The sequence below is a fragment of the Myotis yumanensis genome, unplaced genomic scaffold, assembly GCF_028538775.1.
Source record: "Myotis yumanensis isolate MYYU_CA2020_CCGP unplaced genomic scaffold, mMyoYum1.0.hap1 SCAF_4, whole genome shotgun sequence".
Classification (NCBI taxonomy): domain Eukaryota; kingdom Metazoa; phylum Chordata; class Mammalia; order Chiroptera; family Vespertilionidae; genus Myotis; species Myotis yumanensis.
This window is the reverse complement of record NW_027223755.1, coordinates 1,351,805-1,598,953: the sequence shown is the minus strand read 5'-3', so window position 1 is coordinate 1,598,953 and position 247,149 is coordinate 1,351,805. Positions and strand designations below refer to the sequence as shown.

General features: G+C 56.1%; 1 protein-coding gene across 2 annotated transcripts; it reads right to left on the bottom strand.

Moving 5' to 3' along the window:
- Window positions 1–4,028: 4,028 nt before the first annotated feature.
- On the bottom strand, window positions 4,029–210,678 carry ARL15 (ARF like GTPase 15). 2 transcript variants are annotated; one of them, XM_070411750.1, is made up of 7 exons: window positions 210,564–210,678; window positions 197,014–197,031; window positions 194,821–194,877; window positions 152,874–153,018; window positions 140,136–140,195; window positions 122,179–122,387; window positions 4,029–5,801 (listed from the first exon to the last, which is right to left on the bottom strand). In XM_070411750.1, exons 3-7 carry the CDS (start codon window positions 194,872–194,874, stop codon window positions 5,649–5,651), a joined length of 621 nt encoding a protein of 206 aa, XP_070267851.1. In that variant the 5' UTR covers window positions 194,875–194,877; window positions 197,014–197,031; window positions 210,564–210,678; the 3' UTR covers window positions 4,029–5,648. The 2 variants fall into 2 exon arrangements, with proteins under 2 accessions (XP_070267851.1, XP_070267852.1); XM_070411751.1 differs by lacking the exons at window positions 194,821–194,877; window positions 197,014–197,031.
- Window positions 210,679–247,149: the final 36,471 nt, after the last annotated feature.

Here is a 247,149-nt window from a genome sequence, read left to right as displayed (position 1 = left end):
GGACGTGCAGACATCTGGGGTCATTGGCCAGAGTGGGTGCAGGGCGAGTTCTCAGGGGTGTCTGAGAGGAGAGCAGTGGGGGGCTATGAGGTGCGTGTGGCGTTTGGTTAAAGCGCTGACTGTCCCAGGAGACCCTGGGCAGTGGCTTTTCCTTCTCCTCTCCTCCCCCTCCCCCTCCCCCCTCTCCGGGCTTTAGCCCCCAGTAACTGGAATCCAACCAACTCCAAGGTGTTCTGAGGTGGGCGAGGGGGCTGGGAAAGGGCTGCCCAGCCTCGGGGAGACCAGCCTTAGGGACAAAGGGCTCTGTGCGCTGGAGCTCTACCCATCGGCTCCCGCACACCAAGCCGCCTCGTACCCGTACCCGCCGGCCACCTCCCTGCTCCCCAAGGCAGACGTGCAGCTGGGCCGCTGGCTGGCGGGGAGCAGACCCACCTTCCGCTCTGGCTCCGGCGTTCTCTCCCATCCTGTGACCTGCCCCTGCTCCCGGCCCAGGCCCAGGCCCCGGCCCACGGGAGGGCACAGGAGTGCGGAGCCGGCGCCCGCACCCGGCAGGCAGCCAGCAGTCAGCACCCCGCTCCGTGGCAGGCACAGGGCTCACACTGCAGAGCGTCGGCCAGCACAGCTGGGGGCCTCCTGCAGGCGCACAGGTGGAGCACACAGGTCCTTGATGCTAACTCACCACCGCTGCGGCCCGCTGCAGCCCTGACTCTTAAAGGCAGGTGGTTAGTGTCGCTGAGGGAGCCTTTTAAACACAGGTTTCTGCCTGGCTGGTGTGGCTCAGTGGTTGAGCATCGACCTAGGAACCAGGAGGTCATGGTTGGATTCCTGGTCAGGGCACATGCCTGGGTTGTGGGCTCCATCCCCAGTGTGGGGCATGGAGGAGGCAGCCGATCCATGATTCTCTTTCATCACTGATGTTTCTCTCTCTTCCTCTCTGACGTCAATAAAAATATATTAAAAAAATAAAACTGAAATACAGATTCTGGGCCTCCCACTCAGACACTGACTTAGCCGATCTCGGACCATGGCCCAGGGATCTGAATGTGGCGGCTGAGCTTGCAGGGACGGGGAGCCCCAGGAGGCCCGGCCTCTGGGGGACACATTTGAGGCTGGAGCCCAGGCTGTCCCCACGAATTGCTGGCCAATGGAAGCCATGGGGCTGGAGGCTGGAGCTCACCCCCCAGGCAGGTGGACTGTGAGGGAGGTGACCTCAGGCTTGTTTGAACCGCCAGCTCTCCTCCTTCCCGCAGCCTGTGAGGCAGCAGGGCCAGGGCCAGGGGACCCGAGGGTCTGGGCAGGGCCAGGGCCAGGGGACCCGAGGGTCTGGGCAGGGCCAGGGCCAGGGGACCCGAGGGTCTGGGCAGGGCCAGGGCCAGGGGACCCGAGGGTCTGGGCAGGGCCAGGGCCAGGGGACCTGAGGGTCTGGGCCGTGTTCATCGTCGCAGTGGCCTGTCCCCAGGCACTGAGCCAGGCTTCCTGCTCGGGGACAGGCTGCCTCTCGGCTCAGCGGTTGAAGGGGCTCTAGCCAGAGCCAGGCTGGTGCCTGTGCAGGGGATGCCGAGTGTCAGGACAGGAGGGAGAGACCTTTGAACAGGAGAGAAGGAAAAAGGGCCCCTCGTTCTTCCGTAGTTTGCAGGTCACTTCCTCCAGTGCAGCCTGAAGGCAGCTCCGTTGTCCAGGTGTCGGCATGTGGACTAGAACAGCGCACGTGTGTGCGTGCATGTGTGTGCGCATGTATGTGCGTGTGTGTGTGTGGTGGGGGTCAGGCCTCAGGCTGGGACTCACCCCCCAGCCTGCACTGTGCCCTGCAGCGGTGACTGCACACCTGGCCCCAGGGGCCCTCCGGTGGGGACCTGAGCAGAGGGACCCAGAGCACAAGCTCAGCCTGGGAACAGAGGGGTGACCTTTCTCAGCCTCACGGAGCAGGTGGAGCGAGAGGAGAACCTGGAGAAAACCCGAGACACGGGGTGCGCTTTCTGCACCCTCCGTCGCCGGGAGGGCGGTGGCAGTGTGCTGGAGACTGCTGGGGGCCCTGCGGACTCCGTGCCTCAGAAAGTCGCTGTGTGGAGTCGGTCAGACGGACGAATCCCCAGGACAGAAGTCAGAATTCCCAGTTCCCAGGGAACAGTGGGAAGCTTCCCATTTTCCATTTAGGTTTCATTCAAAGAGCAGGGGAAAGGGAGGGGGCGGGGCCCACCGAGGCTCTGGGTCTCAGAGGGACCCCTTTCCTGTTCCCAAGTCATGGGGAAGGCTAAAGGGGGAGGGCTAAAGGGGTGGGGTGGGGGGAGGAGCAGGGTGCCAAACCATGGCCTCATCAGTCACATCAGCATCTGAGTTGAAAGCCTTCACCCCTGAGATGCAAATTATGTAACCCCCGGGCTCACGGGGACAGAGCTGTGAGCCAGGAGCCAGGCATTCCCCAGAGGTAGGACGCCTCTCCCGATCTGATCTCCAAGACTGAGCCGGGGAGGGGGGGTGGGGAAGGCGGGGAATCCTGTTCTCCTAAAGCTTCTGCATAACAGACCCCCCTTCCAAGCCAGGAAAACGAGGGACCCCAGGGCCACCCCGCTCCCTCCCATCCCCACCCCCCTCCCGTCTGTGGCACCGTGAGGTCCGGGGTAATGAAACGCACTCCACGGGGACAGAGGCCGAGTTGGGTATTCTGCCCGGACGTTAAAACCCCATCGGCTCTGAAACCTTCCGTCCTGCCCCCCGTGCGTGGAGCCAGGGACGGGAGATGCTGAGGGCGCGACACGGCTCCCGCCCCCGGAACAAACCCAACAGCGGCTGCCCGCCCGGGAGGGACGTGGCCAGTGAGCAGGACGGCTGCACGGGGCCAGGCCGAGCCGGGCGTGCGTTTCTCAGCTTCTATTATGCACTGTTCCTCCTTTTTCTTTCTCTTGCTTCTCCCGTCCTATCTTTTCATTGCTCTCACTCTGTCTTTCACAGCTAGCTCATCCTTCAAGGTGGACCTGCCAATGCGCAGAATTTTCTGAGTCGCTTACAATGTTACCCATTTCCTAAGGGCAGGAAAGGCCTCCCAGCTGCTCTGAGGGGTAACGCCTCACCCACGTCTCCCCTCACGTGGGGGGGGGGGGGAGGTAGGTGGGGGGAGGCTCCAGACACGTGAACTGTGCCCAGGACAAACCACAAACCCATCTTCCTCGCCTGGCGCAGTCCTCGGGCGGCTTCCTAGGAGGCCGGTCCATCGCTGGTACTGACCACGAGCAGAACCTGTCCTGCAGGTTCACACAGGCCCCCAGTGTCAACAGAACCAACTCCCAGCCGAAAGGATGAGTCTGGCACCGGTTCTGCTCAGTGTTTATTTTCATGTGTGCGTGCGTGTGTGTGTGTGTGTGGGGGGGGGGGGGTCACTATAAACCAAGATGACCGAGTCCTGCGGCCTGGTAACCGCAGGCCACAGAGAGGCAGGGCATGGCGTTAGCCAGCAGCCACACTCCCGGCGACAGGGATACACAGTCAGGCTGTGGAAATGAGGTGCCGTTACAAAAGGCACCTGCTTCCGCTGAGAAGGTACAAAACCGGTAACTCCCGTCAACATGACCAGCAGGCAGAGACGGAGTACAGAACAGACTGCGCTACGGAACCACCCACCAGGCCACCTGTGGCTGTGACTGACAGTGGGCACAGGACGCGAGCCCGCCGCCCGCCCCACGCGGGCCCCTCCCCCATTCGGATTTCGGAAACGTGGCACATTCCAGGGTCACGAGGACAGGAAGCTGCTAGACGACGAGGGGCCCTCCTGACAGTTGTAAAGCATCAGGCGTCAGACAGAAACCTGTCAAAGGCAGCTGCTGCGGGCACTGATGGATCGTGCTTCCCGCCGGCGGGCGGGCGGGCGGGCAGACAGTGGCGGCTGCGGAGGCGTGCCGTGAACACACACACGCGCGCACACACACACGCACACACACACACGCACACACGGGAAGCCATCGAGCAGATGGCTGCGGGCAGTCAGCCGCGCCTCCACAGACGACACCCTGCATGGAATGAACTTGCGAGGAGGCGCCGGATCATCATTTATTTGTCACGGAGGATGAGCACACAGGACAGAATCAGGGGGACGGTGCTGTGCTGCTCGCGGCTACAGTGTCAAAACACCCAAGTTGCCGCAGACAAACATGAACATGAATCTTCTGGATCCATTCAATTAAAAAAAAATAAAAAGCTTCAAGATGATGTTTGATGTCTCAAAGGTAATGATTTCATTAAAACCCGCCCACAAGGTGAAACCACAAAAGCTGCGGTTCAACGCCACACCTTCCAGGGCGTGACGGCGCCGTGGCGCCGTGGCAGTGTGGCTGTGACAGCGCGGGCTGCGGTGTTTGGGGCTCAGCCACGGCCCTAAAAACCCCGGACATGCTTCCAGTGCTCAGGGGAGGGGCAGTTTCTGTCACTGGGCCGCTTAGAATCGCAAGTGGTCAAAAATCTACAAAATGTGCCCAAGCGTATTTCAACTACAAACCTTAATAGCTCCGATTACTCCTGGTTTAGAAAAGGCCAAAGGTGCCAAGCTTCAGGAAAACTGTGCATTCATCTCTATGCAACTTCACCATGTCCGGGAAACGAAACAAAACGTTCGTTGCAAAGACTGACTGGGCGCTAGAGCTGTGTACTTGCCGCAGCCCCCGCGTACGGTTAGGGGCACATGGAGACCCCGGAAAATTGAGGTTTACATGGGAAATACCGACACGCCTTTTCACGGAACGGGGACACTGCAGGCCCCACTACACTACGTGAGCGCGTGACGGCTGGATGGACACGTGATTCTCGTCAGTCAAATCCACGCCGCTCACACCATTGTCGGCACAGACAAGCCTGTTGGGTGGCTGTTAAAAATGTTACCTGATATTTTAAAAAATTATTTTTTTCTATTTTAATCAAACACAAGATTTTTAGAAAAAGACCCCGATAGTAAGTTGCAGCTCGGCTTTGTGCAGGACAACCTTTCCGTTAAAAAACTGCTGAGGGCTCGCTGACGCAGGAATCGGACGCGAGCCCTGGGCCTCGGTGTCCTAGAATGCGTCTCGGAACGGGGAGCGGGGACTTCAGACGCAGGGACGGAAACTATGCGTCTTGTCCCTAAATCCTCAGTCGCTTTCCCGCGGCGGACGGTCCATTCTGATGCGGGTTACTTGAAGCTTCTGGTGCTCATTTTCCTCCCATAATCTATCAGGCCAGTATACAAAAAACTAAAAAATAACATAACATAACATAACATACCCCCGAGAGATGGTGAAATGAGACACATACTCTGGGGAGCCCAGTCACAGAACACTGCGCCCCAAACAGGGGGGCGGAGGCAGGGCTCCGAGTCTCCCGGATCCTTCCGGGGACCGTGCCCGCGAGCCCTGTGCTCGGTCACCGCGGCGCAGGCGGGGCGCGTGGGGCAGGAGAGACGCAGCGGAGACGGTTAGTGGTAAACAGAGAACCGAGTCTCTCAGTAGTGTGTACTTGACGTTCATGCCGACGGTCGTCGACGGACGTGCGGAATATTCTCTGGGGTGGAGAGATGAGTCTGAGATAACAGGAAAACAGACGCCGAACTACGAGGACGGCTTACCCCAAACACCGTGAAATGAGAACTAGCACGAGGCACGAGGCCCGGGAACCGCTCCTGGCCAGGCTCACATCCTGGCGGCCTCCTGGTCCTTCTCCTCCAGCAGCTGGATGAGCCGGGAGAAGCTGTCCTTCAGCGCCGCCACGTCGCCCAGCGAGCAGGGCTGCAGGATCCAGCGCTGTCCGCGCGCCAGCGGCTCCAGCTCAAAGTACTTTTTGACCTTGAGGGGGACAGAGAAGACCAGCATGTTGTTAATGACACCAGGACCTTTCTCATACCGACATGCGAAGATTGATCAAGTAGGGGGTTTCAAGGAGAACTTGTCCGAACTGTGATGCCTAGAACTTTCTAGAATCCCATCACAGCTGTCGTTAGAATGCGGGGATGTGTTGGGTGACCCAGGAATGTTTCTTTTTTTCCCTTTTTCTTCATTAAAATACATTTTTATTGATTTCAGAAAGGAAAGGAGAGAGAGAGAGAGGGAGACAGAAACATCAATGATGAGAGAGAATCATGGATTGGCTGCCACCGCATGCCTCTCATTGGGGATCGAGTCCGCAACCCAGGCCTGTGCCCTGACCTGGAGTCGAACCATGACCTCCTGGTTCATTGGTGGACGCTCAACCACTGAGCCACACTGGCCGGGCTGTTTCTTTGGGGCAAATGGCCCGCTTGCCACGCCATCCATACTCTCACTGGGGGTCTAGCGAAGCTGAAGAGAGAACCACAGGCTCGACGGCACGGGGCAAAGTACCCTGCAGAGGCCAGAAAGGACCCCGGCCATGCAGAATGCCCGCAGGGCCGACCTCTCACCTGTCGGCCCGTCACCTCCAGCACCGTCTGCACCCGATCCTCTGCTCAAGACAGTTATTTGGATCAAACACACACAGAACAAAAATACAATTTACTCTCCTCTCACTCCTTCCACATCTGGTATGTGTTTCTGAGACGGGAAAAGTGGCCTCAGGACAGAGGGTGGGAGCCGAGGGCGTGCAGGTGTAGACAAACGTGGACAAATACACCTGCATGCGTGAGGGCTCCCGGCGCCCCCTCCTGGCCCCGGGTGCCACAGAGAACCATCCAGACCTAGACCTGGATGTGGGGGGACGTCGCTCGTAAACGCCGGTTGGATCACTGACCCGTCACGGGTGTTGCTTAGGGTGCCGGCTGGGATACCGAGGAGCAGCGTCCAGGATCACCAACTCCTGGCTTCAAATACATTTCAAATCGTCATGACCGCTAGCGCCGATGGCCTTCCCTCCAAGGGCATGGTGCAGTGCTAAGGCCATGACCCCGACACCCCCACGCTAACCCTCTGTATGCCAGCCAGGGAGGTTTCCATAACACGGCACACCGTCGGGACCACCTCAGCGAGGCACGTTCAACTCTTTCTTGGCCAACACATTTCCTTCCATCCCAGGCGTCATGGGAAACGCCAAGGGCTCCCCTCAGCCCGGAACTTTCTAGAATCCCGCCCACAGCTGTGGGTCTTGACCCAGAACCACAGAGAGTGTCCCACTCGTAACGCCATTCCCAAACGGCTTCCTTTTGCCTCGATCACCGTGAGCACCAGGCCAGTGTCGGCAGCAGAGACGCCGTCCGTGGCGCGGAGATGTGCAGGTTTGCCCGTGAGGAGGAGGTAGAAGCACATGGAGTGTCCTGCCAACCTGGGAACGTACATGAGCGTGCACAGTGCGAGCGCGCCCCCGGGTCCTGCACAGGTGCCTGCGGGTCCTGACTCCTGTCGCCATCACTAAGAAGCGAGGCCTTGGGAGTGGAGGGCTCCTGAGTGGGTCCGAGTTAACGAAAATCTCATTCTCGGCAGAAAGGGGGCCCACGGCCCCAGGAAGACGCCGCCGGGGCTTGTTAGAATCCCATGAGGACGCTCCCTCAGGGAGCGTGTCAGCTCCGTCCTTTTCGTTTCTCTTCTTTGGGGCCCGGGAACCTCCCAGCCAAGAGGATGGGAAACCGCTGTGTGACCCCAGCGCCAGGGCCCGCCGCCCGGAGGACCTGCCCGTCCTGGCCGGGGGTAGCGGGGCGGGGGGGGGGGGGGGGAAGAGGAGCGGGCAGGAGGGGCAGGAGGGACAGGTGCTCAAGGCCACACTCCAGGGAGCTTACAGGCAGAGGTGCTGGCTTCGCCCAGGAGCAGGCTTCAAACGGCACCCACCCCTCCATACAGAGGCGGGAGCCGGGCTGGTGACGCACCCGGTCCCTGACCCGCACGCCTCCATCAGGAGGGGCCGAGGGGACACCCACGATCTGGCCTGGGAAGGAAGTCGCACCTTCGCCACAGGCCTAACCTCACCCCTAACGGACAGCATGTGAGTATTAGCGGTGGGAAGAGGTCTGGTGGCAAGAACTCCCCTGCGATTCATGCAGAAAAGGATAAACACGACCGCGCATGTTCCCGACAAGACCTCCAAAGGGTTCGTTCGAAAACGCACAGACGCAACCTGGTAGCTGTTAACAGCTCATCTGCAAACAACGTGAGATTTACATGATCACAAAATAGGTGACATTTCGCAATTCCGGACACACACACACGCACGTGCACGTGTACACATGCACACACAGATGCGCACATGCACACACATGCACACACACAGACGCACACACCCACCCACGCACGTGCACACATGCACACCCACGCACATGCACACACGTGCACACATGCACACACAGACGCGCGCGCACACCCACCCACGCACGTGCACACATGCACACACAGACGCATGCACACGGTGAGGTTTTAGCTCCCCATGAGGCTGCTCTCGAGGCCACTGAGAACCAGCCTTGCGTGGGGCACACGCAGACCTAAGCCGGCAGCTGTGTCTCAGGAGCCGCTCCTGCTGACCCGGAAACGAAGCTCCCATCCAAGGTGGTCCCCAGGGAAGGGCCTGGGCCAAGCTGACAACCACGCTGGGAGCCCGGCGCCTACTGCCATCTGACCTGCCTTGGGCACTGCTGGTGCCAGGGGTTCCTCACCGCTGTTCACTTAAAACAAGAAGGGCGTGGGGGGCTTTAGGGGCAGGGGAGGGGAGGAGAGGGGGCTTTAGGGACAGGGGAGGGGGAGGAGAGGGGGGAGGAGAGGGGGGCTTTAGGGACAGGGGAGGGGGAGGAGAGGGGGGAGGAGAGGGGGGCTTTAGGGACAGGGGAGGGGGAGGAGAGGGGGGAGGAGAGGGGGGCTTTAGGAACAGGGGAGTGAGGAGGCAGTGAGTGTTGTGTCTGGGAGACCGGCCACACTGGTTGAACCCCATGGTGGGAAGAGGGTCTGGGTGACACAGCTGCCAGGGCTGGGGAAGAGGGTGCTGGGCCCCTGGGAGCCCACGGGTCCGTCGAGGGTGCCGCTGACTGTGCAAGGGGCGGGGTTTGCTCACCTACACCCGCTCAGGAGCCTGGGTGCAAATCCGGTATCAGGGTGTCCCCTGGGGGAGACATTCGCAGGGAAATGCTCATTGTCCACCCTCTCTCCCACCGCTGGCCCAGGGAAGTCCAACCGACAGCCCTGTACTTGGCCTCGAGGGAGTGTTTCGCCACGGACATCTGCACGTGAACAGCTGGGACCTTGTCCTTCCAGGGAGCGGCTGTCTACCTCCCACCGTGCCCCACGGGGCGCGCACGCCTTGAATGCGGGTTGGCAAGGGGCCTCCAGCATGGCAGTCTGACCGGCCCACGCTCAGGGACAGCTCGGCTGGGTGACCTTCCCCTGTCAGAGTGCACAGGCCCAGCGGCAGCTCCAGGCCGGGCCGGAGGCTGAGTGCCCGGGCATTAAGATTCCTCAGCGCATTCCTGGCGGCCACTTCAAAGCGCCAGCGGCCACTCCTTGTCCACGGCCCTGGGATGTGGAAACCCTTGGAAGGTGCTGAGTGTGTCACTGACAAATACAAGACGAGCACGTCCCAGGGATGTGACCACCCGGAGTGGAGCAGGTCCCCCTCCCCAGAGCCCGCCGGCCCTCAACACAAGCCTCCTTTCCTCCTCTCCCCTTCTTGTCTGTGATCATTTCTGTTCCACTCTTTCCAAACAGCAGCATTTGGGGGCCCTGAGCTCTCTGAGGGGTTATACTGGATTCTGTGTCTCCCCGCTGGGGATGACACTCAGTGATGATTTTACTTTATTTCAAGAAATCAGATGCTGTAACGAGGAAGAAACCAACCTCGGCAGCACTTTCCTGGCGATCGGAGGTGGATGCTGAGGACATTCTCCCTGCATGTGTGGGATGGAGGCAGGGCCGGGCCAGACAGGAGAGAGCATTAACGCACGGACGCCCCACACATCAGAGACGACCCGTCGGCTCGTGTGAGACAGGCGCGGCCGGCATATAAAACGGTCTGCCGCCCAGCGAGCGCGCGTTAAGTGGCCGCTTAACTAGATGCACTCACCGTGAAATTGACTCTAGGAGCATTTTTTCAACTTAATACTCATTGATATGCACTGCCCCGCTGGGCGGGCGGGGAGGGTCCCGGCGTCAGAGTGCCCACTGGGGGGGTCGGGACTCTATCTTACGAGGTTACAGGCATCGGGGGCATCACCCACCCACAGCTGTGTCTGCCTGAGGGGCGGCAACGGGTCGCAGCTCGGTCCCCCGCCGCCTGCGCAGCCTGGCCGGCCTGGGCTCTGTGGCCGGGCCTGAGTGTGAGGGCTGCTTCGGTCAGGGACTGCATGTGGGCACCGCGGACAGGACCCCTGCCTCAGCGCCATGCACTCACCCCGAGGCGCTAGCGTCAGCTCACAGGGGACGCCTTCATCACGGCCCACAGTCAGAATTTTCCCAAGAAGCTCCTGTCGATGGTAACACTGGGCTTCGGTCACGCCTTCTCGTTCGCTTTTTCCGTTACACGCGTCTCCGCACCACGCACGCTCTCACACGGGCGGCCGCCCGATGCCTTCCACGCGCCCCGCTCTCCTGGGCAGCACACTCGGGCTCCACACACAGTCTCATCTCACCTTCAGATGATGACCGCTCCTCCCCCCGCATCCCACGGTGTTCCCATGAGTAAGATGGCAAACTGCTTTGCTAGTTCTCACCTGAGGATATTTTTGCATTGATTTTTTCTTTTTTAAGAGAGAGAGTGGAAGGGCGGGGGAGAGACAGAGAGAAGCACCGATGTGAGAGAGACGCATCGATTGGTTGCCTCCCGCGCACCCCAACCAGGGCCGGGGACGGAGCCCGAAACCAAGGAAATCGAACCCGTGACCCTTCAGTCTGCAGGCCACGCTCTATCCACTGAGCAAACCAGCCAGGGCAGTAAGATGGCAATTTCATGCCAGCATTTGAAAATAAAATCATCTAACGCCGGTGCCAGCCCAACGACGGCTTGTGCTAACCATTCACAACCAGGAGGTGAACGCCAGTAAGAGGGTAATATAAACAGCGGCGTGGAATCGGCATTCACCCGTGTTCATTTCAGTAACGAGCTGCCTGGTCTCCATCACACGTGGCGGGAGGGAAATGACCCTGAGCCCTCGGCAGGAGCCCATCCCGAGGGCTCGTCTTCTCGCAGGAAGGAGAGGAGGTGGCAGGAGGTGGTGAGGGACACAGGCACCAGACCAGCTCCGCCTGCTGGACTCCAGCTTCTGCTCAGATAAACTCGCGTAACCGACTCCTTCTGTCATCCTCCCCGGAGGGTATTTTCCCACTGATTTTAGAGAGCGTGGAAGAGAGAGAAAGACAGAGAAACATCGATGTGAGAGAAACACACCGATTGGTTGCCTCCTGCACGCGCCCCGACCAGGGCCCGGGCTGGGGAGGAGCCTGCCACCGAGGTACGTGCCTTTGACCGGAACCGAACCCAGGACCCTTCAGTCTGCAGGCCAACGCTGTATCCACTGAACCAAACAGGCTAGGGCTACCCCTCTCTCTTGCAGCAGTGCACCCCCGCCCCCTCTTAAATTAGGCTACTAAGCCAAGGACTTCCTTGAAAGCACCGGAAGACATAATTTATTAGCTGGGATTGAAGAGAGTTCCCTAAATGAGCAAATTACTCAACAGGCGAGGCCTGGAATGGCCTCCCGCCTACCTGAGTGGTTTCTATCCTTTTATGAAACATTGACTCAGACTCCTGGCGTTCAGGCGCAGGACACCTGTCTTGCTGCGCCCGGGGTCCACAGACCCTCGTGCACAGACAAGCTGAGCGCCGGGAGCAGGGAGCCCCCTGCCCCCCAACAGTCCCCTCCCCACCCTCTGCCAGCTGGGCTTCATTTTAAGAATTTCACACTGAATATAAAGTGCTGTTTTGACCATGTGGCTCCAGAAATGTGAGTTTAGTGTCTATTCAGCTCGTACCCAAGTGACTGACTGACAGGGGAGGGGCTAACCAACCGGACACGGGAGCCTCTGTCCGCAGGTTCCTACGTGTCCCCGTCCCCGAGGAACGGACGGCACCCACACGCGTCCTGAGCAGAAAGCAGCCCCCAGCAGGGCCGCCTCAACCAGCCTGAGTTCCTCGGATGATGGATGAGAACGGCATCTCCCGAGAGGAGCGTGTACGCGTGACACCCCCTCCTGAGGCCTCCTGAGCAGGAGGCGCCCTCAGACTCGGGTAGGCCTGGCACCCAGCTGCCCCCTGCACCAGGCAGGCTCGGGTCCAGGTCAGACAGAGGAGACGCTGAGCTCAAAACAGACACGCCCCCACCCCCCCCCCCCCCGCCCCCCAGCATCTTCACATCCCCCACTGGACACACAGATGCGCTTGAGCAGACTTTGGAGACCATGAAACATGCGTAAAACACGATGCAGCTGCTCCTGCGGGCAGGCTGCCCCCCCCCTCCCCCCGCCCCGGGCGAAGGCTACTCGGTGCAGCGACCTCTGAGGACGGGAGACCAGCTACAGGTCACACGAGTGGAAATGTTCAGTGGGCACGGAGATGAACGACATGGACCATGACTCCGGGGCCTCTTGTTGGTGTTGGATGGTGACCCTCAGGAAAGGGAGGTCACAGAGGTCAGAGCAGGCACCTGTCTGACGCACACGGGGGGGGGGGGGGGCACAGCGGGGGGTGGGGGGGGCAGGCGAGGCCTCTGGGAGCTGCCGTGCTGGCTCCCTTCCCGTCTCCGAAGCACGCGTGAGGCATGTGTCTCTCACTTTTATTGGCTCAACAATGTTTAGCAGATTGTCACACGCACGTCATGGGAGCCCGTCACGATTTTATTCGTTGCTTTTCAAGCCGTTCTTAGTGTGACTTTAATGATTCCAAACAGCACTTTAAACTGTTCAGATGAATCGGAAGTAAGATTCATTCCAAATGGCCGATGGGAAAGAGATTCTTCGAGTCAGGACTTTAGAGCCAGAGGCCCAGTGCAGCCTCTCGTCTACACATAAGGGACCGAGCCCGGGTGGGCGCAATGACCACCCCAGTCAGCATGGGGGGGAGGGGGGAGGGGGGAGGCCCTGGCGTGAACCAGCCTCCGAACACCCAGCCTCACTTTCTTCCTGCCAACGGCCAGCCCCACACTGCCTGTCCCCCCCACCCCCAAGCCGCTCCCCAGCTGCTCCCTAACCCTACCTGCCCGTCCCCACCTCAGCCCCGCCCCCCAAAGGCTGCTCCTTAACCCTACCCGCCCATCCCCACCTCAGCCCCTCCCCAGCTGCTCCCTAACCCTACCTGCCCATCCCCAGCACAGGAGCAGCTCAGATAGTGGTGGCGCCTGGGGGGGGGCAGGGGGGGCGGCTGCGGGTCCCTCCCACAACCACTGTCTGCACTTCCTGGCCCTCCTCTCTCCTGTGCAGTGTCTTTCTGCCAGTTCTACCCAATGCAATGCTGTGGGCGAGCCCCGATGCCTGAGTCCGTGTGCTGAGCTCACGGAGAAGGTGAGCGATCCATTCAACCCAAGAAGCTGCTCCCTAACAGGATGGGACGGATGGGAAGGAATGACCGTCAGGTCCCCAGGGACGCCTCCTCCCACGGCCTTTGATAAAACCCGCTTCCTCTCCAACAACGTGTTCAAGATGGCTAAATTCTTCATCTTCACTGACCCACGTGCCCTAAAAGACGTCAGCGTGTTTCTGGAATATTCTGTTTCCCATGGTGCTTGCTGACGGGAGATCATGCCGTCATGTAGCCGGCGCCCTGGAGGGAAGGGACGCGCTGGACTGGACAAGCCCCCGAGAGCACGGACCACGTGCGCTGTGCACCTGAGCCCACGCCCTGCTCCTGACGCCGAGGATGGACATGGAGCCCCGAGCCTGGGGCTGCAGCTGGAGGCTCAGCATTGAAAGCAGGGGACCCAGAGGCCGCAGGCCGAGGCCCGAGAGGCGGGACGGAGCCCCAGGCAGGACCCCCTGTGCCAGGCCCGGGGCAGAGGCAGCTCAAGTTCAAATGCCGGCTCTGCCGACTACGTGACCCTGGCGTGTCTCCTACCCGCCCTCCCATGAAAGATGGTGGTGGTAGGAGCACGCAGCCCGAGGCTGCCCTGGCAGGACGCCAGCCCACGGTCAGCACAGCCGTGGCCCCTTCCCTTCCCCGCCACTCACCCCAGGGATAACACAGAGAGCGAAGCACTTTCCCACACGGTCCCCACAGCGGCCTCGCAGCACCGACACTCGACGGAGCCGGAAAACAGGACCGACCGGGCCGGGCGACCAGGCCTCCGGCTCCAGCCACACGCGCCCCAGCGGGCGGGACCCGGTCATGGCAGCTTCCAGGGGGGCTCGGGGCTAGGGGCGGGCGCGCCCTGCACACCTGGCCGGGCAGACGCACTCCGCACGGCTCGCTGGCGCGGCTGCCTCACAGACACGCATGGCTGCTGGAGACCAGCCCGCCCTTCGCTGCCCCCAGAGCTCAGTTTTGTCCCTCGGTGTTTGTATTCCCACCCAGAAAGGCAGCGTGGCCCACGCCCGCTCGTTGCTAGGTTACAGAAAACCACAGCTGAGAGCGTTTCGAACGACGTACAGCTGATAAGGAGGGGAATTCACGTTTGTTGAGAGAGAACCGGGCAAAGATGCAGAAAACATGCACCGGGAGGTGAGAGGAGCGAGGAGCGAGGAGCCAACCCTCACAGGCTCCGTACCAGCTGCCCCGGGGGGTGGGGGGGTGGTGAGCCACCGGAACCGGGCACCGCCCGCCAGCCGGCCCTGCCCACAGCTCCCTCCTGCGAACAGTTTGCCAACGGCTCTTACCTCTGGCACAAAGACCAGTTACAAAACGGACCTGCTATTCCCAGCCCAGGCCTTCTAAATAACAAATAAGCAAAAAAGAAAAAAAACTGGTAACCGGATCCCTGTCTCGGTTGAGCAATGAATTTACGCCAAGCTGTGCTCCGCACTATAAACACCCTGGGAGCCGTGAGCCTGGGCGGCAGCCAACCGGGCACTGGGGGAGGGGCAGGGGGTGCAGCCAGGTCTGCGGTCGCTGTCACTCACTGTCACCTGGATGCAGGTAGCGCTGGACGCAGGTCCCTGTGACGGGAATGGCGCCCGTGAGCTGCGTCCAGTGCCTGGCAATAACGGAGCAGGCCTCAGGGAGCCGCGATTGGCAAATAGAGGCTAAAAGTGACTGTCAAAGATGAGGAGCTCAGGAAATTGCACGTCGTGTGCACAGGAGCTGGGCGAAGAACAGGAGCGCCCCTCCGTGTCGATCCACTTCCAGGAATCGGGGCCCGGCTGGCCACCCCTCAGCTCCCAGGGTCCCCACACCCAGGGGGTACGGATGGACTGAAAGGAATTTACAGAAGCAGCAAAACGTAAGGCCACGGCCATCCCAGGGCCGGTGCCGCGGTTTACGGCAGAGAAACATGCAAACCTTTTCTCCGGCACCGGGTGGAGCGTCGCGGCCATGTTCTGGGAGCAAGTTCAGACCCTTTTCCAAAAGCAGCTTCGACCCACCTCTGCGTCACCTTCCCAAGACTCTTCTAAAGGCGGGGCTGCGGGCCTGGGAGGAAGTACCCCGCGAAGAGGTGCTCATAGAACCTGGAATCTAGGAGGGAAAGGACGGAGGCTGGAGGAGGGGAGAGTGTGCGCGCTTCCTCCGGACCCCGCAGGAGGGAAAGAAGAGGAAATGACCAGACCTGATGGACGACACCTTCCAAGGTTGTCCAAACGGACGCCACGCTAAGGACCTCTGCTACTCAGAGTCCAGAGCCGATGCCCCTCGAAGTGGCCGGGCTCAGCTCTAGAAGGTGATGGAGGCCGAGAGACCATCTGCTCACAATGGCACCTGCAGGCACCCCCGATCTGGCGAGAGGAGCAACGCCCGAAGGTGACACCCAGGCTCAGGGCGCCTGCAGACTGTGAGTGGTGCTGTGGGCACAGCCCCTCGGCTCGCTCAGCCGTTCTGTGGTTCCCGCAGTTTTCCTGGAGAGGACGTCCTGAGATCGATCTCGCTGGGACGCTAATGGACACGGGCCGAGCACAGCTACGGAATGAACGAGCTCTCGGACAGGTGTCTGTGGAAAGGTTGCCTCCGGCCAGGAGGTGCATTGCGCTGACCGATGAAAATGCTCCCTCTAGAGCAGTGGTTCTCAACCTTCTGGCCTTTTAAATACAGTTCCTCGTGTTGTGACCCAACCATAAAATTATTTTCGTTGCTACTTCGTAACTGTCATGTTGCTACTGTTATGAATCGTCATGTAAATATCTGATATGCAGGATGGTCTTAGGTGACCCCTGTGAAAGGGTCGTTCAACCGCCAAAGGGGTCGCGACCCACAGGTTGAGAACCGCTGCCCTAGAGTGTCATCTCACCCTTCACCCGACCTTCAGTTACCGCTACAACAGGGACAGTGAGAGGCGCTGCATGGCCGCGCCACTGCGCCCGGGGGACCCGCCTGTGGGGCGGAGGGGGGCACTGGCCTGGGGGGACCCACCTGCAGGACCCACAAAGACCAACACTCGATTCCCGGAGCTCAAGGCTCCCCATGTCACTCACAAGCAATCTCAAGTACGCAACTGCACACCAACTTGAAAGTGTAATTTTTTATTGTTTAACCGAAATTCCAGGGAGGACAGCAAATAAATGGAGGGAGAAATGGAAGCCCGGCCACAGAGAGCTCTTAAATAAACGCAGCAGCTGCTGGCAGCAGGCGATTTAGCTAAACGGACATGAAACTTTTACTACGTGACACATCCATCTTGCCCCACAGCTCGCAAGAGGCGGTTCCCGAGCGAGGCCTCGGAGGGGAGGGCGGCCTCCCGCCCGGCAGTCAGAGCCCCGCCGGTAAAAGCCGCCCTCCCTCCCCGGCCTGGCCTCCTGCCCAATCGCAGCCCTACTTTCCTATCTGTCCGCTCGGAGAGCCTCTAAATCGCCAATAAAAACGGAGTGTCCGCCGCTCCCAAGGCGCCGCCCAGTGAGGCCCAAGCACAGGGCGCGTCTTTCCCAGGACAGCTGGCCCCTCGGACTTCACGTCGATGGCAGTGGCGGCTGTGATCTGACCCAAAAACACTGACCAGTTATGCAGAGGAGGGCGCTATGGGCGAGCCCAAGGCCTCTCGCAGACGTGGCATTTTCCAGAAACATCCTTGATAAAGACGGGGAATGGCCGCGTCCCCGGGGCAGCGCGTCTCAGGCTCAGGCTCCCACCCCACTGGGCGGAGCAACGTCCGAGGGAAGAGTGAAGCCATTTAGTGAACGAGGTGGAAGGAGCTGTGAAGTCACAGTGGCCCATGGGGTGGCTGGGTTCCTGGGAGACACGCCCATCCAGCCCTGGCTCGGCCGCCGCCCCTGGTCCCGACCGACCTTGGTTTCCCTTCCAGCCTCTCACCCAGAAGCGCCATCTGCTGACGGGCGGGCTGTGCGTGCGAGGGACGGAGGTGGGCAAGGGGCCGCCTCACACAGGTTCAGGTTATGGACGAGGACAACACACACACACACAATCCTATCCAGGTGCCGGTGGACAGAGAGGTCAGAGGCAAGCCAGCCCTCCCCGGGCGCCGGCCCGCGGCTGCACGTGAGGTTCCCACAGGAGACCCACTGTGCCCCGCACACAGTGGGCTCGCAGCGAGTCCTGGAGAGAAGTCCCTTCACAGGGGATGGACTGTTCTCTGGGCTCCTGGGTGAGTTTGGGGGCCAACTGATCATGGGGGGATGGATTCGGCCTGACAGCACATTCCTCCAAAGCAAACGGAAACAGCATGAGCCCTAGACACCCTCACACATGTACCTGCAGTCCCGGAGGAGAGAGAAAGAGCAGACAACAGGAAATCGTGTAAGAGAGAGTAGCCTTAGAAGGAGAAGCGTGCAGAGACCTAAGACAATCATGCTTCTCTTCGTAAACATCCTCACGTCCGGCCCCAGTCCTCAGACGTGATGCAGGTAACATCTAACATTGGGGGAAAGCGACCCGCGCAGGGCTCCCGTGGTTTCACGCATTTATCCCAAATTTCACGATGTCGGTGTGACTCTGCGCACGTCAAGCTGAGGATGGTGCTCAGAGGAAGGTCTGGGCTGGAAAGTGGGGACGCTGTTTGAGAGCCGCGTGGATGGCGGGGGCACCCCGGTCTCGCCTGGAAAACCAGTGCTGGGATCACTCCAGGGTCCAGGCTGCTGGTCAACCTGAGTTCCAACCCTCCAGGTGCTGCCTGTGTGACCTGAACAACCTCTCCATCCTCGCCTGAGGTGTGACACACCTATCTCTCGGGGTGTGGAGTTCACAGACATGTCCACAGAGCCCGTGGGAGCTGCTATCGCTGCTGCTCCTGTTGTTACAAGGAACATGGGATTCGGGAGTTCCTGAGAGCCAGGCTGCCTGGTGTTCCCACTGTCAGCACATCTGCGTTGCATAGGACCAGTGACGGGCAGGTGAGCAGCGATGGGGAAGGTGGGCAGCGATGGGGAAGGTGGGCAGTGATGGGGAAGGTGGGCAGCGATGGGGAAGGTGGGCAGTGATGGACAGGTGGACAGTGATGGACAGGTGGGCAGCGATGGGGAAGGTAGGCAGCGATGGGGAAGGTGGGCAGTGATGGGGAAGGTGGGCAGCGATGGGGAAGGTAGGCAGCGATGGGGAAGGTGGGCAGCGATGGGGAAGGTGGGCAGTGATGGACAGGTGGGCAGTGATGGACGGGTGGGCAGGGATGGGGAAGGTGGGCAGTGATGGAGAAGGTGGGCAGTGATGGACAGGTGGGCAGTGATGGACGGGTGGGCAGTGATGGGGAAGGTGGGCAGTGATAGACAGGTGGACAGTGATGGGGGAGGTGGGCAGCGATGGGGAAGGTGGGCAGTGATGGGGAAGGTGGGCAGTGATAGACAGGTGGACAGTGATGGGGGAGGTGGGCAGTGATGGGGAAGGTGGGCAGTGATGGACAGGTGGGCAGTGATGGACGGGTGGGCAGTGATGGACGGGTGGGCAGTGATGGGGAAGGTGGGCAGTGATAGACAGGTGGACAGTGATGGGGGAGGTGGGCAGCGATGGGGAAGGTGGGCAGTGATGGGGAAGGTGGGCAGTGATAGACAGGTGGACAGTGATGGGGGAGGTGGACAGTGATGGGGAAGGTGGGCAGTGATGGGGAAGGTGGGCAGTGATGGACAGGTGGGCAGTGATGGACGGGTGGGCAGGGATGGGGAAGGTGGGCAGTGATGGACGGGTGAACAGGGATGGGGAAGGTGGGCAGTGATGGGGAAGGTGGGCAGTGATGGGGAAGGTGGGCAGTGATGGACGGGTGGGCAGTGATGGGGAAGGTGGGCAGTGATGGACAGGTGGGCAGTGATGGACGGGTGGGCAGTGATGGGGAAGGTGGGCAGTGATGGACAGGTGGGCAGTGATGGGGAAGGTGGGCAGTGATGGACAGGTGGGCAGTGATGGGGAAGGTGGGCAGTGATGGGGAAGGTGGGCAGTGATGGGGAAGGTGGGCAGTGATGGGGAAGGTGGGCAGTGATGGACAGGTGGGCAGTGATGGACAGGTGGGCAGTGATGGGGAAGGTGGGCAGTGATGGACAGGTGGGCAGTGATGGGGAAGGTGGGCAGTGATGGACAGGTGGGCAGTGATGGACAGGTGGGCAGTGATGGGGAAGGTGGGCAGTGATGGACAGGTGGGCAGTGATGGACAGGTGGGCAGTGATGGGGAAGGTGGGCAGTGATGGACAGGTGGGCAGCGAGGGCCCCAGGGTGGGGTGAGGAACCACTGGGACCAGACTCTGCTTCCTGCCCGGCTGCGCCCAGCACCCTCGCTACCTCTCACTGATTTCACTTTAAAGAGACTGAACTAATCCCCGAGATCGCTAATCAAACTCAAACCAAATAAGGAAAGAACTGTCCCTGTTTTGCAGAGAACCGTGAAACAGGAAGGAATGCAGAAAACACGCTTCTGGAAACAAATCAACAGAAAGAACTCAATCCTCTTTGGGTACAAATATCCCAGAGGGAACCCCGAACCTGAAAGAACTGAGAAACACCCGCTGCATGGTGCCCGGCCAAGAGCCCCTCACCCCGCCCCCACGTCCCCGAGGCTCAACGCCATGGCCTGCACCTCTGGCACAGCGACCGATCGGAAGTAGGCCTTCAGCCCCCACCCACAGATGTCCTCGCTGACAAACTAAGTATCCAGGAGATAAAAAGTTATAGAGGAGTCAATTCAACAGACACACGCGCGCACACACACACACACACACACACACGCTCACACAAATACACACACACGCTTACACAAACACACACATGCTCACACACATGTTCACACACTCACATGCACATGCATACACATGAAAACACAGGTGCACACATAAACACATGCTCATACACACATGCCCACACATGTGCGATCACACACACAAATGCTCACACACGTGCACACACACGTGCACACTCACACGCGCACACACACACACACTTGCACGGCCTGACATGGGCTACAAAAGGGCTCATTTGGCTTTCATCCCATCTACACTGGGTTTTCTCTCCTAGGATAACCTTTCTGTTAGCAGCGGAAACAGCTTCGAATACTTCAGAGCAAAGAGCTGCATGGAAGTGCTAACTAGGCATCAAAACAGCAGTGACAGCCTGGCCGACCTAAGAACCAGGAGGTCACGGTTCGATTCCCAGTCAGGGCACAGGCCCGGGGTGCGGGCTCGGTCCCCAGTGGGGGGCGTGCAGGAGGCAGCCGGTCCATGGTTCTCTCATCTCTGATGTTTCTCTCTCTAAAACAGCAATGACAGTGGCCGTGATGAGGGAGGTGCAAGCAGTGGGCGGGCCCTAGAAGGCACATCCCAGCCAGCACGTCCCAGCCGTGGAGCAGAAAGTGTCACCACCGAGTCAACCCCAGGGCCGTGCGTCAGCGGCGCTCCCGCCCGTGCTGTGAGAGCAGGAAAACGTCGCTCACACGATCAGACCCACGGCACGACGCTGACGGCTCTCTCTTGGCTGCGACGGCAGTTCAACACCCCCCTCAGGTAGTGCGGAGGCCACAAGTACACGGAGTCTCTCACGCGCAGCTCTTTCTATTTTTTCTTTTGTTGTTGTTTTAGTTATAAAATGTGGCCAATCCATCTCTCTCCTTCGTTAACATTGTTTCAAAAAGTCGAAATCTTAACCTGGCTCATCCCACCTGTGACACTCTTCCCGAGGGGCCTCCCCACACCCGCCTGCACATGCTCTATTTATGGTCCAGGAACGAGGAGGTCGGGTCCCAGGCCCGCTCGCATCCCGGCGAGCGAGCGCCACTGCGGGGCCTGCTGCCGCCTCTCGCTCGCCCGGGCCCCGCCAGCTCTGCGTCAGGCTGTGGGGGCATTTTCATACATTCTTCTTCGCGGGGTCTGTGTGCCCATCACCCTGTCGTCTGCCCATGGAGGTGTCCGAGGTTTCCTCTGTCGGGCCCTGCCCACCAAGCCCCTGGGCTCAGCCAGACGATTCCTTGATTGTACATGTTTCTAGAAGACACTTCCCTCAACCACCCAAATTCAGCCTCTTTCAAACACCAAACCGGGCTGATCTCGGAAGAGCTGTGAACGCCCCGCTGTCGTGGGAATGAAAAGGCAGCTGCTCCCCAGGCCGCCTCCCACCCCCCCGCCCCAACCACAGAGAAGCCTTGTCCTGAAAGCTTCCTCGGGAAAGCGCCCCCTCGCCCGCCTCCCTGCGGTCTGCTCGGTGGTCAGCGCCGCGGCCTCCTCGCTTCTAGAAGCCGGCTGGCAGGTCCCTGCAGCTTTTCTGTAGGAGAGGAAACGTTCTGTTTGAAAGTCGGAAGAATAAATCGCTCAAGTGCGTTTCCTTCCCACAAATACCTGCCGCTCAGCCATGTGGACAAGACAGGCAGAGTTTGGGACACGAAGCTCGCCCGGGGACAAGGCACCGGCCCCTAAGCTTCCGGTCGCCTCCCAGACGGCAGGCAAGGCAGCCCATCGCCCTGACTCCCAGGGGCGCCCTCCCGCGTGCTGCCTGCTCGGAGGACGCCAGCACGGTCACCGGTGGCAGCCCGCGGGGGGGTGGGGGGACAAGGGGGGACCTTAACCACGCGATGGTTGACTGGGAGCCAGCATTGGGCAGCGGAGGACCATGAGCCACAGCTTCACTTTTGCAAACAGGAAGTCGGATACTGTATTGCTCACTCCCCATGCTCCGTACATTCGAAGTCTTGTGGATTCATAGCCACAGGAGACTACAATTGAGCACTCTAGGGTTCTCACATGAATGCGCAGAATCTGTAATGTGGATGTGCCACCCAGAGATTTATCCACAAAGAGGAAAAACGCTGTTATTTTTGCTTTAAAACTAAACAAAGGCCGTAATTTAAAGACCCAGGCCGGCCAGCCCTGCCGGCTGGGCCATCCCACAGGGAGGGACAGAGCACGCCCCACTGTCTTAATCTGTTCAGAGAAGAAGGTCGCCCGGTCTTCTCTCTGCCTGTGACCAATTCAGCAAAACTAAACTTTGAAGGAGATCGAGAGCGGAACTCAAAGGGCAGAGACGGCCGAGGAGAAGCGGGCGGCCCTGGGGGGGCGGGGGGGCTCCTTGCACACACTTTAAAGAATATACTTTTATTGATCTCAGAGAGGAAGGGAGAGGGAGAGAAAGATCAATGACGAGAGAGAGTCATGAATCGGCTGCCCCCTGCACGCCCCCCTCCTGGGGATCGAGCCCGCGACCCGGGCCTGTGCCCTGACCTCCTGGGTCACAGGTCCACACTCACCTGCTGAGCCAGGCCGGCCCAGCTATTTCTCAACTTCTATGGATGCAGGAGCTAGACGCGGGGCTTCCATTTAACGGAGTGCGATTGTGGGTTTTAAAAAAGGAAACGTGCCTGACTTCTGGAACTTTCACGTTTAACACGGAAAATAGAGCATCTCTAACATGACATCCAGCCACAGCAAACATCACCGAGAACCCCTTGTGCAGCTGGCCTGCCTCAAGGTGCCACGATGGTTTTATTTTCTGCAAAAACAAACCGGGTCAGGCTTTAGGAGGAAAAGTGTTTATTGTGGTGCTCATTAAAGCCGGCTGATTAATTACATGGTTCGTCCACAGGGGTCCTTTGAAATGCCTGGGAGATGAATATTTTATGACTTATTTTCATAGTAATGAGAGTTGGCAGATTTTTACCTTATAAAACCTGCATGGCTTATTTCACCATCTTATTTATTAGTGACACCGAAGCACTCACTATTCCTTTCCCCTACTCCTTTTCCGTCATTTTGGCATGATTTTGAAAGAGAGGATACGTAGGATGCAAGATCTGCCCTCACACCCATAAAGCCATGGCCCGATCCGCAGTAAAATGTGCCCACGGTACTTAGAAACGCAGAGTTACAGACACACGGAGACTGGCTGTTCTTCGAGGACAGGACGAAACAGACACAGGTCCTGCGACCCCCGAGGCGGCCTCCTGCTTCAACGCCCAGAGTGGGGTTGTAATTAAAAATAAACGAGGCCAGGAGGACTGGGTCCAAACTGTCTTGTGCGTCAGCAACGGTTTCCAAGTGGCTCACCGAGGGTGGGGCAGGATGAGCGCGGCCAGCGCAGGGCGCACAAGACAAAGCTGCCCCAGCCGATTCCCCAAACGGGAATCGCAGACGAAAGCGGCGGGTGCTCTCGCGGGGACGGTGGACAGAGCAGTGGGCAGCGGCACGTCCCCACGAGGAGGGGTTGCACGTCGGGGTCCTGCTCTGAGCTGTGGACGGTTTCTCCCTTTCTTCCCCCCGCCCTCCCCTCAGCTCCCACCCCAGGGGGGTGTGCTCCATGGGGTGCTGCAGGGTGCGCGCCTCTGAGCCTCCAGCCTCCGCTGGTGCCTGATGGGAGAGACAGTAGGTGCGCCGCAGGGAGCCTGAGCTCAGAGACAGCAGGCCCAGATCTCCGGACTTGGACCAGGAAACATCTCGCCATCTTAGAGGCAAACACTAGTGATGGCGTGGCTGGGACCAGGATATCTTAGAGCAGCAGTTCTCAACCTGTGGGTCGCGACCCCTTTGGTGGTCGAACGACCCTCTCACAGGGGTTGCCTAAGACCATCCTGCATATCAGATATTTACATTACGATTCATAACAGTAGCAAAACTACAGTTATGAAGTAGCAACGAAAATAATGTTATGGTTGGGTCACAACATGAGGAACTGTATTTAAAGGGCCAGAAGGTTGAGAACCACTGTAGAGGTAGGCAGCGACGACAGGCAGAGAGATCTGTGCAGGTGCGTGAGGTGCAGAAGGTCGGGAGCAGGTGGGTGAGTGTGGAGGGGGGACATCCCTGAGCAGGTGGGTGTGGAGGGGGGCCATCCCTGAGCAGGTGAGTGTGGAGGGGGGACATCCCTGAGCAGGTGGGTGTGGAGGGGGGACATCCCTGAGCAGGTGGGTGTGGAGGGGGGACATCCCTGAGCAGGTGGGTGGGTGTGGAGGGGGGACATCCCTGAGCAGGTGAGTGTGGAGGGGGGACATCCCTGAGCAGGTGGGTGTGGAGGGGGGACATCCCTGAGCAGGTGAGTGTGGAGGGGGGACATCCCTGAGCAGGTGGGTGTGGAGGGGGGACATCCCTGAGCAGGTGGGTGTGGAGGGGGGACATCCCTGAGCAGGTGAGTGTGGAGGGGGGACATCCCTGAGCAGGTGAGTGTGGAGGGGGGACATCCCTGAGCAGGTGGGTGAGTGTGGAGGGGGGACATCCCTGAGCAGGTGGGTGTGGAGGGGGGACATCCCTGAGCAGGTGGGTGTGGAGGGGGGACATCCCTGAGCAGGTGAGTGTGGAGGGGGGACATCCCTGAGCAGGTGAGTGTGGAGGGGGACATCCCTGAGCAGGTGGGTGTGGAGGGGGGACATCCCTGAGCAGGTGGGTGAGTGTGTGTGTGGGGGCATCCCGGGAGCCCAGAGGCAGCTGGGTAATGAGGCCACTCACCCGAGGAGGAGCTGGCCTTTCACACAGAAGGACTTGGGTTTTAAAAATGAGCAGGAACACCCAGCTGCAGAGAGTTAAGAGCTCTGCAAGGTAGGACCCTACTTCGCAGCAGCAGCCGCCTCTGGGAGGCGAGGAGTGGGACACATGAAACACAGCAGAGCCCGGCCGGAGGCTGTTGGAAAACCGAGTCACTTTCTCCCATTAGACACAATGCGGAGTGAATTAATCCTTTCCAGCCCCCAAATGATTCCACTTCAACCTTCCTGATACACCACACGTCTATTGTACTGTTTAACCTATAAACAAAAACTTCTTAAAAAAAGGACATGAAATGTCAGTGAAAATTTAACAAAAAGGAAAGGAAATGTACAGTAAAACATGGAAATTGAACAGTAATTATCAGCAGCAACAAAAGCAAAACAACATGAAACTCTTCCCAGCACAGCAGGTGCCTGGGACTAACCGGAACATAACAGTGAGAAGAGGAAGGTCAGAAGCAGCCGAGCCCTGGTGCCCAGCGGTGGCCGGGGCGGGTCAGCCCTCTGTGGGTTCTCGGGTGTGACTGCTGCTCTCCGAGGAAGTGGGGAGGGAGTGGCTGGGCTCCGGGGTGCAGCTCAGGGGGCTGCCGGCCCATGGCCCAGGCTCAGCCCCCACACAAGGCCAGCTCTCTCTTCTCCTCCCATCCTCGCAGCCCTGCCCCCTGTGTGCCCACGGGGCCTGGGCCCCACGCAAGCCGGCTCTGTGCCCGGGGCCGCCCGCTCTCACCCGCGGTCTCACAGCCCACCCGTGGCACCCAGCCCCGCACTCTGTCGTCTGCAGTGGGCACAGCCGTGCTTGCCGTCACCGAGCTGCCCACGGGCCTCAGCCGTGCACCGGCCTCGGTCCGGTCAGTTTCTCTCCCAGATGACAAGCCCCCAGGGCAGGGTTTGCCTCTCCGCAGCGTGATCTCCAGGGAGTCAACGCTGTGTGTTCAGGTCAAGGTTGAGGGTTTAACCTCCAAACAGATGATTTCACTTGCTTGGCTTTGCTGGCTCAAGCTCTCCCCACGCAGGCCCTCGCAACACGCTGAGAAGTGCGAAGCAGGGACGGGACATAGAAGGAAATTCACGAGAGTAGGAACCCCAGCTCTCCTGCAAACGCCACGTGAGAAAGAGCAGCAGCGACATTCCAGGGCACCTGACGAATGAGCTGGGAAAACAAAGAGGTTTATACAATCTAAGATCCCGACGGCAGAAACACATAAATGTATACTTAAGCCTGAAATATATGGCCGCTCCTATTAAACGTAAAGTCAAATAGATTTACGTTGAAGTAAAATGTAGGCTCCGCGTCCCACTAACCATAAACACAGGCGCTCCGCGTGGGCAGGGCCCGCGGGCAGCCCTCGCTTTGTGGACGGAGCCGCTGCGGCGGAGACAGGCCCGCCTGGGTGACCCCGACCTGCACCCCGAGCTGCGTGCGGTCGGGAGGCCCACCCCTTCCACGCTCGGGGTCCTCCTGTGTGAACCAGAGACCACGTCAGCGTGAGGCCTGGAGGAGGCAGCACTGAGATGTGTGATGTGAGGGTGAAACGGGACCCTGAACGAGGAGGGGCTGGCACCGGGCTCCAGGCGAAATGGGCAGGAAGGTCAGGGATAGCGTCTTTGCCCGGCAGCGCAGTGGCATCCGCTTAAAAGCCCTAATTTGAAAAGTATAGGGTGTCCCAAAACTCATGCAAGATTTGAATTTTGTGTGAGCATTAACAACAACAACAAAAATAAAAGCCTAATTTTACTTGGCTTATTGAATCAGATTCTAATATCTGTTGCCCTTTGATTTCGATCCCTTCAATTTGATAAGCATCACCAAGTACCAATGATGGCCCAGGAGCAGGGACAATGAAGACCAATGAAGACCACGGCTTTGCATCTGTGCCAGCAAAGCCGTGGAGGCCATTTACCCGATGTGCTATTCCGTACATAACCCTATAATGTATACTTTATGAGTCAATAAAAAATTTACAATTTTTAATTATAAACCTGTGTTTTCTATCAAAATTACTTCTTGCGTGAATTTTGGGACACCCTATAAAACCTGTTAACAGAATCCCACAGGACTGGGGGACCCTGGCCCGGCTTCTCTACGGGGCCTGGCATGCAGGGTTCCAGGAAAAGGCAAGGCTCCGCCAGGGACGGGGATGCTGTGGACAGGATCCTGAATACTCACTAACAGCCGCTCGTTTTGGAAAAACAGGTCTGAAGTCACGTGTAGACGACGGAGGAGACGGAGACTCCGTCTGTGAAAGCTGCCCGCCCCGTCCCAGGTCCTGATAGAGGAGCCACCGGAGCTGCCCGTGTGCGCTCTTCACGCCTGGGAGGGAGCTCGAGGAAGGACGGGGCCGATCACACTCAGGCGGGGCTCACCCTGACAGCCGCTCCCCTGCAGGCTGCACGGAGAGGGGTGCACGAACCCAGCCACGCAGAGGGGACCCCATTAGCGTGAGGTGAATGCGATACTCGTAAGGGCCGGGCTGGGACGGAGGCAGAGGAAGCCAATGGCTGATTGTGCTAAATCTGGGCTTTGTTAAACCCGCTACATCAGAGTCTGCCCCGTCTTAAGCAGGAAACACCCGTGCAGCCCAAGAGAAGGAAAAATACGCTCCGGCCTGGCCCGCGTGGCTCAGGGATTGAGCGGCAGCCCTGGAACCGAGAGGTCACCGGCTAGGTTCCCCGTCAGGGCACAGGCCCTGGTTAGGGACTTGGTCCCTGGTGGGGAGCGTGCAGGAGACAGCCGATCCATGATACTCTCTCATTGCTGATGTTTCTATCTGTCTCCCTCTCCCTTCCCCTCTTTCTAAAAATCAATAAAAACACATTTAAAAATTAAACTAAACTAAATAAAGCTCTGAGTAGAGTCGGTCCTCGAATAACTCATTTCACTGTGTCCTTTCACTGCAAGGTGGGTGAGACGCTGCAGGAGCCCTTGTTTCTATCAACTGGCTGACGGCAAAGCGGGCTCTGGTGTGTGTCACTTCTCCAGCTGCACGAACCTGTCATCGCCATTAACTAAAAAGTGAGGACTGACTGAGTGGGAGTGTGCCTGTGTGTGCGGGTGAGTATGTGTGAGAGTGTGTGTGGGAGTGACTGTGGGTGTCTGTGTGTGTGAGTGTGTGAGTGGAAACTGTGAGTGTGAATGTGTGAGTGACTGTGGGTGAGTGTATGTGTGTGAGAGTGAGTGTGAGTTGAGTGTGTGTGTGTGTGTGAGTTGAGGGTGTGTGAGTGAGTGAGTGTGAGTGTGTGAGCTGAGGGTGGGAGAGTGGGAACGAGGGAGAGGGATCCCGTGATGTCCCCTCCGTCTGTGGATAGAACACGCCGCCCAATCACAGGCCTCCCCTTTTCTCCTTCCCTGAGTGGGAATCAAACCCGGGACCCTGGAGTCCACAGGCCGACGCTCTATCCACTGAGCAAACTGGCCAGGGCGATGGGAAAACTTAACACGTGAACCACCTCGCCTGTGACAGGGCTGCTATAATGTGACGATGGTGTGACTGTGAGAAGCCGACCATGTGACCAATCCTGCAGCCCTCAGTCCATGCAAGGACAGAGCCCGAGACAGTGGGGAAGAGCCGCTGCTCACCCGTCAGCACGTGGTCTCCTGGGGTCGGCGCTGGGGGTGGGGTGCGGTGGGGTGGGGGTGGGGGGCCCGGGGTTCGGAGCGAGCCTCTATTTTGGACACTAGTTCAGTCTCTGCACAGCTTTGGGCGCCTGACTGCCATCCATACCGATGACTCCTCCACATCAAGGATGGAGCAGGGTTTTAAATGGGGCTCTATCAGAACCCACTGTGGGCGGCCAATGGGAACAGCCACCACCCTTCCTGTGCGCCGAGAGCCCCACCCACGCTGCTCGGGTTCATCCTCTTTCTTAGCAAAGCCCCTGCACGTGGGTAGGTCCTAGGGACCCCGTGTGTTCCCACCGTGATCCTTGGGAGTCTCCCCGGGCTTTCTCGAACGGAACGTCCTAGGCGTTGAGCATGCCCTAAGGCCTGGTCGGCAAACTGCGGCTCGCAAGCCACATGCGGCTCTTTGGCCCCTTGAGTGCGGCTCTTCCTAAGCCTTAGGAGCACCCTAATTAAGTTAATAACAATGTACCTACCTATATAGTTTAAGTTTTAAAAATGTGGCTCTCAAAAGAAATGTCAATCGGTGTACTGTTGATATTTGTCTCTGTTGACTAATGAGTTTGCCAACCACTGCCCTAAGGTGTTCCTGCACCAGCCCAGCTGGGGAGTGAGAGGAACTGGCAGGTAAAATCGCGAGGACCAGGGGGACCCCGAGACTCTGTTACTGACGCTGCTGGGCCCCGGCACCCGCTCAGGGTCGCAGGCTGGCCGAGCAAGGTCCAAGGCCAGCCCACTGCCCGACCCTGCACAGCCGCTGGAACTAGGAATGGCTCTTACACTTTTATTTTTAAAATCTTTATTGCTGAAAGTATTTATACATCCTCCCTTTCCCCCCATGAACCGCGTCCAGCCCACTTCCGTCTCCCCGCCCCCAGGCCCTCACCACCCCATTGTCTGTGTCCCTGGGTGATGCTGCACATAGGCATACAAGTTCAATGCCTGATCTCTTCCCGGCCCCCCACCCCCACCCCGCCTTCCCTCTGAGGTTCAACAGTCTATTCATGCTTCTGTGTCTCTGGGTCTATTTTTGATGATTTGGTTCATAAGATCCCACCTATGGGTGAGGTCATGTGATCCTGGTCTTGCTCTGACAGGCTGGTTTTGCTCAGCATGACACTGTCCAGGCCCCTCCCTGCTGCTGCAAAGGGTGAGCGTTCTTTCTTTTTCACACTTTTAAATGGTTGAGATAAAATTCGAAATCATCGCTTTTTGTGAGGTGTGGCCATCAGATGACATTCACGCCTCCCTGTGCACACACAGTGGACTGGCTGGCACGCAGCCGCACTGCTGGTAACGTGTGTGGCACCTGGGTGCCCAGAGTGCAGCCCGCAAAGTCGAACATATTAACTACCTGACTCTACAGAAAAGTTGGTGGGCCCCCCACTCCCTCGGAGCTTCCAATGCCACAGGTGACGCGGGCTAATTTGTTTACTTTTTCTAATCCATCCTGGATCAAGCTCTGCTTCTGCCGAAACAGACGATGCGTCCGGGGCTGCAGGGATGTCAGGCGTCACCCGTTTCCCGGTGCCTGCTCTCGATTTCCGTCCCCATCGTGCCGCAGACGGCACACACGCGTCGTGGCCCAGCCCGTCCACAGGCCGCCTTTTAATATATTTTTTTTTATTGATTTTTACAGAGAGGAAGGGAGAGGGATAGAGAGTTAGAAACATCGATGAGCGAGAAACATCGATCAGCTGCCTCCTGCACACGTCCTACTGGGGATGTGCCCGCAACCCAGGTACATGCCCTTGACCAGAATCGAACCCGGGACCCTCCAGTCGGCAGGCCGACGTTCTATCCACTGAGCCAAACCAGTTCGGGCCACAGGCCGCCTTTTAAAAAGCAGGGATCCGGAACCCAGAACCCCTCCCATGACCGTCCCACAGACGCCCCGCAGCTCTGGGTGCCACGCTCACTGAAGACATCGGCGGTCACCAGTGCCCACACGTCCTGGGTCCCCCTTTCCCGCGCAGCGGTGTCGAGTGTGACGCTTTGAGATGATAACAGCTGTTCTTCCCCAACCACTGGCCCAGGATATAAAAATTTTACTCTTCTCCTAGGCTTTGGATTAAAAAAAAAAGTTCACTTACATGTCATGCTTTGGGGAATGGTAACTCCAATTTCATAAATAAAAGGATGAGTCCAAATGCTGTTCAGACGATCTGTGCTGTGATTTTAGAAGCTGTGAGTGAAGCTGCCTGTCCCCACACAGGCCGAGCAGATTTCTCCTGCTGTTGCGTTTTAATAGCGAATTCCCTGGCAGGTCAAAGGCCACGCCAGCCATTTCTCAGCGGAGGGACAGAGCGTGCTGGGGGCTGTGTGAGAGGACACTCTGGCTTCGCTCTGCGTCTTAAAACACGGGGTGAAGCAACTGTCCCCACACACAACCTCTTTATTGGTCTACGGTGCGTCCTGATTTCCTTTCAAACCCCCATTCTTATCTCCCAAGCAAAACGCTTATTTCATCCTACTGTGATCTCGGTTTAAGAAATGAAATGATGTCTAAACATTTTTAAACATTAGAGAGACGAAACTCCATTACGGGGCGATGCATGTTCGTTATGAGGTGTCAGGTGATCAAGCTCGCAGATAAGAAGCCGCGCTGCGCTCCCTGTGGGAGGAGGGAGGCCGAGGAGCACCCAGGTGCGCAGGGCAGGCGGGAGCATCCAGGGGCTGCGGAACGTTCTCTCCCCTTCTCACCGGGCAGCGTGCTGCTGCCGCGAAGGATGCAATGTCGGCGCAGAGGGAAAAGGAAAGCGCTGCCCACTGGTCACCTGCAATGTCCACCGGGCCCCACGGCGCCATGGCCACGAAGCAGCCAGGGGAGGGCACTGGCTCAGACAGCGACAGTGTTTACACGTGTTTACACGGATGCCAGACAAGCCGCTCCCAAGAGATGCGGCCGAGGCATGATCACCCCAAGTCGCCTCCAGCCTCCTGCTTGCTAGGACCACATGGCTCCTGGCTGGGAAAGTCAGGTTGACTTTTAGAGGTTTCGGCGGTGCAGTGGAGACTGTGTCACGGCAGGACTGCCATTCTAGTCCCTGACCTCCACTCACGCGTGTCCACACTGCACCTGCTCTGGGGAGTCCCGGCGCCAGCCCCCGACACGCAGACCTCCCGGAACCCGCCTTAAACCTGGTTGAAATCTCTGCACGTCTTTCCCCATAAAAGTGCTCGTCTCCTGCCTCTGCTCGGCAGAGCCGCACCGTCTGGTTAATGTGATGCTCCTCATCGGATAGTTCCTGGGCCCCGGTCACAGGACACACGGGTCAGCCCCCAGGTCTCCCTGGACGACCACCTCGAAGAACTGACCTCAGCTAAGTGTTAAAAGACAAAGTGAGCCCGGCCAGCATGGCTCAGCGGTTGAGCGTCGACCTATGAACCAGGAGGTCACAGTTCAATTCCTGGTCAGGGCAGCACGTGCCGGGGCTGTGGGCTTGATCCCCAGTAGGGGGCGTGCAGGAGGCAGCTGATCCATGATTCTCTCTCATCATTGATGTTTCTTTCTCTCTCTCTCTCTCTCTCTCTCTCTCTCTCTCCCTTTCTCTCTGAAATCAATAAAAACATTTTTTAAAAATGGGAAAAAAATACCAAGTGAGAGGCAGTGACGTGTGGGAAGACTGGACACCCCTCCACCCAGTCCTGGTGTCCCAATGATTTCCTGCACTCAACAATCGGCGTACGCTTGGAAAGGACGGAATTCTCTAATCATTTCAGTGACGACCTGATGCAACGTGGCTTACTTCTCCTCTTTCAAGCTCTTTAGAAACAGGTAAACACTTTGCAAAGCATCCCTTGTGGGCTGACGGTGTTCATTTGATAATACGGTTACAACTGCAATTACAAATTCTAAAACCGGGAAATGCTGCATAGTTTGAGAAGCAATATTCCGACGAAGAAAACACATCTAATGGTTAGATTTTAAAGAGCAGGAAATGACATGAGAAAACCAGCACAGCAGGCGGCTCCAGGGCCCCGTCCCCCAAGGAGACATCGACACATCACGCCAAACACCGGCAGCATCCACTCGGCCAGAACCGGAAACAAAGGCTCCAGCCACGCATGGCACTGAGTGAGCCGAAAGGCCACTGGAAAAGGCAGGAGCGTGCGTGGTTCTACGTGGCGTGGCCCACGCTCCTGCCGGCCCCGACCCCTGACCGCCCGTGCTCCCAGCACGGGTTCCGGGGCTCCGGTTCTGGAGGGAGCAGCACAGACCCCGTGTAAACAATGGTTTGTCCGTTCCACCCCGGGGCTGCCCTACGGCCAGAGCAAGGTGCTGGTCTTTGTTTCACCTAATTCGGGACTCACTCGGGGTGGGATCCTTATAGGGAAAAACATTCTTAACCACTTGGAGCCAAAGATGAAGTTGAGGCCCCGGCACATCGCCAGGACTCCGGGAGGAAAAGCAAGAACGCACGTATTTGAGAAATGAGGGAGTTCAAGAGCATTTGTACATACGGGGGATTAGAAAGTCCTGCACATGCCCAGGGCAGACCTGAGGGGCCTCCCTCCTACTCTCCCTTTCTCCTTTCTCTCTCTCTCTCCCTCTCTCTCTTCCTCCCTCCCTCGTTCTCATTAGGCTCGCAGCATTTAAGATTTAAGGAAATCTCTGTCAAAACACTAACTGAATACAAGCTAAAAACAAAAAACAAAAACAACCCAGGTAATTCAGAGACCTCACATGGCTAAGAACACAGGCTTTATAAAAATAGTTTAGAAAAATTACCTAGCAAACAGCTACAGCCCACAGCAAACAACAAACTCTTGGAAGAGGGGAGATCCTGGTTCCCAGAGTTACCATAATATAACATCCAAAATGTTCAGTTTTCAACTAAACAAAAAGATGACAAGGCAGGTGAAGAAATAAGAAAGCATGGCCCATTCGCAGATGTTAACAAATGTACCATGAGGTACAGGCATTGAACTTACTGGACAAAGACTTTAGACTGTCTTAAGTATACTCACAGAGCTGTAGGAAACCATGGTAAAATGCTCACAGAAACCAGGAGAACGATATACGAACAAATAGATAATATCGATAAAGAAATAAAAATTACAGAAAGGAACCAAGGAGAATTTGGGGGCTGAAAAGTAAAATAATGGAAATGAAACACGCACGAGGGAGTTGCAATGGCAGATCTGAGCAGGAAGAATAAAGAAATAGTGAACTTGAAGTGAGATCACCTGAAATTACCCAGCCTGAGAAACGAAAGGAAAAAAGGATTATGAACAATGAACAGAGCCTAGGAGACCTGGGGGGCACCATACCACTGTGTGAGCATGTACAGTGGGAATCCGAGAGGAAGAGGGGAGACAGAAGGGAGAAGAAAGAACATCGTGAAAACAACAATGGCTGAAATTTTTCAGAATATGATAAAAGACATGAATCCAGACAGTCTAGAACAGGGGTGGGCAAACTTTTTGACTCGAGGGCCACAATGGGTTCTTAAACTGGACCGGAGGGCCGGAACAAAAGCATGGATGGAGTGTTTGTGTGAACTAATATAAATTCAAAGTAAACATCATTACATAAAAGGGTACGGTCTTTTTTTTTTTTTTAGTTTTATTCATTTCAAACTGGCCGGATCCGGCTCGCGGGCCGTAGTTTGCCCATGGCTGGTCTAGAAGCTCAACAAACTCCAGGAAGGATCAATGCAAAGAGATCCACACCAAGACACGTAATAACCAAGTTATTGGAAGTAAATGACACAGAGAAAACCTTAAAGGCAGCCAGAGAGAAGCAACTCGTCACATACAGGAGATCTTCAATAAGAGTCACAGAAAACTTCTTACCAGAAACCACGAAAGCCAGAAAGGAGTGGCATGACATCTTTAGATTGCTGAAAGAAAACTGTCAACTGAGAATTCTATACCTGGTAAACCTACCCTCATAATGAAGAGGAAAGCAAGACATCCCCAGAGTAACACACACTGAGGAGGTTCACGGTCAATAGATTTGCCTACATAAATGCCAAAGAAAGTCCTTCCAGCTGAAATGAGAGGATACCCAACAGAGCAATGAAAAATTCTGATAAAAGTAACTAGATAGGTAAGTATAAAAGTCAATATTGTACTTTTGGTAACTCCTCTTTTTATCTCCTATACTAGAGGCCTGATGCAAAAAATTCATGCAAGAGTAGGCCTTCCTTCCCCTGGCTGCCAGCACCGGCTACCCTCTGGCACCCGGGACCCAGGCTTCCCTCACAGACCTGGCTTCATCTGGAAATTCGTCCAGAAGGATGTCCGGTCTAATTAGCATATCACGCTTTTATTATTATAGATGATTTAATAGACAAATGCATAAAAGAGTAATAGTTTAAAATCTATGTTAATGGGCACACAATGTGTAACTGTAATCTGTAAGAACCACCACATAAACAGGGAGGACAGAGTTGCATAGGAGCAGTTTTTCTGTTAAGCGAGGCTCAGTTTTTATGTTATTCAGTTTGCCATAAATTTAAGATGTTAATTATGGTCCCCATAGTAACTACGAAGACAATACCTAAGAAACATACACAACAGGAAAGATGACCCATTTCACATTACCTTGTTGACCAGCTCTCTCCTTTACGGCACTGAAAGTCCCAAGAGATGAGCGACGTGGCCTGTCTCCATCCCTACGGCACCACTTCGCGTGATCTCACAGTAAGCCCAGCTGGCAGAAGAGAGAAATGTTTTTCTGCGCAAATTCTAAAGGGAACTTAACATCTGGACATTTTTAAAAACTCACTGAGGAGCACATGGACCAGCGTATCCTCAACAGTGATTTTCTGCCTGTGGCTCCGGAGGCAGCTCAGGGTCGACACAAAGTCCACAGGCTGCAGAGAGCATTTTGCAGGGAAAGTAGTGAGGCGGGGGCCCCAGGACTTCTCAGGCTGGACTCCACCGGGACTGGACTTAGAATCCCTAATGGAGCCCGAGCGTGGCCTCGCTCCATGCAGTGTGGACAGGGCACCGGCTCCAGGTGACGCTTCCGCAGCCAGTGCGTGCTGCTGCGTGGCGGGAGCAAGGTGCTGTGTGCCAGGTGACCAGGGGCAAGGCTTCACTTTTGTCGTAAGTACCGTCCGCCTGACTTGCTTTATTGCCAAGGTCAGTGGCCACGCTGCCTCTCCGTGGAGGCGAGGGTGGCTAGTCACAGGGCTAGTGACAGAGCAGGGCTCCAGGCCTCCAGGCGCAGCTCAGCGAGCATCCCACCACCCTCAGTCCTCCGTGCCTGTTGTATGCGCCTAACGGAAGGCGGAGAACCACAGTCCTGGAGCTGTGGGTGGGACCTGGGCTGTCTGTCTTTCTGAACTCCCCCAGAGCACGTACCCTCTCAGGAGCTAGAAGAGGCTGGTTCTTGTTAGGGGCCCTTGCATCTTGTCTTGCACCCTGAGGCCCAATGGCAGGCATTAGGCAGCTGTCCTTACACCCGCTCTCTACATACATGGAGCCAAGGACTGGGGGCACCAAAGATACAAAGGCAGGAAGTTCATTGCTTCTACCAGGAGGGCAAAAGTAGGTTTACAGTTGTGCGTATATGAAACAGAGTTTATTCTTATAGTATTATTTATTAACTAGAGGCCCGGTGCACGAATTTGTGCACCAGTGGGGTCCCTCGGCCTAGCCTGTGGGATTGGGCCGAAACCGGCTCTCCGACATCCCCCAAGAGGTCCCGGATTGCGGGAGGGCACAGGCCAGGCCGAGGGACCCCACTGGTGCACGATCAGGGCTGAGGAGGGACACGGAAGGTTGGCCAGCCGGGGTGGCTCCAGGGTGTGTCCAGCCCATTTCGCTCAGTCTTGATCAGCCGTACCCCAGCAGCAAGCTAACCTACCGGTCAGAGTGTCTGCCCCCTGGTGGTCGGTGCACGTCATAGCGAGCGGTTGAGCAGCCTTAGCATATCATTAGCATATTACACTTTGATTGGTTGAACAGATGACCGGACACTTAGCATATTAGGCTTTTATTATATAGGATTATTGTATTATTTTTTTCAATACGAACTATAAACCTATGTTTGCTCCATCCTGTACGTAAGACAACATAGCTTGTGCAAGCTTGAAGTTCTTCAACTGTTCTGGCTGGAGAAAACAGTAATAAGTAGAGTTCTAGACTTCAGAAATCAGTTATCCTCCAGGGTCGAGTGTGATCTTAAAAACTACTAAAGATCCTTGCCATTGGTTTTATTATAAATAACACTTACTAGTTCCGTGTAATGCACAAAAGTTTAGAAGAGGAAAATATTATGACTAATCCCGTTATCCAAATGGTCAAAGTGAACATGCAATTTTTTAAAATATGGGGATGCAGGCACAAGCTTACAAAACCTCAACCATCGAGAAAGGCATGAGAAAAAGGTACAAACCCTCAGTATTGTTGGCCATCCCCACCCGACTCTGCAAAATCAATTACTCTTCACTGTATCTACACTAATAAAAGAGAAAGATACAAATTGACCATACCTTCGCGATGCCCACCACCCAATCAGGAGTGGGTATGCAAATTAACCCAAAAAAGATGGCGAGTTAATCTGCATGCACAGGTGCCGAGTGGCCGGGGTGGGACGCCTGCATTGTCGCCATGGCGACGACGCAAGCGTTCTGCATCACCCCAGCCACTCTGGGCCTCTGGGCAGCGTGGGAAGGCGGGAAGGCGGAAAGGCGGCTCCGGCTGGAGTGAAGGCGGTGCCAGCAGCCAGGGGAAGGAAGGCCCACTCTTGCATGAATCTTCATGCATCAGGCCTCTAATTTCTTATAATTCTGTGTATCGTTCCAGAAAAAATATATCTTTTATGTTGTAGGAGGCGGCGTTTGGGTGTTAATGTGTCCACATGTCCAGAAAACAGCCTGACGTACTGCGTAAACATCGGAGCCTTGCTTCCTTCGTCCGATTCGTGCTGAAGCTCTTCCAACAGCAGCGCCCACCTACTGGGCGCACCCTGGTAGGGACCCTCCGATGGGCACCGAGACTGTTCACAGTTGGTTGCTGTTTCAGGGGTGCTTCAGGCAACGTCTTTGTAGACATGGCTGCTGTACTTTTTAATAAGTCTATCTCTCGGGGAAAATTACTGGGAAGGGCATCAGGCCAAAGGGACTATGCATTTACAACTTCGCTGGGCATTCCCAAGTGCCCCCTAAAATGCTGGCATCATCTGTGTTGTGGCAAACAGCTGGGGGCCATGATTTCATAACACGTTTCATCCGAAGGCAGGAAAATGAAAGCGATGGTGTCAACACCAACTATACTTACTGGGTATTCCCATCGTGCACCCCGCCTCTGGGACCGCTTGACCCACATAAATAATTGCCATGAACACAACGTATCTGGGACTGCATGTTACTAAACATCCATGCACAGAGAGAACAGCTCACACTCTCTGCTACAGACCCTTCCAGAAGGACCCGGAGCTGGAGGCCAGCCCAGCCTCCCTAATTGGAACCATACAGGAGTGTGTGGTGTGTGTTCGTTTTCGAACAGTAAGTTTCATTTTGAAATATCTCTGAATCAGCTTGTAAAAACGTCAAAATCAAGACATCCAGTTATCGTCTCCATGCGAGGGTGGATCGGAAATATATCTTAAAGAACATATTCCGTTCCCCTCAATGGTGATGAGAAATAATTCATGTCCAGGATAAGGAATGTGAGAAGACTTCATTACTTGTCTTCGGTTCCTTTAAACGGAACCAGAGGTCAAAACGAGATATAAAAGTTTCAGGGTAAATTGTAAATTATGAATCCGATTGTCCTGCACATATCGGAAGAGAGAGCACAAGAGAAGGTCAGAGATAAAAAAGAGCGATCGAAATAATTTAAGAAACGGCGGGGCCTGTGGGGCTACCGCCTGGCTTCTTTCCGCACAAACTGTGCGACTTTAGACCAAGGGCTAACTCTCCGTTGTAAACAAGAGAATGTAAATAAAGCACTCGGCCAGGGCCGGGCTTGGCGCTCCCTCCACGTGGCCTGTGAACCCACAGCCGCATCCCGCACTGAGGTGCATCTGACAAACGGGATGTTCCCTAAGGCTGCAAGGAAAGGGGAAGAATCTGACCGGAAACCTACTAGCCTGCGCACGCCCCTCCCGCACGCTGAGCCCCCTCCCGCACGCGGCCCCCCTCCCTCGGAAAGCAGCGCTGTCTCCCAGGAGCAGGTCACGGGGGCCAGCTCTCAGGCTCCCAGAGGGCGTCCTGGCTCTCTGGCCAGCTGCGTCCTGAAACCCTTATTCTAGACCTGAAGGTCTGAGCTGGGCCCTGGACCTCGGGCTTTCCCCTTGCAGCAGCACGGAGACTCGTGGGGCCTTCCGGCAGAGGCAAGGCCGCTTCACTCCTCCCCCATTTTGTCCGTTCCATGGGGAAATTCATTAAGAAATGAAAACTGAAGAGTGTAAAATTGATTCTAAAAGGCCGCTGGGATTTCTCGGAGCCGATGACTGCTGGCGGGTGAATTCTAGACGCTGAGTCAGTTCTCGGCGCGGACTGCCTTACTTTACCATTCCCGCCTGCCAGGCTTGGGCGGGCCGGACCCTGTGAAAGCTCCCATCTTCGTGGAAGGTTCCAGATGAAAGTTATGGAGCTGCACACCTGGCTGAGGACGGAGGTTGGAGGTGGGTCCCCACAGCGGCTGGGTCAGGGGTCAGGCCCCCCCAGCCCTGCCCCTTCCCCCTTCACAGACGGTCACTTACAGGACGGTCTCTTTCACCATCAGTGTACTGTGACCGTCCGTGGTAAAGGCAGTTCACTTATTTTTTTTTAAAAAAATTTTTGGGTTTCCCCTTGAGAAAGACGCCTAAAGGTGTTTCTATTCTGGTTTTAAACAGTCTCTACACATCGAAGGGATCTTTAACCAGAAGGGATTGCCACAGCTGCCCCCCATCCTCCCCGAACACCCAGGAACTGCGTTCTGAGTTCTCTCTGCACCCGACACCCAGGAACCACGTTCTGACTTCTCTGCACCCGACACCCAGGAACGCGTTCTGACTTCTCTGCACCCGACACCCAGGAACGCGTTCTGACTTCTCTGCACCCGACACCCAGGAACGCGTTCTGACTTCTCTCTGCACCCCGACACCCAGGAACGCGTTCTGACTTCTCTGCACCCCGACACCCAGGAACGCGTTCTGACTTCTCTGCACCCGACACCCAGGAACGCGTTCTGACTTCTCTGCACCCAACACCCAGGAACGCGTTCTGACTTCTCTCTGCACCCGACACCCAGGAACCGAGTTCTGACTTCTCTCTGCACCCTGACACCCAGGAACGCATTCTGACTTCTCTGCACCCAACACACAGGAGCTCTCAGTGCAGACCTGCCGTGAGGGGCACCTCATGGTACAAGAACCGGATTAGCTGGGGAGGCTGGGCCCCCCACCCCGAAGGGAGCGGCCGCCGTGCTCCGGGCTGGGTTTGCGCACCCACAGCCAGGCGGCTGGCATGTATGGGTCACTAGGACCCCGAGGTCTAACAGTGTGCAAAATGTTGTGCAGGAAAAAGCCCTGGCAGAGCGAGAAGGTCCTGATTCGTAGAAACCCACCTTCCTTTAACTCCTGCCCACACGAGTGGAGAGAGAGAGAGTCTGTTTTCATAAAGTCGGTCCCACACCGAGAGCGGCGTCGCGCCTGCCGGGCTCCCCTCTCCGGGGCCGCGGCTCCCGAGACGGGTTCTCGCCGAGCGCTCACGGACGGTGCCCGGAGTCTCAGCACGGGGCCCATCGGCGCAGAGGACAGAACTGAGGATGGTGCTGAGTGGAAGGGGGTCAGTTCAGGGTTGGAAGTTGTAACCAACAGCCTGTGTTTGAAAGGCTTGGTTTTTAAGAGGGAAATGGAGAATATTGTCAGCCATCTGCAGGACTGACAGCAGGCAACACTCGCCCATGCTGCCTGCCCTCCCTGGAGGACTTTAGCTGCTGAGACGGCGGCCGCTGTTGACATGTGGTGAGACCCTTGTTCAGGGTTGGGCCTCGAGCTCGGAGGCCTCGCACCTGAGCCCGGGTTCTAGCCTGGCTGCTGGGTCTCCTCGCTCCGTCCCCAGCAGCCCACCTGCTATGACTCCCCACGGCGGCCCACGATCCGGCGGCCCACGACCGGCTAGCAGCTCACCTCCCTCCCCCAGGATTCTGCTGCTCCTGCTGCTGCTCCGTGACCTTTGGCCACCAGAGACCCAAATATGTTAGAAACCGTCTAAAGGAGCAAACGGACTGAGAGGCGGTTTCCACTCGCCCAGCTGGTTCAAGAACATGAGAGAATGGCTGTTATTGTGGGTGTGGGCGACACAGACACACTCCCGCTGCTGCTTGGCTACGGATTTTTAAAGCCCTAAAACAGGGCATCCCTTTCATGGCAAATGCCACTCGTGGGAATGATAAAAAATTGGAAATATCCTATAGTCGCCAGTGGGGCACTGGTCCAGTCGGCTCTGCTGCCGCCACACAAGCAAGTCGTAGGAAGGTGTTACAGACCTGTAACTACCAACTCACACCCATCAGGGTGTGTGCACAGTCCTACCACGTCACAGAAATCCGTGTGCGCACCACAGTCCCAGCGTCTACGAGAAGGTGAGACTATAAAGAATGAAAGGGTCTGCAGAGTTACGGACAATATTTTAACAATCTCTCTCCAGTGTATTACAATTTTGATTTCGTTTAAACTTTTGTGTTTACCTGTATTTCTAGCCTTGTAAAGTATTAACCGTTTAACTGAAAGGCTGGTTTGAACTGCCGCTTACACACGGTGACTCCATCGCACAAGCCTGATCTCTCCTCTCCCCAGCGTGACAGTGAAACGGCAATGAAGGCGTGCGGAGATGAAGGGCTAAGGTTGCACTAACAGGAAGTGCTGAGCAGATGAGCGATGTCAGGGGCAGGCGGGAGATAAGGTGGCTGGTGGGCCGTGCTGAGGCCGCAGGGGCGGGAGGAGACGGGGGCCTGGGCTTGGGGGGGCTGGGAAAACGAAAGGAGCAGGCAGAGCAACCAGAAAGGACCCGGGTCTGAGTCTGACTCAGAGGGACTCTGACATCCACCTGCCATTCGGTGACAGAGGTGGGGCCCCCTGCGTAGCGGGCTGACAGCGGGCAGGCATGTGGGCACGCGGGGAGCAGGCAGTGAGCCCAGAGGGGCAGCAATCCTTGGAGAAGACCCCACACAAATGGCCAGAGCACAGCCTGGGTCACAGAGCCAGGAGGGGTGAGCACTGAACAGTGACAACAAAGGCACAGAAGGTGAACAGTAGCGGCCTGGCGTGGTCCTGCATCCGGAGACAAGCCCCATGCAGAGAGGTTCAGGCGCAGGAGCAGAGGGGTGGGGTGCAGGCCGCACGTGGCAGGGTCCACAAGAAGCTTGGCCGCCAGCAGAGCAGGCGAGCGTGCAGGTGGGGCCACGGGATGGAGGTTGGGGTTTCGGTTTTGTCTCTTTCACGTAAAACGGAGCTAAGCAGCCTAGGTGACGTTACCCAGTGACCGGCTGGGCTACAGGAAATCGAGCCGCCTGAATAAGTCACTACAGCTCTGAGTCACTGCTTCAGATCTTCCTCAACGAAATCCCAGCCAACCTGGCCTTCTCCGTCTTCTGCTGCTCGTTTTTCCTGCTTCCTAAGACTTAAAATCTCACACATGAAGGCCTAGACCTTTAGGGTATCCAGCTAGTTGTGACCATCTGGGGGAAGGCAGGGGAGCAAGACACAAACAGAACACCCACAAGCAACATCACCTTCAGAGACCTGGTGTCATTCGGGCGTTTAGAACGTGACAGTGCGATGTCACAGGCGGGTCAGACACACGCATTACCCTGACCAACGAGGTATCGTTCAACTGTAGTGAGGAAGCGGCCGGGAGTCCGTGTTCCGCGCATGGCGCTGTGTCCCGCCGATGTGCGGGGCCTGTTTGCAAAGGGGCTCACTCCCTGATACAGAACATTAAAACACGTGCTTTTTTTTTTTTTAAATCCGAGCACATTCCCTATCTTTTAAATGCTCGCATGTGTCCAGTGTCTGTAGTAACTGTATGTTTACATAACAGGCATGCTCTGTCCAGCGCAGCACAGTCTTTAAAAACCAAGATACTCACCAAGCACTATCGGGCCCTGAACTATGTGAATCCCCAGCGAGGCCCAGGCCAGAGTGCTGCTTTTTTGTGTGTGACTCTTCCTGGCAGCCCTCCAGCGACCCGCCCAACATGTGCTGTGTGCTCTCGGCTTTCTCCCTGCATCGGCCTGAGGAAGACGGGCTTTCAAAAATCAGAACCCTGTCACAGCAGTGGCGCGGGCACGTGGGCCAGGAGCCGGCGCAGCGGGCATGGGCACAGGGAGAGGTTAGCAGGCCGCCTCGCCCCAGCCACCGCCGGGACACTGAACTAAACACACACCTACTGCTGCGCTGAGTGTCATCATCTTAGCAACACCCACTCGGAAACATGCGGTGCGATAATGTCTCTGAATTTTGTGAGTCCACAACTTTCCTCTTGTGCCCAGAATGTTTGAAAACAAAAAGAAATGCGCCCTGGCCAGCTTGGCTCAGTGGATAGAGCGTCAGCCTGCAGACTGAAGGGTCCCAGGTTCGATTCCGGCCAAGGGCACATGCCTGAGTTGCGGGCTCAATCCCCAGTAGGGGGTGTGCAGGAGGCAGCCGATCAATGATTCTCTCTCATCATTGATGTTTCTATCTCTCTCTCCTTCTCCTTTCCTCTCTGAAATCAATAAAGAAATATATTAAAAAAAAAAAAAAGAAATGCAAGATTTCTTGGTTTCCGGAATAAAGAATGTGAACGCTTAAAACACTTTATTGTTAAAAGAAAACATCGTTCATCTTTATTCCAGACACCGTGTGGTGACGGAGGCCGAGGCTCTGAAAATGCCGTAACGAAGATGAGCCCGCCTGCCTCACACAGCACATCTGCATGAAGATGAGGTCTGAGGCCCCAAACCCACTGTCTCACATCCTCAGGGAGGCTGCACCTAGAGAGGGGGCTTGGGGAGGGAGCCCGAGGGGAGACCCGTCCCAGTGGGATGTAGTTTCCCCTCCCACAGGCTGCGCAGAGGAGGTCGGAGGCAAACTCCCCCACGAGGACATCAGAGGTGCCTGTCAACTCCATTTCTCAGTTAAAAAGGGAAAGATACAGGTAGTCGGTGGTAACAGAAAGCAAAAAATATTAAATGTCACGGAGAGCTCTGACGACAGCCATGGCAGTTCTAGGACATGCTGAGGGGTACCCTGGGGTCAGGGCCCTGCGCCAACTTCACGTGGGGACACAGGTAGTTTTAGGACAAAAATCATTGTCTCTGTGGATACTGGCTTGGACAAAGTCCTAGGTTTTCCATAGCTTACCCAGGTACTTCTGCTCCCCAACTTTATGAGAGAGGGAGAGCGAGAGCGAGTGCAAGGGGGAGAGAGAGAGAGAGAGAGAGAGAGTTAGTTCACTTTACACTAATTTGCTGAAATTCAGTCAACTCCGGGATCCGTTCTCACCGACCTGCTGTTTCTCCCTCCTGCCCCGACAACTCATCGAATGTTACTGACGGTTATGAAGACAACGCCGGGCAACCGCCACTCTGAGATGGCGGGCGGGCAGCTCGGTTCGGTTCCTTGGTCCCTGACCATTTTCCCTCCCCCCTGGGGCAGGAGACACCCCCCCTGGAGGTATCGTAGCTGGTGCCACGTGAATGCAGGCGGAACAGGCCGGGGCTAGCAGGTCAGTCACAGTCACCTCTCCGAATGACAGAAACTCCTTCTCTGGACGGAGAGCCTGATGGAGCAACCAAAGCCCAGATTCGTTCCTTTTTTAAGATTGGATTCTGGATGGCTTTTTTAAAAATACATTTTTTTATTGGTTTCAGAGAGGAAGGGAAAGGGAGGGAGGGAGGGAGGGAGGGAGGGAGAGAGAGGAACATCAATGATGAGAGAGAATCATGGATCGGCTGCCTCCTGCATGCCCCACACTGGGTGGGGATGGAGCCCACAACACGGGCCTGTGCCCTGACTGGGAATCCAACCGTGACCTCCTGGTTCATAGGTCGATGCCGGGCAGGTTTGTTCTTTTTGATGTTAGAGCTGGGTGACACTGGACTCTCTATATAACAGGGAAACCACCCAGGGAGGGAAGAGGGAGAGGCATGGCATGAGGAAGCGATTTTCGCCGTCGAGGAGGAATACCGTGGAAGACACTAAGTCTGTGCCTGGCGCGTTTGACGTTTCTATGGCTGCTATCTGTGTAAGTGAGGAGAGGTAAGAGTCTTAAAGGAAAAAGCGAAGACACACTCACTCCTGGCTCGGTTTTCAAATTATAACACTGAGCAAGTCTAGCCTCAGAGCCAGAGCGAGGCTGGGAGACGCGCTCCGGTCAGAGGTCAGACAGGCGAGTCCCAGCAGCTGGGGCGCCGTGATTCCCCTCCATGTTTGTAACGCGTTTGACTCATGTTTCCACGGCGCTCTGCACAGTCCTGGGGGGTTTGACAGAGAGCTCGCCAAGAACTTTATCTGGAATATGATAGTGTTAGTGTTTCACCAGTTTTCCAATTAGACCAAAAAAAAAAAGAAATTCCAAAAAAACACTCATAATTGACAAATGCTATCTCTGTAGCAATACCTTACGTCACGTGTCCAGAAGTTACTGAGTAAACGCACTAATGCATTTACACACAACTTTTTTCTTTAAAATGCATCCACACACAAACACCACATGAAGTGACACACACACACGCACATACACACACAGAGGCGAGCCTGCGTTCCTGAGCGGGATGGTGTCGCGTGGTGCTGGGCGCACCGCATGTCTTGGCAGCTCAGTGATACGTCTCCTGGGCGCCCTGGCCACACCCAGCCATGGGGGGGGTTCCTACTCGGGGGGTCCCATGTGGGGGTCGGTCCTCTGCAGGGAGGCTGGGAGGGGGAGGCTTGGTAATCGAATTCCTGCTGACGTGATGCAGGTTTTAATGCTAAACGACCCTCGCCGGGGCTCCGCTAGCCTCTCAAGGGCTTTTAAAGGTTTGCTTGTTCGCAATCACACCATTTCTTTCTCCACATCAGCCTCCGAGGTGGACTGGGATGACCTGTAACACACGCTGAAATGGTTACGGAGGAAACAGCACACCGTGTCGGCTTGGCTTCAGAATCGTCCCATGTGAGGCGGGAAAGGATGAGCATTTAGATCAGCGGTTCTCAACCTGTGGGTCGCCAACCTGTGGGTCACGACCCCTTTGGGGGCGAACAACCCTTTCACAGGGGTTGCCTAAGACCATCGGAAAACACATATATAATTACATATTGTTTTTGTGATTAACCACTATGCTTTAACTATGTTCAATTTGTAACAATGAAAATACATCCTGCATATCAGATATTTACATGACGATTCATCACAGTAGCAACATTACAGTTATGAAGCAGCAACGAAAATAATTTTATGGTTGGGGGTCACCACAACATGAGGAGCTGTGTTAAAGGGTCGCGGCATTAGGAAGGTTGAGAACCACTGGTTTAGATGCAACGAGGCGGACGCTGAACGGGGCGATGGGCACGTGCGGTTCTTTATCTCTTCCCTCTGCTCCTGCCAGTGCTTGGAACTGTCGATAATTTTTTAAGTTAAAAGAAAAGAGTAGAAATTGGGAAAAAAGACCTCTTGGCTTGAGAATGTAAACAACTAGACAAAGCCCTGTCCTCATGCTTGTAATGCCCAGTGGTTAACTCCCTGACCACTGGACCCTCTTTCTCTTCCCCGAAGAAACACACGGCTCCTTACGGGGTCACCTTCCGGGCCCCCAATGGTTGTGATCACTTTAACTGGCACAGTCCACAGAGCAGTCCACGGAGCAGCAGCCCACTGGACTCTGAGTCCGAGCACAGGGTCCCCGTCCAGCGTGCCGGCTCCCACCGCATCGCCCTGACCGAGCCACGCCGTCCTCCAGGAACACTGTACCGATGCCTCCTGTTTGCTTCACAAAGCGCTACGCAGAGAGGAGGCTCGACCAGGTCATGTCAGGTGTTTTCAATGCCAAAAACAGTTGAACTACGGCAATTTCATAGGGTTCCACCTAATAGAAGGCATTATGATCACGATGTATTTCTTCTAGAGAATGGAGCCAGGTCATTGTCGCACAACATCATCACACAGGGGCCGGGGCCTCGTGGGCCGAGGCATTCTCTGCGGGACACACACAGGAGCCTACTTCTGCAGGTCAGGATACGGAGGCCTGGCCGCCCTCTCACCCCGAACGTGCTGGGGTTCCCACGCAGGGAGTCTGAGGATGAAGGCTCCAAGAGCGTGTCTCCTTCCAGCTGTCATCGCCGGAGCTGAGTCGATGACTGCCCCGCAGGACAAGGCTTTTGTCATGTTCACTTTACAACGGCCTGGAAGTACCTGGGCAAAGTCCTAGAAACAGCCATGGCCGTTTACTGTCCCACTGAGCTGGCTGGTGCACGTGACGTGACTGCACAAACAGCCGTAGAAAAGTGGGGGGGGGGGGGGGCGGTCCTGAAAAGGTCCGACTTCCCAGGAGAGGCCACAGCGGCGGCGAAGGGACGCGGCTCGCAGCACGCCGGGGCAGAAGGACCCCCGCTCGGTACTGGGGCCCTGGAGATGATCGGAGCTCGGAACATACAGGGGACGGAAACCGGCTCTGGAAAATGTTCGTCTCAAAAAACACACACCGACGGACGCTGACGGACGGTGAGCAGCGTCCTAGCGTCTGGGAGGGGCTCTGGTAAGGCCTCACCACGGGGAACGGGACAGGCATTTGTAACAGGAGTCAGTAACCCCGAGCTTCTTCTCATGATTTCTCCCTCTTGTATCTGCGGGCAAATGACCGAGTCTGAAAACTTCTATGTCGATTCTGACATTTTATTAAACTGAGCGACAGCTCTCGCGAGTGAGCCCCGTACGTCCCGATGCCCCGGTGGAACCGCCCCCCCCCCCCCCCCCCCCCCCCCGGCAACACGCAGTGTAATCCCAGGCCAGGCAGCACACCCTCCGCCCACCACGAGGGCCCGCTGAGGGCCGTCCGGGCGTGAGACACGGCCGCCCCCGCAGTTCTGAACGAGACGCACTGTCCACACGTCAACAGCAAAACACGCGTCCTGGTTGTGACGAAGCCTCTGAGACAAGGCTCGGTTTTTAACAGCAGCCGAGGCCTCGACACTGAAGCCCCTGAAAAGACTCCGTTTTTAAGGACAAACCTTCCCTTTGCTCGTTTCCTGCACCTTCATCGCTAAAGTGAAGCCGCGAGAGCTGGGCTGCTCTGTGCTGCCCGTTCCTCACACAAACATGCACCCTCAGGGGGAAGAGTCCTCGGGGGCAGCTGCCTCCGCGTCCTGGGAAGCCCACTCGTCTCCACACCCAGATGAGAGGGAACAGGGCAGAAGCCGGGCCGTCAGGCCGCAGCGAGCAGTTTGCGTGCTGAAACGAGCAGCTCACCGGTCTCGCGGTGCGGGAGCCCCGTCTCACACGCTGAGAGCTGCCCACAGGTGCCGCCCAGGGTTGCTCTGGCTACACTGCGTCTCTAAGAAGCTCTCAAGGGTCTGTCCCTCTTGTCCCGTAGGGACACCCTAAGTCCCTGGTTAGGGTTGACCGGCACACCCCAGCCGTCAAAATAAACGTGCTGAGATGCGCTCTCTCACTCTGACGGCCGCACGCAGGGACTTTGCAACGAACACTGAACAGAAGATGCTGGGCACCTCGGCTCGCGGGGTGGCGAGGGGAAGGGTCCCTTCAGATCGTCTGGAAGTTGAGGGAACTGACGGAAGTGCGTTCAGACTCTGGGGAAGGCCCCCCCAGGGCCCGCAGGTGGGGCGAGAGGAACTGCCCTCACCGGCCAGGCTCGGCTTGGGGCGGTCCCCACAGATCATCTGAGGGAGTAGCTGTCAGAGCAAAAACAGCCCCAGGGGAAGGGGGGCCACACCTTCCACCAGGAAGCTCCCCCCACGGCCCGGAACCCCCCAGCTGTGAAGCCAGAGGCACCGTCAGTGTCCTGTTTAGAGAGAGGGAAGCTCGTTCTCCTGGCCTCTGGGGCTCTCCCACCGGGAGGCAGCGCTGGGCACCTCCACGCACAGGGGCTGGGTTGCCGGAAGCAGTGCAGACACAAACACCACTTCCCCCTGCGCTAGGGGCTGATGGTGGCCGCAGAGGAGCCGGACAGGCCTGCGGGCTCCCAAGCCGCTGGGCAGGAGCCTGTGAAGACCCCGTGCCCAACTGAGAACACACAGCCAGGCACCGGGGAGAGAAGAGTGGAGAGGGCCTGGCCCACCTAGGAAATGGCCCGCCGCCGGCTGGCACACCGCGAGGCAGAATGGCCAGGACAGGGTGCCGACAGGAGTGGGAGCCACGAGCAGGGTAGAGCAGGGACTGACTAGGTCGCATTTCCACAGAGAATGGCTTGGGCAGGTGGGGGCGGGGGGGGGGGGGTAAGGCTAGAGCAGCCGAGGGGGCCGACGGGGGACTGTCCCAGAGGCCAGTCTGTAGGCAGAGGTGCCTTCACGGTGGGGACGCTGGGAAGAGGCCGCACCAGGAGCAGGGAGCGCCATTCTGCACGGGGGACTCGGGCTCCAGGGTGAGGAGACACTTTGTAACAAACACAAACTCTTACTGAGATGTTTGTGAAAGAGCTCTGCTATTCTTTTACCTGCAAGTTAAACTATGGACAGGGGGACGGGAGCCCCCGGCAGGAGAACACCCTCCAACAGCTGCTGAGTTCACACGCCCTCCGGCCCGCAGTGGCGTCCACCCGGGAGCTAGAAGGCTGTCCCCAGTGACTTCACCCCAGAGCTCAGCCCCCTGACCGGAAAGTCTCCCCACAAATCCGTGTCCCCAATACCGGGTCTGGGTTTCATAGTACAGAGATCACTACCACCTCGGACCTCCAGCCCACACCATCTTGCCAAAATAAACTGGCCCGTGCGATGGGCCCGGCCGATAGAAGGTATCGTGTTCTGAGAGATACCAGCACAGAATGTAAGTATTTCAGCCCGAGCTCCCTGATGGCGAGACGGGGGCAGAGGAGCCTAATGGGGCCTCTGGAGCCGGGGGGCGGAGCGGGGGGCTGGGGACAGTGAGGTCCCGGCAGTCTGCTCCCTCCAGGGCGGCCACAGGTGCCTGACCTCGGCACGTCCACCCGGGGCTCCGTCCCCCCCATCACCGAGCACCTTTCGAAAGCACTCCGAGCCTGAGATGAGAGATAGTGAGCCACTTAGTGGGAGCCGGCAGTTCGCTCAGAAGCGGAGGAAAAGCGAGCACATCACCCCCAGTGACAACCCCCCGGGGTTCCCTCCCGGCTGATCCCAGGCCACCAGCCCCAAACATCTCAGTGCCAAGCGGCGCCTGAGGAGTAATCCAGCCTTAAGTCACCTGGGTTCAGTGTGTCACCTGGGAAACAAGAGTCCGCAAAGGCACTGCCTGCGCAGGAGTGCGCTTAAAACAGAGGGAAGGGCCGACCTCCCAGAGCCCTGACCCCACAGGACCAACATCCCGTACCAGGGAGGTGCCGTTGTGAGAGCCCCTGACCCCACCCACACGTCATCACCCCAAGTCCAGGGCTCCCGCATGGGCATTCTGTGGGTTCGGACAAATGTACAGGTGTGTGCATCACGGGGGGCGTCTTCACTGCCAGACCTCCCCTCCTCTCTCAGCCCTGGGAGCAGGGCAGCTCGGCCCGCGGCAGTTCTGAGGTCTAGATTCAAGTTGTGTTCTTCAACCACGACTGAGAACGCACGGTCCAGCCCTGGCACCCCCGCTGTCCCCGGCGAGCAAGCACAGGACCCCTACATTAGCCTCCTCTGCACCACAGCTTGCTCCCCTTCTCCCCAGCCATGCTCACTCAGAGCCATGCTGTCGCCACCGCCCATACCCCACTTCCTCATTTGAAAGCAATCCTCAAAGCACGAACTTTGTCCTGTTTGCATTTGTTCCTTACTAGAGGCCCAGTGCATGAAATTCATGCACCAGCTAAGGCCTGGCCTGCGATCAGGGCCTATTGGGGCCTCCAGCTGCTGGCTGGGGCCTTCATTCCAGCTACCGGCTGCCGACTGGGGACCCCCTTCATTCCACGCCGCCCCTGGTGGTCAGCGCACATTGTAGTGAGTGATTGAGCTCCCGGTCTCCTGGTCGAACTCCCGAGGGGACACTTGGCATGTTAGACTTTTATATATATGGATGACGAAGCCCCTATGTTGCTGCTGAGTTTCCATCTCACAGATGAGGACAGAGCTCTGAGGGGAGCCCCAGGAATTCAGGATTGTGATGGGAGAGCCTTCAGCCCGAGGGGAGAAGCACGAACGATAAAATTCCTTCCTCAGACAAAGAAAGTTACTCAGTTTAAGGGAAGGACAAGTCCAACCACTGCATTTGCGTCAGAGTTATTTCCCCTCCTCCCGCTGTGCAAGCAATGCTCCCCCTGCACCTTGTCCAGAGGGGATGAGCCTGCTCCGGGGGCTGGTCTAGATTCACGGAGACCCCGAGGGACTGTGCCTGCTCCGGGGGCTGGTCTAGATTCACGGAGACCCCGAGGGGCTGTGCCTGCTCAGGGGGCTGGTCTAGATTCTCAAGGACCCCGGCTACTTCCAGGAGACCCCGGCTGGGTCACAGACACAGAGAACAGCCTCCTGGCTCGGAACTGGGGTGCCACGGCTGTATCCAGTTTAAAAAAAAGAAATCACAGAATCTCTCCGCCATATGGGTTTTTAACAAGTTTAAATATGCTATTCAACCATTGTGAACACGGATTAGCGCGCATGCAAGAAGGAATCTGCTGTGGCCTTCGGACGGTCTGCCTTCGGTTTTACTCGTTTTGGGTGTTTCTGACCCGGGGCCGGCGGGAGGTAGGAGCCAGCAGGCCCACAGCGGTGGGTGAGGGAACGAGGGGCCGTCTCCCCTGAGGGCCCCTGGTCACATCTCGAGGCTCTGATAACACACTTCTCGGCAACAGATCCTCCGGGGAGCGGCGTGTCTGCTTCACAGCCGGTGAGATCACACGGCATCCAAGCTCCGTCCTGGTGTGAACACGCAACACAGACGCGGATTCGCAGTCGGTACAAGAAAGAACAGCGCTTTCAAAGCCAGGCTGGAGCCTGCCCTGCCCTGTGGGAAGAGGAAGCCACCTGGGGTCCCCGTGCAGGTGGGGTTTGAGGAAATCGTGGGAGGAGGAGCTGTGAGGAGGGGAGCAGGACACAGGCACGTCTCGGAGGCTGTAGGACCGGCAAGGGCTCCCGGTGGGCCCCCCTAGGTGCTACCCAGTGCCTTGCCCCCCATCGCATTCACCCCTGCGTCATTCCCACGGGACAATGGCCAGTGGCAGAGTGCTTTAATGAGCTGGGCTATTGCGGAGCGGGCAGAGCTCCGTGTGCGGGGTGTCTAAGGGATGTGCGGGGCGCTGCTCTGCAAATGCGGCTTCACATGCAGGCTGGCTGGGAGGTGTGGCCACGGCCTACAGTGAAGGACCCCATTCAGTGACGTCGGAGTGGTCCCTCCAGAAGGAGACCCCGTCAGCGTTCCCGCGTTCTCTGTGCCAGGAGGAGCCCTGGCTCTGACCTCAGGGGGCACGGGGTGACCCGGGGGACGGGGGGCACAGGGTTGCACACCACACAGGCCAGGCAGGTTTCTCCAATCCCCGGCCACTCGGCACTGTGGACGCCATTTTCAGGTTCTGACCAGAGGAATTTGTGAACCAGGCTGCCGTGTACCATACGTGCATTTTACTTTTTTATTTTAATATACTTTAATGATTTTTACAGAGAGGAAGGGAGAGGGACAGAGAGTTAGAAACATCGATGAGAGAGAAACATCAATCGGCTGGCTCCTGCACAGCCCCTACTGGGGATGTGCCCACAATCAAGGTACATGCCCGTGGCCGGAATCGAAACCGGGACCCTTCAGTCTGAGGGCCGATGATGCTCTATCCACTGAGCCAAACTTTAGGTTACACAAGTATATTTTAAACATAAATTTCCTTTTAAAAAGATCATTAATTGACTCAATTCTTTTTCATCAGAAAGGAATACAGAGAGGGCATGTCTGAGCCCTGCCCACGTTTATGGCTCAAACGGGCAGGGCGCATTCTGCTCCAAGCGTGAGGGAGCCGCTCAGACCAGCCTCAGAGACCCTCCCCCTCCCCTGAGGAAGCCAGGAGTGTGTGCGGCCTCATCCCGGCCCCCACAGCTGCCTGTTTCTGAAAGGGCGAGGGCTACGCCCTCCACCTTGCCCCAGGGTAAAGGCTACGCCCTCCATCTTGCCCCAGGGTAAGGGCTACGTCCTCCATCTTACCTTGGCCATGTGCTTGGCAAGGAGCTTCTTCCCGGAAGTCTAAGACTCTGCTAGCCACACCCAGGAACAAGACATTGACTTGCGCCTGGCCAATCGGCAGAGCACAGTCCTTTCTCCTCCCCTTACCCCAACCCCCCCTTTAAAACCCGTCTCTAGGCGGGGTTCTGTCTCTCAGCCACTTGGCTTGCCATTGTGTCGGTGAGTCTGGTGGACGGGGAGCTCAAGCTAGCTTGAAATACAGATTCTTATGCTTTTGCATCGGATTGGCTGGCTCCCTGATGTGGTTTCTTGGGGATCTTGAAATCTGGGCATAACAGTTTCCACAATTTGCATATTATTTGGGACCAGTGCAGCTGTAATTGTAGATCGGTTTACCTCCTTTCATCTGGGACTAGCAGCAAATCATGCTTAATAGCCTGTAATTCCCCTGTTAATGAGATACCTGCATGCGGCAGGGACTCAACCATGTCCTGCCGTAGGCTGGGGGGTGGGGTGGGGGTGGGGGTGGGGGTGACCCCTCCCTGCCAGACCTGGGGTGGCTCCCAGCACCCAAACCCCAGGACGGCTCAGCAGATGTACTCTTCGCCTCCCGGGACGGAACTGCTAACTCTGGTGCCAGTGGTGGGTGGCTCTGGACTTGGGGCCACAGCTGTCTCCCTGCTGCTTCGTTCACACGCCCAGGCCCGAGCCCAGGTCCGTCTCCCAGGCCCGTCTGCACGCACTCGCACACCAGGGAGCGACTGCGGGGCCGACAAGGGCCGACTCCACCCCCAGAACTCGGACACGTCCCGTCCTGGCCATGGGCGTCGGAGAAGGACTCCCAGGCGGGCCTCCTGCTCACAGGCTGCTGCTCTCCTGCGCCTCCCAGTCCTCGTGCGTCTGACTCCCTTCTTGAGGCTCCTCCGCGCTCCCTGCAGCGGCGCCCCATCTGGAACCGAGCTGCTCGCACTGAGCAGACTGTTCCTGGTGAGGCCCCTCGACAGAGCGGACGCGGGGACTCGTTGCTCATCCCTCACCTGCTGGCCTTTCCTTCCCTGCCCTTCTCTCTGGCTCTGCAACTCCTCGCTGGGCGTTATGCTCCGGGGAGGGGTCTCAACGCCAGCTGAACCCGGGCCAAGAACCCGTGTGGCAGGAGCCTCGGGGAGCCCCAGGCCCGTTGGTTGATGTTTCGTGGCCATGGTGAAGCCTTTCCCTCTTCCTGTTTTAGTCGACATGACCGTCACCGGCAGCAGCACTGCCACCCCCTCTGAGGTCACGTCCTCTCCGTGATCCCTCCTGTGATTCCCAGGCGGATGGGCCCTTTCCCCTCCAGCCGAACCTCCTGCCTTGCCGACCTCTCAGCAGGCTGTCGTTCCCAACTGTTTTCTCCCTGCGGAGTGGGGTCGCTCTGCCCTCAATTCACAGAGAGACTAATCTAGACCTTCTCCCTAAGCTCCCCAAACCCCCACTTCTCCATCTTAAGGCGGAGTGCGCATCTCTGTGCTATTCCTGACTGGAGAGGGCGGGGCTCGAAGCTGGGCCACTTCCCCTGACCTTGCCCGGCTGGGCCCCTCACCTCCCACCTTCCCTGCACCTGGGGCCCCGGCTCCCTCTGGGCAGGGCCTGGCCCAGGAGCCTCCTTCTGGATGGAGGCTCTGTGCTGATCTATGTGCAAAGCTGCCAGGTTTCAGCCCGGAGGTCTCCACAGCCAACATCCCCTCCCCACACCCAGGTGCTCCGGACACTGCACGAGTCACCCCTCCTCTGAGAGAGCGGGCCCCCCATTCTCTCTCCTCCACCCGCCCCCACCCCCCACCTCGGCAGGCTGGGCGGGCTCCATCATTCCTTCCTAGGGACTGTCACACACACACGAGACGTGGAGGAATTGGTACAGGGGACCCCTCCCATATACTCCACGGGCCAAGGGTGCCAGATTCCAACCCTCTTCCTCAGAGGTCCACAGGCAGCCCTGGGTCCCCCTCGGGAATTTCCTGGGGTCGGGGATAGCCGCCCGGGTCCCGGCTGGGATGTCATCACCACTAACCCCTGACCCCGGAGCTCACAGGACACGTGTCCGCACCCACCCTGCCAGTGCTGTCTCCCTTCAAATCCTGCCAGAAGTTTAAACAAAACACAAAACAGTGGAGGACTAGCTCCTTCCAACCCCCGCCCCCTCCTCCCCACAAAGCATGCATTCCACCTGGGGCGATGTTTTTACCCACGTTCCCAGTTCTCACAAGCTCTCGTGACTGAACTCTCCAAGGGCTCCAGGCAGGACTTTGGGAGAACGTGGAAACGCGAAGATAAGCCAAAGCGGGGACTGGCAGTCGTTTGGGGAAGAGCATTTACTTTTCTTTCTATTGTGACCACCTTTGTTATTTGCTTCTCATCAGCACTTGCCACAGAGCCGAAGCTCAGACCAGGCCTCTGAGTGTGAGCGTGCTCAGGCTGTGGCCACCAGGCCCCACATGCGGCTGCAACCCGCCCGGGCGGAGCGGCCTGGGAACCTGCATTCCCGCACTCCCCGCGGCTCTGTGCGCTGAGAAGCGCAAAGCCTCTTGGGAGTCCCACGGGGAGCGGGGCTGTTTTCACTTGGAGAAGCGAGGGGCAGCTTCGCAGGGATGGGTGGGATCTGGACTTTGTCATTTCTATTCGAGCGTTTGGCCACTGAGAAACCTTCAGGCATCAACTATGCGGCCAGCTGTGTTTCGAGGCCTGGAGCCACAGCGCGTGAGCTGCATAGAGCCTGTCCCCCCCCTCGCCCCGCGGGCTGGGGGGTCCACCCGCGGCAGGAGCCCGGCGCATGAGGAGGGAGCACCGTGGGGAGAGGATGCCGCCGGGAGCCTGCGTGTAAACTGTGAGTGCCGACGCCACATCGAAGCGCTTCCAGAACCACGTCCCCCACTGATGGACTTGGAATTAGTCTATGTGGGGCGAGCTCCGTGCACCCCTGCCTCCCTCCTCTAGACAGGCCTCCTCTCCCATCCGATCTGATGAAGAAAAGAAGGTGTGGGCATGCGTTCACACACACACACGTGTACACACATGCATGCATGCGCACACATACATGCGTATGTGCACACACACAGGCACACACATCATTGTCATCATCATCATGGTCATCTCCATTGTCTCCCTCCCAGAGCCAGTCTGCCCAGGCTCCGGGCCCCCAGCCCCAGGCGTTCCCGTCTTTCGAGAACCACTCAGATCTTTGGATCTCCGGGAGCATCTTGGCGCCTTGAAAGGGAGGAGAGGACAGGAGAAGACTCTGTGGCTGGTGACTCTTTAACAGAAAAACAGAAGTTCTTCCAACCATGACCCTGAAGACGCACTAGCTACCACCACAGGCTCTGAGAACAGTGAACTGAGCTGAGTCTAAGCTGCTTCCTGCAGCACCTGAGACAGGCCCGTCGCTCGGTAACTGTTCGCGGCTGCAGGGTTGGGAGTGCACATCCTCACGTACAGGAAAGAGGAAGAGCGAGCGACCGCTTCAGTCACTTAGTGGGAACTCGCTCTTAGCGCTGACCCAAAGTGGTCACTGCGTGAAGGGGCGTGTCTGCGTGCTCCACGTGAGCAGGATGCTCTCCACAGCACAGGTCACGGCCAGGGCCCCCGTGCTGCGGACCCTGATGACAGATACAGCAGGGACACGAAGGAACAGTCAACTGAAGAAGAAGGGACACTGAGGAGAGAGGAGGAAGCTCAGCGCCAGCCCAGGAGCTCTCACAGGCGCGTCCTGGAGTCCCAGACACGCTCCGAGCAGCACGGTCGGCGTCTCAGCCTCGGGGGCTCCTGGGAGGCTCGCTCAGCTGAGACACGTATGGGACGTCTGCCGAGCACGTTTCAAGGTCATTCAGAGGCATGAACAACACAGAACACAGGTGACCTTCACAAGCCGCTGTCTCCGCCTGCAAGGTCGATGGGCTAGATAAGCCGACAGGCCCCAGGCGCCCCGCCTTCCGGATGCACAGGCCCGAGAGCCCACACGCAGGAGGCAGCCCCGCGGGACGCTGGGCTCCACCCCGAGGCCAGCACCCGGCCCCGGCTCTCCTTCCTCTTGGCATGAAGCGGGACCTGAACGCCACGAGAGCGCTCAAGGATGGAGGCCACTGCTTCCCAGTCACTGGAATGTCACACTCAGTGAACGCACGCTCTCTCATGACCCCCGGCCGGGAATAACGCGCCTCGTGCCTCATTTAAGGTGTCGTTCGGCCACGACCGACCAAGGAGACTCAGGTTCCCAAATTCTTTCTGCTTTTACAAAAGTTCTCTTCCGCGATGCCTCTGAGAGTGTGGGTGCGAGTTTGCCACGAGCCCCGGCAGACTTCCGGGACATTCGGGTCCCCGTCTCCCCCAGGATGCGAGTGTGATGTGGCCACCGAACACCCTCACCGAGGGGGCGGCGCGTCCGCCCCTGACTGCGGGCTGGGGGCCGCCGGTTCACCGAGCCCTGGGCGCCTGCGCAATTCCCCGCTCCCGCCCCCGACACCAGCAACGTCTGTCCGAGGCGGGAAACGGATGCCCAACCACCGAAGGATGGAAAGCAGGACTCCGAGAAGGAAAAGTCAGTGGCCCCTTCCAGAGAATTCTGTGAGTCAGCTCATGTCTACAGAGGACTCCCGCGCACTTGTGCAAAAGGCACTCTGAGTGGAGACCTTTCTAAGGGCCCCGTCTCCTGTGACCAGACCAGGCTCTCGGGTCTGTGTCCTCCCAGAACCGGGCGCCCCTCGACCTTGCGGACGGAGACAGCGGTCTGTGAAGGTCACCTCGTGTCCTGTGCTTGCTCATCATGCCTCTGAGGGACCTCGAAACCTGCTCGGCAGACGTCCTGTGAGTGTCCCAGCAGCACGGCAGCCCCGTAGCGAGCGGGAGGCAGGACGGGTCTCGAGCGGCGCCGCCCCGGACCCAGGGGACCTGCTGGAACCACCGCAGCCGCACGGAAACTTGAAGTGCGTTTTCTTGCAGATCATAAGCCAGGTGAGATGGGAACTGCACAGCTTCTAGCTGGTGGCAGCCAAGTTCCTGGGCAGAGATAAGTGCTAAGGAAGTTGTTCAAAATGCCGGGGCCATGTAAGTGCTAACAGCCTCGCCAGGACGCACGCTCCCCAACCATCAGCCCCGGCCCCGCCAGACCCAGCGAGGCCAGCCCAGCGCTAAGGGAGTGGCTCACGGGCCTGAGGGTCTCGGTGCAGGCGGCTGGCCCTCGCACCAGCTCCAGGAAAGCGCCTCAGCACACAGGTCTCCTCCTTCAAAACCAGAGTTCTGTTTCTGAAAACACGGGGCGCAAACAGAATTGTAAGAGACCGAATCCCGTTTCCAATGCCCGGGGGCTGCCCTCACGGGGAGCGGGACGCGTGTCTTGCGGGTGAGAAACGAGCTTAGGAACTGAAATCTCCGCTCTGACGGGGGACTCGCTGGGTTTGCTCTGTCACTCGTGTGCTTGCTTAGGGCTCTTTACTGGCAACATGTTTTTCTCTGAATATTTAATTTTAAAATATTTCCTTTTCCCCCTGAAGAATCACTTTTAATGTATTCTGGGACTAACTCCTTTCACCCCACCTCCGACCCCACCTCAAAATAAAAAAGTACTACTCAATTTTTCAACTGGAAGCCAGTGGGATAGCTAATTGGATTTACCAGAATGTGTTTTATGGTCGGATTTTCGTTTCACATAGCATCAAATCGACCCTCAGGCAGCGCGGAGGCCCGCGGTGCCCACATCCGCCCCTCGCCTCTGCCCTCACGGGACCCACCTTCCTACCAAGAAGAACAGATGAATTCAAAGACTTGACCATCACGTGACTTCCAGCGACTCTATCAGACCGGGGACTGCACGACTCCCTAAGCTCGGAGTCACACTGCACCCCGATACTTCCCTCGGCGCATGGACACTCAAGGCCACACAGTGTTTACTGTTTGTTACTTCCATCGCCCAAGACCCAGCTTTAGAAAAGTGACATCATCAAAAGGAATGTAGCGCCATCTAATGTTGAAACTATGAACTGCTCCAGGCCGTAGTTCATGGGGTGCTTGGCACATACCAAATCTTACTGTTTTCCTCACAAATGAAAAACATTCCATGTGAATGGGCTGTGGCACCCTGGGGTGCCTTGGCACACAGTCTGGGAACCATATGTTCGGAAGCGACAAGGAGACTCTGTCCTTTTCCTGCAGTGACTAACCCACATCGTCAGATGCTGGCACCATCCCTGTGCCCACGCACCTGCCCAGAGCTGGAGCCCTGCCAGCTCCAACCCCAGTGCCGAGCCCTGCCACCCGACACTCACTGAAACCCACACACCCTCACATCGCTTTCCTTCGTGACCTGCCCCTGACCAGTGATTCGACCGGGGTGTGGGTGGGGGGAGATGCTATTTGCTCACATAACTAAAGTTCTGTGCTGTCGTGTAATTAAGGTGGATGGCCAACACGTCACTCAACCTGCCAGGACACGTGCCCAGCCTCTCCCAACATGTGGTGCGTGATGATGCTTCGGGGCACACGGCTGAGAGGGTACATGGGGACACGGCACAACAGACGTGCCACCTTCTCTGGGGAACAGTCTATGAGGCATTAACTGGGGATGACGTCAAGCAGAAACCTTCCCGCTGGGCTGTTGCTAGAGTGACCACCGCTGTCTTCCCTCCTGGGGAGAACCCGGCCTCCTCCTCCCTCTGCTCGCAGCCCCCTGACGCCCATCGCAGCGAGGACCAGCCGCCGACCACGTCACCTGACACAGGCCTGCCTCCATCTGTTTCCTTCCCAACGTTTGCAGTCGCCCCTGTCGCCCATGAGCCGCCGTCCTCCTGCCAGGGCTCTGCCTGCCCTCCCGCCCCCGCGTGCTGAGTGCCGCCTGTGTGCCCGGCTCTCCTCTCTGACTCTGCAGGCCTCCCCCACGACTCTGGGTAAATTTACAGAGTGCCTGGGGCGGATAATCAGCTGTCTGATTAGGTGGAGTCTGGTCCTGGCTGAACCTGGGACTAGGGGTGGGGGTCTCGGGACCAAAGCAGCCCAGCCCAGAGGAGAGAATCAGAAGAAAACGCACTCGGTGCTGCTCCGTGGGCTGCTTTAATCATCAGCACAGAGCCTGTTACCAACGCGGATTAAGATGAACTCGATTCTAAGGGCAGAATGTTCATAGTCGAGATGCTTGTGGTTCGCGGCAGCTGGGAAGTTTGTAGGTCCTCCCCCAGCCCAGTGCGGGACCCAAATGCACCGAGACCCATAAGCACATTAGGGGGTCACACCGTTGGGGGGGTCACACCGTTGGGGGTCACACCATTGGGGGGGTCACACCGTTGGGGGTCACACCATTGGGGGGGGTCACACTGTTGGGGGTCACACCGTAATCACTGAAGAGACGGCAGCGCGGGCCCTTGTTCTCGTCTTCACCCAGGTTTGTACTTGGCTACTTTTTAAGGTTCTGTCATATAGTATTCTATCCCGGGACATTTTAGCTCATATAATGACATTTCCGGGGAAAAACAGCAAAAAGCCTAGAAGCCTCCTCCAGTGCCAAGCTCATTTAGAAGGTTTAGCTTCTGCCTAACGCAGTGATGCAATGCAACAACAGTGAATTCTTTCCTAACATTTAGGAGTGAGTGATTGCTGGTGGAAACTGAGCGTTCCCAACAAGCCGAGTGTTTCAGGGACAGACCACCCAAATGCCTTATTATATAAAGATGTCAGTTACGTAATTACATGAGAAAACAACACATTTCGCTTGTTTTGTGTTTTAACAACAATTACCCTCTCTAGGAAGATGGGCTGGATTAGCTGCTCTGCGAAGTGCCTCCCAGGGGCCCCAATTATGTCAGGCACGTTGACATGGGAACCTTGATAGCGTGTGTTTATCCGAAGGAAGACGCGATGTTTGTCCCCCCCACAAACACACTCTCCGCCCGCCCCTCACCCCAGCCCTGCCTGAAGTGACTTCGCGGAGACCACCAATAGTGAGGATGCGTTTAAAAACTCCACATTTAAATGGAGACCACATAGCAGTGGCCTTGCGGAAAAAATTTTTAGAATTATCTACTTAAAAGGTATTAGATCGATACCATTCTTTAAAAGTAACCGGAAATTTTTTTACATGAGAGCATTCCATTGAATTTAATTCAAATGGTATTTATAAACACCTGCGTACATTAGGGGGTACAATAAACGGTTTTTAAAAAGATTATACTGCTTATATATACAACAACAACATTTGCCTTAAGTATTTGTTGCCTCGCTATTCATATTTTTCAGAATTTTGGCGGACATACTTGCAAAGTATCCCCCAAAACATGTCTACACAATTTAACAGCTGATAACTCAGTTAATTTTCATTCCTCTTCAGGTTTGACGGATTTGAAATAATGGGTGGAGCCAGACTAAACTCAGAACAAAGAAAATTTGCTGTTAGCCTTTTTTATGAGGATACATGAAAGATAAAGTTTACATGCGAAACCGGCAACAATTAAAGAACTGAGGGCGAACGGATACTGAACAAAATGATTCTTGATGTTTGTGGTTCCACTGCTTTGCGTTATCAGCAGCGCCTGGACCAGAACGGTCATCAGTGTGAAAACAGGCGTTGACAAAAAATTACTCATTTCTGTAGGTTCTTTCAAATTTTGAAAATGAGCTGTATGTTAACAAACACTGATTGTAGAATCATTCGAAGTGCCCATACATTTTTGGGGACACCCTATAGACTCAAACACCTGTTCGTTCTTTTCTTTTTGAGTTTGGAGGAGGCTGGGGTAGGCTCACCGGCCAGGAAAGGAAGCGAGCCTGCCACAACTCTTATCTTGTCCATCCCCAACAAAAACTCGGGCTCCGCCCTGGCTGGTGTGGCTCAGTGGATAGAGCGTAGGCCTGCAGACTGAAGGATCCCAGGTTCGATTCTGGTCAAGGGCACATGCCCAGCTTGTTGTCTCAATCCTCAGTAGAGGGAGTGCAGGAGGCAGCCAATCAATGATTCTCTCTCATCATTGAAATTTCTATCTCTCTCCCCCTCTCCCTTCCTCTCTGGAATCAATAAAAATATCCTAATATATAAAAACCCTGAGTCATAACGACCAGTAACGACCAAGGCTCGACCAACCGAAGTCAGTCCTGCAGTCAACCCAGGGCTGACTGCTTCCGCTGCAGGCGTGGTGCCCCAGCACTGACTGCTGAGGGGCTGCGAATCAGGGCCAGAGAGGCCTGAAGAGAGAAGCAGGGACTGATCCGTTGCCTCTGTGGCAGCTTTTGATCAGCACTTGCCTCTCTCTTTCTCTCCCAGTCTGGCCAGCAGCCACGCCTCCATTTCTCTCCAGGCCTCCACTGGGGCTGCTGATCAGCCCCACCTTTCTGATCAGGCCCTGTTGATAGGCCCAGAGACGCTGACTGGCATAGGAACTGACCAATCAGAACCAATGTGGGTGGTGTGGGGAGCCAATGGTAGCCTAGCAGGCGGAGCTTTTGACGCTGACTGGCATTGAAACCAACCAATCAGAACCAAATTGGCCAGCAGTGGAGGGCAGTTGGGGGCGAGATCAGGCCAGCAGGGGAGGGCAGTTGGGGGCAACCAGGCCAGCAGGAGAGGGCAATTAGAGGTGATCAAACAGGCAAGCAGAGGCAGTTAGGGGCAATCAGGCAGGCAGGCGAGCAGTTAGGAGCCAGCAGTCCTAGATTGCGAGAGGGATCCCCGACTGCCGGCAGTTGGACATCCCCCAAGGGATCCCCAATTGGAGAGGGTGCAGGCTGGGCTGAGGGAAGCCCCCCTCCGTGCATGAATTTCGTGCACCGGGTCTCTAGTATAAAATAAAATGTGTAAACAGTCATGCTCTGCATAATAAAAGCAAAAACAAAATCTCGGGCTCCAACGCTAGGGTACGAGTTTTCCAAAATGCTTTTCCTGTCACCTAGCCCCACAGGGCGGTGTGGTCCCCCAGGTAAAGGACGCAACACGAGCCTGCCGCAGCAGGCCCTGCAGGGATTGCACCACCACAGGCACGCAGGGAGGCCGGTCAGCTGTGACGGGAAGATGGACGGCTGCCATCCAGAAGAGCTGATGCTGAGGGAGGGGGCGACCTGACCACTTGTGTGGAAAGATGTGCAACATCCGAGGGCACCCGGGTAGAGAAAACCAAAAGGATGGGCTGCCCAGGTGCTCTCATCCCCGTCTCCCGTGCAGGTGAGCGGTGACAGGGCCCCCGCGAGTGAGAGGGCAGAGGCTGGCGGCGCACACATGGAGAGGTTCATTTATTCCGAGGTGACTGTGGTCTCCTAAGTGACGCCGGAAGGCAGCAGGAAGCGCAGCCGCGGTAAGAACGGAGACCCTGTTCTTTCCAAATTTGCAATACATGTGGAGATACATGATCTGTGCGTGTGCATACAGGTACACACACATGTAAAGCTATGTATGAGTTCACTTCACATGCACTAGCTCGTTTCACACGTCAATTCATTTAAGCCTCCCATCCAATGAGCATCTTTTTTTACCTAGAATGTCAGAGACCCAGGGGAGTCAAATAACTCCATAGGCCTTGCAGCAGCCAATGCGGGGCCAGCAGGCGCTAGAACCAGCCCTTCCCAGGCCAGGCAGGCGGGCAGCCCGGACACGTTCACGGCCTCCATGCTCCGGAGACCACGCTGGGGCCGACCGTGTGGCCTCCCCCGCAGGCTCTCCCACAGGAGCAGAGCGACACGCTTTCCATTTTAAACACCAGCCTGTCCATCCAGAAGAAGCCTCCGTGCGGCCGCCATGCCTCTGAGGCATGGGCTTTAACCCGGCCCCGCCTCTCCCAGGACACGCAGGCCCGGAGCTCCTCTGTCCTCCCCTCGTCTTGCTCCTCCCAACAGGAAAGACTCCCGTCCACCCCTCGCCAGAGAGCAGAAACCACAGGGCTCACCGAACAGCTATCTGGGCCGCTTGGCGCGTTCAGTTCTCCAGTCCTCGGAAAGGGGCCGGGGCCGGCGCCGGCGCTGGGTTTCATGGCCACTGTCTTGGGCGGTGTTGCTTCGTGGGCGTGCGCTCTCCAGAGGGTCCGGGCTGGGCGGGCCGTGCGGGAGCCACGCATCACTGTCCCACCTGGAGCTCTCGGTCCTGTCTGTGCACGTGCCTGTGTGCGGTCTCGGGCATGGGCACGGGGTGGGCGGAGGCGGCCGTGGGGAGGGAACGAGCTACACATGGTGGGCCTCCGCACAGAGCTTTTGGCTTGCATGTCGGCGACGGGATTTTCCTTTCCCGGAGCCTTGGAAGCGATGCACCCGCCCTGCGTCACCCCCAGGTAGGCCGCGTGGGCCGCTCCCTGCTACACCGCGTTCCCCACCCTCATCTCCGGGTGTGGGCCTCAGCGGGTTCCACACACCTTTGGGGGAGATTCCCCCCTCCCCCCTGTCCCCTCTGCATCAGGGCCCTGACAGTCCCAGGGCCCGAAAAGCACAGCGCAGGGCCGCACTGGTGGGGAGCATCGGGGGGAGCACGCCTGGGTTAGACAGCCCCGCGCGGCCCTCACCCCAGCAGCGCCTTGGCTAAGTCAGGAGACAGTCGGGTCCCAGACTGCGTAGAGACCACCTGCCCTCCCCGCGGGAGCCGCTCGCTCCAAGGAGAAGAGAAGCCCTTCGTGTGAATAAGGCAGTGACGAGTGGCAGGTATTCGCTTACTTTGTAAGGCGTTTATTTCCTTTTCACTTCTTGTTCCGAGCATCAAAGCGTTTTTCGAAAGTTTCCTGTTGCAGCCTCTACGACTCCAGAGCAGGGAACGACTCTCCTACGGTCGAGGCCGCTCCACGCGAGGCTGACTCCGAGTCAACCATTGGCCCAGGGATGTCCCCACGCGCGTCTCTGGGGAGTGAGTGTGACCGGCAGCAGTCCCACTGCGAGACTAAGGCAGGGGTGGGCAACCTTTTTGTGAGTGCGTGCCAAAACCAGCAAAATCTGACTCAAAATTCTTCTGTGTGCCAACCCTAATTTTCTGAGAACATGTTACGCCTACTTGATCTCTTAAGGTGTACGGGTGTGAAGAACCTTGAAGAAATAATAAAATTCATTCGAGCGACAGAAACACAGTATATGATGAAAAATACATTTATTTTTTAATGTATACATGTTATGTAAAACTATTTATTTATCTAAGATGCACCTACACTGAATTTATCTGAAAAATAAAAAAGGCGATATTAAGAAAAAAATTGTAAATGGAAGATGATAAGAGATGGTTTCGCGTGCCAGCAAACACACGTGCCAGGGGTTGCCCACCCCTGCTCTAAGGTTAAGTTTCCCTCAGGTTCCAGGCTGCACACCTGGTAGCGCTGCTGGTTCTCATGTGGGGCCCCTGACGGCTCCTCATAAAACGAGGATTCATACCCTGAGATGCCAGTTCATGGCAGAGAACTCGCCGAGATACTCGCCGCAAGGAGCCAACACCGTTTTTGTGGAGTCCGCCGTGTCCAGGCGGGAGGCACTGGATGATCAGAAGTCGATTATATGAAAAACAGGGATTAAGCTGGTGAAGTATCTCAACGAGACTGGGCTCACCACGCCCCTTTCCCGCTTCGGCAAGCACAGGGCACAGGACTCAGAAGTGTGTCCTTGGCTACCAGGAGGGGCGGGGGGCCCAGACACACAGGCATGAAGCGGAGCCGATGGGATAAGATGTCCTTGATCCCCGGTGAAGCGAGTGACCGGCCGACCTCCACACGTCACACACACCCAGCAGGCGATGGCTGAGAGCCCGGGGCGGGCTCGGAGGGCAGGGGCCAGACGATGGGGACTGGACCGGGTGCAGCGGAGATGGGGGAGTCCCACGGTGGCGTCTCGGCGACACGTCTTCATTAGCCCGGAAGGAGCTGCTGCCGCTTCACCCCAGCTGCACCAGCCCCGCAGGACGCCGTGTGCTGGGTGAGGTGCTGTAGGCAGAGCGAGAGGGGCGCGCACTGGACTCACACTGCGACTGACCCGCGTGTGCTGCCAAAAACAGAGGATTCGGAACGGATTTTGGAAGAAAAAGTGCTCATCTGTTTTGCAAAAAGGAATCAGAAGCCCAGCAGCGTGATCAGTAATTTCAAACTCGCTATTAGGTCAGGGCGCTGATGGCTAACAGATGCGTTTATCTGCAAACGTCCGCAGGGGAGCCGACCCTCAGCCTCGGGCCTCGCCAACCCGGCGCGTCCCTGACCGCCACTGCGCTCCTCTCCCAGGACTCGGCCACCGCTGTCCGTGCCACTGACCAGTCAGCCCCTGCCCTGTATGAAAGCCCACCCGGCCGGCGTGGCTCAGTGGTTGAGTGTTGACCTATGAACAAGGAGGTCAGGGCACAGGCCCGGGTTGTGGGCTCGATCCGCAGTGTGGGGCGTGCAGGAGGCAGCCGATCCATGACCCTCTCACCGTACATGGGCCTCAGCAGTCAATTCTCCGGGTTCCATGTAAATGGAGCAAATGGACGGGCCTAAGTCCTCAGGGGAGACCGCGCGGCCTGAAGGGGTAACGTGGCAGGTCTGTGGAAGTGACCACCCAGAGCGGGTAGGCGTGCGATGCTCACACCGAAGCCGTGCCGACGGGAGCCGGCGAGAGGGGACGGAGGAATAAGCGTGCACAGTAGGGGTGACACATGACCTCCGCTTCACACGCAGCGAGAACCCCGGGCGAGATGGGAACTCCGCGCACCCGCACGCCTCAGCCCGACCTCCAACAGCTGCGTTCACCAGCGGTGCCTTTCTCCACGGCGTGGGCTTTCACAGGAAAGACTCGTAAAGAGACGCCGTGGAGGTCCTCGCGGCGTTTAGAGAATTCCCTTTAAAAGCAAACTGCTTCCCCACACGATGCCTGAGCGATGGAGACGGCGCGGCGCTGCCAGAGGCCTCGCCTCCGGGGGTGGTGTTCTATCTAAAGAGACCTGGACGTCAGTCAGGACACAGGTCCTGCCTTTGGCCTGGAACTGAGCTTGAAAAATTCTTTCTCGCTTCCCCTCCCCTTTAAATCCAGAGGCGTGGACACACGGACAGGCTGACCAAGGGGGGGGGGGGGGGCGTGACGGGGCGGATGAAAGAACTGGAAGAGAGCTGAAGAACATATACGGTGTCCCCCCAAAATGTCTACGCACTTCGAATGATTATAAAGTCGGTGTTTGTTAACATACAACTCATTTTCAAAATTTGGAAGAATCTACAGAAATGAGTAATTTTTTGTCAATGCCTGTTTTCACACTGACGACCGAGGGTTCTGGTCCAGGTGCTGCTGATAACACAAAGCAGTGGAACCACAAACACCAAGAACCATTGTGCTCAGTATCCGTTCGCCCTCAGTTCATTAACTGCTCCCGGTTTTGTACGTCAACTTTATCTTTTCTGTATCCTCACAACAAAGGCTAGCAGCAAATTTTCTTTGTTCTAAGTTTAGTCTGGCTCCACCTATTATTTCAAACCTGTCAAACCTGAAGAGGAATGAAAATTAAGTGAGTTATCAGCTGTTAAGGGAACCTTCAACAAAACGCCTTCCCTCTCCCTCACCACAACCCAGCTGATGTTTCCCACTCAATTCGGTTTTCCTTTTTTTTTTAACACAAAAATCACCAAAGTCTTTACATGACTCCCTAATTGTGGCGCAACCAACAGCTTGAATAACAGAGATTGAGAACATACTGTTCCAATTTTAATTACTATTTGATGCCAAACACAATCAAAAAGGATGGTTCAGACAAAATGAATGACATTCACTGATTTCACAAATGAAATCATTTTGCCGAATCGCCTCCAGCAAGACGCCCTCACTGTCCACGAGGTGGGGCGGGTCCCTTCTCGCAGGCGCCCCCTTTCGGATTCTGTACCAGGGAGCGTCCTCTTCCCTTCGGGGTTAAAGGAAGAAAGTCCCCTCCTGTGACAGTCACATTTCTCACGAGGGCTCTTGATGCTCGATGTCGTTTTGCTCTGAGCGTGTTAAGGCCGATTTCTTACAAATCGCTTTTTTCAGGAAGAGGAGCTGCACTTCCGGCCTGTGAATTCCGGGTCACGATTCTCCCTGTGGACACACCTGCTCGCTGCGGGCTCCTGTCCAGCCCCGTGCCTGTTGGGAACCCCCTGCCGATGCCAGGCCCAGTCGCCAGGGGTGTCCGCACGGGGTCAGCTCCCTTCCTGCCCGGGACGTGGGGAAGAGGACTTCCGGCCTGAACACGTCCACCTTAGTCAGAGTCTTTCGACAGATGCTCTCGGCGCTGCGGCTCAGAATGCTGTCACCCCTAAGATGACAACATGAGCCTGTTACCCGCCGATCCCCACGCTGCTGTCCGCCCCTCAGACAGCAGAAGCCACGGCGCCGCGGGAACTCCAGGCCAACCAGCCAACGCACCCGCCCCTCCTGCTCCGAAGCTGCGAGGTCCCGCCATCGGCTCTGCAAGAAGCTGTCACTTTCCCAAGCGCAGGTGAGAAAGCACCTGGCTCCACGTGAGGACTTCAGCTCTGGCGCGGCCGGCGTCCCCTTCACTGGGTGACTGACGTTTCAGGTGGGAAAGCCCCGAGCCTTCTGGCTGCTGCGGGGTCCCCGCTGCCAACCCTCGGGCTGTGGACCTTCACACAAACGCTCTGCCCTCCTCCCCAGGCGGAGCCCAGCCCGCACTCGCACTGCAGCTGCTCTAGGGAGCAGAGCCTGAGCGGGGTCAGCATGGGGCCCAGGGCCGGGCCTGTTGGCAGCAGCGCAGCCTCCGTCCCCTGTGGGAGGCCGGCAGGAGGGAGGCCAGGCTCCACGTTTCTCTCATCTCAGCAACTTCCCACCAGCTTCAGCCTCAGGGCCGCGGGCTCCTCCTCCTGCCCCAGCCCACCCTCCACGCTGGGGAGAGAAGGAGGGAGGGGGGCAGCCTGCAGATTCCTTACAGAGAAAAACAAAACAAAACAAGAAAACCGGGAGGGGAGATCAGGGTGAACTAGCAAGGCCACACATCTGGGAGCGCGGTGGCCACACGTCTGGGAGAGGGTGGCGTTCAAGACCTGGGGAAGGAAAGCTAAAACCCGCCCCGCCTCCTCCCTGACTGGTGGGCTGCCCAGGGTGACACCAGCCCGCAGAAGAGGTGGCCGCAGAGCAATCCATTCATAATAAACCATCATCGCCTTCCACCGATCGGTCACTTACATCGATCCGTTACTTTGCGTGTCAAAGGTTCCACAGGATAACAGACTGATTTTTCAACAAATGGGCTACACATTTAAGACTTCAAAAATACTGCCTCAAAAATCCTCAACACAGGCCATGTGCCCGCGGGCGTGCTCATGGTGAAATATGCTGATTTTCCACTTCACACAGTCCTGCCCTGGACATACCTACAGGGTCAGCCAACAGGACATGGCGGAGCACCGGCCTCCAGGCGACCGCGCCTGCCTCGCCATGGAGGGGACGCAGCTCAATCACATCTACTCGCTGCGCTTGGCTCTGAACAACCGCTGGCGAGTGAAACGCGACAACCCACTAAGGAAGCCCAAGACGGTCCGAGGCCAGGGACGCCCAGAGAAGACACAGGCTCGGGAGGCACCGTCACAAATGCTGTCTTACTGGTCATGACAACTCCACAGTCAGTAAAACAATAAAAACCAACTTTAACGAAGTCTGTGATGGAGACGGAAAAGTCCCGGAGAAGGTGAAAAGGGCCAAGTCACGGCACACGCCCCGGAGGCTGGAGCAAAGGCCCCTGCGAGCAGGCGCACATTCTCCCGGGGCTCAGGGGCACCATGCCTTTTACAGAACCCCAACCCGAGGGGAGGATGGGAAAGGAGCCAGAGGCGCCGCTGCGGCTGGAGAGCCGCGTGGACAAGGCCCCCATCCTTCCCCGGCAACCCCCGCTCTCTCCCCTCCGTAACCCGGCCCTGGCTGCTCCTTCCCAGAGCTCAGCGGGGGCCTGAGGATCCCTCCGAGAGGGGAGGGAGCTGGATGGGCTCGGGGTGGCTGAGCAATCTCGGGAGGAAGTCAACAGCGGGCCACGTCCTCAGAGTAATTCCACGACAACAGGGGCACGTGTGTGAGTGGGCAGAATGCACACGCGCTAAAATGCCCCAGCTTTTCCAGCTTGCTGCCCACCGAGACGCACGCTTCTCATGGACACCGTCGCTTTTGGAAGTGTCGGGACTCAAGCCCAAGGTGCCACGAAGCGTACCCGTCACATGAGCAACAACATGCTGAGGCTTGAGGGGAAATATGTGTCCACACACACACACACACACACACACAGCTCAGACGCACGCCCTCCTCCCGGGAGACTCCCTCTGCGGTTGGGCCTGATGGTAAGTTGTCGGCAGCACCAGGCCCCTAGGTCCTGGCCGTGGTGTTTCCCGTCGCCTGCATGGTTGTGACTTTAAACCCGGGGCCGCAGACAGAGACGGTGGGCAGAGCCGTGAACCATAAGTAACTGCTTAGCGGGAACACAAAAAGGGCTGTTCTCCGGCCAGACTGAGGCCATTACTTTTTTCTAAAGAAGAAAAGGCACAAGTTAAGAGAAAGGCCCCTCAAAGACCTTCTGCCCGCATGTGCGTCTCCGTGAAGAGCCCCGCTGGGCCGGCTGAATGCGCCCCGCGCTGGGAAAGGGAGCCAAATGGGATTTCAAACACCCAAAAACCTCCACCCAAACGTCTCGGCATCCGCCACGCTGCGGCATTCAGGCGCTGATGTTTTTTGTCTGGGTTTGAAGAGATGCTAAACAAAGGGAGGCAGGCTCTCCGTGTATTTACATTCCAAAACCAAGCTGCCTGCCACCCCCAGCCTGTCGCCCCTCACAGCTAAACAAACCGTAAAGTCCAGCCGGGGCTGGGAGAAAAGCAGCAAACGGTAAGAAAGTCTCTGTTATTTCTTCAACAAAACAGACCCGACCCCCAGAGGGGCTCTGTGCTGGTTCCTGAGCTGTGTTTCCGAGGACCTGCCCGCCTCTCAGCGAACGCACGTCGGCTGACGGCGGAGGGAGTGCAGCCTCCGCTCACTCGGGACGATGGCATCCTTTCAGCTCCTGATCCATGAAATGCTTCTGGCATCGTCACTACAAATTTAATTTAGAAAAGTGTATTGATTTGACTGATCAAGCTGACGACTTGGTGAGTGTAAGTGTAACGCACCCTCTAACTCCTTCACGGGAGAAGCATGTGTCAGCCTGCGTCTCACAGGGGTTTGACGTGTGACGAGTCTCTGGTGCCCTCGGTCCCGTGTTGGGGTGAGTGAGCTGCGTGTGAGTGCAGGTTGGAGAGGCTCCCATCTGCTCAGCGACGAGGCTGCTGCGGGAACCTCGGGTTCCCCGTTTCTAAGGGCTTCGCACGGTCACTTGGGGGAGTTTGATCTCAGCGAATGACCCGAGAAGCTTGGCCGCAACGAGAAGCCGAGCTCAGAGTCCGCAGGCTGCCTCACCTCCACAGCCACATTTCGGGGGAGGATTCCCGGCCCTCGATTTCCTGTTGGACTGACTGAGTCTATCGGGGCCATGAAAACCACTGACCTGCCTCCATCTCGGGCTGTGCTTCCACACCCACACATTTTCTACTGAGGTTCTCTGTGCAGACACAAGCCCGACGGTGATACACGGAACCTCACAGGCGAGAAAGAGGCAGAACAGTGTGACATCCCGTCGCTCCTGCCCACACGGCCCTACGCAGACTCACACACTTGCCTCTGTCATAACTTTAAACAGAAACCAGCATCTCCAACTGGGTGGTTACGAATTGAAGACTCAAATAAGAATGTAAGCACCATCTACCTCCTTTTAAAAACAGACAGACTCAGAATGTCACTGTTTCTCATAAAATCCTAGGCCAGTAGGAAGCTCACCCTGCAATTATTTTCTTCTCGCGTCTGAAGAGCGAACGAGCAGCTCCCACAGGGCCTGCGGGCCTCTGTTAAAAACCTTGCCTGACAAAAGCTAAGTCTATACTGAGCTTTAGATCAAAAGGAAATAGGGCTGAAAAGATACCTTGTTCACGTCATAAGAAAGGATGCAAGAGCGCCACGTGCAACAACACGGACGGACCCCGAGCACGTGATGCCGAGTGAAGTAAGTCCGACAGAAACAGCTGAGACCCTGTGATCTCACTCAGATGGGGATGTAAAACCGAAACTCGTGAACACAAACTGCGGGGTGGTGGCTGCCAGAGGGAAATAGGTGGGGGGCCGAAGGGGAGGGCTAAGATGAGGGGACTGAACAGAAGGGTTAAGGACAAGCCAGGGCCTCACTAAGAGCTGACATGTCGAGGATTCCACGCAAAAGCACTTGTCCCCCAAGAACCAGGAAAATCTCACCTGGAGAGAAAAGACAGCCGCGAGTCCCTCCCCGCAGGGCGGCTCGGATGCCAGGATCACCCTACAGGGGTTCAATCAGCCCCATCGCAGTGCGTCCAGAGCAACTACGGAGACGCCGGAACCAACGGAAAAATAGCAAGTGCGGCACACAGACAGGGGAGAGCCAGGCACGACTTCAGAACAGAAAGTGCAGCGCATTTAGAAGGACAGAAAGCGAACGAACAAACCAATCCAGGGAGCAGGCTCCCGCAGAATGGAGAGAACGGGCGAAGGACTCAGGAGCCGTGAAGACAGAGCACGCGCACTTCCCGTCTGACAGCCAGAAAGCAGCGCCTGAAACCATGAGAGCCATGGGGACCCCTAGAACTAAAGGCGGAACCTCCACATGCGGCAAAGACACACCCACCCATTCAAGGAGCCGAGGGAACCCCGACGAGCTCACACCCCCGCAGGAACCCTGCCTCAGCGCAACACGACTGAGCTCCTGAGACACAGAGACCAGGGACCTAAGGCAGGGAGAAGGGGCCTCCCTCGGGCGAAGGCAAGTCCTCGCCCGCCGCCAGAGGGAAGCGCTCGGCGGCGTCTTCAGTGAAGGAAGAGAGCTCCGCCGCCCGCAAAGCCGTCCTTCAGGGAAGGGGAGAGCGACATGGGGAACTAGGAGGGTCTGCAGACTGAGCTGTAGGAACTACCCGATCCGAACAACAGAAAGAAATCAGCCTGAAAAAGAGGGGGGAATATTTAAGACAATTGCAATCCCAGGGGAAGGGAAGAGGGATACAGGGGAACAATGCCTACCCTTCATTTTAATGAGTAACATGTCGCTCAGCCGCGTGGCTTAGTGGCTGAGCCTCACCTATGAGCCATGGGTCACGGTCGGGACACGTGCCCGTGTTTCGGGCGCCATCCCCAGTGGAGGGTGTGCAGGAGGCAGCGGATCCATGATTCTCTCTCACCATGCATGTTTCTCTCTCTCTCCCCCCTCCCTTCCTCTCTGAAATCAACAAAAATATATTTTAAAAAAATAAGTAAATAACTTAGTAAAATGTTGACAGCAGTGACGGGGATAGTTTCCAGATGGGAAGAGTAACATTTAGAGCAACCATCAACAAGCCATGCAGACAGACACACACAAAAGCCGTGCAGACACACACAAAAGCCGTGCAGACAGAAACATGCAAAAGCCATGCAGACACACGCAAAAGCCATGCAGACAGAAACACGCAAAAGCCGTGCAGACACACGCAAAAGCCGTGCAGACAGACACAAAAGCCGTGCAGGTAAGTCAATGGAGCTGAGCAATGCTCAGGGAATGCACAGCAGGCAGGAAAGCCAGGCAGCGGAGTGTACCCAGAGGATATAGTAGAAAGCGGAGCATACAGCTGGCGTAGCCCCAACATGCCGATGGGGCCAGAGCAGGTAGCGGGGGGCGGGGGGCCTCGGGTGACGCAGCTCTGGGCCTGGACCGCGGTGTGGTTACAGTTACCTGGTGAGCGAAATGGCATGGACAAGGCATAGGCCCAGGTGAGTTCCCTGGTTCTGACATTTGTAATCGTTTTATAAAATGCAGCCACTGGGGGAACTGGGTGCAGGGAACACAGGGTCTCTTGTCTCTGCCACTTCCTGCGAGTCCACAGTTATTCTGAAATAAAAATGAGTGGCAGATCTGCAATAAACCAGCGGCAAGTAGGGAATGCCAATGCATAAATCGTGTGTGCTGTAAGGCTGGACTGACCCGGAATTTAACACTTCGAACCCTGTAAGACATAGGAAAATAAGTTTTGAAAATTGATAGCTGATGTAATTTTACTTGTCACTTTAGGATCGGTATGGTATTAATTCATGTAATTATTACGTTTCCAGGAATATAATAATGTGTGTAATGGGGATTCCTGGCAAAGCCCATGAGTGACTTCGCAAATATTCCAGAGAAATGTCTTTATGCTCATTGAAACGTGTGACCCTCTCTTCCCACAACTGAACGATGCACCGTTCCCCACACTGAACTAGGACAGCTGAGAACAACACTCGGTCATCTGGAGTAAGAGGCTGTGGGTCAGGGAGGCGCACACACATGCACATGAGAGCGAGTACACATTCTCGAGAGAAAGTTAACAACACATGGAACCAGAGCTCAGAAAGGGCCTGAGATGGAAAAGCCTCTAGGAGTGCGCTCACCAACTACCCCGACAGGAAGCGTCATAGAAGGTTCAACATGAAGTGACGCAAAGATGGGAAAAGAGAGATCACGTGTGTGTACTCACAGCCTGTGTGCTTATGTTAATATACATATTCCCCTTAAATAAATGCTCTACTTTTTTTTTTTTAACTTAAAACCAATAAAGATAAAAAGAAAGCAGGCCTGACTCCCAGGCGGATCTGATGTCCACAGGAGCCGCGAGGCCGCTGGACGGAGCTGGCCGTGGGGGGAACAGCCCCTCTTTGTGAGGCAGGTGGAAGGCAGGGCGGCGGCGCAGGCGGTGCCCCTGCACCTGCGCTCCCGGCTCCCCGCCGCCGCACACACGCGGGATAGGATCACAGGCCAGAGACAAGGGGGGAGGCGAGCCAGAGTCACGCACCGAGGGCTTCCCCGTGCCAAGAACAGCAAACACGACACCTGGCTCCCGGGGACGGAGACTGTGAGGAAACAGAACTTAATTCAATTCCTTAAAATTAATTGGAACCTTGAACACAAGATGCTACGCTGATAAGGGCCCTGAGGCAGTTTCTAATGTATCACGTTCACATTTTCATGAACAAAGACTTCAGAACGGGAAGCGCCCCACTGCCTCCTCCCGCGCGGGGCTGGGGGTGCGGCCGCGCACACACCGCTCTCCCCGCGCAGCGGAGCGTCCCGCACCGGGTGGGTCTCCGTGTCCTTCCATAACACAGACCCCCGCCCCGTGTGAGAAGGCGTTTCCCACGGGAACACTGACGAGGATGCACTTGGGTATTCTCAGCCACCTGCGTCGCTCTCAAGAGTGACGGGTTTCTGGTGATGAACATCAGGATGGTGTGAATCTTGTTGGCACTGTTTCTTAGAAATATTTAGAGAACTTTGCAAACTGTAGGCCTCCTTGTATCTAGCACCCATCTTTGGCAGGGAGACTGGAAATACCATCTTCCGAGGATGTCTCGACGTCTACCAAGAGGCAGAGGGCTCGACAGGACCCTCTCCAAAAACAAAGAAAGAAACAAGTTTTCAGAACCAGGGTGACAGCCATTTCTCATAATTTCATGTTAAATCGTTGCCTTACACTTTTCACTAGTTACTGAGTTATATGACATTTTTAGATTGCTCCAACTTTGGTTGGCACATCGTAACTGCTCAATAAATAACTGCCAAGACACCCGGCCAGCATGGCTCAGTGGTTGAGCGTCAACCTATGAACCGGGAGGTCATGGTTCGATTCCCGGTCGGAGCACATGCATGGGTTGTGGGCTCAATCCCCAGCAGAGGGTGTGCAAGAGGCAGCCAATCCATGATTCTCTACATCACTGATGATTCTATCTCTCTCCCTCTCCCTTCCTCTCTGAGATCAATAAAAACATATAAGAAAGAAAGAAACGAAGACAAGGCACCCACTGTTTACAGATGGCGGATGGTGTTGGGAGTCAACGCGACCCAATACTTCGCACAGAACAGCGAGGAAGCTGTGGTTCTGGGAGGGGCGTGGTTTGTGAGCCGGTTCTCGTCCGGTCTGCACAGTCGCAGGCGCTGTGAAGGGCGCGTCCTTCCTTGTTCTCTGCCCTCCTTAGTGAAGGTCAAGTGCAGCCCCGAGGCCCGGCCCGGCCAGGTCAGGAGCCGCAGGTCGTCTGCCAGAGGGGACTCGGTGACGCAAGGAGAGGCTATGTGCCCGCCACACGCAGGCTCGAGCCAGGCCCCCGGCTCCTTCCTGGGGCCTGTCACCCCGGCAGCGTCCTCACTGCTTCCTCGGATGCAAGGGGGTAAGAGGAGGGCCTGGCTCCTGGGTTGTCAGGATGGAATGAGACCATGCTTACCCAGAGCCTGAAAGACAGCTCACTGATACCAACAGTCACCCCACCATCACCACCACAGCTGCTGCCACGGCCACCATCACCATCACCATCACAGCTGCTGCCACGGCCATCACCAATACCACTGTAGACATCACCTCCGCCACGGCCACCATCACCATCACCACCACAGCCACCATCACCATCACCACCACGGCCACCATCACCATCACAGCCACCATCACCAACACCACCATGGCCACCATCACCACCACAGCCACCATCACCATTACCACCACGGCCACCATCACCATCACCACCATGGACACCATCACCAACACCACCACGGCCACCATCACCATCACCACCACGGCCACCATCACCATCACCACCACGGACACCATCACCAACACCACCACGGACACCATCACCAACACCACCACGGCCACCATCACCAACACCACCACGGCCACCATCACCATCACCACCACGGCCACCATCACCATCACCACCACGGCCACCATCACCATCACCACCACGGCCACCATCACCATCACCACCACGGACACCATCACCAACACCACCACGGCCACCATCACCAACACCACCACGGCCACCATCACCATCACCACCATGGCCACCATTACCATCACCATCACGGCCACCATCACCAACACCACCGCAGCCATGGCCATGGCCATCACCAATACCACTGTGGACACCACCTCCGCCACGGCCACCATCACCATCACCACTGCAGCCACCACCTCCACCGCCACCACGGCCATCACATGCCAGGGAAATGCTAGGCCACAGTCAGCGCCAGCTCCCTCAGAGCAAACCAACTCCCGGGAGCCCCATCTCCAGGAAGGCAAGGTGGGTGTTGAGCTCACAGTGCTGTGTCATAAACACCCACGGGGTTCTGACGTCACACACTCAGTGAGGGGACAGGAGGGGTGGGCGTGCACACGCAGGACCTGGAAAGTCCAGGAGGGACTGGGAAGCACCTCGAAGCCAGGAGAGCAGGCAGGCAGGCGTCAGGCATGAGGGCTTCCACGCGTGTGTGGTTTGCCTTATTTTTTAATTACGAGAGGCCCAGTGCACTGATTCGTGCCCTGGTCAGGTCTCTTGGCCTGGCTTGCGCCCTCTCGCAATTCGGGACCCCTCAGGGGATGTCGGAAAGCTGGTTTCAGCCTGATCCCCCAGGCCAGGCCAAGGGGCCCCACGAGTGCACAAACCTGTGCACCAGGCCTCTAGTATGCATATAAGATCTTTGGTTAATCTCTTCCTGCCTTCCCCTCTCCCCACTTCCCTCTGAGATTCATCAGTCTGTTCCATGTTTCCCTGCCTGTGATTTCCGCTCCTGCATTGAGCGTCTGCCCCCTGGTGGTCAGTGTGCATCATAGCTACCAGCTGGTAGGCCGGTTGCTTAGGCTGTTATATACATAGATATTCTTATTGACTTCAGAGAGGAAGAGAGAAACATCAATGATGAGAGAGAATCATGGACCGGCTGCCTCCTGAACGCCCCCCACTGGGGATGGAGCCCACAACCCCGGCATGTGCCCTGACCGGAATCGAACCTGTGACCTCCTGGTGCATGGGATGGTGCTCAACCACTGAGCCACGCTGGCTGGGCAACATGGTGTTTTTAGTGAAGGGCGTAACATTTTGCAAAGTGAAATAAAAAGAGAAGGTTATGGACCAACCCAGAGACAGACATATCACCACGTGCTATGACTGTAATTTCATAGGCAGAAGGATAGCCTCCTCCCTGGGTGTGTGGTAAAGAGCCCTAAACAAGCAAAAGCCGTTCTAAGGTCTGAACAGCATGAAGTAGTTGGAAGCGCCTCCCACAGGATAACGGGAAAGCTGGGAAGTGATGGCATGAAAGCGAGTGGGATGGCTGGGATGTGAGAAACGTCATCAGAGGCTGACGGGGGGGGGGGGGGGGGGGGAGGGGGCGCCTGCCGACAACACCAATGCCAATGGTGGGCATAGAGACACGCGGAACCCACAGGGCGGGAGCTCTGGGGACCCATGTGAACCCCCGACGGAGGCCCAGCGTGGGTCCCGAGAGCCTGGGACTGTGGTCCGGGCATGGCCCAGCTGATGCTCACGGAGGCTCACACTTTATCACGGCGGCCCTCACAGCAAGAAAAAGGCTTTGTGCTCACAAGAATCTTGAATAATCGTGGCACTCGCCAAAGCAGCTCCTTCAGCCGATCGGGCTCACCGCCTCCTCGCACCGCTGGGCGATAACCCCGCGGAGGCCAAGGCAGCAAAGCCTCCGCCTCCGGGGCCGGCGGCTCGGATGTCACCGCCGCTCACTCCGCAGATGAAGAGGCGACATTCTATCTGGGTGAGGAGGGTCGGGGAGAGGTCGTGAAGGAGCGTCAGGGTTTATCTCATGGAGGCGGCGGGGACAGACCACGTGGTGGGCGAGAGGACTGTCCCCCAGGCACCTGCCAGGCCCCGAGCGACGCTCCGGGGACGCACAGGGACTGGGCTGTGGTGGGCTATTCATCCAAACAGTGACTGGGTGGGCGTTCATTCAGCGCTGCAGCCTCAGGAGCCCATCTGCACACCCCTCCCTCCAGGAACCAACCCATGGTCACCACGCTGCTGCGAGCGCGACGGAACAGGTGCCCTCGTCACCTCTCTTGTCTAGCAGCGTCCTTCCCGACAGGCTTGGCAAACGCAAACCCCAGAGCCATTTCCCCGCGACACAGGCATCTCCCACCCCAACCTGCAGCACGGAGGCACCAGGTCGCAGCATCGGCCGTCACACTGGCAGGGAGAGAGAAGCCTGGAAATCTGTGACACACCCCCTTTCTAAGAAAAACAGACGCACCACCATCCCAGCCGGTGGCACGTGTGGCTCTGTACACGGAGCTGCGTCCCGGGTGAGCGGGCTCCCTGCTCTCCCAGGGGAGGCACCTCCCACGTCCCACTGGGTGAGGGCCCCGCCCTCTCCCTCGAGAGTCTGCGGACGGAGCACGTGGGGTTTCATCCTCAGAGCGAGAGAAACACACAGGATGCCCTTCTGGCTTCTGCATGGTTCTCAGGACCTAAGAAACACGTGCCAATGCCTTACTTCCTTGGGCGCATCTATACTGAGGGCATACGAAGCGCCGGGGACAGTGACAATTAAGGCAAATAAGACAGAGGATGAAAGACGAAATGACTTCAATTTGGGAATAACAAATGTTTCACAAAAACTAAACTTAAGGACGTTCGTTCCTGGTACTTGAATCACACACAGTGAGCTGTCAAACTCGGGACCCAGAGTCAACAGGAGGAACTGCAAGGCACTCCGGCATGCTGGGCGGCCAGCAGCTCCCGTGCACGTGGCTTCTAGCTGCACGCGAGTTCCTCGGTCGACTGGCCAGACTGAACCTCAGATTCTGGTTAGCGTTTCATTCCGAGGCCTTCTGTGGACTCGGAGCAGTGCCTGCCCCCGTGCACACATGCATGCGTGTTGAAGTTGGACCCTACAGCTTCATCGGGCAACAAACTGCCAACAGTGCTCAGAACACCATTAAAATAATGACCTTAAAACAGTATTAGGAGTTGCTGAATATCTTACTAAGGAAACACCTTAGAAACAACGGTTCAGACCATCGTAAAACGTTGTTCTAACTTTACTGAGTAATAGTAGCTTTGAGGCGTGTTTTAGGTTGTCCTGCCATTGTTATCCCAGAATATTTCGGAAAAAGGGGAGGGGGGGGCAGGGTCTGTGTTTCGTGAACGGTAAGGATGTCCTGTTGTTACCACTGGAGCCGGAGGTGCGCTCGCTGCACGGCGGGTTAGCCTGACCCCAGGCCGAGTGGGACAGGCCGCCTGCTGAAGTTCGTGACTAGATCACAGAACTTACACCCACGTGAGGACCACACACTGTACTCTCCACGCCCCGACTGCACGCATCTTCAGATGGACAACTGGCCTAGAGAGATCAAATACAAACTCCTACGTCACTTTCTTCCACTCCCACGAATCAGACAGGGTGAGCAAAAGTGGGTTTACAGTTGTTCGTGTGGAAAATGACACAATAATTAATAAATGACAATGTAATAAACCCGTGTTTCGTGAAATCATAGTTGTGAGCCTACTCTCGCCACATCCTGTATATTCAAACCAGCACTATTTGTTACACGGTGGGAGTCTACCAAGCTGCTTAATGAATATAAACGCTCCTGAAAATGTCACTACTCCGCAGGCAGGCGTAACACATTGCTGAAGCAAAACCTATTGTGGTGGGTCTGCAAAGACACAACTTTATAATCACCAACTTATAAAGAGATACATTTTTTGAATGTTTTCATCTGGAAACTAACGAGTCAAAACACGCATTCCTTAAAAGAAAACAACTTCTAGCCCGAAAACATAGGTCCGATATGTACACCCAACGGAAGAGGACAAGCTAAAAAATTGTCTGTTAATGTTAAGAAACCCAGTTGCGGCTCCGAGACGGACCGCATCACACGAGCGAGAGGCCTGACGGCTTTATAAGATCAGCTCACGGCTCTGCTCCTCACGGTGGTAATAAGGCACCACGCGCGGTCCCAGACGGGCAGTTATGATATCAAACTGTCTGGGGGAAGGCTGTGCAGACACGGTAATCAAATCCCCAACCAGGACTAATGGCTGACGAGTGAGCCAAGAGGTGATTCATTTCATTTTAAAATTAATTACAAAAGTCCTTGATTATTTTAGAATGAATTACCTCTCCTCCTAGCGGGTTTCCTTAGGCAATCGCAACATTAATTACATGTAACTATGACATGTTTGGTCATCAAAGCGAGCAGGCGGTAAACACGGCTGTCTGGGAGCGCAGGTACCGGCTTCCTCCACACTGGGAGTCAGATGACGCTCGCTTTCCCTCCCGGGAGGAGCACACGGAGGAGCAGGTGGGCGAGTGCGGGGGCCCCTGAGAAACGGCTGAAGACAGGAGGGTGGTCACGCCCACTTCAAAACATTTCAGAGGCAAAGGTCTATAGTCTCCATTTTCCTGTTTGTTTTTAGCAACGTCATATTCAACATGTGTTTTCTGCCTATATAACTTTAATATTTAAAAAAGGGCCTGGCCATTGCTCAGTGGTTAGAGCGTCGGCCACGCACTGAAGGGTCAAGGGTTCGATTCCCAGCCAAGGGCACATATCTGGGTTGCTCCCCAGGCCCAGTCGGGGCCGTGTGGGAGGTAACCAATCGATGTGTCTCTCTCACATCAATGCTTCTCTCCCTCTCTCTCCCTCTCTCCCTCCCTCCCTCCCTCCATTCCTCCTTCCCTCCCTTCTACTCTTGCTAAAAAAAAAAAAAAAAAAAAAATGGAAAAAATATCCTTAGGTGAGGATTAACAAAAAAATTTGTTTTAATTAAGAAAGGAAATGCAAGTCCATTAAATACTAAGGCTAAAACTGCTTAAAAACACCTGCAGTCTCCCCCACTTATTTATAGAGAAAATAATACAAACAATACTGACCCTGCACAGGAGAGAGTCTGGAAATCCAAGCACAACATCAGATTTCCCAGATCAGCAGGCCTTGTGAGAACGACATGTTTTAAAGGGACTACACATTTGCAACATTTTCAAAATTACAAATGAAGTTCAGCCAGCAAGTCCCTTTATAGTCTTCTATCTGGCACAAGTAATGATGGCAGAACGCTTTTTATTTTTTAAAAAACCCTTAGAAGACAAACTCCGTCCAGTTCCCACAGCCCCGTGTCCCGGGCCCGGTACCGGTGGCAGGCAGGGCCCCCGGGGCCGTTCACCGCTGGGAGGGCTCCGGGGTCGCCCGAGACAGGCTGCGCGTCCGGGCGGCAGCTGTGGAAGCTGCGGGCAGCCCCGTGGGGGCTGTGATGAACGAGGCAGGTGGGGAGAGGGTGGGGTGAGCTCTCTTTTCAGGCTAATCAAAACCTAATTATTTAAGAATCAGAATGTATGACTAATTTTTAAAGTAGTCCAAAAAACATAATGGCATTGTGCTGTTACACATTTGAGTTCCAAAGTTAAATAAATTTAGTGTTTGATTTCACAGAGCAGATCACACATGAAAAATGATTTTAGGTGGGGTTTGAAAAATAAGTGATCGCAGCGCATCCCAATAGATTCAAAGACATGAAGTTCAAGGTGCCGATTCTCTTTTTAAATGGAAATTTATACAAAGGATTCATCATCTGTAGCCAAGAATATATTTGTTTGCTTTCCATTTTAAAATAAAAACTGGAATTAAAACCATAGGGAATGTAAATGTCTCACAAATAACTTTTTTTGGGAGGGGGGCAGAAAATGCTCTACTTTTAGGGTAGTCATTTTCTTGTTTGTTTTTTAAAATATATTTTTATTGATTTCAGACAGGAAGGGCCAGGGAGAGAGACAGAAACATCAATGATGAGAATCATTGATCGGCTGCCTCCTGCACGCCCCCTACAGGGGACCGTGCCCTGACCGGGAATCAAACCGTGACCTCCTGGTTCACAGGCTGATGCTCAGCCACTGAGCCACACCGGCCGGGCTGGGGTAGTCATTTTCTAATATGTGAAGTGACATTGCACCTACTTAGCAATAAAAATAAAATGTGAACACAATATTTGAAGTTTTTATCCTTAAAATTAAATACTACTTTTTCAACTACAAAAAAGTACTCTCTCCAAGCGCTAAATGCATAGTTCTCAATCGCTTTAAAGAAATTAATAAAATTAATTTTAAAGTACACGTTTATGAGGTTTCAGAAAACATTTTATCCTTATCCTTACTATTTATTTTTCTATTTAGAATACACTGAACTTAGAAATATCTCCCAAATTTTTTTTAAAAAGCATATTTTTTATGATGATGACCAATAAGGGAAATTTAGTAAATAAGTATGAAATGTAGAGAAGCAATAATGCATTTTTCATACATGCAGGTGAAGCCGGTCTCTCTCTGGACATGAAACACCACTGACTGCTGAACAGAAAGACGAACAGCTGGATATAACCCAGAAGGAGTCTGTGCCCCAACCGCCATCCGCTTAGGTTTTGCCTGGCAAGTAAGAAGGCACGCACTCCAGAGGGTACATAGACTTCCGCACACCTGGCGGGAACCTTGGCCCCGACCGTGACCCTCAGGGAAAGCATGGGATTTACTAACAAGATGCCCAAGTGCATTCGGAAATGGACGGAAGCCATTCATCTGCAAGTCAAGGGAACGTGGGGTACGCTAACAAAGGAAAGCAGGCCTACCATCTCTTCCCACTGCTTTTGGCAGCATGCAAACATTTTATTAGAGGATGTCCAAACACTGCAAGTATTATAGGCCTCTCACTGGGAGATTAAATTATCCACCCCAAACCTCAAACTATCACGTCTCTTAGAAATAACTTCTTAATAGTCTATTTTAATTGTTTCATCAATATCTACCATGCACATCAATCATACTTTAGTAGCCGGCTGAATATATGCCGTCTACGGAATTAACTTAATGTCCAGCCGTGCATGGCTGCTTCTACAAGGGCATCCGAGTCTCCGTGGGAGCGTAATGAAACTGCCATCATTTCTGCAAAGTTTGTGCTTATTTATGTCCGGCGGAGAGACACCGGAGAATTCTATTTTGCCAAACACTGCCCTGCACTAATGGCTAATGCAGCCAGAGCCGTGCAGCCTAATCCGATTCCCGCCGAGCAGACGCAGTTCCTCCACCGTCGTCTAGACACGTCAGGGGGAGATGGATTGTGAAGCGTGTCTTTGCCAACACGAGGCTGGGCCAAGGGTTTCCAAATGGACGACTCGAATGCCCCGAGCGGGACTGACGCTTACCTGACGATGACAGTGCGCTGTGAGAACACACGGAGAATTCCCGCCAAAGCCTGCAAGTCCACCGGGGGCCCATCAACCCCCCCCCCAGCCCCGCCCCGCCGGGGCCAATACCAGCATCAATACGTGCCGGCGAGCGCATCACTGGACAGGGGATCAGGCGAACATGGAGATGACACACACACGCCTTCCATTCCCGTCGCGCTCTGAGAACTCACGTGCGAGATCAGGGACAAAGCGGGACTTGTGACTGTCACCACTGGTGCCGAGGCAGGTGTTGTCATTGTCATAAAGTCACACCCCATTTCTAACTTAGCGCTTCCTCTGGGAAAAATCAAGGCTTCCTATTGATGCAAAGTTGACAGTGCGGGTCGAAGGCTTTTATAACCTAAGATGTTAGATACTCCAAGTTCTTCATCAAAGACTTAAAGTTTCAAATATTTCTAGATGCAATAAACGCCTTTGAGCCAACCCTGAAGTTTCTAACTGCCAGAAGGTAGTCCTACCGTTAGGTCTCTGTGATGGGAGCAGGGGGGAGATGCCCTTGTGTGCCCTTCCACCTACCCATCTCTCCGTCTATCCCTCTGCCTCTCTCACCCCAGCTCCACCCCCTCCGAGGCACCGCCCACCTAGCCAAGCACACCCAACCCCTATTGGGTCCTGGTGTCTGATGGGGACAGTAAGACAGGCCTCGTTTCTAGGACCACGCTGTTGAGCAGGAACAAAGACCTGAATAATCAGCAGGTGAACACCGGACTGAGACGAAGAAAGGAGAGAACATGGAACCCTGGAGAGAAGGCCTCAGAGAGGGAGCCTGCACCGTCCGGAGGGCAGCATACTCAAGCCTGCCATGCCCGCCACTCGCTCCACTGGTGTGTGTGCCTCCTAGTGGGCACGGGAGGAAATGGCGTGTGCAACAAAGGACAGGGTCCCTGTTGGAGAACTGGGAGCTTCTCTAAGAGGTAAGTCACTTAGCAGATCCAGCTAGGGATGGGTGGGCATGTGTTTTGGAAAATATTTCCTTTTCTAACTTTTGCATTTCATTGGAGAGAAATCATAATCGAGTAGAAAGCCAGTTAAATCCTAGGACTCTGTGGTGGCACGGTCACCTGCTCATCCCGGTTCCACCAAGAAACAGCATTTGTGGTCGACCCTTCCCGCCGGCATCATCCTCTCTCTGCTTGTTCTCCTGCGAGTCACAGAAGGGTTTTGTCGAAATGCTAACTTGTTTTTCGCTACCTCACGTCTTTACCTGTCATCACACACTAACCCTCCCTGAGGAGAAAGGTCTCGCTTAGGGGAGTCTGGCGCTGGCGGCACATCTTCCTGGCTCATGGCATGGCCCCAATGCCAATCACTGAAAAGCGGCTGAGGGCACACAGTGCCACCCTCTGTCACTCTCGTAATGGAAGAAAGTCCACACCTGAGCAGGGGACACACCTGAGTTCCAGTGACATGAGAGGCCGAGGACCAGGCCCATCGACAACGGGACCTGAGGATCCAGCGACAGGTTTCCAAGCACCGACCATCCTACCCGGGCACCGCCTTTCCCTTTGTCTCATGATGGAAAGGGTGCAGCTAAAAGCCCGGCTTGCCCGCCACTGTCCCCAACGGAGGAGAAACTGTGTTTTAATAAGACTCATCTCAGCAGGTGGCTGTGTCTGCGCGGTGCTGTCAGTCCCAAGCCAAGCACAGCTCCTCACCCCCGTGTCAGGGTCACGGTGAAGGTCAGCCACTGCCTCAATCCACCTGTGCCGCTCTGGGTGCACGGACACCACAGTGCGGGGGCAGGGCCGTCGGAAGCCCCCCGAGAGCGCCCGGCGGCGGGGAGAGCGCTCAGTGGTGGAAGCCGCATCAGGTTCGCCTTCCGCATGCAGAGGTCAACGTGAGGGTCACGTTTATTTGCTTCGTGACCGACTGTCCCAGCCCGTCTCCCCGGGCCCTCGCCTCACCCGATTACCGCCACCTCACATGCAGCGCAGCGCGGACTCGGCTGCCCCTGGGCTGACGTCAGCGGGGAGACCGTCGGGAAAGCAGCTTGGTCTCAAAGGCTTGGAAGCTGAGGAGAGAACTGAGACCCGGGCAAGGCCGCAACACACACACCAATGGACATGGCCACTCAGGACAGCCATCCTCGCTCACAGCACACTGTGCGCTACCTGGCAACACAAACTGAACGTCCAGCCCGGCCGGCGTGGCTGAGGTTGAGTAACGACCTATGAACCAGAAGGTCAGGGTTTGATTCCCGGTCAGGACACATGTCCGGGTTGTGGGCTCGATCCCCAGTGTGGGGCGTGCAGGAGGCAGCCCATCCATGATTCACTCCCATCATTGGTGTTTCTCTCTCTCTCTCCCTCTTCCTTCCTCTCTGAAGTCAATAAAAATATATTTAAAAAATAAAAAATGAACTGAACGTCTACTTATAGAGCATGCAGGTGAAATGTTTTACGCTAAACCCGAGCGGGGCGGGACATGGGATGCAAGATCCCGGGAACACACTGTTTTGCTTTTCTCCAGCGGCTGTTCGAGATGCTTTCCACACAGGTACCTCCCTGTCAATGGTCCCCTTGTCCTTCCTCAACACACCTGCACCACGACGAGGTGACCTTGAGTTTCAAGCACAACATCGCCTGGAAATTTAATTTCACGTCACATTATCCATAACCAGCATGAGCAGGAGGCAGGTGTGCCCTCTGTGGGGCGAGGCCCGAGGACAGACGGGGGAGCAGAGCGGCCCGAGGCCACGGGGTCCAAGTTCACACAGCCCCCTCCCCTGCCGTGAGCCAGTGTGGCCGGGCTGTTCAAATATTATTGCAATCACACGCTTCGTTAAGGAGCAGAACTTCCGATGGGAGAGGCGGCAGCCCGCTCACTGGACGGTGCTCAGCGCTGCTCCCATCTCCCAGCTGTTCCCCGGACACAGCTCCCCAGACACGCGGAGAGAGCGGGCGTCCGACCTCCACGCCGCGAGCTGTCAGGGCGCTCAGAAAGGTTTTCCCCGGCCCGGCCCGGCCAGCGTTGCTCAGTGGTTGAGCCTCGGCCTATGAACCAGGAGGTCACGGTTCAATCCCTGGTCAGGGCACATGCCCGGGTTGAGGGCTCTATACCCAGTGGGGGGCGTGCAGGAGGCAGATCCATGATTCTCTCTCATCACTGATCTCTCTCTCTCTCTCCCTCTCCCTTCCTCTCTGAGATCAATATGTACAAAGGTTTTCCTGGAGGAGGAAGGGCGGAGCAGGCCTGAAAGGCTGGTATAAATACCAAAGCCGCCCGAGAGCTCCCAGGGAGGGCCGCTGAGGCGGCAGGCAGAGGAAGAGTGGCTGGGTGTGTGGGTTTAAACGCCAGCAGGGCCACGGAGGAACATGGCTCCTCCTGAACGGTGAGCCTCATCCCGTACGTGTCCTGAGTCGGCCATGATGCTCACGGACCACCTGCCTCGCCAGAGGGACACCTGCCTGGGAAGGTGGTGGAGTCAGCGCCCACAGAGGACCCTTAGGATCCTCGGTGCTGTGCTCCGTGAAGGCCTGGACTCGGGGACCCGGGGACCCGGCCTCTACTCTGCGCTCCTGACCCCCCGACGGAGGGCCTGGGGCCTCCTATAGACTCAGTAACTCCCAGGTCCTTGGAGGACAGGGCCCAGCCCGTCTGTGACACTCTGCCCCCACCCTGGTCTGCAGGTCTCTGTCCTTCCGTCCCTGGGAGGCCCGGCCTCTGTCCCTGCTGCACCTGGACGTCTGCAGAGGGTGTGGCCACGCACTGAGTTAACTCTGCCCCTCGGAGTTTACGCGTGCTCACTCGACTGCGTCTCTGTGTTTATCCGCAGGGATGTTAACATATGTGAGCGCTGCTCATCATTCTATACTGAGACGATTTCCACATGTACCTACATCTGTCTCCACGGGCTCCTGTGTCTTATTCTGAGTGTTTATGTTGGAAAAGGTCATTTCAGGGGTGTCCCCGCAGGGTGTCACGCATGCCGCCACATTCTCAGTTACCTTTCCACTAAGTCCCACACTGCGTCCTGTGTGTATTCTCCCCCCACCCCCCCCCCCCCTGCTTGCTACAGGCGGCCGAGCAATGGGGAGAGGAAACATGGGACCCTCAGACCTGACTGGACGGGGCTCTGACACCAACACTGATTCCCGGCGGCCAACACGCCCTGTGGTCCCCGCAGAGGTGGGGCTATGAAGGGCAGGGACCAACGGGATTTCGGCGGAGGTCTGCCTCCGGGGGACATGTTCTCCACGCCAGTCGCTGGTTAGTGTCCATGTCCCAGCTGGTGACTAGGAGACTCCCACGATCGCCGGCAGGTCCGCACATGGGGCTGGGGGGGGGGGGGGGGGGGAGGCGGGGGGGGGCGGTTGACAGGCTTCCTCGGCTGGGGCCTCCCAGGAGGTGACAGCAGGGGCCCGGGCACCGGCATGCAGCCGCCCCCCATCCCCGCACGGCAGCGAGGCTTCCTCCGCCCAGACGCGGTGTCTGGCTGAAACCATCGCCTGGCGTCCCCGCACGCAGGGAGGGCGCGGCGGGACGCGGGTTGGGGTGAAGTTGTGCGGTTCCAGGGCTGCGGAGCCCAGCCGGCACGGAGCGCACACTCACCTCCAGCTTCCAGACCAGCAGCAGCACGGGCAGCCTCTCACGCCCGGCGACCGGTCCTTACAGCCCCCGCGGCACGGTTCTCGGGCCAATGAGCCCGCAAGTGGGTCTGGGAGGCTCGGGGGACCCGAGACTCTGTTTCCCCTTCAGGTGTTTCTGCGAGGGAGTCGGCCCTTAGGAAGTACCCCCAGCACAGACTCGTGGGCACACCCGGGTACACATGGTTCCGGCACAGAGGAGCGTGTGAGAGAGAGATTTGTGGGGTGGATGCGTGAGCTCTCCATGGTCGGGGGTCCGGGAAGCCACCCTCACTGAGCGTCTCCTTTGTTGTAGACGTGTAAAGCCTCTAGCACCTTCAAACCCCACTGTTCCCATTAACTTCTCACAGAACACAGTGAGGTAGATATTGATATTCTCATTCTAACTACCAAGACATTGCGGCCCAGAGAAATGAGTAACTTTCTCAGTCACAAGGTGTTGAGTAGACAGCAAGTCCGAACTCTAAGTGTACGTCCCTCACAACTGTCATAAAACTCGTCTCTTCCTGCTCCCGTGCCTCAAGATGGTCATCATATTGTTGGATAGACACAAAAGAATACATGTGACTTATATAAATAACAGTAAAAAAAAAAAAAGAAACGATGCAATTTTTAAAAATGGACAGTAGGCCCGGCCTGTGTAGCTCAGTGGTTGAACGTCAACCCATGAACAAGGTGGTCATGGTTCGATTCCCAGTCAGGGCACGTGCCTTGGTTGTGTGCTCGATCCCCAGTAGGGGCGTGCAGGAGGCAGCAGATCAATGATTCTCTCTCATCACTGATGTTTCTATCTCTCTCCCTTCCTCTATCTGAAATCGATTACACACACACACACACACACACACACACAGCCCTAGAACATCACCTTAAACTTGCGTCCCTCCACTGCGCTCCTCCCTATGCGCCCCCCCACCCCCCACCCCCCGCCCCGACGCTGACAAAGTCACTGTGCGGAGCAGTGTGTTTATTACTTCTCCCCTTGTTCTGGGAAAGTCTTATCACACATGATGCTAAGATAAACACTTTAAAAGTGCTGCTCGTTTCCGAGCTTTATAAAAATAGCACCGTTCTTTATGCTGTCATCTGAGATGCGCACCAGTAATTTATAAGAGAGTTTATTACAGTTCTGTTTATAAGAGCAAGATCTGGAAACCAAGGCCAGGACAGATGCGTGAACAAGGACAGTCGTGGTGCATTCACAGTCACACCGGGAGACGTTACACGAAAGGGAGACCTGCGAAACGCCCACAGCCTTGGGGGGAGCTCAGACAGAACGTGGGTGCCGAAGGGGGTGAGGCTGTCAGCAAACCCACGAGCTTCCTGCCGCGGCCGCGACCCACCTCCCCTGTCACCTCCCAGCATCACACCAACCTCCCGCCCCCGACCCCCCGCCACACACAAGCTGGGACACCCACTCGCCGTTTCTTCTTATAGAAACTGTCTGAGCTGTAATTCACAGAGCACAGAACTCGCCCGTTTAAAGTACGTCATTTAATGGCTATTAGTGTATTCACAGAGTCTGTGCAACCATCAATCACCATAACCAGTTTTAGAATGCTTTTTAATATATTTTTATTGATTTCTGAGAAAAAAGGAGAAGGAGAGAGAGAAAGACTAACGTTGAGAGAGAATCATGGATGGGCTGCCTCCTGCAGGCCCCCTACTGGGGTCGAGCCTGCAACCAGGGCACGTGCCCTGACCAGGAATCCAACCCTGACCTCTGGGGTCATACATCGACGCTCAACCACTGAGCCACGCCGGCAGGGCTAGAATATTTTTAATCCCATCACAGGAAACCCCACCCACCAAGCAGGGATTTTCCTTGTCTTTCTGGATTTTTCCAGCCGGGACAGTTCATGTAAACACACCCCCGCCACGTGAGCGTTGCGTCTGGTTCCTTCCCTCGCATGATGTTTGCAAGGCCCGGCCGAGCCGGGGCAGGTGTCTGTCCGTATTTCACTCCGTTTGTGCTCTGATGACACTCGGCCGCATGGACAAACTCCCTGCCTCTCACAGCCAGCTTCCCCGGCCCCCTGGCTTCGCCATTCTCCGCGGTCACGCTCCTCTTCACCCCGGAGCCCGATCTGAGATCCCTGCCCTAGTTCCCATGCCCGTCCAGCCCCGCAATCGTACGGTTCACACCAGATTACCAGGACCCTCAGGCGCCTCCCCCCTGCCCCCACCAATGAACTGGGCCCCGGGAGCAGGGCCAAAGCTTCGTCGGCCTCAGGGTGTGGCGCACTCGGCGGGGTCTGGCCAACGAACACCGGCCGGGTCAGTGAGCAGGCAGGTCCTCCCACACCGGTCAAGGTCATGCTTGTTACAAGGAGGCGGCGGCGTGTGGAAACGAGACTAATAAGCCATGGGCGCTGCGTTCGAAACCTTGGTGCCTTGGAGACGCGGCGCAACCTCTCGCACCACCGGAGACCCGGGGATGGATGGTGCCAGTCCTACTCAGTGACTTCAGCCGTTACGTTTATGAAGCATGGAACCCAGGCGTGGCCATGACTGTTACCAAGAATAAAGCCACAAGCAGAGCGTGCAGGAGGGGGAGGGACCTAAAGGACATCTGACTCAAATCCCTGGATCTGCACGTGCAGGAACAAACCGACACCCAGAGATCCCGGGAGACCAGAGGCCACCTGGCCGGGGGAGTGTGTGCTGGGGGGCCTGTGCCACAGCCAGCACGCCTGGTGTGGGCTATTGGGGGAGTGTGTGCTGGGGGCCTGTGCCACAGCCAGCACGCCTGGTGTGGGCTATGGGGGGAGTGTGTGCTGGAGGCCTGTGCCACAGCCAGCACGCCTGGTGTGGGCTATTGATTTCCTAGGAATCACCTGCTCTGATGGTGAGAGGACATGAGTACCTGCTCGCAGATCAGGCTGAGGCTTGGATAGAAAACTGCGGTTACGTAGTAGGTTCTGGGGGTGAGCACACACACGGGTTCTGGGGGTGAGCACACACACGGGTTTTAGGGTGAGCACACACATGGGTTTTAGGGTGAGCACACACACGGGTTCTGGGGGTGAGCACACACACACGGGTTTTGGGGGTGAGCACACACACGGGTTCTGGGGGTGAGCACACACACGGGTTTTAGGGTGAGCACACACACGGGTTCTGGGGGTGAGCACACACATGGGTTTTAGGGTGAGCACACACACACGGGTTCTGGGGGTGAGCACACACACGGGTTCTGGGGGTGAGCACACACATGGGTTTTAGGGTGAGCACACACACGGGTTCTGGGGGTGAGCACACACGCTGAATGATGCAACGACAACTTAAATTGGCAGGAAGAAAGTTGTGGAAAACAGAAATGTATAGCTTCACACACACAGAGAGGCTAGAAATCATTTAAAAGAGAGACGGAATTTTAGGAAAAGAGATTTATGCTCAGCCCAAAGGAGAAACAGAACCTTGAAAATACCAGTGGGTGAAATAACGTGCAGTCTTTCGGGATGAAAGGTGTTTATGCAACTGGAAATTATCGCCGCCTTGCCCTCTCCTCGCCCCCCTTAAACTTCCCAGCATGTGTCTCGGGTGTCGGGAGCGGATTCTATGAAACGCATGTTCTCTTCCAAGGTCTACAAGACGCTCAACAGTTCGCCTCGAAAAATGAAAACCTTCCGCCTGGCCACTGACTCGCAGGTTTCACAGGGAACGCCGCCGCCGTTTAAAAAGGACGTCCGTCCATAGGTTCTCCTCCTTCCTGTGCGCTTGGCATGTCCCCCCATTGTCTGGGAGTGCCAGGCGTGGGGGTGCCATGGAGCCCTGCACCCCTGGGCCTCCCTGGGTCCTCCTGGCCACACCAGCCCACCACCCTGACGTCGAGGGACATCACACAGAGTGGCGCCTGACAGTGACCTGAGAGGTGAGGGCCGAGCGTGGCTGGAGGGGCGGCCCTGGGGCCAGGGTGGGTGAGAAGCCTCACAACCTGGACTCCACTGCAGGGGCGTTGGCACCCTGCCAGCTCCCACCTCAGGCCGGGGCCTCGGTTCCTGTCCCAGGCCGCCCTCCAGGCTTCTGGGTGAGCGGGCGGGACTCAGCACCTCTTCACCCACAGGGGCACCCGCTACTTCCTCTGTTTCTCTCAGTTAGTCGGTGTCTGCCGGACTCACACACAGATTGTCACTTGCATGTCTTGCACTTTTGGTTTAAAAATAAAGCTAATCTGAGAGGTGTGTGAAGCCTGATTAATATTTATGCAGCCATTAGCGATGGCTCTGAGGCGGGCAAGCTTTGTTTTAAGATTAGGAATTCGCCCTGGCCAGTTTGGCTCAATGGATAGAGCAGTGGCCTGTGGACCGAAGGGTCCCGGGTTCAGTTCCGGTCAAGGGCACATACTTGGGTTGCAGGCTCCTCCCAGGCCCGGGCCCTGGTCAGAGCACCTGCAGGAGGCAACCAATCGATGTATTTTTCACACTGACGTTTCTGTCTTCCTCTCTCTCTTCCACTCTCTCTAAAAATCAATGGGAAAATGTCCTCGGGTGAGGATTAAAAATAATAATAATAAAGAACAAAAGCACACGGAGGACAGGGAGGCTGGCTCCACCAGCCACCATCTCTGACAGCCCTGCCACCAGCCCCCCGTTCGCCCCACGCGTGGGCTCAAGCACAGCAGGCCCGGCCAAGGTCAGCGCGCAGCCCGTGTGGAGACCCCAGGCAGCCGTGGACACACAGACAAGGACACACGGCGGACGGCACCCACCGAGACTGGACAGTGACTCGGTGTCACCGACACAAAAGCCAAGGCCCTGGTCTCAGGTGGCCGTCTCGCGTGGATGGTCCCTGGAGAGGGAGGGAGGCCGTGCTGCGGCTTCCATTTCACCAGCCGGTGCGTGTCCACTAGCAACAGAATCGCAGCACTTCCCACGGTGCCTTTCCTGGAGGAATCTTAGAGAATGGAGAAGGTCTTTCTTCAATGAAAGGGGACACTTAGCAACCGGTACAGCTCCACCCCCTCCCCCACGTGCAGGTGGCGGCCGCAGCCAGCTCAGCACAGGGCCCAGGTCCGGCCGGTGCTCCTCTCTTCCCGGGTCATGCTCCCTTTCCACTTCCTTCCGAAACAAGGTATTTCCTGAGCAGGGTCACTCGTTTGTCGTCGTGGTGACCACCTAACTGAGTGCATCTCTCTCATTCCATCCTCCTCCGCAACTCAGCACAGCGGATCCCCACTTCCCGAACACACGGGCCCAGAGAAGCCGCCGTCCGTCCGCGTCCTCTGGGTGCTCAGCGTGTCCACCGCTGAGAGCCAGGCTGTGCGCACGGCTCTGCTGCGAGGCTGTGGCAGGAAAGCCGGTGCCAGGTCGGCGCTGTCTGAAGGACGGGGACAGAGGAGCGGCCCGCGGCGGTCACAGATGCGCTGGCGCACACGGGGCCCGGAAGTGCGTGCATCTGGATGGCTTTTGGTGGGGAGCGGGCGAGTGTTTGCCGCCACGTGAGCAATCTGTCACTAACAGTAGGTATTATGTTTGTTTTAAAATGTCAAGGGCTCCAAGTCCTATTTTCTGTTTCTCCACAAACATCCCCGCTCCCCCTCAGACAGCAGGCGAGGGAACACACTGCCCAGACTGCGGGGCTGTGCACACCAGGGGACCGTGGGCCCAGAGCTCAGCTGCATGTTCCCATTTCACTTCAGAAGGCGGTTGGAAAAGATCCTTCCCTATCTACCGAGACGGCCGGCCCCACACGGAGCGGTAAACGGTGTCACACGCTGGGCGAGGCGCTTGGAAATAGTCCGACGGTGTCTGCTTATAAAAGGAAAACCAGATTAAATTTCCTTTTTCCTGCTGCCAATGCCTGACATCATCTAAACCCTGAAGAAATGTCTTCTCGCTTCTAGTCCCCTTGATTAAAGGAAAAGCAGGAGGCGGGAAGGTGGCCCGAACTCGCAGTAACAAGCCCCTTCGCCGGGAGGTGCCGTCAGCAGGTGGGAATGCAGCCCGACCTGCAGGCGCAGGGCTCACCTGGCCTCCTGCACGCGGGCTCCGCTGGCACCCAGGCCCCGGCAGAGCTCGGCGGGAATGCCAGGATCTACCTGGGGGGCTGGGTGGGGCCCCTTTCCAGGTGTTGCCTCCAGTCCCCCAGGGCGATGCTCTGAACATGCACGCTGAGTCAGCCTCTCCTTCAGCTGGCAATCGGCAGTGCGATCATCAATCAGCGTCTTCACTCCGGACCTAGATCGTAACCTTCTCAAGTGGTGTGGGGGAATCGGGTCTCTAGGTCACAGGGATCAGCATCCCGGCTGGCGACCTGAGCCTCAGCTACAGGATGGAGACGATGACGGCACCGACCTCGCCGGGGGGCTGGGAGAATGAGCGGCCTAATGCTTCATGCACATTTGAAAATGTTGGCTAAGATCATTATTATTCCTTCTCTCCTTCTTAAAGCGACAGACTGGGAATAATACAGTTCCCAGTGGCGTGTTTTTAGCCTATTTCTTATGCCCGGTCGGGTTGATGACCTCCTGGGGCACAAAGGTCTAGAATGTCGACTCGACAGTCCTGGCACGGGAAGTGGACCCTCGCAAGCGCGGGAGAAATACCTTCGGGAACCCCCCAGCCCCCCGACAGGACGACTCGCACTGACGACAGGACCGAGAAAAGCCGGTGGCCACAGGGCCCTCCTGCTGTGGGTGAGTTAGTCTCAGCCCAAAGGAGCTGCGAGAATTGATCACTCAGAGGGTAAACATCAGGGCTCATGATCTTTGCCTCGTCACGGAGAACCACACGGACGGTTCTCCCGGCCCCCGGATGCTGTCACCGGCGCCACCAAACAAGGCACCCGAGGACAGGACGTGCCCTGAGAAGACGGAGCCCCCTCACGTGGAAGCACACGGGGGTGTAATTAACACGCCTTCCCGATGCTCCCACGACGGCCACTTAGGCTTTCATTCCCAAGGCGCCCAGAATAAAATACTGTGTGGGTTCACAAAACATATTTACTTTTAAATAAACTACGATATGTTTTATGTGAGGCTTTAAAGCCGTAATTATTTAACCTTGTATTTAGATTATAAGCTTAACTTTATTATTTTATATTATGATAGTACATTAAGTTATATTAAATTATAAACTTAAGCACATATAAAATGTGCTGCGTGATGAGAACAGACTAAGTAAGGGCCTGGCTGTAGTTTTGTCTTTTTTTTTTTAAATGTCTTTATTGAATTTTAGAAAGAGAGTAAGGGGTAGAGAGACAGAAACATTGATGAGAGAGAAACATCGATCGGGTGCCTCCTGCATGCCCCCCACTTGGAAGGGAGCCTGCAACCAGCACATGTGCCCTGACCGGGAATCGAACCAGGGACCTCTTGGTTCATAGGTCGACACGAAACTACTGAGCCACGCCGGCCGGGCTGCAGTCTGTCTTTCAATACATTACACATTAGCTTTCTGATATCTACCCACAGTAACTCCTGCATCTGGATGAATGTGCGTGTGCATTATTTACACACGTGTGCGCACAGGCACACCACAGGGTTGGTGTGAGGATTAAATTAAGACCTTACACAATGCTGAGCAGATATTCAACAGCAAACCAAGAAAACAAGATGGTCTAGAACAGCCGTTCTCAACCTGTGGGTCGCGACCCCTTTGGGGGTCGAACGACCCTTTCACAGGGGTTGCCTAAGACCATCGGAAAACACATATATAAGTACACATTGTTTTTGTGATGAATCACTATGCTTTCATTATGTTCAATTTGTAACAATGAAAATACATCCTGCATATCAGATATTTACATGACGATTCATCACAGTAGCAAAATTACAGTGATGAAGTAGCAACGAAAATAATTTTATGGTTGGGGGTCACCACAACATGAGGAACTGTATTAAAGGGTCGCGGCATTAGGAAGGTTGAGAACCACTGGTCTAGAAGGTAATGTGATGGAAATGTGCTGATGCCTATCACGATTTATATGAAAATGAAAGCCGTTTGGATCAGCGCGTTGACACCGTGACAAAGAACAGATTATAAACTATCTCTGAAAAGGCGCCACAGAATCAAGCCGCAGTGAAAAGAGGAATCCTGCAAAGATCTTCCCCAAGGCCAAGACATGACATTTTTCGCTGACATCTTTGTTAAGACAGAACATCCTAATAGATCCTGCAGGTCTCAGCTGCAACACACGGAAGATGAGACTGAACGAACAGTGAGGTGGGGCTGGTGCCTGGGGCCCACGTGGGAGTGCGTGTCCTTGTAAACCCTCCGGACAGGAACCCGCCGCCTGGGGAGCCGCACACTGCAGCCCTGAGGAAGGTCCTGCACTCTGCGCAGAGGCCGACCGGGCCGGTCCAGCGCCACCCGCTGGCCGGTCTCAGCCAGACGCTCCCGGCCCAGCAGCTGCCAGGGGGTGCACGTCCCATGAGCTGCCCTGACACTAACGTGCTCTCTACATGCGGGAGGCTTCAAGGAGCCCGGGGACACTCAGTCACGCTCATCGTCACCACACAAACTCAACAGGAGGAAGGCGGGGTCCTGACGGACTCTCTCATGCCTGTTAGTTTACTGTCATTCGCTGACTCGAGTTCTATCAACGCTGCCCCTTCCTTCGCTGCCCCTTCCTTCGGATGGAATGCAAAGAATAAAGTGATATTTCCTCTAACGCAGAGGCTTACGGATGTCTGCTACTGAAGGAAAAAGCAATGTGGTAGGAATATCTTGAAAATTACCCAGAAAGCATGTCTGCAAAGAAGCAACTTAGAAAATGTCTTCTCGGGTTCTCAGGCCAGATCAGAAATTCACCCTGTTGGTTCATCAAATTTCACAAAGGTCAGTCAGACGGAAGTGGCAACCACTGACCCCGTGGAAGGATCAGCCCCTGCAAAATGAACTCAGAGCTTGAGTGAATGCAAAGAGCTCACAGCCAAGCGACCCACCCTCCAGACCACCAGGCGTGTTGTATTGAAAAGGACCGAAGAAATGGAGTGTCCGTGTCAAATCCTGTGGGGTGGGGCTCCCCATCCGAGGGGGATGTGCGGGGTTCCCACTCAGTGCTCCTGTGGGTCCTCATCACGCAGTTAACACACATAAACGAGGTCTCGGGGCTGTAAAAACAGTGAGTGAAACAGCCGGTCCCACTGATGGTCACTAGCTTCACACTGTTTCCAACTTTCGGGTCACGTTGTGCACCTCCATCCGGGGGAACTGACAACGGTGAAGTTTCCACCGCTGGGCGCGGGGCGGGGATAGGTAGGGGGTGTCTATCTCAACCTCAGATTTTTAACTACAGTTCAAAGGATATTTTACAACAGTTGTGAACATTTTGGTGAATTCTGGAATCTGAGAGACAGTTCCTTTCAAAAGATGCAATTAATAAAGCATTATGGGAAATATACACGATGACAATGTCTTCTTGAATTATGCAAATTCGATTACAACAAATCTAAATCAGTTCTAGACTAATGAATTCTTGCAAACAATAGAACTTAAAGCATTTACAGGGACTGCCCACGTCAGAGTCTCTTGAATTTAATTTTCCCTATTAGCAGAGTGCCCTCTTAGGTTACATCAAACAAGCCCAGTGAGTTCTCAGAAAGCCAGACTGCTGAGCTTCCTCTCGATGCTGAACCCAAGCTGTTCCTAGGCGCCGATGTGCCACAACCACTCCAAGTCCTCAGAAAGGCTTTCGCTCGGACACCGCAGGCCAGCGGGAGTCACAGCGAGGCTCCGTGTAGGACGAGCCGGGAAGCAAGAGCGCTGCCCTCACCGCTTGCCGCGTGCGACTCAGGAGTGAACACCCACGAGGAAGGAAGCACATGCACGAGGAAGATGTGCACACACCTTCACATCGACAAACGACACCCACTCGGAGCACAGTGGCTCTCCTGTGTGAGTGACTTTCATTTTCAACGTCTACTTTGATGCATCTGAGAAGGGATAGTAATACCCCACAAGTTAGTTTTAAAAGCATTGGACGACACTACATATTGAACCCTTTCCTTATCCCTTGCTCACAAGATGAGGTAAAATAGAGGTTCCTGCTCGGCCGGCCTGGCTCATTGGTTGAGCGTCCACCTATGAACCAGGAGGTTATGGTTCGATTCCCAGTTAGGGCACATGTCCGGTTGCGGGCGCCATCTCCAGTGTGGGCTGTGCAGGAGGCAGCTGATCAATGATTTTCTCTCATCACTGATGTTTCTAACTCTCTCTCCCTCTCCCTTCCTCTCTGAAATCAATCAAAATATATTTTTAAAAAACACACAAAAAAACTGAGGTCCCTCCACAATGACAGATCTCCTTGACTCTAATACGTAGACTGGTCTCACTTAAAGCAGTGGTTCTCAACCTTCCTAGGGCCGCGACCCTTTAATACAGTTCCTCATGTTGTGGTGACCCCCAACCATAAAATTATTTTCATTGCTACTTCATAACTGTAATTTTGCTACTGTTATGAATTGTAATGTAAATATCTAATAGGCAGGATGTATTTTCATTGTTCGCGACCCACAGGTTGAGAACCGCTGCACTAAAGTAAGATCGACTGCACATTTCTAAACAAAACAATTAGAATAAGTATGATTTCTGAGCACTAGAAATGCTCCAAGGAATTAAATCATGAAGGAATTAAACCATAAAGAGAATGAGTCCATATATGCTAACTTACCACCAGAGTGAAATAGCATGAAAATGCGCTTAACAATTTTGAATTTGTATTATGATCAAGTGCTATTATATAGTTTCTCTTCACTAGAGTGACAAAAAAGGGGAAATGGGTTTTTTAAATGAATCGCTATCAATCCTTTAAATTCAAAAGAACATAAACTGATGAACAAAAACAGATCCACAGACAGAGAAGCATCAAGCAGACCATCAAACCTCAGAGGGAAGGCAGGGGAGGGTGGGAGGAAGGGTAAGAGATCAACCAAAGGACTTGTATGCATGCATATAAGCCTAACCAGTGGACACAGACACTAGAGGGGTGAGGGCACGAGCGGGGGCGGGGGGGGGGGGGGGTGGGGGCAATGGGGGGACAAGGACACATATGTAATACCTTAATCAATAAAGAAAAAATTTTTTTAAAAAACTCAGTAGGTTTTGGATTTCATGAAAAGGTTAATTTATTACTTTTTAAAAAATAAATGATGTTCAAAGATAAATAGCTAGTACTGCAACAATCGTAATTTTAAATGACAGTTTATATAAATAAGACGATCGGGAGAAAGTCAGATGCTACTGTCCAGGTGTGGGTTAATGCCTATATCACTGCGTCATTTGTTACTGACAACGAGCTGGCCTCCTGTCATCTTGTCACTTCGCTGGGAGTTCACAGGATAATTACGCCCTGAGGTTCGCTCCTCAGAGCACCCACTGTGGAGCAGAACCCACACCCTCCGACCCTGTCACCACAGAGTAAAGAACTGAAATACAGTGGACCGCAGCCAGGAGTCTTACAAGGGAACCAAGCACCTAGCAAAGAGGCCCCCAAATCCAGCCTGGAAATGGCTCTTCTCACCGGCAAACCTGAAAACATCAGCACTTTCTCCAAGGCACTCTGAACAGCCTATCTTTATGTTTAGATGTAGGGAAATTAAGAAACGCTGGTAAGACAGCGATGTCACAGATCCCCCTTTGCAGGTGCTCTTCCTAAATGAGTCGGAGGGATGGAGACAGATGGGGAGTCTGCAGACAGTCAGGCAAAGGGCGCCGGCAAGGATGTGAACTGTTCAAACTCCAAGTCAGAACGCGGCTCTCGCGCCCCGCGGGCTCTGAGAGGGAAGCAGGCTTCCGTGGGCCAGTCCTTCCTGCTCACGCTGCCATGTACAAGGGAGAGAGGGCCACGTGCAAACACCCACCGGCCCGCGGGGGCAAAGCCAGCCCCGCCTCCCACGGAACATGTCTGTGGGCACAGGCGCTGCAGAGGAAGGGGCCGCTGAAGACCCAGGCGCCAAGTAACTGCCATTTCATTTCCGACTCCAAGGGGTGCCCTCCCTGGAGAGAAGGGGAAATGGAAGAGCCGACGAAGGCCACACAGCTTCGTGTCTGAGAGTGACAGCGTCAGGGGACGCAGTGGCCACGGGAGCAAATGCAGAGCGGGGAAAGTGAGCACTGCCCTCTCCGCCTGCTGTGCTTCATGGCGGGGCTCGGCGTGTCAGGGACAAAGCGGCCACGCCGTGTTCGCACCTGAACAAGGAGGAGAAATGGAAGGGGCGCGCGTGCCCTGTGGGCGTCGGTGGAGCAAGCACAGGGCCACGGGGCTGCTCGGACCGTGGGGGCAGGAGCCAGGGAGAGCCCCTCACGAGACCGGATGGCGTCTGTTTTTAAGAGCTTTTCTGGAACAGCCTGTGCTGTGGGGACAGTCCGCAGGCGCCCACTTGCCGCGGGGGTGGCTGCGTGGGGGTCAGGCCTTGGAGACGGACAATGCCGTGAAACGAACCTGGACAGACTTAAATGTGACACATTTTGCTGCTTCAGGTCAAAGCTTTCCCACAAGAAAAATCTCCAATTACGGCTAAAGTCAGCGGTCGTCCCTCCTCATGGAGAAGCATTTAGAAATGGTTCGCTGCATTCACAGGCACAGGACACAATGGATCTCCAAGCGGCCAAGCTTTCGGCTCAGAAACCTGGGACTGTCCATCCTCGGCAGTAACTGTCATGCACGACCGAGGCAGAGAGCTGCTCTGCGTCGCATTCACCATCTCTGAGCCCCGCCGTGCAGGGGGGTTCCTGCCCTAAGGGACGGCATTTCAGGAAGGCTGTCACACGTCAGCCGCTCGTCATTCCACAAGATTCCCAGACGCGCTGCGGCCTGAAGGAGCAGGTGGGTGTTCTGGGACTCGATCCCACAGGCGAGAGATGACCGGGGGTGGGTGTAGGGTGGCCGTCCCCCCACTCACACTGACCACCCCACAGCCAGGGCCCAGCGGAGCCGGGGCTGAGTGTCCCAACGGGGAGAAGCTGCGTCTCGGAGGGGTCAGGAGGGCTGCGGGCGACTGGCCAGGCCGGGGGAGGCACTGCGGGCTGCAGGCTCCCACACCATCACCTCAGTGAGTGGCCTGGCACCCCAAGACCCCACCCTCAGGTCCAGAGGCCGCAGGACAGTCAGCCTGGGGCCGAGCGCCTGCACAGATGGGGCTGCTGGGCGGGGCAGGCGCCTCCTGGCTCAGCCGGTCCTGGGATCCGACTCTCCCAGAGGGTGGGAGCAGGATCGCTCCGGGCCAGCACTTCGGTGCTGACTTTCTCTGGAAAAGACCCAGAGGCAGGGACGGACAGTGGTCTGTTCCAATTCACTCTTCCTTTCTTCTCTTAGGAGGAAAGTGCAACAGAAGGAATGATCGCCAAGTCCGCCCTCCCATCTCAACAACCCCAACTCCCCTCGTGCACAGAACCTGGGACCTGGCCCTGGCCATAGTCATCGGTGACAGCGCCGCTCTGCAGGCAGGGGCAGGGCTGGCCCCCGGGGCCAGAGCGCTGATGCTCAGTGACGCTGCAAGCACGGCCAGGCCCCCCACCTGCCAAGGGCGCGGGCTGCTCTGGCAGGGGCTGCGCTGAGTTCACTCCTGCAGGCCGAGCTCAGGGTGCAATGGGAGTTGCAAAACATCATCTTGGAAGCTGCTGAGGGGCCGAACAGGAGTGGAAAACAATTGGGCGGGAGAGGTCATCTTTCTAAATCCTAGCGAGGCCAGCTATGGTTCAGATATTGTTGCTTTGGAGAAGGTCTGAGCGTACGTATCCTCCGATTTTAATAAAAACCGTGAAATGTGAGGAGCTACCTCAGTGACTTGATGGAACCGTGTATCGTGGGACCGTGCTCGGGCCAAGCTGCGCTCACTGCTGCTGCCACGCACGGACGCCGGCAGGAGGGGCGGTGTCACCGGCTCCTCAGAGGCTTCGGGAACATCAGGGTCACAGACGTCACAGGACGGTCTCTGGTTTCGCTTCATCGCATTTAACCAGACTCATCATTCCATTCATCACGTTATTACTCCTGCATGTTACTCCGGCCGGCCTGTTTCCTTCGTCCTCCCTGCAGTCTGGGGCGAGGCTGCTCACGCTGTGCCCGGAGGACAGGGCCGGCCCACAGACACGGTGGCACAGACCACAGACGCGGGGCAGGCGCGGAGACGCTTCTGACCGGACCCGCCGTGGCTTCCAGAGCCTGATCTCCCCGAACACACGGACCGGGAGTACAGCTCAGCGATGAATGCGGGTGGGGCTGGGGAGTGGGAGTCAGTCCTTCACCACAAACAGCCTGATTAGCATTGGACTATTTCATTTCATTTTATCTTTAGTGACGGGGTTGAGAGAAATGAGTGGTTCCACGTATCTGTGCATTCATTGGTTGATTCTGACCAGGGATCAAACCCATAACGTTGGCCTAGAGGTACGATGCTCTACTCCAGTGGATCTCAACCTTCCTAATGCCTCAAGCCTTTAACACAGTTCCTCCTGTTGTGGGGACCCCCAACCATAAAATTATGTTCGTTGCTGCTTCATCACTGTAGTTTTGCTACTGTTATGAATCGTAATGTAAATGTCTGATATGCAGGATGTATTTTCATTGTTACAAATTGAACATAATGAAAGCATAGTGATTAATCACAAAAACAATATGTCATTATATATGTGTTTTCCGATGGTCGTAGGCGACCCCTGTGAAAGGGTCGTTCGACCCCCAAAGGGGTCGCGACCCACAGGTTGAGAACCGCTGCTAATCAACCGAGCTCCCTGGCCAGGGCCTCTATCAGTATCGATTTAAAACATTTGGTGCTCAGCCCATGTGGCTCAGTGGTTGAGCAGCAACCTATGACCAGGAGGTCACAGTTGGATTTCTGGTCAGGCACTTGCCCAGGTTGCGGGCTTGATCCCCAGTGAGGGGCATGTAGGAGGCAGCCAACTGATGATTCTCTCTCATCACTGATGTTTCCATCTTTCTCTCATTCCCTCTCTCTTCCTCACTGAAATCAATAAAAATATATTTAAAAAATTTTAGGAATTGTATTTAAAAATCCCCTCCACTTAGCCACAGGGAAATCTCTGCACAATGTATCAGACACACACGTTCTAACACGTCTACTCTTGGGTATGAATAGAGATGCCCTCGACCTTTGGGACACTCTGGTGGCCTCCATTCTCTCAGACGGTTTTCGCTAGGAGAACGGTCGGTGCTGGTACAGTAACCACGACTTTAAAGACCTGAGAAGAGGCTGGTGGGTCTCGGGGCACAGCTGTCCACACCCCGAGTGGCCAGAGGCTCTAGGTACCGCACAAGAGCCTCATCATTGGGACACTTCAGTCCCGCCTGGGTCAGGTCTAACAACTACGTGGACACGTTATCACTTTGGAACTCACAGGCTTAAAATAATCCTGTCTAGAGCTCTTTAGTTCTAGAATTCTGTAGACACAGCCCCACCCTGACCTAAGAGAGACCGCTGAGACACAGGGACGGTGGAGGGGCTATGAAACAGATGCAGTTCATGCACATGCAGGCTGTGGTAGCTCCAATGCACAGTCATCGCCTGGAAATGTCCTCTGGCTTTGGATTGAAGGGCTGCCCGACAGTGGTAACTGTTGACCTTGACCAGCTGCATTTTGTGACCTCTGCCAACAGGATGGGGAAGCACAGAATATCACCCCCACTCTGCCACTCATCACAAGCTCATCCTGACCCTCTAGGAAAGAGGTGTGGTAATTAGCATAACATACACATTCGTTTCCTAAACTAGGAACAAAAGAATCAGAATGGGAAAGAGAAATAAGGCAATGGGCCTAGTGGTGAGTGTGATGAGTCAAGCCTTCAGATTCTGGGCTTTGGGTTTGCCTTTCACAACAGTTGGAATGGAGTCCCCACAGGAGATGGCTTCCTGCTTTGAAAACAGAGGGACCAGCATGATGTAAGGGAGGAATGAGGGACTACACAGGCAGAGTGAAGACATATTATACAGCCAAATACTTTTATACTTAAAACTAGAGGCCTGGTGCACGAAATTCGTGCACAGGTAGGGTTCCTAGGCCTGGCCGGTGATCAGAGCCAATCAGGGCCTTCTGGCTGCCAGCCAGGGCCTTCCTTCATTTCATGCCGCCCCCTGGTGGTCAGCACATGTCATAGCGAGTGATCAAACTCCTGGTCTCCTGGTCGAACTCCCGAGGGAACACTTTGCGTATTAGGCTTTTATATATGTAGATAATCCTTTTCAAACTTTGCTCAAAGCTGGAGTCATAGATTACCTTCATTTTAAGTTTGGTCGGCAGAGCCATGGTGGTGGAATTCAGCCGTGTGACCCCAGAAGGCACTGCTCATGATGTGGGGCGACCTCCAGTGTCCATGCTGACATCCGCTACCTGAACAATCTCCCTGCAGCGACACCCAAAGCTCCAGCCCCAGCAGTGGGTTCCCTGAACCCCCACCTTCAGGAAGCAGCTCCTGAGTGGCGGACCCGGCCACAGCTGCGTTGCCACGGACACTCGTCTGCAGAGCCCGGACTCGGTCCCACTGGCAGGTGCCCCGGTCACAGTGCCCATGGGGGAGGAAGCCACACACACAGTGACCACAGCCAGCAGAACGAGCCAGATGGCCCTGAGGTCACGGGCACAGCCAGGACACTGTGCTCTGAATATTGGCCAACTGTACAGCCACAGAAACAGGTCGCCGCCCGGGCACCGCCCATGACAATCTTCACGGGAACATGGCGAGATGCGCGGCCCGTGACGTGGCTGCTCCCAGAGGCCTTCGGAGAGTGACCCTGGCTGAGCGTAGGTGACAGGGCGGAGCACAGAGGACAAGGAAAGGAACCCTCACTTTCCAGTCCAGGAGCCACCAGGACCAGGGCTGCCAGAGCTGGGACCGGGCACTGGGAAGTGGAAGCCCAGGCGTTGGCAGCCGTCAGCCCTGGCCCTGAGGCGCTGGCCCGGCCTCTGCAGACACAACGGTTCTCGCTGGCTGCACGCAGAGCCCCATTAATGCGGCAAATAATTACATCTCCCCTCTCGGCGTCCATTAACTTTCCTTTCATCACAGTTTGTCTCCATGGTGAGACTAGAGGTTAATTAGGGCAGGAACTTCTGACATCCCTGCTGCAGCCGCCCCATCCAATAGGACGCAAGGGCGATGAAGTGTTAGATAGTAAAGCCAGGCAATCCGACACATTAATAGGTTACTATTATTAGGGGGGGAAACCACATCATCCGCTCCATCACTACCAGAAAGCGTCTGGCGGCAGTAAACCCGCCTCCCACAGAAAAGGAACTTCCACACGCACGCCCTTCACCCTCCACTGGGTCCAGCCTTTATCTACGTGAGCGCATTCAGAACGCAAGCGCCAGCGCCGACATCCCACACACAGCGGCGGCCACGGTTGTGTGGGCTGTTGTCAGCTTTTCATTTGGCAACCTCGGGGGCAGAGGTCGGCCCCGGGCTGAAGACCCAGGTATTCACGGCGTGTTGTAACCTTCTGCGGCACCAGCTGACATCGCTGCAATAGGTACCGGGAAATATATACACACGTGGCAGAGCATGAAAGGCAAAGAAACGGCAACACAACTCAAGACGGCGGTTCCTGTGGGCTGGGAGCGGGCAGGCGCCCGGAGGAGGGGTCAGAGGCGAAGGAGGCCCTGCGGGTCCATGTGCCCGGTGTGGGCAGGAGGCACTGCCTTTATCATCGTTCTTTAAACGGCACATATCACGCTCTACACTTTCACATGGTTCGTGCATCTCACGTGAGGGAGGGAGGGAGGGAGGGAGGGGAAGAGAAGGGGGTCGCCATCAGCCCCGACCTGCTGAGGAGGAGAGGGGCCGAGGCACGCCCTTTGCAGGAGGGTCTGACGCTGCGGGCTCCCCTGGAACCCGGCGGGAGGCCAGGCCGGAAGGTGCCTTAGAGCCTTTTATGGAGACGCACGGGCCCTCGTCACACACAGAGCCTGTGGCCGGCAGGCGGACGGCAGACACTGGCGCCTCCTCACGTGAAAACAGGCGCACTGGCGAACGCCCCTCCGCAGTGTTTCAGACTTGGAACCAGACGAACCCACTCCATTTCCTCCATCATCCTCGGTCAGACCAGGAAATGGACAGACCGCAGAGCTCTGCTTCCTTCCCGGGCGCTCGGGGACCTGAAAGGCGAGCACCACCGCCACCAGCTCCCGTCCCCACGGTGCCCCGCCCGCCCGCGCCAGCCCCGCCACAACAGCCCACGGCCTGGCAGATGCTCACAGAAATGTCTGCATAACCTGTGCTTCTTAAAAAGGAATCTTTACTGTTGAAAGTATTACATATGTCCCCCTCCCCACACTGACCCTCTCCAGCCGCCCCCACCCTATTGTCTGTGGCCCGGGGTCATGCACAGACGCTTACATGCCTAGCCTGTGTTCTCACGGTCACTGTGCCAATCCAGCCACACCTGCCTTTGGGGGGAGACTCTTTCCTCTGTGCCGAACGCCCCCTCCACCCCGTGCAGAAGGGACGAGAGCACACTGGCTCGGGGGCGCCGGCAGAGCCACTCCCGTCCCCGCGTGGCCTCCACGCGGCCGCCATCTGCTCGGGAGCGAGCCGGCGAGTGCCACGGAGAAGGCGGCGGAGACGCGGTGGCACCGGCCCAGGAGCGTCTTTACCTGAACCGCTGAGCGAGACCTGAGATGGAGATGAGGAAGCAGAAGAAGAAAGCGCGGGCCTCGGGAGCAGCACGGCCAGGCGTCATCATTCCCTCCTCTCCCTCCACATACACACCTTTCACAGCCGCAAGACGCGCAGCCACTGCAGGAGGGTTCCGCCAGGATGAGCCGGGCACCCGCAAGGCCGGCCTCCACATTAGAGACGCGCGCTCAGTGGCCGGGGACGCACGCCAGGGACGCACGCCGGGGACGCACGCCGGGGGACGCACGCCGGGGGGACGCACGCCAGGGGGACGCACGCCGGGGACGCACGCACGCCGGGGATGCACGGACCCCGGGGACGCACGCCGGGGGACGCACGCCGGGGGGACGCACGCACCCCGGGGACGCACGCTGGGGGACGCACGCACGCTGGGGGACGCACGCACGCTGGGGGACGCACGCACGCTGGGGGACGCACGCACGCTGGGGGACGCACGCACGCTGGGGGACGCACGCACGCCGGGGGACACACGGGTGTTCGCTGCATCCAGACGCCCGCTGAGACCAAACAGCACCCACCTGGCCCGGCGGGGACTGAACACACAGGCAGCAGTGGGCCCGGGGCAGGGAGGCCATGGGTCTGACCCCCTCACTCCGGCCCCGCCCAGCAGCTCCCCTGGGTCTCCGTCTCCCCCTAAAGAGCGGGGCTTCCTGCCACGGACATTCGGGTTCTCACTGTCCCCACAGCAGCAGGTGCGGGAGGCCCACCGGCCACCGTGCTGCCCACACCTCTCCTCCCCACTCAGAGACGAGTGACCAAATCGCTCTTGAAATAAAAGGGTGGTTTCTAGAAAATGCAGAAATGACGTTAACTCACTCTTCTCTCTCTAGGTGTCCACAGGAGGAGGTCCGCGCGAGCTCGCTGGGGTGGGAGGGGGCTGAGGCTGCCTGTGACTGTGCAGGCTGTGCAGTGACAGCTCGTCTCCCTGTGGGTTGACATGGACACACACATGACCTGGCACATCTGCACCTGACGTGCACGTGTGCTTCCAGTGTGGTCTCGGAGTGAAGGGTCCTGGGCAGGGTTCGTCTGTGGAACCATGAGGGGAGCACATGGCAGGTGTCCCAGACGGTTCCCCGAGACGCGGGGCCCCCGAGCATGTCCATGCGGCCTGACGTTCCCCACTGCCCGGCACGGTCACACCCGCTCACCGTGATCCTCACCAAACGCCCCGCCACCCGGGCCAGCCTTCGCAAGGCTCGCAGTGAGCTCTCCTTAAAAACGGCTGCTGTCGCCAATACGTACAGGCACTTCCGCCTCCCAAAGTGCAGACAAGAAAGGACGATCCTCCCAAATGCGTGTTGCTAGGCGCACCTGAATCGTATATTGACCTGACAACATTACAGAGTTTGAGTTCAGTAGGATGTACACATTGCCAGTTATGGGAACAGTCAGTAATACTGGGGTAGCTATGCATGCTGCCGGGGGGACTCGCCGCACTGGGGGTACCACTTCGTCAGTTGGGATCTACTGTCTTCCACCTGAAAGAAGCAACATAGTAGTGAAATGTAAAATACACCAGATTCAGCTGATGTGGAGGAAAGGACGGTGGAACCGCACGCGGTTTTCTCGAGTGACACTGACCGCACCGCGAGGGAGGGACGCAGGGACATCGCCGTGAGCACGTGGCCACCCAGACACGCAGCAGGGCCCGAGGACCAAGCCAAAGCGCCCCCTCCAGGACTCAGGGCTGGACTCCAGGGAGCCACGCCCTCCGCATAGCATCACCCTCTGCAAAGCCACGCCCCCACATGGCAACACCCTCGGCAAAGCCACGCCCTCCGCAAAGCCACGCCCCCACATGGCATCACCCTCGGCAAAGCCACGCCCTCCGCAAAGCCACGCCCCCACATCTCCATGGACCAGAGGGCTCTCACCTCACCAAGGGTTGGAGCCAGGACTTAAGAACTGCACAGGCCTGCGCAGCTTTACCGTCTCTTTCGCACGGAGCTCACTGTACCCTGACGGAGGTTTCGAACTCGCAGCAGCAAAAATGCAGAGGGTACAGGGGGGTGGAAGGTGACGAAGGAGACTTGACCTGGGGCGGTGAGCACACCATACATTGCACAGATCATAGAACTGTACACCTGAAACCGTATCATTTTATTAATCGTGTCACCCCAATAAACTCAATAAAAAATCTATGGAAGGATCCAGGGCCCCATGATTATTCATGAGTGCCTGTAAGGCTGCCCTGTGGGCCGCTGTTCACAGGGATTTAAACCCACTGGGAGCGAGTGGCCTGGAGACCTGAGGCCAGGACCTTGCCGCTGCTGTAAGGAGGCGCCTGCAGCTGGCCTGGCTGACCTGCTGTGAAGCCCATGGGGCAGCCTAATGCGAGAACAAGCCTTCCTGACACCCACCCCACCTGCGGCTCTGCCCGCAGACACCGCCTCTCGGCCACTGTCTCGAGTCCCTCCAAGCAGGGAAATGGTCCCCGTAACCCTCGACACTCCCATTAGATCATGGGCCGGTCCAGGGGAACCGCCGTCCCCGAAGGACAGCTCGACTTCAAACCCTGTCCTTGTCAGTGAAGAAAACCCCGAGTGTGGGGCCACCCAGATCAATGATCAAACGGAACTGCGCATGGAGGGGAGAAGGCCACTCCCCCGCCGCCCCTTGTCAGGAGCACAGGTCTGATTTACAGCAGGAATCCAGGGGACACTCGGTCTTCTCCTCTTACACCCTGTGTTCGTTTTGTGATTAAGTGATTTGTTTTAGTAACGGTCCTCTTGGTTGTTAAGCTTGTGGCTTTCGGAAAATCTGCAACTAAGCCTTAAAATTCTCCCCCAAAGAAAACACAGTCCAGGAAATCCAGTCTTCAGGGGACCCCTAAATATTTCCCCAAACACTGGAAAAACAGTAACAGGAGCGCAAAGTCAGCCACTCTGAAGGCCCAAGGAGACGCTGCTGGAATCCGAAAGCAAGCATGGCTGTGAGGAGCGGCCTGGAGTCACCCAGGGGCCTTCAGAGGGGGAACGGCGGAGCCCGTGGTCACCCAGGAGAGACCCGGCGACAGGCCGTGCCCCAGCTCTTGGGGCTCCTGGGGGCTCACGGAACCCAGAGATCTGCAGGCAGGGCCTCGGCTGGTCCAAGCATCGCCCTCGCTTTCACGCGGAGAAGCACACTGCACACCTGCTTCCGTACTTTTTTAAAAAGATAAAGCGACTAACTTGGCAGCACTGCAGAGCTGGCCTGTTAAAGTGAAGGCAGAGCGCCGGGCGTGGGGCATCGTCTGGGACAAGCTTTAGCGTCAAATTTCGGGAATGAACATCACCCCGAGGGCTGCTTCTCCTGGTCTCTAAAAGGAAGCGCATTTTATCGGCTAATGATTTCTAAAAGTTCCCGATGAGAACTCTGCAATATAGAGGACAGTGAACTAAACAGCTGTGAGTTCACAGACGCTTAGGGGTGGTGCGTGGTCTTCAGGGCTCTTCACTTTCCTTCTCATTTTTCTCGTACATGCAATTTACTCTGTAAGCACCTCAGAAGTATGCGGGCTACCCAGGATTTTTCAGTTTCATTTTTGAGTATTTAACAAGCACGGCCATGACATGGGACCAGACACGGTCACCAGTGCGCCCCTGGGGGGCGGGGGGGGTGAGAGGCAACGTCAACACGGACAGAGCCCCACCCCCTCGAGTCCTCACTCAACCCATTTGCTTTGAGGCGGGTTCTAGAAGTATCCCCGTTGCTGGTCAACAGTAAGAAGGAGTCAAATCTGCCTTCTCACCTCAACATCTCATCATTTGTCCTCCCCAAACCCTACGTGCCAAGTCAAATCCCCACCAGGTTACACATGTGTGCCTCCTGTGCCCCAGGAATTCCACCTTTGCACAGGCCCGCCTGCATATACGAGGACACGTGCGAAGAGACTCACTAACATTGTTTGCAATCTCAGAAATCTAGGAACAACCTCGGACTTCATCCCTGAGACAAATAAAATCAGGCCACAGAAAACGAGTAAGCTGGACCTAATTATGGAGTATCAACATGTCAGAAAATAAAGTGATGGCAGCGCGACAAGCCTCCGCTGTCAGACACCACCGAGGGGAATTTTCACCGCAGGAAGCACTGCTCTATATTATGTAGAGATACATGCACAGGTGCTGAAAGGAGAACAGTGTGCACTGGGAAAGTTACACACCGACCTAAAGCTACGGAGGAAGTCTGGGAAGGGGGCTGTAAATGCCTCTTTAATAATTTATTTCTTTAAAAAATAAAGACCTGAAACAAATATGGTAAAAATGTTAACACTTGCTAAAACCTGGGGAATGGGTGGGTGGGTTTCTCTGTGCGTTATTTTCTGTACTTATCTGCATGTTTGAAATTTTCCATGATTACAGTATGACTCCGTAGATGCGTGTCGCCACACAATTAAATAAATCCTTGTGAAATCAGAATGTTCCCACAAACCCCCTTCCTTCATGTGACCCAATAAACTGCTTCAAACTCCTGATAACAACCTAGAGACTGAATTACCAAAATCGGTTTTCTTGAAATGGGTATAGTTTCCTATTGCAAGTATCTTAGAAGTGCTACCTTTAAGATAAATGCGCTCATTAATATATAGTCCATATTTCATTATGTTGATAAGGAAAATTCGTTAAAGTGGTGTTTTTACCTCTGAACACTCCGAGTTTTCTCACACTGAAGCTGGGCTGGAGGCTGGGGTGCGGTGCGGGAAGGAACGGGGTACAGGAGGAGAGAAGGGCGCGCCTGTCACTGCAGACCTGCACCTTCTTACAGAGGTGCCTGTGGTGTCACTAACCGTCCGATGACCAGCCAGAATGAGACTGAGTGGCTGGTAAAGATGACGTCACACTCCACGGATCCGAGGGAGAGGACGCTGGGTTTCTGCAGGGCCAGCCGGGCAATCGTCATGGACCGGGACCAAGGGTCTCCACCCCCCTCGAGACAACCGTGTGCTGCTCTGTGGACAGACCCCTTGGAGCAGATGGTGCCTCTAAAAGCTATCTCAGTGAGCCCGGCCGGCCTGGCTCAGTGGTTGAGTGTCGACCCATGAACCAGGAGGTCACGGTTCGGTTCCCGGTCGGGGCACTTGCCCGGTTGCCGGCTCGATCCCCAGTGGGGGGCGTGCAGGAGGCAGCTGATTCATGACCCTCACATCATTGATGGGTCTCTCCCCCCCCCCCCTCTCTGAAATCAATAAACATATATTTAAATAAATAAATACACTATCTCAGTGACAGTAACCCGCTCTCACACCTGAGACTGGGACACTTTTTAATAACATCCATTTCATTCCAGCTTCACTGTGGCCGAAGAGCCGGATGGCAGCCCTGGGACTCACCGGAGTCCAAGTCAGAACGAGTTCAAGGGAATGACGGTTCCTGTGTTCCGCCTTCACGGATGGAACTATGAGCGCACGGGCCCGTGGCGAGTGTCTCACCACGAAAGCGATGTCTGGCATCTCCGATGGAGTCAGCACCGATCACAGGAAACTCCCTCTACTTCCGGCCTCGGCTGCTGGAGCTGGCCTCTCAGTAAGTACAGCGGGGCCGCGCACGCCCCGGTCGTACAGACAGACTGTCCCCGGAGCAGGGAGGTGCTGGGAGTTGGACTCCGTAAGAAAGGAAAAGCTGCGGGTAAGTGTAGAGGAGACGGCTCCGTCAGCACAGAGGCCCTGCCGACCGGAGCTCCAGCCGTCCGCCGATCTCGGGTTTTACCCCACCGTCTCATTTCCCTTATTAACCGAAAAAAAATGAGCTTACCTTGCTTATTAACACAGAAGTTATTAAAAAGCCATTATTAATTAAGGGAGAACAGAAAGATGTCTAAACTTGAGCTTTCATTAAAGAACAACATCAAAGTCAATGTAAAAACAGGGGAAATTGGTGTTTTTTTATTGCCCCGAACAGGCAGAAACGTGCGTTTTTACACTGACGAGACTCTACCCACACACTTCAATAATGCAAGTATTCAGACTGGATTTTCCAATAACTCTGACAAGTACCATTTCACATGAAGCTATTCTAGATCCGAGGACAATGTGAATCTTTATATGCAACAAAAAAAGGATATTCTTAACAATAATGTTTTGGAAAATGGGGGCATTTGTCTGGGCCCAGGGATTTGCTTGGCGTATCACTAGTAACAAAACCAGTCATAAGGCCGCCACTCGGAGCAGGGACGTGATACACGGATCTTTCCGGCCCACTTCCCAGGGTCCCTCTGACGGTCAGTCTTCTCGCCAACGCAGTGCGTGTCCCTCCCAGCACCCACCAAGCCCGATTCTCCAGCCAGCTGCTCCGGGGGGCCCCTGCCCGGCTCTTATCTCACCATTTCTTTGTTCTCCTCGTGGAACTGTATACAAGCCACCCAGACCGTCCACTCGGGACAATGAGGACCCGCCCGCCTTGGGGTGGACAACTGGTTAGTCACGACCACAGTCTACACGTGAACAGCTTATTACAAACTCTACTTGTTAACATTTTATTGTTCTCACAACCTGCAAATTATTGCACCGTTCGTGGGGGAGCCCCTCCCACGGGGCTTCCTGGTTTCACGGATGAAGACAGTTCCAGTTGTTGTGTGGAGCTACGCTGTCCGACCCACACGCGGCCCTGCCGCTGCGCACCCTGCCTGGCTCGCCGTCACCCAGCAACTGTTCTTCCAGGGCTCAGGTCTCAGGGTGATTCACTGCTCCAGGCACCTTCCCTCCTTCCCTCCTCCCGGGTCCCTTCCGTTCAATTTGCAATAGCAGGAGGGGACGTCCTCTTTAGTCCTGTCATTCACGTCTTCCTGGCTGTGAGGCGGGGTGCTCATGTGATGTTTGCCTGTTAAAATGTATCAAGCCCTAGCTGGTGTGGCTCAGTGGATAGAGCGTCAGCCTGCAGACTGAAGGGTCCCGGGTTCGAATCCCGGTCAAGGGCCCATGTCCGGCGTGCAGGAGGCAGTCAATCAGTGATTCTCTCTCATCATTGATGTTTCTTTCTCTCTCTCTCTCTCTCTCTCTCTCTCTCTCCCTTCCTCTCTGAAATCAATACCGTATATATATATATACATATATATATATATATATATTTTTTTTTTTTTTTTTAATGCCAGTATCCCTTTATCTATGACCAGTGATGACAATCTTTGCAGCTTCCTGGGAGGAATCTGGCTTAGTCTGGACATCTCCTTTCTACAGAGTAATCTAAAGAATCTCCCCTAAAATCGTTTCGTAGGAGGTCATTTATGTAATTCAATTCTATTTACTCCCCAGTGATGACTTTTCATTTTTGTAATAAAAGTTAAGTTTTCCTATCTTCCTCCCATAACCACGCTGTATTGCTTTTGGTATACGTAGACCATTAAGTTAAGCTCCATGCAACTCAGAAATAATGAACTAGTAAAGGGTGCTGTCTACGTGGAAACCACAGCCTCCGCTTGCCTTTTCAGAATTCCTATCCTTAGTCCTCAGACCTCGTCTTAGAAATTATGTAAGAAATATCCAAACTATTCAATATGAGTCCCGATGCTTCTACACGAGCCGACGTTTATTTTTCTTTAGGGAAAACAATCAACAAACATACTCCTTGATCTACTAAGAAAAACAGAAAAACAGCCTTCCGTGCATTATGTCTCAGATCCTCCGTTCTGGGTAAAACCCAGCGGATTAACCCCTCATTAGTCCCAGCCATCGCGGAGTAACCAGAGGTATTTCCAAGCAGACACTATGTAATAACAATAATGATAATAATTATCATAATGATAATGACTAACGCTTATTGTGCTTTTTATCTTCAAAGCACTTTACTGCCGTTAACTATGTGTCTATCCTCCAATTAATTTAAATGGACAAATGTCTTAGTAACTGGGAAAGCGGTGGAATGTGCGGTTAAACTGAGTTTTCTGTCGCTAAATAAATAAAAAATAACAAAAGGAGCGAAGGGCGGAGAAAATGGTCTGCGAGCTCCCGCTGATCGTTCGCTGCCTTGGTGAGTGAGGGTTAATGAAACACGAACTTCTCACAAAACACAAAACTGAAATACGGACACAGAGGGTGAAACTCACCAGCATTTCACTCAAATACATAGTGTGTCAAAAAGGCCCGGGAAGAAGTAAAATCATATTTTACTTCGATATGTGCAGGAAGAAAAAGTGGTAAATAAATGTAAGAATTTTTAAAATCCTTCCCAGCTTCACAGATGTAATAAGCAATGTCTGTCATTACAAAGCAGTTTGTTTTTCTTCCATGGAATCCACTGCTTTCAAACCACCTCCCTCCTCTCCCCTGGAGTCTCATTGTAACCAGCCCCTCCGCCCGGGAAACAGAAGCGCTACAGGCCCGGGGTGCCGGCCCTGGAATCAACTCTACGTCCTTAAATACAGGTGATTCACCAACACCTATTAGCCGCTGTCCCCACGTTCTCTGAGGGGCCCGGGGAAGAAAACGGCCACCCGCTGTCAGCCAGGCCCTCACGTGCGCAAACACAACCGCAAATGCAGAAAAGCAGGTGAAAACAAACACGTGTAAACATGGGGCGGAACAGACTCGAGTTTGTTAAACTAGGAGTCCGGGGAGAGCGGGGAGGCTTCATGCAAAGCGTGGCCCCGGAGCAGGAGGCCGAGCTCAGGCTGGTGCCGGAGAAAAGGAGACCGTTTACGTTCAGGAATGCGGACAGGGAGTCGGGCGGGAGAGGAATCGGAAATCCCAGGAAGGTGGTGATGTGACGCCAGAGGGAAGCAGGTAGAACACCCATTGAATAAGCAGAATTGCTGTCCTTCAGAGAGCTTGCCATCTCTCAGGCAGAGAAGGGAACAGGCGACGAAGTCTCATACTGTGACCAGGACAAGCCCCGGGAGCCCCGGGAAGTCAGGAGGGACCGGGCCCAGCCCCGGGGACAGAACGACACACTATCATTCAGGGATTTTCCCAGGGCAAGAGCCAAGCACCAGGCGCACTCACACACGCGCTCTGGGCATGGCAGGCTTTGAAGGGCATCCTGGTTTCTGAGATGGCATCATGAACACAGGCTCTCCCGGTCTGAGCAGAAGAAGGGAGCGGAAGGGAAGCTTGGGGAAGCGACAGTGGGAGCCCGGAGGAGAACTGCGGGCAGAGGAGGGGGCAGCGCTGGAGAGCAGGCACAGAACCTTCTGGGCAGGGAAAGCAAGCAGGAGTATTACTGCAAGGGATCCCCAAATCTGCCAGCTCTACGCAAAATAAGACACGCACGGGCCTGCATGAAGAAGGTGGGCGGCAAGGGGGGGTCTCATAAGAGAAGGCAATGGACTCTTGGGGGCACACAGTATTATGTTTTCCAACGTGTCGCTTTGGCACCCCACCTACATATGTTCCTGAGAGACGGGCCGTCTTAGGTAACGCGTTTGTCGGCAGGAACCGTGTCAGCCTTCCGTGGGCGCGGCGCCTTCTCAGAACAGCGCCCGGCACAGAGGCCCCTCGGATGGCGGGATCCCAGTGGCTGGGTTTGGCATCAATGAAACCAAACATACAAATGAACTTTCCCAAGGAACGCCTGTAAACAATCCCGCGTGTGCAGTGAACACTCGCAAATTCTCTCCCCACATGTATTCTTTTCTGAAGGATTCTTTTCTCGGCTACAAGTTGCTCTGTGAAACGTACGTAGAATAGTGACACTTCTGTCACCGAGGACAGACACGACCCTTCCCTCAGCTTCCCCAGCGAGCGAGTGAACCTCTCCACCCACCGCGCCGAGCTGCTCAGCGGGAAACTGACTTCCAAGGCCCTCATAGTCTCCCCAGGATCCCACTGCCCCGGGGCGCAGTCCATCTGCGAGGCACGGACAGAGGTAATTTGTATCTCCTGTCGCTCTGGAGTAAGTGCGTGTCCCAGAAGGGAGTCAGCACACTGCTCACACGATAGGTATGCACGCTGCTCCCTGTGAGCTCGAGCCAGAGGCCCCAGCCGCCGCCAAGAGGCGGTCACGGTCCGTGGAAGACGTGGAGGTCGAAGTGCATGAGGCTTGACGATGACCGTTTTGCAAACATACACACACGCCCCACGCCCTAGGCAGAAAGCCGTGTTACATGAAGCTGAGGACTCTGTGTGATCCACACACGGCCTCGAGTTTTCTAATCAAAACTTTGTCATGTAAAATCAGACACTGCTGCTTCTGGAGCTACCACAGAAGAACTGCTCACTGCCAAGCAGAATATAAAAAAAGAAAAATTAAATGAGAGGCTTAGTATTTACCAACAACACTGTCCCACATTTCTAATCCTTCAAACCTCTCTCTGACCCTTTGCAGGAAGGGGGGTAAGGACACAATGTAGAATTATTTATCGGGAAACAGGTAATTACCATGAAGTGTAGTAGTTAAATAACACACATCCACGCCGGCGCTCTCTCCAGAGTCGCTTACAGATGAAAAAGTGAGAACAGACGAAGGAGTGAGAACTACATGAACTACTCACAATGCACTGAGCATTGACTGGAAGCATTGTTCAAAGAGATGAATGTTCATAATCAAAACAAAACGCTCTACAAAAGGAATGTTTACAGCATGACAGAAATACCTGCAAGTTCTCTTCTCACATCTCTGCTCTCTACCAGAACACACATTCCTCGCCCACCCCACGGCAAACCGATCACAAATCCGCACTTCCACGCCGACGTTCGATCGAGGCTGGGTTCACAGGAGCCAGGGAAGCAGTCCCGTCATCGACCTCAGACCCACTTCAAAGATCTATGCTGCATGGTTTCCATTTCTCACACTCGCTCTAATGGAAACACGGGCCCCAGTCAACGCGGTGCTTCTGAGAAAGTTAAGTAGGTCTGGGCGAGGGATACAGACACCTATCACATGAGATGACACTGCTGGGAGGATGAGCTCCTTCCCTCATGTTGACAACGCGGGTCCTTTCAGAAGAAGCAGCGATGCCAAGGGATGGACGATCGGTCCCTGAAAAGCTAGCGGTAAGGGCCTCCCGGCCCGCCAGCCACTGTGCGGCGGGCGGGGAGGTAGGGCTACGTTTACCGGCTTCTATAGTAACCTCACCCCCATAACTGCCTCCCGATCGAGCCTATAACTTCACAGCTGAAGTATGCTCTCCCGTGGGGGCTGTAAAACAAATTAGACACAATTACGACGCACGACGAGTAAAAACAACCTAATTACCCTTCAGATGATTCTCATTTCAAAGCTTTATCGCCAAAGTCAGACCGGATTCCCTAATGAGTGGAGTGGGCCGCGGGACAAAAGTCTGCGATGGTCACGGCATGTTTTCTATAGAGAAAACGAGTTGATTATGAGTAAATTCTGGAAAACTATGCTCACTACACCTCCCCAAAGTGGATACGAGAAACATCTGTGGCAAGAACTGCTTGGCTTCCAGACAGGGTGTAAAGGGGTTCTTTTTCCCCGTGTTTTGCTATCGAAAAAATAAACAAAAAGCTGATTTTTGGGGGGGAAAAGTTCCTACTATCAGTTCTCCAGACGTTCAATCTCGCAGTTCTGCGAGGTGAGCCAGGCGGCTGCCAGGTGCGTTCCAGCGGAGGCCGGCCGCCGCCAAGGCCCCCTTGTTATAAAAGGGCGATGGAGGGATCGGCTCGCTGCCAGCTGCCCTCTGTCCGCGGCTCACGGGTAATTTTAACCATTGTCTTCCTGTCTAAACCCGGTTCTCCACCCAGACAGAGCCGAGCTCCCAGCACAGAGGCCGGGACTAAACACAGATCCAACTTCCCGAGGCCTCCGCCCGCGGGAGCCCAGCAATGGCTCAGCTCTCTCCCCGCTGGGTGCGCTGGCTCCCACCGCCTTCGAAACTCAGTATCTCGGGATCCTCAGGAACCACGAGTGAATTCTTGGCGTCAGGATAAATGACTGCGGCCAGTGTGCATAAGGCACTGAGCTCCAGAGGCGATGATTCTGCCGGGAGGAGGGGAGGACCGGCGAGCCGTGACCCGCCTCTGCTCAGCGGCATCCGAGACTTGCTCGGTGTGTTTTGGGGAACTCAATGCATTTTCCTTGATTCTGAAAGACCGGGATTTTGCCCCAGATTCACAGGGATTGTGCAGAGTAGAACGCCATCTCTTTAGCGCTTGGAGATTCTACCAAGTGCACCCAAGTGAGCAGGTACAAATGAATAAACGTGTTTATAAGCCACAGAGCCCGGGGCATGTAACACCTTCCTGATAAGGAGAGGAGAGTAATAAACAGATGACCACGTCTAAACACAGTTCAAGCCACGTGGGACTCGCTCACCTTCCATCCCCTCCCCTCTCCCCCGCAAGCTACGCCCAGCCACCCCCAGGTCACTGTCGATAGAAGGTCTAGCATCAGATTCACAGACCGCTGTGTGCCGACCGTGAGGGAGTGATTTAACTCCTGACACAGTCCTGGGAGTTCTCAACAGGACATCGCAGAGGGCGCTGAGGAGCCGCGGACACCCCAGCCACGGACACCCCAGCCACGGACACCCCAGCCACGGACACCCCAGCCACGGAGAGAGGAGGCAGCTGCCCAATCGCTTCCTCCCAAACGCCGGTGTGCCAGCTCCTTGGCTCTGACGGGCGGGGTCCGGAGGGAGTGGCTGTGGGCGGGATGAAGCGCTAACCTGCCCGTGGGGTGACGCGTGTGCACAGACAGGGAGCGCGCAGGCCAGGCGGTCTCAGCATGGCAGCTGCAAGGCCGTGCCAAGCCAAGTTCTGAGGAAGATTCATTTCGATGGACGTGCAGAGCAAAGTCCAGGTCCCGTGCTGCAGGGTGTGCACGTGTCGGGTCTGACGTTCAAGTCGAGCTGTGCTCATCCTACGCTTGGAGTCTCTCTTCTGAAAAGACTAGGGGCCCAGTGCACGAATTCATGCACCTTGAAAGGAACTGTGGGCCGCGAAGCTGCAGTAGGCACAGGGGCGGGTCATGGCCCATCCTCCGCACCCCTGTCCAGCCCCCAGTTCCCTTTCTGCCAGCAGCCCCGCTCCCACCTTCGCCGCTCCCACGCACTGACAGTGCCAGCCCTGCTCGCACCAGCTGACAGCATGGAGCCATTGGGGCCGGCGCCAGCAGTGGGTGCAAGTGGCAGCTGCTGCCCTGATCGCCCCTCAGGAGCAGGGGGTGGTGGAGAAGCCCTCAGGGGCGATCAGGGCCGGCAGCCACCGCTCACACCCACTGATGGCCCAGAGCAATCGGAGCCAGCACCAGGCGCCGGCAGTGGGTGCGAGCACCGGGCAGGACTGCGGTGCATGGGAGCTAAGAATTTTCAGTAACCACCAGAGACTCTCCCTGATGACAGTGACCGGCACCCCGCCTTGGTCTGGCGCCCCTGCTCAGCTGCTCCACCATCCCACCTCGGCTGACGCCCGCCATGTTCTGTGCACGCCCCCTGGTGGTCAGCGCATGTCATAGCGACCAGTTGTTTGGTTGTTCCATTGTTCCGCTGGTTCAGTCTTTTTGCATATTAGCCTTTTATTATATAGGATGGGCCCCAGGGACATTTGCCCTTTCCCTTGGAGAGCCGGCCGGACCGGGCACTGGGCACCGGGCACCCCGGAGCCATCGATTGCCGAGCGCCCCTTGGTCCGCGCCAGGCGAGTGCCGACGAGGACCACCCTGACCACACTCAGGTGTAAAGAGCACGTTAGCTCCAATCCTACGCTGTCCAAGCAAAACAGATCAACAGCGTTTATACTTAAGAGAAAAGAAGTACGCGCAGCTACTGCTCCTAACCTGAAGCCAGTGACTTGCAGTTCCAGCGCCATCTGTGATACAGTCACATGTTTCATAGTGTGTGTGTTCTCACATGTTATGCTGTCCGAGCACGCTGTGATGCACACATGTACTGCATTACATGCTTCCCATACGACCTCGTCCTAACACTTTCAGCAACGCACCGGCTCATCAGAAACCAAGTTACCCCTCGGGACTCCCGCCACAACCGCGCTCCTCCCGCGCCAGAGCCAGAGAGAAACACGGGTTGAGCTGCCGAAAGGCCCCCGCGGTCCCGGGACAGAGCGGGGGGACCTGCGTCTCGAGGGCCCTCGGGACAGCCTTGAAGGCTATTTTTATTTTTTATCTTAATGACTTCAGGCTCCCCACAGGCATGCACGCAGCCCAAGAAGGGAAGGGCTCCCCACTGCTGCACGCGGCATTGCGGAAGGACCGGCTGTGCCCGACACGGAGTCCCTGTCTCACTGAGCGGCTTTCTGAAACCGAAACTTGTCTGTGTGCGTCACCGCTGGCACTCAGCACGTTACACTCCAGAGTGAACGATCCAATCAGTGCAGCCCACTTAGGACAGAAACAACACCTGGCTCCCACCTCACAGGTGAGAAGACGGGGTGCGGGGGGCAGGGCTGCCAGCCACAGGTCCCCACCCCTCAGGGGAGGGGGGCCAGGCGTGGAACGTGGGCGCCCTCGGCTTCTCGTCAGTGTTCCACACTAAAGCGCAGAGTCGCTCCTACCAGCCACCAGGTCGGTAAGGGAAGCGCAGGCTCGGAGGGCGCACGTCCTGAGAGGGACGGGAGGGCAGGGGGGCCCCACCTTCTGCCAGGGGCCAGGGGTATCTATGACACCACGCGCGCGCGGGCCACACACCATTATCGCCTAACAACCAGCTGCTCTGTGTGGTCAGACACTGAGTTAACTCACCCCTAAGGCCTTGGCTGGCCTTGCTCGGCCCGCGGGCCGGACGTTCCCCACCCTGGTGTGAAGGAACACACCACCTGCTTCGTGTCCCTGCGCTTAGAGTAAAACTCACTGCAACTGAAGCTCTGAAAACTGTTTACACATCTTAGTACGGGGTCCCGTGGATCAGCAGCTCTGCTGAGCGAGACACACATCATTTGCCCAAATTCCTCTCTGGTTTCTCGGGAGAGATACAGGCTGAGACAGGAAGCTGAACTGAGCGCGGGAGGTGGGCAACGCGTCCCGAGTGAAACCGATCTGCTGGCTCTGAACGTGCGAGACCGCTGTCAGTGCGCAGCCCGGCTGGTTCCCGAACGGCCCACTGCGTGCAGGCGCTGCGTGTACAGACGGACCAGGGCACCACCCAAGGGAGGGCGAGGCTTCGGAACGCAGACTGGGGGCGAGGGGGGGCGGGGGGGGGCGTCGACTAGCTGGCAGCAGCCCTTACACAGGTGAGAACACCAGGTGAGTCCTCGGACGCCGCCAACCCTCAGACAGGGCTGCCCCTGCACTCAGCGGGCTCAGGCAGGAAAGACACTGGGCTGACCGGCAGCACGGACCCCGCCGTGGGGAAGCCACATCGGGCTGGAAGGCAGCACCGCCGCACGGCCCTAGCGACGGCACCAGGGCAGCGAGCGTGGACCGAGACGCCAGACCGACAGAGCCCAGGGTCCCCGGGACCTACCTCCTGGGCGGAGCGGGCGGCCGGCTTGTCCTGGTGGCTGGCGAGGATGAGGAAGGGCAGCGTGCGGAGCTGCGGGTGCTGCAGGGCCGAGTGCAGCTCGCTGCGGGCTGTCTCCAGGTCGCCCTCCGAGGACGCGCTGTCCAGCACGAAGATCACGCCCTGGGAGCCCTGGTAGTAGCGGCTCCAGTACTTGCGGATGTGGTCGGCCCCTGCGGACACAAACACGCCCCCTCAGGCCCGGCTCTCCGCCCCGACCACGCTCCCCCGCTCCCACGGGACCTCCCAGCTGCGGGACCGGGCAGCTCTTCAACATCAGCTGCAGGGACCACGGCTGACGGGACCCAGAAGGCATTCGGGCCGGCAGGTGGGCAGGTGCACGTGACCTTCGGGGAGAACACACAAGCTCAAGGGTCGCTCTCTGTGCCTCTTATCAAAACGGGTGAGAGAGAACCAGGAGGACTTCTCGGACTTGATGTTGGAAGGATGTGCTCAGACCTTGCCCGAGTCCCACCTCATGACACCCACAGCCTCGGTGAAGGCAGCCGGGCTGCAGAGCGGTGGGCCAGCCACCACGGAGAGCAGCTCGGGGACATTTCCTGGAGAACTGACCACCACCAGGGCAGGCTGGTGTCACCCCTGCTAGAACCTGGGAACGAGGAGCAAGGCGTGCGGGTCTAAGTGCTGACATCTGTGACAACCAAAAGCTTGGCCTCCGGGACAGGGCATGACGCCGTCGGCAATGAGCACACTCGGGGTCCACACAGGATGGGGCGCTCATAAGAAAGACAGAGGTCCTCGCCCGCGGGGGCGGCGCCCCACGCCTCGCTCTAAGTCCGGGATCCAGCGCGATGCGGGAACGAGGAGCGTGGAGGGCGAGGAAAGGAGTGACGCTCGAATCAGGCTTCCTGGGTTTGGGGACTGGAGGGGACGTTGGAGACGACACAGTCCAGGTAGCTGGGGAAACTGAGGCCAGGGGAGGGGAACTCACTGCTTTCATGTACGTAAACCACAAACGTGAGATTCGCATTTATGTGTTTGGGGTGCGGGTGAGGGCTTTGCTGGCTATATAACAAAAGTCAGGTATTTCCCCGATGAGTGCACATGATCCCTTCTTCCACATGAGGCAGCTGCAGTAGGCACCGGGTGTGGGGGGCTGGGGCGTGAGAGTGGGGTGCAGGGTCGCACGCCCCGCGCACCCTTCCCAGCTCTGTGTGCAGGGACGCTGGGTCGGAAGCTGGGCCCGGGGCAGGGAGGGTGGGCTCACTGCGGACACCAGCAAATGCTACACATCAGGTCTCGTCCTCCCGCGAAGGACCGACAACCCCCTCCCGGCCCCCCGATGACACTGAGCAGCTCAAGGCTTTCTGGGAAAAGCAGGAGAAAACCTCAGACTATCACACAGCCCAGTAAAGTGCGGAGCCTGGGTCCCCCCTGGCGCTCGGGAGCAAGACCACAGCGTCTTACCCACGGGGGCAAGTCTCTTAAGGGAGCAGCATCAGTAACCAGACAGCTACCCTGTGTGAGCGCTTCCCACGGCCCAGGCAGCGCCACGGGCCTTGGAAAGAAGAGCTCATGCGTGGACCTAGGAACCAGGAGGTCACGGGCGATCCTGGTCGGGGCACAGGCCCCGGTCGCAGGCTCGACCCCGGTAGGGGGCGTGCAGGAGGCGGCCGATGCATGGTTCTCTCTCATCACGTTTCTACCTCTCTCTCCCTCTCCCTTCCTCTCTGACATCAATATTAATTAATTAACTAATTAATGCACATCTGGGTCCAACGTGACTGGAACAGAAGGACCGCGGAGCAGGAGGAGGCGGCGCGGAGGGAGGAACCCACCCCACAGCAGCATCGGAGCACACTGCCCCCCAGCGATCGCGCCGACACTTCCAAACGAAACTCGGAAAAGGCAGATGAAAAAAGAGAACAGATTGTAGTCTGAGCTCGGCCTGGCCAGGCGCCTGAGCCAGAGGTGTCGTCTGAGAACGTGGGATCCACTCAGGAAGCTGTGAAGACTCCTGGACAGTAACAAAAAGGTGCCTGACACGCACAGAAAGCGGGTTAAATACTAGTGACTGCTCTGACATGTTTGGCAGCAGATGCTTTGTAATGTATGTTGCCACCTTGGTGTGTTTACCATGGCTTCCCCCTCGGCCTCCTGCCCTGTGAGGCCAGCACCTGCCGATGCAGGATGACAGCGCAGACACCTGCCTCGTCGGTGTAGGTGCTGGGGCTGCGCAGGGAACGCCGAGCCCGCGGCTGAGGCCCCCTGGCCTGCCCGTGGCGGGTTTATCCGGAGCAGCCGCTCGCTCTCTGCATAATGAACGGTCACACGTGTGCCTCTGATTAATCGTGTGCTGTGCCCAGACAGATCAATCTGCCTTCTGTAATTAGCACGGAGATTTTTTCAAATCTACACAGTCAATTGATGGATTTGATAACATCGAGATCTTAGAGCTTCAAGGGCTTACATATTTAATCTGAATAATTCAGCAATATATAATCCTCCAGAAATGGGTCTTTTTCTTTCTGAGCCTTCCCCCATTCGTGATTTTTTTTTTTTAGCCACAAACATTAACTTTGCCTATTTATTTAAAATAACTCCTCAAAAAAAAATAAAAATAAAAATAAAATAAAATAACTCCTCACTGGACAGCCACCCAGGAAATGGTGTGAGTGCTCCACAAAACTCATTTCCAGTGAGTTGTAGCCTAAGGTGATTGAAAGAGGTTTTACTGTCTAAGGCAGTGGTTCTCAACCTTCCTAATGCCACGACCCTTTAATACAGTTCCTCATGTTGTGGTGACCCCCAATTTCATTGTTACAAATTGAACATAATTAAAGCATAGTGATTAATCACAAAAATAATATGTAATTATATATGTGTTTTCCTGTGAAAGGGTCGTTTGACCCCCAAAGGGTCGCGACCCACAGGTTGAGAACCGCTGGTCTCAGGGGATAGACTGCCTTCATAGCTTTACGGTGACATCACTGACATATATAAACTGCACACATTTAAAGTACGCAGTTTGTCTCGACATGTGTGTGCAGCTGTGAAACCGTGGGGACGATCATGACAATAAGTGTACCCTCCTCCTCCCCAAATTTTCTTATGACCCTGTCAGCCCTCCAGTCTACCCTCCCTTTGTCCCTGTCCCCACCCCGCAGGCAATCACTAAAGTTCTTTGTCACTGAATACTAGTTTGCATTTTTCTAGAACGTTATAGAAATGGGATATAAATGTACCCCCGTGTGGGAACCCTAGGCCGTGCACTCCATTTGTCTGGCTCCTTCCATTGGGCATAACTATTCTGAGATTCGCCCATGCTGTGGCATGTACCAACAATCCGGTCTTTTTTATTGCTGCATCCTACTTCAATGTATGGATATACCACGATCTGCTCAGCCGCTCACCAACTGCTGTCGAGTTGCGTCCTATCTTTCCTATATAATAAAAGGCTAATATACAAATGGACCAAACGACAGAACGACCAGTCACTATGATGTGCACTGACCACCAGGGGGCTGACGCTCAATGCAGGTGCTGCTCCCTGGTGGTCAGTGTGCTCCCACAGCCAACTTCCCCTGGTCAGCCAACCTCCCATGGCCCCTCCCCCTGGCCGGCCAGCCAACCTCCTGTGGTCCTTCCTCCCCCACCCGGCCGGACTGGGAGAGATGGCCCTGATCGGCCCCAATCATTGGCCAGGCCGAGAGACCCCCACCTGTGCACGAATCCGTGCACTGGGCCTCTAGTTACAAACAAAGTGGCTACGAACACCTGTGTTCAGGATGTTGCGTCAGCCTGAGTTTTCATTTCTCCTGAGAGGGGACGGGCTCAATTATAAGATCCATTTGCATTTGCCTCAAGAGCCGCCAGACTGTTCTCCAAAGTGGTGGCAGCATCTCCCACTTCCCCTCTCACCCCGAGCGCGCCAGTCCCTCCACGTCCTCGCCAACACTCGCTGTGCTCGGGCTGTTCTATGGTAGACGTCTCACCGTGTGCGGTGATTTTATTCCTATTCCCCTCGTGACTGACGACGCTCGGCATCTCTGCACGGGCTTGCTTAGCTTTTGCATATTTTCTCTGATGAAGCCCCCGTTCCAATTGCTTGCCCATTTGTAAGTGCTGTTTCTTTTCTCGCCATTAAATTCCGTGTATTCTTTATATATTCTGGCTACAAGTCCTTCATCAGATATATGATTCGCCAATAAGGTTTACGTAGTCTCTGGCTTGTCTTTCTTTTCATTATCTGACAGCCTTTCCAAAACCAGACATCTCTCCCTATCATAAAATCCAATTTGCCAACCTTCTCTGTGCAGCTCTGCTCCTGGTGTCTTGCTCAAGAAATCCTTGCCTAACCGAAGGTCCCAAAACTGCTCCGATGCTTTCTTCTAGATCTCTTCGTGTTAAGCTTTCTATTTAGGTGTAGGGTCTATCTTTACTTTTGTACATGGTTAATGGTTAGAGTGCTTTTAAATCTTGTTTCATGTGTCATTATTTTTGTCTATTTGCTATTAATTTCTAATTTTATTGCAATTTAATCAGAAAACATTACACATGGTCATGCGTGTAAAGATTTCATGTGTATTTCAAAAGAACACGGTTTTCTGTGCGAGTATAAAATAACATAATTATCAGTGAGATCAATTTGTTAACTGGCTGTTGAAGTCCTTTATATATTTTTATTTATTTCATCTGTTGTCTTCTGAGAAAAGTATAGCTAAATTTTCTACTAATTACGGATCTGTTGATATTTTCTTACATTTTCCTGTTGTAGCTTTATGTAGTTCAGAATTACGCAGTTAAATATGTAAAAGTTTATAATTACTCAGTCACCTTAGTATATCAATATGAAATCCTTTATTCTAGTTAATATTATTTGCTTTGAATTTCATTTCATCTGCTATTAATACAGGGTAGGGCAAAAGTAGGTTTACAGTTGTGAGTATGTGAAACAGAGTTTATTCTTGTATTATTTATTAACTAGAGGCCTGGTGCACGAAATTCATGCATGGGGGCGGGGGGGTGTCCCTCAGCCCAGCCTGCACCCTCTCACAATCCGGGACCCCCCTCGGGGGATGTCCAACTGCCGAGTTAGGCCTGATCTGGCAGTCGGACATCCCTCTTGCAACCTGGGACTGCTGGCTCCTAACCGCTCGCCTGCCTGATCGCCCCTAACCACACACCTGCCTGCCTGATTGCCCCTAACCACTCGCCTGCCTGCCTGATCACCCCAACCACTCAGCCTGCCTGCCTGATCGCCCCTAACCACATACCTGCCTGCCTGATTGCCCCTAACTACTTGCCTGCCTGCCTGATCACCCCTAACTGCCTCTGCTTCAGCCGCCGCCGCCGCGGCGGCTTCGTCCAGAAGGATATCCGGAATGAGGTCTGAAAGGTCATTCGGCTGTCCATTCTAATTAGCATATTATACTTTATTATTATAGATTATTGTATTATTTCCCACATGGACAACTGCAAGCCTCCTGCTGCTGCGCCCTGTATCACACCAAGCATGTTCTCTTCAATGGTCTGTCCTTAGAGGATCTCTCATCAGGTATTTGCAAATCATATATCTGAGGAAGCACTTGACTGTAAGTTTCTGTATCATTCATCACCAGATACAGCTGACTGTGTTATAATCATTTTCATGCCACCCATGTTATAAAATGGGAATTTAATCCATTTACATTTGTTGTGATTACTAATGTTATAGATATTATAACATTAATCATCAAATTTAAGGTAAACTTTCCTGAGAATGGCTTTCTCTCTCCTGATAAACTCTCTTTGCTGGAAAAACTCCTACCTGAAAGGAAGGAAGTAGAAGAGACTGATGAAATGGACCAGGTAGAACTGGTGGACTTTGATCCAAATCAAGAAAGAAGGCACCATTACAATGGAGAAGCATACGAGGATGACGAACATCATCCTAGGGGTGGTGTTCAGTGTCAGACCTCTTAATGGGGCCAGTGAATAACACTCACTGCTGGCATTTTATATACAGTAGTGAATGAGTGAAGGACTGTAACCATAGCTCACTACTTGCTATTGGTTTTGTTTTAATATTCAAGTATAGTAGTGTTTTAAAAGTTAAATGAAGAATAAACTCAAATATTAAAAAATGCCATTTTTTATCATAACTTTTTATCATAACTATTTACCATAACTATTTATCATAACTTTTGTTGGTTATTTTGTGCTGTTTTTTTTCCATTCTTGTGTTTGCTGAATTTACCAAATTTAAAAAAAATCTCTTTCAAGAAAGGTCTCATGAAAAAATTCACAATACAAAAAAGGCAAAAGTTGTATTTGATCTCATAAAATCTCACTTGATCATCTAAGATGATTCATTCTATTAACTCAGCGGTTCTCAACCTGTGGGTCGAGACCCCTTTGGGGGCTGAACGACCCTTTCACAGGGGTCGCCTAAGACCATCAGAAAACACATATACAATTACATATTGTTTTTGTGATAAATCACTATGCTTTAATTATGTTCAATTTGTAACAAATACATCCTGCATATCAGATATTTACATTACGATTCATAACAGTAGCAACATTACAGTTATGAAGTAGCAATGAAAATAATTTTATGGTTGGGGGTCACCACAACATGAGGAACTGTATTTTTTTTTTAATTAAATCTTTATTGTTCAGATTATTACATTGGTTCCTCTTTTTTCCCACCATAACTCCCCTCCACCCAGTTCCCATCCCTTCCTCCGCCCTCACTCCCCACCCACTGTCCTCATCCATAGGTGCACGATTATTGTCCAATCTCTTCCCGCATCCCCCACACCCCTTTCCCCCCCAAGAATAGTCAGTCCACTCCCTTTCTATGTCCCTGATTCTATTATAATCACCAGTTCATACTGTTCATCAGATTATTTATTCACTTGATTTTTAGATTCACTTGTTGATAGATGTGTATTTGTTGCTCATAATTTGTATCTTTACCTTTTTCTTCTTCTTCCTCTTCATAAAGGATACCTTTCAGCATTTCATATAATACTGGTTTGGTGGTGATGAACTCCTTTAGCTTTTCCTTATCTGTGAAGCTCTTTATCTGACCTTCACTTCTGAATGATAGCTTTGCTGGATAAAGTAATCTTGGTTGTAGGTTCTTGGCATTCATCACTTTGAATATTTCTTGCCACTCCCTTCTGGCCTGCAAAGTTTCTGTTGAGAAATCAGCTGACAGTAGTATGGGTATTCCCTTGTAGGTAACTGAGTTTCTTTCTCTTGCTGCTTTTAGGATACTCTCTTTGTCTTTTGCTCTTGGCATTTTAATTATGATGTGTCTTGGTGTGGTCCTCCTTGGATTCCTTTTGTTTGGGGGTTCTATGCGCTTCCTAGACTTGGAAGTCTATTTCTTTCACCAGGTAGGGGAAGTTTTCTGTCATTATTTCTTCAAATAGGTTTTCAATATCTTGCTCTCTCTCTTCTTCTGGCACCCCTATAATTCGGATGTTGGTACGCTTGAAGCTGTCCCAGAGGCTCCTTACACTATCTTCGTATTTTTGGATTCTTTTTTCATTTTGCTTTTCTGGTTGGGTGTTTTTTTTGCTTCTTCGTATTTCAAATCTTTGACTTGATTCTTGCAATCCTCTGGTCTGCTGTTGGGAGTCTGTATAATATTCTTTATTTCAGTCAGTGTATGCTTAATTTCTAGTTGGTTCTTTATCACAACATCGAGGGTCTCACTAGATTTCTTGAGGATCTCACTATATTTATCGGCGGCTTCTAGACAGTTCTTTAAAGACCTTAAAAGTGTGGTTTTTGAATTCTATATCCAGCAGTTTGCTTTCCTCCATTTCTTTCGTTTGTGTCCTGTTTCTTTGTCTCGGCATTTTTTATGCTTCCCTGTGTTGAAAAAGTGGTTTTCTGTGCTGAGTGTCCTCTAGGGCCCAGTGGTTCAGCCTCCCCAATTACCTGAGGAGGACACTCTTGGTGCACCCCCTTGTGGTCTTTTGCACAGTCTTGTTGTAGTTAAGCCTTGATTGTTGTAGGTATCACTGGGAGGAATTGGCCTCCAGGCCAATTGGCTGTGAGAATCAGCTGTGTCTGCGGTGGGAGAACTTCTGTGCTGGAGACACCCCTCTGGGGCAAGACTTGCTTCGATGGGGCTTTGGTGCTCACTGAGTCTGTCCCCTGAGTGTGTCCTTTATGTTTCCAGGGAGCTGCAAACTGGATGGTCCCACTCTGACCTCTGGGCTTCCTGGCTCCTGGATCTCTAGGGAGGTGCTAATCTAGCCTTTGCCTGAGGCTATCCAGCAAAAGCCTCCCTGCAGGGCTTGGGCAGGGCGGGTCCCACAGGATCAACAGGGCGGGGCTAGCAGTTATGGCTGCTCTCAGACTTTCCCTCAGAGGCTCTGCTTCTCAGTGTCCCAGTAGTCGCTGCAAGCCCCAAGGAGAGAAAGCTGCCCTCGGGTTCCGACCGATGCCAGACAGTCCCGCTTCTCCCGTATGAGTCTGGGTCCCTAGAGACTCGCCCGGAACTGGAGCTCAGAGCCTGAGACTCCCTCCCAATTGAAAACGACAACCGCGCCCTCAGCCGCCAGCCCGCTCCACATGCACCTCCACACCTCAGTATTTACTTCCGCACTGTGCCTCCTCTGAGTCTCGGTATGCTTTTCTCTTTCCTTCTAGTTGTAGAATTTCCACTCAGCCAGCCTTCCTGTGGTTCTGGATGATGTCCATTCCATCTTTTAGTTGTATTTTTGAAGTGGTTGTTCAAGGCAGCAAACTCCGATGTTTACCTCTGCCGCCATCTTGGTTTCTCCAAGGAACATCTTCTTCTGACCCCTCTGCTGCCTCCAAGCCTGGGGTCTTCTTCTTCTGACTTTCCGCTGGGGGACTCCCTCCCACGGGCTGTGCTGGGCTCATCTGCGCCTTTTGTCTGAGAGGCTGCGCTGGCTCCTCCTCTGCTCATAGCTGCCTGCCTTTGGCCGTGAACAGGGACAAACCAGGGCTGCTCCTGCGGGGGCCTCCTCCCCCACCAGGCATCATGCACTGCCGGGCGCTGCCCACCTCGGAGGCTGGCACCCACACTCCACGATGCACTTTGTGGGTAAACACAGCTGCCACCCACTACGCGGCACCAGGAGGGGAGAAAAACAAAGGCAGAGCTCCACATGGAAAGCCCCAGTGAATCAACAGCTCCACACCCGCCCCGACGGACCATCGGATGCAGTCCTCCCCTCCAGTTCACGTTTCCACCGTCTGCACCTCAAGCTCGGTCTTGTCTTCCTGTATTACAGACGGAAATCTCTCTGCTACAGATTTAACTCACTTTTGTTTGTTTTCTGATCTACTTTGCCATGTTTACCAGATTTTGGCAACGGAGGGAGAATAAGCCCATTTTAAAAGTCAACTTCCAATTCCCAGCCATAAGGGAGGCACATACTTGGATGGAAAGCGGTAATGAACTTTCTCGGGCAGATTCCTCCTGTGATCGCCTCTCACACGATGCCACTGGTGTGGGTGCGTTTCGAGGCGACGGCGATCCAGGCCACTCGACGCGCAGGCAGTACCCGGACCTCACGGAAGTAAAAGCAACAACACACGACGCCTCAGAGCAAACCTGGCTGCTCCGTTGGTTCCGCTCGAGGAGCCGTCCGAGGGCCAGCCGAGCCTGGGGAGTCAGGAGGGGCTAGATCCCCTCTTCGCCTGTCAGTTCAATTGTGAGAACCCAGGGCAGGGGTTTAATTTCTCCGGAGAACGCCCATCATCGTGGTCACCAGCGTCACTCTCCCATCACAACATCCTCAGGCACAGGCTCAGGGTGTGTGTGGGGGGCGGTGTGTGCAGTGTGCACCCTCGGGGTCCAGCATGTAGTAGGTATTCATTAAATATTCACAGAAATGAACTCAACACAGCAGCATTTCGCATCAAAGTGCCCAGCATCACTCTAATCCGGTGGTTCTCAACCTTCTGACCCTTTAAATACAGTTCCTCATGTTGTGACCCAACCGTAAAATTATTTTCGTTGCTACTTCATAACTGTAATGTTGCTACTGTTATGAATCGTCATGTAAATATCTGATATGCAGGATGGTCTTAGGCGACCCCTGTGAAAGGGTCGTCCAACCCCCAAAGGGGTCTCGACCCACAGGTTGAGAACCACTGCTATTACTCTAGCGACATGAAGGCCTAACCTAGCAAATCCCTTCCACCCCCCTCCACACCCCCCCCCCCCCCCCCCCCCCCGCATCGCATGGACCTACTTCAGTACAAGGAACCCCGCAGATGACGGTGTGTGTTTCAACTCCTCAGACGGCACAGGCTGGTACGGGACTGAGTAAGGGGATTGAGCGCAAGATGCAGGTCGGGTCACGCAGCAAAGACGGGGGGCGGGGGGCGTCACGGGGAAAGGCCACCTCGGGAAGGAGCAGCTGAGAGTAGCCACAGGGACGGCGGCTGGTGCCCAGGGTGACGCCCTCATCCTTCCTACAGGACCGTGTGCTCAGTCCTGTTGCAGCTCGGCCCCACCCGACGGCTCCACTTCCCGCAGGTCAGGCAGCGGCAGCCACGCTGTGCAGGGCATTCGCTCTGTTCACGTCTGAGGAAGAAGACGTTACAACCGCCACAACGTCAACCGCACAGAAATAAAGATGAAGACGAGGAAGTCGGGGTTAGAGGGAAATGGAGATCATAGAGCATCAGAATCCTGCACCGACGCCAGGGGGTGGCCTTCGGGTCCTGGGGACAGAGCCCAGCAGGTGCTATGAGTTTGCAGATAAAAAATACACTCGTTACGCCCGGCTGGCCTGGCTCCATGGTTGAGCCTCGACCTATGAGCCAGGAGGTCAGGGTTCCATTCCTGGTCAGGGCACAGGCCCGGGTTGCGGGCTCGATCCCCAGTGGGGGGCGTGCAGGCAGCCGATCCATGATTCTCTCCCTCATTAATGTTTCTCTCTCCCTCTCCCTTCCTCTCTGAAATAAGAACATATTTAAAAATAAGTACATAAGCTGCTATGTTCATAGCAAACAGCAGAGCCCCCGCAGCCTTCTCGGCGGCTGGAGGAGTGTGGGGAGCTGGACACGCCGTCCTGTCAGCGGAAACGCTGGTGAGACCCCCGGGCGGCGGCTGCCACACCATGTGGGGCGGGAGGGTGGCGCCGGGGGCAGAAAGCCTCCCCCTGCGAGGGGAAGGCAGCCCAGCCCAGAACCCACCACGAATGTTCCGAGGGAGTTCGGGCGAGTTGGACGACATGAAATGATCTCATTGCCCTAAAGAGGAATGGGGGTGAGGCGGCGACCCCACAGGCCAGGGGAGCCCTGCTGCCCAGGGGAGTCCACAGGCCAGAAAACCAGGTCTGGAACATTCTGTATGTGCACAGTCTCAGAAGAAGCGATGACTAAGGGCTGCGCTGAACCGAGATGGGAGGACAGCTTGAAACACCTCCCAGGGCCTCCTCCAGGAGAACACAAGCCCGGGACAGGCCGCTGGCCGTCGCCGCTCTGGCTCCGCGCGCCCTTGGCCGGCTCCCTGAGCAGTGCAAACGCTGAGCACCCCCGGGGTCCGCACAACCGCGGATGGGCTGGGCCTCTCCGCTCCCCCCGCGGGGCCTGGCTCCCCACCAGCGCTTCCCCTGCTCGGCCCCGCGTGAGAGCACAGCCCAGGCCGGGCGGGTCCCCCCTTCCCAGCCAGCGGGCCCTGCCCGGTGAGGCTCCACCCGGAGGGGCGTCCCTGCACATGCGAGTCACACTGACCCACTGGAGCGAGAGCTGGAGACCAGCCCGCCCTCCCGGAGCCTCTCCCCAGCAGCCTTGGCGGCTCAGCGTTCTCCCAGCCCACTCCCTGGGGAAGGAACACTGACGATCTATTCCACTCACAGTTACAGATAAGACAACAGCACGAGAAGGCCGAGTGCAGAGGCGATGGGGTGTCTTGAGGTGCTCGCCCCGGGAGCCGCGTGTCAGCCTCCCAATTCTTCGGGGGACGCAGGCGAGGCATTTCCATGGGCGGCTTCGGGCAGAGCGGGCACAGGCACCCCGGGACCTGTCCTGCCCTGGGCCCCACCGGGGCTGCCACGTCCCTTTGCCAGGGTCACTGTTCCTGGCCACCCCTCCCACAGAGGCCCATGTGTGCCAACGGCCAAGGCAGTGTCAGCCCCGGCCGGCCTGGCTGGGTGGCGAGCATCCTCCTGCGCCCAGACCCCGGGTTCGATTCCCGGTCAGGGCACATGCCGAGGTCCTGGGCTCGATCCCCAGCAGGGGGCGTGCAGGAGGCAGCGATCTATGTTTTGCTCTCATTAATGTTTCTCTTTCTCTCCCTCTCCCTTCCACTCTCTCCAAAGTCAATAAAAACATTAAAAATAATAATAATAAAGACAGTTTCCCGTGGCAAGCAGCCTTCTCCTGACCGGCAAGCAATGCGGGCGCCTCCGCTTGCCCCTGAAATGCGGCCACAGTAACCTCTCCGTCTGCCGGCCACATGGCCGCTTCCTCAGGACCCGCCCACCCCAGGGCTCACACTGGCTGGACCCCCTCTGCCGCTGCTGCACAGCCAGGGCGTCCGTGAGTCCCGAGGGTCCTGATGCATCGTGACTGTCCTTGTTTATTTGATGGGGGGGCGGGGGGGGGGGGTGGGCCTTAGAACAGCACACCTGCAGACACATTCTGAGAGCTGCACCCCTGGGATCCCGCTGAGCAGGAGCAGGAGGTGGGGGAGGGGTGTGCAGAGGGGTGGGGGAGGGACTGTGAAAGCAGCAGGTGCGAACCAAGAGCTGCCTCCCTCTCGGGGAGCCTGTGGCAGGGGCGCCTGAGCAGTTCCTGGAGAAACGGAGAACCGAGCGCAAAGGACCTGGCAGGTGAGCGGCCCCGAAGGTGCGAGCAGGGCCCAGGGCCCAGCACCTTCCTGGCCAGCGGCCCTCCAGGCAGACAAAGGGACCACCTCTACACCTGTTTTCTATAACCGTGGGCCCGGGAGAAGCGCCTCTACACCAGCCGTGGGCAAACTACGGCCCGCGGGCCGGATCCGGCCCGTTTGAAATGAATAAAACTAAAAAAAAAAAAGACCGTACCCTTTTATGTAATGATGTTTACTCTGAATTTATATTAGTTCACACAAACACTCCATTCATGCTTCTGTTCCGGCCTCCGGTCCAGTTTAAGAACCCATTGTGGCCCTCGAGTCAAAAAGTGTGCCCACCCCTGGGCTACACGATGCTTAGCTGACAACCCAACAGCCGCTCAGCCCCACACCTGGGCCCGAGCGCCCGGAACCGCGCCGCCCGCACTCGCCACAGCCCCTCACTGCCTCCGCACACGAGCAGACCAGACGTGTCTTCAGAGAAGAAAGTGGAATCAGTGCAAAGGAAGTCGTCATAAACTTGCCTTCTGCTCGAGAGCAGCAGGGAACACTGAGAGGCTGGGAGGGCTGGGGCGGGAGGGGCGGACGGACAGACAGCCAGGAGGCTATCAGAGGGGAGGTATCTGCCGCCACCACTGAGGCTGCAGGATCCCGCGGGGAAAAGAGGAGGAATGTGAGGACGCCTGGATCCGCACCCACAAACAGGAACAAACCCACCGCGTCGAGAAACGACCTTCCCCTCGACGACCAGCGTGCACAGCCAAGAGGGAGGCACTGTGTGTGCAGACGCCTGTGTGCAGGTGTGGGAGCCGGAGTCTCCACGTGGACACTGGCCGCGCTGCGAGGTCGCACAGTGTGACCACTGCTTTCAGCGCGGCCACCTTAGCCAGGCGGCTGGGCCCACACGCCAGGCATGGGGGGAGCTGTGCGGGGGCTCCCAGACACACAGACCGAGACAGACAGAGGTCTGCCAGGGGGAACCAGAAAGAGGAGGCGGTGCGGGTAGAGGGGCGTAACCTTCAACATGGATGCACGCAGGCTGCAGGGAAGTGCACCTCAGCCTACACAGGTGGAGGCCGGAAGAGAAAGCTCACCTTGTCTCCCAGGGAGAAAGGCATGACCACAAAGAGAAAGCCCCATCAGTGTGAGACTAGGGTTATTTCTAAAGAACACTTTACTGAAAGGTGTTTCTGGAGGATGAGGGAGAACGGGAATAACTATAACAAAAGTAAACCTTCCAGCCTGGCCTGTGTGTCCCAGTGGTTAAGCCTTTACCTATCAACCAGGAGGTCAGGGTTCAATTCCTGCTCAGGGCACAGGCCCGGGTTGCGGGCGCGGTCCCCAGCGTGGGGCATGCAGGAGGCAGCAGATCAATGACTCTATCTCATCACAGATGTTTCTCTCTCCCTTTCCCTTCTGTGAAATCAATAAAATATGTTTTTTTTAAAGTAAATCTTCAAAAAATGCTAACGCCTCACTGACATGGGTTACTGAGCTTCACCAGGACCGTACGATGCAGGAGCGACTCTGACGTGGCTCACAGGTGAGGAAACGGACCAGGGGCGGGGACTCGCCGCACCACACAACGGCTGGGCTTCGGCACGAGCCACGGCAGGAAGGACGATTCTCTGAAAGAGGAACCTGTCTACCCAGGAGCCTGCTGTCCGGCCCAAACCCCCCAAACAAACAACAGAGCAAGACAGGCGGGTGATTAATGAAAACTGGGAGAGAAAGAATTTAACATATATATATATATATATATATATACACACATTTTTTATTGATGTCAGAGAGGAAGGGAGAGGGAGAGATAGAAACATCAATGATGAGAGAGAGCCATTGATCTGCTGCCTCCCACACACCTTCCACTGGGGATCGAGCACGCAACCGGGCATGTGCCCTTGGCCAGAATCAAACCCAGGACCCTTCAGTCCGCAGGCTGACGCTCTATCCACCGAGCCACACCAGCCAGGGTTGAAAGAGAAAGAATTTAGATCAGTTTGAACAAAAACTTCCCAAAGGAAAGCAGCACCATCAGAACCCGAGGAACAGAGCCTGACTTGCAGGACAAAAGGCTCCCTGAGCAATTCACTACAGGAGGTGCCTCCCGGGCTCCCACCAGCCTGCGGGCGGCACTGACAGTCCTTACAGCCCTTCAAGGACGGAAGGGCCGACCTGGAATCTTCCCCAGGCCTTGGGGAGAGCTGTCTGGCTCTCATCAGGGAGGGAGGGGAGGCGCACAGAGGCCCCGTCTACACAGGCCTGTGCTGGTTCTGAAGCTGGGTCCACCATCTCACCCCAGAACTCGGCCCGCACACGCCTGTGCTCAGCACACACTCGCCGAGTGAATCGAAGAAGAGACGAGGAGGAGCAGGACGTGCCTGCGGAAGACCCCAGGTCGTCTGCACGTCGAGGTAAGACTGACGCAGAGGCTGTCCCCCAGACAGCGGGGGAGGAAAGGAGCCCGCAGCACCGTCAGGACCGGACGGAACAGAGTCTGACTCGCAAGGACTAAATGAAGAGCCGGGAGGCAGAACGAATGGGTGGGGGGGGAGGGGGGAGGCGGCTGCAGCATCAGAGATGGACGTGTCTGAGCCGGAAGCAAGCGCTAGCGAGAAGAAGGCCCCGGTGAGGACCACTGCGCGCGCGTGCTGGAGGCAGCGGCAGGGGAAGCAGGTGGGGGCACACTCCGGGCGAGGAGCCCACCGGGGAAGCGCCAGCTCAGGTCACTCCCTCCCGGCTCCAAGTGACCCCCAGCAAGTCCTTCGATTTCTGTCCCCGTGCCTGCGCCTCTACCTGAGACGCACAGCTCCCCGGGCAGGACGCTGCAAAGAGTGAATGCGAAGGTGGAGGAGAGACCTGGGAACAAGGAAGACAGGTAAACAATCCTGAGTTCCAGTTTCACTGAAGATTATTGGTCTATGCCTGGCAGGTGGGGGGGGTAGGGGTAGGGGGGTGTTGGGGGGGAGGATAGGCTGAGAGAGCAAGCCATCCTCTGAGTAGCGAGAACTCGCCCCTCAGACACCAGGCTGGGCTGACCCCCTCCTTCCACGTCTGAGTCGTCCCTAACCATGGACGGATTCTCCCCCTTAATTTCAGTTTTTTAAAAAACTGCATTGCCCTAACCGGTTTGGCTCAATGGATAGAGCATTGGCCTGCGAACTGAAGGGTCGCAGGTTCGATTCCGGTCAAGGGCATGTACCTTGGTTGCGGGCACATCCCAAGTAGGGGCTGTGCAGGAGGCAGCTGATCGATGTTTCTGTGTCATCGATGTTTCTAACTCTCTATCCCTCTCCTTTCCTCTCTGTTAAAAAAAAAAAAAAAATCAATAAAAAAACCTGCATTAATTTCAAGCATTGTTTTCAAGACCGTCTCCATCACTGAACCACAAGGTCTTTAAGGATGGGTGCGTCCTGACGATCTTTTGGCCCCACCCCTGCGAAGCTTTCACATGAATGAGGATTACAGGAAGGCTCAGGAGAAAGATGTCAGAAACACCCTCATCCAAGAAAAAACTGATAACGTAGAATTACACAGGCATCGTTACACAATATCCATGTCAATCAGATACACACGTATATACAGTCGTCTAGCAGTTACATGTACAAGCACACAGTTCATTACAAGAACATTCATGTTTTATGATGTTTATAGTCAAAACAACAAACCCAAATATCTGAAAGGGAAGTCGGAAGTTATCAACCGTGCCTGACCAGGAATATTGACACCACACAGTGCAAGGTGGCTGTACGAGGGACTGACCAAGCACACCCGTCCCAGGCACGGCTCTCCGAAACCTCAGAAAAGACCAGCTCATGCTTTACGAGATAAAAGTAAGGAGGCAGCCCTAGCCGGGTTGGCTCAGTGGCTAGAGGTCAGCCTGCGGACTGAAGGGTCCCGGGTTTGATTCCAGTCAAGGGCACGTGCCAGGGTTGCCGGCTCCATACCCAGTGTGGGGGGAGGGAGGATGCAAGAGGCAGCTGATCAATGATTCTCTCTCATGATTGATGTTTGTTTCTACCTCTCTCTCCCCCTCTCTTCCTCTCTGAAATCAATACAAACATATATTTTTTATTAAATAGGGAGGCAATCAAGCACTATTAAATTGCATACATTTGACTTTCAATTTTACCAATTTTACCAAAAATAGATCATGGTTCGAATGAGCTTTACCAAAGAGCAGGGGCAGGACATGGCACAGAGGGGTTAAAGAAGAGCTGGAAGAGAACCTCCTTCTGCACCATCCACCTGCTGCCCGCGGCCCTGCCGTCCCCTTGGGCCGCCAGGGGGCTTAGCGGCCTCACTGATGAGTGAGGCTGTTAACCTGTTTACCCGGTCAAGACCCCGAATGACATAAAACTCGGCCAAAAACCCCCAGAGCGAGGGTAACAAACAGCCGAGTGCGGTGTGGTCAGGGGTACAGCCTCGCCAGTGACCGCGCCTGAGCAGCAGAGAGCCCAGCGGCAGAGTCCTCACCGAACAGACACCCTCCAACAAGCCCGGATCCGTGACTCCTGCAGCATAAACACGGCCACCTCCGGAGCACCGCTCCTCCCTGCAGGGCCACGGCGCCCTTCTCTATGACACGGCGTTCCGTTCTCCTCGTTTTCACTCAACAATACATTTTTTTTAAATATATATATGTTTATTGATTTCAGAGAGGAAGGGAGTGGGAGAGAGAGAGATAGAAACATCAATGATGAGAGAGAATCACTGACCGGCTGCCTCCTGCATGCCCCCTACTAGGAATGGAGCCCGCAACCCGGGCATGTGCCCCTGACTGGAATTGAACCCAGGACCCTTCAGTCCGCACACCAACGCTCTGTCCACTGAGCCAAACCAGCTAGGGCAACAATACATTTTTTAGTAAGTAAAACGAAAGAGCGCAGTTTCTGAAATGGCACTCGCAGTACAGTTCTGGAATTCATACAAAGGGAAAGAGTTTATATTCTTTAGAACACATGTCAGCCTTGCAGACACCCATAGAGAGGAGATGTTTCTGGGAAATGCATTCTCAAGAGCAAAGGTAAAAAGGACCACCTATGAGCAGAAGGAATCAGCAGGTTTTAACCACAGGGACCACCTTAACACCGAGTGAGGGGAGTTAGGGGAGACACAGAAACTGAAAATGCTGTACCTCCGAGCTCCTTCACATTCAAGACGGCGTTCTGGAAGGGCACTGCCTTTATACTAAAACCTACGATTAGAAAACAAGACATAAAAGGAGAGTTAGTGACAGCGTCGTAAAGTGCACCGATGCCCCATCCCCTTTTCCAGTCAGATTAAGCTACTTTTCTTAGCTCACAGTTACACTAGAACACAATTTCTAAGATACACCGATAACCTGCTATTACCTGCAACTGTTTTTCAAAACATAGCTGTGTGTTACAGCAAAATGCAACGCTTTTCTTCAAAATATTGTCGTATTTTTAATATATAATGTCACTTGGAAAATTTTATTAATTATGAGGAAGACATTTGGAAATATAGAGAAACCTCAAAGAAAATATTAAGTCTACTGGGACCTTTGCCATCGAACTAATTCCTAAAGTTTCTCTCACATGTAACTGAGCTACCGTAGAGATTAGGGTCTAAGGTATAGCCTTCTTATATTAGAATCTCAGAGCATTTATGCTAGTGTTCTTTTATGGATGTGGTTGATGTCATACATATATTTCTCTTAAAAGTAGAATCAATTATATACGCAAGGCAATTATAATGCATATAATAAAGGATTTCTGTCATTTATATTCAGAGTGTGGCTTTAGGATTAACTACATATTTAAGACTTAGCTATCATCATTTAAGTCCATTCAGTTGTAACATATGTAACATATGTGCACATACTTACACACTGACATACACACACGTAAACAAGTATACACACGAAACATTTCTGAAAGGACCCACACGAAGTTGGTTTCTGGGAGAAATGGGGTGTTTAAATTATAACCAGAACAAGATGCTTCAGTCTCACTTGAATTTCTCATCATATACAAGTCCCCGTTTTCCAATGAACGGCCCCACTAATTTTTCAAAGTTAACCGACTCCCATTTCCTGAGCACCAAATCCATTTAAGATTTCAACCATTATTGAACACTAGAGGCCCAGTGCACGAAATTCATGCACTCGGGGCAGGGGGGTCCCTCAGCCTGCCTGCGCCTTCTCACAGTCCAGGAGCCCTCGGGGGATGTCCGACTGGCGGCTTAGGCCCCAACCGGCAGTTGGACATCCCTCTCACAATCCTAGACTGCTGGCTCCTAATTGCTCATCTGCCTGCCTGCCTGGTCGCCCCTAACTGCACCCCCGTGCTGGCCTGATCACCCCTCACTGCCTCTGCGTGACAGCCTGATTGCCCCTAACTGCCTTCCCCTGCTGGCCTGGTCACCCCTAACTGCCCTCTCCCTGACAGCCAGGTCGCCCCCAATTGCCCCCTCCCTGCCAGCCTGGTCACCCCACACAGCCTGCTGTTCGGTTGTTTGGTCGTCCCTCACTAACCCCCCTGCTGGCCTGGTCGTAGGCAGCCATCTTGTGAGGGTGTGAGGGTTAATTTGCTTATTACCTCTTTATTATATAGGACTAGAGGCCCAGTGCACAAAATCCGTGCATGGGGGGGGGGGGGGGGCGTCCCTCAGCCCAGCCTGCACGCTCTCCAATCTGGGACCCCTTGGGGGATGTCTGACTGCTGGTTTAGGCCCAATCCCGGGGACATCCCTCTCAAAATCCAGGACCACTGGCTCCTAAACACTCACCTGCCTGCCTGCCTAATGCCCCCAACTGCCCTCCCCTGCCTGCCTGATCGCCCCCAACTGCCCTCCCCTGCCGGCCTGGTCACCCCCAACTGCCCTCCCCTGCCTGCCTGATCGCCCCCAACTGCCCTCCCCTGCCGGCCTGATTTCGCCCCTAACTGCTCTCCCCTGCCAGCCGATTGACCCCCACCACCGTGGCTTTGTCAGGAAGGAAGTCAGACATCTGGAAGATGGCCAGTCAATCCAGTCGAATTAGCACATTACCCTTTTATTAGTATAGATAGATTATATAGGATAGGATTGCTTAAATGGGGGGGTGGAGCCTTTTTCAGCAGGAGGAGATGCTCTTGGCAGACAAAAAGACATAACCCCTATATCTGAACTGATAGCCAGCCATATGCACTATACTGCCAAACCGGTTATTAAAAAATTGAACTGCTTTCTTACAGCTTACACCAAACAGCTGTTGCCCTTAAAACTCCTCCTCAGCCCCCACCTTAGGTTCTGCCTTCGCAGTTCACCCAGATTAAGTTCTGATTGGTCGGTTTCTATGCCAGTCAGTGTCAAAAGCTCTGCCTCCTAGGCAGCCATTGGCTCCTCTGGGAAATCCAGAACGGCCCCGCCTTCACATTGGTGCCAGCCCTTCAATCACGCCCCCAGTCTGCTACCGGGTGTATCTCTGGCTGCTCTGAGAAGCGGCCCCTCAGGTCTGTGCTGGTGGCAATTTTTAACTCTCATCCCTGACCTAACCTTCTTACAGTACAAGCTCAGTGAAGAACTGCCTTCACAGTTCACCCAGATTAGGTTCTGATTGGTCGGTTTTTATGCTAGCACCTCATGGTGACCGGTCTTCTGGTCGTCCTGATCGTCACGGACACAGGCTTTTTATATATATATATAGATGTGCAATTACAAGACAGCGTAAGCACAGCTCCTTGTCGAGGGCACTGCCCAGAGTAAAAACCAGCTGCCTCTCCCTGAAGCCATTCCGGGGAGTGCGGGGAAGGGTGCAGAGAGGCAGGGGGCGTGCAGAGAGGCAGGGGGGTGCAGAGAGGCAGGGGGGCGGGGAGTGCGGGGAAGGGTGAGGAGAGGCAGGGGGTGCAGAGAGGCAGGGGGGTGGGGAGTGCGGGGAAGGGTGCAGAAAGGCGGGGGGGTGCAGAGAGGCAGGGGGGTGCAGAGAGGCAGGGGGGGTGGGGAGTGCGGGGAAGGGTGCAGAGAGGCAGGGGGGTGGGGAGTGCGGGGAAGGGTGCAGAGAGGCGGGGGGGGGGTGCAGAGAGGCAGGGGGGCGGGGAGTGCGGGGAAGGGTGAGGAGAGGCAGGGGGTGCAGAGCCCGTCCTGAGCGGCTGGGCGTCACTGTAGGAGAGGAGGACAATCCTGCTTCCTCATGTCCCACCCTCCCTGCCTCCTCTTTGCTGTTCACTCTCCCAGCACCTCAAGGCTCTGTACGTCAGGTAAGAAGGTAAGTGGGGGGTGGGGGGGGATTCCTCTCTGTATGTTAGGTGAGGTGAGGGGGTGGGGATTCCTCTCTGTATGTTAGGTGAGGTGGTGGGGGGATTCCACTCTATGTTAGATGAGGTGAGGTGGGGGGACCCCGCTGTGGTCAGTGGCTGTGGAGTCAGAGGAGCCGGGTGAATGAGCTCTGTGCTGAGGGCGACCTCCAGCCAGGCTCTCAGGTCTGCAGACAGGATGACCAGTCCCCTCCCCGTGGCACTGTCTCCATCACAGTGCCTGGCACAGACGGGCCTGCGAGCCACAACCGCCGGCATTACCCCCACCCACTGTCTGGCTGCTGACCTCCTCCCTGGGGGAGCCTTCGCAGTCCTGATCGCAGGCTCTAGGCTGGAGCCCTGGCGAGTCCTTGGCTGGAGCCGCCAGATCCCCACGCGGGAAAAGCACCTCTGCCGAGGGCCGGGTGAAGAGCTGACGCCGCTGCACAGACCGTCAGCGAGCACTGGGCTCACTAGGAACCTTCCAGAACACCCCTCTGTGGTCACTGCGCGGGCACTGGGGCAGCGGGCAGTCCATGGTAGGCGCAGACACGAGGGCGCAGCAGGGCAGCAGGAAGCCTCTCCAGTTCAGGAAGGAAAGCCAGTGCCCATCACAGCCCGTGGGCACAAACCTCACCTGCCAGGACCCGGTGCCAGGTGCCCCTCCCCCTCCCAGGTGGCCTGGGGACAGGAGTGAGTGTGGAACCCCCCCAGGTGGCCTGGGTGATGGAATGACTGGGACCCCCCCCCCCCCCCCCCGATGGCCTGGGTACAGGAGGACTGGGACCCTCTCAGGTGGCCTGGGTAAAGGAGAGAGTGTGGACCCCCCCCCCCCCCCGCCCCCGCACAGGATGCCTACAGTCATGCGCAGTCACTAATGTTTCAGGCGGAGCCCGGAGAGGAAGGCAAGGCACTGCTCACGGAGAAGAAGCGGTGCTTCCACTGCAGTCCTTCCCCGCGTGAGCAGGGTAAAGACAGTGAAAAGTTAGGTTCCACGTGTGGTTCCCAGCAGGGCAGTTGGTAGTGATGACCTCAGGTGGGGGTGTTTCCTGGGAGGGTGAGGTCAGCAAGGGGAAGAATAGTCCCAGGGACGCAAAGGCCCAGCCCCCCAGATGCGTGCTGGCGGGAGCTGAGCAGAGACACACGACAGCTCTGGCTCCCGGCAAACGCCCAGGTTCAAGTTCGGCATTTGACACACTGACTCGGAGCAACTGACTCGACTCCCCTGTGCCTCAGCCTCCCGTGTGTAAGTGAGAGTGGACGGCACTCAGTGCCATAGGTGTGAGTGTGTAAACGAGCAAATCCAGCAGCCAGTGCTCACCCAGTGGCTCGTGGATGCCCGCATCCCAGCCCACGTGGCCGGGAAAGCGGCGGTGAAGCCAGGCCTGCCCCACAGCCATCAGGCCAGCGCTCAGCGAGGGCTTCCGCCGACCAGGCCTGCAGGCCACCCCCCGCGGCCAGCCTCCCCACGCCGCCCGCAGCTCGCGGTGTTGAACGAGGGGCCAGTGAAGTCCATCTAACTATGATTTCAACGTCACAAACGGAAACCTGCTCCCCGGCGTTTATAAAACCCAATCCGCTCGCAGATACCAACTTTCACTTCCTGACGCTTCTCTCATTTGACCTCACACACATGCCATAATCACGAACGCTATTAGAACGCCCCATTCAAATGCCTACTCAATCGTTCTCTCTTTCCAATGATCCTTTTCTGTTTTGACTGAATGACATGCTGCTTGACAGCTTTTGGGGTGCAGTAACCTCCTCCCCAAGAAGATATTTTCAGTTCCTTTCCGTTCCCAGTGTGACTGCTCTGTAGGTGTTCCTGTCACATCGATCTATTATCCGAGGCCTGCAGAGTCCGTGCCTCTGGGTTTTAAAAAAAGCAGCTATTTTTGTAACCACAGGTTCGCAAGGCCTTGTGTCAACAAAGGCCTGCGCGGCAGCCAGGGAACGCGCTGGCCCGGCCTCCCTTTCACTTCCAGACCAACGTGCGAGCTGCCCGACTTTCCCCCTCCACCTCCAAGGCCTGCTCTCTGGAGGGTTTCTTGGCTCTCTGAGTTTTGACAATTTAAGTACCTTTTTTAAATGATGTCAAAGGTAAATGATGGCTGAAGTTAGCCATCCAATAAAGTTTAGATTCCCTTTCCTCTGAAGAAAACGCAGGCGCTCTGCCTCTCTGACATGGGCGGGGCCGCGCTTTCATTTTGAGAAACCAGTTCTTAAGGTGGATTCTCTTCCCAGCCGGTGCAAACGCTTCCCTTCTGACTGGCGTGGTGCCATCCGAACATCACCGAGGAATCATCTTGAAGAGCAAACGCCACACGACCCGGCCCTGCGACAAGGCAGGCTGTTGTTTTTATGTTCTTTTACAGTTTTCTATTCAACACTAGTTTTACACGCTTTCATTTGAGCAATAAATGTCAATTCAATTTTCCTCTACGGACAACTGGAAAGGTTATAGATGGGGAAACACATTCAATCAGGTTCCACATTTTAACGAACGAACTCCCGTGCAGTGGGCCATTTAAATTACTTCCAAGTTTCTGTTACATAAAACTCTGCAAAGAATCCCGTCGTGCCTATGGCTTTTTGAGATTACACGCTCAAAGTAAGTTCTCAGTGGCCCTGTTACTACGTCAGGAAATGTGAATGCTTCGGTAACCTCTGACTGACACGAGTAACTGCTTCCCAAGAAAAGGGACAGGGACACCATGACCAATGCCACCGCCGTGAGCGTGTGCCACCACCATGGCCCTACCTGAGCTGCACGGGGTCATGAAGAAACAAATTTGGTAAAATTGGGTATAAAACTGACATGTTCTTGTTTATCCTCTAGTAAAGTTGAGCTCTGGGTCAAGTTAACCCTTTCCCACTCATTTGTCTGCCACTAACTCTTTTTGTGAGTGATCTTTTTGTGACTTAGCGTAATTGATCAGTTAGATCAGTGGTTCTCGACCTTCCTAACGCCGCGACCCTTTAATACAGTTCCTCATATGGTGGTGACCCCCAACCATAAAATTATTTTCATTGCTACTTCATAACTGTAGTTTTACTACTGTTATGAATCGTCATGTAAATATCTGATATGCAGGATGTATTTTCATTGTTACAAATTGAACATAACTAAAGCATAGTGATGAATCACAAAAACAATATGTAATTATATATGTGTTTTCCGATGGTCTTAGGCAGTGATGGCGAACCAATGACACACGTGTCAGAGGTGACACTCGAACTCATTTTTTTGGTTGATTTTTCTTTGTTAAATGGCATTTAAATATATAAAATAAATATCAAAAATATAAGTCTTTGTTTTCCTATGCTTGTAAAGATCAAAAAATTTCTATATGTGACAGAGCACCAGCGTTAAGTTAGGGTTTTTCAAAATGCTGACATGTCGAGCTCTAAAGGTTCGCCATCGCTGGTCTTAGGTGACCCCTGTGAAAGGGTTGTTCGACCCCCAAAGGGGTCGCGACCCACAGGCTGAGAACCACTGAGTTAGATCCTAGACACGGTGTACAGGTGACTGGATCCCCAGGGGGCGCCCATACACTCTGTGAGGCACGTATCTCTCAGCCGCGAGTGCCTGCAGTTTAGTCCAGTAATTCTGAGCTTGTGCGCCCCTAAGTTCCTGACCTTTTCCTTCCCAATTACCCTGCCGAGGCCCCTGCAGCTCCCCTCCATCGTCCGCCCTGAACGCTCCCGCGTGGCTTCCTGACATCCTGCGCCCCCTCCGGGGTCCTCCCCCGCCGCTGGGCTTGGTCACGCACCTCCCTCGTTCTTCCGGCCATGAGCACGGCAGGAACCTGGGACTCCGCTGGAGCACGCCAGCGACGCCGCCTGGAACGCCAGCGCTGCCGGGCTCTGGGGGGGCCACCGACGGCTGAAATCAGCCACTGGGTCCCGCACAGCTGCCACCTCCACCTCCACCCTCTCGGCTGTCCCGGGTGTTTCTCCAACCCCCGGCCCGCCTGCCGCAGCCACAACATACACAGAGCCAGCCGGCAAGCACGCACCCCCTTCCTCCCTGTGTCCCCTCTCACCCTCTCACCCCATCCCTGCCCTCGGTCTCCCACAGAATGAACGGTGCGTCCTCCAGGAATGGGTCTGGGGAGAGAGGCCGCTCCACTTTTTATATATATATTTTCATTGATTTCAGAGAGGAAGGGAGAGGGAGATAGAAACATCAATGATGAGTATCATTGATCGGCTGCCTCCTGCATGCCCCCGACTGGGGATCGAGCCCACAACCCGGGCATGTGCCCTTGACCAGAATCGAACCCGGGACCCTTCAGTCCACAGGCTGATGCTCTATCCACTGAGCCACACCGACTAGGGCTCCCTTTCATTCTTTGTGTGGAACTCATGAGTATTTTACTTGGTCCTACAAACCAACCCCCTCCTGACCCCCTAACACACATACACTTACGTCGTCAAATGCATTGGCATAAAGTTGTTCATTATATTCTATATCCCTTTTAATAGTTATGGAATCCAACTTAATGTGACCTCTCTTCATTCCGACATTGTTAATGAGTGTCTTCTTCGATCCCTTTTCCTGATCCATTTGGCTGGTTCTATGAGTCTGCTGATCTCCTGAAAGCGGCTTTTAGTTCCAATGATTTCTCTCTGCTGTTTTCCTACTTGACCGATTTCCACTTTCATCTGTATGATTTCTGTCCTCCTTTCTCTAGGTTTAACCCGTTCTTCTCTTCCCATCCCTTAAGGCAGAAGTAGGGTCCTGATCTGAGGCCCTGCTTTTCCTCTGCAGTGGTCTCGTGCGCAGAGGCAGCCCACAGTCGGGTAAATGGCATTTTCGTTCCGTGCAAAATGCTTGATCATCTGCCTTTTGGCGCCTCCTTTGACCCCTGGCTTATTCAGAGGTGACTTCGTGTCCAAATATTTCAGGATTTTCCCAGAGATCTCCTGGGTTCCAACTTCTGGTTCCATTCCGCTGTGGCCTGCGGGCATGTTCAGTGCGATCCACATCCCTTTAAACAGCGTGAGACTTGCTTGATGTCCAAGCGCGTGTTCCGTGTGGGCCTGAGGCAGGTCCGCCGCTGGCGGATGCTCTGAGTGCAGGCCACCTGGCTCACGGCCCACCTGGCTGCTCTGCTTCCCACAGGTTCCACCCAAGCCTCAGCAAACGCGTGAGACTTCTGACTGTATCTGTGGGTCCGTCCATTTCCCTCTTGACTGCTGTGTTTTTCTTCGTCTCCGTGAAGCTGCTATCGGATAAGCAAATGTTCAGCCTTGCCATGCCCTCTCGATTAAATGGTCTCTTCATCATTTCTGATAAACTTCCTTATCCTCGGAACTCCTCTCTGCAGAATAAAATCTTCCGCAATGTCTAATCATTCATTTTATTTGGTGCATAATCCATCTCAGATATTATAGTGTTTTATACCTTTTTTTCTCAATAGCTTCTCTATCTCTACTTAACTTTAAGAATAGGATTCAATTATAACAGTTTTAATGTCCTTCTTGCCAATTCTAATATCTGTGTCAATTCTGAGTAAGTTTCAATTGATTGATTGATTATTCTTCTCATGAGTCATGTTTTCCTGACTGTTTGTATACCTGGTATGTATGTATGTATGTATGTATGTATATCTACACTAATAAAAGAGAAACATGCAAATTGGTGTCACTCTGCTATGCCCACCAGCCAATCAGGATGAGTATGCAAATTAACCCAACAAAGATGGCGGTTAATTTGCATATGCAGGCCCAGAGTGAAAACTGAGGACTGAAGAGGCTTGGCTTCTCCACTGCGGCCAGAGTGAAGGCCTGGGTCCCGGGTGCCGGAGGAAAACCGGTGCCGTCAGCCAGGAGAAGGAAGGCCTATTGCACGAATCTTTTCGTGCAACGGGCTTATAGTATATATATATATATATATATATATATGTATATATATATATATATACACATTTTTTAATTTCAGAGAGGAATGGTTAGGGAGAGAGAGACAGAAACATCAATGATGAGAGAGAGTCACATCGATTGGTTGCCTCCTGCAGGCGCCCTGACCAGGGCCAGGGAGAAGCCTGCAACTGAGGTACGTGCCCTTGACCGGAATCGAACCCGGGACCCTTCGGTCCACAGGCCTACACTCTATCCACTGAGCGAAACTCGCCAGGGTGACTCACCATCTTTTAAAAAATATTTTCTTATTGGATTTATTGGGGCTCTACTGGTTAATAAAATTGCAGAGGTTTCAAGTGTTCAGTTCTATACGACGTCAACGGTATAGTGCCGTGGTCGGCAAACTGCGGCTCACGAGCCACATGCGGTTCTTTGGCCCCTTGAGTGTGGCTCTTCCACAAAATACCACGTGCGGGCACACGTACAGTGCAACTGAAACTTCGTGGTCCATGCGCAGAGGTCGGTTTTCGGCCTGGGCGAGTCTATTTTGAAGGAGTACTGTCGGTATCTGGCTCTGCTGACGAAGGAGTTTGCCGACCACTGGTCTAGGGTATGGCGTGCTCACCACCCAAAGTCTGGTCTCCTCCCCCCACCATGTACCTCCTCTCCACCCTCTTCTCCCCACCCCCGCTTCCCCCTGGAATCCGTTTTCAAGGGGAATAACCTTGCTGACTGACACTCACTCTCTTGAAAACAGGTTGTTCGTTGTGCGTTTGTGCTGTGTGTGTGTGCTGTGTGTTTGTGTTGTGTTTGTGTTGTGTGTGTGTGCTGTGTGTTTGTGTTGTGTGTGTGTGCTGTGTGTGTGTGCTGTGTGTGTGTTGTGTGTCTGTGTTGTGTCTGTGTTGTGCGTCTGTGTTGTGCGTCTGTGCTGTGCGTTTGTGCTGTGCGTTTGTGTTGTGTGTCTGTGTTGTGTGTCTGTGTTGTGCGTCTGTGTTGTGTGTTTGTGCTGTGCGTTTGTGCTGTGCGTCTGTGCTGTGCGTCTGTGCTGTTTGTGTTGTGTATTGTGTGTTGTGTGTTTGTGTTGTGTGTCTGTGTTGTGTGTCTGTGTTGTGTGTCTGTGCTGTGTGTCTGTGCTGTGTTTGTGTTGTGTGTTTGTGTTGTGTGTCTGTGCTGTGTGTTTGTGCTGTGTGTTTGTGCTGTGCGTTTGTGTTGTGTGTTGTGTGTGTTGTGTGTTTGTGTTGTGTGTCTGTGCTGTGTGTGTGTGCTGTGTGTTTGTGCTGTGTGTCTGTGTTGTGTGTTTGTGCTGTGTGTCTGTGCTGTGTGTCTGTGCTGTCTGTGCTGTGTGTTTGTGTTGTGTGTCTGTGTTGTGTGTCTGTGTTGTGTGTTTGTGCTGTGTGTTTGTGCTGTGCGTTTGTGTTGTGTGTTGTGTGTTGTGTTTGTGTGTTGTGTGTTGTGTTTGTGTTGTGTGTGTTGTGTGTCTGTGTTGTGTGTCTGTGTTGTGTGTTGTGTGTTGTGCGTTTGTGTTGTGCGTTTGTGCTGTGCGTTTGTGCTGTGCGTTTGTTGTGTTTGTGTTGTGTCTGTGTTGTGTGTCTGTGCTGTGTGTCTGTGTTGTGCGTTTGTGCTGTGCGTTTGTGCTGTGTGTTTGTGTTGTGCGTTTCCGTTGTGTGATTGTGTTGTGTGTTTGTGTTGTGTCTGTGTTGTGTGTCTGTGCTGTGTGTTTGTGCTGTGCGTTTGTGTTGTGCGTTTGTGCTGTGCGTTTGTGTTGTGTGTTGTGTGTTGTGCTGTGTTTGTGTTGTGTGTCTGTGTTGTGTGTCTGTGTTGTGTGTTGTGTTGTGCGTTTGTGTTGTGCGTTTGTGCTGTGCGTTTGTGTTGTGCGTTTCTGTTGTGCGTTTGTGTTGTGTGTGCTGTGCGTCTGTGCTGTGCGTCTGTGTTGTGTGTTTGTGTTGTTTGTGTTGTGTTTGTGTTGTGTGTTTGTGTTGTGTGTTTGTGCTGTGTGTTTGTGCTGTGTGTTTGTGTTGTACGTTTCCGTTGTGTGATTGTGTTGTGTGTTTGTGTTGTGTTTGTGTTGTGTTTGTGTTGTGTTTGTGTTGTGTGTGTGTGCTGTGTGTTTGTGCTGTGTGTTTGTGTTGTGCGTTTCCGTTGTGTGATTGTGTTGTGTGTTTGTGTTGTGTGTTTGTGTTGTGTTTGTGTTGTGTGTGTGTGCTGTGTGTGCTGTGTGTGTGTGCTGTGTGTGTGTGTTGTGTGTTTGTGTTGTGTGTTTGTGTTGTGTTTGTGTTGTGTGTGTGTGCTGTGTGTGTGTGCTGTGTGTTTGTGTTGTGTGTTTGTGTTGTGCGTTTGTGTTGTGTGTGTGTTGTGTGTTTGTGTTGTGTGTGCTGTGTGTTTGTGTTGTATTTGTGTTGTGTGTGTTGTGTTTGTGTTGTGTGTGTGTTGTGTGTTTGTGTTGTGCGTTTGTGTTGTGTGTTTGTGTTGTGTGTCTGTGTTGTGTGTTTGTGTTGTGTGTGTGTGTTGTGTGTGTGTGTTGTGTGTTTGTGTTGTGTGTGTGTGTTGTGTGTGTGTGTTGTGTTTGTGTTGTGTGTGTTGTGTGTTTGTGTTGTGTGTTTGTGTTGTGTGTGTGTGTTGTGTGTTTGTGTTGTGTGTTTGTGTTGTGTGTGTGTTGTGTGTTTGTGTTGTGTGTGTGTGTTGTGTGTGTTGTGTTTGTGTTGTGTGTGTGTGCTGTGTGTGTGTGTTGTGTGTTTGTGTTGTGTGTTTGTGCTGTGTGTTTGTGTCGTGCGTTTGTGTTGTGTGTGTGCAGCGACTGCAGGTGGAGGGAAATCCGGTTCGCGGAATCAGATTCCTCACTCTCACCGCTTTCTCGCGCATTTCAGTGCCTCCTTCTCCCGACACCCCCCGCCCCCGCACACCTCCATCCTCCTGCACGCTGATGGGGCACCTCTCCCCACAGAAACAATGCCCTGAGCACCACCTTCTCTGCTGCTGTCTACCTTCTCGAAAGGGGAATCTAGGTGCGATGTTGGCCAAGGGGCCGGAGAGGGAGGACAGTCCCTGCCTCGTCCCCGGCGCTTGCTCACCACCCATCCTGGCTCAGGCTCCTTCCCACACTGACCCTCTCCTGACGCTTCTACCCTCCGTCACTCATGGCCACACCGTCCCCTCATGCAACAGCCTCTCGTCCCTCAGACTCTGTACGTTCACCTCTGGCCCTGAGCCTCCTGTTCGTATGGACGTGCCCAGCCCTCCAGCCTGCCCGGTTACACTCCCGTCCACCTCAGGCGCCAGCGTGGGTGCTGCCAAGGGCAGTGACGTGGCCCGTGTTGTTCACTGGCACATCCTCAGCGCCCGCACCAGGGGCGGCCACACAACAGGCATCTGATAAATGCAGAGAACGAACAGACAACCTCCCGCCTCGCCCGGCAACGCCTCGTCCGTCAGCTCCTCCCGTCAGCTCTGTGCTCCCCTCCCGCCCGGGTCCCCCCTGTCCTCTCTCCCTCACACTCCTCTTTCCCACTTCGGTCAGAGCGAGAGAGGAGGCATCTGGGAGGACGACAGCGCCAGGTCGGCCCTGGACACCTGGGCCGGGCCAGGTTCAGGGTCACCTTGCAGATGCTTCCCCGAGCGAGACCTCCTCGTGGCACTGGAATGACCACCGAGAGGGACAGCGGGCACAGTGCCAGGTCCCTACGCCCTCACATCTGCTCTGACCGCCAGAGGGAGCAGCTGAAAATAACACAGATAAACGGAACCACGTTGGGGGCGGGGGGGGCGGCACTCACCGGTGGTGGACACGACGTGCTCGGGGCTCTCGCTGCAGAGCCGGGACAGCAGGCTGGTCTTGCCGGAGCCCGTGAGGCCTATGCAGACGAGGTCATACTCGGGGCGCGCGGGCGGGGGTCCCTTGCAGCACAGCGCTCGGAAACACTGCGGAGGAAGCGGCAGCTCGTTAGGGGGCGCGGACAGGCCCCCGCAGCAGCAAGTGGCTCCAAGGGGCCATTCGATGACCTGCTACTGACGAGGAGAGGGGACTCCAGGGCGGAGACCCAGAGGACAGCACCCCGACCACAGACCCGTTTCCACGCCAGGAGCCACGCAGACGCGCCGTCCTGAGCGGCAGGTGCGCCGAGGGGCGCGGCACCGCCCCCGGGCTCCCCCAGGACCGCACCCTGCACCTGCCCGTGAGGACATCTGGCCGGGGAGACGCCAGGCCCCGCCTGGTCTCTGACCCCCAGTGTCTCCAGGTCCAACAGTGGCTGCGCCTGTTCTGCTTACAGGCGATGAAGCCCCACGATCCATGTGCATATATGTCTGCTGTGGGTGCAGGCATGCTGTGTGTGAGATGCGTGTGTGCGTGCATGATGATGTATGTGTGTATGCACAGGTGCATGACATATGTATTCCCCCAAAGAGCACCCCTTGCGGCGGGGACAGGGATTTCGTGCTCAGAAGCAGAGACAGGGCCGGGGTCCGCCGAGGGGCAGCCTCTGAGGCTGAAGGGGAGAGAGCGCGGAGCTGAGCCGCCAGGGCCCAGGTGACCCCGGCCTGCCCGTGGCCATCCTGGCCAGAGGCGCTCACGTCCTGGTCTTAGAGTTCAAGAGACTCGAACCCAAGACCCTCATCTATTCCTGGCGGCCCAGACTGTCCGGGCTTCTCACCCTGGAACTAGGCCTGGGGGGTGAGTTTGGGGTTTTGTGTGTTTTCTTTTTAAGTAAGAAGCTCAGAAAGGAAGCTCAGTAGGAAGTCACTGCCTTTGTTTTTGAGACGTGATTCTGCTCTCATCGTGCCTGAGTGGAACATCTAGTGTTTAAATTCCAACTTTTATAAGGACAGAATCCCCCAATAACACGGCAGGAAGCCCCCCAGGCATGGCCGACGGTTATGGGGGCCACGCTTCATCCGCATATTCACGAGCACACGGACCAGGCCCCACGGCTCCGTCTCAGCCGCGCACTGTGCTTTTCCAAGGAGCGAAGGGAGACGAATGGAGGTGAGAGCAAATGAGACATTAACACATTTCTTATTAAACCTCTTTCATGTTCACTATCTGAACAAGCTCCCCTAAGCAGAAAGCAGGGCATTAAAATGTCACCATGTTTCATACTCCTTAACCAGGCCTTTCCACGCTCCGCGCACTGAGAGTCCGGAACGAGGCCCTTTAAGAGCGGGGCCCAGGCAGACCTTGAGGAGGTGCAGGTGTCACCTGACCCCCAGGAGGGTCCCCCGGCAGGTTCCCTGCTCTTGGTGCCTTGGGCGCTGGGCGGGGAGCCTCGTATCAAACTAAACTGGCTCCTCTGGTCTCTCCCTGGAAACCCTACTGCCTGTTCGGGGAGACAGCAGAGCACCCTCTCACTTCAACTCCAGGCTCTGGAGAAACGGTGCTCGGTCTGCACGTCCATCAGCCCCAACTCCTGTAACTATGCGGCCGGCCTCGGCCACTCCCGCCTCCCGCCCCCTCCCGCCCCTCCCGCCCCTCCCACCGAGGGCCTCCGCTCAGCCACTGCCTCTGGGGGGACACTGTCTGTCGGCTACCCGTGGCCTCGGAGGGTCTCATCCGACTCCAACCACCTCCCAAATGCCAACATGACCTCCCCACTGCCCGTCCAGGCCCTCCCGTGACGGAGGGTCTGCCCGCGGCCGGCAGGGCGTCCGGGTAAGGCCGGCTCCTTATCTAGGCAGACACCCTCTATGGCTGGCCTTTCCCGGCATCTCTGGCTCCCTGGCTGGCCCAGGGATCACAGGAGATAACGCTGTCATCTGGGAAAGCACCGAAAACAGCCTCGGGCGCATAAAACGCAACTCGGGATAGTTGTGATGATTTTCCCGCCAGGCCCGGGGCCCCCGCCCCTCGCGTGTGCAGTCCCTGACCCAGTCCCTTCCTCGCGCCACAAGGTGCGTCCTCAAGGCCCGGGCTCTACCTGCTGACAGAGCTGACGAGGACGAATGTGTGCCAGGCTGCGCCCGGAGCCCGGAGCCCGAGCCCGCCTGGACGACACCCCAACTCGCCTCGCACATCCACGCACGTGCCAGACGGATCCCCACGGCAGAGCCTGTCCCCAGCGGCAAGGAGAGGCAGAGCGGGCAGCTGGGGCCGGAGCCACCGCTGTGCTGTGCGGGCAGCTGCTGGCCAGCCTGCTCCTCGCTCCCCGGCTGCGGCACCGTGAGGGGCCAGGTGAGGCGCATGAGAGACGCACCTGCCCCCAAGGCCAAGTGCAGAGCGAAGGCCAACGCAGACCCCTGGCTCTCCTCATCCTATCAGCTCCCAACACGGCTCAAAAAGGGCACATGGGTCCAACTTGTGCTGTAAATGCCTTTCCTGTGGCTTTATTTTATTCCCGGGACTCACACAGGCATCAGGGCTTAGACCAGTGATGGCGAACCTTTTGAGCTCGGCGTGTCAGCATTTTGAAAAACCCTAACTTAACTCTGGGGCCGTGTCACATATAGAAATTTTTTGATCTTTGCAACCATAGTAAAACAGATTTATATTTTTGATACTTATTTTATATATTTAAATGCCATTTAACAAGGAAAAATCAACCAAAACAATGAGTTCGCGTGTCGCCTCTGACAGGCGTGTCAGAGGTTCACCATCACTGCCCTCCTGCCTGGTGAGGCCTGGGCAAGCCTGAGCGCGGCGTCAGCTCCAGGAAGTGGCGTCCTGGGGTGATCACCATGTCACACACAAGCTTCCGCTGTGGCTCAGTCCGGCCGCCTGAGACTCTGGGAGATCCTCATCGTGGCGCGTCCACGTTTGTGGGCATGACCACCAACCACGACCACGCAACACACGAGGGGGCGTGCCCCAGAACTGGTCTGTGGGCCGCGAGTCAATAAGGAAATCTCCAGTGGCCCACAGCGAACTGCGGAAAAGAACAAGAGGGCTTTGGTTTTACTCGTCACGTTACCTTTATTCCATTTAGAGAGATTGATTTATTCCAAGACTATCGTCCTGCTTCGGGGGTACAGGGGGGTCTTTCTGCCGGGCAACGGGGGCCGTGACCGGCCACAGAGCTGCTGCTTCAACGCGCTCGCTCACCCTCCCTCTCCCCAGGGAGGTCGTGTGTGTTTAACATGACTGTTCTGTGGAATCGGAAATCTAGACTCGGCCCCAGCAACAGCGGGACGTGGAGTGGGAAAGGCTGTACTGCGAGGCAGGAGCCGCTTCCATTTTGAGAATCAAGTCAATGTCTGCGTTTGTCCAGAGCCCACCACACCGCGACGGGGGTTACTGAGACCATTACATGAGCCACAGTGAGGGTGACAAGGAAACCCCACAGACGGAAGCTCCCTTCACAGCCATGAGCACCGATGGCGGAGAGCAAGTCACAGGGGACGGCGATGGACGCCAGGCGCCATCCCCCTCGCCGGGCTCCCTCCCCCCCCACGGATTCCCACGGAGCCCTGCGGGCACCACCCCGGGTCCGGGAAAGGGACCGGAAAGGGACGCGCACACGCTGGCTGACCCCACCACCTGCAGAGGACGGTCCAGTCAGAAAAGCGAGAGAAGACTCTGAGCAAGGGACCGTTGTTTAGGTCCACCTTCTAAAACTGCACTAAAAGGAGAGCATTTTTATTTTATTTCATTTTATTTTCAGTTGGGATATTATTTTTATTTAAGTGGATGTTGTCTGGAATATTTGAAGATTCTTAGAAACAGATCTTTTTGTGTTTTTTTCTTACTAAAAGGATCTCCTTTCGTATGTTTTGAAAACTATTTTCATTTTTATTGAATGTACTAGAGGCCTGGTGCACAAATTCGTGCACAGGTAGGATCTGACCGGCCCACCCCAATGGGCGGGAGGGGCAGGGCTGATCGGGGACAGGGGGCCAGCCAGGGGAGGGGCCGTGGGCAGTTGGGTGGCCAGCCCCGCCCCCTGGTGGAACTCCCGGTTAAGGAGACAATTTGCATATTAGCCTTTTATTAAATAGGATTCAGGTGACACTGGCTAACGAGATGACATAGGTTCAAGCGTGTGATTCTGTAACACATCATCTGCATGTGGTGCCGTGTGTTCACCACCCAAGTCTCCCTCCATCCCCATCTACCCCCCTTCACCCTCCCCTGCCCCTGATTTCTATTCTTTGAGGAAAAAACGACCATGACATTAGAACCCGACAGCAGCGCCGAGTGGCCGCTGGTCAGCAGACCAAAGCTGAGCCGAGCACCGGGAGGGAGGGAGGCAGCGCCCACAGGCCCCGAGAAGCTCCGGAGGCGGCGGCGGCCGAGGTCCCTTCCAAAGGGGGTGAAGCTGGGGCGAAACCCAGGAGGATCGGTTCAGAGCCCCTGAGAGGACGACTTGGGGTCTGAGCCCCTCCCTCCCTTCACCACCCCGTCCAGCTGCCGTCCCTGGTGGAGGCCATCCCTTCTCCCTGGACGGGCAGGCACCGCACTGCACTGCGGTCGCCGGGCACACGTTCTGGGCCCCCCCCCCCCCCCCCCCCGCCATGTGTGGGAAGAGGAGCTAATATACACTGCAGCGCAGTGACACCGAGAGCCGGTCCCGCTCCCCCGGGGTCCCCCCGCAGAGGGTTGGGCTCACACTCCCACGGGCGGCCGCAGAGGTGTCACCGTGGGAGCCCCTGACGAGCCGAGAGAAAACCTAAAGCTGCCATGGGCTCTCCAAGGAACAGCCCAACGCCGCGGGGAGAGCCTGCAGGCACGGCCCCCCCCCCCCCCCCCCCCCCGCACACAGCGAGCGAGCGCGGAACCCCTCCACGCTGCTGTCGGGCGCGAGGAGGCAGACGGGGCGGCCGGCACCAGAGGAAGAGGCCAGTCGACGGCCCAGCAGAACAGCAGCCGGGACCACGGCCTGCAGGGGGAACCTACGTCAGGCGTTACTGGTGTGGCAGAGCCCACCCTCATGACAAGAAGAACAACAGCTACAACACAAAGACCGCTCTTGAGATGGAGCAGGAAGCAAGTAGGCAGAATTTTAAGACTCAATAAAAGACTAGGAAGGTACATTTAAGAACATCTCCCAGAAAACAGGACCAAGGGGCAAAGAGACGGGAAGTGACAAAAACCGGAGGCTCACTCCAGGGCAGCCAACTGCGAGGAGAGACAAACGCAGGCGAGCGTCACAGAACTGAGGGATCTGAGCTTTCAAGCTGAAAGGGTCCAGCACCGTGGGCGGCAAACTGCGGCTCTCGAGCCACATGCGGCTCTTTGGCCCCTTGAGTGTGGCTCTTCCACAAAATACCACGTGCGGGCGCATGTACAGTGCGATTGAAACTTCATGGCCCGTGCGCAGAAGTCGGTTTTCGGCCTGGGCGAGTCTATTTTGAAGAAGTGGTGTTGATACTTGACTCTGTGGACTAATGAGTTTGCCGACCACTGGTCTAGCACATTTAGCTACAAAAATAGTCGCACAGCAAGGGAGCTGTGACATTTCAAAGACTGGAGGTTCCAAACAGGATTAAACACAAACAGCAAAACATCATCGCCGCCAAGAAAAGCCCTGATACGAGCTCAGGGCCAACGCAGAACTGCTTCTCCGGAGGGCACGGCCCAGAGCCGAAAGCAGACGCAGCAGCCCTCACAGGACGGGAAACCCAATCACTTCCACCCAGAGCTCCACACCGGCCGGACCATCCACCCTCGGCGGAGAAGCAACGTGTCAAACGCTGCCCGCTGCCCTCGCTGCCCCGGGGCTGCCCCCGGGTGCCCCCTGGCCCTGGCGTAGGGAAGACAGGGAAGGCAGGGCCGAAGGGTCCCGCAGGAGGCGAGGGAAGGGGTCCCCACAGGAGAGGGGGTCCCCCAGGAGGAGAGGGGGGTCCCCCAGGAGGAGAGGGGCTCTGGCTGATAACTCCGGGGCTTCGGGGCCACAGCCGGGCAGCGGCCAGTGCAGACTGAGCAGATGGGAAACTGGGAGAAACATCCCCGGGAAGATGAGGAGCTGGACTGTATACAACCCACGCCCACCACTGGGGGAGCCAGTGGGACATGAACTGATGAGAATCGCAAACAGGACCATAACCGCAGGGAACAGGCCGAGTGGGAGGAGGGCAGGCACAGCGGTGCGGACACGGCCGCTGTGGGCAGCGCGGATAAAGGCCGCTGTGAGCGCGGAGCTCCCCAATCATGGAATCCATCCCACGGTCGGGCTGGGGGCGCTCGGAGGAGGCGATAGGGGCAGTTACGGGAAAGGGTCAGAGAGACGGTAACAGATATTGGGCAATACCAACACGGGAACATCAACAGGCGACCACAGAGGCACGTTACTTAGGCTGATGGAGGTGTTTCCCCCGAAACAGCTGCAGGCGGAGAAACCTAGAGAGAAGCTGGGGGGCTGGAAGGGAGGTGAAGAAGTCGCCGCCAGTTTTCATAATGTGCTTATACGTCATTTTACCCTTTGGGGGGACACTCTTAAACGTACTGGGGTGACACAGGTAGAGGCACACAGGTTCCGGCGCACATTTCTGTGATACGTCATCTGTAAACGGCACTGTGAGCTGCTCTCCCCCCACGTCACATCGTCCGCCGCCTTGTATTTGACCCCGATACCCGTTACTATCCCACCCCCGCAACCACCGCTGCTGTCCGTGTCCGTGATTGTGTGCAGTCCGTGTCGATGTTGGACCCCACATCTGAGTGAAGTCAGAGGCTTCCTGGCTTTTTCTGACTCAGTCTGCTCAGCGGGACACTGTCGGGATCTACCCCCACGACCACAACGGCAGCATCTCACCTTCCCCACGGCCGAGTCGCTGCCGCTGTGCGCGCACCACAACTTTTATCCAGTCGTCTACGGAGGCACTCGGTGGTTTCCTGTCTTGGTTACCATGAACATAGGGGCGCACAAACCTTTGCGAATCAATGTTTTCAAATTTGGGGGACAGATACAGAGAAGGGTTTGCCGGGTCATAGAGTAACTTTATTTTTTAGGAGCCTCCATACTGTTTTCCATAGTGGCTGTACCATGACTTAACCCTTTAAAAAATATGTTCACGTGAACCCTCCTAAATATAAAAAATAAATGATAAGAAAAAGCAAGATATGGGGTAGAATTCAATATTCACATCTGCATCCCTTGTAACATTTTCACAGAATTATGTATGCATGCCTGTGTTTTATAGCATCGGTCGTAGTGCCATAGTATTTCTTTAAAAGAACAATTTCGAAGTTTTCTTCGGTTGAAAGCACTTTTACTGGAGAGAATTGTTCACCTCTGGTCACGTGTCAGCACCTGACCGGCCGGACCTGCCGTGCGAAAGGCTCATCTGTGAGGTCGGTGGCCGTCAACATCCTTCAGCCCCTTAAACGGCCGCCTTTCCTCCTTCCCGTCTGTGGCGGTGGTTTTAATTTTTTTGTTGTTGTTAATCTTCCCCAGAGGATATTTTTCCCCCATTGATTTTTAGAGAGTGGGATGGGCGGGGGGGAGGGGGGGAGCATCGATGTGAGAGAAGCACATCAATCCGTTGCCTCCTGCACATGCCTCAACCCGAGCTGGGGTCAGGCCGGCAACCCAGGTACATGCCTCTGACCGGGAATCGAACTCGGACCCGTTGGCCTTCGGGCCGACACGCTAACCACTGAGAAACTGGCCAGGGTTTCTTTCCATCTTTTATTTATTCATAACCTGCCTTTTCCCTCAAAGAAGTGAAGCAGCTCTCCTTCTCTTACACTACAATCTGCTCTGAGAAACGGAAAGACAGGGTGAGCGAGCGCGTTAGAGGACGCTAATCGGAACACACTTTCCAGAACAGCTGAGGGGGTTCTTTGAAAGGAAAGAAAGGGAGTAAAAACAAGATGATTTGCTCTTGGCGTCTCAACGTTCAGCTTGAGCACAAGAACCACATTTCACTCCTTTACTCCCGGCTGCGCACCAAGGAGCCGGGAGGGGAGCAGGGCCGGCCGGTTCGGGAAATGAGCTTCCCCCGCTACCGGGGCTCCTGGAGGGCACCCACCGCCGAACCGGAGCCGGCTGCGGGCACGGGCCCTGTGGTCCTCAAACCCCCGTCAGGGGACCCTGTCTCCCGTGAACGACAATGTCTTGGGCGAGGCGAGCCCAGAACGGAGCCCCAGGGCCGGGCGCCGCATGGAGTCGCTGTGTCCCCGTGCAGGGCCCGGGCTGGGCGCCCCGATCAGACCCGCCTCCCTGCGGCTGAGGGGCCCCGATCAGACCCGCCTCCCTGCGGCCGAGGGGCCCTGGCTGCTCAGGACACAGTGAAGGGTGCAGGTCGCACTGGACGTTACTGCTGTGTTTCCTGGCGGCGTCCTCTGCTCACAGGAAATGAAATGCTCTCCCAGCTCACGGTCACACGGAGCCTGAGGACGAGAAAGCGGCACGAGGGGAAATGACCAAATCGGTGTCCACCTGCAGCTCCTGGAAAGCAGGGCTTTCACGGGAGTCGGGAGTCGGGAAGGCGGAGCCAGAGCACCCTCTCCGCCTCGGTTTCCCCCGCTGGAAAGTGAGGCTGCCCAATGAGACGCTTGGTGAGGCCTCACGGCTCAAGCTCCGACTTCCTGCGCGTCCTCTCGATCCGCCGTCGGATGGAGCGGCGCCCACAGAGCGGGGTGCGGGGTGTCACCCACACCAGGGGCACCGGCTCCCCGCAGAGTCCTAAACTGGGGCAGAGTGCGTTGCTAAGACACCGACGCCATCCCACCCGCCCCATCGCTACGAGAGCACACGTGTGAGGAGGGTAGTTAACTTTTTAAAACACTATAAACGTGTCTTGTAAAAATTATACTGTTTCTTACAACGAACTGAAAATAGTTCTCAAGTCAAAATGGTAAGCGTTGTAGCCGGACGACTGACACGGGGTGCTCCCCGCCGCCCCCCGAGATCCCGAGGCCACTGGGAAGGCGAGGAGGCCGGACACACTGCTGAGCGAGAACGTGCCCGTCCTGGGGCATCTGCTGGTTCTATGCCCACATCCCGAGCGCGTCAAGTTCTCGTCCACAAGCTGGTCAGCGTCCATGTAAGAGAGACACCCTCCCCCCCCACGTGAATGCTCTGACGTCACAGAAATTCGTGCAGAAAACTTAGTTTAATCTAGCGCAGTCCAGTCGATACTCAGACTCCAACAAGGGCAAAGCTGAAAATCCACTGCTTTATTGTATTGTAAAGAAGGTAATTTGTTGATATTTAATTTAATTAGCTGAGCACAAATCACATCATTTTTTGTTATGACTGGTAAAATACACCTGTCTCTCAATGTGAACACGCGCGAGGGTGGGCAGACGTGGGCTCACAGTTGAGTGCAGGGAACAGTTCGTTCTCGCGTTATTATTTAGTGGTTGTCGCATTATTTTCCATACAGCCACCCCTGCGTATGAGCGAGGGGCCTTTAAAAGGGCCCCAGCCCGGCCGGCGTGGCTCAGTGGTTGAGCGTCCACCTATGAACCAGGTCAGGGTTCGGTTCCGGTCAGGGCACAGGCCCGGGTTGTGGGCTCCATCCCCAGTGTGGGGCGTGCAGGAGGCAGCCGATCCATGATTCTCTCTCATCCTTGATGTTTCTCTCTCTCCCTCTCCCTTCCTCTCTGAATTCAAAAAAAATATTAAAAAATAATAAAAATCAAAATAAAAGGGGCCCAAAGAAGAGGCTATTCAAGGATTGCTGTTCTGGCCAGAGCACAAGTGGGTAGAGGCGGCAGGGAGGGGAAGGGGTAGGAGGGAGGGGGCGGGGACGGTGAGGAGGGGGAGGGGCGGCAGCAAGGGCAGCAGGCGGAGATGCAGGGGCTGTGGGGTGGCAGGAGGCCCTAGGTCCAGTGTGCCTGTCATAGAGGCCACTCAGTGACAGCCACCCCTGCGTGTGCCCACCCCTGGGTCTGCCCACCCCTGGGTCTGCCCGTCCCTGGTGCGGCCACCGGAGCAGGAAGATGGCCTGCGAGGGACTGTCCTGCAGGACTTTGCCTGCAATAGACCAGGAGAGCTCTCCATGCTGACACACCAAGGGGGGCGCAGGGAGTCCCCACACGGCCCTCCCCTCTGCTGCCTCCTTGGCCGCAGGGCGCCTGGGCCCGCCAGCTGGTCACTTCCCGCCCTCACCAGGGAGCAACTTCACAGGCACCTCACGGCCCTGCACCTCACCGTCCTGCGTGGGCGCCCCCCCGCCAGGGTGCCCCCCCACACACAGGGCTCCGCAGGGAACAGGGAAAGGCCTGCTAGACCCATCAGGCCAAGGACGCCCTAACTGCAGCGACTGGGAATGCTGGGCTGGGGTCGGCTTGTTTATTCTGTGCCCTCCAGCCCCCTCCTGCGCCCCCCTCCATGCGGGCAGGCGGACCTGGCCGCAGAGGAGCTGACCCCGCGGGGCAGGAGGCGGATCAAAGGCGAGGCCGGCGGGGAACACAGCCCCGGGCGCAGCCACCCGCTGGCAGAGGTCACCCAGCCGGACAGATCGCATCACCCCGGGGCGACATGAAAGGCGGAGGCAGCGCCCACCGCGTGGCTCTCCTCATGGGCAAGGGGAGCCGCCGCCCTGCCTCGGGCTGCGCTGCTGGGCGGGAGCCTCCCTGATCAATAAGCTCCCGGCCGCCCTCCGATGCCTTTCATTCCCCTTTTCATTCAGAAACGGCCCATTCAGCCCGGCCGCCGTCTTAGCTCCTTTTCTGGCGGCGCACGCGGAGGAGGTGCGGGAGGACAGGCCCAGCGTAAATCTCCCGCCGGCGGGCCATTACCATAAACCTGACAAACGCTAATTTGATGGGTGGCGGTATCTGTCTGACGCGCGCAGTCTAGACAGGCTATTGAGCCGGGCGGCTGTCTGCTGGGCCGGGCGGCCATCTGGATGCGGCGGGAGCGGATCAAAGCGCATGCTAATGCGCCCCAGTCACACACCCAGGCCGTGCGGGAGGGGAGGGGAGGGGGCAGGGGAGCTGCTCAGGCGCTGGGCTGGCAGGGGCAGGAGGCCCCGGGTGCTGGGAAGGCTCCTGCCACACTAGGCTGGGTGCCCGTGGGGTGACCTTGGTCATTACCTGTCCCAGCCGGGCAGGGGCGGGGCGGGGCGGGGCGCCCAGGGGCGCAGGAGGCCACAGGGAAGGAGGCCCCAGGTGCAGCCCCCGCAAGCAGAGAGGTGGCCCTGGCACTAGACATGGAGCCCCTTCCTCACTCCCGGCGCGGCGCGGGGCTCCCATCCGGAGGGGCCCCTAACCTATAAGTGCATCAAGCAGCAGAGCAGCTGGCGGGCGCAGAAAAGAAACAAGGCCCCTCTCTGCCCCGTCCCGGGCGGAGAGACGGGAAGGAGCGCCCCTGTGCGAGTCCAGGGAGAACCCTGACTCCTCAGGACGCAGCAGCCCAGGAACAGGGTCCCGGGAAGTCACGCTGACGGCGAGTTTGCCGTCAACACGCTGCTCCTTCAAGCCCCGAAGCTGCCCGCCGCCTGGCTCAGGGTTGAGCATCAGTCTGTGAACCAGGAGGTCACGGTTTGGCTCCGGGTCAGGGCACAGGCCCGGGTGTGGACTCGATTCCCAGTGCGGGGCGTGCAGGAGCAGCCCATGGGTGACTCTCTCACCACTGATGTTTCTCTCTCTCTCTCCCTCTCCCTTCCCCTCTGAAACCAATAAAAATATTTTAAAAACCCAAACCCAGAAGCTACGCCTGTGAAACGTTATCAGCAGTGACGGCAAACCCCCTGGGGCTGCGCTCAGCCCACACCCCGGAGCCCAGGTCCCGGGAGACAGGTCCTTCCCCAAGGGCCTCCCCACACCGGTGCGCGCTCCTGCGAGAAACCGGGATTTATTGGCTTCTCAGCTGGTCTCCGATGGGAGGACATCCTAGAACCAGCTGATGAACTCGTCATTATACACTCACCTGTCTGCTGAGACGCGAAATACGTTCTGTCGCAGCTGTGTCACAAATTCCCACCGCCACAGCTCATCTTACAGGGTTGTAACAGCCGTTTCTACATGTGTGTGTCTGCGAATGTGCACACACACACACACTCACACACACTCACACACACACACACACACTCACACACACACTCACGCACACACAGTCACACACACACACACACACTCACACACACTCTCTCACACACACACACACACACTCACACACACACTCACACACACACTCTCTCACACACACACTCTCTCACACACACTCACACACACTCACACACACTCACTCACACACTCACACTCTCTCACACACACACTCACACACACTCACACACACACACTCACACACACTCACACATACACTCACTCACACACTCACACTCTCACACACACACTCACACACACACACACACTCACACACACACTCTCTCACACACACACTCACACACACACACACTCACACACACTCACACATATACTCACACACTCACACTCTCTCACACACACACTCACACACACTCACACACACTCACACACACACTCACACACACTCACACACACTCACACACACACTCACACACACTCACACACTCACTCACACACTCACACTCTCTCACACACACACACTCACACACACACTCACACACTGACACATCAATGGACCTTTAACGTGCACTCAACACGGGGTCAACGCGGTCACAAAGCCTGTCGAGAGCCCCACGCTCTCCCTGGTGCTCCAGCGGCCACGGGCTGGGCGTCTGCCGTGAACCCCAAGTCCCTGCGGTCCGGGGGCTGCTGGTGGGTCCCCACAGCTGAGCATAAAACAGCTGGAACAGAGCCTTCTACCCAGATGGAGTCTCTCTCTCTCTCCACTCTACCTGCTACTGCTTTAAAAGTGAGAGAGAATAAAACATTATCGTCCAGTTTTTCGAGTGCCTTGAAGTTAAAAAACAAAAAAAGAGATTAACTGTAAATTCAACCACTTTACAACTCCAGATACAATTGCCATTTAAAAATGAGAGAATGGGCCCTAACCGGTTTGGCTCAGTGGATAGAGCGTCGGCCTGCGGACTCAAGGGTCCCAGGTTCGATTCCGGTCAAGGGCATGTACCTTGGTTGCGGGCACATCCCCAGTAGGGGGTGTGCAGGAGGCAACTGGTCGATGTTTCTCTCTATCCCTCTCCCTTCCTCTCTGTAAAAAATCAATAAAAATGAGAGAATGTGCCCGGCTGGCGTGGCTCCGTGGTTGAGCATCGACCTCTGCAGCAGGAGGTCACAGTTCAATTCCCAGTCGGGTCACATGCCCAGGTTAGCGGGCCGTGCAGGAGGCAGCTGACCTATGATGCTCTCTCATCACTGATGTTTCTATCTCTCTCCCTCTCCCTTCTCCTCTGAAATCAATAAAAATATATATTATATATCTTTAAAAATGAGAAAATGTAAGGCAAAAAGTTAACGTCATTGTTTTCTTAAAATTCAGTTCAATTTGAAGACTTCTCCAGAACTAGTTCACGAAAGAAAATATATTTTTCTTCTCAAATGGAATATTAGTGACATAGTGCTTGTCTCTTTTAAAAAGGAAAAAATTACTAATTTCGCCCTCTCAAAGTATAACAAACCTTCCCTAGAAATATCTTAAAATAAGGAAAGTCCAGGAACGATGTGAACTGCCCATCGACGGCACAGGCCTCCGCGCTGAATGGTGAGCGCACGCCGTCACTTGGGGTGAGTGTAAGCCGAGCCCGGATCGCAGCCCGACCCCGACCCGGCTGCAGGGAGCAGGAGCACAGCCCGCCCTTCCGGGCCGCACGTTCGTGTCGGGGAAACGGCAGAAAACCTAACGTGAGCAGGACTGATCCTTCCCACAGCCAGCCTCATCCCGGGCTCCCAAAGCAATCACAGCTGTGAGGCCATCCGCTGTCCGGGTCCACAGAGTGAGGCAGCACACGCCGCGGACCTTAGCAAGACCGAGACGGGCTTCAGCGCCAGGCACACGCTGGGCCCACAGGAATCAAAAGGAAAACGCACACCAGTGGGCTCGGGTGGTCCGCCCTGACACCCACTCTTACCCCGACTAAATAAAGGGGGCGGAGGGGGGGGGGGGGCCACTGAGACAAATGAGAGAAACATGGCTGTCCTTGCTAGCCGTCTCGTACATTTACATGAACTGCTTCTACAAACAGGATGAAAAGCCCGCAGGCCACTCCCGGGCTGCACCCACTAACCTACCCCTGAAAGCCGTGTCGAGCAGCCATGGCTTTCTCTCAGGCTGTGGTATAATTCCGGAAGTTTAAGGGGGGGACCCCCAAACATTGCCTAATGCAGCTAATCAAGCATTTTCACAATGAGGCTGGGGATGGGAGGGGGGGAGGCAGCCTTTGAAGGGATGCAGGATGCTGCAGTGGAACTGTACTGCCATCTACTGGCAGCTGCGGGGCAGTGCCCGCAATGTCCCCGGCAGCTGCCTTCCCTAGAGCTGACCACTGCCCAGGGGGCCGCCAAGAAGTCAGAAAAGCCAGATCATCCAGTTTTTCCCTGAGCCTTTAAAAAGGCAGGATCTGGCCCTGGCCGGTGTGGCTCCGTGGGTAGAGTGACGACCGCAGACCAAAGGGTCCCGGGTTCGATTCCGGTCAGGGGGACATGCCTAGGTTGCAGGATCCTCCCGGGCCCCAGCCCTGGTCAGGGCGTGTGCAGGAGGCAACCAATCGATGTGTTTCTCTCCCATCGATGTTTCTCTCTGTCTCTCCCTCTCTTCCACTCTTTCTAAAAATCAATGTTAAAATATCCTCGGGTGAGGATTTACAAAATAAATAAAAAGTCCCTTCTCTTTTTCCTTTCAATGTGTAAAGAGGAGTGAATTGTTTGTGTGTTTGGCTTTTTGACGTTTTAAAACACACTGACCAGAGAACGAGCGAGTAACTAACCCGCAGTGAGCAAGGAGGCGGCCGTGCCCGTGTCTGGGGAAGGCCCGCGCTCCCTTCCTCCCGCCACCAGGCAGCACCGCCTCTCGCGTCCCCCACGCAGAGGGAGGACTGGGCGCTGCTGCAGAAGCGGTCACACGCGGCGTCCGTCCCCGGCCATCAGAAAACCACCGGATCCCGAGGAACCACTTCGTCTGAGGTCCCCTGGGCCCCGGCTGGTTGGGGACCCCTCCTGTGGCATAGAACCCCGCAGGGAGGCAGCGCGGCTCCTGGATACGCCTGGATGCGCCTGAACCGCCTCAACGCCCCCGCCTCTCGGACAGGACTCCACGGCAGCCCCGGTAGAAGGAAGGGCCTTCCCACACCCTCCCACGCCAAGAGCACCACCGGCGCTCACACAAGTGCCACTGGCGGTGCGTCACCTAAAAGCAGGTGTCGCGGGGGAAATATACAACCGGAGCTGCCGGGATCCAGGCTCGCTGGGATCCGGGCTCGGACGAGGCCCAGACGGCCCAGGAGGGAAATCAGGACGCGGCTTTTTATTTCTCCTTTCTCTCCTTGATTCCGAAAAAAATTCCAGAATGTAGGGCAGCTCAAAGGTAGGGCAGAGGTGGTGGTGCTGATCCTCACCTGAGGATATTTTCCATGGATTTCAGGGAGATGGAGAGAGGGAAGGAGAGAGACACAGGGATGTGAGAGAAATACATTGGTTGGTTGCCTCCCCGATCAGAGCCTGCGCCGGGGAGCCGACAGCCAAGGTCCGTGCCCTTGACCGGAATCGAACCTGGGACCCTTTGGTCCACAGGCCGACACTCTAGCCGCTGAGCGACGCCAGCCAGGGCCATCGGAGGCTCCTTGGAGTCACCTCGGACCCAGGACACAGCTGTCTCCTGTGCGTGTTCCATGCCGACGGCTAAAATATGTCAATCACGGACGGGACTTCCATGTTTTAGAGCAGAACTGCTAGTGCCTCCCGCCCCCCCCCCCTTTTTTAAACACAGTCATCTGAAAACACAGATTATAGACACAAAACATGCAAATGACAGATTTCTAAAAGGGTCCGGCCCCCACTCACACAGCCCTTTTCGGCCACATAATTGCAGCACAGCGAAGAACCGCAAGCACACGGCCGGCCCAGACATCAAGAGACCCCTTATTAACCGAGGCCGCGCTCCCGCCATGGAAGGAGGGTGGCCATGCGTGCGCCATCGCCGTGGGTCTCGCAGGCGGCGTCTTTCAGAGCTCACAGCAGCGCAGCTGAATGGCCTCTGTGCAGGGCGAGGAGTTAAGTCAGTCTGCCTCACCGCACCGCCCTGCAGAGTCAGGGGCCGGGGCCGACTCCATCGCCTTGAATCTCAGATTCAAGCTCGCCGCGGTAGGGACAGGGCAGGGGGCGGCCGACAGCACGAGCCGGGCGGGAAGGCCCAAAACCGGCCCTGGTTCCAGAACCGGGGCCAGGAGCCGGACCGTTACCGCCGACAGAGGAGGTTTATTAAATTCCACGTCAGCCCAACGCGAGTTATGCAGGGACTTTTCTACGTCTGGGTTTCGTTTTTAAACCAATACCATGTGCATCGTACCGGTTATCTGAACAAAAAAGGCAAGTCACAAAAAGAAGGGGGATTGGGGAAGGAAAGGGAGAAAGACAAAGGAGTGCAAAATAGAAAGAAGAAAAGGAATGACAACAGCAACGACTAATATTTGATCCCGTGATTTTTAATAATTTCCCAAAATCACATTAGAAATATTATGGCCAAAAACATGCATTTTCTTTCCCAGCTCTGCGGGCCCAGCCAGCAAAACCAAGGACCGAACACAGAGTCAGCCTCCACCTTCACGTCTGAGAGGCACTTGCCAGGAGTCCTGGAGGAATGGCCACCTTTCTAATTGTTTTGCATAAAGACCACGATTACTTATGATCTTTAAAAGTATGGGAGGAATACATGCCTATAACAGATTATCACCCTGTCTGATGGGGCCTAACAGCCACACAAGCCCTTCCACGGCCCGGCAGTGGCCATGTCATCACGGCGCCCGGTTACGCCGCTCGGAGTCCACAGCGCCGCAGCCGGTGGCCTGCCCCGGGATGTAGACGCTGCGGCCAGCAGAGGTGGGGAAGCAGAGGTCGGCTTAGAAACCGGCCCGGCGTCTGAGCACGGCTTCTCCATCTCCTGTCTCCTCCGCCTCGTCAGCTTTTGCTGGGGCTGGAAGAGGGAGCAACAGAGGCGCTTCTCGGGGACACACGCTGCACGCAGAGGCCACGGGTCATCGAAGGAGCACCAGGTACGGACGAGTCCCCGAGCGAATGTCCTCCCTGAGGCTTCTGTTTGACGGGTTTCATTACCTTGACGTGTCCTGGCCCGCAGTTCAGCTGGGAGCGGCCTCAGGTAGCAACTTCCTCCTGGAGAGGCGTTTTAACACAGCGATCGGCGCCCTCAGCCCCCACCCCCCACCCCCGATTTCAAGGTGCCTTCAGCCCCCACCCCCCACCCCCGATTTCAAGGCGCCTTCAGCCCCCACCCCCTGATTTCAAGGCGCAGAGGAGGCTCGGCCGGCGAGAGCCCTGCTGGCCGTGCTCGGTGCTGAGTTATAAAGAGGCGCGCTCTGTAACTACCCCGAGAGGAAGCTGGGGATTTCTCTGAAGTGACGATGGCCTGGAGAAGAAGCGAGGCCATCACACTGCGCATCATCCCTGCTTTCACTCTGGAACTCGCTAGTGAACCACGGCTGCCTGAGACGCCGGCTCGCTGGGGTCCAGGCTCCGGCTGCAGGCTCGGACGAGGCCCCGACGGCCCAGGAGGGGAATCAGGACGCCGCGTTTTATTTCTCCTTTTTCTCCTTCATTCCGAAAAAAATTCCAGAATGTAGGGCAGCACAGAGCACTCCCCACCCGCCTCCCCCAAGTCTGACATGTTCTTCCTGCCGGACGTCGGCTTCCTCCCCCCACAGGCCCGCCTGCCGAGGAGCGGCCCTCTCCACCTGTGCCTTCCCGGAAAGGACAGGCGGGAGAGGGGAGCGGTATAATAAAGCCTGCACACCCCCAGCTTCCAGAACACACACCTCAAAGTAAACCCATCGCAGACACCGCCGTCTGACACCCAGCTCCAGAGGTCACCTGGAAGGCGGCCACTGGTACCCCCTGACCAGGAGGACGGCGCCTCCGCAGAATCTGTAAGTTCTTCCCCAAAACCCTGTGTAAGCCAACAGCACCTCCTCCCACCTGTGGCTAATGGGGCTTCTCGGACAGAGAAACCAACCAGCCAGCAGACAGGCTGAGCAACCAGCTAACCATCCGGGAGAAGAAGCCAACTGACATGCCTGCCTCCAGCAAACCCCAGTTAAAGTCCAATCTTATTCTATTGTTTTAATATATTTGCACTGATTTCAGAGAGGAAGGGAGAGAGCGAAACATCCATGATGAGAGAGAATCACGGATCGGCTGCCCCCGCACTGGGGATCGAGCCCGCAACCTGGGCATGTGCCCTGACTGGGAACCAAACTGTGACCTCCTGGTTCATAGGTCGATGCTTAACCACTGAGCCACACCAGCCGGGCCCAACTGAAATCACATTTTAAATGTAAAAAAATGGAACTGTAAGAGGGCCAGAGGCCATGAAGAATGATGGTGATGCTCTCTCAGCACTCGAGGTGCGGAAGGAAGCACCAGCCATCCCTTCCGCGTCGCTCACTCCCGACAGACGTCCTTCCTGTCACGAGGTCACCCGGCCCCAAAGCTGAATAAAGTTGAAAACCGCCCTGGCCGGTGTGGCTCAGTAGGTAGAGCGTCAGCCTGCTACCTGAAGGGTCCTGCGTTCTATTCCAGGTCCAGGGCACGTGCCTGGGTTGTGGGCTCGATCCCCAGTAGGGGGCGTGCAGAAGGCAGCCGATCAGTGGTTCTCTCTCATCACTGATGTTTCTCTCTCTCTCTCCCTCTCCCTTCCTCCCTGAAATCAACAAATATATATTTAAAATAAATAAAAATAAAGTTGGAAACCAAAATGGAAATTCAAGAAGAGGGAGCGACCGGCCACTCCATCGTTCACAGTCACAGGTAAGCCGGGGGGGGGGGGGGGGGGGGGGGGCGTGAGGGGGAGTGGCCTTTGTGGCCTGGAAGCTGTGTGACCCTTCCCAGTGCCCGCTCCGCCAGCTGCACATTCCCAGCCTAAAATACGTTTTGCCCCAACCGTGGTCCTAAACAAACATCAACAAGGACCAGTAGCATCGCCGAGAGCCGCAACTGCTGGACACGGAGGAGGCCGTGACCGGCCCTTCCTGACGTCCACACCGGCCGGTGACACGGACAGGGCCCGGAGCTCGGACCCAGAGCGCCCGTCCCCACGGCACCCGCCACAGAGCGCCCTCCCGGAGGGGCACTGGCCGTGGCTATCTCTAACGTCAGCTCACGTTCACCGCTTCAGCAACGCTGACTCCGGAATGTGACCTTGACATCCAGCCAGCGTCATAGGCCAGTGGTCATTTCAAAGGACAAGGAACACTGAGTAAAGATGCAATGGAAGGCATTTCCCAACTCGCCCTCCGAGGAAACCCTTCGAGGGTCAGGTCCCTGCAATAAAGAATAAAGCAGCCCGGCCCGCGGGGCTCGGGGCTTGGGCGTTGAGCTATGAACCAGGAGGTCATGGCTCGATTCCCGGTCGGGGCACACGCCCGGGTTGCGGGCTCGATCCCCAGTGGGGGGCCTGCAGGAGGTGGCTGATCCATGATTCTCTCTCATCAGTGATGTTTCGATCTCTCCCTCTCCTTTCCTCTCTGAAATCAATACAAGTATATTAAAAAAAGAAAGAACAAAGTTAAAGAATAAAGCAATCAACACATTTCATGAGCCAAAAAGGCGTCCTTAGAGATACGACACCTGACCCAGGTCAGACTGACCACAACTGTCCACGGGCAGGTATAGCCAGGAGAGGACGGAGATAAAGGGACTGAACAGGGCCCTGCTCCAGCTCTAACCGGCTCCACAGCGACATCTGGAGGCAGGACCTGGGGCTCCTGTTGGAGAGGCAGGGCAGGCGGCCAGGGATCCTTCCAGAGGCCCAAGGCTGAGAGTGATCCCAAGGTCAAATTCCAGAGTTAGTCAAACCCACACTTCCCGCCCCCAGTGCTCCAGCCTGCAGCCCCCTCCCCGAAGGTCACGTCTGAAGCAACCGCAGCACTCACGGTGCGACGGTCACTAGGCAGGAAACGGAGCGACCTTGGGCGGTAACGAGGGAAAAGGCCTATCGATGCCACATCCCCTGAGCGTTTCCCTCGGGTACCACCGTCCAGAAGCCACCAGACGCTTACCCACGACAGAAGCTTCATGACAGAAGTGGCATCTGGGGAGTACAGGTCAGACCCCGTCCACAGGAAAACGTGGGGAGGGACTCACGGAAAACCCTCTTTCCCACCCAAGTTACAGTGCAGAGACGGGGACATGTGCTTATTTGGGTAAATGACCTAAACCAGGGGTGGGCAACCCCTGGCACGCGTGCCAAACATGGCACACCAGTAACTTTTGCTGGCACGCGAAACCCTCTCTTATAGTCTTCCATTTACAACTTTTTTCTTAATATCGACTTTTTTATTTTTCAGATAAATTCAGTGTAGGTGCGTCTTAGATAAATAAGTCATTTTACATAACATGTATACATTAAAAATAAATGTATTTTTCATCATCATATACTGTGTTTTTGTCGCTCGAATGAATTTTATTATTTCTTCAAGGTTCTTCACATATGTACACCTTAAGAGATATCAAGTAGGCGTAACATGTTCTCAAAAAATTAGGGTTGGCACGCAGAAGAATTCTGAGTCAGAGATTTTGCTGGTTTAGGCACGCACTCACAAAAAGGTTGCCCACCCCTGGCCTAAACCCACGGCTCCAGCACCCTGGGCTTCTCTGGGGCTCGGGGCGCGTCTCCCCCCAGCAGAGCGGCCGGGGCCCAGCACACACCTGCTCCCCTTCCTCAGCAGAGCGGGTCCCGGCGCTGTGGGGAAAGGCTGGTCTCCCAGCCTCGCTCGTGGTCCAGTCTGACCATGGGACCAAGTGCTGGAATGTGGGAAGGAAGCCAGGCCCGGGTGACGGTCTGGGAGGCTTCTTCCCTCGGGCCTGGGATGGGAGCCCGAGGGCTGCGCTCCAGCAGCCGCTTTGGACCACGAGGTTTAAGTCGTGCTGCGGCGGATAAGGAGTCGGGATCCTGGAAGATCGGGGGCCACGGTATCAGCCCCAGATCACCTGCCCCCCATCTGTGTACAGAAACGGCCTTCTCTCTTCCCAGCTGCTGTGCAGGGGAGAGCAGACCCGACTCCACCTGACCCGCACGTGTGACGGTCCCTGCTTTGCAACATGTCCAAGCACTGCAGTTACCTGAAAGGACGCCGTGAATTCTCAGATCTTTAACTTCCTTTAAGTATTTTCCATATGCACCTGTGTGACCATACGTGTGTGTAGGGCTGAGGACGCTGTTGCACAATTAAATGGCACCAGAAAGCCCTGCGAAGGGCACAGCAGGTGGAGGCAGAGTACCTGCCAGCTGTCAGGGACGTATCTCTTGGAAGCGCCTTCCGTATTTTACTTCACGCCCGACTAGAAGGTCCTTCTGCAATGCCGACGTCACCCAGCTTCCTGTTAGCTTCGGGCAGACCCAGGAAGCGGGGCCGCATCTTAAAGATCTTCTCTAAGGAGAGTCCCTCCCTTAGAGCGCCACCCCTGGTGGAAACCTAACCTACAATAAGGCATTGGGAACCTCAGGCTGAGCAGCTGGGCCTTCCAGACGGCCGCGCTGTGACACGCACGGGTGCCAGGCCAGCCAGGGCGGGCTCGATGTGATTGGTCGGGAGGCCCCACCATCGCCCCATGATCGCCCCTCAGAGGGAAGCCCAGGCCACCTGGCTGGTGACGCTGCGGCAGGTGGGCGGGGCCTCCCTCTGTGGGGCGATGGATCTGGGGGGCCCTGCGGTTGATCGCCCCACAGATGGAGGCGGGCGACGCTGTAGAGGGTGTGTGGGGCTGGCCAGCGATCGCCTCGCAGAGGGAGGCCCAGGCCAGTCAAGCAATCGCACTTCAGGCCTGTCACCCGCAGAGGGAGGCGACCAGTGGCGGAGGGGGGGTGGGGGAGAGCGCCGCAGAGATGGCAAGCAGTGGCAGCGGGGGGGGGGGGGGGGGGGACAGAGGAAAGCCCCAATAGGCCCTGATCACCGGCCAGGCCTAGGGACCCTACCTGAGGGGTCCTGGATTTCGAGAGGGCGCAGGCCGGGCTGAGGGCCGCCGCGTGCCCCCCAAAACCCTGCACGAATTCCGTGCACCGGGCCTCTAGTCTAAATATAATTCACCCAGTGGCTGTGTTGGGAAAAGGAGTCTGCATTCTTCTTCAGAACCGCAGGGAAGGAGCCACTCTAGATAAGACGTTAAATACCCTTTCTAGGTGCCATACTTGGCTTTCTGCCTGTTCTTTCCTCGTCTATAGATTAGAGGTAATTACACTTACCTCACAGGCCACACGGCTTTTTAACATGCATGTCAAATGATGCCTCCGTGAGCGGCAGGACAATGGTGGTGTTATTATGCAATTTGCTGCCTCCTTAAGAGCTCGCTGAACACAATTCAGCTTTTGGAGATGACTCAGACCTCTTAGTGGGTCAGCGGAGAGCAGCCTAATTACTCAGCTCCGTGTAGGTGCGATCCCCCGTGGAGCAGAGGCGTGTGTAGACAAGCTACCCTGCAAGCCTGCGAGGCTTTCGAAGAGGTGAGCACACCCTGGGGCCGACAGTAACTTACTGAATGCTTCCTCTGTTGCGATTTCAGGGTGTCTGTCGGGGGCTCTGTCACCAGTGAATGAGTCTGAGGGCAAGTGCAGCGTAACGGAGGGTCTGCAGCTGGTGGCTCATGTGAACATCGAGGTCACAGAGGACTTCCTGGGGCGGGAGCCTGGCCGGGGGCCCAGCGGCAGGGTGCCCTCCGACCCTGTGGGAACGGGGCTGGCTGGGTGGCGCAGCCCAACCCTACCCAGACCAGGGAAACACCCCACCCGAGTGTCCTCACCTGCCCAGCTCGGCACGACGCCCGGTAAAGCCCTCTGTGTGCCCCAGCCCCCCCCCCCCAACCTCCCCCCAACACCACGAGGTTTCTTCCAGTTCTAAGTCCTGTGGGTCTGTTACTGAGCCCCGCTTCGTAGCAGGAGGGAGGAAAGCGGGCAGCAGGGAAGAGCTGATCGTAAGGAAGACATCACATGGGTGAGTGCTACGTGACACGGTAAATCCAGAGGGACCGAGTGGTACAATAACAGCCGCACTCACGGACACAGGACCTTGCAGAAGACTCAGAGCGATCCTTTGACACCCGGCCCTGGGCAAGGCCGCCCACATACCCTCCTCTGGTCGCAACCCTGTGGACGAAGCAGGGGTTCCAGGGAAAGGAACCCCACAGGCTGACCCGGTGACGGATCCCTACTGGGCAGATCGCAGTGGGTATGACACCCCAGGCCCAGAACTTTTTAGCAGGAAGTTTGTCTTTTGTCCATTGTTCTGTCCCGCAGGCCCACACGCCCGGGGATAAGCTGTGACCGCCCTGAAGAAGCACATATGCTGGTCACTTCTGCAGTTCAAGCCCACCCGGCCCCCCGCCTCCTGTAAGCGGCCGCGTTCCCTCCTCACCCGCACGCGGAAGGGGCTGTGGACTGCCCGTCGGAGCACCGGAGCCTGGTGCCCTAGCAGGTCATCCGTTTGCTCAAATAACCTCATAAAACCCCCTCCTGGCTTGGCGGTCCCTCCGTCCACAGCACTGGATTCGCCGTGGGCACCACTCCCCCGCCCCCCGACCCCCGGTCCCTATGGTTTGGGGGGATGAGCCCACCTTTCGCACCAGAGGTGGGCAGAGCTGCAGGCCTGGCCAATCACAGCTCCCACCTTCCTGGCCACAGGGTCAGGCTCCTGATGGAACACGGCCTCCGCCGGGTCAGTCAGAGGGAATGAGGCCCTAACACGGGGCTTCTGCGGGAGCTGCTGGAAGGGTTGCTGAGGCCAGAATGCAGACGAGAGCTGACAGCCCCGTCACTGTCACCTGCGTGGGAAAGAGCCCACAGAGCACAGCGGAGTGCAGGTGAGCGCCCCTCGTCACACCTTCGCCAGCTCTGACCCCAGGGATGCCCCGTCCCAGCTGCCCCCTCTGCTTGGGCCAGTTTGCAGTCTGAGCTGCAACCGAAACTCTAATCCGCTCCCTCGGTTTCCAATGAAGAGTCCCCCATAACCCCCCCACCCCCCCAGGAAAGCACGATTTGCCCACACCTTTCCCTGCACTGATTCTCCAGCGAAGCTCTGGGTCCAAACCTCTAGAGCCGCAGCCTCACGAACTGAGAGACAGAGTGCTCCTCCCATGAGAAAGCCATCCTCCAGCAAAACTGCCGCACAGGTAGTTAGGTCATTTTGTAAAAATACAGTAACTAGCTGTGGTTATAAGAAATTCAGTCATGTTCTGTGCACCATGATCGCCTCGTTCCGATTAAAGACACTCTAACCCGGCTGGGAGGGTAAGACCCCCAGGACCTGAAGTCAGCCTTGGACCTGGGAGTCAGCCTTGGACCTGGGAGCCAACCTTGGACCTGAAGTCAGCCTTGGACCTGGGAGTCAGCCTTGGACCTGAAGTCAGCCTTGGACCTGGGAGTCAGCCTTGGACCTGGGAGTCAGCCTTGGACCTGGGAGCCAACCTTGGACCTGAAGTCAGCCTTGGACCTGGGAGTCAGCCTGGACCTGAGAGTCAGCCTGGACCTGGGAGTCAGCCTGGACCTGGGAGCCAACCTTGGACCTGGGAGTCAGCCTTGGACCTGGGAGCCAACCTTGGACCTGGGAGCCAACCTTGGACCTGGGAGTCAGCCTTGGACCTGGGAGCCAACCTTGGACCTGAAGTCAGCCTTGGACCTGGGAGTCAGCCTTGGACCTGGGAGTCAGCCTTGGAATGCGGCCCATTCTCATTGGAGAACTGCCTATTATCAGGGGAAGATTAACAACCTTGTTGCCCCAACAATGACCACCAGGGGGCAGATGCTCAACACAGGAGCTGCAGAGCGCAGTGACAGCAACTTTGCAGAGTCCTCTCACACTCTGGGACCCCGAGGGGGATGTGGGACTGCCGGCTTTGGCCCGATCCCCGCAGGCCAGGCCGAGGGACCCCGCTCACTCTGCAGATGCCCTTTGAGCCCTGGCGCCGCCCCAGGAGGGATTGCAGGAGGTTGACTCCAGGGCATGTCCGGCCCCTCTCACCCAGTCCCGCCGGCCACCTTCTAATTAATTTCCTTTCAATGTGTGCGAATCTGTGCACCAGGCCTCTAGTTTTTTATGAAGTTTTTTGTGTTGAAATATGAGAGCAAGGCACACCCATGGCAATAGTGCCAGAGCCACACGGGAAGTCTTTACCTGTGGACGGTGGGAGAGCTACCGCTCAACACAAGCGCGTTTTCCTACCACTCCCTGCAACAGGGAGACAGACTCTCCTGTCCGCACCCAAGCGTTGGAAAGAGCTGATCACAAAATCAAGCACAATGAAGGTCAAGCGAAGACATAACCTAGACCGGCCACAGCACCATGGCTTCCTGTTGTCAGTACAGAGTGATGGGCTTTCCCATCAGAAATTCAACCTGAGAGAGACCCCTGCACCGGGCCCTGGAAACCCAGGCCAGCGCGGCCGCCTCGCCCAGCCCGGCCCCTCCCATCATTTCCCCATCAGCCGTTTCCCTAATTCCCACATCAGGGGACCAGGAAAAGGGCAGCCGCAGAGGCACCATTAACGATTAACCATCCGCAGGAGCTACAAATCCCAGCCCTGCCAGTGCTCCCAGTGTCTTCAAAATGTTAACTTTTCAAATGAAAGATGTCGTTTCTTATTTCTAATATATTTTTATTGACTTTAGAGAGAGGAAGGGAGAGGGGAAGAGAGATAGAAACATCAGTGATGAGAGGGAATCATTGACCGGCTGCCTCCTGCACAACCACCCCCAACCCCAACCCCGGCAGATCAAGCCTGCAACCCGGGCATGTGCCCTGACCGGAAATCGAACCATGACTTCCTGGTTCAACACTCAACCACTGAGCCATGCCGGCCGGGCAAAGATGTCATTGCAATCAATGCTCTTATTAGTCTCAATGTGCATTTTCAATGTGCTCTATTTCTGAAATGTATGAAGAACTCAGCCTATAGCGACCCCAAGTACACCTGCCTACGGAGCGGATTCCATCTGCCCCCGGATGGTTCTATCCAGGGCGCGTTCCTCACCGTCAATCTTCCCTCCCACCAGTTCCTCTAAATATAACCCAGGGCAGTGCCCGTCCGGTCCCCCGGGCTCTCGGGGAGGCTCTGCAAGCACTTGCCAAGCCCGTCCTCTGATATGCGGAAGAAATTAGCGACTTCACATGAGTTCCTGGCAGCCACTGCGCCTCGGGGGCCTGACATGAAGGACGTCCGGAACAGTGCGCGGTCAGACGGTCACGTCTCTCTCGCTGCTGTTAAACTGGCCAGAAATTGGACTAAATGAGAAAACTTTTCACGTCCTCCCTCCGATTCAATGAGCACAGAGCCTCTCTGGACAAACAAAATCCAGCAGTGTTTAATCTTTTCAAAGAGGCAGGTGATGTGTGGACGGACCAGACAGGGGCTGGGTCTGGGCTGAGGGGCTGCGGCCTCAGGGGGACTGCACGGCCCAGGGCCTGCGCATGGGGCCCAAGAAAAGGGTCCAGGTTCCTGAGCCGCCGCGGACGGCTCTCCTGAGTCTACGATGGACCTTTCTGACGCTATCGAGGCCACTTCCCATGGGATTCAAAGCAGGTCAGGCGGGTGGATGTGGCCACTGCAGTCCTTCGCGGCTCTTCATTTTTCTTTTCTTTTTTTAACATCTTTTTATTGATTTCAGAGAGGAAGGGAGAAGGAGAGAGAGAGAGAAACATCGATGATGAGAGAGAATCATGGATCAACTGCCTTCTGCACGGCCCCTACTGGGGATCAAGCCCAAAACCCGGGCATGTGCCCTTGACCGGAATCAAACCCAGGACCCTTCAGTCCACAGGCCGACACTCTAACCACTGAGCAAAACCATCTGTGGCCAGTTTTTCATTTGTCCGTCCACTCAGGGGTCTGTCAAGGGCACATGCCCTACGAAAGGGAGGGTCGGGTACCCTGGAAAGACATCAGCGTGAAAAGAGTTTCCTACCAAAGGTGGCCTGGAAGTTAAGGAATTAAAGGGTGTGTGTGTTTTTAGATAAAAATGTGTGTGTTTTTTAATACATTGTAAAATACGTGTGGGAAAGTGGCAGGACTGAATTAAAGCTGAATAGTTATTTATACCTGTTTCCTGTTCAGCCGGTGACAGCGTTCAGCTGGGATTTCAGAGGCCCTGGATGAAATTTCCCAGAACAGCCCGTGCGCGGGGGTCTGCGGGAGGGAGGACCCCGGACACATCCTGCAATTCACACGCTGGGAACACAGGCGCCCTGGGAACGCGGGCGGGAACCGGCAACTTCAAAACAAAGCACACTTCCTCTGCCAAAACGTTTCCAAACGCCCCCCAAGGACGGGAGGGAAGAAAACACAACGCGTCCGGACACAAAGGCAGGCAGCGGGGGCCTTAACAGTCCCGTTCGTGTAATCAGCCGTGCGTTCCTCTGCGTCTGGGAAGTGGACTGCGTGAGCTGGGACCCAAACCACACTCGGCACGTGCTGGGTGTCCACCTGGCCCTTCTGCCCAACGCCCACCCACTGGTCACTGGGCCAGCTTGGGCACCATGAAAGCGAAGACCGCAAATCAGAGACAAAACATACAGCAAAATAAATGAAATGAAAGGAAACCGAACAACAGCAGAAGAACCGGCCCGAACGAGCGTGGGAGTTGGTAAACGTGAAAGAGAAGAGACGAAGGTGGCGGGTGAGAGGGTGGACGGCAGCGGCCTGGCTCGGAGGGACGAACGCCCGTGGTCCTCCGGGCTGACGCGGAACCGCTCCCACCCCCAGTCCCATCGCCCGCTCCAGGCCGCCTCCCCTGGGCCTCGGCCTCCCTCCCACACCAGCACCCCAGCCGGCCCCCCACAGACCATCGCTCTGTCTTAGCATTTATGACATGGCCTTGAAATGTCTGTTAACACGCCTGTTGCTTCCAGAAACCATTTCTCATTCACCCCAGAAAACATGGCAGCTCCTGAGACGCGGAACACGCTCCAGGATGGTTGGGACGGAACCCCAACAGCCACAGGGCCCTGAATCCCCGTTACAGGACGGGACGGCCTCAGGGAGAAACCCCGCTGCCCGCTCCCAGCACCGAACACCATGCCGTCCACGCAGGACGCTTCCAATCAGCACTCGCACCACACGTCTCAGAGGCGTCGCCTGCCATCTGCACATCCCCAGGGGACGCCCTCCCGAGGCACCAGCGCCTCCCATGACCGATGTTCAAGCTACGTCCCTGGAAACAAATTAATAAGAAACAGGAGGGGCCATGCCCAGCCGCTCAGGGACAGCCAGCCCCATGGACACGCGTGCCCATGACACACCCCGTCGGGAAAGCTCCGTGTGCGCCGTGTGGAGCCTCCCGGGCTCTCTGCACTGGCCTCTCTTCATGGCCCGTGAGAACTGCCGCCCGGAGCGCGCTCCGTGCAAGTCCAGGCACCACTGTGCCTCCCCGACTCACACACCAGATTCTAGGTTCAGTCTCACACTCGCTGCTTCATGTAGAAGACACTAAGATGGCTGAGCCTGCTTCAAGAAAGATACTTAAATGTTGTTTTTAAAAATGCTGAAACAGTCCTTTTAGAAAACATTTTTTAAAAAGCTACAGTCCCAGCTGGTTTGGCTCAGTGGATAGAGTGTCGGCCCGAGGACTGAAGGGTCCCGGGTTCGATTCTGGCCAAGGGCACGTACCTTGGTTGCAGGCTCGATCCTCGAGCCTGGTTGGGGCTCCTGCAGGGGGCAATCAATAGATAATCAATGTGTCTCCCACACTGATGTTTTTCTCTGTCACTCCCCGTCCCTTCCACTCTCTCTAAAAATCAATGGAAAAATATCCTCAGGTGAGAATTAACAAGAACAACAAAAAGCTACCAATTCTACAATTCTACCTTTAAATCAACTCCTACCATTACTCTCATTTCTTATACTTTTTTTTTAATTGGTTTCAGAGAGACGAAGGGAGAGAGAAACGTGGATGAGAGAGAAAAACACCCCTCGGCTGCCTCCTGCACGCCCCACACTGGGGATCGAGCCAGCGACCTGGGCAGGTGGCCTGACCGGGAATCAAACCGTGACCTCCTGGTTCATGGGTCGATGCTCAGCCACTGAGCCATGCCAGCTGGTCTTTTTAGAGAAGAGACTGAAGTGGACGGAGAGAGTCAGGCTCCAGGAGATAGAAGAGGGTGTGGGGACAACAGGGAAAGTTCAAGAGGGGACAGGACGGGCCCCGCTGGCTGACCGCCTGGGAGGGGCAGTGGAGGAAACGCAGACGACAATGCAGAAGCATGTGAAGGAGGGAAGGAAGGCTGCTGAAGTTCATGGTTAAGGAGAGGAGCTCTTGCCCGGCTGTGGGAGCCCTTGCTGGCTCAGGGGTGGGAGAAAGAACAGGTACAGGGACCTCTGAGGGGACATGAAGGTCGTCACGCAGAGAAGGACCTGCAGCCCTGGGTCTGGAGGAGACCGTGACCGTGACCGTGACCATGTCCGTGACCGTGGAAAGAAGAGATGCAGGGATACGGGCCATGGGCGGGGGTCACCGAGGAGGCCGCGAAGAGCTGGCCGCGTGGGCGCGGGGCGTTGGAGATGGAGAGGGTCACGGGTCCGGGGAGAGGGCCCCGCGGGCAGCGCAGAGGATGGAGTCTATGGGCATCTGGTCCCGGGACCCGCCGGCTCTGGGCGGCTCTGGAATTTCAGATGGACACAGTGCAGGTCGCCGGCCACGGGCCGGTCTCGCTGAAACACAGTGCACTCCCCGGCGTGAAACAGACAATTAGACAGACAAGTTCACTGCAGACCTGTCTCCCGTGGCGCTGCAGTGAACGGAAGGCCCTTTCCCCTTCCCTTGGTCCTCAGGCTTGGACGAGCCGGCGACCACACACCATCCGCCCCACGCAGCCAGGAAGTGATTCACTGACCCCCTCCCCCGGAGGCAGGAAGCCCGGCAAACAATGACGTGAGCCTTAATTCGTGCCTCGCACTTTTCATGATGAAAACACACACTTCAGCTCAGCGGGGCCCGGCCAGCGTGGCTCCGTGGTTGAGCGTCGACCTATGAACCAGGAGGTCGGGGTTCGATTCTGGTCAGGGCACAGGCCCGGGTTGCGGGCTGGATCCCCAGTGCGGGGCGTGCAGGGGGCAGCCGGTCAGTGATTCTCTCTCATCACTGATGTTTCTCTCTCCTCTCCCTTCCTCTCTGAAATCAATAAAATATATATTTTAAAGCCCACGGTGGCCAAGAACACACAGGCATGCTCTGAACTGAAGCAAAGGGAGCCTCTCTCAGCTCCTGCGACGCTAAGTGCTTATTTGCATGTGATTATCCAGTCCGGGCGGAGGATGCTCCACATGATAATCAAACTCAGCAAGACAAGACTTTAAAGCAGCAGTTCTCAACCTGTGGGTCTCGACCCCTTTGGAGGTCGAACGACCCGTTCACAGGGGTCGCCTAAGACCATCGCAAAACACATATATAATTACATATTGTTTTTGTGATTCATCACTATGCTTTCATTATGTTCAATTTGTAACAATGAAAATACATCCTGCATATCAGATATTTACATGACGATTCATAACAGTAGCAAAATTACAGTTATGAAGTAGCAACGAGAATAATTTTATGGTTGGGGGTCACCACAACATGAGGAACTGTATTAAAGGGCCGCGGCATTAGGAAGGTTGAGAACCGCTGCTTTAAGGACACACGACTGACTGTCAGCTGGGGGGACAGAGCCTGAGCAGCTCTCTCGCTGCAGCGCCCTCCCGCGTCGGGGTCCCAGGGCACCAGGCCTGCCCCTCGCTGTTCCTAAGGCCGAGTTTGGGGCGCAGCTGGGGCCCGTTATAAAGGGGTGTGGTCAGGTCACCTGTGAGCTTTCCTGAAAGCCGCAGGCCGGGCTCCGAGTCCCAGGTGCATGGAGCAAGTACCTTTATCTCCAGTTCCTCCGAGCGACTGCGCTTCCTGTTTGAAACGCCTGCAGCGCCCTGGCCGGTGTCGCTCAGTGTCGGCCCGTAAACCAAAGGGTCCCGGGTTTGGTTCTGGTCAACGGCACGTACCTCAGTTGCAGGCTCGATCCCCGGCCCCGGTTGGAACGCGTGCGGGAGGCAACCAACCAATGTGTTTCTCTCACATCGATGTTTCTCTCTCTCTGTCTCTCTCCCACCCTCACACTCTCTCTAAAAATCAATGGAAGAATGTCCTTGGGCGAAGAATGAATGAATGAATAAATGAATGAATGGAATGGTCCATACCTTGGACTCGACAGTTTCACACCAAGGGACTCAATTTGAAGAAATAATCATAGATGTTTACATTAGAAGCTCACGCTGCCCACGCCCCCCACTAGGGCACCACCCCCAAGCCTGGCCCAGCGCTGACTCAGAGACAGCCCTCCATCCGAGGGGCTCACACAGCAGCCAACACCCAGCCTGCGATGAGCTGGCGACAGAAGGGGCCGAGTTCCTCTCCTCCGGGAACTCCCATCTGGAAACCAGATCATGTTAAGCCGCCGAGGTAAGTGGCAACCACACCAGGGCCAGTGGCCATGCAGGACCAAGCTCAACTACACATCAGCAGGTGAGCTGTTTGATGAAATTTTTTTAAAATATATTTTATTGATTTTTTATAGAGAGGAAGGGAAAGGAATAGAGAGTTAGAAACATCGATGAGAGAGAAACATCGATCAGCTGCCTCCTGCACACCCCCCACTGGGGATGTGCCCGCAACCAAGGTCCATGCCCTTGACCGGAATCAAACCTGGGACCTTTCAGTCCGCAGGCCGACGCTCTATCCACTGAGCCAAACCGGTTAGGGCTGTGTGATGAATTTTTATTGTAATAATAATAATTGTAAAACAAATGGAAACGTTCTGGGTAAGAAATAGCCTGAGGGGGTGGGTAGGAGCTCCCTGAGCCCACGCAGAGAGCCTCCGCCCAGCAGGTCCCTGCTCAGACCACAATCACTGGTTTCTCTCCCTCAGGTTCCTTTCAGAGCCGCACAGAAACAACCGGGTATTGACTTACATCACTTGCTGCCAAAACAGTAACACCTTGCGTTTGCAAAACACACTTGGGTGGAGGCGGGCGCTGCGGGCACAGAGCTATGCGGGGGCCGCACTGGCCACCAGGAGGCGGGGCTCAGAGCGTCCGAAACTGACCACCTACCGGGTGGGCACGTGCAAAGGGGCGGTGCATTTTTATTTTATTTTTCGATGTTTTTATTGATTTTAGGGAGAGAGGGAGAGAGAGAAACATCAACAAGAGGGAAACACTGATCAGCCGCCTGCTGGACGCCCCCTACCAGGGATGGAGCCGGCAAGCCAGGCAGGTGCCCTCCAGGTTCATAGGTGATGCTCAACCACTGAGCCACCGGCTGGCACGTTTCCACGTTAATCCCGTGTTATTTCTAGCTCGCTCCACCTTACAGTGTGGATCTGAAGCAGCGGACAACTGAGGAGAAAACGGGGTGTGGGGGAGAGGATGGAGGGAGCGGCGGCCACCCCTCTCTGGGACCCCGATTCCCTCAGGCTGGAGCACGGCGAGAAGCCCTGGAGCCATGCAGAAGGTCCCGTTGTGAGAGAACACGTACGTTGGACGGAAACCTCCCCCTGTCCATGCAGGAGGCACAGCCGCACCTGGCCCCGCTCACCGCCTGGCCCCCCTCACCGCCTGGCCCCGCTCACCGCCTGGTCCCGCTCACCGCCTGGCTCCGCTCACCGCATGGCCCCCCTCACCGCCTGGCCCCCCTCACTGCCTGGCTCCGCTCACCGCCTGGTCCCCCTCACCGCCTGGCCCCCCTCACCGCCTGGCCCCGCTCACCGCCTGGCCCCCCTCACCGCCTGGCCCCGCTCACCGCCTGAGCCCGCTCACCGCCTGGCCCCCTCACCGCCTGGCTCCGCTCACCGCCTGGTCCCCCTCACCGCCTGGCCCCGCTCACCGCCTGGCCCCGCTCACCGCCTGGCCCCGCTCACCGCCTGGCCCCCCTCACCGCCTGGCCCCGCTCACCGCCTGGCCCCCCTCACCGCCTGGCCCCCCTCACCGCCTGTTCCCGCTCACCGCCTGGCCCCGCTCACCGCCTGTTCCCGCTCACCGCCTGTTCCCGCTCACCGCCTGGCCCCCCTCACCGCCTGGCCCCGCTCACCGCCTGAGCCCGCTCACCGCCTGGTCCCCTCACCGCCTGGCCCCCTCACCGCCTGGCCCCGCTCACCGCCTGGCCCCGCTCACCGCCTGGTCCCCTCACCGCCTGGCCCCCCTCACCGCCTGGCCCCCCTCACCGCCTGATCCCGCTCACCGCCTGGCCCCGCTCACCGCCTGGCCCGCTCACCGCCTGGCCCCCCTCACCGCCTGGCCCCCCTCACCGCCTGGCCCCCCTCACCGCCTGGCCCCGCTCACCGGGCGCCTCCCATGGCCGACCCTCACCCCCAAAATCTGTCCTCTGCAGCTGAAGGTGGGACGGAAGGAGGTGGCTCCCAAGCTTTGGGTGACTTGCTCAGGCTTCCTGTTTCAGGCCCGAAGGGAACTCACGTGACTTTTCCCTGGGCCCGCATCCCAGGAGAATGTGGACTGACTGGACCGTCCACATCCCAGCCTAGCGGCCCGGAGCCCGGGGGCAGTGCTGGACCAGCATCCAGTCGGGATCACACTTCCTGCAGCCACAGCCGGAGCCAGCTCCGTTCCTGCCTGCAGCACCCGGGTCTGTCCTCTGCGATCCCGCCGGGCCGCGAGTCAGCAGGACAGGTTCTGATAACGGGCCCACGTGCTCAGCTCAGCGTTACAAAGGGACTCAGCGAGGCCCCTGGGACCATCGGCGGCTCCTCGGGGTCAGGAGGCTGGCTCCCCTCTGGAGCCTCGCTGGGCACAGAGGAGAAGTGCAATGGGCCCTGGTCAAGCTGGACCGGGCAGAAGGTGGGCATGGGAATCCTGGGGCTAGATATGCCATCAACCGAGGCCCTGAGGAGTCTGGCTTCTCTCCGTGTGTCACCGTGCGGCATGTGCCCTGAGCAACCTGAGAACATCTAGTCTAGTCCCTCCTCCCACCCCCAGCACAGCACTCGGCAGGGACCGCAGCCCCGGCTTCGTCCGGAAGGTCGTCCAGTCTAATTAGCTTATTAGCTTTTATCATTGTAGATCCTACGCCTGCAGTTTGGAGGGCTTGCTCCCTCTTCCTAGACAGCAAACAGTTTCTTCCTCCTCTAATAGATCAGGTCACGGGCAGGTGCACTGCTCTCTCCTTCCCGGCCAGCACCGCGGGAGCCTCGCCGGGATCCTCGTGTGACCTCATCAGAGGGAGCCTTTTTCCTAGTTCCAAACCGGTGAAAGGTTCCAGCTCACTCCTCCATTAGCTCCCCCTCCCCCCAAAAAATCCAGTTAATGTTCCTTCCACATTAAAAGTGTCGGCAGGAAATTGGCTAATGAGAGGCACTGACTCCTCCCGCCAGGCACGGGCTTTGGGGGTAACCGGCGTGACGGGAGCCCCGCGGGCCGGCGCTTATCTCCACGGCCAGGTGGACTCGGCAGGATGAGGGGCCGCGAATTTCCCCGTCGCGGCCACAATGGTCGGGAAATGTAAAGGCGGCGATGACAGTGCCAACAGCAAAGCGCTATGGGGTTTAAAGCACATTAATCACAGGCTGACGTGCAGTGCACATTCATAAAGAATAGATTGGAAAAGTCTGATGTTATGAGTGGCTTTGTGAGACCCCACCCAGCATTATGTGCAGATAAAGCTGCAGAATGGCCTTCCCATGAGCCTCTCCTCTCGCTGACAAACAGGAGACGGGGGCATTAACACACAGACGCAAATGCCGCTTGATCTCTCTACCCCACAGTGCAGGCAGGGGCAGGGATCACCACCGGGAAGATGAGGACTGAGGGGAAAGGCGGCATTTTAGTCTCGAATGTAAGATCATAAGGAAGATGTAGGCCTGTGCTGCCCGGCCGCTGTCTACACCCAGGGCCCAGGGAGAAAGGAAGCAGGAACCCAGTGACCACTGGGCCGAAGGGCGAAGGGCCATGCTCCCCACTGGGGAGACTGCCAGTCACACCGTCCACCCGAGACGCGTAATGAGGGCGCACCTCTGGGTCAGGAGTGATCGGACAACGGTGCCGCTGAGCCGGACAGACAAGCCCCGCTCTGCAAACCTCCCCTCCGACCACCGCCCAGCAGGGCCTCCCACCCCCACGCCGGAGCCCAGGTCGTCTGCTCTGCGCCACGCACCACACTGCGCCTCTGCGTCACAGGCGCAGCACCGCTCACCGCTCCTGGCCCCTGGCCGTCACGGCACGTCTACACGCTGACCTGTGAATGCCCACATTGGAAACAAACTCAATCTCTTCCATGAACAAGGGCTCTCTAAATAACACAGAATTTGCAAAACATTACTTTTTAGCCCTGGCCGGCTAGGCTCAGTGGATAGAGCGTCGGCCTGTGGACTGAAGGGTCCCCAGTTCCATTCCGGTCAAGGGCACATGCCTGGGTTGTAGGCTTGATCCCCAGTAAGGGGCGTGCAGGAGGCAGCCAATCAATGATTCTCTCTCATCACTGATGTCTCTCTCTCTCTCCCTTCCGCTCCGAAATCAATCAAAATATATTTCTAAGAAAAAAAAAGAAAAACATTACTTTTTAAAAAGAAAGCTTCTGTGCAGTCTCTCATAATGTTGCTTCTATCGTTTTCCTTGAAGTCACAGATCACCTCCACGTCCCCAGTGGAATGTCAATCTTAATCTATTCTTTTTTGAAAGTCGTTTACTGATCACTCTATCGTGCTTCCCTGCAAATGAATTGGCATCTTACATTTTAAATTTTAAATATTTTTTAAAAAATTGTTCTTATGGACTGAGTTTATGAAATTATTGGTCAACAACTGACCAACACAAATAGGCAACAAATGTTGACAGACCCACGGTAACATGGAAAGTAAGTCTTTATGGAAGTGTACCTCTCCCTCCTAATTCTAGGGCAAATATCACACTGTAGCTTGTCAATATTTCCAATGGTCGGGTCAATCTGAGTACATTCCTCTCCATTTCGTTGATTTATCTGGTCACATGAGAGTCATCTACTTTCAAAACACCAACTTCACATTCCCAAGTTCTGTGCCCTGCGGATGTGATGCCCGAGGCCAGGGCATCCTGCTGAGACGCAGGTGTGAGCGGCCACACCCTCTTCACCTGCCAGGCTGGTTGAGAGGGACCAGTGGGCAGAGGGGATGGGACAGAAGAGTCTGCACCCGGACATGTCTCCTCCCAGCCACGTGGGAGCCGTGCCTCCTGACGCTGTGCCCGGGCGTGCACACACCGTGTCGGCACTACTGGAGCTCGTGCGTTCATCCAGGAGGCTGTGCTGAGCGCCCCAACCTGTCGGCCCTGGAGCTACGAGCGATGGCAGTGAAGGAAGAGAAGGCCCCGCTTTCTGGGACCGTGTGGCGGCGAGGCTGGGAGAAGGGCCCCGCCCAAGCCCAGGCCAGAGCCGAGCGCCCCCTGGGATGGCCAGGGCTCCCTTCTTCCCCCCCAAGGCCGTGCCCCCAGCTAGCCCACGAACAGACCTGAGCCACTCCTGCACGCGGGGCCCAGCTAACCCGAAGGATGAGGGACGCATCCCCTACCCCAGTGGTTCTCAACCTTCTGGCCCTTTAAACACAGTTCCTCATGTTGTGACCCAACCATAACATTATTTTTGTTGCTACTTCATCACTGTCATGTTGCAACTGTGATGAATCGTCATGTAAATATTTGATATGCAGGATGGTCTTAGGCGACTCCTGTGAAAGGGTCGTTCGACCCCCAAAGGGGTCGAGACCCACAAGTTGAGAACCGCTGGCCTAGCCGGTCCACACCAGCACCAGGTGCAGCGCGTCTCACGTGCAGTCACGCGTGTGATGGACGAGTCACACGGCTGTGGAATCCGCTGAGCTCTCCACCGCCAAGGCCAGCACCTGCTCGGTCAGCGAGTTTCCCTCTGCACGCACAGGACTAATCCTGTGTCCCCTCGCGATGAGGCGAGTGCACCACAGCCTGGAGGCCGCTGTGTTCCAGAATAACTTTCCATCGTCAACAAAAACAAGTGACCCTACCCGTCCAGACAAAGCTAGGCCCCAGGACCAACCACTGCACATCTGTCAAGAAAACAGCTCCAGCCCCGGTCAGTTCCTCAGTGGTTAGAGCGCTGGCCCCAGGACTGCCAGGTCTCGGGCGAGATTCCCAGTGAAGGGCATGTACGCGGTTGCAGGTTCGATCCCCGGCCCCGAGCGGGGAGGCAACCAATCGATACGTCTCTCTCACATCGATATTTCTCTCTCTCTCTGCCTCTCCCCCTCCACTCTCTCTAAAAAAACCAATGGGAAAAAAATACCCTCGGGCGAGGATGAAAGAAAACAAACTCGCCATCCGGGAAAGGCAACATACAAACGCCGTTTCCCCGGGTGGAAATTTCCATCCACGGGATACACCCTTGTCGGGGGCCACCACGTCACTTCAAAAGGAAAATTAAAAATACTGTGAGTTCCTGAATTAATAACTCTCCATGTTTCTTATCAAGAAAAAGCCTCCCCACCCAGCCTCGAAGCTACAATTGATAACCAGGAGCGAGAACGCACACAAAGGCCCTTTGTGGGGAATGGCCGCTGTAGCTCGGCCGATTTCCTCCACGCTCTTCTTTGTTTTGGCTTAAAATAAACGGGCTCCCTACAGTCAGACCCCTCTCCAACCATGAAGTCCAGTTAGTAGAGACGATACCGTTAGAACTTCCTCTCCACTGGAGATGCATCCGCTGTGGCCACGACCCCACGCCCCCAGCCCTGAGCGTGAAGGCGGCAGCAGAGGCCCGAGGCCTTCACCTCCCGCGACAGAACACACCCGGGGCCAGCTCACTCCGCCTCCAGCCGCCCGCGGCCTGCCCCCAGCCTGCCCGGAGAGGCGCACTGCGTGTTGGCACCGTGGTCCAGGGACAAAAAAGACTCTAGGTTCCATCCAGACCAAGATACTGCCGGTCTGAAAACACCCCGAGGCTTCAGCAAGCCATGCGGATTAGTGCCACCGAGCTGTCAGGAGGAAATACAGATAGATGGCCCTGGCCGGGGCTCAGTGGTTAGAGCATCGGCCATGGATGAAGGGTCCCAGGGTCAGTTCCCGGTCAAGGGCATGTACCTCAGTTGCAGGTTCGGCCCCCAGCCCCGATCGGGGTGCATGTGGGAGGCAACCAACCAGTGTCTCTCTTGTGTCAATGTCTTTCTCACTCGCTCTCTCTCTCTCTCTCTCTCACTTTCTCTCTCTTCCTTCCTCCCGCCCTTCCACTCTCTCTAGAAATCAACGGGAAAAAATATCCCCAGGTGAGGACTAAAAAAAGAAAGAAATACAGATGACCAGTCAGTGCATGAGGGACCCGGAGGCTCTCAGCGGGGGAGTCTGTGAATCTGGGTGAAGCCAGCACGTGTCAGCCTCAGACCTGGGGGGTTACTATGAACTTAAAGAGCATCTGTCGGTCACACGGTGAGACACGTCAGCGCCGCCCGCCCCCGGTGACATGCACGGCGGCTGCGACGTCGCCTCCACAAAATTCTGGGCAAACGTGTTCAGCAGGAAGCTGGTCAGGAAGAAACCATCACACGGCGCGAAGCGGGCACATGTGCTGCAGAACAGCCGGCCTGGCCTTGCAGACCTGTAAGGACTGTCGAGAACGGCTCTCCGGTAAGGCCCACGGGTTCACCGAAGGTCACCATCGGGGAGGAGCCGTGTGCGGGCGAAGGGCTCCCAGCCCGCCCAGACCTGGCTCCACGCCCATCCCCACCGCGGGGCGACGACATTCGACCCCACGCCCGCGCCGTGACACGGGGACAACGGCACCTTCTCTGCGAGGCTGTGAGCTGGCGACGTCACCTACAGAGGCCTTAGCACGCTCAGCAAGTTCTCAGTACCAGTCGGGGTGACCAGTGACCACGGTCACAGCCCTCAGAGGCTGAGGAGGGGAAACAGAGACGGCCTCTGCTGCCCGTCCAGTCGGAGGACGAAAGGGCGGCGAAGGCGTGAGACACGAAGAGGCTGCCAGGAGGCTCCAGGGTGCAGGAAAGGGACACCCGGAGGAGCACTGACCGGGGTCGCAGTCACGGCCGGCTTCCCAGGAGAGGTGACAGCGATCCCTCCAGGATGCGAGATCAGCGCACGCAAAGGCTGCTGGGGACAACAGCTCAGACGGAGCCGAAAACAGCCATGTGTGCCCGGAGCACACGACGCCTGGCAGAGCAGTGGGCAGCAGGCAGGGCAGAGGGCAGAGGGCAGGCAGCGGGCAACGGGCCTCGAGGTGAGCGGGTTTGGCTGGCTCCGCAGGGCGCCTTACAGACTGCGTGGTGGTCAGGCTTTCACTGTCAGACCTGCACTCAGCCTGGTGCTGCTGACCAGCTCAGGGCAGCAGGGAGGAGAGGTTGGACGGGGTGGTCAGGCCTGGGGCCGGACACGAGGTGGGACAGCAGGTGGGACAGCAGGGGGCTGAGACCAGGGCCGTGTGGGACCCGGACAGGCTGCTGTGCCGGTCACCGAGGAAGGAGGCCCGGCCCCTGCAGGCTGGGGTAGAGAGAGAGAGAGCCGAGACGGGAGGGGCCCCTCAGGGCTGCAGGCAAAGGTCTGCCGGCCCAGTCCTGACCCGAGAGAAGGGACGCATCCTGCATCCCCGGAGGAACACGCCCGGACCAAGCAGACTGTCCCAGCCGAGCTCCAGTTTCAAAAGCCCGTTTACCACGAAGCCACATCACTAACCACGCACAGTATCTTGCTGGTACCATTTAGTTCAAATCTCATTCATCACTAATGGGACTTTAGTGCATGCAGGTGGGGTGCAGGGGGCGGGGGGGCTTGAACCATGAAGCCGTGGGCCCTGTGCTCCCTCCATCCAGGCCTCTGAGCTTCGAGTTCTGGTCACAGGGGTCAGGAAGGCCCTAGACGCTCAAGTCCCACCCCAGCCCTCATCCTGCTTCCAGACACACCAGGTCCAAGGCCACGCGCTGCCTCTGACCGTCCTGTCCCCCTGAGAGAAGTGGGGGGGCCACGGCTCTGACGCTCCTAGGGAGGCCCCTCTGCCCCGCGTGCCCTCTGCCCCACAGTTCACCCCACCTGCCCTCACCCTCTCACCGGAAGGGAGGTGCCCTCTGACCCATGCCCTCTGACCCACAGTTCACCCCAGCTGACCTGGCCACACAAGGTGCAGAAGGTCCATGTCAAGGTCCATGTCACGTGTGGCCAGTCCCATTGCCAGGTCCATGGAAGCACAGACCCGACATTGTCCTGCGGACTCCTGGCTGGACCGCTCCTCCTTCCCCCCGACCGAAGCCCCGTGAGCTCTGCTCAGGCCAAGCTCGTCCAGACCCACACAGGGCGCCTCTGTCTCGCAGATGAGATCACCCCTGTGCCCGCCGGCCTCGCGGGAGGGAGCATGGGGCCCCGCGCCCGGGAGGAGCGTCCTCCTGGGAGGGACGCCTGGTTTAGGGGCCTTTCTCTCCGCCTGGCGCCTCCACCTGCCCCCGGTCAGTAGCCAGAGCAAGTCCAGCCCAGACTGCGGGACCTTTCTCCCCAGAGCCCTGGGTCCCGTCTGGAAACCTGGGAACCGCTTCCAGGGCTAAGACTAAATACACATCATCTCCCCGCAGCATCTGGAGAGAGGGCTGCCTCCAGGGGAGGGGAGGCACGGCCGGGAGGGAGGAACACGGCCGGGAGGGGGGAACACGGCCGGGAGGGGAGGGGGGCATGGCCGGGCGTCTCCTGGCCTCCGCACGCTCAGTCCTCAGCCCTGCACCTGCACACGCTCACCCGCCTTAGACGCGGTGTCCCCAGCGGGTCCACCACAGGCTTATAATCCCCTTCAATTGCTCATTTCAGTGGTAGAGTCTGAACACATAAAACCCTCAGCCTTTCCTCCCCTTCAGGGCGTATCAGTGAATCGACACGGACTCATGAGAAAAAATCCCAAAACACTTGGACACATTCTTGCTGTGGTGCAGGCAAGCACATCCCACACACAATACGGCCATCGAGCAAGGGGGCAGATCAAAGACCAAGGATACAGCCAACTCCCGGCGCCCCCGTGCCAGGCGAGAGGCCCCACACCACACGGCCCCCACCGCCTGAGCAGGGGCTCCACCCAGCCCGGCCGGCCTCTGGGCAGGCGGCTCAGGGCTGACCAGCACTGCTGGGGGCTTGGCAGTGCCCCTGGCGTCAGCCCACAGGTGCGAGCGGGTTCCACCGCCACCCCCAGGCAGCCCGCCAGGATCTCCCCTGCCAAGAGCTGCTGCCTGGGGCGACCACACTGAACTCTTCTTCTATGTCATCTACCCAGACCTATGACCCCACAGCGAAGGTGGCTGAGTTCTGGAACTCTGTGGAAATGAAATCACACGCGTGTATTTCCTGTAACTTTGTTCACTCCGTGCTGTGTCTGTGGAATGGATCGTGTGTACTGTGGAGCGGTAGCTCATGGATCTTACTTTTAGTTCCTGTATTTTCGCTGCTGTGTGGTACCCTATGAAATTAAAATTCCACAATTCATGAGTCCAAGCTGTTACTGATGGGCACCTGCATTATTTCTGATATTCGCTTGTACAAATCCTTCTGCTCAAACACCCCCTGCCTAGGTCCTCCCACAATCACACAGGCGCCCGGGTCACAGTCACGCAGCGTTGAGCTTCCTGCTCCCCCGGGCGTGCAGGAGCCCCGCTCCCGGGCAGTGGGGACAGTGGGGACAGTGGGGACAGTGAGGCCAGTCCCCAGCTGCGCGCTCTCCGTACTCAGCTCCTCGCGCAGCACCCCCCGGCATGGGGACCGCAGCCATGTGCGTTGCTTACCGTGCGGATGCCAAGTCTACAAACAGCAAGTGAGATCTGGAGACATTCAGACATCCTCTGAGATTAAAATGAGAGCGAGAGGTTACAACCGAGTGTCCCACCGGACCACCTGCCCCCTCGTCTCGCTTCTCTCTTGGAAGAAAAGCGGCTGCCCTCTGACCCCGCGCTGTGAGCAGGCGGCCGCGCGCTCCTTCCCTCGCCTTGGCAGGCCAGCACCCCTGGACAGGAAGGAACGGCAGCACCCGCGGCCTCAAGGACCGCAAAGGGCCCTGCGATTCCACAGCACCACGCAGAGATGGGCCTCTGGGCGGGCTGGATTTTGTTTGCTTTAAATCCTGTTCAAATAGCCAATTTTTAACGATAAATTCTTTGATTGCTAGAAATTAGTTTTATGAGCATTCCTCGCCCCAGTCATAACAGGTTATAAATATTTACAACGCTCATAGGAAAGTAAGCTTTGTAAACGGGAGAAGTTATCATAGCTCCACACTCAAAGTTTGAATGGGCGGGAGTTAGAGAGGACTGAGGCCCAGCTCTCAGATATAAACGGCAGCACCGGACTCAGAATTCCCAACTCCTCACTCGCAAAGCAAGTTCGGGTTCCTGAAACTCATGTTCGCTCACAAAGCCGTTCTCCCCCAACCTGATGCTGACGGCTTTCTGTTAACTGGGGGGCTATGCCAGCAGGCTGAGCAGCAGGTACCCTAACGTGGCTCAGTCCCGCACTGCGCCTGCGGCTTCCTGCGGTCCAGGGAGGCCCCACGACGCCTCCGCCACCATCTCGGCATCCGTGGCTGCACCCACGGTGCCCGGAGGCTGGGGCACAGGACCCCAATTCCCACAGCGGCCCCAAGGCTCCTGGGGTCAGGAAGCGTATCTGACTAACTCTGCAAAAGGCTCCGCCTCCTCAGAATCCCGAATAAACTGAAATCTGTATGATCAAGGCAACTGGTGAGCCGGGCCGGCGTGGCTCAGGGGTTGAGCATCGACCTATGAACCAAGAGGTCAGGGTTCGATGCCCGGTCGGGGCACATGCCCGGGGTTGCCCGCTCGATCCCCATTGTAGGGCGCACAGGAGGCAGCCGATCCATGACTCTCTCTCATCACTGATGTTTCTATCTCTCTCCCCCTTCTCCCTTCCCCTCTGAAATCAATAAATATATTTTTTTAAAAAAAGCAGAAGTGAGTATGGCAACAAAGCGAGTTCATCAAGTAAAAAATAAAAATACAATAAAGAAAAGCCACGTTTGCTCTAAGTTACTAAAACTCTGTTTTCTCCTCACACTCCCCAAACGTTCAGGCCCCGCTGCTGGGACGGCCACCATCACTACCCTGCAAACCCTCGCCTGCTCCTGTGCGAGTGCCTGCGGGGCCTCCCCGCTCCCCCCTAACCTCTGACCCTCACAAACAGCAGCCTAATCCCGCCACCCTGCCCGGGGTGCAGCCCTCGGCCATCCCACCTCCAGCTTCACCCTAACACTGAGGATCCGGAAGCGGAGCGGCCCTGCTCTCTAATGAGGGGAGTCAGGCATAAAGAGGCATCTGAGCCCAGCCGTGTGGCTCAGTGGTTGAGCGTCCACCTCCTGACCTATGAGCCAGGAGGTCACGGCTCAATGTCCAGTCAGGGCACATGTCCAGTTGCGGGCTCGATCCCCAGTGTGGGGCGTGCAGGAGGCAGCCGATCCATGACTCTCTCATCATTGATGTTTCTCTCTCTCCCCCTCTCCCTTCCTCTCTGAAACCAATAAAATATATTTTAAAAAAGGTATCTGTGAGCACAGCCGAGCTGCTCTGGTCCTGGGACAGGAGCTGGTAATGCATCTCAAGGGTCAGTCCACAGTCTCCTCAAGATGCCCTGTTGCAGGCACCCGCGTCACTGCGGCCGTAACGCACAGCCTGGTGAAGGATGAGTCGCTGGCTGTCCCCAGTTAAAGGGTGTCTCTCTGCCCTGGCGACCCGGCCGGAGCCTGAGCCACACTCACAGCCCCACGAGGCGGCCTGCGGGAGCTGCAGGCCTAGCCAGCTCCTGTGCGGCTTCACCGGATGAACGCGCCAAAGGAGATGCTGCCGGCAGCCGGTCCCGGGGGGCGGGGGTGGGGGGGTGCTAACACCGGCTGAGCAGGGACAGGGCATCACGGGGAATCCAGACAGACACGAGGAGACACGCAACGGGAAGCGGGCGTGACTACTTACAGTTTACGGTTGTTTTCCCTAAGAAATGTCAGAGGCAGGCATGGAAATAAAGGAGAAAAAACACTTCAACGAGAGGCAGAACATAAAGGCCATTCACTCTACAGTCTGCACTAACCACAGGAGGCTGAACGAGTGTCAGCCCCCGGAGGGTGCTAACAGCCGTGGGCAAACTACGGCCCGCGGGCCGGATCCGGCCCGTTTGAAATGAATAAAACTAAAAAAAAAAAAGACCGTACCCTTTTGTGTAATGATGTTTACTTTGAATTTATATTAGTTCACACAAACACTCCATCCATGCTTTTGTTCCGGCCCTCCGGTCCAGTTTAAGAACCCACTGTGGCCCTGGAGTCAAAAAGTTTGCCCACCCCTGGGCTAAGACCTAGGTGTCCCCACGTGCTGCACACGCCTCGTCCTGACCACAGCGAGGCCACGGCTGTGCTTCGGCTCTGCCCGCCTGCAGTCGGGGTGATGCGATGACGGGTGAACACAGTCCAGGCCCCGCCTCAGAGCGCCGAGCGGGGAGGAGGACAGGAAACATCACAGGCGGTGCCTGGCCGATCCAGACAGGGTCCGACCCCGAGCCGGGAAGGGCACCTAGTGTTTGGCACGGGCACCAGCCCCTGGCGCGCGCAGAGAAGCCTGCCACCTCCGCCGGTAAGGAGTGGGGCAGGGGACACAGGAGGCCTGCGCATGTGGCTTTGTTTTTTAAGGTGGAAGAGGCCTTTTTCTTAAGCGGTAAGAGATCTTTCTCATGAGCTGGAAGCAAAAGAATGTTCCGCCCGCCGTGATAGCTGAAGTACTGGCCTTAGCGTTGCCGCCCCCGGCACTGACTCCCCGAGTCTCCCGGCCCCGGGCGTAAGGGTGGCCTGAGCGGCTCAGGATGTGAGACGCCAAGCTGAAGGAGCGTGTACTTGGCGTGAATCCCCTCTGCTGCATAACCTGAGCGCCGACTGTGTGCGGGCCAGGCCCTGCAGAGACCTACGGTGCACAGCCCGGTTCTCAGACAGCAGGGGGGGGGGAGGACACACAAAAGCAACAAAGGAACCAAGTTGCATGAGGACAAATGCTACAAAGAAAGAGAAAAGAACAGAACAGAACGTGCGGGAGAGAAAGCCTGGGGTATGGCCGCCTTTGAGAGCAGATGTACTTCCGACAATGCCTGGCCAACGACATGCGGCCCCCAGCCTGCTGTTGTGAATAAAGCTTTATTGGAACACGGCCACATGCCCCGGCTTACATGTCACCCAGGCCTGCTTTTGGGGCGGCTGAGACAGAGACTGTGCGGCCTGCAAAGCCCGAAACACTCCCCCGTGACCCTTCACAAGAGCTGCCCCCCCACCCCACCCCCACCCCCATCCCCGCTGCAGCCCGGCACCTGGAGTCCCCACGGCAGAGCTGTTTCAAAGCCACGGGCGCCAGGCCGGCAGACAGAGCTGCCCACCCAACACAGGGCTCAGGACGGGCCTGCTGAGTGCAGGGGCCGGACAGGAGGAGGGAGGGGCTGTGAGGGAGAGGGGAGGAGGGCTGTCCTCTCCCCGAACGCGTCGGACAGGCACCCTCGGGGGATGTTCTCAAAGCCCCAGGTTCCTTTCTTGCAGCTGCTGAACACTGGGCACCCCTGGAATGAAAGCCAAGGGCCTAAAGTCACTAGTTTCATTTCAAGCAAGTGAACACGTTGATGAAAAGGCTGCTTCTAAACCACATCCCGTGAGCTGTGAGTCCCCAGAAGTGCCCCCACGCCCCCCTGGAAGAGGCCTGCCGCCCCTGCTGCTGCTCTGACCCCTCCCGCGATGGCAGCAGCCGTGGGGACACAGTCGCCGCAGGCACGCTGGGCTCGGGAAGCAGAACTGCTCTCAGCAGCCACCATGAGCCGTCACACCTCAACTCCTCTCTCCGCCTTTCTTCACCGTCATGCCTCCTAACGTCGGCTCTCGAAGGCCAGGCTTTCATGAGGATTAAGCTGGGCACGCCTCCCCACACAGCCTGGGTGCCTCAGCTTCTTCCCGCCCACTGAGCTCTGCTCTGCCAAAGTGCCAGGTTTAAAGAGTTTTTAAAACCAGCAGCTGAGCACCTACCTATCCTGAGCAGGGAATCAGAACAGTCTGCCCGAGCCTGCTTCACGAAACGGCGGACAATGAGTATGAAGCTCACACACTCGACGAGGTACAAGCGTTAGGCGCTCAGAACGGAAGAACTGGAGACGGTTCCCCTGTGGGTGCTGCTTCCCAAGACGGCCAGTCGGGCCAGGCCTGTCCCCGAAGGAAGACACACGGGGAGAGGCTGGCGCGTCGCTGGCGCGGGAATCCAGGTCCTTCCCACGCGGCAGCTGCAGAGACCGCGGCCTGAGCCCAGCGAGACGCAGCACAGCTCCGCTGGGGCTCGAGCAGGAGCTGCCCGGTCGGGGCAGGTCGCAGGGGCCCTGAAACCAGCAGGAAACACAAAGGAAGCCCAGGACGGACCAGCTTGTCCTACTTGAATACCAGGGCTTGGGACCCAACATCACGGGAGGGCTGGGCTGCACAAAGAGGAATATGGTGAGTAATGTAGGCGTGCAGCACGCCCGCGCACACGGGGAGAAAGGAAACCCGTCATCGCAGGAGGCTCCGAGCCGGGAAGCACGTGCAGCAAGCGTGCAAGCGACACACAGCTGCGCCCCTCAGCTCAGCGCCCCACAGCTCAGCACCCCACAGCTCAGCGCCCCACACCCCACAGCTCAGTGCTCCATGCTCCCCAGCTCAGCGCCCCGTGCCCCCCTGCTCAGCACCCCACAGCTCAGCGCCCCACAGCTCAGCGCTCCATGCTCCCCAGCTCAGCGCCCCGTGCCCCCCTGCTCAGCGCCCCACAGCTCAGCGCCCCACAGCTCAGCGCCCCACAGCTCAGTGCCCCGTGCTCCCCAGCTCAGCGCCCTGCACCCCACAGCTCAGCGCTCCATGCTCTCCAGCTCAGCACCCCATGCCCCCCTGCTCAGCGCCCCGCACCCCACAGCTCAGCGCCCCGCGCCCACAGCTCAGCGCCCCACAGCTCAGCGCCCCGCACCCCACAGCTCAGCGCTCTGTGCTCCCCAGCACGTGGCCGGGCGGGAAGCAGCCAGAGGGCCAGGGAGCTGGCCGTCAATCACCAGCCGGGGAAGTGCTCAGAGGCACGAACTTGACTTTCAAGCTGTTCGGATCCAACAGAACAGACGCTGAGCCCTCCCAACCCCATTTGATCCTGGGCAGGACCTGGAGAGCCTGCCCACTGTCATGGCCACAGCGCCGGGCAGCCTGGCCACGGGGACTCAGGCACCTGGGGCCACGGGCCAGGCCCTGTCACCCCACGGCACACCAGGGGCGGCCGCGACCTTTACCCCGCTTCCCGGCGGTGCAGGCGGCGGGGCAGGAAGGGGTGAGAGTGGGCGCTGGAAGAATGAACGGAACCGGGAAGCTTTGTGGCAACAAGAGTGCCCTCGGCCCCGTTTTCCACCCGAGTCCCAATCCAATCAGAGGAACACTTCCCCCGCCTGGTCAGTCTGTGCTTCACCCTGAGCTGGTGTCGAGGTCACCGTGTGTCCCCCGGCACCGAGGCTCCTAAGGAAACAGTGGTCTGCGTGAATGAATGGAGATCATATCATGTGAAGGAGCCTTATGAGCGCTGATTTCACGGAGCTAGAGAAGGACGGAAGACAGCCGCGCCAGGAAAAAATGTAGGAAGTCTGCCGTCATCTAATCACTCCCACCTTCCCTACGGACGGCATCATCCTCAGAGGCCTGGACTGGGCTGCCCACACTCCCTCCCTCGTCGGTGGCGGGGCCAGAAACACAGTCGAGCCCCGTGAGTCCCTGGTACCTCCGAGCTTGTCGGAATTGCCAAACAAAACCCACGACTGGACAAGGTAGGAATTTCAGAACGCAGTCAAGTGATTTCTCCCCCCCAAAAAAAAACCCTCTTTGCTCCCATGCACGGGCATCGGGAGGCAGCCCGGCAGCTTCGGATGTTCTGGACTCAGGAGGGTCCCGTAAAAGCCCCACCACATACAAAGCAGTGCCGAGGGCGTGAAGTGACCGGAACCCCCGACGCTCTGGGTGCGGTCTCACCGGTGCCACCACTGTAAAAACACGTGTCACGCACGGCGCTGAACACGCCACACGTGCGCACACACTGTGAGCCAGGTCCCACGCCCCCAACAGGAGCGGGCGCTTTCCCACCGAAACCAGGGACAAGAATGTCTGCAGCGGCTTCACTCCCACACCCGCCAACCACCGAACGGGAAGGCTCGTCACAGGGTATTCATACCGTGTTACACGGCGGCCCTGGCCGGGAGGGTCAGGCTGGACACCGTCCACGCACTGGAGGGTCACGGGTTTGATTCTTGGTCAGGACACGTGCCCAGGCTATGGGTTCAGTGCCTGGTCAGGGCACGTACAGGAGGCAGCCGACCGATGTATCTCTCTCACAGCAACGTCTCTCTCTCTGCTTCTCCCTCTCCCTCTCCCTTCCTCTCTCTAAAAAAGTCAATAAAAAAAGAAGCACAATACTTAACTATTACACTGCCCGGCCAGCGCGGCTCAGTGGTGGAGCCTCGACCTATGAACCAGGAGGCCACAGTTCGATTCCCAGTCAGGGCACGTGCCTAGGTTGTGGGCTCACTCTCCAGTGTGGAGCGTGCAGGAAGCAGCCGATCCATGATGCTCTCTCATCATTGATGTTTCTCTCTCTCTCCCTCTCGCTTCCTCTCTGAAATCAATAAAGGTATATTTAAAAATAATAATAATAAATTAATAAAAACATTTTTTAAAACGCATGTTACAGTTTTTTTATAAGATTACCAGATCATTTACTAGTCATAATGCCACCTAAAAAACTGTCTTTGGCCTGGCCGGTGTGGCTCAGTGGCTAGAGGGCCGTGGGCTTGATTCCCAGTCAAGGGCAGGTGCCTCCGTCGCAGGTTCCCCAGCCCTGGTAGGGCAGGTGCGGGAGGCAAGCAATCGGCATCTCTCTCTCTCCCCTGCCTCCCTCCTTCCCACTCTCTCTAGAAATCAATAAAAAAATACCCTCTGGTGAGGATAAAAAAAAAAAAAAAAGTCTCTGAATCAGACCAGGAAAAAAGGGGGAAATGAAAATTAATAGTAAAGTTAACTTTGACATCCAGCTTGAGACCAGAAAATACCGGTAAGCTGCAGAACACACAAAAAGGGAAATTCTCTTGTCCAAGGTCAGGGACAACTGTTACACGCCCAGCTCTTAAAATGCACAAGAGAGAATGTGTTCCTACAGAGTGTTTAGTTGAATTGTTTCACGGAGATTGTCTGCTGCCACTTCTGGGAAGAAGCAAAATCCCCAAAGCGTGGCTGAGGGAGGGAAAGGAAACGAAGGACGAGAGAGACGCTTCCTCTCCACTCACCCCTCTGCCGAGGCCGCTCTACGGAGCCATCGAGTCACGGGGAAGCCCTCACAGATCCTATAGAAATGGCAGATGTTATTATGCTCGATTGACTTGAGAGAGAGGGAGAGACAGAGAGAAACATCGGCGTGTGGTCCCACTTACTCATGCATTCATGCGCTGACTCCTGCACGTGCCCTACGAGGGGTCGAACCCGCAACCTTGGCGTGTCGGGACCACGCTCTAACCGCCTGAGCGACCCGGCCAGCTGTGTGGTTATGATTCAAAGCACTTCAGTTTGCTCCTAGAGCCAGTCCTCGCAGAGCGCGGACGCCGCCTGGATTTTGACGAGGAGGAAGCTGGGGCTCAGGGGACTCCCCTTAGACCAGGCTCTAGGGCTTGGGGTTCAGAAGGAAGTGCGTTCCACATGCACACTCACAGGCAGGCACTGTCCTGAGCCCCCACAAATACCCACTCGTTTAAGCAACACCAAGGGCTTTAAAACACAGCACCGCCTGACCCTCCAAATCCACTTCTAGAACCTGATCATACAGCAAGAATACTCCCAAGGATTAACACCCCGCCTGTGACAACGCCTCCCAGAGTCGCCAGCCTGCCGACGCAGAGTGAAGGCTGGGTCATAAAAACATGTCGAACTTTGACCCCATTTCCAAATTTCCTTGGCGCTGGCACCACTTTCCGTAGAGACTACAGCGCCAGAGGACACAGGCTCCTGACACCCTGGCCGAAGCACCCCAAAGAGCGTTGCGGGGGGAGCGGGGAAGGGGATCACAGCAGAGCTATCTGTAACAGCCCACAGCACAGCAAACACGAGATAGTCAACCGGGCGATTCGTTAGGAAAAGCATGTTTACCCGTACAATGCAGAAGGCAAATGCTGTGGGAGAGACCCTGTTAATTCGTCAGTGTAAAAGGGTTACAGATTACAGAAGCATATCCTCACTACAATGCCAGGTTACAAATGTTTGGCGGTTCTCTGAGGGCTGCTGGATTACGGGTAGTTTTCCCAGGGTGCTCTGCTATGCTTTCCAAATTTCCTTCACTAAGCTTTGACTTTTTTTTTAACCTTTGTTGTTGAAAGTATTACATATGTCCCCTTTTTCCCCCCATTGACCCCTTCCAGCCCGTCCCCACCCCAGGCCTTCACCACCCTATTGTTTGTGTCCACGGGTTATGCATATCTTCTTTCCAAATATATAAAAGGTTAATATGCAAAGTGTCCCCTCGGGAGTTCGAACCGGAGTTCGATCGCTCGCTATGACGTGCGCTGACCACCAGGGGGCAGCGTGGAACGAAGGAAGGCCCTGGCCGGCAGCCGGAAGGCCCCGATCGGCCCTGATTGCCGGCCAGGCCTAGGGACCCTACCCGTGCACGTATTCCGTGCACCGGGCCTCTAGTACGTATATAAGTTCTTTGGTTGATCACCTCCCACTCACCCACCCTCCCCTGCCTTCCCTCTGAGATTCCGCATAAGTTTTTGCTGTAATAATAATAAACCTGTTACCAAAATAATCTTAGGCCTTACATGGGCAAGAATATAAGTGCGTATACCTGCGTTAATGTGGTTACAAAATGATTGCTATAAACTTCGAAACAAGCTGATGAATCATAAGACTAAAATGCACATAATAAAATCTCCTTAAACAATGTGCGTGCTTCCTCGTAGAGAACTGAAAACAAGTAAGCACACACAACCACGCCTCCAAGCCAACACCTATTCCCACTGTGAGCTCTCCCAGCACCCAGGCGAGCGCTCCACGGGGGACCGGGATACCTGGCAAGTGCCTGGACACACACAGCCGCACCTTCATCGCCGCAGCACCGGAGACAGAAAGCCAGTTTCCAACAGGCGAGGCGGGTGGCCAGCGACACACAAAGCAATACTGCATGCTGCTTACCCAACACGCACATGTAAGAACAACACAGCACACGCGTGAAGCGGCAGCCACGAACGGGGGGCAGTCGTCCCCACGGGGGGGCGGGGGGGGGGAGGTGGCGGGAGAGAAGAGGTGTCAGGCTTCAGCCACAGCCTCAACCTTCTTTTTCTTTGTCAAGAACATCAGTTTTGAAGTAAAAACGGCAAAATGTTAACAACCGTTGGATCAGGCAGGCAGGTACACAGAAGTGCGTTTGACTATTTTCTTTACTTTTCTAAACATGAGGATTCAGAACACTCGCATTTATTAAAAATCAGACTTTGGCCCAGCCAGTGTGGCTCAGGAGGTCACTGAGGCAGCCGATCAATGATGCTCTCTCATCATGGATGTTTCCATCTCTCTCTCCCTCTCCCTTCGACTCTGAAATAAATAAAAAATATATTTTAAAAAAAGAAAGAAAGAAACATAGATCAGCCACCTCCTGCACAGCCCCCACTGGGGATCGAGCCCACAACCCGGGCATGTGCTCTGCGTGGGAATCGAACCATCGCCTCATGGTTCCTAGGTCGCTGCTCGACCCCTGAGCCACGCCGGCCGGGTGATGCCGGAGTCTGCACTTGAGCTCTACCAGTCAGAACCGGCCACGTAAGGTGTGGAGCCCAGTGCAAAGCAAAAATGTTTGCAAAGGACCAAAAACGAAAAACGTCAAGACGGTCACTGCAGAGCGCTCAAGGACGCGCAGCCTCGGGCCCCGGGCCCCGGCCTCGTGGGAAGTGTGTGTATCAGCACTTCCCAGACACTCGGAAATGAGGGTCCACGAGAAACGGCCTGGGGCTCCCCCACAGCAGAAGCATCCGGGAGGTGCCAGGCGAGGGGCAGAGCCAAAGCCCACCAGAGCCCAGTGTGGCAGAGTGGGGCCGCCAGCTCCCGGGTACCCACCACGGAGGCACCACGCCTTCCCTAACGCTCCTTCCCCCTCTGCCTCGGGAGCGGCCCTTTCTAGTTCGGTCGGCACAGGCCTTTGCCTACTGACACCAGCAGCGAAAGGCGACGGGGCCGGGGCCTGCCGGGCGGCCGCTTGCCGGCAGCTCTGGGGAAGGAGCTGAGGGACAGAACCCGGTCTCGGAGGCGTCTCCAAGGAAACGGGCGCCTGGGGAGGCCGGAGCCTGGCCCTGAGGTCACACCAGGGACTAACGGGCTGCCTGGAAACCATCTGCGGCCACGGATAAGACATAGATGCTGAAGGTCAGTGCAGTGACCAGTGGACACGGGGGCGGGGGGGGGGGGGAGGCTGGGGCGCAGCAGTGTTCCATGCAGCCTCGTCCTGCAGCCACTCGGCGGGGCCAAGGCCTGGACGCGGGAACACCGGTGGGCGGTTCGGGGACCTGGCTCCTCACCCTGTGCCTAGGAAGCGGCACAGTGTACGTGAAACGACTGTCCATTTCACCCGCATCCCATCGGCTTGAACACCAGCGGGGGGAGGTGGAGAGGGGGGATGGGGCCACAAGCCCAGCGCTACCTGTCAGCCATGTGAGCCTGGGGGTGACAGGCCTCCCGGGGCCTCGGGGAACGCCACGGTGCCCAGCACACAGCAGTGTTCACTGATTTCACCCCCAAAGCTCTACGCTCCGCACCCCACCTGCATGCAGCCCGCACACGGCTGGGCGCCCTTCACCACGCAGGCTCCTAGAGGCACGAACCATGTCCCGCGTGTCCTCGCTGACTCACACTCCAGACGGCAGGAACACCCGGGTATGTCAAGGTTGCGGGCTCCACCGGGGGTCAGGGCACGTACAAGAAACCACCAGTGAGTGCAGGAATGAGCGACCGCCGTGGTCAGTGTGGCTCGGTTGGTTAGAGCGTCATCCTGTAAACTGAAGGGTCTCGGGTTCGATTCCCAGGCAGGGCACACGCCCAGGTAGTGGGTTCCAGCCCTGGTTAGGGTGCGTGAGGGAGGCAACCATGTGATGTTTCTCTCTCACATTCATGTTTCTCTCTCTCTCCTTCTCTCTCTGTAAAATCAATAAAGACATAGCCTCGGGTGAGGTTTTTTAAAAAGTGAAACAACAAAATGATATTGCTCTTTCTCTCTCTCGCTCCCTTCCTCTCTCAAAAAAATCAAAAAATCAATTAAAAAAATTTTTTTAATAAAAAAAAGACTGAAGGGACCCAAGCCAGAGCACCGAGCTAACACCTTCCATCCAGGCCCCGCCCACTGGTGTGGATGCTCCGAAAGCCTTTCACTATGAGAACCGCCGATGGGAGGTCTGCTTACTGCGTCCCCATGATGTTTACCTTATTATTTATTAACAGAAGAATATTTAAGGGACTCTGACTAATCCGGTTAAAACTAAAACGTGTTTGGCCTGTGCTGTTATTTTACAGTCAAGGTGACCACAGTGGGAACACACACCTAGGCATGTTCACCGTCACTCGGAGCTAAAAACAGCACACGTTTAAGACAGGTGAACAGCGGGTGAATCACACGTGCGCCTCCCCAGTCCTTGCGAGCGGGCTGACGGACGGACAGCCTGCTCCTCTGCACCCAGTCCCTCTGTGGGACCATCACCAAGTTCTCCTCTGGGCTGGTTGGTAGTTGGCTGGTTGGCTGGTTTTCATCCTGCAAGTGGTGATGGATTTGAACCACTTTCTGGCAGCTGAACTTCCCCCTCACACGTCAGTTTTTCTATGTAATGCCAGGTCCTGCCTGTGACCGAGAACCTAGGCCGGGCTCGCCCATCTACACCAGGAAGAAGGCCAGAACCCAGACCTCACTAGTCCCAGGCACGACGTACAAGTGCAGTGACCACACACTGACAACGAGCGTCCGAGACGAACCACGCAGTAAGCGGGCACATTTCCAAGTCTCCCTTTGCACCCAAGTTCACAGGAAGACAAAGGGACCGATGAAGTACGAGAGGACTCCACCAGAAGGCCCAGGCGCAGCACGAGCGGCCTCACTGGTCCCTCCCCCGCTCACCCCTGCCTTATCCAACCTGTCCCCGGAGAGCACGCCCCACAGCCCCGGTCACCCCGTCGGGCGCTCATCCCTCGTGACTGTCAGGGCCAGGCACGAAGCAGGGGTCCCATGAAGACTTGCTGAGTGGATTAATAAGATCAGAATGCGGCTTTATTTCCGTAGGTAGGACACAATCCGCAGGAGCCCTGCGACTTCCTGCTTACTGATGAGCGCCTGCATCTGGTTTAAAAGGCGGCCCAGGGTTCACCCCGAGCAGTGACAGTCGCTCCGCAGCAGAGGACAGCGCCAGCAATGCCCTCACGGGGGGCGCATCCCGTCTCACATCTGAAAAGCAGCGTGCTGTGTCTACGTTCCTTTCCCTCCATTACCCCATCTAATCGCGACAGGCATCCGAAACCCCGACACCTTTCCTTGCTGCTGTTCTGAGGGCAGACGGGGAAACAGGTGACGTCCAGACCAATGACATGCGTGAGCCGCGACAAAGGGAAACTCGAAAGGAAAGGGATCTGGATGTTGGCCCCGTCCAGCCCCCGGGGAAAACGGGCGGGCGTGTTTCTCTCTCTCTCTCTCTCTCTCTCTCTCTCTCTCTCTCTCTCTCTCTCGGTGACCGGCTGTCTTCTCCCGCCTCACTCGTCCTGCTTGTCAGGAGAGAAGGAGGCTGGTACCACCTGTGGGAACGGCAGCAACATCTTTACCCGAAGACGCGACGGGTACGAACGCCCCGGCCTGAAAGCCCGTCGTGGACACGGGAGGCAGATGCCTGGCCTCCCGGGCAGAGCCCTCATCACCTGGAAAACGGAGATCTTCCTGTTTGCACTGCCGCCTGGGCTACGCAAATCCTATCTTATCATCGTCAGTGGAGAGAAACGGCTACAAGCTACATTCCCCGGAACAAAACACCGAATCCAAACAGATGCTATCGCGCCTCCCGCGAGCAGCTGGCCGGGAAGGTGCCCCTGCCTCGCACTCGTTCACTCAGCAACCGAACAGGGCGCTGGGGGACATACTTTACCTGGGACCCGCAAACCAACAAAAACCGGGTCCTAAATATGAAGGCACTAGCCCTGTCCCTCTAACTCAGAACACTCCTTGAAGTTAGGAAATCAAAAGCAACTTCCAAAATCAGAGCGCGTCATCCTGTTTTCACATCCGCAATCTTATTAAAAACGATTTAAAATAGCACTTCTATCTTCCTCTCATTTCTCTTCCTTCCAGCTCTCCTCCAGATACGGAAGGTTAAGCGGTGACATCCAGTCCCACACACAATGGGCGGCACATACACAGCTCCCCGCCAGCTTCCAGCAGCGGCAGGAAGTCACTCGCGCACTCTGGCTGGCGGCTCCGTGGTTGGAGCATCATCCCAGGCCCTGAAAGGTCGCTGGTTCGATTCCCGGTCGGGGCTGCAGACTCCATCCCAGCAGCAGGCAGCCAACTGATGGTTCTCTCTCTCTCTCCCTCCCCCCCATTCCCTTCCTCTCTCTCTGAAAAAAAAAAAATCATTTAAGAAAATAGGGGTTTTTTTAAAGAAAATCAAACATCTACTAAAAAGAAAAGTGAGATGGCACACACATTACTCGTGTCTGCGTGCAGGCACGGGGCTGGCGCTGGCCCACGCGCTCAGCGAACCCTCAGGGCTCGGACTCAGGATGAGAGAAGCCATGTTTCCCTGGAAGATGGTAAAGGAACCTGGGACCTGATGAATTTGGAAAACAAGATCCTGGACACAGTCAACAACACCGGCTTCCACTCTCGGGAGCCGGCTTGTAACTGGCTGCCATATGAATTCCGTCTGTGAGAGGAGGCACTGACGGCAGGAAGAAAGGAAGGAGCGGGCACACCCTTTCTCCGAGAGGACGTAAACACAAGCACCAGCTCCAAAGGTTGGTTGGTTTTGCTTTTTCAGTACAGTTTCGGCGGCCTTCATGTTTTTGTGTGTTTTTTTAAAGACTGAAATCTTTTTTTAAATATATTTTTATTGATTTCAGAGAGGAAGGGAGAGAGAGAGAGAGACAGAAACATCAATGATGAGAGAGAATCACTGATCGGCCGCCTCCTGCATCCCGTACATTGGGGATCAAGCCTGCAACCCCATTCACAGGTAGACGCTCAACCACCGAGTCACCCCGGCCGGACAACCAAAGTTTTCTCTTTCTTTGCTCACCAAATGCTTTGGTGGGTTGGACACCTCCAAGACAGGTTCGTGGAGCAATTCGGAACTGTAACTCCCCCAGCAATGAAGAGCAGGGCAGTCAGATAAACCCCTTCACCAGCTCCCGGTGCAGGCGGCAGAAGTCCCTCTAGCACCAAGACAGAGGGAGCTGCTGGCATCAGCACAGGAACAACAAACAGAATTTGAATCCAGAATGTTTTCCTCTCTCCACGAACTGCCGGCTTCCCACAGCTCTGGAGGCTTGAGGCTGGCGGGTCGCATCCATCTCCTTGCCTAGACGGAGCCACAGCCAAGGCGCCATCACCAGCCCCCGGCGCCCAGCGTTCCCGGTCAGGACAGCATCCCTCCCGGCCTTTGTCAGCGCGGCACCAGCCTCGTTCCTAGAAGGCGCAGCCGGCCTCTGCCAGGCCCATCGGCGATGCACAGGCGACTGCACTCGTCCCACCGGGTGACAGCAGGGTCACGGCGTCCACCCACCTTCTTTACCTCGCAGGGCCGGCTACCAGGGCAAACGCCTGGCGACCTCAGAGGACCAAACCCGGCCCCGGGCCATCCGAACGCCGGAGCCCAAACCTGCAGCTCGGGGAGGTCCGGTTTCTGGAACCGTGCGAGGTGCCCGCAGGACCCCGCACACACACCCGGGTCCATTGTTACACCGGCGCGGCGCGGCCCCCTCCCACCTGCGCTTCGGGGCGCAGCCCGGCCTAGGCGCTCGGCGGGGCGCACAGGTGAGCGGCGCGCACCGGCGGGACCGCGGCGGCGGGCGGGCCGGCCCGGCGGCTTTATGCGCTTTTAAAGCCTCGCCGCGACCCGGGTCACCGCTTTGGAGATCTAATCGCAGCAAATGAGCGGCCGCCGGGCACTTAGGGAGCCATTCGGGTGATGGCTGTTTAATGGGACCTGGAGTCGCGCCGCCGGAGCGCGGAGGGGACGCGGCGGCCCGGCGCCCCCGCCCCGCGGCCTCACCTGTCAGCTCCGCCCGAGCGCCAGCCCCGCGCAGCCCCCGGGCCGGGCCGGGCCGCGGCGGGAGAGGGCCCCCCGGCAGCGCGCCCCGGGAACGAGCGGGGCTGTCCCAGGCGGGGACCCCGCGCGCCGGTCCGCGGGGCGCCCCCGCCCCCCGCCCCCGTCCCCGCCCCGCACCTACCAGATAATCCATGTACAGAAGCCCTCAGGTCCGCGGAGACCAGGCACCCGGCGCCCTCAGCATCCGGATCGGCTCCGAACCCGGAAAAAAGAGCGACTGGGCTGCGAGGAGCAGCCCCTGCAAAGCCAGCGACGCGGAAAGTGCCGAGCGCCGCCGAGCAGCCGAGGCACCCGGGGCGCGGCGATTGGCCGGGGGGCGGGGGGCGGGCCTCGGGGACGCCGCGCGCTGATTGGCTGCGGAGCCTATTAAAGGCAGGCCTCTGCGGGGAGGCGCGGGAGAGGCCGGCCCAGGTTCCCGCGGGAGGGCGGGGCGCGGGGCAGGGGGCGGGGCGCGCGGCAGGGGGCGGGGCGTGGGGCAGGGGGCGGGGGGCGGGGCGCGGGGCGGGAGCTGGGGCGGTGCAGGCGGAAGGGCGGGCGGTGCAGGCGGAAAATCGCCGCGGGGCTGCGCGCTTCCATAGCTTCCTCCTGGCGGAGACGGGCGCCAGCTGGGCTCCAGGCCGCGCTGCTGGTGTCCCCTCCCACCCCCGCGGGGATCCAGCGCCCGGGGAGCCCCTCGTCCCAGCGATTCCCGCCGGATCTGGCTGAGCCCGGCTGGGACTGTCCGCAGGAGCCCTCCTGGGGACGCCGCCTCCGTGGTGGGAGGCTGCCCAGGCAGGGGCGCCAGCCGATGTGTCTGGGGGTGCAGGGAGGCCCCCTCCCGTCAGGTTGTTATAGAACAGAAAGAGCCAGGAAAATTCCAGGAGCGGAACAGCAGCCTGCAGCCTAGTAAACCCTATCTCCCTAGGCCAGGGGTGGGCAACCTTTTTGTGAGTGCGTGCCCAAACCAGCAAAATCTCTGACTCAAAATTCTTCTGCGTGCCAACCCTAATTTTTTGAGAACATGTCACGCCTACCTGATATCTCTAAGGTGTACGTATGTGAAGAACCTTGAAGAAATAATAAAACTCATTCGAGCGACAAAAACACAATATATGATGATGAAAAATACATTTATTTTTTAATGTATACATGGACACTGATAGTCCGACAGAAAACTTTACGACTCCGTTTGATCTTATCAGTGGGACTTTTGCTGCCGCATCACTGATGACAGAGATTTTACATCAGGTTTCTATTCCGTGACCTTCAGAGATACGCACGAGCTACTACTTTCATCCGTCAGGATACTCCTATTACGAGACTTAACAAAATTCATCACTGAGAACAAAGATTCACAAGCGTGTGTGGATGAAACCAAAACACTGGTTGGATCTAGGAAGGCAGGGAGAGTTAGGGCAGAGGCATAGAAATTGCTCTTCCCCTCTCTCGTCAATCCATGTATATGGTCTTTAAGATAACTTGTTATGTAAAATTATTTATTTATCTAAGATGCACCTACACTGAATTTATCTGAAAAATAAAAAAGTCGATATTAAGAAAAAGATTGTAAATGGAAGACTATAAGAGAGGGTTTCGCGTGCCAGCAAAAGTTACTGGCGTGCCATGTTTGGCACGCGTGCCAGGGGTTGCCCACCCCTGCCCTAGGCCAAGCAGACTGGAGTAAATGGTTTGTACTTCTCCCAACCAGAGGGCAGATCGCTGACATCACCCAGCTTAGGGAGCCGATAACAGAAATCCATTCAGTGCCATTTGCCAGCCACACCCTGGGACAGGCAAAGTAAGAGAATAAATCTCATTTTGGCACATCAGCAAAAAACTGATGAATAAATAGTCTACTGATTCACCCCTAAGACCTCCCCTAGACGCCCAGCCTTTTAAACCCCTGAAAAGGCAGGTGGCAGGTGCTCCCCCTCCAGGGAGCACTCAGTGCCATTCCCTCCCTCTCCTCCCCCCGAAGACAGGCATCTGCTAACCTCCAGGAGACTTCCCACCAGGGGAGCCTTGGGCAGCGGCCGCTCGTCCTGGCTGACCCCTGAGCCTGTCCCCCAGGCCCCCTGTTCTCGACTTCCCAGTGAGCCAGCAGCCTGGCCAGGGCTCTCCTGTGGCTTCTTCTAGGGGCTCTTCCTATTTCGTTGTCCTCAGTAACTTTTGCTGCGGTCAATAAAGTCTTGCTTGCTTTTCTACATGTTGTCTCTCTCTTTTTTTTAATGGCTCAATTCCTCTTTTATTTGATGAATGTGTATTGATACCTACTTTATGCTAGGCACTGTGCCACACACCAAGGACACAAGAGTGGGCAACCTAGTCTCTGCCTCTTGCCCTCCCCCCTTGGAAGGAAGGGAAGGGGAGGGGAGGGGAGGGAGGGAGGAAGGAAGGAAGGAAGGAAGGAAGGAAGGAAGGAAGGAAGGAAGTCCTTGAGTGAGGATTTTTTTAAAAAAAAGCAAGCTGATTCCTGCTGCAGCTCCATCAGCTCAGGAACACGAGGCCTACCCTCTGAACTGGGAGAGACTGTTTGTGGGAGAACAAACCAGCTGTGAGGCTTTCAAAGGCACATGTGAGCTCACTGAACTGCCCCCTCCCAGCCAGTCAGCACCCCACTGGCCCTGCAGGAAGATCCGGAACGTTTACTTCTGGGGTCAGACCAAAGCGGGCGTGGCCCGGGACACCAGGTACAGGGTCAAGGCAGAGCGTGAATTTAGTGGAGCTGGAAGAAAGCGGAGGAAACCAGCCAAACAAATCCATGAGAAGCAGTTGAACAAAGACAATTAGAATAGGGACCTGGAAGTCTAAGACCCAAGTAGATGATTCAAGACAAAGACAGACACGGGCAGAGGGAAGCACACCAAAGGATGCCAGCCAGCGCGCCCAGCCCGAGGACACATAGCCAGACAGAGGACCACAGATGCCCAGGACAGTGAGTGAAAAAGATGCATCATTATTAAAGGAACAGCCATGTAAATCCTTCCCGCAGAGGCACCACGCCAGGCAGGTTTACCATCTATGGCTCCACCAAACATTCCAGAAACAAAAATTCCAACCTTAACCTACTGCAGAGGCGAGGGCTGCCTCCTCCGTGTCCTCGAGCACCGAGGGGTCTTTCCTCTGCTCATGTCCAACCTCCTCATATCAGGGCCCCAGTCAGCTTGGGTCAGAGCCCACCTCACAGCCTCCTTTTAACACACCTTCCTCCTCAAAGGCCCATCTCCACCCACCATCACCTTCTGACGCACTGGGCGTTCGGGCTCGAACACAGAGTTTGGAATTTGCAGATGGAAGGATAACTCAGCCCAGAACAGCAGTCGAGGTCGGCAGTGTAAGAACAAAAGGGACATGATTCAGATTGACGCGGAGTATCTGCAAACAACTCAGAGCCAGAAACCAGACCGGGGTGCCAGCTACCCCTGCCTCTGGTCTACGTTACACGGAAGGCCCTGGGCGATCAGACACACATGTACACAGTGAGGATGGGGGGAAGAAACCAGTCATCTTCAGGAAGTGGTTGTGTGCAGAAAACACGAAGCTGCATATCAATCATTCGAGTGAAATGAAATCTCCTTACTCCCTAAAAATCAATAGAAAATTAATTGTATTTCTAGCTACTTAGCAACAAAGACAGGAAATGTGTTTTAAAATAATCTTTAAGATAGAAATTTTAGCCCAGCTGGCGTGGCTCAGTGGTTGAGCATCGACCTGTGAACCAGGAGATCACAGTCCGATTCCCAGTCAGGGCACGTGCCCAGGTTGCGGGCTCGATTTCCAGTGTGGGGTGTGCAGGAGGCAGCCGATCAATGATGCTCTCTCATCGTTCATGTTCCTATCCCTCTCTCCCTTTCCCTTCCTCTCTAAAATCAATAAAAATATATATTTTTTTAAAGATAGAAATTTTAAAAGCACCTAAGAATAATTCTTACAACTCTAAGAGTTTGAGATAAATTAAAAACTTAGATAGATAAGATGTTCATTGATGGAAAGACTGTTGTAGTGAATTCTCCTCAAATTGATGTATAGATTCAAAGTAATAACATTCAAAATCACGGAGGACAGTGTATAGAAAGAGCTCTGAGCTGCCCTGAACGGGGCGAATGCCCTTCTCCCTGCGAGCGAGCTCTCACTCGATGCCTGTGTGTATGGCATGGCCGACTCTGGCTGTGTAGCTGCGAACAGCGCAGTGGCCGTAGCCAGTCTGGCCCGGTCTGCATCTCCTCTTGGCTTCACCTCTCTCTAGTTCCGTGACCTCAGGCTTGTTACTTAACTCTCTGTAACTTATTTACCCCATTTTAATGGTAAGGAGGCAAATGCCCCCCTGGCCAAGGTATTAGGGTTAATGGTGAATGCCGCGGCCCGGAGCAGCACCTGGCCCCCCCCCCGAGCGGTGTGCAGCCAGCCGTGCCGCTCCTGCCTCTGCTCTCTCGTCCCCGAGGCTGAGCTCCTTGAAGGAGGACACACGTGTCATTGGATGGTGCCGCCTCCGAGCCTAGCTCAGTGCCTGGCGCCTGCGCTGTGTTCACTGTCCTGTTACCTGGCACAGGACGGGGTGGGGGGGAGGCTGAGGCCGGTTCAGGTTGGGAGAAGCTGTCCAAAGAACCGCGAGACTGTTCTCCACGGTGTCCCCACACTAGATGCCCAAAGCGCGATCCGTGGGGACGCTTGTGAAAACACCGCCAGTGTCTCGCTCACCCCACAGCCCTTTAGAAGCCTCTGTTCTCCATGGGCCTGGACCCCCAGCACAGCACTGCGTGGGCTCCAGCACCGGGGGCTGGGGCCAGTCCTCAGCTCGCGGCAGCCTGTGCTGTCATCACGCCCATTCAGGGCCCTGCTCTGGATTTGCTTAATTCTTGTTCTCCCCACAACCACGTCCCAAAACAGGCCCTCATCCCAATGCTTCCAACTCGAGTCTCCTACGCTGTCACCTTAGTCCACGATGTCCCTGGTGGAACAAAAACCCTACATTTGTTGTCACCAGAACCATCAACTTTGGGCCTTACCGTTGGGGCTTTTGAATCTAAAAAAAAAAAAGTCTTTTCTGCCCCAAGGTCACGAGTCTACGTGTTCAGTAACTTCCTGGCATTACCGAGCACGTGTGTGTCTTTTATCCATTTGGGATCGTCTTTCTCCCGTGTGTGCGGCTAAACCAGGGGTGGGCAAACTTTTTGACTCGAGGGCCACAATGGGTTCTTAAACTGGACCGGAGGGCCGGAACAAAAGCATGGATGGAGTGTTTGTGTGAACTAATATAAATTCAAAGTAAACATCATTACATAAAAGGGTACGGTCTTTTCTTTTTTTTAGTTTTATTCATTTCAAACGGGCCGGATCCAGCCCTCGGGCCGTAGTTTGCCCATGGCTGGGCTAAACTGAGGTCTCTCTCGCTCGCTCGGCTGTTACCAGGCAGGGCTGAGCTGGGCAGAGGGCTCCGTGTCTTTGCTCAGATCTCTCAGGAAAGGGCCCTGAGTCCTGGGTGTAGGGGATGTCAGTCGAGGGTCTGAGTGATGGTGTTCACGGGGAACTTCGCAGCACAGAACAGAAAATGGTCAGTTCTCAGGGATCACAGCGAGTTTTATGAAAGTGACTTAACATACCGCAGTCCTGACACTTGCTGAGTGACTCTCAAAGAGTTTGAAGAATCATGTGGACCCAGGCAACACGCACGACAACATGAGGCTGCGGGTCGGACAGGAGGGGTCCAGACCGGCGTGCTGCGAGGCGGTGTCCCAGGCACGGAGCTCTAGTCAGGCCAGTTGCTGCCATCGGAGCCCTGGAGGTTAATATTGAGGGCGACAGAGGCAAGACAAGAGCGGCACATGCCGAGCCTCGGAGCTCTGCTCTGCGCCGTTACAGTCCCACCGCAGGTGCGCGAGGGCTCCCTGCCCCAGGTCCACGCCGGCCCTCGCTTCCTCTCCTCCCGGCCAATGGCCATGCCGGCAGGGGTGCGGCGGTGCCTCCATGGCTGCGATGTGCACTTCCCTGAGATCGGCGACGTCGAGCGCCTGTTCATGGACGCGCTGGCCATGGGTATGTCCTCGTTGGAAAGGTCTATTCAGGTCCGCGGCCCTTTTTAAAGCAGGTATTTCTGGTATGACGTTGTATGAGCTGCTGATATATTTTGAATGTTCACCCCTTGTCGGGTGTGTGATGTGCAAATAGCTCCCCATTCAGAGGCCTTCCGCTCGGCCGACCGCCCCTTCGCGAGCAGAAGCTGAGGTCGCCCACCTTCACTTTGGCTTTTGCTGCTGAGCTTTGGAGTCAGGTCTGAGCAGTCACTGCCAACGCCGATGTCCACCACCTTCTCCCTAGACTTCCTTTTATTTTACATATATGTTTTTATTGATTTCAGAGAGGAAGGGAGAGGGAGAGAGAGAAACATCAATGATGAGAGAGAATCATGGATCGGCTGCCAGGTTACTGCCTGAAGAAGAGGAGAAGGCACCCCCGTTCCTGCTCCCGGGCTCCCAGCTCCCTTCCTCCCAGGACCCTGGGAAGGTGGGGGCGTGTTATTATTCTGCCAGGTCCTGTCACCCATGAAAGTCTCAGCACCGAGGTGACTCTAAAAGCAAATGAGGCCCAGCCTAGGTAGCACAACAGGACAGGCGGGCCAGGCTCCACGTCATTCCGGCCCAGCCCACTGTGTGACCAGGGACCAGGGTCTCCCCCGCGCAGAGAACAAAATACCCGAGACACGAGGGGCCAGAGCCGAGCCAGGGGCTGAAGCGATCACAACAGCTTACAGGTGAGCGTGGCTGCCGGTGGTCACGTCTAGTTCTATCGCTCATGGAAAAACCCCTGTGCGGGCGGGTTACGGCCGAACACGACGCAGGCGGGCTGAAGCCGGGAGAGGCCGCGTGGACGATGCCCGAGGGGGCAGAGCAGACCCGGCTCAGGCCAGCGGTGACACTGCTGACCTAGTGACCGGCCATGGAGCCCGCCTCCACACGCTGGCACCGGGGGACGAGTAAACGGGGTCATGCAGCGTTTTTCGGGTCCCCTACCACTCACCGCGGGTTACGGAGAACAAGGAAACAAACAAACGTGCCAGGGTTCTCACACATGGACCAGGGCGCTTGGGACAATCATAGGATGGGGCTCCTTCAGCCTGTCATTAGAAGGGTGCTCTAAGGTGACCTCGGAGCCGCGGGAGCCACACGAGACCTGGGGGCAGGTACGTACGGCAGAGCGAGGGGTACCTCCCAGTCCCCTGGCTGTCGCTGGGGTGATGGGAATGTGGCAGCGCCCGGTGGGGATGGGGGCGGGTGCACGTGACGCCAGAGAAGCAAGAGGCCCCCGCGTTTTAACTGAAGCCTCCAGGACACAGACTGCCGCCAGGTGGTGTCATTTTGGTCCAGGAATTGTTGGAGGCGAATCTTAAAGGTCTCAAGTGGCAGAATCTGGTTCTGTTACCGGCTGCTCAGTGCGGTGTGGTGTCTGCTCCTCAGCTGTACATATCCCCCCACCCCCAGCCCCTGCCTCTATACCCACCACCACCCCCCAGCTCCCAGCCCCCAGCCCCTCCTGCACACCCTCACCAGGGACCAGGACTGCAACCCAGGCATGTGCCCTGACCGGAAATCAAACCCGTGAACTTTGTGGTTAATGGGACAATGCTCAACCACTGAGCCACACGGTCCAGGACAGTCAACCCCTTCACAGCATGCTCAGGCCAGGGCACTCATTTGGAAACTCGGGGACACTGACACCTCAGGAGTCTCCTTCCCCCGTGTGGCTGCCTCCCCAGCTGTTGCCAGGCTGGTCCGTCCGCCTGGCCACGCAGCTCTGCTGTGGGGGGAGATCCGTCCTTCACTAACTCGGTCATAGCTCAGTTCTCCGGCACCTCTCAGGTTTGAGCTTCCATCCTGACTCTTTGCTGAGAATTCAGGTCTGGATTGGGTGCCCCCTCTGTCAATTCTTGTAACACTGTGTCCCTGCTGTCGCCTAGTATGACAACTGTCCTGTCTTTCTTCACCACTAACTCTAAGCCAGTGATGGCGAACCAATGACATGCGTGTCAGAGGTGACACGCAGACTCATTTTTTTGGTTGATTTTTCTTTGTTAAATGGCATTTAAATACATAAAATAAATATCAAAAATATAAGTCTTTGTTTTACTATGGTTGCAAAGATCAAAAAATTTCTATATGTGACACGGCACCAGAGTTAAGTTAGGGTTTTTCAAAATGCTGACACGCCGAGCTCAAAAGGTTCGCCATCACTGCTCTAAGCGAAGAGCTGGGTACACAGTAGGTGTTTAATAAAAAGTTTTGAATGAATGAATGAATGATAAGTTATTATGAATACTAATGCCAGGTATTTGGCACACAACCAATCAATCCATGTTGGGTCAGTGTTCTGTGATCACAGGATAACCTAGAACCCGGGGCCTGCACGGCAGGCTGCGGGCCATGTGGGTGGAAGCAGGGCTCATGTGAACATGCAACACCTTGACCGACTATGTCAGGCTGGGGTCTCTTCTCCGCGTCCAGCACAGAGAGAGACGTGAGCCGGTTCTTTTAAGTAGGAGGCGCTTTTGGGATTTGGGAAAATGAAAAGACAGACACAAAAATAGAATAAAAGCTTGGGCCAGGCGTGGCGTCTGCCCTCTGATGGAGGGACAGGCACAGAGAGAGTCAGCACCGCATGCAGATTTATTAAATACTCGAATAACAGGAAGTTACATCACATCTGGGTGGGCCTGGAGTTCCTGGCGACCTCATGAGATCCACCCCCTTAACACTGGGCGGGAAGGTCAGACTGAGTGGTGTCCTGGTCTGTTGACCAGGTCCGCCCCCAGGGCGTGGCTCTGCCTTCGCTCTGCGTTTCAGCAGACATATTTAAACCGAGTGTTTGCTAACGGCCTTCAACAACCAACCACCAGAGCAGATGCCGATCCATCAGACAGCAGCGCCTGGCCTTCTTCGTAGGGGAGAGTCCTGGCCTTGCCCCAAAGCAGCAGAAATTCACTTATTAACTGAACACGTGGCAAACGCGTCTATGAAGCACTGGCATTAAGCCGGAAAACTACCGACTAACAACATTTTTACCTACAACCCGAGCAGCCGCAGTGACACTCCTTGTACTGATAAGATCTTACTTGTAAAACCAATCCTGAATAACTTTTCTATATGTTAGCAATAACCATTTCTAATCCTTCCAGTGGTTCTCAACCTTCCTAATGCCAAGACCCTTTAATACAGTTCCTCATGTTGTGGTGACCCCCAACCATAAAATTATTTTCGTTGCTACTTCATAACTGTAATTTTGCTACTGTTATGGATCATAATGTAAATATCTGATATGCAGGATGTATTTTCATTGTTCGCGACCCACAGGTTGAGAACCGCTGATTGACACCATAATAAAACCTCAGAATTTATTTAAGGCTTATGAAGCATATAAAATCTATGCAACTTTACTGAGAATCATAAAAACACTTGAAGAGAGAAATAGCATGAACTTTAAAAGAACTCCTTAATATTATAAGATGCCCGTTCTCCCCAAATTATTTTTATAAGCAGTGAAATTCCCCAAAAAAATGCCAAGTAATTTTTGGGGGTAATGTTTTTTCGAATAATAACATACATTAACAAGTATACAGTTCAATGAATTTTAAACTATTTTAAAACTAGTCTAAGTTTAAAGTTCACCTGACATAAAAATAAAGCAAAAATATGTAAAATTTTTATAAGAAAAAAACTTTAAAATGTTGGAGCTGAAACGTTACTATAGAAATTGGCAGAAAGGAATTCTAGCCAAAAAAAAAAAAAGCTCATGGGGATGTATATAAATGTGATCAGTGTCACATTTCAAAGTGGTGAGTTAATGATGGAACCGTTCTGGTGCTAAAATAATTGTGATACAAGTATCCTACTAAACCCATACATTTAAACATAAATACAAATAAATAAAGCCAGAAAAGATGTCGAATAATGTATCGCTTAAAACTTAGGGTGGATAAGCATCACGTTGAAAATGGATTTGTCTGCATACAGTGAATGCCTCTCTGTGGTGAATGTCACATGTTAAAAGGCAGGTCACCAGTCAGGAGAATGTGTTTGCTGTGCTTATGACGCCTGGCTGGTGTCTGACGGCGCCGTGGGCTGTGCTGAGCGCGTGTGGGTTCGGGGGCGGATTGCTGGGGTGTGAACATGAGGTGTCTCACTTCCCAGCTGTCTCGGGTCGGGTTCCCGAGAAGCCGGGCTGAGAGGAGGGTTCTGGGTGAGTAACTGACAGCGGATACCCTTCCCCTGAGGAACGAGGGGGCGGGGTCAGAGGGGAGGAATCTAGGAAAAGGTGAGGTTCAGACAGGGTCGCCCCAGCTGCCCCACCAGATCTGGGCAAACAGGGTGCCCAGGAGGCCCCTGGCCTGGCTCAGGGCTGGCCCTTGTGTCCCTCCCTCAGTGGCTGGCCGAGGCCCGTCCAGGCCCTGGGACACGCCCGCTCCCACTGAGGATAACAGTTCTCCGGCTGAGGGTGCCGCGCTGAGCTGCTGGACACCCGAGGACGGCGCGTGCGGACAGGGCGTCCGGGGATCAACTAGTAGCATCGTCTGTAACAACTACACCCTCCCGGTTAAGTCACTTGGCTTTCTGAAGCTTTCATGTCTTCATTTATCAAGAGAAAACATGTCAGGGCCACAGGGTGGCAGGGGATATGACAAGAAGTGGTCCATGCCAGGAGCTAGGCCAACAAAAGCACTCCAGTGTTCGCATGCAGAGAGCTTGACGAGTCTAAGCACTCTCTAATAGCAAAATGCGGAAACGGCAAAGGCTGGATTGTACCGGTGGAGACACACAATTATCCACGACATGGGGATGTTTCCTCTGGACTGTAACTGCAGACGCGCATGCTTACGATGAATTGCCGCTTCTTTCCCCTCGAACACTCGGCGTCGGCCAGGCGTCCAGCTGGGGATGGGGAGCCCCTTCCCGCGTTGCTAGGAAGAGTATAAATTGACCGACCGTTTTCCGGAGCGCGCCTCGGAGAGCATCTGGAGCTTATACTTCACGCACACCCTCCTAAAACATGCATCCCCTCTTCCAAGAATTCATTTGCAGAAAATCTGGCCAGATACTTAAAAATACAAAGAAGTTCGCATGTAGGGCTGAGTATTGGAAAGTTGGCATTGATCCTAAGAGCGACTAAAATAGAAAGGGATAATGGTGCCAAGGCGGCTGCGATAAAGAATGACAACAAAGAAGTATATTTTAATGTTATCCATAAACATGTTTTCCACAAATACAAAAATATATTTTATTGAGACGGAATTAGTGTCAAAAGTACAAATTTAGAAGTTGCATTCCGATGGTAAAATCCAGTCTTATACCATTTGGGATGACACACGCTGGCAGTAGCTGTCTTTGGCGGAGAGCTGTTTTTGCAGCTTCGTGCGAATAGGCGGAGAGGCCCACAGGCGGAAAGGGGCCACTCAGGACGGTGGTTAGTGACACAGGCGAGGGCCCAGGTGTCTGCAGACGCACCCTGACTCACGCCGCGAGGCTCTCGTGCCTCTCAGGCGAGCCCCTCCGGGTAGCCCGCTGCCCGCGCTCTGTTGCGGTGTGCGCGCTGGGAGGCAGCTGTGCCGCCATCACCTCGGAACCAGGTGACCTCGGCAGGGTCCCTCGTGGCATGGCTGTGCCTCTCCGGGACCTGTTACCTGGGACGCCCCGGGAGCTAACAGAGGCCGAGTCTCCTTATGGCGGATCAGGTGCTGACGCGGCCAGTGCGCAGCCCGGGCTGGAGTGACCGCCTTTCCCGGGTGCTCACTCAGCGCAGCGAGGCCTGTGTCACAGCACCTGGGGCCTCGGACGCCCTCCCTCGCTGTGCCAGGGCCTGGCCGCCTGAGCCGGGGGACAGAGAAGCCTTAGATCTGCCTGGCGTTCTTATGCTTTGTCCCGGACACCAGGGGACGGGCTGTCCGAATGAGGGGGCGCTGGGCTGCCCAGACCCCAGGCTCTCCTTCGTCTGAGGGCGGCCCCACCGGCCGCACCAGGAGCACCCCCCACGCGGGGGTGGCCGCCACAGCGACGCTCAGGTGCAGGAGGTGGAACTAGGGAACCCAGTTCTCTGCCAGCTCTGACGTGAAGGCCGGCGATGTTTCTTAGAGACGGCAGCCTCGCCCCTCCCAGGAAGGAAGACGAAATGCTGTTTGCATCCCGGCAGCTGGGTGGGCGGCCGCCTGCGCTGTGGGGTAAGCAGTGGTTTGGGGACTTTCTCAGGAGAGACAATCAAGGAAATGGCAGCTCTCGGGCCCACAGAGGCAGCAACTAGAGACGGGAGGAGCATGTCTGTGCGCCAGGCAAGGCTGACGGCCCGGGAGTGTTTTAGACGAGAAGAGGTCGCTCTGAGCTCTTTAAACAACACTTCAGTGTATTCGACACGAGCAGACGTGGAGTCCCTTAAGGATGCTAAACTCTTCCTCTTTGAAAACTCTGTGCTGGGGTTTAAAAATACAAGCGATGGCCCAGGAAGTCACTGCAAAAGAAACGCCAGGGAACGCTGTCCTTCTGCGGGGGCCTTTAACAAAGGCTGCATCTAAAATGAAGTCATGCGCCCGCTCCCGGCCCGGCTGCCGCAGGTTCTGCCTGTGCAGCGGTATTCGAACCCGAGGCCCAGCAGGAGATGTGTGTGGCTCCCGCTCGGTCCCTGCTGTGGGAAAGGAAGCCAGGCCCCGGGGCTCTGTTCCCCGCGTGGCGACGCCCCAGGCAGATGGAGAGTATAAAACAGACTTTCACAAATGAAGACACATCACGCTTTTCAGCCCGGAACAGGAAACTTCACGGTTGCCAAGGCAACGGCAGGACTGGGCGCCCAGGCTGGCGGCCGAGTGTCCTGAGCCCAGCGGCCTCTGCTGTCACTCACGGTCACACCGAGCACAGGCCTCGGTAGTGACTTCGCAGCCAGGATCCGTCTGCGAGCTCTCGGACACCATGGACACAACGCGGCCGATTCTGAGCCATCAGAACAGCAGGGGGCCTCTGGGGGACAGTGATCCCCGAGACACCCAGGAGACCCGTTCACGTACATGATGACCCGGGACTGCACGTCAGGTACACGTCCCTGCACATTTGACAAAACCCATGGACTCGACCCCACCCAGAGCGAACCCGTCCAACCAGGGGCCGTGGTGACGGCGTGATGTGTCCGTGTCGGTTTGTCAGCTGTAGCAAATGCACCCCTGGGGGTGGTGTTGGTGGGGAGGCCGGGGGTTAGGGGGGCGGGGGACTAGGGGAACTCTCAGAACTTCCTGCTCCGCTTGCTGTGAACGTAAATAAATAACACGGTTTATGATGGAGGAATGAATGGAGGAAAAACAAACAAATGGACTCTTCTGCGGGTGGGGCAAGCCCAGGGGCTCCAAGTGAGGCTTCGTGGGAAAGAGGCATTCGTTTGTGGCACAAACAGCACAGAGACCCCGGGGGCATGGAGGACCCAGGGCACGCTGCTGCCCATAGAACATGCTGCTGCCCATAGGACATGCTACTGCCTATAGAACACGCTGCCCATAGGACACGCTGCCCATAGGACACGCCACTGCCCATAGGACACACCGCTGCCCATAGAACACGCCGCTGCCCATAGGACACACCGCTGCCCATAGGACACACCGCTGCCCATAGGACACACCGCTGCCCATAGAACACGCCGCTGCCCATAGGACACACCGCTGCCCATAGGACACACCGCTGCCCATAGGACACACCGCTGCCCATAGAACACGCCACTGCCCATAGAACACGCTGCTGCCCATAGAACACGCTGCTGCCCATAGAACACGCTGCTGCCCATAGAACACGCCGCTGCCCATAGGACACGCTGCTGCCCATAGAACATGCTGCTGCCCATAGAACATGCTGCCCATAGGACACGCTGCCCATAGGACACACCGCTGCCCATAGGACACGCCGCTGCCCATAGAACACGCTGCTGCCCATAGAACACGCTGCTGCCCATAGAACACGCTGCCCATAGGACACGCTGCCCATAGGACACACCGCTGCCCATAGGACACACCGCTGCCCATAGGACACGCCGCTGCCCATAGAACACGCTGCTGCCCATAGAACATGCTGTCTATAGAACACGCTGCTGCCCATAGGACACGCAGCTGCCCATAGGACACACCGCTGCCCATAGAACACGCTGCTGCCCATAGAACATGCTGCTCATAGAACATGCTTCCCATAGAACACGCTGCCCATAGAACATGCTGCTCATAGAACACGCTTCCCATAGAACACGCTGCCCATAGAACACGCTGCTGCCCATAGAACATGCTGCTGCCCATAGAACACGCCGCTGCCCATAGAACACCCTGCTGCCCATAGGACACGCCACTGCCCATAGAACACCCTGCTGCCCATAGAACACGCTGCTGCCCATAGGACACGCTGCTGCCCATAGGACACGCTGCCCATAGGACACGCCACTGCCCATAGAACACGCCGCTGCCCATAGGACACGCCGCTGCCCATAGAACACGCCACTGCCCATAGGACACGCCACTGCCCATAGAACACCCTGCTGCCCATAGAACACGCTGCCCATAGAACACGCTGCCCATAGGACATGCTGCCCATAGGACACGCTGCCCATAGGACATGCTGCCCATAGGACACGCTGCCCATAGGACATGCTGCCCATAGGACATGCTGCCCATAGGACACGATGCCCATAGAACATGCTGCCCATAGAACATGCTGCTGCCCATAGAACACGCTGCCCATAGGACATGCTGCCCATAGAACACGCTGCCCATAGGACATGCTGCCCACAGGACACGCTGCCCATAGGACACGCTGAGTCTGGGTTGCAAGAGCCTCGTTCTCTGGGGCTGGGAAACCGTCGGGCCAGGCTGTGTTTCGTCTCTGTCTGTGGGTGAATGTGGAGACAGCTGAGGTTGCACAGGTCACGCGGGGAGAGCAGGCCTGAGGACAGGCGGGGCTCTAGGGAACGTCGAGCTAATGCTGATCTGCCCACCTCAGCCCCTGCCTCAGCCAGGAACCCTCGCTCCCCGAATCTCTGAGTCTGCGGGGCCCAGGCACGGGGGGCTACTGTGCCACCCCAGGGAGGCCCGCGCTCCTGCTGGGAGGGTCTGAGCCCCTCCCCTCCTCTCTCCTGGTCTCTGGTCGGAGGTTTTGCAGCAGCTACTACTGTTGTCCTTGCAAAGCGAGTGGGGTGTAGCCGGGAGTGGAGGAGCTGAGTGTCAAACTGAGGTGAGGGGTCCCCCAATGAAGCAACGCTGGGGGGAAGGTTGCACATGCTCACACCACACTTCGCTACCTGGGGTCCTTTTCCCACCAAATGGACGGTGCCCTCCAGGGTCTCTGATTTTGATCTTGACCTGACAGGCCAAAGGCATGACTTTCTGTGAAGCACGGACATGTTCAGCAGAGCAGAGCAACAGGACGCTGGTCCCGGGGGCGGACGGCCAGGGCTGGGTGTGCACGGCCACTGCACCTGCTGGCTGCATGGCCTGGTGCCAGGGACTCGACTTCTTGGTTCCTCGGCTTCTTTGCTTGTTAACGGAGGAGGAGGACCGCACGGCCTCACTGTGAGCTGAGGATGAAGGAGGCCATCCTGCGAACCGCCCAGACGGCACCCCAGCGGCCGCGCTCACGCAGCTTATTGCTGAAATGCCAGCTTCCGGCCTCCTCCGCGGGGTGAGGCCAGGCTGTCGCTGCTGGACGGAGCGCCCCTGGGAATACAAAGCTCAGCCACGAGGCCAGGAACAATGCATCCTGGGAGAGTGGTTTCAGGTTTCCCTTTCACAACAACAGGGAAAGCAACGTCCATAAAACATCACATTTCTCTACCAGCGGTTCTCAACCTGTGGGTCGCCACCCCTTTGGGGGTCGCACGACCCTTTCACAGAGCTCGCCTAAGACCATCAGAAAACACATATATAAGTACACATTGTTTTTGTGATTAATCACTATGCTTTCATTATGTTCAATTTGTAACAATGAAAATACATCCTGCAGATCAGATATTTACATGACGATTCATCACAGTAGCAAAATTACAGTTATGAAGTAACAACGAAAATAATCTTATGGTTGGGGGTCACCACAACATGAGGAACTGTATTAAAGGGTCTCGGCATGAGGAAGGTTGAGAACCGCTGCTCTAGTCGGTCGGTGACAAGAACACAGCCCACGCCGGGCGGCTCCTCAGCGCGGCTGCCTTACGAACCTGGACTTGGCGTGCTTACTGCCAGCGGTCAAGGACTGTCAGTGATGCAATGGGTCCTGTAATTTTTTAAAATATATTTGTATTGATTTCAGAGAGGAAGGGAGAGGGAGAGAGAAACATCAATGATGAGAGAGCATCATGGATCGGCTGCCTCCTGCACGCCTCCTACTGGGGATCGAGCCTGCAACCCAGGCCTGTGCCCTTGACCGGAATCGAAACAGGGACCCTTCAGTCCGCAGGCCGGCGCCCCGTCACTGAGCCACCCCAGCTCGCGCTGTGATTTTTAAAAGACAGCCCTGGGAGCACATGCTGTTCAGAGGTGGGAGGACCTGCTCGGGCTTAGTTACGGCTGCGCCTTGTGCTCCGGCCACAGGGGGAAGGCGCTGGCCCTCCCCCACTCGGTGCCTCTCTTGGGGCCAAGGCAGGACCGAGGTGGCTTGCAGCTCTCCCTGCCCCGCCCCCACGTGCTACCTGCCAATCAAAGGAGAACGCGGGCTCCCTGGCCACTGTCCGTTGACGTGGACTAGAGGTAACGTGGGGCGCCTCTTGGATCTGAGTCACTCTGCTCCTTAGCCGAGAAGCTGCTGCTTTTTGTTTTGTTTTTTCATCCTCACCTGAGGGTATGTTTCCATTGATTTTTACAGAGAGTAGAAGGGAGAGGAGGCGAGAGAGAGAGAGAGAGAGAGAGAGAGAGAGAGAGAGAAAGAAAGAGAGAGAGAGATCAGTTGGTTGCCTCCAGTTTGTACTCTGGCCAGATCAGGCCTGCAGCCAAGGTATGTGCCCTTGACCAGGAATTGAGCCCGAGAGCCTTCAGTCCTCGGGCCCTGCTGTGACCACTGAGCAGCGGCAGGGCCAGCTCACTCTCTCAGCTGCCGAAGGTTTGCACTAAGCCAAGGTTCTCACAGGGGCCACACGCTGAAACCACGCAAGCAGCTTCTGAAACACGCCGATGCCTGTGTCTGTGATCCCCGTGTCACAGGCTGGGCCCGAGCACCTGCGGAGCCGCCGGGACATCCCCAGGCACAGGCCCGGCTGGGAGCCGTGAGCCGCGCTGCCTTTAATTCCAGACGGAGCTGCAGACCACAATCACTGGCCTCGGAATTCCTTCCATGAGGCAAACGGACACGCGTCACCGCCTGCTGCGTAGACAACGCTATGGGTGAGCTTCCTGCCAGGCGGCCCGTCCTAAAACGTGTCTGAACCGAACCTTGAGCAACAGGAACCCGGTGGACTTGCCGTCCATCCTGGGAGTTCTCCTAATTGGTCCAGACCACGACTCAAGCTGCAGACGAGGAGGGAGCTCTGTGCACGTGGGTGTCTGGGCTCTGACTCAGACTGGTGTCGGGTTTGGCCATCTGCCCGGGGACCTGCTGGGGTGACCTCACCGAGGACCAAGCTGCCAGTTCGCAGAGATCGCGGCGGGAGGTCCTGGGCAAATCGCTTGGAGACCACACAACAACGCTGAGTTGCATCTTCCCTGGGATTGCACAAACAGAGTTTGGGCCCAAGCCGTTTCCCCCCAAAGCTACCACCCGGAATGGTTCCAGAAGGTGTCGGACAGCTGTTTCCAGGACTGTGGGGGCCTTACACAAACCGGCATTTCTTCCCGCTAATGACTGCTTCACGTGGTAAGTGAGCGAGGGGGACACAAGTATTCGGTTTCCAAAAACTACTCAGCGTTCAAAGACACCTTGACTCCTCACACGGTTGTTGGTGGCTCTTCGCTAGCTGGTGGTGTATTATTCAGGAGAACGAAGCACCACATGTAGTCAGAATGTTCGAGGGCAACCAGAAGGTAAGGGTGGTGGAGGGCCACTCACGAGACAGCGTTAGTCACCGTCGTTGTGAAGTAAGAGACCAGATCCTGAATTGGAACAGGACAGCCTGGCTCCAGTGTCCACACATTTTGGCCCAAACCATGTGCCAGACAGGGTGTCACAGGTCAGTGGGGAAGGACGTCCTGATAAAGCTGCCAGCAAAGACTTACTACGCGTAAAACAATAAAACGAGTTAGATCCCTCCCTCACACCATACACACGCCCATTCCAGGAAGATGGAAACTCTGAATGTGAAGCGCAGAACTGGTAGGAAAACTGTGGGCGTGCATTATGCCCCACCCCTTACATCATGAAGGAAAGACAAAGACACCAATGGGAAACTTCCGCAGCTCCGATAGCAGGAACAACACTTACAGAGAAGAAAACCAGAACCTTAGACTGGGAAAACGGATGTGTAACACAGAGTCGATAAAGTTGAAGGTCTTACGTAGCGAGGAGACCAAAAGGAAATGGGCGAACGTCCATGCGAAGGATTCCCGACGAAGGTGTCACATGGCCAGCGAACATGGGAGAGACGCTCAGCCCCCCGCGACCAGGTAAATCCGATCGTGAAGTCACGTCCGTTCACGAGACCGGGGAAGAGCAGAAAGCCCGACAGTCGCAGAGAACTATGGGGACCGCCCCCGGCCGTGGGCGTGGATGGGCACAGGCGCGTGGGAAGCGGGTTGGCAGGACCTGGAGGCGTGGAGGCGTGCACGCATCCCAGAGAACGCCGTGCACACGCGTGCTGGGAGAAAGCTGTCTCTTCTCCACCAGGAAAAGGAAGGAAAAAGCAGCTGCTCAGGCAAATAGGGCGAGAGTTTCAGAGCCTCTGAGCCTCTGACCGGTCACTTCAGAGCTGCCCTATTTGAGAGAAACACACATATCGCCAGGAGCTGAAATCACACCACACCTCACCTCCACGTCCTGTCGGAAAGGCTGTTCCCTCAGGTAACAGGCAACAAACACTAACTATTCAATTTGCAGAAATAACATGTTTTGGAAACTAGATTGACTATTTGTGTCCCCCCTCCTCCCACACTTCACATATTAAACCCTAACACCCATGTGCTGGTGGTAGGAGGGGGCCCTCGGGGGTCAGAGGTCATGAGGAGGACCCGGCACACGCAGCAGGAGGCTCACCGGAGGGCCCCCACAGTGAGGGCACCGGGCCATGCCATGTGGAGCGGGAGGCAGGTCCGCACCAGGTGCCCAGGTGACCTGGGGCTCCCCAGCCTCCAGGGCTGCGAGGTACACGCCTGCCCTGTGACCCTCTCAGCCTGCGGTCCCGGCTTCCAGCAGCCGGAGAGGGTAAGAGCCGGTCCACTGTCCGACTCGGGACGGCTGCCGGCATGGCCAGCCCTGCTCAGGCCGAGGGAGAGGGGCTGCTGGGGAAGAGCCACATGCACATGCGGCCTCGGGTCCCGGGAGGCTCCTGACCCCCTCCTCTCTGCCAGGCCTCAGCGCGGCTGCCACGTGGGGGGCCGGCCTTCGGGTCCTCTGGACTCTCTCCTTCTCCAGCCTAAGCCAGGCCAGACGCCTCCTCTGGAGGAGCTGGTGTGTATGCAGGACTCTGTGGGCCACGTGCCCTCTCACCCGCGTGCCTGTGGGCCACGTGCCCTCTCACCCGCCTGCCTGTGGGTCACGTGCCCTCTCACCCATGTGCCTGTGGGTCACGTGCCCTCTCACCCGCCTGCCTGTGGGCCACGTGCCCTCTCACCCGCGTGCCTGTGGGCCACGTGCCCTCTCACCCATGTGCCTGTGGGTCACGTGCCCTCTCACCTGTGTGCCTGTGGGTCAGGTGCCCTCTCACCCGTGTGCCTGTGGGGTCACGTGCCCTCTCACCCGCCTGCCTGTGGGTCAGGTGCCCTCTCACCCGCGTGCCTGTGGGTCACGTGCCCTCTCACCCGCCTGCCTGTGGGTCACGTGCCCTCTCACCCGTGTGCCTGTGGGTCAGGTGCCCTCTCACCCGCGTGCCTGTGGGTCACGTGCCCTCTCATCCGCCTGCCTGTGGGTCACGTGCCCTCTCACCCGCCTGCCTGTGGGTCACGTGCCCTCTCACCCGCCTGCCTGTGGGTCACGTGCCCTCTCACCCGTGTGCCTGTGGGGTCACGTGCCCTCTCACCCATGTGCCTGTGGGTCACGTGCCCTCTCACCTATGTGCCTGTGGGTCACGTGCCCTCTCACCTGTGTGCCTGTGGGTCACGTGCCCTCTCACCCATGTGCCTGTGGGGTCACGTGCCCTCTCACCCGCGTGCCTGTGGGTCACGTGCCCTCTCACCCGCGTGCCTGTGGGGTCACGTGCCCTCTCACCCGCGTGCCTGTGGGTCACGTGCCCTCTCACCCATGTGCTGGTAGCTCTGACTCTCTTACAACATGGGGCACATTTCTTAAATTTAAAAGTGGGGCTGTGCTGGGAAATTTGGTCAGATACATGCAAAAATAAAATAAAACTAATCACCAACTTCACCATACACAAAAACAAACCCAAAATGGCTGAAGGATTTAAATGTAAGACGGGAAACCATAAAAATCCTACAAGACTCCATAGGCAGCAAAATAGCAGACATATGTCGTAGCAATATCTTTACAGACACAGATCCTAGGGCAATGGAGACTAAGGAGAAAATAAACCAATGGGACTACATCAAAATAAAAAGCTTCTGCACAGCAAAAGAAACCATCAACAAAACAACAAGAAAGCCCACTGCATGGGAGAACATATTTGCCAATGTTATCTCCGATAAGGGTTTAATCTCCAACATTTACAGAGAACTCATACAACTTAACAAAAGGAAGATAAACAATCCAATCAAAAAATGGGCAAAGGACCTAAGTAGACACTTTTCGAAAGGGGACACTCAGAAAGCCAAGAGACATATGAAAACTTGCTCAAAGTCACTAATCATCCGAGAGATGCAAATCAAAACGACAATGAGGTACCATCTCACACCTGTCAGACTGGCCATCATCAACAAATCAACAAACGACAAGTGCTGGCAAGGATGTGGAGAAAAAGGAACCCTCGTGCACTGCTGGTGGGAATGCAGACTGGTGCAGCCACTGTGGAGAACAATATGGAGTTTCCTCAAAAAACTAAAAATGGAGCTCCCATTTGACCCAGTGATCCCACTTCTAGGAATATATCCCAAGAAACCAGAAACACCAATCAGAAAGGATATATGCACCCCTATGTTCATAGTGGCACAATTCACCATAGCTAAGATTTGGAAACAGCCTAAGTGCCCATCAGCAGATGAATGGATTAGAAAACTGTGGTGCATCTACACGATGGAATACTACGCTGCGGTAAAAAAGAAGGAATTCTTGCCATTTGCAACAGCATGGATGGAACTGGAGAGCATTATGCTAAGTGAAATAAGCCAGTCAGAGAAGGATAAATACCACATGATCTCACTCATATGTGAGATATAATGATCAACATAATTTGGTGAACAAGAATAGATCCAGAGACAAATGGCAGGGGAGGGGGCGTTAGAGAGCAACCAAAGGACTTGTACGCATGCATATCAGCATAACCCATGGACACAGACACTGGGCGGTGGGGTTTGCCTTGGGTGGGAATGGCTGGGGAGGGGGGGAGGGTCAAGCGGGGAAAAGGAGACACATGTCAAACTTTAGACAATTAAAAAAAAAGTGGGGCTGTCTTCAAAGATCTGGTGTGGGCCCCAGTGGCGGAGCTTCTCAGCCAGGGATGCTCAGAACATGGTCCCCAGACGGCAGCTTCTGCATCGCATCGCATCACCAGGGGCCTGTTTGAAGGCAGATTCCTGCCGCCCCCTCACCTCCTAAACTAGACCTGGAGGCAGGCCCAGCGCTGGAAGTGAGAGTCACTGTGTAAGCCAAGCCCTCACAGGCCAACAACTGGCAACAGAGCTTTCCCCTCCGGCTCTGGAGTGGAACTGGAGGTGGGGTCCAGGGGGCGGGGGGCCTGGAAACCACCCCGATGGTGCCCAGTGTAACCCCGGCTCCAGGTGCTCCCCTCCCAGGCTGCCCGGGAAGGGAGAAGGAAGAGTGTAGGAACAAGATTGCATTTGGCAGCTTGTGATCCTGTGGAGTGACTGATGAAACACCGATGACCTACTGTGTGTCCTGATGAGAGACGACAGACAGTGAGTCAGCTCTGATCCCTGCTCACCGGGAGCTCGGGCTCTAGTGGGAAAAGCAGATAAATAACCCGACTGCGGCCCCGCAGCAACTCCTGTGACAGGAGTGAGGCGCCGTGGAAGCGGGTAGGCTCCTGCCCCAGGGGGTGGGAGAGTTGAGTCAAGAATGCTCGCTCAGCCCTGGCTGGTTGGCTCAGTGGATAGAGTGTCAGCCTGTGGACTGAAGGGTCCTGGGTTTGATTCTGGTAAAGGGCACATGCCTGGGTTGCCTGCTCGATCCCCAGTAGGGGGTGTGCAGGAGGCAGCCTATCAATGATTCTCTCTCATCATTGATGTTTCCAACTCTCTCTCCCTCTCCCTTCTTCTCTCTGAAATCAATTTTATATATATATATATATATATATATATATATATATATATCCTATATAATAAAAGGCTAATATGCAAATCTACTGAATGGCAGAATGACTCGTCGCTATGATGTGCATTGGCCACCAGGGGGCAGACGCTCAATGCAGAAGCTGCCCCCTGGTGGTCAGTGTACTCTCACAGGGGGAGCATGGCTCAGCCAGAAGCCAGGCTCACAGCTGGTGAGCGCAGCAGCGGTGGTGGGAGCCTCTGGCTTAGGCCCACTCCCAAAGCTGTCAGTCCGACATCCTCCCGGATTGCGAGAGGGTGCAGACCAGGCTGAGGGACCCCCTGAATGCACAAATTTTGAGCACTGGGCCTCCAGTGTGTGTGTGTGTGTGTGTGTGTGTGTGTGTATTAAAAAGAATGCTTGCCCACTGTCAGGGGTGGTCATGGAGCTGGTTATGTCATGTGATCATGTGATCATGAAGCTGATTATGTCAAAGAAGGTCCTCATTCTTTGTTTGAAGTAGTAAAGGATGAAATGTCATGATGTCTCATTTATTTTGAAATAGTTCAGCAAGATAGATGGATGGATGGATAGATAGATAAATAGATAGATAGATAGATAGATAGATAATAGATAGACAGGTAGGCAGACAGACAGAAAGAACAGATATTGAAGCAAACCTGGAAGCCAGCCGACAGGGACCAAGTGCCCCAGCTGAAGAGACAGCCCTTCTCCCTTCCCTCCTGACCCAGGACCTGGGACCTGGGAGGAGGCACAGGGGGTTCTGGCCCATTGGTCCCTTTCTCGGTGCAAGCACTCCTTGTCCACCTTCTGTGCTGACCCACCACACTGCGCCAGGCAGCCCTGCCCTCCGCGGGGCTCCTGTGCCCAGGCACACATTCTCCAGCTGAAACGCCAGTGAGGAGGGTGCCGCCTCATCAGAAACGCGAGAACCAGCTCAGCCGATCTCTGCGCACAGCATGGCGCCTCTGCGTTTCAGCTCTGCGTTTCGTTGCCCAGGTGTCGAGGCGGAATTCAACTGAATAAAGGCGATCGCGCTGCCACTTACATAAAAGAGCCAGCAAACACCCGATGTTCCAACTGGGAGTCGCCCTTCCCCAGGCTCTCGGGGGCAGGTGGTCACGGGCAGCTGTGGGGTAGGGTTTAGTCCTCAGAGCTGAGCTGGAGGCAGGTGGTTTAATAAAGAGCCAGGTGCGGCCATGGACACAGGAGCGGGGGCAGTGGGAGGGTCGTGTCTAGCCCAGGGCACACGCGATGGTGGGAAACAGTGGGAGAAGCATAAGAACAGCCTGGGCACGTTGGCTGGTCCCACGCATTATCGGGGAGCCCTGAGCTGGGCAGTGCCGCGGGGCCTGGATGGCTGCAGGGAGGCAAGTGGGGGTGACCTGTGGGCTTCCAGCGGACAGCCTGAGCTGATGCTGGCCCTGCCCCTCCCACCCCACACTCAGAGGCCGGTGATGGGCAGTGATGGGGAGACAGCCCGGTAGGCCCGAGAGGCTGGACTGGAGGGTCCGACGGGAGGGTCGAGGTCCATGGCCGCAGCCGGTGCGGGGTGAGAGGGCGGAGCGGGAAGGAGAGGGAACCCTATTTTCCAACCCAGGAGGCGTCGGGGCTAAAGGCCGGTCCAGGCGGAGGCAGGGCTGTGCCTTGGGCCTGGCACTGGAGGTGACGGGAGTGGGACTCCCTGTGTCCAATGTCCATGCACACACAGGGCGGACGGACAGGTACCCACCCGGGACTGTGAACACGGGGAGGGAGCCACAGGAGAGGCTCAGGGAGGGCTCAGCGCCCGGGAACGGCTGTGGGTCACGTGGAGCAGGTCCCAGACCTCCCTTCCCACCAAGAGAGCGTGCGTTTGCCTTCACCCTCCATCTGATGGTGCAGAATAAAGTATTTAAGAAGCGGCTCAAGTAAGCGACGCCTGAGGCGAAGGGTCCAGCTTAACGTTGGACAAGAGGAACCTTTCAATGTGACTTTCAGCTCCTCCACGCCCGGGAAGGCGTCCCCAAAGAACCCCGGGAAGCTGGGATTTCAGGTTGCACACTCACCCCGTCTCAGAGAGGCCACTGAGCATGCACCTGAGACCAATACAAAGGGATGTTGCCGGTGAACTGCAAAGTGGAGAGAGAGAGAGACAGAGAGACAGAGAGAGACAGAGAGAGAGAGGCAGAGAGAGAGGGAGAGAGAGAGGCAGAGAGAGAGGGAGAGAGAGAGAGAGAGAGGGAGGGGGGGAGGAGGGGGAAGAGGGTGGGGGAGAGAGAGAGAGAGAGAGAGAGAAAGACCTTCCTACTTTGTCACTAAGGGCTTGAGACTGAAGGCAAATGCTGCCTGGGCGGGAGGTGCCGGGCTGCTGTGCCGGGTCCGCGTACAGTGCCCTCTAGCGTCAGCCCAGGGCCCTTGTCTAACACGGAGCTGCTTTTTCATGCATTGAAGGTAATTTTCTATCTATTTTCCAACACAGTAACAAAGGGTGCATTGGATCTTGTTTTTATCATTAAGCAATTATGAGCAATTCCGGAGTGAGTGGCTTTTTACTCGTATTAATTATTCATCTCCTAGAGTGAAAAAAATCACTTTTTTTTTTACTTTTTTTTAACTAGGTTAATTCTGTTAAATTTGTGTTTAAATTTAACTTGTATTTAAATTTAAGGTAAACTGTTACCAATATAATACTTTAGAAATTATGTACTTCCTGGGAAGTCTTGGGAGATATGTCCATGCCCTCATTTTCAATAATATGTCTGAACCTCGGGGAAAACCAATCATAGGAAATCGTTCTGATGAGGTTTCCTATGTTTGTTAGAGTTGAGGCGGTTCTCTTTCTGACATTATTAGTCAACAGCATTGCAGGGTTATTAGGTATAATTTCATTTATTATTAAAAACTCGGCCACACCCTTACTTCTTTCCTTTGAAGCTAGCAGCTTGCTGACCGGTGTTTTTTAATTGGGGTGCATAGTGGACTTAACCTGTGAAGATTTATTAAAGCACAGATGCTTAGGACTCACCCCACCCTTCCTGGCTCTCTTTACTCGATATTCTCCGTCAAGTCTTAGTAAATGCCTGGCATGCACATGGCAGATCATGCACACACTGTCTCACATTATTACATGTAAAAATGGCGTGTATCCATTTTATGAATGAGATGAAACGTGTACTGACTTTGAAAATCGGCTAATCGTTGTCCTTATCTATATTTTACCTAAAACATCTTTGAAATGGCTTTTTTCTCTTTATCTCGCAGGCCAGAGAAACCACCACATTTCCTTTTCAGTGGCAATGCTCTTGTGAACTCTCACCAGACCTTTCACTTTCAAACGGTCGGGAATGCATTCACCACAGCTGTTGTCACTGATTGTTTTTAAAGATAAGTGACTCAGTTTTCTTTCTTTCTTTCTTTCTTGTTTTAATTGATTTCAGAGAGGAAGGGAGAGGGAGAGAGAGGAACATCAATGAGGAGAGCGAATCATGGACCGGCTGCCTCCTGCACACCCCACACTGGGGATCGAGCCTGCAACCCGGGCCTGTGCCCTGACTGGGAATTGAACCGTGACCTCCTGGTTCATAGGTCGATGCTCAACCACTGAGCCACACCAGCTGGGTTCTAGTTCTTTCTTTATAAACCATTTATTAGACAAGTCCTTTGTTCTCTATTTAAAATGAATAAAATGCAATCTTTAGGTTTTAATAGGTTAATTGCCCCCTTCCAGCGGGGGTGGGGCTGAGGCAGGAGGGAGGACAGAGGAGGGGCAGGAGGGAGACGGAGTCAGACGCTGGGCTGGGTTTCAGGACAGTGACGGGGACTCGGGCAGCACCCACGCCCTCCTCCCGCCGCCTCAGCCCACGGAGGGGAAATGCCAGCTCCACCCTCAGTCCCGGGAGACAGCAGCGCTGCCCTGAAGATGTGTGTCACTCCCACAGCCACGCGTGGGGCCGTTTGTACTTATGTACCAATCACCTTCCATTCGTTTATGTTTATCCTTTTCACTATTTTCTCTGATTCACAGAGGAGAACCGGAGGAACCCGGTCACACTAGGTCAGTGATGGCGAACCTTTTGAGCTTGGCGTGTCAGCATTTTGAAAAACCCTAACTTAACTCTGGTGCCGTGTCACATATAGAAATTTTTTGATATTTGCAATCATAGTAAAACAAAGACATATTTTTGATATTTATTTTATATATTTAAATGCCATTTAACAGAGAAAAATCAACCAAAAAAATGAGTTGTCATAGGTTCGCCATCCCTGAGCTAGGTTTTGACAGGTTCCCTGCCCCTCAGCCAGGCCACAGCCTCACGCACTCCCACCTGCTGTCCCGGCCGGTGCTCCGTGGCTCCCGCTGTGACTGGACTCCGAGGTCTCAGCACATCTTGTTCAGGACACAACCTGCACCTGGACGTGGGGACAGAGGATGGAGGGTTCTGCTAGTCCGTGCATCAGCTTGGCTCCCGCCCCCCACCCTCTGCTGGGCCGGGACCGGCCGCGGGCTCCTTGTGAGACTGAATCGGCCCTTGTTAGGGTCCATCTGCTCTGGGTGAGCCTCTGAACCCATCCCTCCCGTTAGCGCCCCACCTTCTGCTGACCCTGTGCCCCGCCTCGGGCACCCCCAGGCTCCTCGCCTCCAGGCGAGTCTTCTCGCCCAGGAGGTGCGGGTTCCTCAGTTTTCTAGGCTGGGCAATGGGCTTCCCTGGCCCTGGGCCCTGGGGTGGTGAAGACTGAATGAGATGCTAATGAGATGCTAATGAGATGCTAATGACTTCCGCCCAGCAGGCACTGCAGCTACTATTACTGTTACTGCGGTGTTGTTTGAGCCCCGGAAGCACCTGGTCCCTCACCTGCTGCCACAGAGGCGCCGCAGACACTGAGCCACAGCCCCAGACTGGACGGGCCTGGACGCAGCCTCCCCCGCGGGCATCTCCTTAGGAGTCACTTCTGTTCACGGGGCGATGGGGTCGCAGGGCGGCTCCCCAGGTGGTCCCGCCTCCTGCCCGGCGCGGAGCCTTGGGCCGCAGGGCCGTCCAGGCTGCGTGGGAAGCGCCCCCCGTCCGGCCAGAGCGCGTGGGCCAGCGCTGTCCCCCGGAGGTCACGCGGCCGTGGCCCTGGGCCCGGCACCAGATGCACGTGGAGCCCAGGCCGTCCTGCCTCTCCCGGTGCCGCCCGGGAAACACCCTCCCTCTGACTCCTCCCCTCGGACTCCTCCCCTCGGGCTCCTCCCCTTGGCTCCTCCCCTTGGCTCCTCCCCTCGGACTCCTCCCCTCTGACCCCTCCCCTTGGCTCCTCCCCTCGGGCTCCTCCCCTTGGCTCCTCCCCTCGGGCTCCTCCCCTTGGCTCCTCCCCTCTGACTCCTTCCCTCTGACTCCTCCCCTCGGGCCCCTCCCCTCAGGCTCCTCCCCTCTGACTCCTCCCCTTGGCTCCTCCCCTCGGGCTCCCCCCTCTGACCCCTCGCCTTGGCTCCTCCCCTCTGACTCCTCCCCTTGGCTCCTCCCCTCGGACTCCTCCCCTCTGACCCCTCCCCTTGGCTCCTCCCCTCTGACCCCTCCCCTTGGCTCCTCCCCTCTGACTCCTCCCCTCTGACCCCTCCCCTTGGCTCCTCCCCTCGGGCTCCTCCCCTTGGCTCCTCCCCTCGGGCTCCTCCCCTTGGACTCCTCCCCTCTGACTCCTCCCCTTGGACTCCTCCCCTCTGACCCCTCCCCTTGGCTCCTCCCCTCGGGCTCCTCCCCTTGGCTCCTCCCCTTGGCTCCTCCCCTCGGACTCCTCCCCTCTGACCCCTCCCCTTGGCTCCTCCCCTCGGGCTCCTCCCCTTGGCTCCTCCCCTCGGGCTCCTCCCCTTGGACTCCTCCCCTCTGACTCCTCCCCTCTGACTCCTCCCCTCGGGCCCCTCCCCTCAGGCTCCTCCCCTCTGACTCCTCCCCTTGGCTCCTCCCCTCGGGCTCCCCCCTCTGACCCCTCGCCTTGGCTCCTCCCCTCTGACTCCTCCCCTTGGCTCCTCCCCTCGGACTCCTCCCCTCTGACCCCTCCCCTTGGCTCCTCCCCTCTGACCCCTCCCCTTGGCTCCTCCCCTCTGACTCCTCCCCTCTGACCCCTCCCCTTGGCTCCTCCCCTCGGGCTCCTCCCCTTGGCTCCTCCCCTCGGGCTCCTCCCCTTGGACTCCTCCCCTCTGACTCCTCCCCTTGGACTCCTCCCCTCTGACCCCTCCCCTTGGCTCCTCCCCTCGGGCTCCTCCCCTTGGCTCCTCCCCTTGGCTCCTCCCCTCGGACTCCTCCCCTCTGACCCCTCCCCTTGGCTCCTCCCCTCGGGCTCCTCCCCTTGGCTCCTCCCCTCGGGCTCCTCCCCTTGGACTCCTCCCCTCTGACTCCTCCCCTCTGACTCCTCCCCTCGGGCCCCTCCCCTCAGGCTCCTCCCCTCTGACTCCTCCCCTTGGCTCCTCCCCTCGGGCTCCCCCCTCTGACCCCTCGCCTTGGCTCCTCCCCTCTGACTCCTCCCCTTGGCTCCTCCCCTCGGGCTCCCCCCTCTGACTCCTCCCCTTGGCTCCTCCCCTCGGGCTCCCCCCTCTGACCCCTCGCCTTGGCTCCTCCCCTCTGACTCCTCCCCTCGGACCCCTCCCCGCGAGGAGCACACCTGCGGCAGGTGCGGGTGCTGTGGGCCCTAAGGAGCAGCATCAAGAGCCCAGCCCTGGCCCCCGTGGGGGGCTCCCCCGGCCCCCCCACGGCCCACGCTGCCCGCCCTCGAGTGGGGCATCCTTCTCCTCCAGGGAGGGGCAGCTCCCTCAGCGGGAGGCCCAGCAAAGCCCCCTCCTGGGTGTCATCAACCCTCCTCCTGCCCCGCCTCACCTCTGCGCCTCTCCTCTCCGCCCGCCACTCCTCTCTCCTGAGGCCCCTCACGCACCTGCGGATCCACACGATGCAGTGCGGGCGGCCCTGGCGACGGGGGAGGAGGGTCAGCGGCCCCGGCCAAGTGGTGTGCGTGTGCGTGTGCGTGTGCGTGTGTGTGCATGTGCGTGTGTGCGCGTGTGTGCACGTGTGTGTGCATGTGTGTGCACGTGTGCGTGTGTGTGCATGTGCGTGTGTGCGCGTGTGTGTGCATGTGTGTGCACGTGTGCGTGTGTGCACGTGTGTGCGTGTGTATGCGTGCGCGCGTGTGTGTGCGTGTGTGTGTTTGCAGGGAAGGGCAGGAGGAAAAGGAGGTGTGGGCAGTGAAGTTGTAAAGATGGGGGGGCAATCTTAAAGTCCCTCCCCTCGCCCCACCTCCAACCCTAGTTTTCCTGGCCCTTTCGGCCTGGCCTGACCTTTTAGCCACACAAGGTCGTGGAGAAGGAAGCAGGAGGGGCCAGTCCCGAGCGGCTGCGGTCAGTGATTCCTTGGAATTGCCCTCAGGTCACAGAAGCAGCTGTGACTTCCTCAAGCTCCGCAGCTCGGCCACTGAAACTACTGTTCCCGCCACCCCGGGCCTGGGAGCGAACGTGGGGACAGACAGCGGCCGCTGGGTCACAGCCGACAGACGGTGAGGGGCTCGGCATTCCTCCGGGCCGGGCCGCGGCCTCCCCTGCGCAGTCGGTGCTGGTCCCGTTCCCAGCGCCGTGTCCAGTCGCCGAGGCCTCGGTTCACCTTTAAGGAAACGGGCGATGGGACAGGCCGGGCTTCTGACGATGGCCACCAGGACTCACAGGGGGCCGCCTCTTCCCCACAGAACGTCGGTGCTGCGTCTCTTGCCAGGAACAAAATCCAGCATTTACAAGCCCCTCCTACCTGCCAGATCCTGTTCTGTCTCATCCCTGTCTCCATCCTCCACCCAACCCTGCGAGCTACATGCATCCCCCCTTTCCTGGCGAGGAAGAAACGCCGCCCGAGGTTGCGATTGTCCCGGGTCGGGCAGACAGCGAAGGGCGGGCTGAGGACTCAGGCTTCGGTCTTTCCCCGGGTGCTTCCCCGACTCACGCCCGAGGGTGCTGGTTAGGTCTGTTTACATAGAACCGGCATAGTTTGTTCCTGGGAGTTTCCGCTCAGATGCAAGGGTGCAAAATTTATTCTTCAAAAGTTCCCCGCCCACCCGCTGCCCCGCCCACCCCCACACAGGGCCCTGGACCAAGAGTGAGATGGGCTCAGGGTGGGAGGCCTTCCTTCGGAAATGAAGTCAAAAGACAAGAGGGCCAGGCCGGGGGCTCCGTTGGGGGGAATGTCCTCCCATGCACCGGGTGGCGGGTTCAATTCTTGGTCAGGACACACACCTAGGTTATGGGTTCGATACCCAGTCAGTGTGCATACAGGAGGCAGCTGATCCATGTTCCTCCCTCACACCGATGACCCTCCCCCAGCCCCAATTAAATAAAATAGATCAAAGGCAAGAGGAATAAGAATTGCTCACTTAGAATTTATTAGTCTGTTATCGGTGTAATTCCAGTCTCTTCCACCAGGGGGCAGCCTCACATGAAAATATGAACCGCCTCCTGGCTTGGCTGTCAGAACCCACATCCTGTCACATCCGGAGTTAGGGTTACAGCTCAGTGCAGACCCCGAGGAGATCTCTGCGTGTTTTAAGCCCAAATGAATACGTCACGCTGTGCCTTGCTGCCTGGTCACTGAGAGGAGCTGTGTGGTCCTGCACACCATCTCTTTGGACAGACATGTGTGCTTGTCCTGGTTTGGAGGCAGAAACCTTGTGCCAAACCCTCTCCCGTGTCCAGCATTTTATAACTTACTAGAGGCCCGGTGCACAAAAATTTGTGCACTCGGGGGGAGAGGGGGTCCCTCAGCCCTGCCTGTGCCCTCTCGCAGTCTGGGACCCCTCAGGAGATAACGACCTGCTGGCTTAGGCCTGCTCCCGGATGGCAGAGGGCAGGCCCAATCCCTAGGTGCAGCCCCTGGTCGGGCTCAGAGCAGGGCCGACTGGGGAGTTGGGGCGCCGCCCCCTGTCATGCACAGAGCAGGGCAGATGGGGAGGTTGCGATGCCACCCCTAGTCACGCTCAGGGTAGGGCCGATTGGGGGTTGGGGCACCGCCCTCTGTCACACACAGAGCAGGGTCGATAGGGAAGTTGCGGCGCCACCCCCTGCCATGCACAGAGCAGGACCCATCAGGGGGTTGGGGAGCTCTCCCTTGTCATGCACAGAGCAGGGTCAATCAGGGGTTTTGGGAGCTCTCCCCTGTCACGCACAGAGCAGGGCTGATCAGGGGGTTGGGGAGCTGCCCCCTGTCACACACAGAGCAGGGCCAATCAGGGGGTTGAGGAGCTCCCCCCTGTCACACACAGAGTAGGGCCAATAGGGGAGCTGGGGCACCGCCCCCTGTCACATACAGAGCAGGGCCCGTGGGGTAGGGGGGGTAGTTGAGGCACCACACCCTGTCACACTCAGCGCAGGGCCGATGGGGAGGTATGGCTCTACCCCGTCTCACATAGAGCAGGGCCCGTGGGGGGGTTGGGGCGCCGCCACTGTCACACACAGAGCCGCAGGGCAATCAGGGGGTTGGGACGCCGCCCTCTATCACCCACAGAGCCGCAGGGCTGATCAGGGGGTTGGGGCGCTGCCCCCTGTCACAAACAGAGCCGCAGGGCCGATCAGGGGGTTGGGGCGCTGCCCCCTGTCACACACAGAGCCGCAGGGCAATCAGGGCGTTTGGGCGTTGCCCCTTGTCACGCTGATCCCGGTGCCGGGAGGCCTTGCGGCTCCGCTGATCCCGCCCGGCAGGGTCACAGATCCGGGTCTCAGACCGCAGACAGCCTTGCCTGCTGCCGCCTGCCTTCAGTATGCAAATTAGCCGCCATCTTGTTGCTTCAGGGTGGGGGTCCCCACTGGGGTGCCTGGCCAGTCTGGGTGAGGGGCTGAGGGCCGTTTTCAGGCTGGCGGGCGACTGAAGCTCCAAACCTCTCCTTTTTTTCTTTTTTTTTTATTCTGGCATTTATTTACCTCCTATGGCTGTCACTGGAGCTGAGAGCCGGCTTTCTCTCTGAGGCTCGGCTGAAAGCAGGTTTCTGGCCTTTGTTTTCTGTATTTGAAACAATGTTGCGACTCCAGCTCTGAGATCCCGGCTGACTGACAGGAGGTTTCTGGAGTTTTGTTTATCTTCTGTAAATGTTACTATGTTTCCAACTGAAGCTCAGAGGCCGGCTAGTGAGGCGGGGAACGTTGGAGTCTGCAGTCACTGCAGCAAGCAAGCCTCCTGTTAGCTTCCAGCTGCCTGGCTGCCGGCCGCCATCTTGGCTGACAGTTAATTTGCATAAGGATATGCTGATTAGCCAATGGGAAGGGTAGCGGTCGTACGCTAATTACCATGTTTCTCTTTTATTAGTGTAGATTCCATTTACATGCCCCCTGGGCTGCAGCGCCCGGAAGGCCCCAGGAAATGAGGCAGTTTGCTTTCTCGTGAGGAATCCAATGATTGGCTGAGAAAAGGGTTGGAGATGCTGATGGACAGCGAGTCCTTTTCCAGTGCCCAGGCCGGTGTCGCCGCAGAGCCCAGCAGGAGCACTGCTGTGTGTCGATCACATAGCCATCGATCACGTCTCACGATGATTCCAGAGAAACCGTTTCCAGACAGAACCAAGGCCCTCAACCCAGGGTGCCGGGAGGTCAGCTCTGTTCTTACACCCGTTATAGAGATGGAGAGACGGAAACACAGGCGAGGAAGCAGGTCAAAGGTCGCACCCTTGCCCACGACGTTCACCAGGAGGTGGTGGGTCGCTTGGCGACGAGCAGGGTCCAAGTACACACACTGGGCAGGTTCAGGAGGGAGGTCTCCTGGGGTCAGAAAGTCAGTTAGGGAAAAGGGAGGTGAGGAGGGGCAGGAAAAAGGTACATGGCTGCCCACCCCACTGCACTGCAGGCCCATGAGGCAAAGAGCGGCCCTGCTGAGCAGTGGATACCGACCTTCATTCACCATCAACCTAACCCTTATCATAACCCTAACCCTAACCCTTATCATAACCCTAACCCTAACCCTAACCCTAACCCTAACCCCACTGCACTGCAGGCCCCATGAGGCAAAGAACATCCCTGCTGAGCAGTGGATACCGACCTTCATTCACCATCAACCTAACCCTTATCATAACCCTAACCCTAGCCCTAGCCCTAGCCCTGACCCTTATCATAACCCTAACCCTAACCCTCACCCTAACCCTTATCATGACCCTAACCCTAACCCTAACCCTAGCCCTAGCCCTAGCCCTAACCCTAACCCTAACCCTAACCCTCACCCTAACCCTCTCCCTATCCCAGTGATGGAGAACCTTTTGAGCTCGGCGTGTCAGCATTTTGAAAAACCCTAACTTAACTCTGGTGCCATGTCACATATAGAAAGTTTTTGATATTTGCAACCATAGGAAAACAAAGACTTATATTTTTATATTTATTTTATATATTTAAATGCCATTTAACAGAGAAAAAGCAACCAAAAAAATGAGTTCGCGTGTCACCTCTGACACATAGGTTCGCCCTCACTGCCTTAACCATAACCCTAACCCTAAACCTTATCATAACCCTAATGCTAACCCTTATCATAACCCTAACCCTAACCCTAACCTTAACCCCAGCCCTAACCCTAACCCTGGCCATAGCCACTGGGTTACGTGGGGGATGGGTAGCAGGGCAGAGGGGGCGGGCAGGAGACCAGCTGGAAGCCAGGTGGTGTCCCCACAAGGACAGGCCCAGGTGCTGAGGAGGAGGGGCAGGGCAGCGGAGGGTCCGTGTCCATGGGAAACGGGCAGAAGTGGACGTTCCGGGTTTTACATCACAGACATGGAGGCTCATGTTTAACCCCCACGACTCACGCCATCACCTGTGCCCTCCTCGGCGGGTCCCGGAGGCAGAGCTGCAGGACTCTCCCTGGCCCCTCCTCTGCCCCCCCCCACCCCCAACAGTGTCGCTCACTTTAATCCGTTTATCTTTTAGGGCAGCTGTGGTTGTAGTTCTCTAGAGCAGGTTTAGAACAGGGTTGGGAGGCGGAAGGGGGGGATGTGTGGGACACACGGACGCTCAGGACAAACCCACAGAGTGGTCAGCACAGAGAGCCTGATGTCCGCTCTGGCCTCTGGGTGGCGAGGACGTGTCAGTGAAGGGTCTCAGTTGTAGCAGGTGCACCTCTGGCGGGGGGGTGTTGACAGTGGGGGGGGGGGTGTGCACGTGTGGGGCAGGAGGAGATGGGAAATCCCTGTATCTTCCCTCAATTTTGCTGTGACTTTTTCTACTATCTATAACTAGAGGCCCAGTGCACAAAAATTTGTGCACTGGTTGGGGTGGGGGGGGATGTCCCTCAGCCCCACTTGTGCCCTCTCACAGTCTGGGACCCCTCGGGAGATAACCACCTGCTGGCTTAGGCCCGCTCCCCGGGTGGCAGATGGCAGGCCCGATCCCTAGGTGCCTGCCCTGCCTCCCTGGGTTGCACACAGGGCAGGGCCGATCAGGGGGTTGGGGTGCAAGAATAGGACTTCCTCAGGCCGATCACGCCACCAAGCCCCGCCCGCCCAGGGCCACACACGGGGGTCCCATCTGCCCAGGGCTGCACATGGGGGCCCCGCCTGCCCAGGGCCGCACATGGGGGTCCTGCTGCCCAGGGCTGAACCCAGGGTCCCAGCTGGCTGCGTGCGGGGCTTAGGTGGCACACGGGGGCCCGGATGGCGGCTCGTGCTGGCCCGCCCTGCCTACAGTATGCAAATTAGCTGCCACCTTTGCGGGCGGTTAATTTGCATGTCACACTGATTAGCCAATGGGAGGCGTAGCGAAGGTACAGTCAATTACCATGTTTGGCTATTATTAGATAGGATAACAAAAGCATAATGTGCTAATTAGACCAGACGACCTTCTGGACAACCGCCCAGACGAAGCCACCGTGGCTGGGAGGGCTGAGCCCCTTGTGCGAATTTCGTGCATCAGCCTCTAGTTTTGTTTTGTTTTGTTTTTTTAAATATATTTTATTGATTTTTTTACAGGGAGGAAGGGAGAGGGATAGAGAGTTAGAAACATTGATGGGAGAGAAACATTGATCAGCTGCCTCCTGCACACCTCCTACTAGGGATGTGCCTGCAACCAAGGTACATGCCCTTGACTGGAATCGAACCTGGGACCTTTCAGTCCACAGGCTGACACTCTATCCACTGAGCCAAACCGGTTAGGGCTCTAGTTTTAAAATCAAATTCTTGCTGTGCTGCGGGCAGTGAGCTCTATTGACTTACCACTCAGAGCGGCACCAAGGAGGCCCTCACAGTATTTCCTGAGCCAGGAGACATTGAAACATGAAGAAATGAACATTCCCCCGAAGGCCACCACCCTGCAAAGTGCAGGTCGCGAGCTGAGCGTGAGCAGCGTGTTCTGAGTCACAGACCGACATGCTCGCGAGGTCTCGGCACGAGAAGGCGCTAAGGGAGATCGTCCCCCCGTTTTCTGGTTTCTGAGTCTTTTATAGGCATTTTTTCATTCTGAGAAAATGCGTATGTTCATAAAGGGACTGTGTTCCTGCCTCCCCTCATTCTAGACAATATGGACCCAGGACAAGGAGGCTTTCCCTCCGTAGCCTCCCGTGTGTCCTGTGCTGCATGCACACCATAGCACGGAAAGCACATGTACCAGTCCCCCACCAGTCCCTGCCCCCATCACCTGTGCGTGATCCTCTCCCCCCACCCCAGGCACTGCACTCCCAGGCAATGCTTTCGGGAGATTCTATTTATACAGCAAATGCCTCCTTGTACCAGAGGACAGACAGCACCGCCTGTGGCTGGGCTCGACTTGGACTGAGCGTGTCCGGGAGTCCCTCCTGCAGCCCCGAAGCAGACTGGCCTCCTCCCGAGGATGCTGCAGCTGAGGAAGGAGGTGCGTGTATCGTCCCTGTGAGCGAGCAGAGGCCCTAGGTTTCTGGGCTGTGGATGCAAACGGTTCTAAGCTTTCACCGTTCCTGTCCCCGGTGGCTCTACTTCCATAACCAAGGTTCCCCGTTCGGGGCCCTCCAGCCCTGAGGTTCAACTCCTCCCAAACTCACCTGATCCCAACGGAGCAAACCCAGATGATGTGGCTCGGATGTCGCGTAGGGACAAACGATTAACGATGAGATAAAAGGAAAGGTGGAGGACAGGGCTGGGGTTTGCCCCGTGTCTGGGATTTGAGTGTGTGTGTGTGTGTGTGTTTTAAAATATTTTTTTATTGGTTTCAGAGAGGAAGGGAGAGGGGGAGATAGAAACATCAATGATAAGAGAAAATCATAGATCAGCTGCCTCCTGCAC

Bases quoted from the DNA above. Each gene is read 5' to 3' on its own strand.
- ARL15 (XM_070411750.1), bottom strand. From the start codon at position 194,874: ATGTCTGAATGTCTCCAGATCTCACTTGCTGTTTGTAGACTTGGCATC. The intron at 153,019-194,820 runs GTAAGCAACGCA...CTTCCTCCGCAG, and splicing joins GTAGACTTGGCATCCGCACG to TGTTTCCGAGCGCTGTGCTG. The intron at 140,196-152,873 runs GTGAGTGCCGCC...TTCTAATCGTAG, and splicing joins GCACGTCGTGTCCACCACCG to GTTTTAGTATAAAGGCAGTG.